The sequence below is a fragment of the Nyctibius grandis genome, chromosome Z (assembly GCF_013368605.1).
Source record: "Nyctibius grandis isolate bNycGra1 chromosome Z, bNycGra1.pri, whole genome shotgun sequence".
Taxonomy (NCBI): Eukaryota; Metazoa; Chordata; class Aves; order Nyctibiiformes; family Nyctibiidae; genus Nyctibius; species Nyctibius grandis.
Window position 1 is genome coordinate 91614819 of NC_090695.1, and position 221769 is coordinate 91836587.

Consider the following 221769-nt stretch of genomic DNA (forward strand, 5'->3'; position numbering starts at 1 on the left):
CCTTGATTTAAATAAATTACATGAGTCTTTATTCAAACTTCCCCTGCAATGTCCACAAATAGAGCACAACTGAACCACCCTGGGAAAACTATGGAGTTAATCCTCACAGAGACTAGGGACAGCTCTCATGTACCACATCTGACAGTCTTCCTCTAAGCAGACAATATTAGCCAAGGACAGGAACCAGGCAAGAACAACCTTCTCTGACTCGGATGCCTGTCACCATCTGCAACCTCTTCTCACCTCCTCAGCTAGTAAGAATAGTGCAAAATATAGAAGTCAAAGAGCAAAAGTAAAGCTCTTACCTATGCCCTTACTAAAGATAAGTGAGGTATTTTAAACACCCTTATTAGTGCAAATCTCCAGATTCATATGTGCAAGCTATATGAGAAATATTTTGATTTATGGGGATGTCACCTAGCATTTCTCTTCTACAGAGTACTCACATGACAGCCAATGTAATGTTATTTAGTAAATTCCAGACATCCTGGACTAGAGGTTCAAACTCCATCCAGAATAAGAAACAAGGAAACACTTCTCTGCCTGAACATGCACCAATCTTTCCCACACTTAGGAACAAGAAGGATTGAGAGGAAGAAATGTTAAGAATATCCACCTTGTTTGGCTCAGGAAAGCTAAAAGCCCATACAGTGAAGTACAATGTGCTGTCACGTACATAAACTCTCTTCATCAAGCACCACTTTTCTAGCTTTTGCAGAAATACTTCATATTCCATCCAAGTGCTAAGTCAACAGGACTTAAGTATAGTAGGTGGTTTGCTGGACAATAGCCTAAGTAAGCATTTCAACCCTAACTCCTGTCAGGCTGATAATACATAGTAAAAGCGACTTGCAAATAAATAGCTCCAATGTGAAATTCATAGTTTCATTGTACTTCTATTGATACTATAACTGTGATTAACACAGCATAAAGCCTTCCTAATGATCATGTTCTCAGTACTCCATGCTTTCCTTGCATGGTATTTACATTAATATTTTAAAAATGTACCCTGAAGTCTGTTTGATTAAAAATAGCTCATTAATAATGCTTATTAAGTGAGGTAGAGGCTGTGGCAGATGAGCCCCCAGCCCCATGCTATTTATGCACAGCGTGTCTGACAAGTAGCATTAGCAGAGTCTGTCCCCCAGCTTGAGCTGATGCCCTGCATGCCCATGCAGTCCACGGAGCTGGACTCAGTGATGATCACTCTCCCCGTTTACATAAATTTGCCAGACAATATTTAACCTAAGGCTGTTACACTCCTAGTGCAACAGAGTACTTTCATCCCTTTTCATTGTCACATGCAATTGTATTTTATGCCTCATTTCCTTGACTGTGTAAAGCAATGTGTACAGAACACAAAATAAAAAGCACAATTGCATGACAGGAACTGCCTTACTTCAAATGGATTTGTTATACCTACAGATAGTGCTGCCTTCATCTATACTGAAAACTGCAACGAACAACTACAGCGAAACTTTAAAAACATACACTGACTTTTTAGCAAACCTCTTTTACTACATTACTTGCCATGCTGAAGTTCCAAGTGCTACCACCTTTTGCACCAGGTTACATAAAGGAAAATCTTAGGCTTGGTTTATGGGACAGTAAAACTAACGATCCCCAAGATGTTTGTGTGCCTCAGATGTGCAGCAAATCTTTAGTGACTCAGTGCTTTTGCTCTGCTGACAGCCCTAGGATGGAAAGTTTCTAATATATTTGCTTTGGATGCAATTCCAAGCATTTATGTGTTTAAAAGGGAAGTTGTCACAGTTTAAAGCTGGGCCGGCTATTAAACCTGTGGCAGACGCTCTCTGTTAACCCTCCTTCTCCCACCCGAAGGGAAAGGGAAAGGGAAAAGGGAGAGAGACTTACGGGTTGGAAAGTTAAAACAGTTTTAATAAACTATAGTAATGAAAAAAGAGTACAATAAGAATAATAGAAATAATCAAATATATACAAAACCAAGATCGAGAGCTTGGAAATCCTCCTCAGGCAAAGTTGCTCCCCCCAGCACAGGCAGAGGGGAAAATGCAGTAGCTCCCCCTGCCATCACACCTGCAGGCTTTTAACTGGAGAACTGGCAAAGCTGGTACCAATCAGTGGAAGCCCCTCCCTCCTGGGCCCCACCTCCAGGAGGCAGTGGGTTAGTGATAAATAGGAAAGTGAGAATGATGTGTATGGGATGGAATACCTCGTTGGTCAATCTTGGGTCACCTGCCCTGTCTGCTCCTTCCTGCAGGTGCAACCCCCCTTCAGCTCTTCACTTGTAAGCAGTGAGGAATTTAGCAGTGACCTTGGTTTCTTTAAGACTAATTGGCCTGGTTTGGGCCAAACCAGGACAGAAGTACAGCTGAGCCTCACTAATCCCAGCACTTCAGGACTCTCACTATTTGGTTTAGTGCAGAAGAGTGACTGCTGATACAAGTCCCATTCTTCACATATGGCTACAGAAGTGGCCTTTCCCCTGAAAATTAGCATTTTGGTATAAAACAAAAGCAAAGGAAACAATACCATACCAGTGAAGGCACTAAGCACCAAAACTCCAATACTGGTGGTGACAGCAGGGGTAGGAAATGGCATAGCAAGTTCACATTCAGTTTAACAGAGCTGCCCCAATTACCAAGTCCTGGAGGAGTGGAGATCAGTTCCTGTAACCCAGCAGAACATAAGGAACCCCCCAGGTCAAATGCAGCCTAATAAAGTTATGTGGTACAACCAGTCCTCAAACAGGGTGGCATTAATGCAGAGGCAGCATTAATGTTCTCCATTCTCTCTGCCTCCAGCCTAAACATACTGTTAAACCCTGTGTGGCTGCCTGCAACCTAATATATGGTTACATAGTAATTTCTTTCAAAAAAAAAAAAAACAAACTTACTTTAACTTGGAAAATATTCCTTTAAAGAGAGGAAGAGCAACATATCAAACCCAGAGTTTGACTTTTTGATAGGAAAGAATATTAATAGTGCAAACAACATCAGAATGTGACATGGGGAATCTTTATAGTCTCCTTCGGCACACTAATAAATTGGAAAAGTTTTACTATTTTTGTACAGATCAGGAAGACTTCCATGTAAAGAAAAAAACTTATTAGAAAGCTAACAATGTATTGCTACACAATTCTGCTACACAATTCTTCTTCCTTTTTAATCCAAGTGCCTCTTAGGGAGAGGGAAAATAATAGGTATAACAAGTAGCTTATCTTGCAAGCATCAACCAACTCTGTTTTACTTCAGTGTGTAAGTGTTACAGACAAGGCAGCTTTATCTGCTACTCACAACCCTTTTTTCCTTTCAAGAAAGGCCCCATTTCTTCCCTCAGTTTTCAGAGATCCCAAAATTACATGTTCCTGGTGCCCCTGTGGAATGGCCATGGAACTTCTGGCCACCAGAGCATCAGCTCTGGCAGCAGGAAGGGCCCATTCCACTTTGTGGGAGTTTTCTTAATATCCTTCTAGCCTGCTGTGTTCAGCAGAGGCAGGCTCCAGCTTCACTGTTCATGCTCCTCCAAGGGCCCTTTGTAATTATTTGAATCACAGCCTAAGGAGGAAGAGGGTTTTTTTACAGTAATGTTTTAAAACAACTGGATGTTGCTAACAGATTTAAATAAAGCCAGGTTTTAATCCCCAGCTGCAGCAGAGCTCACATTTACAAGAGCAGCTGGAAGAGCTGCATGTACTACAGATGCTGGCACCAAAAAAAAATTGTTTAAAAAATAATTGGACGGAATCACAATTGTGAACAAAAGCATTTGACAAGCATTTCAAAAAGGAAATTGGCTGCAAAGTCCAACAGGAATGTAATATAGCAGTGGGAGGTTTCAGGACAAAAAGTCCATAAATTCAGTATTATGATCATCATTAAAGCCAAAGCTTCAACGAGAAGTATTAAGAGGACTAGCAGTATTCAGTTTCAGAAGTTGATGCAGGAGAAAATGCATGATAAACACAGTTAACACAGTAGAAGTGCTGCACTGAACACTCTCTGACAGGTAGTGGAAAGCCACAAGAAAAGTAAAGGCAACAAACCTGAAATGGAGCTAGTAAACAAAAACATTTTTCTACAATCCATAATTAGCCTGAAGTGTTTATCATGCAAGATGACAGAAGGGCTAAGAGAGTAATAGAACCAGAAATAATTTGTTAGTAATGAGCAACAAACCTATTCATGATCCTCTTAGACAGGGCCTTTGTTTTAGACCCATGTTTTTCAAAACACCCCATTATCCCTGGCTGACCACTACTGCAATAGGGTATAATCTAGCAAAATAAAAAGGATTAGATAAGGACTTATGAAGCCCGAGTTTTAACCTCCAAACTCCAAGCATGAAAATGCATTTATTTACTTAATAATCATGAACAGGCTCCCTCTGTGCCCATTTCCCTAAAAACACTAGTAATTGTGTTGCCTACCTTGTAGGGAAGCTTTGAGGCTTACAGCTAGAGAGCAAGGTGATACTGGGGACTACTCTTACTCCCTTTAACTGGGCCAGCTGGGAAAACTTCATCTGTTACCCAGTTACAATACAGGTACTCCATTTATAAGCTGTTTAAGTGACAGAACACAAAATCTGTTCTGGTAAGGGTGACATTTTTCTACTTCAGAGAGGTGTTCTTGGCTTTGTTATAAACTGTTGGCATCTCCAAAATAACCAACTAGATAGTCTACAGGGAACAGAGTAAGCAGATAGGGCATCAAAAACCTTCTAAAATAGATTACTAACAGCAATATATCTGAAAGCAAGGACCAGACCTACAAAGGCAGAGATGGGCAAACAGCAGAAACCACTGCTAACTGCTGCAGAGAAGGGAGCAAACAGCCAACACACTTGCAGCATAATATAATTTCTTTCAAGAGCTTAGTGCCAATTAGAGAGGCAGGTGCCAAGCCTCTACTGCTTAGTGAGATGACTAGAAATCCTGAAGCAGATGTGCAGTGTGAGAGGACTGGACCTGGCTGTCACTAGCTACAGGTCCATCTCCTTCAGGTGCCCATGCCCCCATGCCACAGATAGCCTGTTGGCTGCCTGAGGGGTAACTGCAATCTGCAGCAGCCTAATGCAAGGCAAGCATGGCCCATAGGAAGGGCAGTGGTGCTCAGCAGCAGCACACTGATGCCAGAGCAAAGGGGAACAGGGATTTTAACCCAGGGGTACAGAAGGGCAGCCCCAGACCACAGCTGAACAGCCAGGGGTTTAACATTCCACTGCTGAGCTTTGTTCAGCCTCAAGAAGCTTGTGATCTTTGACTCAAGTGTAGTTAAAGATCAGACAGTAAACTTAAAAGCTGTATTACATTCTTCAGCTCCTCAGGAACAGAGCTAGAGCATTGAAACCAATTTGAAGGCACAAACCAAGTAAATTAAGGAGCTACTTTTACATGGTCACTTTCTAGTCCTAGACATACAACTACATAAAGTTAATTATTCTAGGACAGCTTATTCAATCACATTAGTCCTCCCTGCCTGTAGCAGTGAGGCATGAAACCAAATACAAAAATATCCTGCTTCAAAGAGTTTTGCTGGTTTTGGAAACAGCATGCCTAAAGCTATACAGATAACAGCGTATTCTCTATCAGCCAACTCCTCTGTAACCACTTCAGTGTGGCATTGAGTACTGCTGCCCAGACTGATCTTTAGCAAGTAGAAAGTAAAGCTACTACCGAAAACATCTCTCTCAGTGTACTTTACTCAAGTGCCACAAAACATTCACTGAGCAGCTACCACTTGCCCCTATTAGAGTCTTCTGTTGACCCAAGATTGAATCTAGATTGTTTTTTGTAATCCACATGACTAGCATGGCATGCTATTCACAGCTGGGCTTTGATTCTGCAAAGTAGGTCTCACGAAACACTGCTTGTTTTTGTATAGTCCCAGCTAAACTAGTAGTAAATTTATGCTAAGTATTTGGTTACTACTGTAAAGGGTCTAAATTATGCTGAATTACAACATTAGGCCAAAACACTGCAAGTGAACTGAACAGTTGTTAAGGAGCACTGCTTTGCTTTATAGCATCTTTTTTCTTCAGTCAAATCCTTTTCTACAATCCTAGGAAAGGGAAGGAGAACTCCATGATAAGCAGCCAGTTCTCACAGTACCAGAAGAAATGAAGTAGTACCCTGTCAGTCACCCCATAATGTGAACTAAGGAGGGCAAGGAAACCATCCAGTATGGGGGAAGCTGCCATTGTCACTTGAGTCTTACCCAAAAAGCTTGAGCTTTTAAAAGCTTCAGTTCAAGCACTCTGACCAGAGACACTGAGAGCAGTGCCACTGCTCAGCAAGACAGACATCCATCTTTGTCCAGTCTAGTTCCTCAAATGCTAAACAGCAACATCTCCAGAGCTATACAACTCATCCAGAAGACTTTTGCAATCCAAGTTTATTTGTAAAAAAATACACTAGCATGCCACATTTACCAGGAACGCTCTTCTCCTCTTTAGGCATTTAAGAGGAGCCAAAATTAGTAGCATTATGGCCACCAGAGAGAGAATGCCAACAGCAGTTATTGTAATGCCAGCCCATGCTTCCTGGCTCAAGAGAGTGTTCCCTACAAAGGAAATAAAAAGATACAGTTTGTGGAGACATCTCTTCACTAAACCCCAGCAACACAAATTAGCATCACACTTGCTTAGTACCTTGGGTCACAGACCATCCTTCTGGCACAAGGAGGACAGGACCCTGCAAGCTCACCACTGCAGAGTTCACACCTGGCATCCCACTCTCTACAATAGGAACATAGTAAAGGTGAACCCCATAGTAGTACAGTAGGTTATCTTGGGTCAGTACAACCTAAGATCTGCTTAGACATTACCTCGCTTGCTTCTAGATGGCCTAGGGCATCTTGTTATACACAGAGGGGAGTCTGGCTGAAAACGGTCACAGATCAGCACACTGCAATGGAAGTACACCTAGGGCAGAGAATGATAGGTCCATTCATTTTGGGACAAAAACTGCTCCTAAATACCACTCTAAGAAGGCAAATGACACCTACTAGACCAGGGAGAGCTTTGTCACCAGAGACAAAGGCAAAAGTCTTCACTTCCAGCCTTTGGCGATAGTTAGCATAGCTGACACCATGCCCCACAGGATGAAACACAGTCCTGTAGCTGTCCAGGTCATATGCACACCTGCCAATCGGTGAGAAGCAGCAAGTCAGAACAGCAGGGTGGAGATCAGACATTCCTTTGGGGGTTTGATTTTGTTGAGGTTTTTTTGTTTGTTTGTTTCCTTTAAAAGCAGCAAGCTAGAGTTTGAGGAGGTGCCATCCTCCTACAAGTTCCAGCACACCAGGGCAGCACCACCAAGGCACCTTGAAAGCCACCTGAAGTGAAGCCCTTGTACCTTGGGGTCTGTTCCCAAGGGAGGCACAGGGGGAATTAGGGAATCTACCCATGCACTGTCAAAAGTGCTTTAATTTCTCTGGAAGGACACTCACCCATCAACAACAATATTCCACTGGGGAAGCGAGCTTGGATCTTGTGAAGTTGTTGCCCAACAGTCATCCAATACCAAATGGAGGTTGGGATCATTGCGGTTCAGGACCTGAACTTCCAGAAAGATGGGCTGCCGTAGGTACCTTACTATTGGATACTGATCATGACGGTATGGCTGCCTGTATGAGTCCTCTGCAAAAACCAAAGCCTTGTTAGATAAGTCCACATACAAAGAGTGTCCTGAAGAAACTCAGGTCTAGAGCTCTTCAACAGCAGCCAGTCCACCAGCTGCAGTTTGTCCTAGAGTCACAGATTTAAGTCATCTGTCTCAAGTAGCATGGGTGGGAGGGAAGGAAGCACATCAGGTCATTAGAAGCCCATGCACCAGAACAGTTCACTCATACATCCACCCCCAAACAAGCTCAGTTGCTTCCCAGCCACCTGAACCCAGAGTCAGCTTTACCTGGGTAGCTTAGAAGAACTAAGGAGAGGGGACCTTGGTTCACTGAAGAAGCCAGAGTAGGGAAGGTTTGTCTACCCTTATAGTGAGGGAGGCATCACCATTGCTGAAGGAGCACAGGACTGTTAGCCTGTAACAAGGAAGAAGCAGGTAAATCTTATGTTCATATACAGGATATCTGGTCCTATGTATTTTCTAAAGAGGTTTCAGACACACCTGAGTTCACTGTCCCTGGAGATCCTGCGCAGTGGAAGGTCTGCCCATAATGCCCTCACCTCATTCTCATAAACAATCTTCTCTCCATCAAACTGAGAGAAGTAACAGCATTAGCAAGGGCATTCCTAATGCATGAAGCCCTCCCCATCAATCCTGGCTACACACTTACCCAATACTTGGTCCCACACCCATTCAGTGGGACATGAAACCAAACCCTGTCATTCAAAGATGACTTAAAGGCTGGCCGGCATGCAGGATCTCTGAGCCTCAATGTATCCAAGTCTAGCAGTGGTGTAGTACTGTCAGCAAGGACTTCAAAATCCATGTACCCATCCTGGGTGCATACAGCAGCTGTAACAGAGGTTCACATAAAGTGTCATGTCAGTCTTTGACAGCTCAGTCTGGCAAGAGCTGTTGTGTTCTGGCTAGAGATGAACTAGCCCTTCACAGGAAAGTGAAAGAACAAGCCCTGCTGAAGGATTACCATCTGAGCAGCACATGGGCTGAGTCCATTGCAGAAGTCAGTCACTTACTTATTGGTGCACGCTGGTCACAGGGGCATTCTGGATGCATCACCATTGCCACAGTCTCCCCATGGAAGTGAAAATCCAGTTTCAAAGAGGACATGTAGGACTGAAGTCCTGAGCAGCTCTCCCCATGTAGCTGAAAGACAAGAGTTATTCTCCTGGAGTGTACCTACAAGAGCTCATTTTAACACATGCATGTGTTAGTGTTTCACTAGCCCTGGGGCCATGGTGCTTTTCACACTCAGCTAGTTTGTTAATTTGCATTGCTCCAGGCATGCCAAATACCAACCCACTCCAAGAGGAATATTTTCACCTCCATCTATGTTTGCCAAGAGACTTCATGAAACCCAAGTTACCTTTGAGTGATGCCTATCTCAAAGTCAGTTTGCATTCATCTTAATCACAACTGCCCTCAGCCAGCCACAGGGCACATGGCTGACTTGACAGGCGCTTAGTCAAGGTCAAAGCTACTGTGCTCTGGTTCTCAGCAAGCACCAAAGAGTTGTGATCACACCAACTCCTGTAACTTAAGGATCAGAACTCACCCTGGACTTCAGAACTCCCCTGCTAATATGCAGCTTGACTCCTCTCTTTGTGTCCACAGCAATGCCATTTTCCTGAAGTTGGTCCATGGGGATGGTCTTATTCTCTACACTCACAGCCATAAGGGTCCCTGGGAAGGCTGGGATAGCAACAGTCATATGTGTTGCATTACAGGTTGCTGGACCTGCAACAACATCTTTGTTAAATATAACACCAGTTTCCTCAGGGCAGAAGGAGACCAGGTTCTGACTTTCTCCACACATTACCTGGTGCACAAAGCATTCTGGATGCCCCAGTCAGTCTATGTTCAGGAGGGCCATATGTGAGGTTGAGTGCCACAGTGTAGAGCACCTTATTGTTGTGCTGACAAAGAAGATAGAGGTCTATTAGAGAGTACTCAGCTCATGATCCATCATAAGACCAACCCCACAGGGCCATATACTATGTCTGGTTCAGGACTGCTGCTATTCATGTTTGCAACAGCAGTTTCTTCCCATCTCAACACCCTTTCAAAAAGGATTGCTCATGAGACTGCCATTCAGATGTTCACAGGACCAGCTATAGCTAGGATCCCACTTACATAGATGCTTGTCAGCTGTGCTGCTGAGGTGCACAGTCTGCTTCCCCATTTTATAGGCCTGGGCAGTTCACAGGTTTCCACAGGTCTACAGGAGGGAGATACCTACCCTCTGTTAAAGCAGTACTGTCTCCTTACTGCCAATTCTTTGTTCACCTACCTTGTAGGAAACAACTCCAGTAGCAGTAAAGGCCACCTGAAAGATCAGGTTGTGGCCATCAGCTAGAAAGTTATAGCCTTGCTGCATGGCTTGCCCAAGGCTCAGCTGATGTACTCTGGTTCCATCATCAACTGAGAGAGTCCAGGCCATCGGAGTTGCTGGAACCTGCAAAACAGTAGATCCTTCATTAGGAAGGGAAGGCATAGCCACACAGAAGCAGCAAGCCATACAGTTCTTCACCCTGCAGGGCTGCCACCTTGCAGGTTTTACATTCAGGCTCCCTACATTGATAGTATAGAATTAGTCTTCCCAACAAGATGCAATTACCCCAGAAGAGGAAACTACTCCAGCTTGGAGGCATCAGACTCAGTTTAGATCCAAAACCCACACATTCCCACACCCTCCCTTTGGAAGACAGAAGGCACATACCATATGCTCATCACTGAGGCTTGTAATGAGTCTTGGGAAAGTAACCTGGAACACAGCACAAGGGTTAGACCACAGGAACAGACAGTGGTGACAACACTACAGCTTTCTAAGAAAAATCTCCACTATAGAAAAGCAGACAGCTGGCACCAGCATCCCTGTTTCCCCTGCAACAGGGCTGGAGCCAGACCATACGCATCATTAAAGACCATTTGCAAACTAGCTCTTCAAAGAGCTAGTTGTCATGCCAAGATCAACATGCAGCCAACAGACCTCCCTGAAGCTGGCTGGAGCTTTCCCCATCTTTCTGGGGGTCCCAGCCATGCAGTTCCAGGAGACAGCCATCCCACCTTGCAAGCCCCTAAGCAGGATCTATAGCATTCCCATTCCTCTGCTTACTGCCATGTAGTCTTTTGTACAGTTTGTTGCACCAGCAAAGAAAGGAGCGGTGATTTCATCTGCATGAACAGTATCACAGTGAGTGCTGTAGGTTATGTTCTTTTCTTCTCCCATTGTGTCATTCACCATCAGCCTCAACCTTAGCTGGTGCCAACCATGCTATAGAAGAGAGACATTAATTAGAAAGAGGCAGCAGTATTCACTGCAGCACAATGACAACTAAAAGCCTTTGAGGCTAAACTGTGACTTCAGAGTTGTTCCAGATGTTTGTACCACTGCAAGTACACAATGAACTATCATTTTAGAAGCTTATGGGAAAGGATCAGTTCTCTAGGAAAGCACAGGGTAACAAGACTAGGTTGAAGAGCAGAAAGTACTGAGAAAACTGCAGGAGTCAAGAAGAAAACTTTCGAGGATTGGCAGGCTGTAGTGACAGAGTCAGCTCTTCAGGAAACAAGTTAATAAATGCTAAAACCAAGAGTCTTGTGGTATTTCAAATACCTATACCAGCAAATCCTGGTTTTGAGCCTAGTTTGGGTTGGTCTCCCACTTACTACTCTACCTGAATAGCATGCATTGTTAATTGCTCTATCAATATACATATGTATAAACAGAGTGGTGCTATAAAACCCTTGGATCTGGTCCACTTCCCTACAAAATGCTATTTAACATAGTTCTCAATTCCTTTACATGCAAACACATTTATGTCAGTGTCTGAGGGGGTTTAATCCATAATTGAAAGAACAAGTATTAAGGTAACAGTTCATTTGGGTTTTTTTTGTTAAACTACTTCTGGCATGAACTGCTTTTATAGCATAGTTTAAGCTTTTCCACTCTTGAAGAAAGTTGGAGCTAGAAACCCTATTAAACCCAGTCCTGACCAGAAAAAAAAACCAAACTCCATCACAGCACCTTCCCAGAAGGGAGACCCCTTTACCTCCAGGCTAGTGCAGTTGACAAACAGGACACTGAGCAACAGCCTCTCATAATCCATAGTGTGGTCACAGGACACCATCTCCTCACCACTCACATCTAGGGAGAAAGCAGATGATCAGCCCTGCAGGCAGACATCTGCTTTCAAGCTACAGTAGAAAGGACAAGCCAGGCCAGTAGCGATACCTACCTACAACACACACATGCCAGGAGTAGTTACCAAGCTCTCTGGAAAACTCAACCTCCATCCCATCCCTGTGACAGGTCACACTCTCTGCAGGGGGAAAAGACCACAGTCACCTCCACCATGACCCTCCTGGAGGCATATACCCTGCGAGCCCTCCAGCTAGCCAGCCCTGCTTCGGAGATCCCTTCCACACCAAGGCAGAGGGGAAGCAGCTCCAAGCTCCTAAAGCCCACATCCACACCACTATCAGTCCAGAGACACCTCATTACCCAATAGATCCTGATCTCCCAGGCCATCAGCACAAGGGGCCAAGGGCAGCAAAAGGCCAAACAGGAGCAGCAACCTGCAAGCAAAAGAGGACCAAATGAGAGCACAACAAGAAAAGAACCCAGCTCCCCATCCCACCCCAAAACCTCACTCACCACATCCTTGAGGTGCTTAAGCACTGCTACTCCACAAACAGCCCCACCTTCCCACTGATACCACAGGCTTACTCCTTGGCTGCCTGGGGAGGATTATATAGGACCTGGTGCAGGCTCCACACAGGTGCAGCCTTTCTGCTGAGAGCTTGCACCTGCCTCTCGTTGAGATGCCGTTGAGATGCAGTCTCCTTGCTGTGAAGAGGAGGGCTCACAGGAGACCTTAAGGTGATATTAAGCCTTTAGCATGGGTTGTTGTTTCCTTCTATTTTTAAGGTATTTTTTTCTTGCTCTGATAGTTCACTCCCTTTATTCTCTTGTCAGATGTTGCACAGAGAAATGCACATCTTTTGGCAGTAATTTTTTTAAAAGGAGATTTCTGTGCCCCTTTGATTTTCTTGTTAAGGGAGAAGCTGCTGCCTGAGCAACCACACACCATCCAAGGAGTGCAACACACACCACTTGAGACTTTTAACTTCGCAGCATCCCTTCGCAGTGGGCCGTTCTGGCAAGATGACAGGTGCCCCTTTCGACTCCTCGCTCACAAACACATTCACTCTCGGGCTCTTCCTCTTCCTTCAGGCTTGATCCTAGGTTTCCTGGAGCAGAGTCTCAGTTATCAAATCTTCTATAAAAAAATAATTTATTCAGATGGTACAGCAGAAAAACAGCTCAAGCTGGGTGCCTCCGGAGAGGGACCCCGGACAAAGAAATCCCTGGACAATTATACCCTCAGGATCTATGCACCCACCCCTCACGCGCTCTTCACACGCCTTTTGGTCCAATGGTGGTTTCTGGTCTGGGATCCTCTAGCACCTTATTGGATTCTTTCTCTGTCTCCAAGCAGGCCGTTAACTGCTCTTATCTCATTGAGTTGTGGCTTCTGCTGACGGTTGTAGCCTCCTTATCTTCTGGTTGGTGCTTCTTGTGTACCTGCTCGCTGGCAGAGCATGGGAAACCGAAAAGTCCTAGACTTGTGATAATCACTACTTAGCAACAACTAAAACATCAGTGTGTTATCAACGTTATTCTCATACTAAATCCAAAACACAGCACTGTACCAGCTACTAGGAAGAAAATTAACTCCATTCCAGCCGAAAGCACATCTAGCATATCCACAGCTTGCAGCCTAAGGCTTCAGCAAATCTAGCTACTAATGCTAAGCAAGGCTACTAGTCCTAACAATTCTTAATATTCTGATAGTTTAAAACAATTCCACTGGTAGATTTGTATGTAACAGAGAATATTTTGTTCCCCTGTATGGGCAAATCTGCAATGCTGATATAGATGTAATTAGGAGGAAAACATGAGTGGCAGGATAAGGAAGAGAAGTCCTAGATCAGATCTTTAGACTGGAAGAGCTTTGGAGGCTTTGGTCAGACCATCATTGTTCAAAGCTGTGGGGAAGAGGCCTGGGAAGAAAAAATTCTCATATTTATGTTATCTTTTAGCTTCCTCAATGCTTTTGAATTCAGACAGACTTGTAAAAAAACCCCAAAGACTCATATTTTTAAAAGTAATTGAATTCTTGAGATGTGAGAAAGCAAAAAGATAGATCATAGGAACAGAGGAAAATTAATATTATGGAAAAGTAAATTAGGAACGGGATGTTAAATTGGGCTTCACAGAATAATAAATTTTCTATTAATGTACCATGTACTCATGTAAAATGTATTCATTTATATTTCTTTTTACAGCTATAGACCTGTGCCTAGAGCAGATTTTAGAGTTTCCCAGCCCAAGTGACAGTAGCCTCATTTCTCTAAAAGATTTAGAGTTGTGGGAAAGAGCTTGTCTATCAGCTGCTGGTAGGTGCCGAAGCGCTGGGAACTTGGATGGGACACAGCATGGGTGGAGGCAGGCAGCTGCAGAGCGTGGGATTGCCGTCAGCACGCTGTGTAGCAAAGCAATGTGACCCATCCAGGCAGAGCAGATGACAAGTGTAATTTTAAAATGTACATTCTTTAGAAGCATCTCTTTAACTCTCATCCTTGTGAGAACATGGCAAATGCAGAGTTAAAGTTATTATGCAAGTGGGGTACCAAGTATGCATGATGTGTGCACGATGCCACTCATAGCAATGAGCAGGCACTAGCTTGGATCCGTAACCACACCAGAGTAAATAGCACCTGATGTTAGTAGCACAAAAATAAATTGCACTTCTGTGTTTGCCACCAATAGGCTCAGCATGCAGATAACCTTTGGCAAGAAATTAACTTGCCAAAGACTCCTGAATTCACAAACATACATCATGTACCTTTTTTTCTCTTTTTTTTTATAATGAGATTCATTGTTTTCAAAAGCAATGATTATACAGAAAACTAATGAAACAAACTCTGAAGCCATACACAAGTTGGTTGTATTATGTATCTATTATTATTTAGCTTGGGTTTAACTAACACAGTACAGGGAAAAAAAGTGTTTCAACTACACATCCTTTAAAGAATTACACAAACGAGGTACTTTCAGGCAGTCAAATCTGATGTAAAGTTAAACTTAGTCATAATTTCCCCGCCCCTGATTCCCAGCTTCATTAAGTTGTTGGAAAAGCTGTAAGTCCCAGGGAGCTTTGGGTCATGTTCTGGAGTTTGGCTGACCCTGGGCTGGTAAAAGCTCGATCTCACATCATGCCAGAGTGATGCTGCTGGCATGGGGGAAACCTGCGGAGACCTGGGAAGCAGCAATGCACGGTCCCTTCACTGAAGGACAGCCTGTCCTCGCCTGCTAGTTAACTTTGCCAGCTCCCAAATGCCTCGTAACAGGTTGTGGCTTGTGTAGCTGAAAGGTAACGTTGGGCCAGACAACATTTAACAGTTAGAGCAACACTATTGCCACAGTCACCACCACTGCGTTTGCCCTGCGGTGTAAGGTACCAGCTCCTAATATCAATCTTCACGAATGTTAGTTTGTAGGATGTAATTAATCAGCATGTGCTAAAATAATTAGTTGTTGCTTCACTTATGTCTGAGTTTGCAGCTTAAGCTACAGAGAAAGCACAACCATTCTCCGTTCAAAAAAATTCAGCTCCACCTGTCTGAGTTGTTGAGCCTGTAACAACAACTATGGCCTGAGTTACAGGGAAACAGCTAATTCATGCCCTGAAACACAAAACTCTCTCTGTGGCTTTCACTTTTTTTCTGCTGCAAAAATCTGCAAGGTCTCCTCTTCCAATCCTCTTCTTTTCTCTTTTACTTGTTTGATTTTCTCACTTTTGGGAAAAGCAGCATTGCCCAAGAGCAGTGCTGAACACCCCGAGCATTGGGGCGTTGCATGCCATCTCCAGAGAGATCACCCCAGGACAGACGCACTTTCCTATGGACTTTGTCTGCCCCTGTCCCTCACACACTGGCAGCAGGACAGTATTTGAGACAGCAATGAGCTCAATGTGGCTTTCCTTGGGCCTGTTTGTAGTACTGATGATGATATCATGGGGAAAAAAAACAAAACCAAGAAAGAGGCTCTAGCAACACAAAGAGCCCAAGTGCCAGGTCAGGACTCCTGCTTCTGAGCATTTGCAGCAAAAACACTTACTGCAAATGTCACTATGATACAACAGATAACGTCACTGCCTCTAGCCCTACAGAAGTCCCCCATCCTGCTTTTGTATGCCCAGTATGGCCGGGCGTCGAGGTGTGATGGTGAGGAGAAACAGGGCTTTGGTAGAGTTGGCTTTAGAGCCTTTCCATTTTGTGTATCTTTCCCTATTGATTAGGGCCTCGCTCCTGAAATGGCGGGTGCAGGCAGGCTGCGAGGGCTGCCCTTGGACCCCCGCCTCGAGCACGTTACACCTGAACAAAGATCGTGTCAGGATGGATCTCGGGCAGCACCGGCATGGGTCACACTCAACCTCGCTGTGGGAACAGGGCTGCTCAAGAGGACATCCAGCAACAGTGTCCTTGGCACAGCAGCTTTGCCTCTCTAAGGAGTAAAGAAATAAGCTTTTATTGTTGTTTAAATGTTGTCGTCGTCTCTGAATTGTGTAGCCACAACTACCCCGTGTGACTAATTTCATTCTTCTCTAAGTTCATTAGTTCCAAGGATCTCATTAGACAAGCGGAGACTTACTTGCCTCCCCTCCTATGGCCTTTACCATACCACGTTTGGTGCTTGTAAAAGTTGCAATGAGGAAATGTTGTGCTGGATATTACCTCATGCAAAACAGATGGCACAACAACATCACTGTTCAGACTGGGCTCTGATTTATCTAGAACAACGTAACTAATGATGCTGTAGTCTTTCAATCTAAATAGTTTGTTTAACTGGTAATACTTTATTTAAGATCGTTCTCAAAAAAATAGAGCAATAATCAGAGACCTAGCAAATTCCAGTAACAAATCAAAAGTGCTAGTTAAATAATTCATTAGCTCACACCACCACGTACCATCACAACAGAGTTTCTCCTGAGCCTGGTAAGACATTTCAATTGGAAGTGGAATGGTTTTGAAGTTCTTTTCAACCCCCAAAAGAAAAGCTTCATTCTAACTACTCAGGGAGTTTAAAAAGTTCACAATTTTGAGCTTTAGTCTCAAAAGAAAAATCTGCATTCAGGCTGAGAAATTTACCTCATCTGATGTTGAATCATTTATTGCATTTTAAGTTGAGGTTTTTGGATGGGACAAAGATGAACAAATACCAGGAGTTCAGAAACTGATGGAGATTTTGTTTGGTCTTTTCTTTTTTCTTTCTTTTTTTGTGATGCCCACTTTTGTGACATAAATAATAATGCTTGCAAAGTCCCGAAGCTTCTCTCCAATTGATGTGGGTTTTGCTTTACCTCTAATTAAAACTTGGAACAATAGTTTCCCACTTAGCATCATACAGAGTAACTTTCTTTTAAAATCAGTATTTTCAGATGTTAGATGTTAAAAATGGTTCTGAGATCAACACTTTGTGTGCTGAATTAATTCGCAGAAAAGCAAATTAATGTACTTCTGTAATAGAAATCAATAATCTTGAAAAACGAAAAGGTCTCTTTTGCCACCAACTCCCTTTCATGGGTGTATCTAATGATGCAAAATGTCAATGTACAAGAAAAATGCTGTCTCCTCTCTTCTACCAGGCACCGGTGGCATATGCAGTATGTGCCTTGGTGATCATTTTACACTCTTGAGAGTGAAAAAGCTTACACTACCCAGTAAAGGAAATAACATTCAATGGCATCAAGAAACAGCTAATCTAATATATACGTTAAAAAGCATATGTAGTACCTTTGTTCTGCAACAGCTGTTTTTTTCTAGTAGCTGTAAATTTAACTCAGTGCTGCGCCTGGTTAAATAGAAAATGGAAAGAATGACTGCATTTTTTTATTAGAATATTATTAATGGCAATTGTGCTGGTTTTGGCTGCAATAGAGTTCATTTTCATCACAGTAGCTAGTATGGGGCTGTGTTTTGGATTTGTGCTGGAAACAGTGTTGATAATACAGGGATGTTTTTGTTACTGCTGAGCAGTGCTTACACAGAGTCAAGGCTTTTTCGCTTTCTGCCCTGCTTTCCTGGACATGGGAAGGAGTGAATGGATCCCTTGCTTTGCTTTGTTTGTGTGCATGGCTTCTGCTTTACTTACTAAACTGCCTGTATCTCAACTCACTGGTTTTCTCACTTCTACTCTCCCAATTCTCTCCCCATCCCACTGGGGGGGAGCGAGCGAGCGGCTGTGTGAGGCTTAGTTGCCGGCTGGGGTTAAACCACGACAGCAATGCAGGGAACTTGAAAAAGGGCTGAGGGTAAAACTGTCTTTTAATACAGGGATGGAGGTGGCCTGGGTGAAGCACAGCCCTTCCTCACTGCCCTGAAACAGCAGGGGATGGCTGTGTCTGTGGACGACATGAAGGAAAACCAGGGCTTTAGTTTGCTCCTACCTAGACTTGTTTATTCAAGGATTCAAACCTGTCACAGGATTTGACTGACTCTCCTTGTCCTCATGGAGGAAAATGTTAGTACAAGTTTGTTCCTGAAGAGCTCTTCAACCCCTGTCTGAGAAAATAATTGAGAGAAAGCCCATTTGGAGACATCTCCGGTGTACTGCGTGGGTGGCATTATGGGAAGTAAATGAGGTGGCACTCCAGTCGGTAATTGCACCAACTCTGGACAATGAGTTGGTTTGCAATTGCTACTGCTTCTGTAACAGGGGCATAATAAGCAACAAAACCCCACTGGTAATTGCTGAGGGTAGATTCTCTAAGATACAGGTTAATTCAGTTAGTCACAGAAAACAGCTTGACAAAAAAGTAACGTTTATCTGGCAGCTGTTGTGAATGTGACCAGAATAACAGGTAGCCTGCAGCATTTTATTAAGCAGCAGGTAGTCTCTTACTATTTCTTCTCAGCTGTTTTAAAACTCACTTTTTACATGGTTTTCTCTTAGTAATTCTTTTGAACCTAAAAATTAAAATTACTGTCTAATTCTATAAGCTTCTACTCATAGAGGTAGCCCTTAATGCCACTGAAACCAGGGGAAATTTCCAAAGCAAGAAGTGGTTACGTGAGATGGGGACTGGACCCATCTGTTCCCAGGCGAGGACCACAGTGCCCAGGCTGGGACAGTGGGTTCAGGCCCATCACATTTCCATTTCTTGAATTCCCTGTGCTATCCTGAGGAAATACTGCACATTTTTTGCATCTAAAACAGAGATTACAACACGTCTTAGATGAATTTATATTTGCCAAGTGCCTTAAGATCCTCTGATGAAATGCAATTTGTGGTTAAAAGGATCACACACTAGACTGTGGTTTTGCCTGCTGTGACTTGCAGACCTGCTGGTGGGTTTATTCAAACACCACCCCGGTCCTGACAGGCCTGTTTCCATCCACGCATCAATCTGCGTACATGAAAGGGCTTCATGGATGTGCCTGGTTTGGCAGGGGAGAGGCTTGTTTTTAAATGCAGCAACCCAGTAAATGATAGGTTACAAAGGACTTCACCAGTAAAGGTAACTGCTTATGCATTTCATCCTATCAAAACTCAGGGATACTTTATTGCTTAGGGTGAAATCTGGTCGTACTGACATTCATGGCCTTTTGAAGGTTTTTTTGAGTTTTTTTGAAGGTTTTTTTGCAGTTCAAGGTCCGTTTGAAGTTTTCTCAGAACAGTTAGGCAAAGACACAGAGAAGATGAAAGAATTCCCTCTACGTTTAAATAGTCAAATATGCAATGAATGGTAAGTGGCAGAGCCACCTTCCAGAAACTGAAAGCATTCACCACACCATCGCCTCATTACCTATGCAGAGCTCCAGATAAGTTGTCTGCTAGGATGAACTTTGCCTCCTCATTTCCATCCTCACGGGGACGTCTCAACTTGTAATCATTAATGAATGATCCCTGTAATGGAAGGGTGACTGTACAGTCTGGATATCATTCAGAGCTGCTTCGGGAAACCAAAAGTTAGTGAAAATGTCCAGCAGGTATCACAAAGCAGCAGCCGATGGCAATTTGGACCTCTTGAAAGAAGCCACTAGGAAAGACCTCAATACTTCAGATGAAGACGGGATGACGCCCACCCTTCTGGCAGCATACCATGGGTATCTAGAAGCTCTGGAAGTCGTATGTCGGAGGGGGTAAGTCAATCAGCCTCCATTGCTTAAAGCTTGTGGCTTAAAACTATCATTAGTGCACCATTTTTCTAATGCCCCGATGACCTCAGACCCAAAAGGCTGAAAATCACGGTCATTTCTTTCAATGCATTGCCAAGAATTGCTTCTTTTCATCTGCAATGGCCCAGAACCTGCGAGCAGGTCTGTACGTTTGGTCATTGAAGCTGCACAGACATCAGCAGGACTGTCTCGTACATGGAGTCTGGGTTAGTAGGAGCAGGGCCCTGGGACCTCGCCTCGCTGTAATGGAGGAGAAGTTGGCTGACAAGCCTTGGTGATAACATATCTTTGAAACTGGCTCTAGAGAAATGCAATGTTTGAAACATTTTTGGCAAAAAATCTCTCCTATTTGCTTCGAAAGCACAGTTACTAGATACCTGGGAAGGTTTAATGCTTTCCAGAGGCAAGTCACAACCAATAGTTTTGAGACAGCAATGTCTAAAATTGTTATTTCTCTGCTTTTCATAGTATTAGCAACTACCATTATGATAAAAATACTACTGTTTCAGAAGCTGGGGCACGACACTTGCAAACCTGAAGAAAAAAAAAAAAGAAAAAAAGGAAGGTTTTCTAAAGGTTTATTTTCTATTAGTAATATTTCTGTTTGGCATCATTTAAATGTACTACATGCTTAAAATGTATTCTTGAAATGCTAATTACCTCCCCACCCTGTATAGTCTCTTGCTTGGAGCCTACCTTTTAAGCTGTGATTCTGTAATAAGATCTAATAAAAGAAAATCCGCTCTTGTGTAGAGATACAGTTGATAAAATATTCTTTCTGGGCTGAGATGAAGATTAAGTTGACCTGTATTTTCAATCATAATAGTTTAAAGAAGATTGGAGGGGAAAGTTGAATAACTATTTGGATGTATCTGAGTTTTATTAAAAATAGAGTTGAAAATATGGAATAAAAATAGTTTTTTCATAGATTTGCTTTATAGCTCATTGAGCTCAGGTGTGGCTGCAATAACACAATAAAAAAGACCTTTGGACTGCATGGTTATTGCTGTGTCCCCAGGAGAAGCAAAAATAGATTGAAAATTTTTGAACTCATATAATTAAGGCAGATCCAAGGAAATATCTACAGTCAACAAAGGTTTGTCCTTGAACGCCTAGAAGACAGAACAACTAGCTAAGGAACAAATAAAAAACATATTTTTTTTTCAAAATTTGAATGAAAAATGTCATCTACCGTATAAGCTGATAGAAGTCACAGAGGATGACACAAAGATCAGAATTTCTATGTATTTGTTATTTAACGTATTTCTAACTTTTTCTTGGTAGAGGACAGCTTTGGGACGGTATTGCCCTCAGAATCTTCAAACATACCCATTCACCTCCATTTTAATCCCAGATTTCTTGACACGATCAGCAAGCTGGGGCTGTCCGAGATATGGCTGTAGTCTCACTGGTTTTCTTGGGAGAAGCTGAATTTTGGAAGACGTTCAATCTGTTCTGCAGTCAGTTAACGTTTTCTTGTGAGAAAGTATTTTAATTATTTTTAACAAATTCATCCTTTCCTTGAAGAGGTTTCCTGACAAAGGCACTGAGATACAGGATGGTTTTCTTTAGAGTGGTTGCAGATTTTAGGACTCTCAAGCTTGCAACACATTCAGCCCTTGGAAAATGTAGCAATACTAACAATAAACCCTTTCATCTTGAGATAGTTTATCTTCCCAGGCATCAAAAAATCTTTTCTCTGGTTGTTTTGCAGGTACATGAATAAAGGCAAGACCAAGTAGCAGGTCTGCTCTCTTTTGTGTGAGCCTCTTTCTTGGGAAAGCAGGGAAAAGAGGAGTATGAGAACCCAAAGTAGATGTCAAACCTTATCCAAAGTCCCACTGAGCTGGGAACAGACACTCTAGTTTGTCAATTGTTTGAGGCTCAAAGGCTGGCAGGCTCCACGGGGAAAAGAGACCACAAACAGCTATGAAGGGACCTGGGGGAGGATGGATGACCCGGCACTCCCAAGGCTCGGGATAAAGCAGCCTGTTTGCTAACGTGGGAATTAAGGAATCTGGCACGTTTGGCTGCTGTCAGGCAGTTCCCAAGGGCAGAGCCACAAAAGCAGAAATATGTACACATGGTTTCCATATGTCTAAGTGGAGAAACTTTGATCCTCAGCTGCCACCTCCTTGTAGAAATGCCTGCGTTCTCGCAGCCTGGCACCCTCAGACTTGCCATTGTTTCTCAACACGAGCAGCTTTATGTCTCAGCTCTGCAGGGACCCCCGACCTCTCTCTTGCCTGTGGCATTTCAGGCTGAAGGATGTTTTCAGATTTGGCCCTCAACAAATACATTAGTGCTTTGCTCCAGAGATACTCAAAGCCAGAGATCAGTGCCTGAAGGAGATTTTGTGATAGGACGGACCATTTCACTCGTAGTACAGCTGCGTGGAACATCCACATCATTGAAATGCTCAAACATCCAAGAGCAGAAATTCTCCTTGTAAATTTGGCCCCTGGCTCTGAAGTTATTAAAGGTTTTGGGCTACCATGGCTGCCTTGATTCTTGGTCACAGCCGACTCAAGCCCTGTTCTGAACCATTGCTAATGTTGGTCCTGCCAAATATGGAATAAAAGATTCAAGCCGATTCTCATCTGCAGGCAGCAGTTCAGTGTGAAGTCAGTGCAAGATTTTAAAAGAAAGCAATACTTTTCACTGGCTTTAAATTCAATTGAAAAGATGTGGTATTTTATTTTCAAATGAGCTTCTGCTTTTCAAACCCCATGAGCAAAAGCAGCTTAAGGAGAACAGAAGAGCTGAAGAAAAACAACAGCATCTATCTGAGCTTAATCTAACAGCAACGGAGACAAATGTGTAATCGGGGCTTTACTCTTAATCATTTACCTATTACCTACCAGAAAAGTTACTGCACAGGCTCATTAAATACGTATCACTGTGGCCAGTGCAGAATCCTCCTAATATTGCCCCTACATCTGACATGCATGGAAAAGAGTAGACTCTTTTCCTACATGGAAAGAGTCACCAAAAAGCCTTTAAAATACTCCATGCAAAAGCTATTGGAACAGTTTTACCATTAATTCCAATGAGTGTAAGTCAAAACCTGAGCCCACTTGGAGCTGCCAGCAGCAAAGCAGTCGGAGTTGCAGCCCCTCGCCTGCACACGAGTGGCTGCTTATTTCTGCCCTATTGCAGGAGGCAGGTGAGACCGGCAGGGAGCAAAGCAAGCCCTGCCAGCAGCCCTGCCAGACCCTAGGGTGACACGAAGGAACTTCCCTGGCTCCGTTATGGGGAGTTGCATATGCAGTCGCACTCAGCCCCAACGAGCTGGCTTAATTCACAGATGGGCAGGAATTAGAGCTTATGCCACACAGGCAGCCAAACTCAGTGCTTGTGTGAGTAGGTGCAGCACCGTTCTAGAGGACGGAGCTAAGCTGACTCACTTTCATTGGGCCGTACTCATCATAGCAAAGCAGAGCTAAACATTTAGTATCTGTTCAATCCCCCTACAGTGCTATGCTTGGGTACGTCCAGCTCATTCTATGCTATTTTCCTTCTCAGAGGTGATCCGGACAAATGTGACATCTGGGGGAACACGCCTCTCCACCACGCTGCTTGCAATGGTCACATCCATTGCGTTTCTTTTTTGATCAACTTTGGTGCCAATATCTTCGCTCTGGACAATGACCTCCGCACTCCCCTGGAGGTGGCTGCCAGCAGAGACCGCAATGAATGTGTCAGAATCCTGGACAAAGCTGCCACCGAGCAGAACATGCTGAATCCAAAGAAGGTCTCCAAACTCAAAGCACAGGCCCAGAGGAATGTAGAGAAACAAATCAAGGAATGCGAGAAGCGCCAAGAGAAGCACCAGCACGAAATGAACCAGAATTATATGAAAGAAAAGCTTGGCACAGTAAATTCTTCCAGAGGGACACATTCCAGAGTAAAACTGCCTAGTCTCTTTGCTTCAAATACAAGTCCTTTCTCCAGAAATCTGAAAGATACCTTTAAACTGAAGTCAAAAAAGACAGCTGACAGCACAAGAAGCCAGGAAACACAAAGCAATAACCAAGAGGATGGTACAGGTAGGAGAACTGTGATGCATTTGTTTGATGAGAAAGAGGAGGATGAATTACTGAATGACCTCGGAGAGAAAAGCTTTTCTGATAATAACAGTCAGCTCTCAATTTTTAAGCGGCCAGGTCTCGGCAAGATTGTATTTGGAAGGAATTTGGCTGCAGATGTAAATCCTGGAACTGTGTCTTCTGAGAAAGAAAGTATAAGCTTTAAAATGTCCAGTGAGCTCTTCCAGTATGAAAATGCTGAGAATGGCAGGGAAGATGATGCTGAAAATGGTGGTGATATCCCCTGGCATGAGGAAGAAGTCGTTTGGGATGAAGAGGAAGCAGAGAACACACCCCTTGAGGTATTTCTGGCATCACAGATGCTGGATGAGTTTCTTCCAGTCTTCATGAGGGAAAAAATTGATTTAGAGGCCCTGATGCTATGCTCTGATGAAGATCTACAGAGCATTCAGATGGAGCTTGGGCCAAGAAAGAAAGTCCTGCACGCCGCGAATAAAAGAAAAGCAGCATTCAAGAACCCTGGAAAGACTGTAGATACCTCCTTATAAATTAACATAGCTGTTGCTGTAACCTGCACACTGATTCATTATCTTTTCCTCTTTCCAAACAGCATGCAATTCTTTTCAGATGTCTGCTTAAGCAAAAGGCAGAGATGTTACCAATTGCTTTAGAAAGAACAGCAAGGACAAAGATTTTTCTCTCTGGATAGATGGCTGTGGTACGCAGGACATTAATTCAAGCATATTCTGCCAAAAAGAATGTGAAGGTAAAAAAACCCAAAAGCTCTTGATTTAAAGCTTTTTCTCCCTGAACTGTTTATGGGGATTGGATTTCTTTTGCTCTCAATAACTTAAAATATTAGTGAAGGCCAGTCACACTACATTCCTTAATAAAACCCTTCCTTTCTTCTTCAAAACCACAATGCAAAGAGCATTCCCAAAACTTGAGAGCTCTAAGCTTTCTCCATTTGCTTCTGTTAGACTGCTACAAACCACCCTTCCTGGTACTGATGATATATTAGAAATAGCATCTGAATCATGATTTCAGCTATGGCTTATTGACTCTAATAGCCTCTGAATAAATGTAAATAAGACTAATTTACAGCAAGCTTTGTGTTCTTGTCAGTAAAGTGTTTTGGTATTGTATTGATATTAATTTAAAAGTACATGAAGTACCTTGCCAAGAGATGTTTGGCATGAGTTGTATATTCTTTTCTCTTGTCTCATTAGACTGGACCCACTTGCCAGCACCCATCCTGTCCTAAATGGCATCAAGACTGCAATACTTTTAACTACAAGAAGCGTTTTCTGTTGGTGGTTGTCAGCCTCAGCCTGAAAACTGCATGTAACTGGGTACACACACATCCAACTCATGAAAAGGGAAAGAAAATGAGACTGTGCTTCTGTGGAAGCTCCTGTTCTTTACAGTCTATCTGGAGGCATTCACAGCACAGCTCCCTTCAGCTCCCTCAGGCCTGTTCCCTTGGGAAGCCAGCACTATCTAACATGAATTAATCACTCCTGTTGAGTTTTGTGAATCTAATAAGGTTTTTGTAGCAGTCATGCTCTAGCTAAGATCTCGGATTTTAGAGGCAGAATTATTAGCAAGACTTTTATCTTCAAATCTCTTTTTACAGCTTTCCATTGGTCACCTATGATTTTTTCCTTAGGGGTATTCTGCATTTGTGGATACTAATCCTAGTCAATGATCTATTTTTTCATGCTTCCTTCTTTCCACATCTTGTTACTTCGATTTGTATAATTCCTTTTCCTAGCTGGACATAATACTGCATTCTTTTCTCCTTGGATTCCTGTATTTCAGCACATTGATATTTTCTTCTATTAAGCAGCCACATCAAAGTCCTGTTCTGTGCAACCTTAAATGATTGCTGTGTTCAGCATAGTAATTAAATCAGACAGCATCTCCCCATACTCTGTGTTATTAACCTGCTGGACTGTTTTCATTTTGGCTAAGAAACTCGCAAATGTTTAACAAAGCAAGAAGGAAATTATGAATATTTGAAGGCCTATGATGAGTGGGTTTTGAAGGGTCAAACCCTATCATTCTCAAACACATAACTGATGTAAAAACGCAGGGCATTCCCTATCCTGGAGATACAAATGCCTCCCATTCCTCCTAGCAGCCTCAGAAGCAGCAAGCTGAGCCTCATTGCTCTCTGCATCTTCCCCTCCCTGCAGCTGCAGTGGCTGAATTCTACCGTCCCTAATATAAAGGGTCGAGACCAGGTGTACACTGCTCCTATGACCTCTCTCTTGTGCAAAGTGGTGAGCACAATGCATCTTTTCAGGCCAGATTTTAAGTAACTGGGTAAGATCCATTTATCCAGGGAAATGCTTTCAAAAATTCTGCTAAGCACGCAAGTGCCTGTCACTGATGGGAGCCAAATGTCAGTAGAAGGCACCTGGAGAAATTACACATTAGAGGGATCAGGATAAAAGTGTCTCTAAATTGCACCAACAATCTGCCTCTTTGCATACTCATCTGTAAATCTGCCTGACTGCTGCTGCCTCTGACACCCAGAGACAATGGCAGAGACGATCTGCACATAAATTGACTCGGATGTCACAAGCATCCAGTGTGTTTAGGTATTTGCAGTAACTTTATGGAGCTAGCAGATACAGCACAAGATCTGTAAGAGGTCCTTGTCCTTCTGGAACTGCATCTAGAGACTGAATACAAAGCCTCAGAGCACTTATTTTTAGGTAAATGAACCAACCCCAAAATATACACCCTTTTATTATAAATTAAAAATAGTTTTCAAAAAGTGCAATGCTGCTAGTCCTTTTCTTGCAGGATTGTCCTGGAAATTGGCCTCTGCTATAAACCAGCCATGGGGAACGACTGGGGAAAAAAAAATAAAAAGGAACACTCACATTTCAGTTTGTTCCACTCACGTGCTTTGCTGTTTTCCAAATTTTTTTCACCAACCCCTTTGTTTCTTTTATAGTTTGGAAGTATTTAAATTAATGAATCATAGATCTGACTCCTTAGCAACATCTGTATAGCGCAGTTCACTTAGAGACTTACCCTGTGCAATCTTACAGCCCAATCCAAACCCAAATCATAAAGCCATGGGCTCTCACATGATCACAGCCCTGCCAAGTACAAGATTCTCCTTCCTTAAGGATTTAATACTCTGCACTGGACAGACATCAAGAGGAAGGAACATGCAGCATGGGACAATGAGTGCAAAACTGAGTATCACAGTGGAGCAGAGCAGTCTCAATTTATTTTCCCCTTTATATTCAGTGATCACATTTACTGAGAGAGTAGTCATTGCAACAACTTGAACACTTTCTTCCTCCTATTCAAAAAAAACCCCAAAAAAAACCCGAAAAAACACAACCCCAAAACAAAAGTAATGGACAACAAAATGAAAAGTCAAAGAAAACCAGCAGTTTCTATTTAATTTTAACATAAATGTAAGTTACACAATTTCTTGAGACTCTGATTTGTAAGAGAAGGAAACAAGGAAATTAAGGCTATTATTTCCCCTCAAAAAAAATCCAAAGATGGCATACAAGCACCTCCCATTGTAACTGGATCAAATCCTCTTCATGAAATCAGAGGTACAATGCTGAAGCCAGGCTCCCAGAACCTCCTACTGCCAATGAAATCCAAGAACACTGTGGGGTTTTGGAACCAGGTTTTTGGACTGGTTCCATCCACTTCTAAAGTGCATAGTCTGTGGAAGAGTGTATGTGAAAACAAACTGTATTTGTCTTCTTCCCCAAACACTATGTCTCATTTTAAATTACAAACCTTGTTTTACACAGGCACAGAACTGGGATAGTATTGCCATAAGTAGTAAGTGCAAGTTTCTACACAGTTCTTGAATCACAGAACATTGACAGCTGTCACATTTGTCTCAAGCTCTTGGAGTTCTCCATAGCTGAAGTAACAGGCTAAGTCAACACTTACATTTCTGAACACTTCAGAAATTACAAAGAAGAAAAAACACATGTAAAGATAGAAGGGTAATTTTGCTACAATTAAAAAATGCAAGAGCTTACAGAGAAATTTCTGGTCTTGCTTCTGCTGATGTAAACAAGATTAGTGGAGTTAGATTTCTATCCACATGAACACATCCTTTGGCCCTATTCACTTACTGGTCTGGTACTCTTCCATGCGAAAACTCTGCAAATCACAAACTCTGCCACCTACTACTTTTTTCCAACTAGTTTATACCAGGCTTATAGTTTGGAGTATTATTTATGTCACACCTGAACTGCACTCATTAACCTCTTCTATACTTACTTAAGCACCATCAAGGGCTTTAACGCTAACTGCTTCTGAACCTCCTTCCTCTTGCTCCACTGTATTCTACTGGCATCAATGTAGAATGACCACATCATCTAATCCTTCCACAGAAGTGAAGGAACACTTAATAGCCTGCAGGAAATAATAAGTAAGTAGAAATAAAATTTCATACAGCACAACTCTAGCCTGAGACAGGAATTTGTTTCCAGGGCAATAGCTATTTTTCAGCAGATGCTCAATTTTTTGTAAAGCAGTTGCATAACAGCACAAAACTGGAACTTTTCCTTATGTAGAACATTACTGGGTTCCTCTGCCAAGAAAGGATCATGGAAATTCCTGCCCCAGCTAATACCCACTGGGATAAAAGAACAATTACCACTGAGGCATGGTACAGCCAAGCTGAAAATATTTGCCTGAAGTTTATCCCACTGAAATCAATTTGCACAGTTCCAGCCTTCAAGAAGCTTAGAAAAAGAACATACAAACATCATAGACTAATTAAAAAAAAAAATCTCCCCACAGATTATAGATAAAAGTTAAACCACATTTTTAGTGCTCATATTTTGGGTGACTCCTTGCAATATGAAAATGTCAACATCCCACTCAGGAATGTACTAAGGGAGGTATTGATTATAGTTTCCTCCCAGTTAAAATGTACATAATATTAGCTCTGATTTTTTGCATTCTTTAAGTCTTCCTGAGCCAGGTCTTTTACAAAGACAGAGAGAAATCGAACTGTATGGAGGCATCATTATTTATATAAACTCCCACTCAGAAGTGTGCTCTTAATTGAAAAAAAACACTTGGTCTGAGGGAAGGAAAGGGGGATTGTGCGGGGTCAAAGTAAGGATGGTGACTTCTAGATCCCAGTCTGAGTTGGAAGGGAAAGGGTGTCTGGGAATCAGGGGTGAGCTGTGTTCCCAGGAGAGGCTAGGTTACTGTCAGCGTAGCACTGAAACCCACAGTTGTGTTTAAAGTACCATCACAGGTAAATAGGATGCGAGAGTCCATTCTCCAAACTAGTATATTTTACTCCACTATGAATTACCTCTCTAAAAACATGAAATCTACCCACACACTTCTGCTACATAAATAATTAGGGAGGAAAGGCATTGATTCCAGAATTGTACCAAAATATGTAAAAATACCCTTGTTAGTATCACCGCAAACATCTAATACTTGCCATTACAGGAGATACATTTATTAGTAATACTGCAGGTATCTTAATACTTGCCATTAGAAAACTGTAGAAATTAGTCTATTGCTGAAATTTTACTTTTTATTCTTGAATGTTCTGGAAGGGCCACATTCAGATAGGACTGATGCCTTTCTCGCTAACAAAAGATCCAAGGAAACTAAATGCAAACAATTTTCTTGGCCTTGTTGGCATTGTAGACTTTTCTCTTTAGTTACCAGCTGACCATGAGTCATAAACAAATTTTGCTGCTACTGTATCTTCAACTGCCATTCCTGAAAAAGAATTAAAGTCACCTTCAAACAGTTCTTCAGCTGTACAAAATAATTTAGCTTCAGAAGGGAACAGAAGGATTCAGGAAATTATCTAAATGGACAGGAACAGGAATCATTCCCCATCCCAAATATCTACAGTGTTACATTCAAAGTTTACAGCTATCATGTAACCGTTAGGAGTGCTATATGAAGTTAATGTAATAGTATGAATCTAATTTTCAGTGTCCGTATCACAACTTGGTCCTTTCGGACCTCTTCCCCCAAACATCAACTCCAATCCCACAGTATGCCGCCACATTGTCTGTAGGTCAGACAGACTCCAGGGGCATAACAGCAGGGCATTCAGGTTGGAGCTTTATTAATAAATGCTGCAGTCATGTGTTGAACAACTGTGAAACGGAAAGTGTACTTCTTCTATTGTTTGTTTGCTTTCCTATCACTTTTCATTACATCAGTCCCACTAGATAAATAAAAAGGGAAAATGCAAATCACATTCTAGTTACTTGCGGGCAGTGCATTGCCATGGCAGTTTTGAAGATGATCAGCAGCTTTCCCACGCATGGGGGACCTAATAAATAACAAGGCATTGTTTTCTGTCAAGACTTGTACACAGGAGGGGTTGTTCTTACCCAGCGATTTAAACACTGTTGTTTTCTCAGGCAGGGCTGGTTTTGTACCCTTCACTACCTCTCCCAGCTCAGCAAAAATCTCTGCCTGTGAAACAAATACATATTTATACAAAAACATAACATCCATACATACGTTAAGAGAAAACCTTTTATTCTGAGTCACTTCAAAAGAAAACTCCTCCAGTTCTGCTATTCCAGAACTGCCTCCTTTACATGGTGAAGCAGATCAGTATTCAGACAAATAATAGAGAAACCGGACAGAAATCACAGAGGAGTTGAATGGTTTTCAGAGAAAGAGAGCTGACAGGCTTTCCTCAGTCAGTAAGTTTTTTTGCAGTAGATAACTTATTACTTAACCAACAAAACACATGGGGTTGCACACACCTTACCATATCTGGACCTCTTATGTTAAACCTCAAAAGTGGAAACCATATTTGTTCTGCAAAAACATCAAAAAGAGAAAAAGAAAACTCCCTTAAACCTAAAGGAGTCCCTGCCATCAAATTTCTGCAGATCACTAACTGTCTGCTTGGCTTCTGTTGTCCATTCTCTAAAGGCCTGATGTGTGTCAATCACACTGAAATCTTATAGGAAGAAAGTTACAGGTTTTAATAAATAGATTTGAAAAATATCTAATGTAACTACCAAACATTGTAGGAAATGTAGGTCTTTCATAACCAATAAAGTCCATAATTTAAGGAAGTCTTACCCCTGACAATATAACATCTCCTGATTCTGTAAGAGCAGCCTCTCTGGAATCCACAAACAGAACAGAATTCTTCATCAGTTCATCATCCAGTTCTCTCCAGTCTGGTCTGCTTGCGCCAACAGCTAAGACAACAAAACTGATGAACTTGGGAGAAATGTTTATAACGAATTCAAACCATGTTTTGTCCAAAAAGACATGTGTGAAGTAACAACGGACATTATTGTGGAAATGTAATATACAAACAATCTGATGTTAGCACTGGAGACGTTGATTGATAAAACAACAAAAAAAATAGGATGTGCCAGAGAAACTGGGAAAAAGCCTGGATTTCTCCCAGCCTGGCCTCAGCTGTAACACTGACGTACATACGGCCTGTTTCTGTAAGATGCTAAGGCCCTACATTTCCACTGATGTCAATGAAGGATCACATTGGGTCCAACCCTCCAAACTGCAGCTCATTAAAATGTACAGCATCCTTGCCCTCTAGTCATGCAGATGCTGCTGCCAACAAAGGTCTTATATACCCCATAAGCACAAACAGAACAACTGGAATCAACTGGCCTTTGCATTTCAACTTGATGAAGCATTAAACTGCAACTCTTCAGGAAGCAGAGATGAGCTGCTTTGCTGGCACTGCTTCCACCTCTTTGGTACACTAGTCAAACTTATCAGGATTTTTAAACCTATAGCCTTCTGTTATTCCTTGTAACATTATAAGCAGTACAAGTTGAGCACGTTATGGATTTTCATTTATCTGGAGAAACTGAAAACAAATCAAGGAGCTTAACTTTTTAAATACAGCAAGACCACGATCAACTTGTTATGGGCTAAAAAATAATACAGTTATACTGTAGTCAAATGTTTTTAAAAAGCATCCAACTGTTATGGAATAATAAATTCCATGTTGCTTGAATGCCTCTTCAAACAGCACAGATGCCTCAATGGAGGGGGAAAAAAAAGGCAAAGAAAGGAGAGACATCTTTCTGTATGTGTAGCCTCAGTAATTGTAGACTTTAATTGATTTTGGTTGTACTTCTGGCTTCCATTCCATGACATAACACAGACAACAACATTCAATGACAAAGGACTAAATTGAGTTTGAAAAATTGGTAGGATGCTGCTGGAATGTGGGACTTTCCTTTAAATTGTTTCCTTTGACAAGTGGCTTTTGTCTTATTAACATGCACATTTGGAAAGTGCACAAGGTCATCTGAACCAGGCCCACAATTAATAAAATAAGCAAATGCAGGCATGTCCAGAGACTCCCAACAATAGTGTGGCAACATCAATACAGGGCGGGGGGAAGAAGCCCCCCAAACCTCACCATAATTAGAGGTCAAATTGTGAAGTTCTTAACTCAGTTATTGCACCTTCTTAACTCAAGTTAAAAAAAAAAAAAACAAAACAAAAAAAAAAACAATCAATGTTATCAGCCCAAAAAGGAACAAATAGAGGAGCTTACAAAATTGGGTGAAAAGATGACAACTACCAGGGAAACAGTAAAATGAGCAGAAATTACTTTGGAAATAAGATGTTTGTATGGGTTATTTAAAGGGAGAGCAAGGAGAGCATCAAGTGACAACATGGTAGCAAAGATGATGCACCACTAGGGAAAAAAGAATACCCCATGCTCTAGCAAACATCCAGTGCTAGAATATTCATGAGATCTGGGTCCACACAACTAGGAAGACAGGGCTGGGGAAAGCGGTCCTCACTAAAGTGGAAAAGTCAAAATGGAAAGAACATTCATTCTGAGAAGCACAGAGTATTGCTTTTCAACAGTTTTTTGATGCTAAACAATGCGATAACAAATGTATCCTTTAAACAATGAGAACATAGCATACCATTGATATGAGCACCTGGTTTTACCCAGTCTCCAAATAAGATTGGTGTTGTTGCCATAGTGACCGTTATAATCACATCAGCCCCAGTAACTGCCTCCTGAGCAGAAGAGCAGACCTGCACTGGACCATTAACCGTATCAGCAAACTTCACCGCTTTCTCTTTGGTGCGATTCCATATCCGGACCTTCAAGGAAAAAGAGACAAACAGATTAGCTTGGAGAATTTCTCCTTGCTGAAACAGGACATTGTTTCAGTTTTCAGTAAATAATTATATGTGTCCTAAACGTGGGGTTTTTTCCCCTTTAATGTTCTCATCATACAAGTGACAACTTCATGTGTGGGCAGCTACATTTGAATGACTGTTTTGTGATGCCAGAATAACAGCTCCTTGTAGAGCTGTATTTATAAAATACAAATATTTCCAATAAATATATTTAAGGGAATGTCACAGAAAGCTCATCCTATATGGCACACACGGTAGGATTTTCTCAGATGGAGAGGAAAAATCCATCTGAAACTTGACTTTGTTTCCAACCCTTTAATTTTTTTTTAAAGGCCAACATTTAAGTAATAAATTCTACAGCTGTTCAGAGTATTCTTGGGTTCTGTAGAAACAGAATCAAAATAGATGTATCCTGTTAAGATGTGTCCATTACCTCTTTAAATGTGAACAGCTCCGTGAAGATATCATAATGGCTATATGCTTGAACACCAGCTCCCAAAATGCACAGCACTTCTGCAAAAGCTGGCATCAACAACTAAACAGTATCAAATATAAACAAAAATAATATGTAAGGACAATATATTAACAGATATGACAAATATATATCAAAATAATACAAAAGAAAGCAGTATCCTTTTAAACAAAAAAAATGTTTTTATGCAAAAGCTAGTATTGATTCATATTAATATAAAACAATATTAAATTACCACTATATATATAATTTTTTAAAAGACAAAAGCTAGTGTCAATAGCACCAAAGTACATCTTGGCTTGATTCTGGTTTTGAATTGTCAGACTCTTGAAATTCTGCTGGCATGAGCCAACACAAATTCTGGGGCCTCAGCACACTAATATTACGGCAACGTACTACACCTAGGTGACTCATTAAGTGCAAAACCATAGTGTTGATGTTCTGCACTGCTTGAGAACAGGGCTCATAATACTGAAAGCTATCGGTGCCGAAAGTGGTAGCTGTGTGGGTAAACGGGTCCTGGCAGCCCCTAACTAAGGTTTCTTTTTCAATTCACTGAAGCCATAAATCATATTGCAAGCAGACCTTGGCATTGTAAGAGCCACGACACATATGCATCAGGTATTGCAAAAACAGGGATGGTTCTGAGGAACAAATATTAAAATTCCGTTCTATGATTCCTTTTGGTTTTCTGGTTTCATTCTTGCCTGTGATTCACCAGTACTTGGCAAAGGTGAAGAGGGGGCTGCTGGAGCGCCTTGTTTATGCATTTGCTGTGGCCACTCGCTTCTGTGTAAAAAGCTTTAGAATTGTCTAGGCTCTCAACACTTATTCTTCTGCAAATAAATTGAAAAAAATCTCATTGATCCCATTTTTCAGTACCAAGAACTCTTTTTAATGTTCCTTTCAAAAACTTTGAAGGACTGATTTCAAAGGTCCCTTGCATAAAAGCATGGGTCTTTGAAAAGCAAATGCCATAAAGAGGACAAGATGACAACTATGAGCTAAACTCAAACACTCCTGAAAATTTCCCAAAACAGCAGACGACAATAAAGGATCTGATCTTGAAGTCCCTTCAGCAGCCAAACTCCTTTGAGGCCAGCAGAGCCCTGACTGTGTAAAAACTGTCAGAACTGCCCAAGTATAGAATGGCTGAGATGAATGAGGTCCTATAACCTCATGTCCAAAGAATCCATTGTAAACTGTTCTGCCCCTTGGACCAGAGGAAGCTCTTGGGGACAGGTTCTTCACTCCAATTTTATGTCAGTTTAGCTCTATTGCCATGGATAGGGTCACGCTGGCATGAAGACTGCCACTAACGAACCGGTGAGATCAGCCTTCAGTCTGATGCAAAGCTGATGGGTGAAAAACAGAGCTCTAGCCCTCTTATTGCCTCATCCTTTGAGGTGAAGACTAAAACAATCCTGCTGTGCAATGGACGGTGACTTGCTCTCTTCCCACTATTAGCAGCTCAGTCAAATACAGTTTTGAAAAAGAATTCAAAACCAACATTCTCCAACTGAAATTGAAATGATGTAAAGCAACATAGTGCAAGATACACCTCACCTGTCTTCAGACACTGAAGTTTATGGCTGTAGGCAGGGACAGTCATCTACATTGAAGTTTATGGCTATAGTCAGGGATAGTCACCTAGACATCTTCCAGTGACAACAGAGAAACTGACAGCCAGCCAGCCACCTCTGGACAAGTCATCCCTCTATCTCATGCATCATGTATCTTAAGAAGATCTATGTTGCCCCCTAGATATGTGCCTTTCTCCTTTTTCTCCAGGTCCAGTAAAACCCACCTGTCCTGGCCCAACAGCAGAAAATGTACATCTAAACAAAACTGAATTTATCACCACACCTGCATCACCCAAAGCTGTAAAGGAACATGTTAAGACAGGCAAAAAAGAAAGAAAAACACAGAGGAAGACACCTCAGTAAATTCCCAGAAAAGCATGCAGAATGAGCCACAAAATCATAGCTCAGATTCCTTCTCCAACCACACACAAAGTGTTAAAGCCAGACAAGATTCACTCAATCAAAAGAGAAAACTGCGCTTTTAAGTTTTCCCTGAAGATATACGTTATCATAAATCTAATTTAAAGCCGTATTTGATGAAAAGTCACGTTCACTGAAAGCCATTTACATCTCCCTCTAGTTATTTTATATATAACACCACTAACTGATTCTGTCCCGATTTCGGAAACAGAAGACATACCCTGGTAGCGATTGCAGAAACCGCAGCTGTTCGTTTTGCTGTAATGACACTGCCATCTAGGACCTTTAAAAAAAAAAAAGTTCAAACAGACTGAAGTGAACACTGAACATGTGACTAAATACTAAACAATTTCATCTGATTTATGAATTCTGTGATATTACAGAGCACATAAAAAGATAAAGTTTTTTTTTCTCTTTCAAATGCAAGGTAAACATTTCCTTATCATTTGTCTCTTCTAGTCACCCTGTGAGCCAACAGATTCCCTTCAAATCACAAATAGCAGTAAATAGCAGATAGAGTACAGTTTAACACATATGAACGATATAACGCGTTAGGTCAAATCTTCATTTGGCACAAACACATTTTCATTGATGACACACGTTAACTCAGACCAATTTACACCAGCTCCAGCTTCTAAGAATCAGAAGAGAGAACTGATGGAACACGAACAGAGGAGAACGCAGAAGCACGCATGAAACTCACAGCTTGTAAAGATCCATTTCTGGGATCAAATAACAGGACAGTCGCTTGGTGAGACGGGACGGAGGAATCCTTCTTGTGCTCATAAAAAGTCACCAACTTGGTTGTCAAAGCATCATCTGCAGCACTGTAAGCAGACATGACTCCTAGGAACCTTGTAAGAAAATTACTTACATTACTTATGTACCTTTAGCACGGGAGCCTGCAGCCACCAGAGTGGTCAACATCAAACGGCTACTGACCAGTTAATCAGTAGCTCGGTACCAACGACCTTTTCTGCTGCTCTAATTCCCTCCACCCCGCCCCTTCCCCGCCGCAGTCCCCGGCGCCCCGTTGCCACTATCCCCGCTCCGGAGAGACCGCACCTCCTCCCGCGGACGGCATTCCCCCACCGTCCCCGCCCCGGGGCTCCGCCAGGCCGCCCCCTCGCAGCGCCCACCCCGCCCGCCTCACCCGCCGTGCCGGTGCACCGGCACCACGGTGCGCACGGGCTGCACGACGCCTCCCGCCGCGCCGGCCGAGAAGTTGGCCAGGGCGGTCTCCAGCGCCGGGAGCAGGAGGCTGGCGCGGTGCAGGTGCTTCTCCACTTCCTCGGCGCCGATGAAGACGGGCGGAGTCGAGCCCATAGCGAGCACCGGGCAGATGAGACGGGACTACGGCACCGTGTACCGCCCCGCACCGCCGCTAAGTACTCGGCGGGGCGCCCCCGCCCCCCGTCCCGGCCCCGCTGCCGCCCGCCCCGCCCCGCGGCCCATCCCGCACCCGCCCTGCCGGGGTCCCAGCTCCCCTCACGGGCACGGCGGACACCCGCCGCCTCATCCCGACCGCTACGGGCCGTGCCGCGGCTTGAGGCGAGCCCCGCCGCCCCGGGAACGGCCGCGCCCCCTCAGGCACCGCCGGTCACTAGGCACCGCCGCGGGGAAGGCGGCTGCGAACGCCACGGAACGGGCCCGCCGTGATTTATTTGCGGTTCCGCCCCAGCCCGGAGGCACCACCGGCCCCCGCGCCCTGACGGGTGGAAGAGCCCCCGCGGTGACCTGACGGCAGCGGCACTCTGCGCATGCGCGCAGCCGCACCGGAAGCCCGCGAGGTGTCGCTCTATCCTCAAGGCGCGATTCTAAGCACGAACAGTGGAGTTTGGGCATTCGCTCGCTAGAAAGTCAAAGCGGCGCAGGGTGTGCCGGGAAGGCCGAGTCTTCCTCCGAGACAGCCATCTTCTCCTCGCCAGGGCCGGGCTGAGGGGCGCGGAAGGATGAAGGGATTCCCGGTGGTCGCGCGTTCCCTCTCGGTGAGGGTGGCCTGGAGGCGTTGTGCGCGGTGGGGGAGAGGCATAGACAGCGGCGACAGCGGTTGTCCGGGCCCTGGCGGCTGTGGGCGGGCCTGACCCCAGCCAGCCCTGGGACGGCGAGCCGAGCTGGCGGGCAGCGGGCGGGCGGGTGAGCGGGCTGCGGTCGTGTCGGTGGGGCTGTCAGCGAGGGGCGTGAGGGGGGGGCCAGGGCCGGGGTGGAGCCGGCCGGGCGGATGGCGGAGCGGGGCGGCCGCGCTGAAGGTCAGGCAGGCCGCGGGCTGGGCCCGGGGCGGTCTGCGCGCAGCTCCGCGGCTGGGAGCTCCTGCCGGGGCGAGGGGTCCCGGGTGCGGCCGATGAGGCAGGGCCGCCCGTGTGGCCGGAGAGAGGGGAGGAGCGGTGTCTGAGGGGATCCTTTCTCGCTGGGGAAGCTTCAGGTGCTTGTGGCAAGGTGGTGCCCTTGGCAAGAGCTGTCGGCTTGTCCCGGAGGCGCGGGGCGGGCAGGGGGCTTGTTCTGCTGCAAACAGTCTCGTTGTGCCGGCGGACAGCTGGAATGTAACTTGGGTTAGGTCTCTGCTAGAAATGCTGTCTCGAGGAGGATAGCCAGTGATTCCTGAGTCACTGTATGTTTCAAAGTCAGTTTTAGACCTGAAGAAAGGAGTTTTTCCTACACTCAAAATACATTGAACAGAGCATGTGGCAAAGCAAGGGGAATTAGGTCATTGGTATCCCTGCTACTGAGTGCAGTGGTGTTTCTGTCACTTGGTTTTTACTTTGAGATGTTAGGAAATTAGGTTATTTTTTAATATGGGAAGAAGAGCAATAAGTAAGTTTGTTTTACAAATATAAAAACCAGAAAATGTGGAATAGCATTTCAGATTCAAAATCAACAGTATTGTCATTTGTGTTGCCAGCTACTGAGGGAAGGCTCTTGTGATACTCACTTCAGTTTGACAGTCTGTGCCTGGTTATTACTCTGCAGTTTGGGGACTTGTGTAGGTGTCCAGTTCGTATGCAGCAGTCAGTGTAGATGCGTTGGTATTCTGAGAGGTGACTCTAGGAGTTGAACTGCCTACACCAAATAAATAAGAAAATTATCTCCAAAGTTGTATTCTGGGTATGTGGATTGCTGTAGCTGTTTGTTCAGTTAATTGCTATACACTGGTGCTACAGACTATACAGTATCAGCAGAGATTCACACCACACAACAACAAAGGGGAAAAAAAACCCTTACAGTGCTATTTCTTGAACTTCCAGACACCTCGTATAACTCATTGCACAGGTTCCAACAGTGATGTAAAAACAATCAGAGGAATTACAAGGGGATAATTGTTTTTACTTGGGGGCTTGAAGTCATTCGTTGTATTTCTACTTTAAAATTAATTGCTTTTTCAGTATGTAATGGAACATGTGATGAACTAATTCAGAAACTCCATGCTTTTATGCTTTCTCCTCTAGAAGAGACTTTACTCACTTAAAGTAGCTCCTAAAGTCAAAACCTCAGCAACTTCAGAACAAGTGAAATTGTCTCCTGAGTCTGAGGATCTTGAGGTCAGTCTGAGTACTGGGGGTGTTTTCTCTCTCCTTTTTATTTATTTTTTAAAAATCAGTCACAGCAGAACTGTGACAGTGCTTCTGGTGGATGACTAAACCAAATTTTTTCTTTTTATTACAGATTACTAAATTACCAAATGGCTTAGTTATTGCGTCTCTGGAAAACTTTTCTCCTGCTTCAAGAATTGGTGTGTTTATTAAAGCAGGCAGCAGATATGAAACTACTAGTAACCTGGGAACTGCTCACTTGCTTCGTCTTGCATCTAATTTGGTAGGAGCTTATTCTCTTTGTTATTGTGCTGGCGGTAGGTGAAATGGTGGATGAAATGACCACAAAAAGAAGTGCTATGGTAAAATTCTATGTCAGAGATCTTATAAAGTAGAAAACTATGTACATTGATTCTTGGTTACCTGGGTCAAGTGCAAGAGAAATTACATTACTTCCTGGAAGACAGGCAATGATATTTATTTAGAATTGTGCTCTCTAGTGGTGTCTTAAACTATATATACATCTATATCAAGCTATGCTCATAACTCATTTTATTTAAGCTGCAGTAAAAGATAATTTGTGTGGCAGACACAAACCCAATTTTGTGTGTGTGTTGAATATTTCTGAATAGTCTTTCTTACTACTGCTATCAAGATATTTTAAGCTCCTTTTTTTCCCCTCCTGATTTATGGCTAGCTTCATTTTTACAAGGTGCTGTGGAGGCAGGTACATATCAGCAGGTTCAAAAAAGAAACAGACAAATTCATTGACAACAGATCCTTAGGAGTTGCTGAAAGGAATAACTCCTGTAGGTACTGCAGGAAGAGCATTGAATGGATTATGGGATGCTATATTTAAACAGCCCCTTCTGTTGCCACTGTCAGGTATGGAACATTGGGCTAGATGTCCCATGGGATTGACCCACTGTGGCCATTCCCCTTGTTCCTGTTTATCTCTATTGTTGTCTGGCTGTAGCTGCAGATGTAAACACGGCCTCTCATACACCAGCCAGGCTGTGACAATTAGAGATACACAGCACCCTGACATGTGTTTGACTGCTGTTCTGTGGGTTCAGTCCACATCAGTTTCAGGCAGGAAAAAAAATAGCATCCCAGCTGCCTATTACCTCCTTCCCAACTGCTGCCCGAAGTTACTTTCCCCAGACAGCTGTCAGTGTAATAGTATGTGTAGGTATTCCTTGCTCTGGTTTTGTCCAGCTTATGTAATTCAAAGAATCCTATTAAATGTTCAAGCAAACCTGGATCATTCTCGAGTGGGGCTGGGGAGCAAATACATGAGCAATTATGGTGGAAAATCAAAGAGAAGGATAGAAATTATTGGGAGTAGGGATGCAGTAACCTGGCTCAACTTCTCAAATGGCTTCTGTGTAAATGAATAAACAGACACTGTTTCAACTTTGCCTAAGCGCTGAACAACTTCAGGCAAATCTGTTCTTAAAATAGCTAGAATTTTAAGTTGCTAGCTTGTTTGCTTGTTCGTTTGTTTGTTTTTAATAGACTACTAAAGGAGCATCTTCCTTCCGGATTACTCGTGGCATTGAAGCTGTTGGGGGTAGCCTAAGGTTTGTAACCACATATAATCTGTCTTGGTAAAATGCAAACAAACTATATGACTAAAGGAAACTTAAAACGATAAGCATAACAATATGTAGGTGGATAAGCTCAGTGTGGTAATGGTACTTGAATGGTGAACATTGACAAGGAATGTCTTTTGTACTTCTCATTTTATTAAGATTCAAGAGTCCACCCATGATTTGTGTTTTAAAAACACCTTTCAGTTAACAAAATATAAATGTGTATGTGGAAGAAATAGAATTTGTCCAGAAAGCTTAATGTTCTTTCTGCCTTTTCAGGCTTCAAGATTAAACTTCCTGAAGTCAGTAGATATTTTTTTTTTCTCCATCTTTTGTGCATAGATACTACTACTCATACTGCAATTTTGGGAACAATTCAGATGGTAGTTGGCTTTCGTGATTTGAGAGTTTAAAGCCTAGAAAACAAGCCTAAGACAAATAAAAGAGGGATCTCGCTGTGCCTGCTTTCTTGCAATGTATCTTGAAATCATCCAGTAAGATTGTTTTATATAGAATTTGGTTAAAAGCAGTGTTTTATATAACTTGAGATACTACCTGTTTTTTGTTCCTGTTAAGCGCACATATGTTGAAGCAAGTGGAAAGAGAATAATTTCTAAATTGCCTTGTTTAATACATATACACATTTTTCTTCGAGTTTTGCTATTCAGCCTTATTTGTTGTTTTACTTTGAATTATCAGGGTATCTTAAATTCTGATGGTCACAAGATACTTGTTATTACTTGAATACTTAAGATACGAATTTTAATTACGTCTGTTTCTGCTCTGTGGGTGTATTATCACTCCTTTAAACAGTCACCTCAAGCAGATTTCAGGTTAACTAGATATTCTAGTCAGTATGTTTCTGATGAATGCGGTCAATGGGGAATATGTGTGAAAATCCAGTTCTATGTTCTCTGCTGAAATGGATTTTGTATTTTTTCTCATTTAGCGTGTACTCAACAAGAGAGAAAATGACTTACTCTGTTGAATGCCTGCGTGACTATGTGTAGGTATCTAGATATGCTGTAAACTTAATTATTGCATTCTTTACAAACTGTTCTGTAGCAAAGTAGAGACCTATCATTTAATAGGGTAGGAGTAATACCTATTTTCATGTCTTTGTAATAAATCAATAAATTACTGTATTAATTGTACAGTAATTAATTCAGCTTCTGTATCATGTTGCTGAGCATACAAATGCTACAGAACTGAAGTTGAATTCTCATACTTTGTACAGCAGTGCTAATAACTGCTCTGTCTTGAGTGATATATTTTGTTGTTAATGTGTTGCTTACAGATTAGTTTGAATTGCTTTCAACTTCAAAAGAAATATACGCCACTTCTATTGTGTTTAATGCCTCTGCAACTTGTTTTATTTAGTGATACAGTAATGGAGTACCTTCTTAATGTCACCACAGCACCAGAGTTCAGACCTTGGGAAGTAACTGATCTTCAGCCACAATTAAAAGTTGACAAAGCAATTGCATTTCAGAATCCTCAAGTTGGTAAGTGTATTTTCTGATTCACTGCATTGGCTTCGTGGGAGTTTCTTCAAACTAAAAAACTTTGGAAAAAATAGTGTTCCCCTTTTGCTCTGTCACATGACTATTTAATTTTTCAGCTTTTCCCCATTGATAGGTATGGTCTTTCTGTTGTTACGGAACTGTTTTTTTTATAAAACCACAAGTTTTTCCAGCCTGTGCATAACAACATTCAGCAAGTAACATGCTGAAGACAGCTTACACCATTCTCCTGGACAGCTTCTACTTTACTTTTTTAATTTTTTTGAAGTACAGACAAAGAATGTGCAAGTTATGACTGTTGACAGTATATTTACAGCAGCTCGTGTTCTGAAAACATTATTTAGGTCTTACTCATTGATGTGGAAACAGTATTCTATAAAAGACTTCTTGAATTTGTGTGGGTATTTTAGTATAAAAACAATATGTATTTTCATTACACTGAAAATGGATTGTAGTTTTAGGTTTATAAATTTAGGTTCATGGGTTTAAAAAAAAAATCAAACACAAAGCCTCAGCTAAACCAAGCCTGTTCCAATATATCTTGTGTTACTTAACTCTAGTCATCCAAGTTCACACAGGTAGTTCTGCACAATAAACATCTTTTGTACTACTCCTTTGCTATGAAGAATGCTCACTTTCATAACCCATTAAAGGTGACAACACAACGTGGGGATTTGGAAAATCTCAGGCTTATATAGAAGTACTACTATTTTTGAAATCTGTATCAAGAACAATCTTTGTTCTTTAAACATGTATCAGCTACAGGTTGGTTTCATAGTAATTTAGTATTTTCAGTTAGAGTTATGTTCAGAAACAGATCTATGAAGAAAGGAACGTCATTTTGAGGAAAGGATATGAACAAACACAAGGAGAGTACCAAACAGGACTGAGTAGAATGCTGTTGTATGCAAGAAAAAACTAATGAGAAGGGAACTGAAGACACTAGCATCCTTCATCTGAATAGGGAGATAGCTTTGTGTCACGTCTCATCTACAAAATTGTATTATAAACAGCCTGTTCTTCCTTCAAGCTCAAGAACAAGGGATGCTTACAGTGAAGGTGATGATGATTCTGAAACTAATTAAAAGGATGTTGGGGTTTGTTGTTGTTTTCTACTACTTCCCCTTCCCGAAACACTGGTTGTGTTTATGGCTTGGTGTTGAGGCCAAAAGGTTTTGAGCATCTGCAAGTTATTCAGATTTTTTTTTTAAGTTACAAAAGAACAGAAGCCTTTAGACCAGATTGTGTTGCCTGGGGATTTGGATGGAGCTTCCATGTGTATCGGATTATTCCAGACCTGCTTTTGCAGATCTTTGGTCCTTAAGTGGACCACAGCTTTATTTCACTGGGGTAACATTTAGTTTCATTCATAATCTTCATTAAAAGTGGCTCTTATGTTAATCATCACCACTGCAACTTTGTTCCTCTTAGGAGTGCTGGAAAACTTGCATGCTGCAGCTTATAAGAATGCTTTGGCAAACCCCTTATATTGTCCAGATTACACAATTGGAAAAATTACTTCTGAGCAGGTAGGATTATTTGTGCTGGGTTATAAATCTGTTTCAGTTTCTTTATCAAGGATAGATGATGCTTGACAGAGAAAATTAATTTAGTAAATATGCAGTCAGTATTTATTATGATATTAGTCAGGTGTTAAAATTATTTCCGTGCAGCTTTTAGTATTGGGTATGGAACTCACCTTCACATTTAGAGAGGTGGTTAATGTCAGTGGCTTTGTGTTGATAGTAAGGCTGTCAATGAAATGCAAGTATTGTTGTATAAAAGGGTTTTATAGTTGTCACTGGAGAATGTGTAAAATGCTATTCTATAGACAGTTCCTTTTGGAAGCATTGGAGTTTGCTGCATTAAGAAGTATAAGGCTGAACAGGGGATGTCAGAAACACACTTGCCATTTTTGTTCTTTTATATAAAATACCCTAAAATGTGAATTTACTGTTGCAGCTTCACCATTTTGTACAGAACAATTTCACAAGTGCGAGAATGGCTCTTGTAGGAATAGGTATGTATGTTCTTTCATGGACACTGCAATTCATAAGGGAAAACTACTGTAGAAATTTGAGTTCTCTGTAGAAATTTGAGTTCTCTGTAGAAGTAAAATGTTACAGTACACTTAAAACACTTTTATGTAACTGCTGTAGCTTTTCAATGCTATTACATTACTTGGAATAAACTACTGTATCGCAGGTGTAAAGCACGCTGACTTAAAGCAAGTTGCAGAGCAGTTTCTAAATATCCGAAGTGGAGCTGGTATTTCTAGTGCAAAGGCTGTCTATCGAGGGGGTAAGTATGTTTCTTGTGCCTGTTCTGAATGACTGATCTTCTGGTTATTATAAATGTAGTATTTTCAAAGTTGCAACTGAAAACTATATAGTTGTTCTAAATGCTGTACATGGGAAGTGACAGTTCAGAGGCATCTCCCATCTCAATAAGCAGAGGATTATTCCCTGCTGTGGAAAGTTCTGGGGTAAAACTGAACCTGTATCTCCCAACAAAGCTTTACCTGCAAGATCATTTCTTCCATAAAGTGAAAAACAAGCTGGCATATAGTTTCTCTTGGCATTTTTGGGAAGATTCCCTTAAGAATAGCTTAAGGACTGTCTAGAAGTGGTGGTAGGCTTTCTTTTTAGGAAAGATCTGTCCTAAGTCTTTCATAAAAGACAAAGCAATACTTAGCTCTTTCAGAGTGGTATCTTGTACTAATACCAATAGCTATTCTTTAGTTGGGGTATTGGATCACTCTGTAAACAGATGGGAAAAAAATATAAGTTTCCAACATTTAACGTTTGACTGGAATAACTTCAGTTTCTATAAAACAGTAAATATGAACAGAAGGTACACTACTTTTCTGGATGTTTATTATCTGAAGACTCACTGAGTTTTATCATCTCATACTATGTGTGGTTTAGGATCAGGTTCAAATAAGGCATAGTAAGGTACTTGGGTTTGTGCTTGCAAGAAAACTTTTGAATGTAAAGGACTTTTGAATGCTTTTTTCAAAGGGATATGTAGAGAGTACACTAGATACATAGTATACATATACTATATATATTTCTTTTTAATAAGAGTTAGGAATAACCTCTGAGGATTATAGGTATAAAGGGGGCTAATGATTAGGAAGCTACAGTATGACCTACAGCCTACTAACAGCTTCTTGCTGTCTTACTGAGTGGACATGCAATAACTTCACACCCTGGCTTCTCTCTTGTGAAACTTAACTCCTGGCTAGAAGCGTTTCCTTTCCATACCTCTGAACGTACAGTAGTTTCTAAGTGAATGCTGCATTACCTCTTATTCTGTTCTTGTATTTTTTAGGAGAAATCAGAGAACAGAATGGTGATAGCCTTGTCCATGCTGCTGTTGTAACAGAAGGAGCTGCTGTTGGGAGTGCAGAAGCAAATGCATTCAGTGTTCTTCAGCATGTTTTAGGTGGTGGACCCCTTATCAAGAGAGGAAGCAATGTTACCAGCAAACTGTCCCAGGGTATTGCTAAAGCAACTACCCAGCCATTTGATGTAAGTTCGAAGGGTTTCTGCACTCTAATATTTTAAGTAAAATACATACTATCCTTTGAGAGTTTACTACCTTGAGCAAGAATCTTAATTAGTTCATTCTTGCACAAGTTACAATATGTCAGAGAAGGCCTTCCAGTCTGATCTTTCCTCTCCGTAGATGGAGTTTAGCTTCCTGAATTAAGTATTTTTAGATCCTAATAGTAATCATTTTCCTATGCTTAACGCTGAGTTGTTCTGGTACTTGAAACAGTCAATAATGATGTTTGTTTTGCAGGCTTCCGCATTTAACGTTAATTACTCTGATTCTGGGCTCTTTGGGTTTTATACCATATCCCAGGCCTCAAATGCTGGGGAGGTAAGTTGCTGATTAGAATTTAAGTATTAACAACATAACCCTCAAAGTAGTGTTTTGATTTGAGATAGTGACTGATTCATCTGAAAAAAGTCAATTCATCTGGTTTCTTGTGTAAGTGTGCTGCATGTTCAGTTATGACTTAGCTCTGTAAGCTGGGAATGAGACTTGCTTTCTGGGAAGTACAAATGCCTAATACGAACTAGAGCTAGTAAAGTATCTTGAATTGCTGACTGTAATTGCTGATTTTCTTGTGTAAGCCTAAGTATATCATGAGGAACATGGTGGCTCTTGAAGCTGACAGAACTGAATGCTCTCATGAAAAATGGTGAGACCATGCAAATTCATGTGGTGGTGCAATTTAAATCCACACTTTTTTGTGTCTCACTTCAGCATTTATTACAGTGGTTTTAGTTTTGTTCTAAAGCTGTTCAGCATTGAGTTCAGGCTAACAATCCTAACACTGTCAGCTGCTCTCCCCTGAAGTTTTTAAGGGTCAGATAATAGAAATAACATGTTGAAATTTAATGCTGGAAGAAGTCTTAAATGATTTGATTTTCCTCAGGTCATTAAAGCTGCTTTGAACCAGATAAAGGCAGTTGCTCAGGGCAGCATCACTGATGCTGATGTCACAAATGCAAAGTAAGTGTGTAAAGAACTGTCTTGCGTGTTGTAAAGAGAAATTTCTGAGTATGTAGCTACTTGTCAAACACTTAAGCTATTCTGTACAACAAAGCTTATCATCATCCTTTATTTCCATGGGGAACTGCTCACTCTCCTGCGTTAAAACTGAAGCATTGTCAATACTCTTTTTTTTCAAAGCTATACTGATTCTCTGCTAGTGGTATTTCCTAATAAAAACTTGCTAGATAACTGTTGATGTTTTATGAAAACTGTTTCAATATAAGAAATTAGCAAGTATCAGCAGATGCTCTCATTTTAATCATACTCTGTAGTATTAAGATGTATTTAAATTAGAATTCTAAATTGCATTATTTAGGTAATTCCCTTAACAGTCACACTGCAGCAATTCCCAAAACAATTATATTAAGCAATCTGCATCTTCAAAGAATAGTAGTAATGAGGGTCTGCAAGTGTAAAGCACTGAATGAGTGATGTTACATCCAAGTGCTCGAAATACGTGCCCCTAGGAATATTTGAGATGGGGGAAAATTACTATCAGAGTTACTTCAAACAGAAACAAATTCTGAGCTAGAAATCTTGTGACTGTGTGGGGTGGCTGATCATTCCAAGGCAGGAGGTGTTCAAGTACCCTGTCATTTTCATGGTTGAATTATTTGTGGTGCCCCTTTACAGAATTCTTTCATACTTGGAAAGGAAAACCTTTCAAAATGGAGAGGAATCTTGAAAACTTAAAAGCACCAAAAACTCATTGCACTTACGGGGGGTGGTGGGGAAGGTAATAACAGGACTTAACATGCTCACTCATCCTTAATGCTTTGTTTGATGGCAGAAATCGGCTGAAAGCCACCTATTTGATGTCAGTGGAGAGTGCAGAGGGGTTACTGAATGAAATTGGCTCCGAGTCATTGGTTTCTGGCACACACACATCACCATCTGTTGTTGCTCAGAAAATCGACTCTGTAGCCACTGCTGATGTTGTGAATGTAAGTATGTGTCAGCATCTACAGGTGTTCCTTAATCACTGTGTACGTTTTTTTTATACAAAACTGGTGCTTGTTTATATGTGTTTACAAACACACACATATACTATCTTTAAAAAAAAGCAACTCATTTACAAATCCCAGCTGGCTATCTTTTGATGTCTTTATTAACAGAAGACCCTTTAATCCAATACACTGTAAAACTAGTGTAGCTTGGGAGTATGTGAAATTCTCGTCTACTTCACCTAAGTTTACCAAAACTGCCAACGAGTATACAATGGAAAACTTGATATTGGTTCCAGTGCAGGCACTTCTGTGTCAAGGCTTTTAGAATTCCCGAGTCTAGAATATTTGCTGTGCTTAATAAAACAATTAGGCTTTCAATGATAAATTGACATAACTGCATTGCTATTCCAAATTATCTTGTTGCTTATACTTGAAGCAAACTTCATAAAGAAATCCATCAGAAATTCTAAGATAGAAAACTTGTGTTTTCGCAGTCACCACTAATTTGTGTTGCAGTAGCAACTGGCAATAACTTTAGTAGTAAGGAGAGATCCACTGTATCTTGTGGTATAATAATTATTCTATGAATAACGATTTTCAAAGAGTTTATATCCAACTGTCATTCTGCCATTCCTGTTTAGATAAGGAAAATTTAGTTGATGTATTATAGTAGTATTGGGATTTGTTTGTTTTAATAACTTGAAGCTGAGGCTATGAGCAGCAAGATAAACTCTGTTGTAGCAAATATTTCCTTATATCCATCTTTCTAATTTATTTTCAGGCTGCAAAGAAGTTTGTCAATGGGAAGAAATCAATGGCGGCTAGCGGAGATTTGGGAAATACTCCTTTTCTTGATGAGTTGTAAAAACAAAACTGGGATGCGGATTCAAGATGGACCTGAGCTCCAAGTCACCTGTGTTCTAAATAAATTACTACTAACTTGTTATTTATGAATTCAGTTCTTTCAGAAAAGTAATCTGGAATAATTGTGGGCTTGCACTCATCAAATAAAGTGCTGAGTTCATACATTTTGTGTTGAGTTTTTTTCCACTGAAAATGGTATCTAAAATGCTGGTAAGTCTGGCTCTGTACACTGGAGGTAAAACTACAGGGAGAAAATAAGGTGACTTTTAATGTAAAAAATCGATATATCAGAAATGATCACTGTGATGCAGACAAATACTGTAGTTGCCACTAGTTGTCCATGTATTCTTGTATGTTCAGGAAAAGTTCTTGATAAACCGTCTGCACCATCCTTATATCAAGTAAGTGAAGAAACTTACCTTCAAACAAAGATGAGTATATTAGACCTTCTTAGAGCTTGCAACTGTTGCTTGTCTGGGACTAGCAGAGGTAGTGTTTCTGGTTGTCTTCTCCACGAGCAGCATTTACAGGCATCTTTGAGAGGAGTAAGGGCATTGCTAAAACAGCTTTATATAGCCAATATATCAAGTATCTTAAGACATTTAGATTTTTTGGAAGTCTAGGCATGTATTAAAAGAAAACAGATAAAACTTCAGAAATCTAGGTTTTGAAGAAGTCAAGTTTTGAGCTATTCTGAAACAGAGGCAAATTTTTCCAGACAGGATCTATCTGATACAGAAGGGCAGGAGGAAGAGGAACTGGTCTCATTGTTTTCCATAGCCCAATATGAAGAAGGTTTAACACCACTAGCATCAAACTTAGGATTGCGCAATGCATCAACATCATTATGAAGTACAGCCTCACAATCTGTGTCTCTGCCTACTCTAAGTGCCTGGCCTGTATCAGATACCTGCCAAATTTTGGATAGTGATGGTAACTTATGAGTGAACTCACAGCAGTATGACTGGGAAGATTTATACGGAAAAGTTTCCAAGTCTACATCATCATTGCTACTGGACCTGGTGTCGTCTTCATCCTCAGCATCTTCACTTGTGCTGAAAATAGACAGCACGGTATTACTTTAACACGCAATAATTCCCACAGCCATTTAGTTAAGTGAGACTTAAGTTTTTTGTGAATACTTGTTCTGAAGACGAGTTCATTAGTTCTGAAGCTCTTCTGATACCAAACTAATACCATTGTCCGTAGTCCTTTGCACACTATTTCCTTTGGACTTTAATAGCTAAGCTGTAATTTGGTCAACAGAAAAGCAGGCTATCCTTTTTCTGCTCCTTCAGAATAGCAAATGATTTGATTTACTTAAACATAAGCTTAGAGGTTTAATCTCTTGGAAAGCCCTTGCTGTGTGAGCTTCCTTTCTGCGGTTCTAGCCTAATTATCTCCTTTTAATACTTACGTTCCTTCCCCTGCCTCTGAGGTTGCTTTTCTATTAAAACTTTGTGCCTCAGGAAAACGTGTAGCTGCCTTTTATCCCACCTAGATAGATTATACTTGCTACACGAGCCATCTTTAGGATTGAGAGCAATATATTTTTAAAAGCTTCTGCATGCAGTGGCTCTCACAAGAAGAGTTTATTTTTCCTGAAGTTTAATTTTAAAAGTCATAATCATTAACCATCGTCAGTAGTTAAGACTGATTAAGAAACAGATAAGCTTTTTATGGGGCTGTAGCGAGACCTCCATCTTGGTATCATCAGCTACTTGTAATTGTCTAGATCCTTGGCTACTACAAATCGACATGGCCTCTTTGACTTCAGTGGAATTATTGCTAGCCAGACTTTTTATGGTCTCTGTGGAGGCAGGAAGGAGCATGTCTAAAATTAATGTTTGTCCTGACCCTGTCTTCACTGTAACTAGAAAAGTAAACATCTCTTTTGGTATTTGTTCATTTCAAACCACAGTTTTCTATTTCAGAAAAATAAATGAAAGTAAATCTTTAGACTAATATTTTATCCTAAAATGACAAAGCTATTACACTATTTCTTTTTTCTTGCTAGAATAATAAGCAAGGTGTGAAATTCTAGTTATGAACAATACTTATTTCTTACTCTGCTGTCATCACAGAAAGCTTTACTTCAGGAATTAATTCAACTGCACTTTGCCAGTGTTGAGGTATCGTTAAGAAGAAACCAAGCTTCTACAAAATACTTTATTTTCTGCAAAATTTTACAGTTTTGGTCTAAATACAAAGTTTTTGTAAGTTCACTCCAAATATGAATTGAATAAATTCAGCTGTTTGCGCTTTTTTTCTGTGTGTGGATTGTGATGAGTTACATCCAGGTGCTCCATGGAGCATGCTCAAATTGCTTCTTTTGGCTCCAAAAACTAACACCAGCTACAAAGGGACAATGTTTGTTATCAGTCCTCAACTCCCTTTAAACTGCTCAATACTTGCTGCAGTAAATCAAACACAGCACATGCCACAAATAATTTGGCTCCTTGTTCTTGTAGCCTTTATTGAAAATGCTTTCAGAGCTTGCCTTTTTCAAATTGTTGCAAATAGAACTACTTAGTTTCAATGGTTAATATTCTGTATTTTTTACATTATAGATGTAAAAAAAACCCCCACAAACCAACAACCAAATCAGTATCATATACATGCTTTTGTATACCATAGGGGTTTTTTTAGGGAATAGATGAAAGCTATCAGCTCCTAAGATAATAATAATTTTTAAAAAGTACTTAGTTCAAATCCAAATCCATTTCTATTTCATGCTCAGGATTTTTCCACTGATTTTTATACTTGGATCAGAAGTGCAAAGCCTTTTCTAAAAAGAGGTTAAGAACTCCACTCGGTGGTTTTTATTTCATCAAACAAGTACATCTTTCTTCCTAGTGCTTCGAATTCTAATTCTCTCTGAAAGGTCCTAGAAGAAAGGACTGCCCTAATTACAAAGGCAATGCTGGGAAAATTGTTCTAATTTAAAGATACACATTTTCACTATACAGCCAGTAAATTTCTAAATTACTTCATTACACTCAAGTCTTAGCTTCATAGATTTCTATGTTAGAGACAATTTAATATTTGGTAATAACATAGCACGCTATCGTCCCCAACTGTAGTTCACGAGTGTAATGTAATTGGTCTAGGGACCTATACGAAGCAGTCAAATCTACAGAGCTTTCAATTACAAGCTTAATATAGGTGTCTGATGTTCCACAAGAAACCTTAATAACTAGTAACAGTCTGTTAGTACTGAGATGGCACCTTCCATGTTTAAGGCATTTAGCAAATGAACACCTGCATGGATTGTTAGGGCACAGAGTCTAGTCCATTGCCACTTTGTAACTATTCTGTATAACGAAATAAAACAGCAAACAATAAGGCAATTTAATTTCAAGCCTTCTGGAAGTTTTTGTGTTACTTGTAGAGTGAAATTACTTGAACGACAATGCACTGAAAAAAGAATTATATTATTCAAGTTTAGTCGCTATATAAAGGTAATAGTCAAACTATTTTTGGACAAACCTGCTGGTGAACAGGAAATCTGTTTTTGCTGGAGAATATATAGATTTAAATCTTAGTCTGATTATGAAACAGTCACCCATATCAGCTATTTTAAGATCACAGGTATTTCATTACAATGGAATGCTGGCACTGAGCTTTGAACAGTTTGTGCTAGTTTCTTTTCCCTGTAATTTTAAATTGAGTTTCTTTTGATCTGTGTAAGTGTAAATAAATCAGAGACAGGCTCAAAGCATAAATGCAGAACAAGAATATTTTCAATGCTATTAAATCTGAATATCACTGTTGTTTGTTTTTACCTGGTTTTAGCTTCCCACTGTTAGCTGCAGAGCTTTTCTCAGCAAGGCTTGTTATCTGGAGATACGGCCCGTTCTGTATGATTATGAGACCCAATCCTTGTTCACTCATCCTAATATTTGCCTTTAATGCTGCAATCAGTGTGTGCTGACAGCCGTTTTCCAGTGCTGGCAATTGTCCTTTGAAAAGAGAGAGGAAAATTTTACTAGTTGAAAGTGTGATATCATTCTTCAATAAAATGTTTAAGGAGACATTTGAGCAGGTACTGTACCCATTTTTAATTGTCCATACAGTTAAGTCCCTCATCCTTAATTGCTTCTCCAGATAGGCATTGCCTGCTGAGTTACTGCCAAAAAGCCATAATAGCAATACTTATAAAAAGATAGTGTACTCCATAAACTAACTTTCTGCAAATAAATATACTGAAAGTAGTTTTTACTTACAAATGTATTTCTTAAAAAGTCACACATTTTACCAAGAGAAAAAGCAATACTGCTGCTAAGTATTCATTACAAATGGTGATATATTCAGCTAAGGTAGAGAAGAGGGTACAGAATAACATAACAGAGGACTTGTCAGCTGTTAAGGACTTCAAGAAAAGATTGAATTCCTACAAAAAATTGATTTTTCAAATCAATATTTATAGAGGAGATTAATTTCTAAATTTCCAGCAGACTGGTTTCACACCCTACTGCTGACGTAAGGGAATGGACTATACTTCCCATGTTTAGCACCCACAGAAATAAAATACTCTTGAGCATCCGCTATCCATTAAAATGCATAATACAAGTAATACAATATAAATGACATTATCCCAGTATCTCCACCAAGAAAAATAATAGGGTAACAAAGTAAATCCTCCATCTCTCAAGCCTGTTCTCCTCATCAAGAGCCAGGAAAAGTTAAGACTGTCACTCGAGTGCTTGAGACTTCTAAAACAAACTGTATTCTGTCAAAAATTACTTTTTTATCTCTGTTTTAAGATGTAATCTCTAAATGTAACTTCTGACAGCAGGGTAGCAATAACTTAACTGCTTGAGACCATCTCCAACAGTCTGGAATCACTTAATGAAAATTCCCCCCGCTTTACCCCTCTTCTTTAAAATACGGAAACTTGGTCATCTTTCCAATGGCTTCAGTAAAGCTTTGGATCAGGCTCTAAATGACAGCACAGAATGCCTATAAAGAAATTAAGATTTAAAGTAGAGCAATGTGAACATTTGATTTGTCTGTTTGGCTGCTGAACTGAAAAACAGAGAAGGAAGCAGGAATGGTTTGGATTTTTTTTCCTCCCCAATGAAAAATGCAGGATTTTGTTGTTGTTGTTGTTGAGTTGAATACTACCTTCCATTTGGATGAAATACTTAATTTTCATGGTCACGCAAGAAAAGCAAAGGAAGACCCACTCTGGAACACATTTTCATGTGTTGATAATTCTGAGTGGCTGGATGTCTGACCTGCTACTGTTTCTCTGGCTCAGGAATTTATGCAAAGTGGAACAGGATCAGTAAAAGGGATTGAAACCTTTCCTATGGTGTTCTTGGTCACTTTTCAAGAAATGTGTGTTTCAATCTTTTTCATCCAGAAGGAGGAACTGAATCCTAGTTTCCTACTTCCAGAATGAGTACTTAACTCCCAGGCCAATAAATGTAAAGAGATGATATGAAGTAAGGCTACTTTGTATTATTTTCCAGCCAAAATTATTCAGGAAATCTATTAAAATTCATGAGCAGTTGTAGGTCAGCAAATGATCAGCAGTGAAACAACAAACAAAAGATGCTAATAACAAATCTGGCTAGCTTGAATTAGAAGCCAGAATCCTGATTTTAAGCTGCTTCTTATGTCTTGAAGTTATCTTTCTGGACATGAGAGATTTAAAATCATGAAATCTGTGGCTAATCCAAAGCCTACGAAACATTTAGGAGGAATACTAAGATTCACACTTTTAGGTAAGACTCTTGTCTTTTTACTATACCTGTTATCAGCCTATATAGTCTCCAAGGAAGTTGGATTTTCTCTTTGTTCTGTGCTACAGAAAGTTTAGATCCTTGACAGAACTTACATTACAGCTCCCCTAACACTGTCCTGATTTTCTCCAAGGTCACCCTTCAATTCTGCATTTTCTGCAGGCAGCAGCACAGGATTTCATTCAATCCTCTTCTGCTGAAGAAACATCCTTTTCCTCTTGTCATCTGCCTACAATTCCGCTCCAAATACTCAACCTCAGGAGCAGGAATGCCTCTTGATACAAAGAAAATTTACGGCACTGGGGGCTCTGTGAAGATAAACTGTCTGGTAGCACAAGGACTTAAAAAGTTTGAGATACTGAAATACAGGGCTGGAAGAGTAGTGCTGGGGCAGCAGTGAGGAGATGGAAATGAACAGAGGAAAAAATGACCAAAAGAGATGGAAACTTACTCTTAGTTTCATCCCCAACTGCTGGCAAAGACTGTGTATGTTCCATTGAGTCCAGAGGAAGAGCTTTTTCTATGGAGCCAAAACCCCTGGGCAAGTGTGTCCTAGGTGAGCCTCTTGGAAATGTGCTACTGCTCCATGACAGCCTGTGGAGGAAGGGTCTACCAGCAGGTGAGGAGGCAACAAACCCCAGCAACTGCTCAGAACACTGGGGCAGGCGGGTTCTGAGCCCCCCCAGTACCACACCAGTAACACCAGCATAGGGAAGTCTGGTGTTTGGCAGAGGATGTGTCTGCATCTAGTGCATTGTTTCAGTCCAAGAGGAGTAATTTGATTTAGGCTGCCTGTCCATCAATACCACAGCTCTGTCTGTGGCCCCAAAGCTTTCTGGAGAACCTATAGCTGGCATTGTCCTCCCACACGGCATCCTTAGCATGTAGTCATCTCCTAATAAACCTGAGAAAGACTAAATAACTGTCCACACAGCCTGCAGGGTATGAAGACTGGATTCTGTCACTATTTGTTGTTCATATTTGCCTGCGTATCAAAATGAAAACCATATCTTCCCTTTGTGCACCCTCTCTACCCCTCATTCCTTTATTCCTTTTGCCATGAAGTGGAGTTACCTGGAAGCAAACTCATTTTGAGGTAGACTTTTACATAATGCTTGTATTAAACACTATTTAAATACCACTTAAAGCCAGTTTATAGGACAGTTGCAGATGATTCTTGGAAATAACGTCTTTTCAAGGCTGCTGGATTCCCATTGTTAGTGCAATATAATTTTAAAATCTTTTAAATAAAAAATCAATTGTCCCATTTCTTCCACGCACCAATTGTTCCCTGTTTAAAGGGAATATTTCAGCTGTTTTTCATCAAAAGTCTTACTATTTTCTCCACCCTTAAGAAAATCTGTCAAGAATCGGCGATTTCAATAGAACCTAAGTACAGCTCTTGTCCTCCAAAAAATAAGTCCTACTTATTGCTGTTGAACACTAAGGTTGCTTTACTAGTATCTCCATTTTGTTTGTATAGTCTCCCACCTACATTAAAGACTTACATAAAAATAAACAGCACAGACAACTCCGCGCTTGGCTTCCCAATATGTTCTGTATAGGCCAGTTATGCTGCTCTGGAAAAAAACAGGTGGGTGTTCACTGTTAGAGGGAAAAAATATGTAAGCAATTAGGTATTTTTCAAGTACCTGTAAATGTGGGGGCTGCTAGACTAATTTAGCTCAGCATTCCCATGCCAGAATGACAATATCTAAGGCATAGAGTTATTGTGGCCAAAACCAGGCTGGTTTCCCACATTTGGTGCGTTGTTCCTTTATTGGTTACAGATTCCCTCACGCTTCAATACAGCTGAATCCATGGAAAAGCATGTCATCAAAAATTGCTGCATTTGGGCGAATTTTCTAGTCAAGATTAATTAGGTTTTCTTCCACACAGTAGAGACAGCAGCACAACGTAGGGCTTTTGTGGTGCCCCACAGTCATGTAACATCTGGAGGAACCTCCATGAATCGGTCCTTCCACTTCCCCTGCTCTTACCACTGCTACAGAAGCAACTCTGAAATTTAAGCTAATGCCCAACACTGCAAAGGGATCGAGAGTGACAGTGACTAGTGAAACACAAGGAATTCTTGCGGTGGTGAAGGCAGATCTATGACCGTCCGTCAGCCCTCTCTACACAGCGCTCACCAAGCTGCTCGTTCTCGTCTCTCTGTGCACCTTGCTCCCCTCGGGGGATGGCAGGCCCTGCCGGAGCGAGGTGAGGAGGGGGCAGCCCCGTCTGCGCCCAGTCTGAGGGCTCCGAGCCCCCGCAGGAAGAAGGAAGGGATCCCCGTCTGCTTCGGTTGAGAAGCACCTTTGGCGATATGGACGGGTGAGGGCAGCGAAGGAGCAGTCCCCCGGGCAGGTTGGGGTCCACCCAGGGCGAACCGCAGAGGGACGCGGAGGAGCCCAGCCCCCGAGGTACCGGCCGCCCCCCACAGCAGACCCGCCCTGAGGCAGCGGCCGCCCCTCCCGCCCGGCTGCAGCCCCGCGCGCAGCGGCCGGCGGCAGCGCCCCCTACCGGCCTCGCGGCGGCGGCATGCCCCGCCCCCTCTCTTAGGCCCCACCCACCGGCGGCGCCCCGCCCCGCCCCGCCCCGCCCCTCGCCTCGCTTCACGCTTCGCGCAGACAACCCACCTCCGCGCCCCGCCCCTTGCCCGCCCCTTTAGGGCCAGCCCCGCCTTTCTCCCCGCCCGCCAGCGGCAAGCCCCGCCTCGCCGCGCGCCGCTCCCTAGAGAAAGCCCGCCGCGGCCCCGGGGGTTGCCCCGCCCCGTGGCGGCGGAGGCCCCGCCCCCCGCAGGAAGCCCCGCCCCTCCCGGGGGAGAACGCCGAGGAGAGTGGGTTTCCCTTCCGGAGTAACCGCCGCCCCCCGCCCGCCGGGTTCGCTTCCGGCTCCGTCCGGGGGGGTCCGTTCCTGGCGCCGCTGCCGAGGGGAGCGCCGAGCCCATGGAGCCGCGGCTGTGAGGCGCCCCCGGCCCGGGCCCGTTGCGGGAGCCGGGCGGAGGCCGGAGCCGGGAGCCGCCGGAGCCGGAGGAGATGGACAAACTGACCATCATCTCAGGATGCCTCTTCCTGGCCGCCGACATCTTCGCCATCGCCAGCCTGGCGAACCCGGACTGGATCAACACCGGCGAGTCCGCGGGTGAGGGGGGCCGGCGGCGGGGACCCGCCGGGGGCGCGGCAGGTGGCCGGGCGGGGGCTCCGCCGTCGCCCGGGGGGTTCGGGGGCGGGCGGGGTGCGCGGCCCGAGGCGGCGGTGGGGCCCGGGGGGGTCCCCCTGAGGGGCCGCGCCTCAGGCGGGGCTGGCGCTGTCGCGGTGGGGCCGGCGTGAGGCGCCGGGGGCAGGAAAGCCTGGGGGGCTGGCTGGGCTCCGGGCGGGAGGGGCGGCTGGGCCGGGCCCCCGGGGGCTGCGGGGGACTCTCGGGGCAGCCCTCAGGGCCGGTGCGGCGAGGGGCGAAGGGCCGGGTAGGAGCTGGCGGGACCCTCCTCCCCAGGCAGAGCCGCTGTGTCCCGCGGTGCGTCCCGGCTGCTGTCCCCGGTCGCGACGGGGGACGCGCTCTGCGGAGCCCCCTCTCCCGAGGGGTCCTGCAGCAGCCCCGAAACCCTCCTTGCGGTCCGTACAGCCGGCGGGCCGGGGCGGCGGTCCCCGCCTGTGTCTGCGAGGTTCAGTCACCTTGGACAGGGAATTCAGATCGGCTTCTCCGCATAGTTTGTGGCAGGTTTTGAATCTTTCGTCCTATACTGACGTTTCCTTTGTTACAGGGAAGATCTTGCTTTCCTTCATTTTATTTTTTTTTTTTCCCCCAGAATATTTCCTGCATGCTGATTTTTATCAGCTTTTAAGCATAGATCCCATGTGGTTTTTATTTTAGAATGTGACATTGTTTTTTTTAAAAGAATATGGATTTGTGCATCTGTCTTTTTACTAATGATGTAATTGTTTGTATGAACAATTTATTTCAGCCTGTTGATAAGGACGCACGTGTTCTGATGAGTGGAGCAGGGAGAGCTAATAGGAAGAGGGCTGCTCTTTGATCTCGTGTCCCAGAGAAACCCAAATCTCCGTGTCAGGAAAGGAAGCCATCCTTACTGCAAACAGATGAAACTAACTTAAACACCTTTTCCTAAACTTACAATTTCCAAGCAAACCACAGGTATAGAATAGAGAAAAGGAGTCTTGGGGTAAAGGCTTCTGTCAAATTTTTGCAGAGGGTTTAAAAAATTTTCTTCATTTGTCTTGCATCTTCCATGCCTAGTATTTGGTGCATGTAAGAGGACCGAACTGGTTCAAATGGAGTCATATTTCCTTTATTCTTATGAAGGAGAGTATTAAAAACGTTGGCTATTAGATATTGATGACTAGACATTCCCTCTGACCAGACTATTCTTATGGTTTGTTTGAATTGCTTCTGGTTACCTAGTCTAGAACCTGGCCTTTCCTACATGGTCCAGAGGAGAGGAACGAGTCACTTCCCTTCCCCAAGCACAGCATTCAGGAACTCCCTAGATGACTTCAGCATTCCTCCTATAGCTAATTGTGATGATCTTCCTGCCTATGGCTACATAAAATAGTTGGTTCTTTCCTCTTGCAATTCCACCTAGCAGCAGTGCTGCAGTAATGAGCCTTTCTTCAGGGGCTTAAAGTCAAATAAAATAATCTTAAATATATAAGTATGTCTTTCTTAAGTCCTGCCTCATGTTAACAGATCCTATGCAATGGGTAAGATGTTGGATTCTCTCTGCCTGTCTAGAAATGAGATAACAAAAACTGCTCTGAAGAAATTGCTGATGGAAAGGTCTTTTTGGAACTAAGCAGAGTCACAGAATCAACTAGGTTGGAAGAGACCTCTGGGTCCATTGCATTCTTGGTTAAAGAACAATGTTTAATATCTCTTTATAATACAAAAATTGTTTCCTGAAATATTATACCTAGAAATCATTAATTCTTAGTTAGTTGATGATTCCTTAAGAATCATCTGCCGATTCTGTCCTGTACTCCTTTTAGAGATGCAAATAACAGTTTTACTTTTAATTAGGGTGGCAAACATGAAATCTGTATGGATTTTTCTGAAGGAGTTCATTAGTCAAATAATGTTTTGACAGACCTAAGCTTTTTTTTTTGCTATATTTTGAAGCCAAAATGATAAAACCATAAAGGAGAACTAGCTGTCATCCTTCCCTAATGACTCTTTTGTAGATTTTTATTGATACGGGATTTGATGCACTCTATTGTAAGACTCCTGGTTGAAAACAATATTAATGTGTATTTCTAGTACTTAGACCTTCTAAATTGAGCCTTTTGCCCAAACTGCAAAGAAAGGCAGTGTGAGGACGCCCATTGAATCAAGGATGTCCTGTAGCAAACACTGTAGTATTGAATTATGAGATAAATGCTTTTATGAGTGCCATTCATTACCCAGAGACTGCTGTGGAGAAGTATGGCATAGGACAACACAGCCCTGATCGTAAACCCTGTCCCAGCTGCTAGTGAGATTCAGGCACTCTAAGCAGACTACCATACTTGGTCCACATTCAAGCCATCCAACTTCCATATGTGCCACTAAGAAGTAGGGGTTTTTTGAGCATCTGGCTCTCAACTGCTAAAAGAAACTATTTGGTGAAAGAAAATATTTCCTTGCTTTACCTCTGTGTTCTTAGGTTCATCTCCTGTGGGAATTATTCTAGATTCTGCTTCTACAAGTCAGCTTAGTACCAAGGAGAAACGGGAGTACTTGGCTGCTGTCCTCGGGGCTCTGAAAGGCGGTGTGGAACAGCCTGGTGTTCTCAGTACTGCAGCTGTCTGAGAATAGCATAGAGCAGAGGTCTTGGGAAACCTGGGAAGGCAGCACTGCATCGGCTCGTTCAGAGCTGTTTACAGCCATTAATGTTGGGAACCTGGGCTCACGTTTCAGGAAAAAAAAATGTGATTTGAATGCTAAACAATGTGTACATCTTACTCCAGAGATAATGCTGATTTTCTGTTAAATTGCATAGTAAAATAAATCAGTGGCTTTAATGCTTTTCTGAAAAATCTAGATTGTTTTCAATATTTTTAAAGGAGCTTATGTTATGAGGAAATCGATATAGGGGAAGGGATCATCAGTCTCCTAAATCTGCCTCTTAAAGATAAGTTTTACAGTCATTTGAAAAATGTTGGCTATAAAAATTCCTCTCCAGCATTGTAATTATGAGCAAAGGATTGCAACCCAGATCATTGAAGGTTTCAGATGCTTATCTGTCTTTAGGCCAGAGGAACTACACCTCTGTGGACATGGGTCCAAGTCTCCATGGGGTGCTTTTTCGTTATGTAGTTTTGTAAGAATTGTTCATTAACTCGGTTTCAGGCATTTCATACCTCTTTAAGATAAAGGAAAAATGAAGATTAAATGGATTTTCCCTTCAGAGAGTTCTCAGTGAGGTTTAGTTTTTTGTGGTGTGCAAGTACAGAACACTGTTAACTCCAATCTGGAAACCAGTGGCTTCTCAGTATTCTTGCACTGACGTCCTTTTCTTATCAAACTGATATTCTATGCAAGAAATAAGGACAGAGTTGACTTTAATTTAAGCCAATGCCTAAGCTCCCACTGATTTCAGTAGTAATGAATTTTGCTCCTGTATCCCTACACCTTAAAAGCTGATGGTTTTGTCTCCATATGTTCATTTTTGTGTGGGAGGGTCTTTAATGATTTTGATATTTTGTCTTCAATAGGGGAGGAGGGGGGATGGAAGCTGTTCTAGCTTCAGCTCTCCATCCTTTTGTAGGGAAAAGGGTATGAATAGTATGCACAGTTGAAATTAAACATGTTAAATGAGAGGGGATTGACAATTTGAAATGCTTTTAGGATAGGTTAAATAATTCCAGAGGAGAATTTAATCAAATAAAATCCCCCTTCAGAAAGCTGAGCTATCAGTTTGTTTATGTGACATAGTCATCCCTTCCTATGTAGCATGATTTTCATTTGATTCCAATTTAGAGAACAACATGTACCTTTTTTATAGCAGTCATTAAGTTAATATGGATGTCAGAATTTAAGGCCGCTAAACTCTGATGGGTAACTTCTAAAGCAAGTATTTATCACATCCTCTTATGTTGATACATATATCACAACAAGACACACAGTGTAATGTTATGGCCAGGCCACTCAGCCTATGCACAGCAGTGCTGACTTGGGTCATATTAGTGTTCAGCAGAGCTTCCAATTTCATCTTGCATCTGTGACATAAGCACCAAGGTCACTTATGTTAGGAATTATACTTTTCATTTAAACTGCCTTTTGTACCATGCTGTGCAGTAACAATATGTTAGCACATTGTGAATCTACAACATGCCGCTTATTTTAAATTGTTTGGTTTGTTTACAAATGCTGCCTTTCCATGTATCTTCCAAAGTATTATGTGTAGTTCTTGGGTTTGCGTACTCAGTTGCTTTTTTATTTGTGAAGTATGATTCCAGAATCAGTGGTATCTATGGTCTTATAGAAGAGCAAGCTGTACCCAGCAAGCCATTCCTCCTGAGGCAGTTAACTCCCTGCTCCTGTGAAATAAATTGTCTAGTACTAAGTGGCAAATTACTGCTGTTCAGTGTTATTTCTCTGCATGTGATAGCTCTTCCTGAGGAATTTTGCTCCACAGTTCCAACAGGAGCTGTACCTTTGTTGGGATCAGCTTAATACACTGTCACAGGTGATACGACCAAGCAGAGATTCCCGGCTCCTGCTGAGCTTGAGACCATATTGCCACTGAAATATTTTTCCCTACTTGGAGTACTGACTATACATGGAATAAACCCAAGACTACATGAAGGCACTCGAATGCACCAGTATTTCTAAATAGAATAGAATAAATAAAGCATCAACAACTTAAAAGAGGGTGTAAACTTGAGTTCCAACTAGCACTATTGTTCTAAATGCAGTTGTCTGCTCAAGAAGTAGTGGTATGTAAAGATCGGTATGGTGTATTATCACTTCTGCCCTTTGGGGCCTGTGCTGAGAAATTGGTAATGTACAGTGCTCCTCTGTGGAGGAGTCATGGTTTAGAGCAATCATTGTGTTGTCCCCTGAAGTAGATACTGTTCCGTTTCTTTGATGTATGGATAGTTGGCTTTTCAAAAACTGTCTGTAAAAGGGTTCTGGTGATCCTTTGTTAAGCACCTTGCAGTATACTCAAAACACAGCATGCTTCTCTTGGTTCTTCTCAGTAGAGAATGATGGGACATGATAGGAAGCAATTCTACAAAATTACTTTTTCCTGATTTTTTTTGTATTGTATCATGTAGTGAGCATGACAGGAGAAGTTATTTGCCTTTTCATGAACCTGTTTGGATTGCATGCTGAGAATACAAAAAAAGTGGGGTGATGATACAGAGAATGAAGAATTATGTACCATCATGCCCTAGAAAGAAGTGACTGCTGAAAAGCAATGTCCAAAGCCATCTGAACATCAGAGTGTTAAAATTAGGTTCTGGAACGTAATTTCTAGGAAAACACTTCCCTTTTGTTAGATGCCCCCAGATGCGTGAGCCAGGAGGGAAAGGTGGTCCTATGTGATATGTTGCTGATCTGGACAATGGGGGGATTAGGACCTGCTGTAACATGCAGGCACTGCTAACAGTACTTGCATTTTAGAGATGTTGCCAGTGCCTTAAACACAACAACCCAAAACCCAAATAAGAACTAGTAAGGACTAGCAAAGAACCTAAACCCCATGTAATCTGAATCCTCTAACAAGAGCAGTCTGTTAATAGGTGTGCCTGGACTGGGAGTGTCAGTGCCATCTTTAAAATTAACATTTCCATTCCACTTTGTGACTGTAGATGTCTTTCAAGGGGATGTAAAAATCTGACAGAGTGTTTGAATTGTGCTTGGGTTCTGTAATTGACCAGGCCTTAAGGCACAAGAAAAATTAATAGTAAGGCATTGTTGTAATGAATTAATTTTGTGCTTGCTCAACCACTCGACATTTAAACATATGGAACTATTTTATGTGTAGGAAGAATCTCGTGAAAGAGAGCTGTGTCAGCCTGGTTATTTGAGCCTGCCAGAGCAGAGATGAGAGACGATTGTTTTTGTCCATAGAGGAACTGATGTTTTACATCTGCTTTTTAACAAATACAAATTAATACTGTTTCTGTTAAGTGAATGTTTTGTTTTCTCTTTAGTGTGTGAAGGTACAAAACTATTAGTTTGCCTCCAACTAAATCCTGTTGAGTTCCTCATTCTCTAATTGGTGTTAAAGAATTAGGTAAGAAATACCTGATTGTAGAGTACAGACCTGGGAGCCAGTAACTTGTATTTACCTTCCAAATCTAGCATCTGGCACAACTGACTTTGGATGTTGGAAAGTTATTGTGGTAGTACCTCAATTTCTTCCTCTGTAAAACAGAAGTAGTATCTTTATCACAGAAACTTCTGGGAGCATTAGCAGCAAAGCTTTAATTTGATTATTTTTAACTTTTGTTTCCTATCACATTTTTACTTTATTGATCAGAGGAAAAAATCTAAGAGTAACAGATATTTCATTTGTCTTTTCTTATAGTAGGTGTTTTTGCTAAGGTACTTGAGTTTCAGGTATTTGGAATAACTTTTTTTCTTTAAAGTTATTTACTTCACAGCAGTACATACAGTTACTATAAAACTAAATTATATTCAGTATGTGCAGATACAGATTTGTTTTCTGTCTATCCTATGCTTTGCTCAAGAAGTATGTAGTTGTAAATCTGTTTTATAGACAGTACAAACTGTGGGAAAGGTACCTCATTGAGACTTCAGCTTTGTGGCTTCAGGAGCTCTCTGTTTCACTAATAGTGATGATTTTTTAAATCAACTTAGAGCTGATTTTAGGAGTGCATGTTACATTTGTTACCACAATATGACACTGAGATTAACACAAGAGTTACCTAAATATATGAATCTTAAAAGTAAGGATTCAACAGAATGTACCACAAAACAAAGATTTAAAACTGTCTGAAATAAAAAAAAAAGGAATCCTGTTAATGACCGAGGTTTATTAAAAACATTTGTATTGCTTAGTTTCCAGCCAGCGCTTACATGTGAGCAGCATTATGTAAACTCCATTTGTACTTTTGCCAAAGCAAAGAAGATCAGTAGGTCAAACGTTTAAGCTTGACCTACTTTTTTTATAGGTACCTCGCAACAGCTCAACTTTTTCTGACTTATTTCCTTGAGAGTCTTGAAACAAAGTAGAGAGAACTAACTTTTCTTGTCTGCTGCAGTACAGCTGCAGTACAGCTGCAGTATGTAGGATTTTCATCTTATGCAGGAGTTCTCCACCTAGTTCTTGAATCCTTTTCCAGCAATGGTTTATACCTGTGTATTTCAGAAGGAGGTAACTAGAGTGACTCACGGATGAGGAGGAATATTGACCTTTGAAGAGGTTAAATGCTGCTCTCTATTTTCAAATCAAATACAAAATGACATTTGTAGTATGGTGGAACAAATACAATATGGGAGCTGGTTTTATTTCTTGTACAAAGTAATTTGGGAAAATTATAAATTATAAATTTCTAGTTTATACAATTTTAAATTTAAAAATCAATTTCTTATTACATAATTATAAGTTGTTATTGTAATTCACAGTGCCTACTGTCCATTTAGTAATGGATAGAGGTTTTTTTTTATTGAGGGCTATATGCAGGTAAAAAGTTCTATGGTAATTTTGCAGCAATCTCCTTATGTGTGCTCCAGCTGCTTTGCTCAATCTCACTTTTCTTCCCCAAGCCTCTGACTGATGGAGTGATACACAGATCTGAAAATCTGGAGATATGGCCAAGAAGAGGATCTGTGCAGGGTACGTGTCTATTTTAAGGAGAGGGGAAACAAGCTAAAGTGTTTGACTGGCAAAGCACTTATATTGGCCTAATTCCATAGCAATCTATATGGGATTAACAATCATAGTTTATATCCTTTCTCATGGTGAAGCTCTTGGTTTCTTCCTATTTGATGTGTTACCTTGTATATGGTTTTTAAATTTTGTAAATAGGGTTGATTACAAGAGTGTGGTCTCTCTTGGGTACCTTAGAAAACATGGTCTGATTGTGATGGTTTGTCCGCAGGATGAGCTAATCAAGTATGAAACACTAGCTCCTAAGAGTTAGAGGTTCAAAATTCCATGGAGTACAAAGAGTCCAGTTCCTCTCTTTGAGCAAAACATACTCAGTCTGTTATGTCTGGGTCCTTGGGATGAACTCCAAAGTTCATCCCAAGGATGGCTCCCTTGTGAAGGCGTCAGAAGCCTCCCAGGGATTTATTGCAGTATCAGAAGCCAGCATTTCCTATCCGCGCAAAGTAGTGTGATAAGCAACAGTTGGCTGCTACCCAAGAGCCTCATGGTAGCTGCAGTTCTGTGCCATAAATTACAAAGCACTTTCGGATTATTAAGGATGACAGTCTCTCAAGGTGTAATGATTAATATGCCACTTAGATGTTTAAATATTTGTCCAGTTGAAGACAGTTCACATTAGGCCTTGAACTTGACCACGAGCAATTCTTTGTGCAGTTGTTTGGACACTGCATTAGTAGGGCTGAGCTGTCTCTGAGATTGGTACATCTGAGAATTTACTAATCAAATGACAGTGTTCATGGGAAGTAAAGTCAAGTAGTTGACTTGTGTAGTGCTTATCATTGAGCTAACTTCAAAGTTCATGGTGTTGCAGTTCTTACTGCTGGGTTTCCTGTTCTCTTACTCTCCAATCATTGCCCAGGTGGTTCTTGCCTTGTTTCCACTTCTCTTGCTGTGACTGCTTCTAGCTGTTAGCAGCAATGTAATTTGGTTGTATTTTAAGGAATAGGTATGGGATCAGAATAAGAGAATGGGACAATCGATTGTTCAGTGTGCCTCAGAACTGCTTTGCTGTGAATACTTCAAAAGAGCTGCTTTGAATCGAGATTCTTTCTACGCTTCTCAAATTGATGACATATATGCTAATGTTTTTAGGATGTCTCAGTGAAACTGCTTGCTTTCTGCAATAAAATCATTGTATATGTCTGAAATGAGATCGATCCTGACTTCCATGATAGGCAGGGCACATGTACAAGTAAGGGGGAACAGTTTTATCATCAGTATGAGCTTAATGCATCAAACATACACAACCTTTAATTGTAATGTCTTTATACCAAAGTGAAGTGAAGAAAACTGATAAGAGGTTGTCATGTTCCTCAAGTTTCGTGAAGGTTGGCTTTTGTATAGAAGGTGACTTGTTTGACTTGAAAATTTGCTTTAATGTTCAGTCTTCTCTGTACAAAATAGAGATATTATAAATTGCAGCATTAAGAGATACCTTTTCTTAAGCATAGACAGCGACCAACGGTATTCATGCAGTCAGTGGAAGTGTCAGCTCCAGAACTGCCACAGTGGAATATTCTGATCCCCTTTCTTGTAGAGGAGAAAATGCACTGCATCTTCTGTGCCTGTGGATGCGAGGAGCATTGTAGGCGTTGCGTGCTGTGGGGGAAGAGAAGTCACAGGGGTGAAGAAAGAACTTTTTTTTTCCTTAGGTTGAATTCCATTCTGAAACTAATCATGCACCTAAATTCATGTGTTGATGATGTAGTGTTCCATTGTAGAAACTCATGTGGGAAGAAGCATGTTTCACTTTGTTTTTTAAACCCACACTTAATTCAATTTAAAAACTATGCAACAAGATTGTACAGGAAACCTGAAAAGACTGAATGGCCAAGAATTTCTAATGTGGTCTCATAAATTCTTTCAGTGGAATATTATTGGGTCACTCAGCAATTACAAGAAGCACCCTGAAGCTTAATAAATGAAAAATGGTGAAATAAAGAGAGCAAAGGCTAGAAGTAGTAGTTGCTGTTTTACAAACAGAAGTCTGTTGATTTATGCCCAATGTAATCTGAAGTAAATGCTCTCTGTAAGTATATGTTGAGTAAGATGAAGTTGGTGATAAAGACAGCATTTCTCGCCTGTTTATATTGAATCTAAAATTAGAGAGAATTCTGTTTCAGAATGTCAGTATAACAACTGTATAAACACGTTAACAGATATGCTCTTTGGAGCACTATATAACATCTGATTGCTTTTTAAGAATAGACCCACTTGTTCAGAAAGACTGAGCCCTGCTGTTAAGATAAAGTCATTTTATTTCAGTAAAATGCAAATTTAACTGTTCAGGAGTGGTCTGTCTTCTCTTGTTCTAGCCAAAAAAATGTCTCCAGACTCTTACAGTCTATTTTTGTAGATGCTGATTTGCGATAAGGGAGAAAGTGTTATCACCACACAGACAGCACCTGTTAATTGCCTAAATAATTCAGGCTTAAATTATGCAGGCTTCTAAAACAAGGAATTGCCCTAGCAAAAGGGATAAGAATATATAACTTCAGGATAAATCCTGAATAAACTCCCTGCCTTCCTATTCTTCTTTGGTTTTAGTGGTTTTGTTGTGATGAGAACAACAAGTAACTGCCTAAATTTGAGAATTATTACTGCAGAAGAAGGTTGTGGGGTTTTTTCCAATTTGCCTGAAAAGTTAAAGCTACCTTTTATACTGGGGGAGCTTAAAATGTTAATCAGCCAGGAAACTATGTGCGGCTGTCCTGGAGGACAGACTGTATGTAGTTAAGCTGTAGGTCAGTCTGTCTTTCAGCACATGAAGCGTTACTTGTAGACAGTAAATTCTTTGTTGGCCCTGTACCTAATCCCTATTTAAAGTGCAGTTTAACCTGTATTGCCAGTTGTTACAAGCATGTCATACACAGATTTGGCAACAGTTAAGAAGTGCCTTTAGGAATAAAAACTAAGGTTAGGTTTTATTCTACTTGAAATATTACTCTAGTTGCAATGAAATATGTCTTGGGATGTTTAAGTGCCATTCTTCGATTGACAAAGGTGCCTTTCGGAATAAAGCAAGTCTAGTAGACAGAGGCAGTATCTTTTATATCCCCAGTTAGTAAGTGGGGGAAACCTGTGTATCCAAGGAACGGCTTGCAAGACTAGAAATGTGCTTAATCTTTCCAATTATTCTAGTTGTTCTAGTAAAAGCTATTACTTCTTCCTGCAAACTTCCTTTCTCGTGTCCTCATTGCTATAAATACAATCTTGCCATCAGTTATGTGATTTAAAGAAATTGCCATCAGATTTTTAGAACATTTTATTTGTTTTTTGAGTATTTTGGTCTTTATTTAGCAAGGTCTGTTGTACTTTGTGGCCATCTGGGCCTAGAATTTGCTCTCAGCAGTGGACCAGGAGAAAAGGCTCAGCTGTAAGAAAGCATTCAAGCACGTAAGGTGTATTTAGGCTGAGTGTTAGCAGAGCAGACACCTAGAATTTGGAAATATGTTTCTAACCATATAAATGCCAAAAGGCATTTCAACACTTCTCTTTTTCACCTTACACCACTGGGTGATTCATAAGGCCATGGAAGAGCCCGATCAGTGGGTGTCCTTGGAGCATGTCTGACGCAAGCTGAGATCAGCACAAAGCACAACAGTTACAGCTGACAGAGGAAGATGATCTTTATTCCTCCTGAGTTTCATTTGATAAAATGCAGAAGCAATCTTGAGGGCAGGGCCAGAACCTGAATTTTCTCCCTACCCTTGAATGCCCTTGTCACTAGGCCAGGGAAATTGCTTTAGACTGTAACCAGGAGGGTTGGCAGATATTTCGTCTTCATGAATAAAGGGAGAGAGAGAACAATAGGATACTTGGTGTAATATGGAGGTTTTGGTATATCTGTCATGATCTGCTTGGATGTCTATTAAGTTTGAAACTCAACTGACTTGCTGAAATGGTGCTTTTAGTTATGCAGGAGTTAAAAATTGAGAGCTCTGAAGTCCAGTTATTGCCAGCCTGTGAACAGGACACCTTATATGTGGAAGGTGATCCACTAAACTGGGAAGATCCAGAATTTCTGTGTTCTTGCTGGTTGTGTTGTGTTTGTACCACGTGGCAAACTCTGGTGCTGCCGCTACTGACCCAGCCTGGCTACCTCACATCCCTGGCTCCTGTAGATGATGGCCAGCCTCGAAGAGCCTGCACATCAACCATACGGTTGTGAAGTGATTAGCAGACCATTTCTGAGAAGGCTGGAGTAGGGTTGTGTGGTATATTGGATGGAGAGGTATCGTTTTACAGCTCTGTCTGAAGCCAAATATAACTCTGTTAAAAAGAACACAAGCTCATCAGATGTTAAATCGCAGAACAGCTGTAGGTGTCATAGCTTCTGGCTTTCAACTGAGCATATGGCATAAAACTGGTGTAGCTAACTAGAAAAATCACTTTTAAATATTGACACTGCCTTTGATCTTTCTTTTTTTAGGCAGTGAATTTTGTCAACTTTGAGTAGCTCTGGTTTGGTTGGGGGAAAAATGGAAATAACTATGGATTTTTGTTTTGTTTTTAGGCTAAATAAAACATTAAATTTTCTTTTTAAAGTCCTCTCTTTTTTCTTAGGCCCTTGCTACTTCAGAAACCGTACAAGGTTGTAGTCACTGACAACACTATCCTATTGTGAAAATGCTTATAGTGTCAGCAGATAAACAACCAGAAGGATGCAACTTATTAGAGATCCTGTTTACCAACATTTAATTAATGCTGTCTTCTGAAGTAGGAAAGAATACCTTCAGTGTGGGCAGATTTCTTGGCTCTGATATGTGAGAACACACAGAGCCTTTGTTATGTCCTCAGGAGAGTTATTCCTGTGTTGTTGCCTGAGGATAGCTCTTTCAGTGTGTGGTGGTCCATCTCGTCTAAAAAAAAAAAAAAAAAAGGCAAAACAAAAAACAAACATTAAAAAAACCCACCCAAATACATAAGCAGTGGGGCATTGAAACTTGTATGTTGGAATTCAGAAACAAACTTGTTTTTTATTGGTCTGATGTCTGCAATTTAAACATCACTTACAACTCATATATCATAATGATTGTCATCTCTAGTAATAAACTTTTTTAATATGTGTAAGTCATAAGGATCTTTCCCAATAGATGGCCCCTGATTTTTTTTTCTCTTTGGAGGTAGGAGGAGGGAGGGAGAAGACTGTGTTTTTTGTGGAGGGGAGATTTGGTTTGAATTAGGCATGATACAAACACTGAATTGAAAACTTTTGAGACAATTCAGGCACCAGATGGTCTTCAGCAGCAAGGCAGGCTTTTCTGCTAATATACCACAACTCTTTTAACATTGAGTTTAGACTTTAAAAATGAGAATTCTTCTGTTTAAAAGCCAGTAAGCTTTGGAGTTCTAAAAAGTGCCAAAAATGGTACCTAATAAATTAAATTCTCAGCACATTAGATTGTTAAATAGAATTGTGTTGGTAGGTCCCTCATAGCTAGCATAAGCTGGCTTTGAAGCTAGGGATGTTACCTCACCTATCGTTGCCAATACGAGTATTTTTAAGAAAGTCACTTAGTTCCTGAAACAAGGCAACACCTTTTACATATCTAGAGCAAGAAGGATGGTGCATTTCAAAGGTGGCTTGAAAAGGAGACAGTGTTCTGATTTCAGAGAAGGGGATAAATGGAGGAGAAGAGAAATAGCAGCGTCTATAATAATATGCTGTATCTGCAATATTGACTTGAATTGCTCTTAAAAGATGCACTCTAGATATAGCAAGGGCTTTGCAAGTTAAATCTAGGTCTTTATTAAAACTCATCTTTTAACATTGTATAAATACTTTTTAGGTGTTTATTTTTCACAATAAATATCCGGTGGATGTTGAATTGATCTTGCATCTGGTCTGCTTCAAAGAAACTCCAAAGCTTTTCTTCCAGGTTACAATACCTATTAGATGATTTGAGAGACAAATCAGAGTGAGGTGCCAAAAACATAAGATCTGGCATACAAAGGACAGGAAAGATAATTCATAATCCCTTGTTTTGAACTCCTTTATGTTCAGTGCCTTTGCAGCTAATCCTCTGTATTCTTTTAAGCCTTTCTCTAGATCATCCTTTAACGTTCATAAATCTTATTTTAGTAAGTCTGAACTTGATTGCCTCTTAATCTTCTAACTGAACAACATACTGAACACCCACAGTAAAAGAATCAATCTGTCATGCCACATCCTGAATACTGTAATTGGCATGATAACCTCAAAGTTATTTTAGTGGCGTGAGTGCTAAAGATAATGTATTCAAACTACCGCCATCCCTCACAAAGAAGTAATTATTTATGTAAGAACAGTAACAGATATGGTATTCTCATACTTGATTGGAAACTGGCAGTTGATCCTATCTTATATTTTGATCCTTTGTATACCCTTTATAGTTATTTAGGTATAATCCAGTTATTGTATTTTCCTACATCAATGACCTAAGCATAAAAGTGGAGGAAAGGGTGTTCAACTTGCTTATAGTTACTTAGCTGCAGTTAATTATGTGTATGTGCTATTTTACAAAATGCTCTGATATGACTTTATTTGAGCTGTAGACATTTTTAAAATTGCTTTAATGGGTCAATGGCTGAAATTTAGATGAAGTACTAACTACATTTCCTTTTACGAGGCCTATAGTTCTGAGCAGTTTTAGATACAGAAAAATTCTATGAGCTCTGTCTGTGAGTGTCATTCAGTGGGACCTTACGTCCAGAGACCCTGCGATTCTGTTTAACTATTACAACATGGACCGTACCTTTTAGAATCAAGGTCTTCCCCAGTGTTAATCCTTTTTTCCTCCCCGGTTTTGAAGTGCTTTGCAAGCCAGCGAGGTACTGTCTCTCTTTCCTCTTCACACCAGAGGTGGTGCGTATCCTGCAGAAGCATAGCTTTTTCCCTAACCTTCTGCATTGCTTACTCTAAGCATGACTAATCTCCTTGTAAGAGAGGGTACAGGGCCTGATTTCTGATGGAGTTTTACACTGGAGTAAGTAGAACTACCTATATGCACCCTGGAGTACGTCCCAGGCTATGGTAGGGAAGGACCAGCAGTGTCAGTTCCCTGAATTTTGGGAAAGGCAGAAGGGAGAGTACTCTTGTTTCCAAGGAACTAATACTTGGAATACAGAATTAATAGAAATTTTCCCCAAAACTAAATACATATAAATAAACCTAAATAAGTCATTCACTTTTCCTCCTTTGTATAGTAACATCACTTAAAGTGCCCATTGCAGGAAAATAAATTGCATATGTAAGACTGGGAAACATCCCACTTAAGCTGCCAAATTCCTTGGATGACTTTGAAAATTTTCTTCTTGGAAATACCTCCTCCATGTTTGCTGTTACGGGCAGTTGCATTGGAACTATTCTTACCATGCTCTGTTGTTTGTTCCTCTCAGGAATTCCTCGGCTATGCTTCGCTCACTTTGAAAGCGGTCTTCTGTCAGAGAGGCTTGGTTGCAGGCAAGGAGCAGCAGACATGTTAAAGGCAAGGTGGCCAAAGTCAGCTTGATGGTTATTCTTAACATTGGTACAGGGAATTAGTCTGCCATGATCAAATCACTGCATTCTCTTTAGACCTTTAAAGTTTCCACTTGGATTTGGTAGCAAGCTACAGCTGCGCACTAGACAGCTGCAGCCTGTTCCTCCTCTTAGATGGACCTAGACCTTTTTCCATTCAAGTTTATTAATTGGATAGAACGTAAAACTTTCCAAGAACAACTTCATTTCCTCCTGTCCCTTGTCTGTGGCCCAATAAGAGTTACAGCGAAATAGCATAACTGAGCTGCCCTTATTTACATGTGTCGTTCTCTGGCATGTCACTGTTACCTAACCAGCAGCAATGATGTTTTAGTGTGCGCAAATAACATAGCTCCATGTACTGTGCTCATTACTAAAACATGAAATTTATCAGGTCCTTCCCACGTTGGCGGTGCTCTAAGATTTATGTCACCAACACCTCATTAGGAGCCCTGTAAACTGTGCTCTTCGCTTAGCAAAGATGGTTTAACAAGTCCACAGTACACTAAAGAAAAGTATCATGTTTGAGCAGAAATTGGCAGTCACAACTGGGGTTTCTAGCAGAACCACGCCATCTCATCAGGACAGCGAGGGAGGGAGGGCAGGCGGGCTGTCTGGGAGCAGTTGGATGTTTTAACCTCCTCACTAGGGATATTGGCCCATAATGTTTATTTAATGTTAGTAATAAGCATTTTGCTAAGGATGTAGTTGATATATGGAAGGTAAAAGTGAGGAAGCTGTTGTCAAGGAATATAAAGGGTTGCAGATGCGTTTAAACCCAAGGAATAGCATTTTCTCTAAAATTATGGGAAAAAGTAAGGACATTTTCAGGTGGGGACAGTAGAGGAGGACAGAGGAGGAGCAGGTACCCCAAGCAGTATGAACAAGAGCAGTTCTGAGGATTTGTTCTTTGTTCTTCATGTGACAGCGTAGCCTGCAGGGCTGTGTGACCTTCGAACGTTTGAGCCCCACCTTGTTCACTGCATCATGCTTTTACCATATGAGTTGCTTCTTATGCCTATGGTAAGCTCTTCACGGCAGTGGCACCTCTCCTGTGTCCATCTGGCATGCTTGATCCTGTGTGTTCTGGCAATCAAATAATAGATGAACAGCGAACACCTGAATAGCTGTTATTATGCTACTGCTTTCCAGCCGTGGTATCGCTGTGCCACTTTTAATAATTCAGGAGTGACGGAGAGGTGGGGGAGTGAAAGGGCTGCAGCAATCTTTGTTTCTCTCTGTAGCATGGATTCCTCCTTGGTGGCTCTGTAGTTACCATGGAAATGGGAGAGGGATGGCATAGCATCAGTGGGGCTGGAGTGGGACTTGTGGGTCTGCTCCGTGGCATCTGCACAAAGGGGAAAAACTAGGGCTTGCCTTTCTTTGGTTTGGTGCCTTTTCTCCTCTTTCCCTCAATGGTTTGTGAAACTTAATTGTTAACAGGTGATGCTCCCAAATGTTGGTGTATTTGTTAAAAGAGTCTTTTTTATTAGTGATTCTAGTGAAAATCTGCAGTGTCAGAAGATGAGCATTACTGTGGTCTGAGGATTTGGGTGAGGTAGTGTAGGAATATGATCATGAAATCACTGGTATAAACTGGAGTCCTGGTTATAGTCAGACTGTCACTACTGGAAGGTTGCTTAATGTGTTTGAAATGCACTGGCACTTTAGGGAGTAGATTTACTGGAAAAGACTAAGGACCCCCTCACTGACATGTGCTCAGTGCAGCATTCTCTTATTTTGATCAGGCTGAATCTAATTTTTAGTAATTAGAAATATATATCCTAATCACCTCTTGCACTAGCTGTACTGACCTGCCAATCCCAGCTACGGAGGGAGAGGCATACGAGAGAAAGGGAGCAGCCCCCTGCATCTCCAGGTTGTCATTATCGCTCCCGATGGCTATGCAATGCGGGCAGTGGGAGGTGGAGAATGGGCTGGCATGGTTATTCCACTGCACATGTTTTAGGGCTGTATCCATCTTTAAGCTGCCTAATCTACTAGCATTAGCTGTGCTGTTTGTTTTATACCTGTGTTAGGTGCTTAGATTTTCAGCAATTACGCTGGAATTGTTCTGAGTGAACGACTAAAAACCTCTTTTACCTGGGGATCAGAATGGAACTTCGTGACTGGCTTGAGATGGACTGTTGGGCTATTGTATAACTACAGGCAGAAGGAAACTGTTCGATTCAGCATCTCTGTCCCTCCTTACAATGATAGACTAGATAAGGTTAAACAAGATTTTCTGTAACAAGTTAGTTTGTTGGCAGCTGCCTGGCAACTGTTTGCTTGATTGCTTTAGAATGGGACCAAGACAATAAAATACCGTGTAAACCCGCTTTTCTTTTGAATTTTGTGGCAAATAAATACTCTTTTTCCACGCCAGAGACTTCTTTTGAAGTCTGCATTCAACAGGAGATTTGTCACTGTGGGAGTAAGCTATGAGGTTTAATTTACTTCTGCCAGTTTACGTATACAAGTGAGGTATTCCTGTGTAGTGAACTTAAACTTGAACTTTAACTAAATTTATGAGCACATAATGAAGTAATTTCTCCCAGTTACCTTTGTGGAACCTTTAGAAATAGTTCACAAACCTTCTCTTGCCCTCCATTTTCTCCCTAGAGTTTGTAGACTCAAGGTTCAAAACCTGGAATATGGAGTATTTCTACTTCAAATTTGTAATCCATGAAGCAGTATTTTCAGAGAAAATACTAAGTATATGCTAGCAAAAGCTTAACCATAAAGTTCAGTATTTTTCCTCCAAAATGGCAGATCCTGAAATTTAATTGCTGGCGCTTTAAAACTCTGATTAAAAAAAAGAAAAAAGAAAAAAAAAAAAAAAAGAGTGGAACAACACACTTGGGCACCAGAAAAATAGTAGTTCAAGCTGGAGTTCTCTTCTGTTTCCTTTAGATATGGCACTGCTGGGCTTAGCTTTGGTCCTCTCTGAATCTGACGTGTTAAATGTGCTCTTGTTAATTGAAAAATGTCTTCAATATAAACTGCAAATTGCATCTGAAAGATGTGTTAGTCGTCTCTTTCTAATACATGCTCATCTATAGCAACTGTTCTTCAGTTTCAGTTAACACACAAATAGAATGGAGTCCAGCACAGTGGTTCTTATCACTGTTGCTTTTGTCAAAGTTAAAAATGGACTAAATTATTGCCACTGAATTCATGAGAGGTCTCTGAATTCAGAAAACATCTATTGAGTGTGTGATGTCATTTTTATGAGGTCATTCTTTAGATTAGAATTGCAGTTTAGAAAATAATGACTTCTACTGTAAGTATAGTAAAATTGTTGTTAAATCCTAGTCTGCAGAGTGATTGGGATTAGTTTCCTGTTCTATGATACTGCAGTGAATAGCCTTTTTATCCCCAAACTACAGCAAACTACTTAGTGTTTTGTATGAGGTGCTGCAATGTGTGTGTGTCTTGGGGAGCTTGACTTTAAGGCCACGTGCATGTCTCCCCTCTGTCCCAGCAGCTGATGTAAAATGAAAACATTGCGGGCTATGAAAAAGCAACTGAGAGCAGTTAACGTAAAACTGTATTGTACAGGTGTGTGAGCTGTGCAAGATTGCGTGTGTAATTGTGGGTCAGTTTTGCGTAATCCTGGTGCGCAGCAATGGTGCGATTGCTGTATCTGGAGTAGAAAGTGCCAGTTTTGTTGGTTGTATAACTGGTAGTTTTTAGAGGATTTTACTTCAACTTCTAGCTGAAAATTCATCTCTGAATCTTTCAGTTGATGAATATGTAATTAAAAGGGTGTATTTGAATAGGGCTAAAAATTTGTAATCTAAACAAAGGTTACAGGAATGCTTCAGCAGAACCGATGCAGTAAAGTTTTTGCTCTCGGTTCATCTCATCCTCTAGGGGTGTATCAGAAGTGCTACATCTAATAAAACATGATATTCTGCCTCCTAACCCAATGATTCGAAAAGCTGGTTCTGCTGGTAGGCATTGCTGAGGTGTAAGCAGACGGGATCTGAGCACTTGTAGAAATTGGCTCCAGGCTGCTAGGAGGTGCATGCTAGGACTGGTTGCCCTTTTGACTGTTGGCTTACTTCTTTGTTTCATGCTTTTTCCAAAAGAAGCTAAAAAGTATGAATGACAGTTGTTTCTCCCTCCAAAAGACATGCTAAACCTAAGCTTCCAAATCTTACTGTAATTGTTTCTGAGTTGCCCTCTTTTTATTTTAAACAGGTCAACTATAACAATATTTACTTACAGTGATATATGGAGGAAGATGTTGACTCTACTGGTTTTTTTGCTCCTAATTTAGATAAAGGACAATTGTGATTATTTAGGAGAACAGTTCAGAAGAAGGGACAAAATTGAGAACTCTAGGACACTGGAAGAAATTGATTTTAATCTTGCATGTTAATTTTGGGTTAAAATTTTCTAGATAAAGAGAACTTCACTATTGAAGCTTACTAAAAGCTTCTTTGTGAGTCTCAAAAGCACTGAATTGGTTTTTAAATCAGATTTTTTTTTTTTTAAATTTAACAGAAAATATCCCATTTTATGTAACACTTCATGGTTCTTTTACCAGTCTTGTCCTTTTTCTAGGATCTTTTTGATTGATATTTTGTGTAGATATCCCAGTTTGTGCGTGTAGTAACTCTTGTTAGCTGTCAAAAGAATTGACCAGTCTCTTGCATAGAGTGACTTTTAAAGAGTTATTGTCAAGAAGTGGGTTTATTTTTTTTTTTAAATGTTCTTAAAATCTTGATAAGAATTAAATGCAGTTTCTGCTGCAAGACTCTGAGGATTAAAATTGTATTTACAGATGAGGTAAAAGGCATTAGACAATTAAAGGCATTTTAGGGGGCTGTAGCTCATTTTGTTATATTATAAAAGTATTTCATCCAGCACATGAGGGATGTGAGGGAGTGATCATCCGTACAACTCAGCTACCACTTTAGCTGATCTTGGCAGGCTTTATAGGAGTGTGTTATCCCTTTGATTAGACCTTGATTACCACTCAAGAACCAGATACAGCTTGCAGCCATCTCACTTCAACTTGCGCAAGCTTATGATGAAAGAACATGAAGATAGATGTTTAAAGCATGCCCCCCCATCCTCTGTGTTTGAAAGGCTTATTAAGATTCATCAAAGAAAGAATCCCTTATTTTTGGACAATTCAGAGCTTTGGTGTGCAATTGAGCGCCCCTCAGAGAGGATTTTGAAAGTTTACTTGCCTCTCTGCTATGTATTTTCAGGTGCTCTCACAGTTGGCCTTGTGCGACAGTGTCAAACCATCCATGGACGTGACAGGACCTGTATTCCTCCACGGCTGCCTCCTGAGTGGGTCACTACGTTATTTTTCATCATTATGGGAATCATTTCACTAACTGTCACATGTGGTTTGCTGGTGGCTTCCCACTGGCGAAGAGAAGCTACTAAATATGCCCGCTGGATAGCTTTCACTGGAAGTAAGTGACCTCAGCTACACAGTTGACCTGTATGCAGGATAAACTGGTAGAGTCTAAAATAACACTACAGTGTTGTCAAGGAGCAGTGCTTAGAGCTCTTACTATGCAAAACATTCTTTCTTTTCAAATACTATGTCTGAGAGAAAAATAAAATTCTTCAGAAATCAAGAGGTTGATATCTTAAGTGACTATAATCGAGAGGGATTAATAGTCTGTGGGCCCAAGGTGAGAGAAAGAAAGGCTTGACTCCTTTACCTTCCTTGGGCAGTGCCATTAATTGACCTAAGAAAATGAGCAGGGACAGAAGAGGTCAGTTCTGATTTGTATGTCTGATGGTCTTTCGTACTTCCCCACTCCCATATATCCAGGCCTTACCCCTAGCAGAATGGAGTGACTGAAATTCCCTTCCCTAGGAAAAGGAGGCATCTGAGACTTACTACAGTCGGAAATCCATCCCTGCTTCAGGTGTCTCCTGAATACCTCATTCAGGGTTGATGCTGGTTCAGTCCTGCTTCATGCTCACAGTGGGTGTTTTATTCAGAATATCTGCATCCTAATTGGCTATGCAGGAGGATTGCCCACTGCAGAGCATCTGCTGTGCTTCACAGCACTGAGACTTTTTGCTTCCATAAGTGACCTGCAGCAGTCCTTTAAACTGGAGGAGGAGTATTGGTGTTTTTCTGCCTCCCTTGATTCTGCTCCGTATGAGCACCAGCATAACTCCTTGCAGCTGAGCCTCCTCTAGCAGCCCTGTGTTTCCATGCAAGGAAACATCCTATGGCTACTTTGGTGCAAAAGAAGAAGAGTTATAACGAGTAAGGGGAATAACTTTCAAACTTCCTTTTCTTGGTGTGTGTTACAGGCTTAGCCCAACTGTGAAATGGTGCCTTAATGGTGGGGATGACAGCATGAAAAAACTCAAAACCTGAGGGCTTTTAAATTGACTTGAATTATGACATACCACTAAAGGTAGTGTGAACGCTAACTAGAAAATGCAAGTTTGTGGTTTACACAGGCATAAATAAGGTTTAATGGAACTCTGTGGAGATGTACAGTGAAGATGAATGGAGAGAGTACAGTGAAGGGCTACAAAGATGATCAAAGGACTGGAGCACCTCTCTTATGAGGAGAGGCTGAGAGAGCTGGGTCTGTTCAGCTTGGAGAAGACTGAGAGGGGATCTTATCAACACTTACAAATACCTTAGGGGTGGGTCTAAGAGGAGGGGACTAGACTCATCTTAGTGGTGCCCAGCGACAGGACAAGGGCAATGGGCACAAGCTGAAACATGGAAGTTTCATCTGAATATGAGGAGGAACTTCTTTACTTTGAGGGTGGCAGAGCACTGGAACAGGCTGCCCAGGGAGGTTGTGGAGTCTCCTTCTCTGGAGATACTCAAAACCCGCCTGGACGCAACCCTGTGCAACATGCTCTAGGTGATCCTGCTTTTGGCAGGGGGTTGGACTAGATGAGCTCCAGAGGTTCCCTTCCAACCCTAACCATTCTGTATTCTGTGATTCTGTGACCCCTAATGATATCTAATATGAATGAGATTTAACCAGTTTTAGGGGAGAGAATAATATAAAAAAGTGCTTCAGCTTCAACAAAGGTACTTCACTGAGGCACTTGTACAATCAAAGCCATCCTTCTGACAACTTTGCTACACAGCGTATTAAATTAATAGTGCAGCTTTTGCAGACAATGGAGCTATTGAAATGGCATATCCATTATGATAGACTTTTATGTATTTTCCAGTGAATGATTAAAACAGCAGACATGAGTATTACTGAATATTCCATACCAACTTTTCCAGTGCCCTTGTTTATCTATACATATTTAATGTGTATCTAATGTATACAGGGAAGGTTTAAAACTCAAAATGCCATATAAAATTAAGATGCTTACAGTGAGCTGAAGTCAAAGCTCTAGGATAAAGAGGGGTTTGGAGTACTATATATTAATGGTTGAAACCATAACTTATTTCCTGAGTTTTTTTTCCTAATTCAGAGCTTGTATTTTGGGCTTTACGTATTTATTTTTTTTTGTTTAAATATCTCCAATCATCACATCCCTGCATCTTTAGTTTTCTATACAACTGTGATGGTTAGTTCAGTCAAAAAATCTGATACCCTAAGCTGGGTTTTTTTCTGTAGATTTCTTTAAGCTTGCAACTGGTCCATTATTAGAATTCTAAATATAGAAGGACACTCTTTTACGTCAGCACTTGCCTTTTTGTTATGCGATGTTTAATAATGAAACATATTAATTTGTTCTTTTGCAACTCAGAATTATTCATAATTCTATTAAGATTTGATCACTGTGTGGCCAAAATTCTAAAATTCAATGTCTTTGATATCATCTCCATTACATACAACTCTGAGACATTTGCATCCTATTAACGATGATAATGGGAATTTTATTGCTTAACTCCCTTGTAAGAAAAGTCACTTTTGGAAAAGAAGTGAATGGGGAGGAAGAGTTCTTTTATTTTCAAAAGTTGATGAGCGTGACTTCTGTGGTTCATTGGATGGCAGTTAGTAATCTGTTTGTAGATTAGTATTAGGAAACATGTAGCCATGTGGAATCAACTTGGTATACTATGAGTAGGTCCTTCCTGTGAAGTGCCAGGGCTGTATGATGAAAACACGTGTAACTCATTAGAAGGGGGTAGGGAAAACTTCATGGTTGTATTACACCTGTTCTGCAAGCAATTTCAAGATGCAACAGCCCAGTACAGACTGCTAGCAGATATTATTCTCGTAGAACTTTCGGAACACAACATAGGACATGGCATCCCAGGCAGGCAGGGAAGTCTGCTGGACTGCCATGGGCAGCTCTGGGACTGGCAGTTCCATTCTCTTCAAATGCAAGGGGATCTAGTGTAAATCATCTAAGGGCAAAGGAATCTTCTTGCTTAGCCCTTTCCTTACAACTCTGACAGCGGCAAGGAGAGCCTAGTAAGAGGTCACTGTTGCCCAGTTCATGCTGGAATTCACATATAAATATATAGCTTGTATTTTTCATGGAATTTTTGCTTGTAGTCTTGTCATCTTGGATGACTCCAGATTTTTCAACCGTGCATCTATAAATATGAATTATTGCTGGCAGTGGTGTTGTCTATCTTGTTTAGCTAAGGAAAATGTTTCATCTGTCAGTTCTCTTTCCTGTATACACTTCTAAAAGGATTCATCTGAGAGATTATTTACTAGCACAGTGTTTGCATCCTTCCCCAGTCATTGGTGGTTTTACTGCACAGAAACGTGTCTTTCTGGCTTCTCTGCAAAAACAGCGTTGTGGAGAGGAGAGATATTTCCTTCCTCCACGTCATACTGCATGAGTGACAAAAGTCTTCTAAAGGCAAATACGAAAGTTTTCCTTCACTTTCTGTAGAGAAGAGCCTTTCAAGAATCACAGTATTCCTACTAATGTGATAGGTCTTGTCACTTTGGGCATAGATACTATCAAAACCATCATTGCTGTTGAGTCCTGTTAACTGTAGTACCAAATTTCATACAATATAATGGAGAGTGGATGCCTTCTTGATGTTAGTTTGTGCACTGCCCAGGTCTTCGTGTGTTTCTTCAATGAACGAGGCCTCGCAACCTCATAGCTGCACCTCACGTGTTGATAGCAGCCAAAGCTCTGATCAGCTGTTCCTTTGCATGGTGTTATTTACCTGTTGCTCAAGTGTGAGCTAACAGCCTGTTACCTTCCCAGCTTCTATACCGCTTCATCACTAATTATGCCCAGTGACATAGTGGCAGAAGTTGGCAGCAGAACAAGTAACCTGGCTTGGTATTGGTCCTGTATCTCTGAAACTGCTCCTTTTTTGCTAGCCCTACTTCAAATTTATCTAAACCCCTCGCCTTTTCAGGGTGCCCATTGTGCCATCTTCTGGTTTAGAAGACAGGATGTGGTGAACCTATGGTAAATCTCAAACGTTGTACTTTCTATGGTCCTTGGAACACATACTGTTAAGTTCCGTAATTAGAAACAATGTCCACAGCTTATTCTGTGCAGAGGCCACCTAGGTCGTCTTATGTATGTTATAGCAATCTGGCTACTGCAGGAATTCACAGAACTCCCACAAGATCTGTTACATCTTACACAGATTCAGGTCTCCTACCGTCTGCTACAACTAGAAAGAGAATTAATTCTGTTCCTGCTGCCACTGAATTGGGTGCTTCTCTGAGGTGTATCAAGGGAGGAGATGCTGGACAGAAAATCATATTTCTACTTTTTTTTCCTAGCAGTTACCAGAGAGTCTGTTATTCTTTTTGTCTGAGGATTTAAATGCTCATGAGTATAAAGGACTTGCTTTTTGGAATGCAAATGAAAATGGGGCAGGATAATCACATTCTTAACTAACAGTAGCTATGCTGCAAACATCTGTCCCTGGTGTTCCCCCAGTGAATAAAGTGCTGCTTGAGTTATTAAAGATTTGCACCTGGTGCTGCTTTCTGTGTTACGCGTTTCTAGAGGCAAGCAGGTACTACAATAAGCCCTCTAAAGACTAGACCATATTGTTTCCCTTCTTTTAATACGCTGTATCCTGGATTTTTTGAAGTTGTCTTTGGATGCTCAGAACAATTTCAAGCTAAAGAATTAAAGGAACTAGGTCTTTTTTGATAGCCACCATTCAGAAGCAGACTAGAAATGATTGTGCTTTGTTACCTAAATATTTTTGTTGACAGAAATTGTAGTTATTAAGTGTCTTTTCTGCAAATTTTCCTACCCGAGGAAGAATTTGAAATCATAAGCAAGTACTCTTGAGGGAGAAGTTCTTTGTGGGTTGCTGGAGATGTTGCTGGAAATTCACTGAGTTGATACTAGCAGATATGGAGAGTTAGATTTGGGCTAAAGCTTCTATAAGAAATTCATATCCTCTAGCTTACACACCTCCTTCTAAAAGAATACACACTAAATTAACTGAGCACTTCATGTCTGGATTTTCTCCTTAGTTTCTTCTTTTTTAAAAAATAAATTTATCTTGCAGTCTTTTCTTAATGACTTCTCAAAACTTTGCCATAATTCAGACTTTGATGAATCCATTTTGTCACTTGCTATTTCAGTAGACTAAAAATTCAGACCACTCTAAGAAAAATTGCTTGGACACCCTCACAGCAGAACATGTGCACTGTTATTTGGAAGAGAAAAGATGGCTGGTTACTTCTGTAATATATATTTGAAATGTGTATGCACATCAGCATTCTGCACACTACCTGGACGTGCAGAATTTATTTTTTCTCCTGCTGTGAACTGAGGGAGAGTTGAGGTACCTATCTCGGCCTGTCCTCGGGCAGGAACACAAGGAGACACTGGGCACACACTCCACTTGGTGGTGCGGTGCCACTAGCAGGTCTCAGACCTAGGAGCACTGGTGCATGTATGCACAACACACCTCAAAGAATAGTGGTTTAGTAGAGAGGAATAAAGATCTATTCTTCAGCCATATCCATGAGGCCATCAGAACTTTTCCAGCTGTGTAGTTCTTGAATATAATAAAGGAGATTTAATCTTGAAAGTGCAGGTTGTTTCAGAATCCTAAAGCTATTTCCTATAAGTGTGTTGTTGTTAAAATATAATAGAAGTTTTGTAAATAACTGGAATGCTCGTCAGGGACAAACTGCATGTAATAGGAAGCGTGCTGAGTTATGATAATGTGACTCATCCTCAGAATACTGTTTAAACTGTTACTAATTGTATGTTTTGTTACTAATCACACATCAACCACTGTTTTCTGGACCACTCAAGTATAGAGCTCTTCTGTGCTTACACAGATCTGCTCAAGAAACACATACCCAAGCTTTCTCTCCTCCGATGGGCCAGCTGTTGGTTAAGATACAATTAAAAAAAAAGGAAACATTCTTTAAGGATTAGAATGTGTCGTGCAGAATTACATGGACCAATAATAATGTAGATTAAAACCATCTAGATTATTTAATGTTTAACATCTGGTTGCTGGTTCTTTGGTTGTGTTTTAATAGATGACCTAATGAAGTAGCACTGAGCAAGAATGTAGTAACTGTGCAGAGGCCAGATGTGTTTTGTTTGTGCTCTTTTTCTTGCCCTTTAAAAAGTGATCCGCCAGCGCTGTTCCATTAGATGTGAGACTTGCTCCCTCCAGTGGGACATTTGACTTTTTTCCTGCTCAGTATTGTCAGCTGAAAGAAAGGCTGATCCTGGTGGTAGCTGCTCTTGACTCAAGGCAGCGTGAAAGCTGCTTTGCGTGTTTTGGAAAGCAAGGAGCAGCTGATGTTCTGATGTGGATCGTGGTTTATGAAACCATTCTCTTTTGTTTATGCCCAAGTTCTACTTGGACACTTTTTGAATTCAGATTCATCATGCCCACAACTCGTCTCTTCTATAGAACATGAGTGTTTTTTCCTCAAAGCTGAGTCTATGGCTATGTTTATAGGTAGACTTTGAGGACTAGGAGAGGCTTCAGTTTTAGCTGTTCATCATGTTAGGAGAGTTGGTATGTGGATTTGTAGGACTGGTGGAAGAACAGAGCAGGCTCAGCCCCTGTCTCCCCACCCAGATATAATTTAGATTTGGTCGAATGGGTATTGGGATCCCATGTTCCACTCAGAATAAATAAAGTTTGAAACAAAGTTGAAATACATAGAAGTGAAATAAGAGCAAAGCACTAATAGTTGACCGAACTGGTAGAATCAGATAAAATTCTGTTATTCTAATACTGTTAAACTATTTTTATATTCTTGCATATGCAATCAAACCAATGCAAAAGCTAATCCTTTTTTTTGGTGAAGAATGTCTTGCCTCTTAAGAGGAGCCATATTTGGAAGTCATTCCCTTGGTTGAGACAGTAGAGCCCTGCATATTGCTACGTTCCAACTGAACAGGGTTACTTATCCACAGGGCTGTTACAGGAACACTGAAGTTGTCATCTGGGAAAGATTACGACACTGGATGTTCTCTCCTGGATTTGATCAGAGTACTGAAATGTGCTGTGAGGAATGTTGGCTGCTATTGATACTTGAAGGCCTGTGAAATCCATAATGTAATTGTAAGGAATGCCTTTAATAGTTCTAGTTTCTTTTTTGTACATCCACAGAGTCAGTTGTAAGCATGGACCATGTACATAAGTCGAAGTGTTCAGTGAAATACAAAGCCTCATTGCTTGGTTCTCTTTGCACACAGAATCTGAATTTGAAGTTTTTTGCCAAGATGCTTAGATTAAACTGAATCAGAAAACTTTTTTTATTCTAATGGAAAATCTTAAGGATATTTCATTACTTAAGGAAACATTTGTACAACTTTAGGAAACTGGCATATTTTAATCTAAAAGAAACTGTAATGACAATCTGTGTTTTCTATTTTTAGCAAAACTTTTACAGAAAAGGAATTTGTGCGGAAGAACAGGAGAGGGCAACTACAGTTGGAAAAAGACAACTCTGATAATAGAGAAGGAGTTTCTTCAATGTTGAATGTTAGTTTATCTTGACTTTGGGGAAAAATTACTCTAAAATAACTGGAGAAGTAACGAACTCTGTGACTAAACTTGTGGATGGTGGTAGAAGTATATCCACCAAATTTTTATTCTGTAAAGACAGTTCATGATCTAGTGAGCAGGACTGAAATTACAGTCAAAATGGGGGTCTTTCAGTCTTTCTTGGGAGTAGGTGAGGGATGTTTTAAAAGCAAGATAAAGCCTACTCGGTCACTTCAAGCAAGTTAGGTACTGGAACATCTCGGCTGTTCGTTTGGTCAGAATAGTTGGCTTGCTTTTCGGGACTGCTCTATGAACTGGTAAATATTTGACTTTAACACAGCAGTGACCATTTTTTCTTTTCTCTTTTCTTTGCAGTGATTCTATTCTGTATGGCAGCCCTAATATTTCCAATAGGATTTTACATCAATGAAGTTGGAGGTCAACCGTATAAATTACCCAATAACACAGTGGTTGGGTCTTCGTATGTACTGTTTGTCTTATCCATTTTCTTTACAATAGTGGGACTTCTATTTGCTGGCAAAGTTTGTTTACCTGGCTGATGAATGTCTGAACTGCAGGACTTTATTTTGGAAAAGAGCAAGACACCAGAATTGCATTCTCGGGAGGATGCCTCGATCAGACTATCAAACACTTACTGAGAAGAGGAATGCTTTGACTCGTTCTCACTATGCACTTTGGATGAAAAAAAGGAGAGCCTTTCCCATAACCAAATACAGACAACGTTGACTAATCTCCTGAGCATATTTAATGCAGTCAGGTCTGCACTGTGATAGGAACTAGTGAAGAATGCTTTACACTGAGAAGCATAATGCCCCATGTGTTACTGTACTGTTCCTGTTTTTAACGTCTAATGATTTGGAAGTCAAAGTATTTATGAACTTTGTGGTAAACCAGAGGGTTGCAGAGGAATTCAAGTGAGGCTGGCCTCACTGTTTAGGAGATTAGTATTTTACATCTTCCTTCTGATGAGCAAAGCCTTTGGCACCAATGTGGATCAATCTTGCATTACTGCACCAAGAAGCCAATAGATCAAAACATGTTCTCTAAATGTATGTAACAGCAAGAAGACATACATCCCCTCCTCCCCCATAAGCTCTAGAAAAACACTAAGGAACATTTTAGAGGGGGATTTCTTCCTTATATTTATATAAATATATATATAAATATATATATATTTTGCTGATGCAGTATACAGTGTGTGTGTATGTGTGTGTGTGTGTGTGTATACACATATATGTATATATATATGTATATACACACAAATGGTTCCTGGAAGAGAACTCAGAACGCTTTGCTAGCAAAACACTGTGGTGTGCAAAACTAGAACTCAATAGAAAAAAGCCATTTCTCTGAAGGCCACATAGCTGAGAGTCTTCAGTTTACCTCATTCTTTGTAGCAGCCCTTGATTTTAACAGTTTTTGTAATAGGTACAAACGATCCCATGCCTTTCTAGGTGCAATTTTAAGTTAAGCTAAAATTCTTTTTATGGTAATTTATTTGTATATGAGGGTAGAAGGTGAGATCATGTCATACCTTAAAGTTAAAATCCTAATTTTGGGAAACTGACACTATTTAAATTATTAGCAACTGTTGTACAGAAAGTCTCTTTTTCTACTGCATTGTTACACTAGCATTCATACATGTTCAAGCACAGCATTTTAGCATAGGTAAGCATTTCTCTAGCACATGTAAAATACAATGTTTAAAGTAATGCAAACACCTTATTTTCATTTGAGTATTAATCTTAAAAAAAAATGAGCAATATAATTGTTTAAATAATATATGCCTTGTTTACTAAAGTTGTTATTTTAAATGTGGATTTAAGGGCCACACAAATTTGGAGTAAATATTCCTCACTAAAGGTAGTTTTATTTTTCAACCCAAGGATAAACCTGTGAATCCACAGACGTCATAATTCATTACTCAATCTAGCCTTGCAGAAAGTACAATTTAGTGTCCCAGGAAAGCTGCCTGCACTATCAGTGTTTATTTTCCAGTTAATATGTGGTTTACCTGATATTCATTATGAAAACAAAAAAATTGTATGTTTCAAGTGCTGTTTAATTGAGCTTATTAGAACTGCATTGCTAAATAGACATTTTTCTAAAATGTTAGTGAAAGTGTATTTTAGAATGAGGCTGTTGTTAAAATATAGTCAGCAGTTTCCAAAATAATCACTTACCAGATAAGCTTAAGTGTTTGAAAATAAGACAATTTGCACAATTCTTTTAAACTGTGCCATTCAGACCCTAGTGGGTCCCTGTCCCCCTCCCCCTCTTCCCCTGTCCCCCTCCAAGGTATTTTAATATGAAGAGGTTATTTGCTGAATTAAGTATTTTTTCTTTTGACATTTTGAACAAACTTGTCACTGGAATGGTCTATAAGTGACTTTTTTTTCCAGTCAGCTCACTCACAGGTAGAAGGGAGTGTTTATAGAACACTAAATTTTTCTAAAATATACTAATCTGTAAATACAGCCAGGCACCTACTTGGAAGTAATGGTATAAATATGATTTGTTTCCTAATTTAAGCCTTCATCTGCATGGGTAGTTTGATGTCCCCAGTGATGTTGGTGGAGATAAAATGCGGGGTTCAGCTGCTGTTTGTGTCTCTAAATTTTTGGTGTTATCACTGCTGTATCCTAAGCTGAAGTATTCACTAAAACTTAGATCATAAATTATGTTGAAAAAAAAGCTATTATTTTTTTCAGAAATGTCACTCTTGTAAATAGTTCTGGGACATTTTTGTAACTGGAACACAGGTGGGGGGGAGAGTTCCCAGCTGCTAAGATTTCTTCCCCTCCAGCTTACTTGTTTCAGTCATAGTAACATCATGTATACAGTGGATTTAGGCTTAGATTAAATGGATCATCATTTAATTAAAATATATAAACACTTATCTTGGAGCATACCCAGACTGTGGCTGGCTGGCTGGAAATTTCTCTGATCTGCCAATGCTATTGCTATGAATTATTAAATGATAGGAGAGTTTTAACTAGCAGATTGTTTGCTTAAATATTTGAGTGTTTAAGTCCAGAAATAGATGCAGCTGTCTGCATTTAAAAAAAAACCCCACCCAGTAATTGAAGAGACAGCTGTCAACAGTTGCTTTTAATTAAGGTCACTAAGTACTATATAGTACAGTATTAATTTATAGCAGAAAATCATATCTTGTAAACTGTATATAAAACACTGTTTTATGGTGCAATCATTTGTCAAACTTATGTCTGTTACTTTTGTTTTAAAGTTGTGTGCATTCTTTTCATACCTAAGAGCATCACTGTAAAATCTGCTGAAGACTATTTATAGGTTTTATTTGCACAAGGTTTTGTTTTAAACTACAGGAAGTTCGTGTTGAACATGCCTCAACATCTGTAGACTTTTTCAGTTCGTGAAAAGCAAATGTTTCCATATGAATCTTCTCCAAAGGTAATCCCATATTTGTGTCGAGTGTTTACATAAACCTTTCTGATTCTGACAGCCATTATTTTTAACTTTTTGAAGGACAGCTCATTTCATGTGTCACTAGAGGCTCTTATTTAGTCTTTTGCTTCAAAATTCCCCAAAAGGTTTGATGTCCCATCCTAATGTAATTTGTGCACACTATGTCATTTATTTGGCTAACAAAACGTAAGATCAGAAACTTAAAATACCTTCAGAAAGAAAACTAGTTAATTTGTCTGTATAAATCTTATCGTTGAGCTCAGCTGAAATAATCGCCTGGAAGCCGTTTGTCTCAGATCGGGGGAGGATGGGCTTCCCTGAACGCACCAGTCTAACCATTTAACATTGTTTTCTGTTGTTAATCTTGCTGGTGAGTGATACCAGTTTCCCGAAGGTGCTGGTAGTGTGCAGCACCACCTGAGCCCCGTCCTCTGGCTGAAGTAAAGCCGCCAGGTTGGGGCCCTCCTGTCATACCTGTGTTTCAGAGCCGTTTAACCACTTCAGAACACAACTGTAATTAGTTTGCCCCAACACACACACACAAAATTAAAGCTGTCCTTTAAAACCTTTGTGAAGGATGAAAATAATGAAGGAAATGGTGTCTGCAAGCGGGTTGTGGGGCCTGGGCATCGCGTCGCTCCCTGCTCCAGGCCTGACCGTCCGCGTCCCCCGCCCCGGCCTTTACTGAGGGTTGTTTTCTAATTGGTTAGAACATTTTTCAATTAATGATTTCCGAACAAATGTTAATACAAACTGTATAAAATGAACATAATTTTCTTCACTTGTATTTTTGTTATTGAGCAAGTTTATCAAAATAAATTGTCTACTAAAGCGACTGGCCCCGGCTGCGCTCCCTGGAACCGGCCCCTCCCCGCGCGCTCCGGTCCCGCCTCTCGCGCAGGTGCCTCGTGCCCAGCGGGAACCCCGCGCGCTGCCCGCCCACCACCGCCCTCAGGCGGCGGGAAGCGGCGCCGGCGCCGGCCCCGCCCGCGGGCGGCCCCTGCGGCCGGCCCGTCTCTACCGGCAACGCGGTAACACGGCGCTGCCGCCGCGCCGCTCCCGGGCCCCTCCGCGCCGAGCGGGGTGTGGGGCCGCGCCGCTCCCGGGCCCCTCCGCGCCGAACGGGGCGTGGGGCCGCGCTGCTCCCGAGCTCCTCCGCGGCCGCCAGCCCGCACGGAGGAAGGGTCGTGCGAGTGTCGGGAGGTACCTTGGCCTGACGATGCTGAGAGGGTTTGGGGGATCCCAGTCACCGGTGCGGTGGCCGCCCGGGCTTTCGGGACGTGCCGAGGGAGGGAGGACTGGGGAGCCTTTGGCCCCGTGAGGTGAGTCTATGGGGACGGAACAACGCAGGGCCGGGTGAGGTGAGGGGCCTTCCCCCCCGTGGGGTGCGGAGAGTCTCGGGGGACGGGGCGCGGGAGAGGGCGGCTCTGACACTCTCTGGTGAGTGAAGGGCAGGGGGCTGGGGACGGAGTGAGGCGGGGGAAGACAGAGAAGTGAAAAGCAGCGTTTTCTGATCGTTTTTGCTCTGCTCTTACTGCGCCCAAAGCCGAGGGGCAGCTCACCGCCGGGGCTCCATCCCCGCCTCTCAGCCCGGCTGTCTCCAGCCGCTTGCCCCCTTGCTCCCGCCGCGGCTCACACTCGCCCGTATTGCTCTGGGTTTTGCTTTGGTTGATCTTTTTTTCTGTCTGAGCTGTAGGCTGGTCTCGCAGGAGCTGTGCATACGTATAATTAACTGTATAAAATCCCTTAACAAAGAGCTCTTACAGAATAGTTCCTGAATGTGTTTTCTATAGATGGATAATTGTAACTTCTCTTTGTAGCTGTTTTGTAATTTGCTGTTATCCCCCATGCAATGCAATTATCATATAAGCTGCTGACAATTTTAATACTTTTTATAATAGTGTATATTCCTGAGGATTTAAGCTTTTTACTCTAATACTTTTGTCTTTTTGCCTTTTTTCTTAACAAGGCCAAGTGTGTTCATATAGTGGATACACACATCAGGAAAATGGCACAGTTGTTGGATAATGATCAGTTTTTGGAAAAAGTTGGGTAAGGATACTGTTACAAAATCTTGTTGGGACTTCATAAGTAGATATAGAATAAATAACTGTAGCTTGTATAAACGATGTATGTACTGTGTCCCTTCAAAGGATTTATCATATATAAAATGGAGTATGTAAATAAATGCCAAAATATAAACCAGTTCCTACAGAAACAACTTGTAAAGACTTTATGACAATATAGGAATATTATAGGTAATGAAGTAATCCCATAAAATTCATTGTCTTGTAGGGTGACCACAAAATCCAGTCTACAGGGTGATCATCCACCAAGTCAAGATTTTTACTGTGTCTCATCTAGGACCAGATAATGGATTGCTGGTAACACATATCAACAAGACACAAGATCTGTTGGTAGGCAAGTTTTCCTGCTAAATGGAGCAACTAGAAAAGTAACACAAACCCACTATAAATACAGGGTGGGGAATAGACAATTGATATATTTCCTTACGTATATTTGCATATACACACAGACAATTTGATAGATGTAATTGCTAAAGTCATGAAACTACATATAGTTTATCTGCAGAGATGGATCAGTCTGTGAAGAAATCGAGCAAAACAATAAAGGTAGATCAACTATTGATACTGCATTTTTCTTTAGAAAAGCAGAAGACAATATATACCCCTTCAAACTCTGTGAGGTGGGTTTTGGAGATGATTAATTTTTCTTCCCCTCTGGTAAATCACTTGGGTGTTTCTTTTACTAAACTCTCCTATTTCTTGTCTTCCTGTCTCTTCCAAACTAAGCTCTCCTTCCCCTTCTTTTAGCTCACAATCTGAGGGTATTCTGAAACCTTTTCCTTTGCATCCCACATCCAAAAGAGTATGCCAGAATATTATGCTCTTCTTGGATACACACCACCTACCAGCAGCCATCCTTAGGACTTATATTTTAATCACATTTGAACAGCACTCTTCATTTCTCATACTGCATTTAATTTTTTCTTATTTGATCTATAGAGAGTACAAATGAAGAAAATACAATCTAAGAAGGTGCAAACCACAGAAGAATGGCTAAGAAACTACAGTTTAGAATCCTTGCAATTAACATTGGAGCATCTGATAACTGAAGGCAATATTATTTTGTAAGTGCAACACTGCCCTTTCTTTAGTCAGTCCTAATTTGTGTGCATCTCTGATGCTAATTATGCATAGTGTTCCAGGAATTCAAGAAACGGTGTTGAAGAGATAGAGTTTACAGAAGAGACTGTTACCGATTTTGAGTCCAGACTTTCTGAGTAAGTATTCATCTTGTTTATGATTTTGATGCTTAACTGATTCTATATCCTTATCCCCCATGATTACAAATACTGCCTTAAATCTTCATTTGTTATCCCTGGGAACTTCAGAGTGTTATGTCACTACAGCTGAGGGTTTTTTAATTTTTTTAATGAAGATGCTTATCAACCAGGTTTTGAACTGAAGCATTTAGCTCATTTTAGAAAGGCAGCTAGTGAATGGTTGGGTTTTCAGAGGTAATACTGTGTATTTGTGAGTTATATTTACTGCAACTTGGATTAGTTTCAAGTCATGGATCTAGTCATGATGTGTGGAAGTTCAGAGTTTTCTAAGTGAATTTTAAATGTATAAAATCAAGGAAACTTAAATTGAGGAAAACAATTAATAGGCTTAATAAGCTGTAGAGTAATTAATGTTTTTGCTGGTCTTCAAAATACTTTGTTAGACTGTTTCTAGGAGTGCCACTGCTTCAGCACATAGCTCACTGTGTCAGTCATGAAGATCCAGAATCTTCAGAAGGTCCACCTTCAGTACTTGGTCCTTGTGCCATCTAACCAAACTGTCTGCCAATCTGGTTTAAAAAAGAAGTAGCTTTTGCATTTCAAAAAAGCAAAAAGTTTTCCCCCTCTTTGAAATGTTGATTTAAGCTGTCTGTTCACCAATTGTAAAAACTGTGCTCATGGTATTAAAAATAAGCTGGTTGAAATAAAACAGTTGTGGAGGACAGCAAGCACTTTGTTTTACCTCAGGTTATACCTGTTTTGAAATGAAATTGTTGAAAGTGTGATGTGTGATGAACTAAACTCAGTTTTGCCTGAGCTTCTGTTGTTCACACATACATGTGGTGAATAACCCTTTCCTATCTCTGAACAGAATAAGCCAACAACCGATTGGAAAACATTTCAGTGATCCAGTTTTCCAGACAGCTATATATCTAATCAGTTAAACAGCTTTAGGGGAAGAAGTATTTAAATGGTTAGCCCTGCAACCACCAGTTGTATGAGAACACTGAAAACAGTATTTTTAAAAGGTGATTTTGCATCCATGAGGAAAAGCATGTGATGAAGACAAATGGTTGAATGTTACTTTGATGCACAATGCAAGAGAATGCCTTAGTTAAATGTGTGCTGTGCCTTTTGTCAGAGTGATTGAACTTTATCAGCAGCGAATTCAGTGGCTGTTGCAGGACAGCAGAAAGGTAACTTTAACTTTGCAGTATATTTTTAGAATGGAACTGTATACAGCATTAAAGAATAAATTAACTTTTGAATACTAGTGAAAAATGGCTTCCAGAAAGCTTATTTTCGTTATTTACTGTGAGTTACACATCATGTGCAGTGATACTTATCTTGACAATGGATTGTTTTTCTTGATCTTCAATTGGTGTGCAGTTTTCTGCTTTCTAGATCTAGTCTTTTTCTTTCTCTTAGCAGTCTTAATCATAAGGATGTCTCAGTGTGATTTAAATGGGAGCAGACAATGCTGAGCTTAACATCTGACTGGAGTGGAGCTGTCTTATAGTCCATGGTGCCCTATCTTGCACAGCTGTTTAATCACTTATTGTGCCTAGCAGTGCTAATGCTCAGGAATGTGAAAGGGACATAACTCCCTCTTGAAGGGGACAGAGAAAGAAGCAGTATTCCAAAACATAGCTTCCACAAAGTTTCTTGATTTAACCTGAAGGAGATGCTGTAGACAAAGTTATTTTTTATCCTCTCAAATAATGAATAGGTTGTCTTGGGAAGGAGGGGGTATGACTCACTGGTAAGGATAAACTGGAAGCCAGTAGTCTTCTCTTTCCCCCCCCCCTCCCCGCCCTGCTCCTTTTCCTTGGCTTTGTCACTGTCATCTTTATGCTAAAAAGCTTAAAGTGAAAGTAATGCCTAATATTTGATTTTTTAAAATGGTGTTGTACAGAATAAACAGTTACATTTTTAAACTTCAGAATAAGCTAGTATTTACAATGGCTTTTCTCTTTAAGGTGTTTGGCCCTTATAAAAGGAACCAAAGTTGGACTTGTGGTTGATGTGGTCTCATATGCGTTACGGACCTAGACTACTGGATTTTCAGAAGGACCTTTTGGTAAGTAATAATAAAGCAGACTTTGGCAATTATAACATACTAATTAAGCTTTTGTATAGCTACAAGCCAGGAACTAAGTAGAAAAAAATCTGGTTACATTCTTAATATACAATACAATAGAACTTTTCTGTTATAGAAAAGTATGTTTTAAATGCCTTTGGAAGTGTAGTCTTTGTTAATGTCTAGATCCGAACAAAATTCAGTATGTGCCATAATAATAATACTTTCCTTATTAATGTTTCAAAGTTTCTCATTGTTTGTACCAAGTGTTCTCTATGAATACACTGGCCTAATAGAAACAGCTATAAGAGCTAGACCAAGTTGTACATAGAGCTATTTACAGTAAATATAGTTTCCTTATGCCTTTATGTTTTGTCACAGCAAGGCACACTTCACAATTTTGGTCAGAACCTTGGGGAGTTAATCACTTCTTGAAGTCCCAAAAGAAACTTGTCCTTTACTGTGCTCTTTATTTTTATAAAACTTTTGTAGTAAGGAAGGAAGATGTAATGTAGCTGGTTTACTATCTAACGTTGAAACTTTGTATAATTTAATTTCCTGCATTCAGGAATTATTTAACATCAATTTATATTATCTGCATTTTTCATTTGTGTGTTTTAAATAAAAATCCTTCAAGAAGACTTGATTTCCACATAGTCTGGTTTGCTTAGCCTTAATATCTGAACTGTTGTTTAGCCCTATCCATGAATACGTATTAAACATTTTTTAATAAGTGCTTGGTGGGTGATGTGCCCATTCTAGATCAGTATGTTGTTTCATGTGCTCACCAACTGAAGAGAAAAAACCGATTACCAGTACAACAAATATTCCCTACTTCCTGCCCCCATTAACAAATTGCCTGGACTACCATAGGTTTTCAGGTTTTGTCTCTGTACTCCTTACCAAAGATTTGAATCTGTATGACTTTTTCTTGGAAGCTTTTCTCTGTGGTAGCTGAAAATATTGCTGTCAACTATTTTTAGGAAATTACTATTTTTATTCTTTTACATAATAACCCTACTAGAAGCAGCATGGATAGTATATGCATTAACAATTTTTTATTTATTAGCGCTTAATAGATGAACAGCTATGTTATAAGAAGCAATTGTACTGCCTCTCATTCAGTACAGAGATTTCACTTCTGTGGGAGAGTCCAAAAAACATCAATGTTCATGTGTAAGTAAGTTCATTTCTCTGAAAATAAAGATGTTTCAAGGAAGGTCTCCATTTAATTAGAGTAATCTCTTGCAGATAATAAATAGAGGTTTTCATCTTGTGCCTGCAGTGATTTGTAAAGAGAGGAAAAAAGCAATGAATTTTTAAGTGTAGTCAGTGATTTCAAGCTGGTTGTTCTTGCATAAAATATATTAACAGCTCTGGTGGTTTGTAGTAATCTTCAGGCTCTATCTTATTTAGCATCTGCACGTTAAGTGTACACATTCCTTTTTTTTCCCCCCTAGGCTACATGAAGCAAGACAGTGGATACAACAGCTGGAGCCTGGTCGAGGCTGCAATTTGCTGAAAGCCTTAAACATGTCCTTACGATGAAAGAGCTTAATTCGCTGGTTCTTATTGTAGGAAGCTGGTAAATTCCTTATCCATCCTAACAACCAGCTTTAACTTGGATACAGAATTGGTACAAGAATCTGAACTTGATACAAAAATAAATAGAAAATTTAAGATCCAGGTTTTATGTATTTGAGTTCATACCACTGAATTCCTTTATTTCTTCCCTTTTTTACTATTTATAAATCTTCTCTCTTCTGATACGAAGCTATGTTTTTCCTTTACAGATCAGTTTATCATAGTAATCCATTGAGAGTCTGCTAGTTCTAATTTTACATCAATAAAAATCCTTCAGCATCATTAAGGATGTCACTGAAAGGGTCCACACCTTGGGAAGATTAGATGATGAACTAGATTTTGCCTGTAACAATAGCATTAAGCATTTCAAAGATTGTCTTCTCTCTGTGATTTTAGTGCTGCTCGTGGAAATCTTAAATGTCTGGTTAAAGAAATTAAACCAGGCTGAGATTAGATAGATTATGGATTTAAATTCTGCATCACACCATTTGAAAATTTGCAGTACTTGGAGTCAGGATTACAAGAAAAAGACTACATAAAGGATTCTGGGAGTGTTACTGTACTCCTAATTTATTAATTGTATTTATTTTAAATGTGAAAAAAAGGGATGGTGTAAGCTTGGTATTTAGGGTGACTGAGATTAACATTTCAGCTAACTTACTGAACACACAGTGTTCAGATAAAGGTTCCAAGTTTTGCTTAGGTCGGCTTTGAAGAGAGAAAGCAAAAGTTTATAGTATGTGTGAGTGAAAACTTCCTTAATTTCTGTCCCTGGCAGAAGTGTAGCTGGAAGGAAAGGTTTTACTAGCCATGCAGAACCATCAAAACTCAGGGAATGAAAGCTGTGTGGGTCACTAAGTTCTAAACAAAGCAAAGTTTTACTTCTTTGGTGCCTTTGGAAGACAATGAACATCCTTACATACAATTGAAGATCTGAGTTGAGAGCTTTTCTGTCACAGTTTGTCACAGGGGGCAAAACCACAATTCCTGATTTTTAGCTTCCAGGGCTAGCGAGGAATAATTTAGAACCTTTCATCCACAAGCTGTTATGAACTGGAATGGAATCTTAGTGCTTTTATTATCATTCAGGTTTTCAGGAAAGAACCAAACCCCAGTGGTGGTTACCGTCAGTAATTGTCGAAAGAAGGAGAAGAGGTCAAGTTATGCTAAAAGACTGGATTACATTCCAATAATTTGTTATTTCTTTCCCACTTTGTTTTCTTTCCTGTCTTCTTCGGTATGGCCTTTTCTCCCCCATTTGATTACTGCCATTATTAATATCTTTTTTTTTTTCCTTATTTATTTTATTCATTTATATCAGCCCTGATCAGTCCTTCAGAAAATACTGTCTGACTATGCTCAGCAGTGTATACTGGGGAGAAAACTGCAGACTCACGCTGTTACATATGATTGCAGCAGTCCTGCTTGTCTTGTAAGTAATGGTGTTAATACTTACTTAATTAAGTGTCCTGTCATTCGTTTCCTATTAGCTGTAATGTCTTCTCTCATAAACTTGTGGGGAAGCTAACTCTGCTCCGTTAAAGAGTTCTTGATCTAGAGATGTATTTTATTTAGAGCAGATTTGCACACATGAAAGAAATTGTTTGGAGCATTCATCTGGGTTCATACCAAAGCCAGAAGTGGCAACCACGTGGTGTTGACAGGGTTGGCAGCTGGAGGGAAGCAGTTGCTTCCATATAATCATCCTGTGTGTTTACAGAGAAGACTCTGGGGCTAAGAGCTCTTCTGCAGGTGAAAACAGAAAATAGGGGACTTCAGGTAGGCAATACTGCAGTAAGGACAAGTGGGTAGGGAGAGGGATCATAGGAGAAAGGCAGGGACTTGGGAGTGAGATCATATGAGTATGGCAGTCTCTGGGATAGGAGTATTTTTGCATGGAATAGCATCAGTGCAAGACCTAGCAGCCTTGCTCAAATTACAGTGTTGATCATGAGCAATGGTTTGGATGTTAGCAGTGACTGAAGGAAGAAGAGGACAGAAGGATAAGCAGCTACTTTTGATTAGCTTCTGCGTAGAAACTTGTTTTTAGGTGTTGATTGGCTTGTTTAAGCTTATTCCTGAGGCATGTAGTGACTTAAGTGGCAGGGAGGACATGATTGAAATCCTGGTTTGAAGAGAAGATTGGGTGCAGTAAGGGTATTGCAGTTCTGGGGAAAAGGATTGCAGTGGTAGATGGTAGGAGAGAAGGAGACGGGAGAGGTGAAAAAAAGTAGCAAAGGATTTAAGAGGTAATTGTGGGCAGGGGAAGGGTAGCCCAGTATTTATACTTCTAGACTTGGTGATATGCCTTTGATCTGACTAGCACCAGCCTGCTGTCAAAGGTAGAGAAAGTGACTGGCATTTTAACATAAGGTGAATGAACTCAACTGTTGTTGCGTATTTTGTAAATTTCTTTACTGAGTTAGTTTTTCAGCCATATTCAAATAAGACTGGTAAGAAAACAATGGAAACAGAATTACTTTGGCTTTCTCGCTCCATGTACGAAAGATTCTTTCTCTGTCTCTAATTGAGAATTGAATACCAACAACCCATGTTATCAAAAGAGAATACCAAATCAAAGTAACTATTTTTCTTCGTATTTACATATGTAGGCTGTTCTAAAGAACCTTGCAGAAGCTGTAAAAGGCCGTTATCATTGCTACTCTTCAAAGGGAGAGGTAGGTGACAGCTAGCAAGGCAAAGCATTTTTCTCTCTTTTTCATGATTCTTCACTTCTAGAAGGTAAACTAATTATCATCTGAGTAGAAGTTTATAGCAAGACCTGGTGCTGAAAGTCTCTGTCATAAAAGTGCTGAGGATGTGGTCAATAAACCTGTGGTTGATTCTTTCTGCAACTGAAAATGCTTTCCTAAAAGCACAATAAATTTTGCAGATATTGTTCACTGATTTAAAGTGGATGAACAGGATGAAAGCAGTGGCTTATTGTAGACTGATTTAAAATAATATAATAATATATTGTTTATTAAATGATTAGTAACTTACATGCAGCGCATTAGATAAATTTACACTCAATTCTGCTATGCCAAGCAGTCTTCTATAGATGTATGCACATCAGAGTAAGAAAGCTGTGCTTGCTTGGTATTTGAATAGTAGTTAACTGATTTTTTTCCCCCTTTGTTTTTATATGTACAGAATTTTGATAGCAGTGATGTTCATCTGCTACTTCAGGAATCCCAGAAGGCAAAGGACCTACTGAGAGCATCAAACAGACTTGTTCAAAGAAGAAGTGGTGGCTCACTTATTAGTAGAGTAGCAGATGTATGTATTTTTATATTTCAGGTCTACTCTGAAGTGTCAGGGGTAGAAGTTTTTAGTGTTCACAATATGAAAAAAAATTTTATGATTAATCAGGTATTTTGATAAGTGAACTTTGAATATTATATATTGGCCATCCATTGTAAGAGCAAATTAAGGCCAAAACCAGTAAAGGAGACATTTTGCTAGACGTTCTCCAAAATGCAGTAAGTTTTATGAACCAGCCAAAATGCAATGAAAAGAACATTGTACCGTGATCATAATGGAAATCTAGAAGAATCACTAGCCTAATTGTATGCATGATCATTTAAATGAAGTTCCAGCAGTCCTTCAGATTGGTGAAAAGATACTTACTCCTACCTGATTAAGGTGGACACTTAAATCAGTTGCAAAATTGTAAGGGCTTGTCTAGGTCCATTGCTAGTGCTGAAGTTAGGAAGTTCCAATCTGTATGTTACACATATGTCTCTATGTTGGTCCTATGTTATCGTGAAGATTTGGCACTATTTGTTTTGTAACAGTTGCCTTGGTAATGTTTCTGTTTTTTATGCCTGATCATAAATTGATGGAATAAGTTAAAACTAATATTCCATGCTGGATATTTTAGATTGAGGGTAAAAAAAATCATGTTAAAACTTGCAAGAGTTTTCCTTAAAATCTGTTTTAGATTTCCACAGAACTTGCAAATATAGCACCTTCAAGCTTCTTACCAAAGCCTCCAAAGCACGAAGGACCATTAGTTATTCAAACACGATGCGTCCTGCCCAAAGCCTCAAGAGACTGGTTAAAGACAAATGGATTGAAAGGTAGCACAGAAAGAAAAGCTTAACAGGTATGAAACATTAATTAAAGACAGAGACTGTTTTTTATTTAATTTCTTTGTTCCTTCCCATAGCTAAAAAGTTAAACCTTTATCAAGTTTTGGCTCCCAATGCTTTCTCTCCTGTGGAAGAATTTATACCTATTCTTAAAAAAAACAGTATCAGCAACTCTACATGAGGTAAATGATGGGGACCCTTTGTTTTTCTTGGTTTTTTTTTTTTTTCTTTCTATTGCTGCATTTTTTCTAACTAAAATCAGTACTTGTAAGTTAGTGAAATTCTACAGGGTTTAGCTGAAATTTGAGTTGTATATTCAAATCAGATACTTCTGCCATTCTTAAGAATGGTTCAGGGAGGAATTCCATGTTAGTGTAGCTTATATAGGCTTCTGTAAACACATAACTGTATTATTTATCCTTCTAGAGAGTGATGACACAGTTTGAATGGTATGATGGAACTGTGAAAAATATCCATGTTGACCTACCGGTATTATACAACTATCAGGTGAGTTGTCTATAGTGCTGTGGCCTTGTGAGGGCTAGATTACCATCTAATTATTCCACATTAATTGTGCTGTTATATAAGTGCTGTAGGGATTCATGTGCAGACAGCTGTCTGTGTAAGTCTGCAGTGATCTGGTCAAACTTGGCACGCAGATTCTTATTAATTCTTATATTTTTAACTTAAATTTTCTGTATTTTATCCATAGAAGCTCCTTGCTAAAATGGTAAGAATCTATGAGAAACGAATTGACTGGCTCTCTGTTGCTAGCAGAAGAATATGGGGAAGTGTTTATGAAAAGGAGGTATCGTATTTTGATAGCCCTTTTTTTGTATGTTGATGATGGTTCTAGTTTGCCAGCCTTTGCTTTGTGTGTAAGTCAGCAACAAGGAGTACAGGGCAGAATATAGTCAGATGTAGACACAACAGTTGCAGATATGACCAGTGTAAGCAATCCACTTTTGAAAATAGATATTGATATTCAGCCATTTTAATGATCCAGTGAATTTCCTGAATCCAGTGATCATCAGTCAACACAGAATGGCAATTTCCGTGAGACAGGATGAGACACTTAAATTTCAGTTACCTAGCAAGTCAGCCTTTGGGGAATGTTCTGTCTTAAATCGCATATAAACAGAACCTCATGTTTCTGGCCAAAGGTAGTGTTTACAGTGTGCTTTCCAAACCCATGCTGTTAGTATTTATGCCTAGAGTTTTTCTGCACAGCCTTCATGGGTTCTTATCAGAAGATGAGATTTGACCTACCAACTACCTTCTGCCTCCACCACTTGTTGAAGTGCATTCTAGTGCCAGATGACAAATATCAATGTAGATATGCTCAAAAAACTAAGATTTTTTTTCCCTGCATGAGGTTTGAGATCTTCATCTGATTATTCATTTGAGGATGATGTTTATTTACATTGTGTCTGAGGTCTTACCCAACCTCAGTTGCACAATTGCTCTTTTTGTCCTGTTTACAAACCTTGAATATGAAGTTTCAGGCAAAAAGAAAATAGCTGAGGCCACTGTTAATAGAGATTTTCTTGTTCATTGATCAAGGATTGAATTAGCCCATCTGGCCACTGTATTGTGTTTGGAACTCAAGTCCCACTGACTGTCCATCACATATGTGACTCTCTTTGTAACCACTGCTCCCAAGATACGCATGATCCATGAACTGTAACCATCCTGCATTGTATCTACAAGCGAGACTTTAATACTGACCATACTGAAGGTGGTCATCATTAACACTTTTTCTCAAAACAGGTAACATGCCAGGTAACATCAGTGAGTCCATACCTGAGCAACCAGTCTGTCTCTGACTTGCTGGGAGAAAACTTACCATTTATCTTTGGAGTAATACTACGTATGTTCCTGGAATGATGGCTATATTTTTTTTAAATATAGTTTTAGTGTTTATACATTTTGATACATAGCTAGAAGATACTTTCTCTGGCTAGTTAGAGTCCAGTGAAGATAAGAATATGTAATTATATTAATTAAATAATATTTTCTTTTTTTTTTAATGAATAACTTCATCAAAATATTTCTTATATAGGGTGGTTATACTTGTTGATACATCAGTGACAAACTCTACGTACATCGTCCATATCCAACATTCTTTGCGACTTTTACTTGAGGAACAAATGTCAAATAAGGATTACTTCAATATTATAGCGTAAGCAACTATTTAAGATTCTTCTAAAAGAATTGTAATGCATTGCAATGAAAGAAGTGTGCTGAGAGATTGTAGTTACTAATGGACATATTTTAGATTTTAAAATTTTATTTAACGTTTTATGATGAAGTAATTGCAAGAGTAGCGCTGCTTTGTGGTTATTGGATAAGTGCATGGATCAGATGTACGGAGACCAGATTAGTAATTAAAAATCGCTGGTTTGGGTGAGGCTCACTGTAACTGTGTCATACCTCTAACAAATTCTCATCCTGCTGTATTGTTCATAACAGTATTAATTCATGTTTCCGAAACTTTTACTGGAAGAGGATTTTGGTGTCTCAGGTACCATAACTGAGAACACCCTTTAAATTTTACAGTAACTCAAATACTTTTTTAATATGTAATAGTACTAAAGTTCTGTACTCAGTACTGGTAGTCAGAAACGTGTGGCACAGCTGCTGAACAGCAGCTGGGCAGGTTTCTGACTGGCTGGTAAATGCAAGAGACAGCAGCTCATGGAGTTTCAAACCTGGTGGGAGAACAGAGCCTTTGCTTCACAAGAGAGATACAGGCAGCATCTGAGGGTTGAGTTTTTTTGTCACAGTCCTGCTGAGCTTTTACCAGCTCACTTAGGATGATGTTCAGAAAAGAAAAATGTAGTCTGGCCCGCTACCTTGAAAATCTGACAAACCCTGAGTGATGGATAAATGTGAATAATTAAATGGTTTGAAATAGAAAATAGTTAGCATCAGGCAATTTCACATCTGTAATATACCTCAAATGAGATTTTTATTTTTCAGTGAATTTATTCTATTTTTTTGCTTGTTCTAAAGCATAATCTGAAAATTAATTGCTGTTATCTTTCTGTGAAAGATTTGGGAGTGATGTTGTGCCTTGGCAGCTGGAACTGGTTCCTTCCCAGCCAGAAAACTTACAAAATGCTTGGAGGTAGGATCAAATTGCTTTCCCATACATCTGAATTAAGTGATCATAGGTACCATAAAATAGATAAAACAGAGAAACAGATTTAAACAGCATTGTGAACAATTTAGAAAATTGTTAAGTTTATCATATTACGAAAATAAGTTGCCATGACCTGTTCTACACTGATTGTTCCTGATGGCTTGTTGTGAAAACAGCATTATAAAGTTTAATATATCTTAATAACTTCATATTTCATATGTATACAGAACTTATATGTACACAGATACAGAAGTGTCTGTGTAAGAAATGCACAGATTACATGAAGAATTGAAAACTGCTTCAAATTCAACTGGGATGTGAAAGCTAACCTATGGCTTTTCCCCACATACACTGGAAACAAATCCCAGGTTTCTGTTTGTGGAGTCACACCCTCAGCAGTTTCATTATACCTCTGTGGTTTCATTTTTATTCCTATAAGTTCTACTATATTACAATTTTTCCACATAAGAGGGAATTATTTCATCTCTATGCTCTGAATCTTACCTTAAAAACTAGTTCAGAATGGTGGCAGTACAGAAACTAGAACAAAGAATTTGGGTCATTATATAATCTGGTTTTGCTCTCTGTCATTGTCAAAAATTTTAGACTCCAGTGCAATGTTATTTAAGGTTCTTAGTTCTCTTTATTGCTTTAAGCAGAAACAAAAGCTTTTGTTGTTTCATTCTTTGAACTGTAAACATCTTTTTTTAGGTGGGTGTTGGGCTTGCAGTGCAAAGGGAGTAGAAATTTCATGAGCGCAGCTCAGGAGAGCTGTGGAAGTAGACTTCAAAGACAAAGATAACACAAATCACAAGGACTTTACCTGCTGACTACTGGAAATACCTGATCAGGAAACAGTAAGTATCATCACAGGTTTTGCAACTCTTTCTGTAAGTTCCCGTCAGAATTAATCTCAACTTATTTTTCTCTCTTTTGTTTCTTTTGGCTAGTCATCAGAGCTTGTTGGCAGAATACTTCTCCTTTACATATCTAAGCTAGCACAACTGTCAGGATCTCAAACTTCAATTTCTGCAATTGCTATTCATGTTTTGGAGGTAGCAATTATTAATCACGTGTGAATCATAGAAAATTCAAGAGGTGTTTTTAGGATTTCTTTCCCACTCCGGCTCTGGCCATCATTTCACTGCAAAGTTCTGAGTCTGAACAAACCAACTCTGATTTTTTGTATGATATCATTTTCTTATAACTCACAGGAACAAAGCCACAAATAATTTTACAGTGGAACTCCATAGCACACTATGTAGAGACAGCTCCTATTTTTAATAACAGTAATCCATTGCTTGGGTATGTGTTTGTAGTGCATGTGCTCTATGGCTGTTAAGCCACGTGCACAGCCTAGAGTTCCTGAACATACAGTAATCCACCTGGAGTGGCCATGTGTGTACAGTAGGATGTCTCTTGCTTTTATTACCAAACTTCTGGAAATTCTGGGCAAACCTAAGAATTCATTAAAAGCCCACGTGGATAACCAGAAAACGAAGGGTGCATACAAAACGCCAAGTGGATAGTTCCATCCCTACTTCTTTACTTCAGTGCATGGCTACCTTGAAGTACATGACCTGTGTCTTTGATTCCCATAGCTACCCCATCTCGCTTCTTGGCTGCAGTAATGCTGTTGCAATTGTCACTAGTAATAGCGACAGTTTTTGTGTATATGCATGAATTGAGGAGGCATTCAGCTACTCAGGGTATGTTCCTGTACTGAATTGCTCAGGTTGGGATTATTTGTACATCAGTTCAGGAACCAGTGGAGTAGATGGAAGCTCGTCTGAAGCAGAGGGCCACTACTGATCTTTTTCTTTTATTTTTTTTTCTCCCCTCTGTCTTGCAGCACACCGTCAGTGCTTATGTGGCTGAGGTATGCAGAGGTTTTGATTTGCAGCTTCATGTCTGTCTGTTCAGTGTAATGGAGGACGTTGACTCCAATGGGATTGTTCCAGCCCGGTATGCTAACCCAACTGAAACTGCCATTGCTTTTAAAGAAATAGTACAGGCAGCCAGTGGGAGGTTTCATTGGTTTGGAGAGGCAGGTATGTGAAAGGGAAAGTCAGCACGTACTTCTCCTTCATTAATGAAATAATATTTATTAATGCTTTTTTTCCCCCCCAAATCAAATAGTTTACTTTTTTAGGGTGTGATAATGCTATACTAGCACTGAGATATAAACAGAGGTCCTAGTTTGATTGAGGCTTTCCGTTGTATTGCAGAATATTATAATGCAGACTTAATGCAGGAATTCGTTTTTTTTTTTCTATTTGAATTCCCTATTTTCTGCTAGATATTTTAAAGATGCGCATTTAAAATATAGTTACTAATGTGGTAGGTCCAGACTTCCTGGCTTACAGGAAACAAAGGCTTTTTGATTCTTTTCATTGATATTCGGCATGCTCTACAAATTGTTGTATACTTTAAAAAATGATATATTTTGTACACTTAAAAAAAACCATGCTGATTAGCACATATTTGATTATCAGGTATTTTTGAAAGTGATGATATCACTGTTATTGCGTCTGAAATGGAAAAAGTGAACAACTACTCCCAAAAGGTATGAATTATATGTATCTTTTTAAATTATCTGTTTCTTCAGAAAAAAATTCAACAGTCTTTGTTCAGCTCACAATGCAGAAGACTGGACAAAATGAAAATCCTTGTAAGATGGGCAGGAATGCTCTAGAGTGTGAAAATAATGATGGTAGAGTAAATATGGACTAGAAAGCAGTTGTACAATAGCACTGCAGTGATTGGTGTTGGAGTGGCCGTGATTCCTTATCAAATACAAGGAGTTTACAATTGAAGAGATTCTCCTTTTTGTTGCCAATCCTATAATGAATTCTTCTCAAGTAGAATTGTTCATTATAATTATATATATAAAAAAATAAATATATTTAAAAGTTATATATAACAAATATGTAATATTATGTTCCTATAAATCACAGTGGAGGGGGAGGGGGTTGTTATTGGCACAATACCTTTGTTCAGTTCTAAACCAATTGTTTTCTGAAGTGTACTAAGGGTGTAGAACTAGACCATGTCTCTCCATATTACATGCACATGACTTTTTCCAAAGATACCTAACAAAGTGACTGAGGCAGTATAGCCAGCTTGGCAGTATGGTTATTGTGTCTTACAACAGTGTGATTAGAAAGGTATATGCAGTAAGATATATGTCCAGAGGTCTGAGCACCTTGTTGCATGCAACTCTGAGTCACAAGAGTATTTTTAAAGAGAAGAGTTGGTGGATATTCAATGGGATCTTAAAATATTTCATTATCATTTAGTAGTTGCATATATTTGGTTCATCATCTTGCAATTTGTTCTGGTCTTGGTATGCATACTGTTGCCTTTTCTTTTAAAATGTTTGCTCAGAGCAGGGAGGATTTCTCTCCTATGTGTTTGAGCAAGCACAGCACAAAGGGGTTTCTGTTCAGTTAGAATTGTTAAGCATTACCAGATTAATAAATTTGGTATGAATTTTATTTATTATTGAAGTAATAAGTACAGAATGCCTGTCTCTGAAATGTCATTTACTTAAATTTCACGTATGTGAATTACTAAATGATGTGAACTTCTATTTCAGTGTGCATTCCTAGTGGAATCCTTGAAGCAACGTTCAGTAAATCAGTCTGTTAATCCATTTACACCAGAAGGCGACTCAAACACACTTAAGAAGAAAGAGAAAAGAAGGCCACAGAAGTTGCCATCTCCTAAACCCACAGCTCTGAGTCTGGCTAGAATGGTTTGAAATGGTCCCATTTGTAAGATGCTGTGTGTTTTAATTAGAGATCCTACCCAACTATCAGATGCTGCTCTTTGTGAGAGAAGTGCTCAGGCTGAAAATTTGAAGGAATTAGAACAGCATTGTGATAGTACTCTGAATTTACATTTTAATTTGCATTCAGAATGCTACGGAAACAAAAAAATACATCTTATTAACTCCTGCTAAGTAATTAATTATAATGGAACCATATTGTAGTATCTAAAATTGTCTAAATAATCCCTCCTCTGACCTTAAAAATTTAGTTTTTAATGAAAACAAAGGCAAAGCAGAAATGTGCTTTACCAATTACATTTATTCCACAAGTCCTTCTATCAAGTACTGAATTTTAGGATATTCTGCTCATTTACAGATGAGGCAGCTGCAGCTGAGTAGCATGTCTTTGGCCACACAGAGAGCCAGCATAAAACAAGAAAGAGGATTCAGGATTTGTTTCATGCTTGCTGTGCTTATTTCCATGGAGTTACACTAATGAGTCCTTTGGGTTTTTGCTAATATTTTCCTTGTTAATTTTGACTATGTATGAATCTGTTTTAAGTGGGTGTGCAGATCTGTAATATACATAAATAGCCAGTGCCAGTGCTTACCACTTTGGTGTATAAATGACTAGATACAAAACTTCCTATTGCAGAGGACGTACGTATCTTTTGACCTGGAATTTTCAGGTCCCATCTTTGAAATGGGAATAGCACTCTGAAGTGTAGGTGTGTTCACATTGCAAAGACCTCTGTAGGTAAGCTCAAACGGGTCTTCCATGCTATTTTATCAAAACCAGTATATTCTCAGCACCTCTTCACAGATGCAGGAAAAAAGTAATCACTCAGAGATATGACTACATAGCATAGCTTTTCAGGGATTAAACTCGTAGAAAACTGATACAGGTTTGTCTGTAGGTATTCAGTGATATTTATAGGGGAGGTGTATGTTAAATTATGTGTCAGTTACTTGAAGGATCTGTGTCACAGTAAAAGTCTGATCCTACAACAGGGTTAAAGAAGCGTTCATGGTGTTTAGCACACTGCTCAGCCCCTAGAGGGCTGAGCCGAACCTAAAGGAAAAAATTACTGTTGTCAGAACTAGGTTTCCAACATTCAATAAAACTCTGAGGAAAGTACTATATATTGTAAAACAGTGCTATTACCATACTAGACTGCTCCTTCAAGTGGCAAAAATGTTCCACACATCTGCCTGCAGATGTTAGTCTTTAGTTTTAAGGCAGCAGATGAAATTGGCAACATAATTAAAACGGAGCAATTAGAGTTACTTGACCTAGCAAGAAATTGTAAATTAACAAGTTATCATGGCGATCTGCTTGTCAGAAGAGCCAGAGTAAAAAAGGAATTAGAGAATAATGAAGCATAGTTCCAGTTTTGAATAATGAAGTTATTATCCAACTGAAACACTTCTTAAATTTTTTTATTGTATGTGCTTATAGTATGTTAAAGACAACCATGGTGCAGAGAGAAATGCTTCCATAAGAGTGCTGGCATGGCGTCCTACTAGTGCCAAAGCAGAAATTCCACCAGGTCTGTATGGTTTAGGGGCTTTTTGTCTTCAGTTTCTTTTGGGTTTTGCTTAAAAGACAGTATTAAATTAGAGATTTAATTTCAGTTTTTAGAAACACTTGCAATTTTAATCTTTAATCAGACCGATAGGAAACATTGCGGTAGTTTTGAAAGTACTTTGGTGTGAGTTTTAACTGTAATGTATCTAGCTTGCTTCTAGATTGTGAGAGGAAGGAACACTGCTCAGCTGTGTAACTATTTCCAGGTCATATGATGGAATCCCTGTCCTATATCAGGAAATGTCAAATGTGTGTGGTGGAAAATAGAGCCCCCTTTGTGCCACGCCTGGAGCCATAATTAGAACCTCACTTCTCTTGGTTTTCAATTCATACTCCATTTTTTTTTTCAAAGGCTCAACAATTCAGAGATTTATTATGTTATTAGTTCAATATATATATTTCTGCTAATACTGTTAGATCCCATTGTAATTAATATGCTGTTCCATTTGATTAATTTATGATCAGTAATGAAGGAAAATTACAGCACAAATGTCAGGTTATCTGAAGTGCTGACTCTTGCAACTGCTTCTGGTATATGAAACAGCTCTTAAGTTGATTCCAGTCACTGTTGGTCCCTTGAAATCCAATTCCTTTCTCCTCCATTTTTGTAATTTTCCTGTGTTTTTTCTTTGCGACTTTGCTAACATCTGCAAATTGGTTTTTTTTGCATTAAATTTGAGTCTTGAAATCTACTGACTTATTGAAATTAGATGGTTGATGTGTAGCAGTGTCTACAAATCTGGATTCATATTTGCGTATGAGGTGCTTTATACAATGTTAATTGGCTTTTCCAGCAAATATCGTGCTTATTGTAAACCCCTAATCTTTTCAAATGATGCCCTGTGACAGTCTTCCTGATGGTAATTTATAAATTTGTGAAGATTTTGGTTCAATTTCTATGAAAGTAGCATAAGTAGTTCTATAATACTCATTTTTCTTAACCAGTATCTAAGAAAATTAAGTATTTATAATTGTGGTAATAGGAAATTGTAAACTGAAGAATAGGGTTGCATGTAAGAGTTTTGTCTAGCTGAAGTAAGTCAACATCTTTTTTCTTTTTGTAGCACAAGCAATAAAAGAACGGCCTCAGATTGAGAATAAAAGAAAGCGTAAACCAAGGAAGCAGCCAGAGGTTTCTGTGTCAGTATTTTATACTGATAAAGGAAGAAACGTGGGTATGTGTTACCAGGGTGTGATGGGTGAAGCCTTTTTATTATCAGCATTTTTATTATAAAATTGTTAGGATGTTAAGTCACTGATAATCGGTGTGCTTTAAATAGTGAGTGGAAGTGAGTTGCACTTATCTAATAGTGGTGGGGTTTTTTGTTCGGGGGAGTCTCTCTGGCTCTGTTTGGTTTTTTGCGTGTTTTGTTTTGTTGGGTTGCTTTGGGTAAAGTCCTTTGGGATCTTTTGGTCAAAGATGCTCTAAGGAAAAATGCTGTCATCATGGTTTAAACGATTATAGAAGATTTGGTTTGGAATTTTTTGAAGGTGACAAAAAATAAGTGATTTTTAAAGTACTTTGATACATAGAAACTTTGCATTTTTTTCAAATGTGCAATTTTGTATGAAGTGCTAGTCTGTGGGTTTGAGGGTTTTTTTGTTTGTGGTTTTTTCATAGTCAGCAGTCATATGTGATTCAAAAGGGCTATGATTTAAACATAGGGTTCCTGGTGTTACTTTGTTCATTTTTTTAACTAGGTACAGTATACCGCAAGTATCCAAAGATAACATGCATAAGAAAGTCTGTTCCCTCTGTTACATTGCCAAAAAAAGAGGAAATCTGTTCAAGCAAAGAGGTATTTTGCTCCTTACTAATAAATTGCCATTTTACAATTATCCATATGAATTAATGTGAACATGTTAATTGTGATTCTGTACAATGTATTATTACTTAAACGGTTCTATTATTTACTAACAACCAATTGCTCCATTTATTTGTCTTACAAGTGGCTGACCAAGTACAGTATTAAAAAGCTTAAACTGGAGTTGCCCAGACTGATGTTTGGTCCAGGCTGTGCTCACCAAAAGAAAACTGTGGAGTCTCTGCACAAGAAAGTATCGGCAAAATACTGTGCTATCTTCCCTAGTGTAGAAATCAATGTAAGCTTTTACAGCTGTCCTATACCTACATCATTGAAAGGCTTTGTATTTGTTTAAGACAATGCATGTTGATCAACATTTGTGGCTTGCTAGTGTGAAGTTCCCTCCACTCTTCCCTGTTCTTTTAAAATCACCCTTGTATTAGAAAGCTAGAGAAGGTCTGTTATTCACCACAAAAAATATTTAGTATATTTGAAGTGCAGACTGTATGGGATCTTTAGAATGCATAGCGTCTCCTCTGCTCATACAGTGTGAAAAATAATTTTAAAATTTTAAGTAAAGCTTTTAAAAATAATGTGTGAGTCAAAACTGGAAAATGTTGGGTCTTGATTGTTTCGGTTTGTGTAATGACTGGAGAGAAGCATACAAAGTTAAGTCCAGGATATTATTGCTCTGTTATATCTATAAAACTGTCAGAAATAATGCAACAGATGCACCCGTCCAGTCAAATGATATAATTCTGTTGCCTGGCACAACTGGCTGAGATGAGAACTAGGCTTTCCTAATTTGGGTAAACCAGTTACAGCTACAGCAACAGAGCTGCAGAAATTTTCTTACACTATTTCATAGAGGCAAAGACAAAAGAACTAATCTCCCTGCTTTCTAATGCAGACATTGCATATATAGCAGCTGAGCTCAAATCTCCTGAAATAAGATGCTCTTGTACAAACTGAATTTTTCCAGGGTGTTGTGAAACATCTACAGTTTCAACCTAAAGAACTGGAAATCTACACTGAACAACTGGAGAAAGTGTTGCAGCGCTATATAGAAAGAATACAGTGGCTTCTGTCAGGTATTGGTGTGCGTCTGTTTTTCTGTAAAGCACAACTTAAACGTACATAAAATCTTTTCTACTGTTTCAAATAGAATAAATCTGAACAAAATCTGGATGTCAAATATGAATAAAGGTCATCCGTTTTGCATTGCATAGAAATTTTAAAATGTATTTTTATGGCTACAAGAATATGAGAGAATTCAGCATCTGTGTAGCTGATAAACATGGAGCTTGCTGTGAAATCATTAGGGCTGTGATATAAGTTTTTCCTTTTTGTATGTTGTGTTCATGAGTGCGAGGTTCCTGGTGTCAGAAGTTTTCTATCAACAGAATGTATACAATAACATACACAAGCAAAATTAGCTTTTCTGGGTTTTTTGCTAAGAATGTGCCCTATATAGAAGTTTAGCATCACTGCTGGTGAAAACTATTTTGATCCCTCTGTTGCTCATAAAGATCTTTGTTGGGAAACAGTTTTATTTTTTGCTGGATTGTAAAGTAGAAGCTACATATTGTTTAATGCAAGTTGCTACAATTGGCTAGTAATTAATGCTTAATAGTGCTAGATTTGAAATGGCAGAAGACTTATTCTATTATTAACCTTTGAACTACCTAGTTGCCACACAGATTAGAATTTATTATGTAGAAGTGTGCCCAGAATAACCCCTAAAGACGAAAGACTTCACGGTATGCTCAATAAAATATGTTCAATAAAATAAGCCTATGTAATGACACTTAATTAGTTTTAATGTTCTGACCCAGGAAGCCGAAGATTGTTTGGTACCATTTTAGAAGCAAATGTCTGTGTATTGATTGATACGTCTGGTTCCATGGGCCCATATTTGCCACATATCACAAAAGAATTTACCTCCCTTATCTGGGAACAGCTGAGAAGAAAAGAAGTCAGGTATGATGAACTACTGATAAAGACTGAAATCTTCACTACTTATTATTATGTGATAAGATTACTTAATAACTACAAATAATACAGTACTGAGACACAATACAATAATTATTATATGTTAGTGCATAATATGCATGTGACATGAACTGCTTTTTCTGTTATTCTTTTTAACCAACTTTTAATTCTGAGCTTTCTAAGATTTGAGCCTCGTTTGCCACGGGCTGATGCTGTTTATCCGTTTGGGCTCATCATTCCCACAGATTTTCTGTTCATGCAGAGTGAGATATGCTTTCTGACTCTTCCAAAGCTGAAGACCTTAATCTAATACTAGGCTCTAGGGTTTTTTGTTATTGTTTTTTCTGTTGGGTTTGGGTTTGTGGTTGTTTTTTTTGGTTTGGTTTTGTTTTGTTTTATTTATGTCAAAACTGGCTTATCTGAAGTGACTGATAGTATTGGTTAAGGTTAAATGTTGTGGGCCATCTTTCTCCTTAGATTTAACCTGCTGAGATTTGCAGAAAATACAGAGAGTTGGAAGGAGTGTCTTGTAGACGCAACTGATGAAACATGTCATGACGCTGTGCAGTGGGTGTCCAGATGCCATGCTCATGGTAATACATGCATCCTTATGGCTTTACAGGTTAGTAAATTGTGTACCACATTTTGGAGAAGACATCATGTGTTGTGGTGATAAAACACTTCCATCTGACTGATAATACTTTAGGGAAATTATTTGGTCAAAGCATACAACATTTTTATATGCAAAACACTGAACAGATCTGGAATCAAACTACTGTTTCTGTCCCGAGGGCTTGTAGATACTAGAATTCATTACTCATACTCAGTTTAAGAAAAATGTGAAATATCAATACTTGCATTAATATTTGTGTTCAAAGAATACTGGAAAGAGAAAATAGCCATTTGCTCAAAAAGATGCTTATGTACAACTGTGGCTGTGATATATTTGCTCTGAGCCAAACAGGGATTTTAAAGAAGCAGCGTTTGTTGGAATCACATGGGCATTGAGTACAACTTTTGAACTTCAGTAACAGGTGAAGAAACTTTTCTCCTATAAAAACTCTCAGTGTAGAAATTAACTAGTAATAATAATTTAAAACAGAGACTGAAAGAACTTGCAATTTCATGAGACTTAAAATTTGAATCAAAAAAAGAAATGTTGCCTTAAATGAATAATTTTTCTTCCAGACACCCTTGCAGAATCTCCTTATAAATGTTATGGAATTCATCGTGAATCAAGTCCAGTAGAACCCTTAAGGCATGTCTGTATTACAAAAATAGCCACTGAGTCAATTACTGTAGCAAGTTTTCGTAATATAAAAAGGCCAAGTCCTAGGGAGCCTGATTATTAGACATTATGCATCTTTAACTCCAACAAAATGTGATGCAAAAATCTTTTGTCAGCAGTTCTCCAAAACCAGTTAATTTCCTTATTTCAATGAGTCAGTTTTTGGTGATGCCCTGCTTTATGCTACAAACATCTACTTGTTTATTTTTCAAATTTAAATTCTTGATCTCTTTCATACTTAGTGAAAAGGAAAAGACAATACTAACTTGATTAATGATGTGGTAAATATAAAGCTATCTTAAATCATTGGAATAGTGTTTTCATTCTTAAGTATAACTTTTCATATAAATGTACTAATTATTTAAGTTTATTTTCTGCTTTTCAGAAGGCTTTCAGTTTCCAAGGGACAGAGGCACTTTATCTATTGACTGATGGAAAACCAGACACCAGTTGCAGTCTGATTTTGAAAGAAATTGAAAGATTGAGAAAGAAACAAGATACTAAAATCCACACCATTTCTTTTAGCTGTACAGACAGGTATATGATACTTTGCAAGAACAACAACAAGAAATCTTTAACATTACTAGTTTATTTGTTGTCAAAAGGCTGTGTTATCAAAATGTGCCACGTGCTCAGTTCACTGAACACTAGGATTGAGCTAGACATTCACACATGTGGGAACTGGGAAGGCTGTTCTGACACAGGTAATTGCCACCTGGTTCTTGTTGGACAACGGCAAGTAATGGAGGCTTAGGCAAGAGAATAAAATATAGGGCATGCACAAAATGTTCTTTCCTTTTATGGAGTCTCCCAGCTTTTGGTTTTCTTCCCCTGTGTAAAATATTGCTGCCCTTTACCTCCCAGCCTGGCTTCTGGATTTCTTGGTTTAGTTTCTTTTTTTGGTTCTGTTGCTACACTGAACCTCTTGTCCAAAAATAGCCTGTCTTTGAAGGTTACGACAGCTAAGCAGTGTATATTGTTCATTAGCAACTGACAATTAGAAATTACATAGAAGATTATAATCACGTCCTTCAAATGAATTGTTTTGATGTAGTATTTTTTTTTAAGGATTCTTAGAAATTCTTCTATTGTTGTTGCTTTCAGAGAAATAATTTTCGTAAGTAACTTACTACTTTGTTGTTAACAGAGGAGCTAATGAATTTCTGAAGAAACTTGCTTCCCAAACAGGAGGGCGCTACCATTGCAATTTTGGAGATGTGGATGGACAATTAGCAGCACATAGAATGTTGACAGAGGGACTTGATGATGAAGATGTATGTTAAATAGATTGGTTTGTTGGGTTTGGTTTTGTTTCATTTCAGCTTAGTTCTTCATCAGTAGTCAAATGGCATTTAAAAAAGAAAAATCACGAGAAAAATAAATACAAGACTCCTAAGATACTTCACATTGAAACTGAAAGGAGAAAGCTTAATATCTGGCTTTTTCCTCTCTACTAGCTGCCTTGGTCAGGTGACCAAACCCATAAAGGTGGTACACAATGCAATATAGTTTTTCAAAGAGAAGCAAAAAAAAAAATCTTGTATCTGGACACAGTGGTTTTTAAGCTAACTTTAGTTTTCACTGTGCCCTCTTAGCCTTACCATCTTGTATTTAATTTATGTAATTGTAAATCCTTATACAGTGGTTAGCACGTTAATGCTCCAGCAAGAGACCTCAGGGGTTGCCACAGCAGAAAAATACGTTAGCAAACAGAACCATATTCAATCCAGAGTTGCTCTGTTCTCCCCTTGTAACTCCAAGACCTTCTCTGCAAGTAGACAGGAGTAGGGAGATTTAGAGCTTAGGCTCTGTTAATTAAGTTGGTAGAAATTGAAAATAATAAATAGGTGCAGGTTAAAGTAGAATATTTTAATTTTGTTTTCAGGATCCAGTTTTCCCTTACTTTGAAGGAGATGATTTAAAGAAACTTACTCAAGAAGTAGCAAAAGCTAGAAGTTTCTTAAAGCAGGCAAAATCTTTGAGGTGAGTATTTATCAAGAATCTTTCAATAATTGCTTTTTTATTTCATGAAAGGAAGACAAGAATATCTGACTTTCAGTGTCTGCTACTTAGAAAAGAATTGCTCTTTCTTCCTTCGTACTGTCAATTTTAGCATTTTTTTGAGGCTTGGAAAATGACTTATTTAGCATTTTAGTTTTAAGGTCTTATACAATTAGCTACCATCATAGTAAAGGATGTCTGTGTGGAAAGCTGCTGTAAATCTTCGGGTTTTGGTTTTCTTTCAAACAGGTTACTACTACAAAAATGGAATATAAACCAAAAGGACAATTCTGGTTTTGAAAGAAGTGCTCAGGTAAATAATCACCACAATCATAGTTTATATATAGTTCATATATTTCAGTAGAAGGATAATGTTTCATAAGCCTAATGAAAAATGTATTCATTTCCAGCAGTGACTTTTTCCGAAGTTGAAAACATTTGTAATGTTTTTAGTTCTTAGCTGAGCTAGTCCACAGTGTAACCTAATATACACAAAGAACAGTTCAAAGAGAACTATGTTTGGGGTGAAAGGATCAAGGGAGATGTCTATTTGTAGTTATTAATGGGTTAGTTCTTTCTAAGAGCAAACAGCTAAGCACATTAGAGGGTTAGGACCAGATGTAATGGCTGTAATAACAGTTGCTAGATGGGCTGCATGATTTATCAGTTAAAGGAACAAGGCTGACTGAAAAGACACCCCACTAACAGTAAAGACAGCCCCAGCAAACACTGGGCTCTTGTTACAAAGTTGTGGGAAAGGCAGCAGGACAAACTAAACCTCTCAGCCAACCTGCTGCTTTAAATTGAAAGTTAATCAAGTTAATTTATATTGTTTTTCCATTACCGTTTTGTCAAGGGTGATGGTGTGCCTATGCAGTTTATATATTTTGAACTGTATTTTAAAAGCTACTCATATGCTTGACTTGCAGGATTAAATTTTAGACGAAGAAAAGACGCTGAAGAGGTTTGGAGTGATACCACGCCTGCTTCTTTTCAGAGTGTGCTTAAAGCTTCCAGCTTAGAGCAGAAAGAGGGAAGATGTATTCTTTGTTGTTTCTGAATTTCTGGCAAGAGAAAGCTACAGGTGATAAGTGCTGTTGACTTATTCCACTTCCATACTTTGCAGGACTTGAAGTCAAGCCCTGAACTCTCCAAAGTCTGAACATAAGTAGAGGATATTTTTCAATATAGCTAATATAAATTTTAAAAGTATAATGTATTTCTGATATAATTAGTAGTTATACAGGGTCACAACTTTTATTTCTCTTCTGTTCTACTGCATCATACTAATAATTGCTTCAATCAGTTGGTGGTATGTCTACAATGTCTTTTTTGGCAGTTGTTTTGAGGCTTTGCTGGTGCTCATTATCCCTAACAGATGGGACAGATGGCTGTGATACTAGAAAGAGAATTCTTTACGCCAGTTTTGCATAGGAAGTCCAAGAAGTAACCTTAGTCCGGAAAACAAAGCTTGAAATGAATGTTTTTGCCAAAAGAAGTTTGCTAATAATTATTTCAACTCTTTGCTTTTTGTGTTGGCAGTAGAGAAGGATTTAGAGTTGATGATTCAGAAATCATCAGACATGCAAACAAGTAATATCTTGTTGCTGATAAAGCCTGGTTATGTTTGTATAACCAGACACTGCCAGTCTTCTAAGCAATTCTATTAAGTTCTTACATGTTTCCTGTCCTAGAAGGATTAAAAATATGTTTGCCAGTACCATATAAGAAAATTCAGTGTAAGCTAACTGCAGTAATGAGGCATATCTTTTTCCAGTTGATTTATGAAATACATTTTTTTTAATGAGGAATTCTGCAATGACAGCTCATTAGAATTTTGTAGGTGTTTATTGTTGTCTTTCAGAGGGTTAGGAATTCATCTCAGGTGTTTAATGTATGTAATGTTTAACGAAAATTAATTCAGACTGCAAAACTCAGATACTTGATCTGAGTTTATTCAGGAGCCATTTGCATCTCCTGAGTGCCAGCTGATGGGAATGATTGGATATACTCTGATATGGGAGAGATTATATTTTCTGTCCTTCCATCTGTTTTGTCTCCATAAAGAATTAAAAATTATTTCTATCATAAAAGTCTCTTTTTAGTGTTGTATGCTCTGCACCCGCTGACTCCTGCATTCCATGTTAGTACCAGCCTACTGTGGAATACTGCAGTTAAAATGGTGCTTTGTGCTGTGTGTCACTTTCTGTGATTTTATTAGTATGTGTGTAACTGCAGAGATGCTTTGATATGACAATATTAATTGTAAATTAACAGGATTAGTTACATTTTTATTTGAGGTATATAAGTATTAGATGATGATCACTGAAAAAATGAGTGGATTTGTACTAATGGCAATGTTAAAACAGTAAATCCAGGTAGAAACGATGAGGTTTCTCTATAGCCAAAAAGAGATTCTTATTTATTCCTTGAAGGATTTAAGAAATGTTACAATACTGTAGCATAGATTCTGGTAATCTTATAAAGGTCCTCTAAAAGAACCTTAAAAGGAAATATACTTGTGCAGGTATGTTAAATGGTATCAGAGACTTTTTGTGAAGTAAGATAGTAATGCACATATTGGATTTTGCAAATGTAGATAAGCATCAGAATATTTCAATGTGTTGTGTTAGATTGCAATCTGTCAAACCTCTCATTTACAGCTTTTTTTCCCCTGTATAATATTTGGTGTTCAGAGATTTTACATATTCAAAACAATTCCCTTTACACAGTGTCTCTATAGACTGATCAACAATGGATCTATGTAATCCTAAATTCATGGCAACCTACACTGACACTCTTCTCATCGCTCAGCTGTTTGTTTTGGTTTAGACTGGTCATTTGTTTCTGTGGGCAGAGCCTAGCAAGTTTCTCTGGTTCTCTTGAGCATGCTCCCAGACTTAAAGTAGGTGTTAGGAATTCAGGACTCTTCTCTTTGCTGGTGGTGTGAGGTAAGGGTTTCCAAGTCTCCTGTTCAAGAAAAATGCAACTGAAAAGTAAGGAGCAAATGTTGATGTTAGAATTAGTGTTAAACACAGAAGCTGTAGAATAGGCAAGTGTTACAGTGTTTGCCCATTGCATCCCATCCAACGTCACTTGTTTTGTCGGTGTTTTCAGGCTGTGCAGCCTCTCTCCGTGCTTCTGAAGCTTTGTTATCTTGCAGGCTGGTCAGTCCTGCTACCTACTCAGAGCAGCTCCTTCCTTTAAAATATTGTTTCTGTCTCCTGCTTATTACCTACTTGGAAACTCCCGTCCGTGCTACCATCAATCTGAGGGCTACTTAGTCAAGAAAACATTTTAAGGAGATGGTTCAGTTGTGATGACCTGATTAATCAAGTGCTCTGTAAATGACTTTTCAATATTGATCTGTCAGGTATATGTCATTTGCTTTCCTGGTTTATGCTTCTGGAATGCAGTTCACTGTATTCAAGACATAATAAAAGAGGAGTTTTATAATTAACAAGGATGTATTATTTTCTGCTAGCTTGTTTGTAAGTCATGTCATTGCCGTGACTCACGGAATATGTTGATTTGCATGCAATGAATTAAAGACAAACCGCTAAACCAGTTGCTACCTCGAAGTATGTGTTCTACCCCCTGTGAGAAGAGTGCTGTTTTTGCAGCAAGAGTGGGTAACTGCCATGTGGAACAGCTTCTGTACCGCCATAATTTACAGTCAACTTCCAGCTGCTGTGCTACAGTTAACTGGTGCAAATGTTCAGAAAAGCTTAGCATGGACTGGCAGTTCAGGAACTCCTTTGTGCATGGTTCAGCCATACCAGTCAGGGGACAACCACCTGCAGAAGAAGGGTGGGATGGCTTGGCATAATAACAAATCCCTCCATCTAAATAAGCCTGAATTTGAGTCAACCCCAGAAAGTTCATGCTGCTTCTAAGGAAGATAGCGGCAATAAGTGTGTGTTGTGCTGTGTCCTTTAGAATTCTGTTCAATAAGAATTTCTCTGTGCTTTATAAGCATGTTATCTACTATTAGTGTGTATCTAGGTTTGTAACTACAACATTCCAAGACTTTAGGCACCCAAATGTGTTAATACAACTAAGTCACAAGAATTTTCATTGAATCATTTTAATGCATCTCAACCAGTTAGATGTATATAGGATACTTTTCTTTCCATTGAACTTAAGTCCTGTGAAACCTTCTCAAACAGATGCTTATCAGATGTTTGCTTTCTGAATAGTTTAAAAAAAAAGAGAGAGAGAGGAAGAAGGGAAAATCCAATTCCAGAAACCTCTTGGCATCAGAAAACACCCTATTCCTTCCCTGACTCTGTTACAATAAAGAGAATCTAGGTTTTAGGTAACTATATTGAATGCAGTGCTGGAACTACCATAGGAGGAGATTGATAATCTCTGACTCACATCATGTGAGACTTCATCAGTTGGAATCTTAAATTCTACCCAGAATTTGATAGGCAGATAGGCCAACCTTGTAAGCCACAAGTTCACACGCTTTCAGTGATACGGGCTGCCTCTGTCATTGTGGCCACATTTAATGTGTTACTGAGGCTCTTTCTTAATAGAGAAATAACTAGCGAATAACAAACTTAATCTACTTTAGAGGGTTTTTCCTTTCCTACTTGGAAAGTTCTGCAGCTTGTGTTACGATTTCTGGGTTAATAACAACAATAGAGGTGAGTGGAACTTTGTAAATGAAACTTGGTAGAAGTTATGACAAGATTTTAAATTATATCTGACTGGCATAGTGCAAAACAGCTCCTCCTCTTCCATCCATCCTCAGCCATCTCCCATGCCCTTGTAACTCTTCCAATGCTTTTTGGGTATGAAAGCAAAACATGTAGTAGTAGTGATGATCTGTACTTTTGTCTTCCAGTGCAATGACAGTTAGAAAACCTTTGAATTAAAAGGAAACCTGTTAGGATTGGTCTTCAATAATCTTTTTAAAACATGCTTATATATAGCTCCTGTGGTGTTTGTTTTCGCTGTGATTCCTGTATGTAAGAAGCCAAGCTGTAATCCCTGCTTATTATAGAGAAACGTGCCTTTATTCAGTACAAGTTAATGCAGTATTTTTATGATGCATTTGTATTCCTCCCCTTCAAATACTGCATGAACTGTCCCCTTTACTAACAAGACCTAAGAGCTGATAAAGGGCATGTTCATTGTTGCTATTAGAAGTTGCTTTGTTTCTTCCTGTAATTCCACCCTGACTTGGCAATGCAGTCTCACAGTTATCATTTCATTTGACCTGTAAATCAATCTGTGTAGCATGCAAAGCAACCACGAATGCAAAGTAAATGAGAACAACATAACTTGAAAAGCATTTTATATGACACATTCCAAGGCTGTGCTTTGAAGTATTTGTGTGTGCTTCATTCCTTCCATGAGGAAACGGTGAAATATGCAGAATCGTAACATAAATATGCAAAGTCACAGGAAAAAGGAAGGAATAGAGTGAGCATGTTTATGTATGTTAATGAAGAACTGAGGGATTTAAGAAGAATCTCATCTCTTAGCTTTGCAGTGAGCTGTCTGAAGAATATAGCAGAAAACCTTGATTTTTCAGACTTTTTTTTAGGAGGAAAAACATGATTAAAGTACATGATTGATAGTATTAAAAAGAAAAAGCCATTAACAGATGATAGGACATGAGAAAAACAGAAAAAGCATAGGATCTTCTCTACTAAATGTATATTTGTAACTTTCTTCTATTGTTATTATACAGAAATGTATACTTATGTTGCTATACAGAAAAAATCTATTTACAAAAGACAAGCTGTTGAAATGCATAGTGATGAGTGCTTAATATCTTTGTCTAATGAAAAATCAGAGGGAGCTTACTGCCCAAAGGATCTTAACTTAGTCCTAGCATACAGTTGTTCTTTTGCTGTATTAGGCATCGAAAATACACCTTTTGTCTAATAACAGGAATAAGGATCTGCATCTTCTTTTCCCTTCTGGCATGGACTCACAGTGTGACATGGGTAAGTTGCTTTGCCTCTGTATCTTACTTTTTCTTTCCTTAGTTCTTTATCTCACATTCACGAGTGAGAAATTGGTGTCATGAACTCCTTCTGCACCCAGTCCACCAAGCTTTGGCTCATTACCTGTCAGCTACATCAGCTCATTCTCTTAGCTCTGGACAGAACCCAACTGCAAAATGCATACATTTTTGTGGGTCTATCTTTATTCATGTTTTTAATTCCATTGTAATATCATTGTTGACATGTTGTTTGCATGTCAAAAAAGCAAAAGCTGCTTTTTACATCGCTGTTACAACAGTACTGATTAATACTAACTGGCTTCATGCAATTGATCATTATTACAAATCCTGTATTTGAAGTTTTAAGACAACTTTTAGCATCAGTTTGGAATAGCCAGCTGTCTCATTTCTGTCAGTCTTTACTGAGCCTTAGTTTAAGCTGGCTATTGTTCAAGTTACTTATGCTCCAACATAATTGCAAGTGTGTCTTTAAATGATTAAAATTTAATATGAACATTCAGACATGGCACAGCTACAACAGAAGAGGTAAACATGTTCAAAGTTTAATTTTTGCCTGGGATGGGTAACTGTGAAATTCTGCAGCTCCTGACCCTTTTCACATCCTCCCAGGTGCAAGTGACCACGAAGCCGATCAGAGACCCGCTGCCGGCTCGGGAGGGCAGGGACCTTGGAGCTTATTTGTTTATGATTATGTTTCCTCTTTGGGGATTCCTGCTGTTTTGCAGGTGTTTCTGATCCTCTGCATCTCTCTGAGCCATGTCCTGCCACCGACTATCTAACGGGTAACCAAGAGATGGTGCTTTTTTCCTGAACAGCCTGTTCAACAGGTATCTCTGTGAACGGAGCCCTAGACACTGACCGGATGCTTTTGTGCAGTGGTCGCGGCTGTATGAAGACACATGGAGGTAAGAGCCACCATAGGATGCTGTGGGAAAACGGATGCTGTGGGATGAGCAATGTCCCAGGAATACTGTGGGCTTCCAAAAACGCTGCAAGATGAGTGGGACCCAGGGGGGCTGTGGGACCCCAGGGGGGGCTGTGGGAGCCTGGGAGTGCAGTTGGGATGCCAGAGGTGCGGGGGTGCTGCGGGATGCCAAGGAGCCTGGTGCGGCTCGTGTGCGGGGCTACCCGGCCCCACTCGCCTGCCCGGCGCCGTGGGCGGAGGGGCCACCGGACCGCCCCGTGTCCGCACCTGGCGGCCGGAGCCTGAGCGCCCGGCCGGGACGCGGCTCCTGCGGGGCGGTGGGATCTGCCGGTGCCGCTGCCCGCACTCCGCGGCCCGCAGGCCCCTCCGAGCCGCGCCCAACGGCCCCCGCAGGGCGGAAGGGGCGCGGGGGTGGCAACAGCCCCAAAGGCCGCTCCCCGCTGGGAGACCCGGGCCGGGCCGGGCGGGCGGTGAGGCCGCGGAGCCAGAGCCCGCCTCTCCCCCGCGTCCCCGCAGCTCGCCGGCCGTGGCGAGTTTGCCGTGGGGCGCAGGGAACACCCGCGAGAGCCCGGGCGAGCTGTAAGCTCCGATCGTGGCGCAGGGAAGGGATGCGGGTAGCGAAGGAGATGGGTAGCTACAGCCCCAAGTGCCTTGTCTGTCAGGGATGAACCCTTGACCATTGCATAGATGGGACAGAACCTCCATGTTTAAGAAATAAATGATTCGGTATTACTTGTTTCTTATTATACCCCATTGACCCCTTCTGTCACATAGCAATTATTTTATCTAGTTACCCCCTGAAAGCGAGGGATTTGATAGCCTTGTCTCTGATACACCTTCTAAAGATACAAAGCAAGTTTCAGGCATTCCTCTTTCCTCATGAAATCCTCCTATAGCTCAGCTCTATCACTGCCAATGGCAAAAGCGCAGTGTATTCTTCATTTACATCCAGCTGCTGCTACTTAGAAAGGAGTTGGAAATACCATTTTTTTCAGATGTCTGTGATAAACCAGGGACAAGTGGAAGAAGCATTAAAGATTTCTTGTGCTCTAGGGGAAGTTTTGCTCTGCTGCTGTTCTGCTTGGCCCTGCTTGCTTTGTTTTTTAAGCACAGAAACTTAAATGCACTTTGTTCATCTTTAGAGTTTTCCTGATAGTTCAAGATTTCAGCTCCAGATATGGCCCTATATCACATCTGACCCCTCAAGGCCATCTCTGAGCTTGTGACGCAGACCAGAACAAAGTGAACTAAGCTGAGGCGATGCATTACACATATGCACAATTTCTCTTCTAATAAAAAATCATGGTCTGTACCATTATTCTAATTCTGACCCATTTGTGGAAAACATTTGAATTCATGTTCTTTGCGTTAGGGAATTTTTTGTTTTGTTTTGTTTTTCTTTTATTATTCTGGATACCATTTGCAAATAAATATTTAGTCCAAAACATGTAGCCTTTGTTATGTGTTTTCAGGATGCTGTGTTTAATATAGTATACAGACATTTTATGTTTTGTAAAATATGAAAATTATGATTAAACAAACTCTTAAACAATCTAAGCAGCAAATTTAAATCGGTCTTTTAAAAGAAATCTTTGAAATCTGAAAATTTTGTAGCTAGTGTTTTGCTTTTGTCTTTCTCTCTCTTAAACAGGTTGCATAAAAGTAAAACTTTGCTGCTGTGAATAGAGCTCGTTAACATGAAACTCACTGGAATCATCTGCATCCAGGAGAGCTATGGAGCAATTTTCAACATGGAGGAGAAATTGTTACATGTGTCTGGTTACAGAAGGCAGTATTTCACTGACAGAAAGCTTATACTGAGTGGGGTGGCAACACCCTGGCGCCAAACCTCTAACTCTGAAGTGAACGGAAATGCTGGAGCAGCGAATGAAAGAAGCATGCGAGCAGTGGTGACGGGAGGCGGGGGCTACCTGGGATACAAGCTGGGCTGTGCTCTTGCCAACGCAGGAGCTTCTGTTGTTCTGTATGACATCCACAAGCCCATCTGGGAAGTTCCCAGTGGAGTAATGTATATCCAGGTATGACAAATTATATCGTCACCACAAAGTTAGTTCATTTGCCTTTTCCATAATGTCTTACTAGTTTCCACAGACTCCAAATACCTAATTGCAAATGATTGCAAATTTCAATAACTGTTTTAACTGTGTGGCCATCCCACATGATTTTTTGTCAACTGATTTTTTAGTATATCTGAAATAAGGAAAACAATGAAACCTGTAATGCGTAGCAGAGAGTACCTGCTTCACCTCCTGACTCGGAAGTACTCCTCAGGACCCAGTCACTGCCCTCATCTGTGCCTTAGGTTAATCCCCTGTAGGATAAACATAGGGGTATTATGAGTCTTAATGAATGTTTTTAAAGTCCTTTGAGTTCTATGGAAGAAAAGTATGATTATCAGCAAGTACTGAAATGGGCCTAGTTTTCAGTCTCAGGATGTACAGTACGTACAGTTTATATATATGCATTCCCTCTGTGCTGACCCACTATATGACAAATGCTAACCAGCAGCTTTGGTTTCAAGTCCAAGTATCTTTTCTTATGTTACAGGCAGATGTCAGGGATTATGATGCCATATTTGCAGCCTGTGAAGGGGCTGACTGTGTGTTTCATGTAGCTTCATATGGAATGTCAGGAAGCGAGCAAGTGAGTCCAAATAGTTTTGTTTTTTTCTGTGTGATTTCCTACACTGAGGATGAGAGGCTTGATGCTGTAACAATGCATGTTAGATTTTATCTCTTCAGATTATCCTGAGAGCCTGAATCCAAGTCCATGCTGTTTTGGTAAATTGCTCTGTGCAAACTGGTGTGATAGTTGCAAGCAGTCTGCTTACAGGACTGTTTTCCTAGTTGTGAAATGATTTCCTACCCATTAGAGGCTCCAGCAGCACCCTGGGAGGGCCTTTGAGTTGGAAATGGCATTGAAGAGTTCTGAAATAGTGTGAGGACAAAAGGAAAGACATGGGAGGCTCATTGCCTCCAAAACCTTGAACCTTCTGTAAACCTTTCTCATGAACTCCTAGCTGTAAGGTCACTGGGAGGAATAAAACTGAACTAAATTATAAATTATTTTATATAACTAAACTATAACAACAGCTGTATTTCAAGTCTTAATTGCGTTTGCCATTGGGTAAAAAAGTGTAAGGATGTACTTGATGTAGGACTCTGAGCCACAATTTTTATGATTAAAGTTAAAAACACACACCCCCTTTCTTACCTTATTTAATAGAAGGAACTTAGTAATTACTGTAGCTGGATAGAATAGCTCATTCAAAGATGTCTGCAGTTGAGCACTGCATACTTGGAATTGCTCTGGGCAGAGGCAACTGGTCGCTGAAGTGCTACTGAAACATGGATACTTAACATATTGCTGCAGGATGTGTAACAACTGGAAATGTTCAGAAGCGACGCGATTCTCTTTGCTTCAAGCAGGCTAGTCTGTAAAAATACATTAAAAATACAGGCGTAGTTTAATGATTTGACTTCTTGAAACAGCAGTCTAAATGATCTTTTTTATAATCAAAGCACTAAACGCATTACCTTTATTTGGACATTTATAACATCCCCCTATTGAATTTAAAATGTATTATTATTCAAAAATGCACAATTTCTTTATTTTCCTAGTTGCACAGAGAAGAGGTTGAAACTGTAAACATTCATGGAACAAGATTCATCATTGATGGTATGTATCTAGCCTTGCCATTGGGTGTTAGTACAGCATATCAAAATATTGTACCACTTAGAAAAAGCAAGTTGGCTTTTTTAGCACACACTATTTTTACCAAATACTTCACATTGTTGACAAAAGATGAGGAAACATCATTGGGGTTTTTTATGGTCAATTCTGTTACAGGGTGTGACATGAGAGCCAGCCCTGTAGTTCAACTACTTCAGCTTTTCGTAACCATGTTTGACCTGATGTCAGAATCTGTATCCATGTAAGGAGTTAACTATTCCCATGTGTATGTTGTAGCAGTAAACCTGGTTGCTCTCTAATAGCTTGTGCACAGGTAGTGGGCAGCCCTTGTGCCTGGAGCTGAGGCCCATCTCAGCAGGCTGGTTGCAGCTCTCCCAGAGCCATCATGTTAGTTTACAGCATCCAAATTAGGATATGCCAGATTATAAAGCACTTGGTTCTACACTGATGTCTTCCCTTTAAATATGCTTTGCATTTTAAGTCACCGAATCATAAAATTTGCTCTTTTAAGATTTGACAGTTTCTCAGAAAAAGGTCATACCAACTTTTTACCGTATTGTTTCATTTTCCACTAAACTAATTTATTTTATACATTGCTGCAGCCTGCAAACAAAGGAACATCGCTAGATTGATATACACCAGTACAGTAAATGTAGTGTTTGGAGGGCTTCCTATTGAAGACGGTGATGAGGAAACTGTGCCATATTTTCCAATTGAAAAGGTATTTTGGTTGTATTACATTTTCAAGTTTCTTCTTTCTTTACTTTCTTGTTTCTGAAAAAGCCTGGAGTTTTCGTGACCGTGTTTTGCCTGATGCCAGAATCCAGGTACAAGAAAGAAGAAAGAAAATTCTTTACACTCTTTGTGATGCTATTCACAACCTTGACACATCAGTTTTATGTACATTGCAGTATATATTTCTTTGTTTCCTATCAAGGTCTTGATTTTGGAAAATAACTCATACAATGTCCCATTAACATTAATGAAATTCCACCTGGACATAGTTATTGTGTTATATGGCTTGATGCCTCTTTAGCCATTTATTATTTATATGATTTTTCTGTTTCTCCCTTATTGAAGATGACATATATTCAATGTAGAGCTGATATGGAAAAGCAGTCTATTTTTGTATGGTTTTATTGCATTTAATTAAAAAAGAGAAAGTACTTCTGGGTGCTTTGCATACACAGTTGGTTTTTGTGTCCCTCCTCTCTCCATCAAGTATGTCACAAGAGAAGTGACATGGATAGAGAAAATATTGAATAATATTTTGAATAATATATCAAATAATATTTTCTATGGGACAGTGCCACAAGAAAGTGAAAAGAATAATTCAGACCAATTGTAATGTCTTCAAAACTTGGCTTTTGACTTTTCCACTACCTGAAAAAGAAATCCAGATTACAAAGTAGTGATCAATTACATTCTTGGCAGCATTCAAAGCATACATGTATTTATGGCTTCTCAAATGTGCTGAAATTAATTAACTGGATTTGCATAAACAAAAATGCTTGCTTACCTAAGCAATATGCATGTGTTTTACCCTAAACTAAAACCCCACAGCTTCTGTATTTTGAGGTATTTGTTGCCATCTGCTAAGTAAAAACTAGTGGAGAAGAGAAACCCCTCTGCCCTGTGATTTCACAAATAGATGAAAACATATTTGCTTTTTCTCTGTAGCATGTTGATCATTATTCCAGAACCAAATCAATTGCAGAACAAATGGTACTAGCAGCTAATGGAACTCCACTAGCAGGTACTTTTGTCTTAGCATGAATTCATAGTGGAATTTACTCCTCCTCTTCTTGTTCCTCACTAACATCCTGTATCCTGTATAAATCCTTAGTGGACAAGATTGTCCAGCAATTATGAAATCAAGTTATCTACCCCCTCTCACAAACTATAAGATTTTCACTTAAAAATAATTTTTTTTAAAAAAAAAGTTCCCACAGTGTCTGTAAAAGGTTTTAGCATGGTAGCAATGAGTTCAGTATGTTAACTGAAAAGATGAAGACAGCTATAAATTAAACAAAAACAAGTGTTTAATGTCACCGTATTATGCAACATAAGTAAAACATGAATGCTGATTAAATTGTTACCCCTCTCCCCAGGTTAAAAGCTGAAGAAGCCACCTGATACTACAGCCTGGAATTAATTAGTGCTTCCCAAAGTTTTCCATGTTGAGGAAGCCAGTTATACACTTGAATACTTAAGCTCACCTGTGAAATACTATAACTGCCAGTGCAAAACAAATTAATGTAAAGTGCAACTTGATTCTATGTGACCAAGTGATACTGAGCTAAAGTTAGCTGTAGACAACTTACAGAAAAGAATCTCTTCACTTGATACTTGCAGAGGGCTATAAAGAGATCTAAAGTCATTGATGGGCGTTCCATTCCAATAGAATTAGTTTAAAAAATAGGGGTTTTTTTGTTATTTCCCTCTTTTCTCATCAGCTCTTCGCATCAAAGGCCCTCTTCATTTTAGGAGCATTTAGTTCTGCATTTCTCAATGAAACTGGAATGTCATTGTTCCAAACATCCCACTTTGATCCTGTGCCATAGCAGGACTGAGTATTTTGCATGTTTTCAAGTATTAAGAACAGTTATTAGCAGATTATGAACCAGCCAACTGATATACTTAGGAAGTGATTGGATTCTTATGATGGTCCTTGCTTTCTCCCACTGAAGTTATCGAGAGCTTCTACAGCAGTTCTAGTGGGAGCTGGCTGTGCCTGCTGTTCAGAACCTTTCAGCTCTATCTTGTACTGCTAGCGAGTCACTGTTTCCCATTAATAATTTTGTATGAGATTAGTTGGTTTCATTCCACTTTCTTACCAGTAAGTCGCTCACTTCAGCAAACTCATCCCTACAGCTGGCACATTTATTCAGTGCTTTGGCACAGCGACAAAGGGCTGGTTAGAAAGAGGTTTTGAAATATCTGATGATTTCCAGGAATCTGACTATGCTGGCAGGACTGCTCTGAATCTTACCTAGCTATTTCGCATGTTCTGATTCTGCCAATATCCAGCTGCTAATTCAACACCTTTTGCTGTGTATCATTTTTTAAGATGGTGAAGTTAGTTTATTTCAGAGTAAGATCTGCTACCACAGTCTTTGGTTCATACAAACAAAGCTATAAAGTAGTCATGTGAGAGTCACTTAAGAATGGTCTTATCAATTCTTCTAGGAGGTGGAATACTCTATACATGTGTTCTTCGCCCACCAGGAATCTATGGACCAGAAGAGCAAAGACACTTGCCAAGGCTAGCAGTATGTATTTTAATTTTTTAATCAGCAGAATTTTCTATGATATACAACAGCATCACTTATTTGTGTTGTAAATTGACAGACCTTCTTATTGGACAGCAATTCAACAATTGAATTGTCTATTGAGGATCTTGTAACTTTTGTTAACAGGCACTATATTATATCTGTAAAGAATGTATAGTACATTAAAAAAAGCCTTTTTTTGAAATACAAACACATGTAAGTCCAGCTTTATAATTTAATGCTTACTATAATTATAAGATTCAGGCCAGTCTATGATATTTCAAATGTCTGTTTGCATGCAACTTACACCAAATGGTTTAAAATATTAATGAAAAGAGAGACAGCAAAATATCTTATTTCCAGTCTCAACTATTAACGGCTTTCACTATCCAATGAAACAAATTAAGGAGTCGGAAGCACCTTCTGGTACAATAGGTTACTGAAGGGCAAACAGCTGAGGTTCTCACATTTTACTCTTTTTCCCTTGCTGTCTTTTAAATTGTAGGACTAGTACAGTGTTTAGAATATGATCCCTGTAGAATTACATGAGTTAGTTATTTTAAAAGCATCAGAACAATATAAAGTTACGCACAGCTTTGAGGGAAGAATAGATTCAAGCTTACCACATAAGAAATATTTTTGTTTTGTGGCTGAGGTAGGGAATTATATTGAAGTCAGCCAAAATATACTTTATCATCTTCTAAATAAAGTAATTTTTAAGAAAGGCAAATGTCTTTTTGGTTAAACCTCATATGTTTTCTTTAGCCCCTGAAAAAATAGTCTTTTTAAATTTCTATTTAAGATGTTAAGCATATTTATAATGAGTCCATTTTAAGGCATTATGCAACTGTCATATTTTGTCATTTCTAAAATGTACCTGTTAAATGAAAAATGTGACACCTAGCATTACTTTCCATTTTTTCCCAGCCAAAGCTATTTGTTAAATTTGATCCAATTTTGTTAACACTTTTGATCCATTCAGAACTGTATCTTACCTTTCCATACAATATTTTACTTATCCTTAGAATAGACTTATATTTTTTGTAAATTCAGGACATATTGTGTTCAATACATTCTTCGATCCTTCCTCATGAGCAATATTTTTAGAGGTCTCTGCGCTTCTCTTGATTCTTTTTCATTGACTCATGTATTTTTTTAAAGTAGCGACAAACCTACATTTAGCTGGACGAGAAAGTGCACTGCACCTCATTTTAAACCCCATTTTGCTTTGGTTTCCTGTTTGTTTATGTCTGCAGAAGAATATTGAGAGAGGGCTACTTAGCTTCAAGTTTGGGGATCCTTCTGCTAAAATGAACTGGGTACATGCAGAGAATCTTGTACAAGCTCAAATTCTTGCTGCAGAAGCTCTCACCCCTGAAAAGAACTATATAGCCGTAAGTAAACAATAAAAGCACCACAGTTTTCATTTGACAGTGGATCCTGTCACTGTATCCTGTACTACAGTAACTACTGTAGTAGCAGTAATTAATGTTTGTGTTATGGTCCTTCAGCTTATGTTGCTGTCTGTGCTTTTAGTTGACAAATGTGCTATGATCAGTGTGGGACGTGGCAGCACTGGCTGCGCATTGTGTTAAGAGTTGGAATATTCAGTTCTGTAAGAATATCTCCATCTTTGTATTTTTGTAATACCATATTTGCCATTTCTGGAAGACGAGCAAAGAATGGTTGGTATGTTGGAAACGAAATTGGAAGTTCAAGCAGATTTATCCCATGTTCCCCTGTATATAGATTCAGACTTGATGTTTTGAACTCTGATAATCAGTTCTTCCCATACCATATGCAAATAAAAGCATATTTCATTTGGGTTCATTGATTTAAAAAATAGTTGCAACTGTCTTCCTCCTTGTAAATACAGTTTTTTATTTTACCTAGAAGCACTAGCTTCAAGTATATTAGGAAGATTTTCAAAGTAGAAACCCTAAAGCAAAAGGGAAAGAGGTAATTTACACCTTGGTTACACAGATGGAGTCTTATGGATTTCAACGAGTCTTAACTAGACCGAGAGCAGAACACATCCCACCATTGGTGAAAATGTGTTAACAGCACAAGTTGGCTGTGGCACTGCTTTCAGTGCGTTGGGTAATCTCTATAGAGTCAGTATAGCCATTCTGTATAGGCACATCTGCAATACGCAATTCATACCAGGGCAAGTTAATCACATAAACCACTTGTCCACCAATTTCACTGCACACGTTAGTGCAACTGATTGAAACACATGTAGGTAGTTTGTTGACTTGTATGTACATCCATGCATATTTCATATTGCTGTATTATTTTTAAGGTATTCACAAGGAGTGAGATAAAAAAAGAAGTCAATATATATGCAGTATTACTTTTACTAACTTGTCTCTTCTCTATCTCTTTAACAGAGTGGCCAGGTGTATTTCATTAATGATGGTGAAAAATTCAACCTTTTTGAATGGTTAACTCCACTTGTACGTACAATATACGCTTCATCTCCAAATACAGTAATTTCTTTGACTGTATACAACTCCTGCTTTTGTGTGCATGTTACATGTGTGTGTGTTTGCTTTGGGTGTAAGAGTTCTGCTCTGAATGTGGGTTTAATTCCTGCTTGAAGTTCAATAGTGTGGTTACCGCTGTAACAAAGCCTACCTAAAATACGACATTAAAGCAACTGTCTTCACTGAGACCAAAGGACCATCTACACTTGTATCCTCTTTTGAGTTGCCATTCTCTTCATTTCTTGGGTGTGCATCTGTTACCAGTGGCTATTTTGGGTGGACAAAAAGTATAAATCCTATTTATTAACCTGTAATATACATTCTTTTCAAAAGATCATTTCATTGTTAATGATGGGCTCAAAACCATCAATATGTCACAATGTTAAAGTAGGTATCAGCACACCATGACATTTCGATTGATTATTATAAACTTTTTTTTTCCTTTTTTGAAGACTGCCACTTGAAAATTTCATAGTGTCTGCATGTGATATTTAACTGGGAATCCCCTGAAAAATGAAAGCTCAAATAGTAACAGCAATGATGAATTTTTCTGTTTTATCAGTAAATACTTCCACAAATATCTTCTGTATTGAAGCTTTAAAACTTGTTTGAGTTTTCTGTTTTTTTTCACTCTTTTTTAAATCTCTTTCAGTTTGAAAGATTAGGTTGCAGTAAACCATGGATACGTATTCCTACTTCCTTAGTTTATGCATCAGGTAAAAATATTTTATCAACATTTCTCTTCCGTGTCCACACTACCCTCATTCCTAATTGTAATATAATGTGCTTTATTTGACCACAATATTCATTTTCCTGTATAAAAATAATAAGCTGTGGGCTCATCTAGTGTGCAGCTGTTAGAGGTGAAGTTCAGCTCTATGCAGTGTGTTGAAACCAGAATGGTCTGTTATTTAAGTCCCACAAAAACAGATTTTGTGTAGGACTTAACAGGTGTATAACTTTGTGAAGTTAGTGGTATAAATATAAAAAGTTAAATGTAAAAATCCATGACTTCATGAAATACACTGAAGAGTATCTGCTTTGCTGCATGGGTAAATTTCTTGTTCTCCTCTATCTGATGCTCTCTCCAGAATCAACCTCCATGTGCAGCTAAGACGGAATCCAACTTTGAGTATTTTGTTTCTGTCACGTTTTTTGTGAAGTCTCATGATCATTTCACTAGACCTGTCACCAACCCTCCCAACCCTTTTCACGCAAGCACCCTAATTCAGGATGACTGAAGTACGAAGACTAAATCCAAGCCCTTGTGAGCACGTAGTCCTGCTGACGTTAGTAATGGTGCCCTGAGCTCTTCGGCACGTGATTATCCTTCACTATCAAAGACAGGGCAAGATATGCCAAAATCATAATGGTATAGCAATTTACTATTCTTAACTCAAGTAGAAATTTTTTGTTATGCAGCCATGATAATGGAATACCTTCATTTGATGCTGAAGCCATTTGTTGAACTGTCCCCACTGCTGACCAGAAATGAGGTATGGTCTTTGTTTGTGACCTCCCCTGAATTCTCACAGGATGCATACATACATGTTAATACAGAGGTACTATTTAAGATTAAGTCAGCAGAAAGTAAAATTCACCCAGTACTACTTCAGCCTCCAGTTTCCAGGGCAAATGTATGCGTCATGTACATTTTAGGCAATATATTATGCTCATTACCATAATCTTTGCAAAGGTAAGAGCTTATGCTTGCAATCTGGGAGAGGCTGCTTCAGCTCCTTCCTTCCAAGGCCCAGTATCCTGTCTGGCTTTGGCTGCTCAGCTGGGCCCTAATTTCTGAAGATATTTAGATACCTAAGCGATGGCTTTTATCTCTCTGCCTCCTCAGGTACATAAATGAGCGTAGAACATCTGTTGTGGATGTTTTCAAGGCCAGAAGACTCTGTTTTGCAGCTTTTACTGCCTCTTTGGACTTTCAACATTCTCCTTTTGAGTGAACAATTTTAAAGATAATGTGACATATGTCAATAGGAATGTTGATATGTTTGTTGTTTTTTTTTATTTCACATTTCCTTTAACTGTGTCTTTGCTACCATTTACAGACTTTGTTCCAATTTCCTATGTATTCATATCTTTGTATGTTTACCCTTTTGCCTTATAGGTACAGAACATTTCTATAACTCATACATTTCGAATAGACAAGGCACGGAGTCAGCTGGGCTACAACCCAGAGAAGTTTGCATTTGCTGATTCTGTGGACCATTTCATTAAATCAAGACCAGAAGCCCAGAATCATCACATCTTCCTCAAAGTTTTGCTTTCTTTAATTGTTAGTTTAAGTTTGATCTTTCTTTCTTCAAGATTTGATGGCCTTTCAGTTTTGCATTTTTTTAAAGAAACACAACACTGACTTGCACAAACTGCGTGTACTCAAGTCACAGCACTGCTACCTGGATCATTCTAATCTCAAGTTACTGGCCCCAATGCAATAAACAGGCAGTTATGTTTAGATTTAAAAACAAAATTGTAACATATCAATAGCTGTACTTGAGAAATTAAAATACAGTAAACAATTATGGCCAAATCACTGAAACACACTGGAGTCAAGATTGTTGCATCTGTTTCACACCAAAAAAACGACTTTCCGAATTGATTGCTGAAGTAAATGAGAACCTGCAGAAAGAACAAGAGCTATAGCCAGACTGCAGTGCTTCAGTGGTGAAGAAAAATGGCTAAAATAAGGAGGAGGATTGACCACATCTGCTGCCATGGCTCACTGCCTTGGGGAACTGAGGAACAACGCAAGAGACGGACAGAACAGACTACTGTAAAGAACATATACCAGCCGTACAGAGAGAGTTCACACTGTGTGAATTTCTTTTGTGAATTCGCTGTATCACTGCATCCGAGGGAAAATAAAAGTGTACTTGAAACTTTGCTGCAGTCGGTCCTGTGCCTCTGTGCATGCTGTTTCAGAACCGCTCCCTGCCCTTCCCCTGGGCTGCAGAGCCATCTGTGACAGCACCTTGCTGCAGTTTGGAAGCCCAGGGGGTACATGCAGGTAGGGTTTTTCACAAGTCAAAACTGCCTATTTTAGTTAAATTGGAAGTTATTAACTAACTTACATAAGTTATGTGCATTTACATCACAGTAGAGGCATCTGCCACTACGGGTTGCAGTAATCTTTGTATTGGTTCCTTTACCTCCTGTAGTTATTGAGGATAACAATAAAGTTTAGTTGCTTATCAGCTGAACTTTAGATACACCTTTAGGTACAACCACGTTTTTGCACCTGATTTCTAAAATATAGCAGTTGTAGTAAGCAAATCCCTGCAGTAGCTAAAATAAACAATGTGCCTCTCGAATTACTGTTCAGCTAAAATGGGCCTAATCAACAGGAGGGCTGAAGGCTCCACTCCCTCCACTCTGCCACTCATGCAGATGAGTATCCCAGAATCTCCCTCCTCTCTGCACCTTTTCCAGCCTGTAACAATCAGGAGCACGATGGGAGCAGAAAGAGTGAGCCTGGGAGACAGTGCCAGGGATGTGAAACAAGGTCGGGGGGGCTCATAGCTGGATTTAAGAATTCTGGAGGAGAGAGCACTTAAACCTCCCCTCAGCTGCCACAGTCCCGAGGCAGGGGCTGCGGGCTGAGGGTGCAGTAACTCGCACACAACATGGGAAGGCAGAACTGCCCAAGTTAATATTTCTTATTGTTTTTTTGAGACAGAGTAGAAAGCACTTTCCCGCGCCCACACCACAATGTTCTATAATTCTATTTTAACGAACGTGACCGGCAACCCCAAACCCCACACGCGCCCCGAGCGCCCCTGGCCGTGCCCGGTTCGGCTGGTGAAGGCCGGGCCGCCTCCCCCGGCGGGCTCGCTGGTCGGGCGGCGAAAAGGAGCTGCCGCCGCGGCGGGGACAAAAGAGCTTGGCAGCGGTGGGATTCGAACCCACGCCATCGAAATGACTGGAGCCTAAATCCAGCGCCTTAGACCACTCGGCCACGCTACCGCCTGCTTCCTCAGCGCCCCGCCAGCCCTCTTTCAGGGGGCGGCGCCGCCGCTCTCCCCACCCACCCTACATATTGCCCACCCGTGTCTGCGCTACCACAACGCCCCCGCGCCGCGGCCGGCCGGTGCCCTCCCTCCGCGGGAAACGCGACTACTGCACCGGGCACGGCCCCGTCGCTCCCTGGCGAGAGGCTCCCCGGCCGGGGCTGCCGGGCGAGCCGTCGCGGCCCGCCGCCCGCCACAGGCCCCGCGGTTTCCCCGCGGCCGAGGAAGGCGGCGCGCGCCCGACAGGTGGCGCCGCTGCCGCGCGCCCGGCGCGGGCTGCACACGTGGCTCGGGCACCGCCCGCGCTGACCCCTGACCCACGGCCGCCGCCCGGCCCTCTCTCTCTCTTCTCTCCCGCTCGGGCCCGGCCAGCCCCCGGGCCTCGGCCCCCTCCTCCGCCGGGCTCGGGCGTCGGGCCGCGCCTCGGGGCACTTTGTCCTCGGCAGGCACGGGCGGGCACCTCGGCAAGGCACTGCCCGGTTGCCTGTTCCCCGCCAGCTTGGCCTCAGGAGGGCTTTGCCCGGCGGCGCGAATCCGCCACCCCAGGGGTGTCCTTGCTGGGGTCGCGCCGGGACGAGGGCAGCCCCTCGCTGGTGCCTTTGCAGCCGCAGGAGCAGGTCTGCACACACCTCCCTGACAGGAAAGGGGTCCGGTCCGCCCCCGCCCCATAAGCGGGGACCCCCCTGCCTTCTCTCCCACCTCCTCTCGGGGAAGCAGCAGCCTCCCGGCCCGCTGCAGTGCGAGTGCTGCCCGCAGAGCTGCCGGCACGCTGCGGGGCCAGTGACCTCCCAGGCAGCTGCTGACTCGGCATCACAGTGTGTTTTCAGCTGAACCATTCCCACCCAAAACAGGAGGCCCCTGGCTGCCTTTGTCTCCGTGCTGCTCAACATAGAGCTGCGGAGGCTGGTGCCAAGTGCAGCTGATGGCCAGGGCTGTCCATGCACAGCTCGTTGTCCTGCCATGGTGGTGCCTCGCTTACCTGCTGCTGAGCTCGATCATGGTGTGAGCAGGTGCTTTTCCTGTCCACCTCAATGAGGGAGCTGGGTTTGGCAACCAGAGCCAGATTCAAGTTGTCACTGGTGAGTAGAAAGATGAATTCTCTTATTCTGGGGGGCCTGCAAGAGGAATTTGTGTCATTATTTTGTGAACAGAGCTAAAAACATCAAGACTAAGTGCTGTGCAATTAAAACAACACAGAGCAATGATGTCTACCACTGCTCTTCTTCCCATAGGAAGTTGTGTGCTGGTGCTCCAGGAAGTGTTATGTGTGTGTAATATATGCACCTGCCATATGGTTGAAGTGAGGTTTATGACCAACTGCATTTACCTTGTAAGAAGGTACTGTCATAGGAGTATGTAGGCACAAATTGTTCAGAGAATTGATTTACAGGCAATTTTTCATCTGGATTTTCAAATGAATGCAGAACAGAATTGCTCCAAAAGTTAGTATCATCTGGGGTGTGCTTTCCTTTTTCCTTTTAAAAATTGCAGTTCCTAGAACAACAATTTCTAAACAGACCCTCATGTAACATGAGCATACTGGAACTTCACAAGCTTCAGTGCTCTTGGAAAAATATATAGGCATTGCTGAGCATACCAAGTGAAAGAATAATATACTAGACTTGAGAGTCACTAATTTCCTAGGTTGCCATTTTAAATTTAATCTTTAATATTTTCAAACAAAAAAAAAATATGAATCAAACTCCTCAAGTGTTAAGGATACAATAGGTAACATCTAAATAGAAAACTAAAACTAGAGGACGCAGCATGTCTGGGCTAATCTTATTTCGATATACATCTTTAGTATTTCATCAAACACTTTTTCATCATAACTGATTGTTCTTTTAAGAAAATATTACAGAGAAGAGAAGCCCCAGACTCAAACCTGAAAATGAGTACCCCTTTGCATCAGGGCACCAGAGCTGGCTTATTTAAAAGCATGAGAAATGTGTAGCTTGAGATGGTGTAACAGCATAATACAGCCGTGTGCCACTGGGTCCCTTTTAGTCCAAACGATACTGTGTATTTACAGGAGTTTAAAGCCAGCTACTCTTGTGACTTGTTCAGTTGTGCTCATGTATCACACCAGTAACAGTATTCCACCGTTATCAGTAGCCTACCATAGCAGATGGTGATTTTTTTAACCATTATCAACACATTTTCATGCAGTGGGAACTGGGCATCTGGCTTTCACCAGGCCTTCAGAATTAATTTGATGAGCCTGCCTTCTTCCCAGGCCCTGCTGTGAAGCATCCCGATGGCAGCGCTGCCGGGTGCCACTCAGCTGGGCTGCCCGCAGAATGAGAAACAAGGAAATGCACATTCTGGTGCAGATGGGGCAAAAGCACTCAGTTTTAGATAGTTGTTAGTATTTACAACAGTGATTCGCAGCTGGGAGATGAATAGGACCTCAGAGGTTTCCTGCACCATCCACAAGCCTTGTAAGTGTGTTTAATTTGAGCTTAAACTCTGCAGGAATTTGAGGCTACCCAGAGAATGTGCCTGTAGGAAGCAGTATTAAGCAGGGACTCTGTCAAGTCTCCACTTTACATTTTCAAACGAGGGCTGCACCCTCAGCATAGTGGTGGAAATTGCTGCTAAAATTACAGGTATCCTCAAATTGCAGGTGGAGTTCCTGCATGCACGTGCTGCTCCCTCTATTCCCCAAGCTAAGCTGCAGCTTATTTTATCTAAGTAATGGATGTGGTGAGCGGGTGTTTCTGGCAGAGAGTCAGAGCATCTGCTTTGTGTTTTTAATTAAATATTTTTAATCTTCCTCCTGAAGATTATCTCAGCACTAGCATTGCAGCAGTGTTTCTGTGTTGCCTCCCTCTTTGGAGAGCGCAAGGATTCTGCATTCTTGTCTGTGATGCTGCAAGAGACCGTCTGTTGTGAAGGACATACATCTTCCAGTCTGTTTTGTAACACCTACTCACAGTAAATAGCACTAATGAGTATTAGTTACATGAATATGAGGTTCAACGACAGTAAAAGGGGCAGACTCTTTGCAGGCTGCCAAGTAATACAATTAAGGCAGAACCTATTTACATTAATTTCCATGCGACCCATGAAAGGATAAGGAGTTTTGTTTAAATTTTCCACAAATTCTACCTTGAGAAAAAGCTTAAACATGGGTGTTTTCAACCCAGAAAGCCAATGTTTTAGGAAGAACGCCAATTTGGGTGCTGTGAGGAAATCCAAAGCATTTGGAACTTGAAATCTGGTGCATAATTCTGCCATTTCTCATGGGGAAATGGAGCACTGTGCAATTTAATTTAGCTGAAAAGGCCAGCCTGAAGTGCACGGAGCCCACATAGGCCCCACAGTTGCTGCCCATGTCTGCTCCCTCTGCCTTCCCCCAGGGCTGGGGTCCTCAGGGAGCTGCCGTGCGGTGGGCCCTTCCCGTGGGAGCACCTGCCCTGGGAAACCCACCTTTTGGCTCCAAACCCAAAGGAAGCAGAAATGAAAGGGAACTCGGATGCCGCTTCTGCGATCAGCAGCTCTCAAGGAGACCTGGCTTCGTGTGGGATTCCTCCATCTCTTAACACCTAACGGTGCTAATCGGGGGGTTTTCTCCTCAAATTTTCATCGTTTTTTTCCACAGGAATAAAGTGGGAGGCTCCCCGCGTAGCTTTGGTGTGAGGCTACGAGCGGGTCGCGCTGAGCCCGCTGAGGCGAGCGGCACGCGCCGCCTGTCAGCGCGGTGGCGGGAAGGCGGCGCCCGGCAGCAGCGCGGGAGGTGAGGGGCGGCTCCGCTGCCCGCCCACCCTCAGCGGGGCGGCTCCGCTGCCCGCCTCCCCTCAGTAGGGCGGCTGCGCGCCCGCCTGGCGTGGGCAGGGCGGCGGCGGCGCGGTGGCAGCGGGGTCGGTCTGCAGCGGCCGGGGCGGCGGGTCTGGGCTGCGCTAACCCAGTAGGTGCCTTCGCGGCGCGGGGGCCGACACCGGAGGGGGGGCGGTCCGGCGATGTCTGTCGCCAGGCTGCTCGCGGGGTGGAGGGCGGAATGGGCGTTTTTAATTACAGAAAATGGTGAACAGCTGGGCGGTTAGAGCCTGAAAAAGGCCGGCGGCCAAGCCGGGAGCTTCTGCCGTGACCTAAAAATAGCCTGATATTTTTGTGTTGGGCAGAACTCCTGCACTTACACCTGGAGATAATAGTCTCAGCCATATGTTTACAGGCCAGTGCAGTTAATTTTAGCGCACGCCCTGTGTAAAAGTCCCGAAATCCTGTTTGTAACTGTAGAACAGCCCGTGAGGAGCAGGGCGCTGGTGCGCGGGCGGGTGGAGGGCTCGCTGGGTACAGGGGACAGCCCGTAGCGGCCTTCAGGGCTGTTCGTATTTGGATAATTTTTCAAATACCTCGATATGCATAAAGGATGGGGTTGGTGAACAAAGTGGAGTACTGAGTAAATGCTTACAAAAAGTCAGTGATAGTTAATTGTTCAGTGTATTTAAAGTCAGTTGAAAGAGCTATTAATGGCAATGGAAGGACATTTTAAAGTTATCTTGGAAGTTCCTTTTCTGTCCTCTTATACCTTCGTGTTGTGGCTACCACTAAGGTAGTATTTGTTTGCGTGTTTGGCAGAAGGGTGAACTTGACTCAGAAGGGTCAGTTCTGTGTTTTACTGCTTGCAACTCTAAAAACCTTTTGTGTGTTTGAAGCTGCAGCGTGTTTCCTTGCACAGGATTTTGAGTCTCAAATGCTTCGTACTCCGAGTTGGTGCAGACTAACTCTCCCGTTCGCTTAATGAATTTTGTATCATTGCTCTCTAACACCCTCTGGCTAATGCAGTGCATTATCCCAGCTGTGCTTGCAGACAAACGGGATATGATTTGTGCCACGGTGTTTGCAGTAGTGACACACTGGAAGGGACCTGAACTAAAGGCTTCTCATTGGAAGATCTGTACTTGGTAACACCAGGTTTGTCAAAGGTAGCCAGTGAGTTGAAGCATTTCTGGGGTTTTTAATCTTGTTTTTTATTGGAGCTGTTACCTTTATTCACTAAACCTGTTTTCTTGCCAGTGCACGGTGCAGGTGAGAAGAGACTTCACAAGGGTCGGTTGGGTGTTTGGAAAGCGCAGTAGTAGTTCTGTAACGTGCTACAGGACGTTAACGTAGCAGTGCGGTGGGTTGTTCTGGACCATGTTATGTAGCTTTGTGTCTGCAATTGATAAAGGTGATAACAATACATTGTAAGGTGCACAGCCTGTATAATTGCTTAGGTTAAATTTCAAATCGGTATTTTAAAAGCATGTTAATCTGAAAAAAACGATTTATTTCTTAGAAAAAACTGCTTGTTAGTGTTACAGGTATCCTGCTAGATGGCTTTAGCTGATGTGGTATTAAACCAAAAGGGATTTCGTATTACACCAGGGAGAGGGGGGTCATTCTTGCTTTAATGCTTCTCTACAAGAGAAGGTGGAACTTCCTCTGTTCTAGGGTAGTTCCTGTTCCCCTGTCCTGTGCTAAAGTCATGCAGAGGGCTTTGTCTGAGCTGAAACAGCCACTAAGAAGTAGCTGGAGATGCTCCAGTTGTCCCTTCTTTTGCTGACTAGAGTAGAGCATTCCTATCTCAGATCTTTGGGATGAATTAAGGGAGATTTCAATGCTGAGGCAGCTGTGGGGTCTTGCTCAAGGTTCCTGTCAAACCAGGAGTGTTTCATAACAACACACACCCTGAAAGAAACAAGTCATGTTTTACAAGCGCTGTGATGTGAATTTTCCCCTCTGTTATCAATGTTTGCGTATGCACTGAGCTTGGCAACACTGTGGATTGTCCTTGCAACTCACCTGCCCCTCCTGGTGGTGTGGCTCTTGGGTATGAAGGCAAGAACGAGAAAAATACTTAAGACAGGCATTGGAAAAGCCCAAAAAAGAATAGAGACTTGAGCAGATTTAATAACTGACTGTATTTTAGGTTATCTTCATTTTGAATCGCATAGTACAAGGCAGATTTAAAAAATGGAATAAATTTTCAAAGTAGATTGGAGTGGGTAGTTTAAATTACAGGTTGTGTGTGATAATGTAGGCTTGCAGGCTAGGTTCCGTGCAGTCTGGCTCTCTTTGCTGCTTAGCCCTAGGAAAGCTTCTGTAATGGATATTAAAGACTAAATGATGGAAACATATCAGTAATAGAAGCAGGGGTTCCTGGATAGTACGGCTTTATGCCATCATGCAAAAGCACAGAATATAAGCCTTGGGATGAAGCTCAGCTTTTTTATAGGGCTTTTGGTCAAATAATCTGTGAGGTTTAGAGCAGTGTTTGTGGAGTGTAAAGTTTGGTTATTGAAATCTGTTTTAAAAAGCATGTGGTGTTTACTTCGGAAGTGTATTTACTAAAAACCATCCTCACATAACAAGTCTTTTACAAGAAGTATGGTTCCAAGAAAAACTGAGTGTTTTATAAACACCATTAGCTTTAAGTACAAACTGATTTGTGTGATGATGTTCCATTTACACAGCAAGTCACAGAAATCATGAATGTTTGCAATCACTGCTGCATAAACCTGCATTCCTGTTGCTGCTTCTTCTCGGACCATCTCAGACCTGATGGATTTGCTGATGTGTATTTGACTACTGTAGTAGAAATGAGTGCAGGCAGCAGTTGTGGGTAAGGAGGCTAGTCCAGTGATACAGTATATGCTGGAGTTAGTCCTGTACTTGAAGCATCGTTTTACAGCTGCTGTTTGTGTGTGCTGACAAGCAGTAGACGTTAATGTTCTCAAATACTCGCTAGACTCTAGTAAGAGTAAAAACGGTAGTGGCAACTCAGGATACCTTCCTCTTCCAGTTATGCGCTACTGCCTCTTTCCAGAAATGACAGCTATTGAGTGGTCTTTGCTTGAAGAACAGATTATGTATGTTCCAAGGCTGCTTCGGTGCAAAGTCAGGTGAGTTGGCTCAGACCTTCTTCAGCAGTGGTGTACTGTAGCTGATGCTGCCTGATGCAGGTGGAGTTCTGGTGTTACCTGTGTTGCTAGCTGAGCTGTGGGAATGTGACCTCTGTCAGAAGGGTGAAAGCTGCCATACATTAAGGCACATGTTTCTGTGGTGACCATCTTCTCACTAGCTGTGGTCTGAGGTCTGCAGCTCTGAATGCTGCTGTAGGAGTGTATTTATCTGGTACTATTTCATGGAGAAAAAAGGCTGAATGTGCACAGAGCTGAAGAATAACAGTGAAGCAAAGCTGAAAACCTTGTTTTATAGTTGTCTTTTTAAGCTAGCTGTGTGAAAATCCCTGGTTTAGCTGGTTGGGTGAGGTTGCTCTAGAACTAAGCAATCAATGGGACACTTAGCAGTGTCTACTTTAAGTTGCACGCTGTTACACAGCCAACATCAGGGCCAAATTTTGAAAATTCTAACTAATCGTCTGGTTTGTAGGTGCAGGTATTTTCAAAGTGTCTATGTAGACTTCCACCTCTTCCAAGGGCTTTGATCATTCCTACATCTCATTTTTCTAGCTTGTAAATCAGATGATACTTCCATTAGATGGATGTCAGAAGGAAGGGTGATACTTACATAATATTGAGAACAAATTAAGTGCAATATTCTGTAAGCTCACATCGTTGTTTTCAGGGCTTTAGGACCAAAAGGATTTTAAGCTGTGTGTCGTGTGAAACAAATCAAGATACGCTGCTTTGTGTAGTCTACTTCTGCCCCCTAATCAAGAACAAAACAGGCAGACCTGACTGTAATACATTTACAGTACCCATCTGAAGAGCCAGCAAAATTCACTGCAGCAGACTTGCCAGCAAATATTTGTTTAAACTCAGCTAAATCTCTGTGAAGATTTGGATGATTATTTTGCATTCATCTAACCCCTTCCTGTTTTTCATGCAGCAAAGCAATGTGAATAATCAAAGGTGAAATGAGGAGAAAATATTCCTATTAATTCGAGTAGGCCTGGAAGTTTGTGCTGGCTCCTGCTTGGAAAGTTCTGAGCAGGATATGATCATAGGGGAATCAGTTGTATGTTGTTGTACTCTCAATAGAAGAAGCAATTAAAAGTGTGTGGCAGAAAGGTCATTTCACTTCCGTCTGTGTGTTCTCTTTAGTGTGGTCTGATGTGATTGGGTATTAGTCATTACAGAAAGTAATTAAATTGGGCAAAAACAGGTGTTAGAGACTTCAGGAAATTACTCTGAAACCTAGAGTTAGTGCAATTAATGAGAACAGAGTTTCAGAAAATGTGAAGTATCAGCCATTAGAAAAACGTGAATAGGGATGGATTATTGTTCTGTGAAGGTTTCTTTGCTCTTTGAAGCAGCTGGTATTAGATAAATCATGGACCTGCTCCACTCTGGCTGTTCATACCTTCCTCGACAGCTAGAAGCCACCATAGACATGTACTTGATGATGCAAGTGGGCTCAGCAGGAGAAGGACAAGAGTTCAGAGGAAAAAAAGTTCTTTTAAGTGCAAGAGTATCCAGGAAATAGCCTGGCAGTGTGGAAAGGGAACCTGAGCTATAGAGAAGTACTGCAAAGGACAGGCACTGCACTGAATGGGAGGCAGGGGTGCTGGCAGGTAACACCAGTTTCCTACTCAGGCATATATCCCTAGCCTTCTGCTTGGCAGCATATGTTATATATGCTGAGCTAAAATGATCCCTTGCACAGAAGGTGCAATGTTACTCTACTCCAGAGGTGTCGTGGCCACCTGCCCTCTTGTGTTTCAGAGGCCTCTTTGCTGAAGCTGTGTTGTGGGCTGGAAAGGGGAGACTTTATAGGTCTAGAAACGGGCAAGCTCTTCTCTCTGAAAGTCAGCGTTGGTGTCCTGCCGCCAGTGGCCCTGGACTGTGAAATGTGGAAGAATGGAAACTGTTTGCATCTGTATGGCTGGTAACATGTGAAAGACATGATACTTGCCTTCTGTATCTTGGGTCTGTAGGATTTTATTTCTGTTTGAGTTCTGCTGAATCATCACAAACTGTTTCTTGGGTGGAGGCTGCTGGGCATCTTCCTGTTGCAAGATCTCCAGGGGTGGAACCCAAGCTCCAGGAGAAATACTTCCATGATTGACCTATGTTTTTTTATAACACATGTCTGTTGCAGCAGTTGGGCTGTACAGTGCCTGTGCTCTGCCTCCCTGCAAGTGGTGACTCTGATTTGGAAAAGCTTTGGTAAGATGGGAACCTTTGCAGAGCTGCTGTTATATGATACCCATATGGAACTCCACGTAGTGTTTACTCTAACATTGTTTAATGTATCAGAATGCCTCAGTGAAATATTTACGTGGTGTGTCACCTTCTGGGCTTAGAAATAGTTGATCAGATTTTAATAAAAACCCATGACCTGCCTACCTCCTGCTGTTGCCTTTACTTTCAATTTGCTTAGTTTACTTTGGAGCTAGGACTCTGGAGAAGCCAAACCCTACCTATTCTGTTCTCTCAGGATCCAGGAAGCTTCTAAAAAGTTGAAATAACCAGTGACAAAATCAAGCTTTATAACCTCTTTGGAAAAGAACTGTTAACCAGGGAGAATATTTTTTCCTTTAAGCTCTATGCTTAAAGTGAACACAGCTCAGAGGCTTGGTGCTGTTGAGCTGACTGCCATATCTGCTGATTTTGGAGTTGGAAGAGGGTTGTTTAGATCACACAAGACTGGTCCAAAGTTAAATCCTTTCACTGTGAAAGACAGAAGAGTTGAGGTAACCCTTACACGTATCTCCTATTGTCTCTCTAGTCTACTAGTGAGTGCACTGGGGCAGCAGCAGTGGAATGGCAGGCCTGTTTTCTTGGCCTCTCTTGTACTTTGTCCTTCCAAGGATGTCCTGCTTTGCACTTTCAGCAGCGTGCTTTGTTGGCTGTACGTGAGCTAAAAGACAGTTTAAAACTTGGCAGTGCTGGGACAATTTTCTGTGTTGTCCCAATAATACTCTGACTCCTTTGGCTATTAATTTGTATGCAGTATCCTTGAGAAGACTTGTCCTGGAAAAAAACTGAAAACCCAACTGTGGTGTTTGAGGTAAAACTCCCTTGAGTTTCTAAGACCAGTGTTGTGCAACTCAGTATTTCAGATAAAGAAGAATAAAAACATTCAGAGGAGGAGATAGGAGCATTAACAAATGTCAGCCATAGGTAGCAAGTGGTGTTTGCAGTCCCCCAGATTTTATAGTATTATTCTATACTTGATTATCTTCTTTTCTCAATCCTGTAGCAGTTTAGAAACTGAGTGCCTTCTAGAAACCCAGATCTAGCACTGAGGTATTCAAAACCATGTGTAGGTACTTGGAGATCATTTTCATAGAGCCATATGCAAATGATTTTTTTCTGCTAGTGTGCTGATGCCAGTTTCATGCATTGTTTGTTTTTTTAGTAACAAGCCATTCTTTTTTTTTTTTCTCTCCCACCCAGCTTCTTCCCTCTATTTGGATGTGCATTGGAATAGTGGCTGTTTTAATCAGTGCAGGAGTTAAACTGACCTCCCACAAACATGGCAGACGAGGACCTTATTTTTCGTATGGAAGGGATTGATAATGCTAGATCGACTACAGCGAACTCTGGAAATTATCTTGATGCTGATAGTGATGATGAAGACAATTATTTTATCTGTCCAATAACTGATGATCCAGTTTCTAACAAGTCTGCCAGTATCAAAGTTGACAATTATTATCGCAACTTAGCAAAAACTGAACAGTACAGTTCAAGCTCTTCTCCTAGAAACTCGTTTAGCTTTAAGGTAAGTATCAGCTCCAGCCTACAATAACGTTTTGGTTTTACTTAGTTGGCATGAGAAATTCTGTAACTGCTTCATCTCTTGTAACTAACACTTTTCAATAATAAAATACATCTGTTTTTTTCAGACCTGCAGTTAATTCCATTAAGCCAAGAGTCTGACACTGCCATGGAATTGCATACTGTCCCTTTAGTTCAGCGGGAGATCTTTATCTATAAAGGCAGCAAAATCCAGGCAAACAATTCACTGCCGTTATTATCAAACCATTGAAAAAGCAATACATGGATTGGGAGATTTAAAAGATGATACTTTTTGTAAGCTAAATTGGGGCCTGGCAGAAGATTTTTTTATGGATTTTTGCCAAGCAGAGTTAACAATCCATAATATTTTTAATTGGACAAATAAAATTGTAAATGATAAAATTGTGATGATAGGTTTTTTGGTTATAATTCCTTCTTAGGGAGCTTTTAACATGTTGACTCTCGTGCTTGGGCATGAAGTGTCACACTGGCAGTAGTTCCTGACAGTGTATTCGAGCAGTATCTGACCTTTTTAAAATCATAGCATTGCAGAGAGGTCAAAGAGGCCATAGTTGGTGCTTCCTTGGCAGTGTGTCCTGTTCCACTCGGCTCCCTTTGCACAGATCAGGCAAGGCAAAGGGAGACCAACCCACAGGCAATGCAGCCTCGAGAACGCAAGTGACATTCACTCTACAGGTTAGATATTACAAGTATGCACCATTTGTGCTAAACTGGCATGTCTCTTGGATTTTGTCTAGACTAGGATTTAATGTGTTTTATTAACACATTTCTTGTTATAAGTATTAACATATTTATTTAATAGATACTCTAAAATCTTGGTTATGCCTAATGCATGTTTTATTCCTGAAGAGATAGCAGAGGGTTTATTTCCGTCAGCTAACATATTAAGTAACACATTAAAAGTGAAACTGTCTTGTCTGCAGTAAGATTTTTACCAAGGCTAGTTAATAGAAACATTAAAAGATACATATTCCTAAGGAAGGTGACAAGTAAAAGTTTAGTATAGACAAGGGGACAGATTTTACTGTATGCTATGCTAAGCAAGTTAAGACCTGATAGGGAGCTTAGTCTAAATTTGTGTGTACATGTTAGCACAAACTAAACACTTGCCTCTGGGTTTGCAGTGTGAGTTGAGTCTTGTGGCCTGAGATAAAACTGATAAGGACTTAAATTGGATTTATTTCCTCATTCTGCAGAAGCAACATGATAGCTTAAGAAGATATGTGCCCATGCTCTGGGCTTCACAACGCCTAGTTTGGCATTTTATCTCCTCTCACAGATAAAATGCATTGGGTTGAGATGTGGAGCAAGCAAGTCTCCATGTGCTGCTTAAACTGCAGAAATGGTGACTTCGACACAGGGTGAAGCAGACAGCCAGGACTGATAACATCTTAAACCAGCACAGCCTGGTCTGATCACAGTCTACCTGTCTAGACCCCAAAGCTAATGGCAGTGTGGGCCATTGATAATGAAATGCAGAGACAGATAGAAGAATTACTATTAACTCTCTGCCTCTAAACAGGACTCAGCAATATTTAATTATCTATTTTAACAGGCAAGATGCTTGTAATGCATATTTTCCAATTAAAAAAATTGCCAACTTATCTCAATAGGTTTGTTCATGGATGTTCTAAGAATGTACTTAAATTATGAATATAAATTGAAGAGTGGCTTTTAAGTGGAAAAATCTTTTTTTTTTGAATTAACAAAGAGAACAGAGGCTCTCTGTCAATCATTTGTCTTATCACATGTATTTTCCTACTTTTATGTTTCTCGTGCATCCTTTAGAATGACACACAGCATCGTTCTAAGCACGGCTCTGTGGTTGACCATAGTCGGGTAGGTTAAAAAGAAAATGTGAACACCATATCTATTAGATGAATTAAGATTTTTGGTTTGGTTTGGTTTTTTCCTTTTATGGCCTTTTTTTGTTCATTATTTTATTGTCTGAGAGAACTGCTTGCCTCAGCCCATAAAAGTCATCAAGTCAAAACCAAAAAGATATCTGTTAAATTAAATAATACCCATCTCTACCCTGAAATATCACTTCTTTTAAAGTGCATATCTGTAGTTGTTTCTTCACAGTATTTCCTGCTGTGGACAAGAATAGAATGGATGCAAGGCGTCTACTTAGTCTGTATGGCAGCCATATGCCACCAGTAGGAGAAAAATTGCACTGTTAGTGCCATTTCCATGAAGTCCAACTTCTGTTTGAAGATTAGAATACAGCTTGTGTACAATGCACCTCACAAGATCAGCACAAGTAACTAATTTATTTAAATTATTACCCAGCATGGGCACAGATCACCTTTTGGAGAGGGACCCTACTCAAGAATGATTTGATATAGATGACTGACCAAGCAATTCTACTGGTTTCTGTCTCCCTGTTTCTTTCATATATATTCAAGTATGGAAGTTCCCAGCTCCATATGAAATGTGTGTCATCGCACGATCTGAGGCACCTTCATTTTGTCACGAAATATGTAGGAAATCTTTCTCAGCATGTCTTTTAAACTTGTTTTATTTATTGTAGTATTGTATTCATTTCGTGGGTTTATTGTCAGGAAGAGGGGCATTGAAATTGTTTGCAAGGTGTGCAGATTTACAGCTGAAATGAAAATAAATACAAACAATTTAAAAGCTCAGCTGCTTCAAAAACTTCCTTGATGTCATTGCTGACATCAATTTATACTGTATTTTTTTTGAAGTTTTGACTGAGATTTAAACTCCAAAGGAAAAAAACCCAACAATATTTTTTAAGTTACTGTTTCTGCGTACTTGAAATTCAGTCAGAGACGCAGTAACAAAATCTCAGGGCTCAGTAGTTCTTTACGGGCGGAGATGCAGAGTGGCCTTGTCTCCTGCTCACCTTGCAGGTGGCCTTTGGCACATCACAGGATCATATCTCCAGTTCTCTTGGAACAGTATAATGTAAAAAGAGAGAGATCAAAATGTTAAGAGAAAAGCATTCAAATTGGCTGGTAGAGAAAGGCTATTTATATTCCAGAAAACTCCGATTTTTACTCTTGACTTGGTGGAGATTGAAATAGCTACTTGTCTGGAATTGTTACAATAATCCATTTTTACAACATTCTAATTTCTTTTTTCTTACACTGAGGACAATTTGGGGGCCTTGGGGTTTACAGAATATTTTTTTTTCCTTCATATTACTCTATCGCTAATGGAATTTTTTATGCTTACACTGCCAGCATATGCTGTTAGTTACTAAAAGTTAAAAATCAAACCAGTAAAAGTGATTTAATATCATCTATGTGTGACTTATCACTGTTTGCAGTGTATGTTAGAGATATTTGCAAATTACAACAGGTTTTGCAAATTATATTTGGTATATACTAAAATGGATTCTGTTCTCATAACTTAATGGCGGTGCAGATTGAACTGAAACCTGATGCTTTATATTTCTGAACTATGTTTCATTATACTTGAAGCTATAAAATGTCAGAGTGGTCTTCTGTGCCATTTGGTCCCTGCTCTGAGTAGTGCTTTGGGGCCTTGTGAAGTTTTGCATCTTTGTAGCATTGGGATCCTGATGTGCTTTAGAAAATGCTGTTGTTGTGAGCTGTGGCTGATTGTAAATAACCTGCCAGTTTGTAACTTCTTCAGGAAACCTGGAAACATGCTATTGAGAAAGCTAAGCACATGCCTGATCCGTGGGCAGAATTTCATCTTGAGGACATTGAGACGGAACAAGCCACTCGTTACAGGTCTGTGGGTCTTTCTGCTTTTAGTGCTGATGTTAAACAGAATGTGCTCATTTATGCAAGGGCTGTGTATATGTAGCGCAGAATATATGTAATTACATGGCTGAAAAAGTTTTAGTAATGCCCAGAGTGAGTGTGTCTTAACTGAATCTCCCAGGAATACGTAATGTGTTTAAGAAAAGACTGGACATGGCACTTAGTGCCATGGTCTAGTTGACAGGGTGGTGTCAGGGCAACGGTTGGACTCGATGATCCCTGAGGTCTCTTCCAACCTGGTTGATTCTGTGATTCTGTAAATACTGTAAATACTGCACATCATCAAAAAATAAAGCTTTCAGCAAACCGGGGGGTCAGTCTTTCTCTTCCATCTAAGTAGTATCTATGAGTTTCACCATACAGACAGGAAGCAAGGCTGAAAAGTATTTTCTGTTGATTTATTAATGCTGTAAACTTAATCTAATAAGGAAATGAATTCCAATAAAGAGGCAGCATACTTAGTTTAAATAGTTTAGGAAAAAAGCAACGTAACACACTTGTGCCTTTCCCAAAATAGCAGTTTCACTGTTGGCTGTCCATGCAGTATTGCTGCATGTGGCTGGAATTTAAATCCTTATAAAGCCCAGAATAGCTCAGCATGGTGTACGTGCTGAAACTGAGTTTGGCCCTTAAACTATTCTCAGTGTTTTAGCATAGGCTTTGCCAAAACGTTTACCCCACTGACACAGGTTTCTGGGTGGAAGGGGTAGGAGTTAGAGGCCAGTTAATTACCACTTAGCATCAGCGTTAGGGGAAGCCTCCCTTCAAATCACATGGCACTGTCACGCAGCGCACTTCTTCCCCATAGACTGCATCTGTCCCTGGTCAGCCACACAGCCCTGAAATAGTTTGCATATTTAAAAATATGAATAAGTGATAATACTGACTTAGGGTTACTTGAATATCCTATTAAAAAGAGGTGGCTGTGATATTCCACCTCTTTTGTCTGCTGCAAACTGGGGTGATACAGAATGTGTAAGGGAGTATCTAGGGTGTCTTAATGCATGAAGTACGCGGTGCAGGTCACAGGAATCGGGCTGGAAACAATCATGTGTTGGTGACTCAACTGCCGTGGTTCTCAATTTGGCTTTTACTCTGTTGGGAGTTAAGGGGGTGGGGAGAAACCACAGCTGTACTCTGTGTATTATCGTAGGGTTGTGCAGACACTTGCTTCTCCTGTGGTGCAGTGTTGGGCAGTTCTTGGCCCCACTGCTTTTCACAGCCAGTGCTGCGTTCTACTCACACTCTCCACAGCCCTGTGGCAGATCCCCAGCCAGAACCAGGTTTATGCAAGCTCACGGTTGGGGGAGATGACCTGTCCAGTGTGTGGGGCTTGGTAAGGCTCTTTCTGCCCCCAGTGTACTGCCTAGGCATCACAGAGGAGATTTAATGTCAAAGCAGATAAAGCCTAATTTGTAGTGTTGAAGAAGTTGAGCTTCTGTAGCAGAATCTGTTCATTGTCAATAGGATTCAGTGTCTCTTTGAAGAGCTATACATGTTTCTTCTTTCCTATCTGAAGTAAGGAGGGCAGGAGTGGGGGTGGGAGGGCTAGAAGTTTTTGTGTTGGAGTGGCAGCAGCATTTTTTAGCAGTCAGCTGGAGATAAGGAAGGATAGGCACTGAGGGTGGGAGGATTTGCATTCCCTCTGCATTTTTGTAAGAGGCACATCTCTTGATTTTGCAGGTACAATGCAGTTACTGGGGACTGGGTTGAAGATGAAGTCCTCATCAAGATGGCTTCACAAGTAAGATCACATTGTCCTTCATGTTTATTAGCAGCCAAATTTGTCATTCCTGTTACTGAATAGTAGCAGCAAAATGTTTTCCTCATATAGAAGTTATGGAGTCTCAATGTCATTCTTTTCTCCTACCTGTCTTTTTCCTCAGCTCATGCATTATATTTTGGTGTCCCAACAACCTTTTCTCTCCGGCATAGAGTAGAACATGGAGTCAGCCCTTCCCTATCAGCAACATGAGGCAGTTGTTCCTTTCCCAGTCATCTCCCTCCCATTTCAGCCCTTCCATTTCCTGCTGGCCTCATCTCCCTCCTGGCAATAGTCCTACTATTTTGTGTGCTTCCAAATAATTTCTGCTGAATTTTCGGTATGTGAGCGTAGAAGCTACTGTTGCTTCCCAGTTAAATCATGGGGTTGGTGGTGTGTTGGAGTCGCCTTGCTCTGTGCTACTGATGCAGTAGCTGGTGTTTGGGGAGGTGATGCTCTGTTTGGCACATCCTGTATGGAAGCCTAAATGTGGAGAACATGAGGTCTGCGGAGCCAGCTTCTCTAGGCAGTCACAACAGAGCTGACTCCAGACTGGAGAGAGAATTTAAATAGCTGCTTTAAAAGACATACCATGTCTGCTCCGTGGGATATTGAGGGGGGTTTATTCACAATGTCTTTTCCCAAGATTCCTACTTACACTGCCAGTGGGTTTTCACTTTTCTTTGAGGAGGTAGATATTGTATAGAACCTGTTTGAGAACTGTTTCCTGCAGGATATAAAGGGGGAAGACACGATTGTGTCTCTTACTGGTTAGAAATTAACTTTCTGGAAATGGCAATTCTGGGTTTTTGTTTTTTCTTTTTCTTTTCCCTAGCCTTTTGGCCGTGGAGCAATGCGAGAGTGTTTCAGAACGTAAGTATCTGCTGGGTTTATCTTTGTTGGCCTCCATGCAGTATTTTCTTCTGTGGTGATGGGAATTTCACTTGGGTGTGGTGGAAATTGTGTGAAGTGCAGCTCCTCCTTAGCTCCCTGCTGTGCCTTTCTGAAAGGCATAGCTGAGGGGTTTATTCCTGTTCATGTGACTCCAGCAGCAGCACAGGGAGTGGGGTTCAGAAAGCAGAACCAAGCAAGCGTGATGCAGGCATTCAGTGAGCTTGCTTTTGAAAACGAAGCCATTGCCTGTACTGAACTGCAGTGGGATGGGTAATGTGCAATCCTGTCCAGTTCCAGCAAGTATAATCAGCCTATCAATTAGCAGTTCATAAATTTATGCTATTGCCACCATGTCTTGGAGGCAAAATACTCATAAAAGTACAGAAGCAACTACTTTGTTTCTGTGTTCCTGGTGTGCTAAAATGTATTTGAATTTGGTATGAGGCCGTAGGTGTGTGCAGGCTGAAGGCCAACTTGAGGCCTATAGTTAGGCAGAGAAAACAAGAAAGAATAGCTGGGTGGTGCAATCTCAACTTGGAAAGCCTCCCTCGGTGAAGGTGGTTATCCTCCCAGAGTTTACTTCGAATCACATGTACCAGAGTAATCCTGTTCTGAGTGAGGCAGAGCTTGCACACTAAGTTACTCTTTCCAGAAGGGTGAAGCGTGTGGGAAGACAGAGGAGGAACTTTTCTTTCCTCAGAGAGTGTTAGCAAATATGGTTGCGGGCATCAGCATCTAGCTATAAATCAGTTTGTGCTAGAAGAACCCCACCCTTTCCAGGCTCTGGAAATGAATGTTTGCTGGAAAATGTACACGTGTGTGTTTAAGGCCGCTCCCCTTTCTTTCCAGCTGTAGAATCCAGAGAAATTGCATTTCGTGTCTGGTTTCACTTCTGGAAAGAGAAACTCCTGACTAACAGAAACATGATGTTTTGAAGAAAAGTAACCCTTTAGTCCTCCAGTTTGGCATTGTTTTAGTATCAGTTTGTGCTGGTGGCTCTGTTCTTGCAAAGCTAGATAGATACAGCAGTGAATGAAGCCTAGGAAGTAACAAACCTTAGCCCACTGACATTGCTTTCAGCTCTTGTTTACGAAATTCCCTTTTACACAGTATCTTGAGTAGTGCCATGAACAGAAGGAAATTTATCTTTGCAGCTTTGCCTTAACCTCTTGTACAAAGAAAGCATAACTCTTATGTCAGCTTCCTACTGCTGGATTTTCCATAACTCTCAGTGGTGCGCTGATATTTCCCATCTGGAGCTTTCTCTTCTACATTTTTGCAACTCTGCAGGTCTTTAGTCATGACAGTGACAGCATTAGCTGCACTTGGCTCAATGAACTTCAGAGAGTATTGACTTTAGAAGAGCACATGAGCTGGCTTGTTTTATATGGAGAGATATGTTTCTTCAGAGAACTGGAAAGGTTTCAAATCCTGGCTGAAACTCTTCTCTCACTTGCTTATTCCTTCTTTCCAAGGCCTCTGTTACAGCGACTGCGCATCACTGTGAGGACAGACAATCTGAAGTTGCTTAGCCTTTAGAGTGTCTGCTGTACCAAGGTCTTGAAAGGGAGAGGGACTGGAAGGAGGGGGAGGGTTGGGAGTTTGAGTGCTGCTACTAGCTTCTCAAAATGTACAGTTTGCCATGGCACCAAGAAAGGCTCAGAGAACCATTGTTTGTTACTCAGCAGAGTATGAGAACTGCTCAGCAGTCAGCTGTGCCTTACTCTAGATACTCCTTTTCATACTCCTCCTTCCCCTTCAGACTGGCTTGGCATTGCTGGGGACTCCAGCAATACCACTGCTGCCACAGTGGAGGGGTTTTATACCGTTTTCCTATCTTTATTGAATTAAGTTCTCAGGGAGCAGGGGGAAGAAGTTCTTTCCCCTGCTGTGTCCCATATAAATGGATGAAGCTGCTCTAGGAAAGAAGACTGTCTTGCTTTGGGATTCTTGATAACAATGTGGGGCTTTTTTCCCGTTTGACTTGAATGTTGTAATCTTCTGCAACCACTGAGTACCTGCTTAATCCATTTGTTGGCAGCCAGCAGATCCTCTGTTGTCACAAGTCCTTTCCCCCACACACTTTTGAGGGATCTGTAGATTGAAGATTTGCACATCAACTAAAGTTAAAAGCTACATCATGAGAAGAACTGTCAGGTGCAGTTTTCCTTCTGGGAGCATGGGGGATACTGAGTAGTCACCCCTGTGTGTTGAGAAGGCAGCAGTTTGCTCTTGTTATAGGAGAGGATTTTCTCCTCTCAGTTCATGTTTGAAAGGCCACTCCCTGTTAATTTCTGCAGAAAATAATTGTTGACATTAGAACAGGGTGTTGAGGTGGCACCAACCCTTCATACTCTGGCTTTGGGGGGAGCAGAGAGGGAGAGGAAATGAGAAAAGGAGGAAGTTCAGAGTAGAAGTAGTAGCAGTCAGCCCAAACAGGCACTTTGGCATATCCCAGCCATTCATATGGGATGTTGCTTTTTCCCTTGCCCTCTATCTGTGCTTCACTTTTCAGCTAGAATATCTGGTAAACGACTGAGGGTAATGCTGATCTCAGGGCTTGACTCTGTCCATGCAGGCAAAGAAACCAGACAGATGGAACTAAAATTCTTGGTTTTCCTTTCACCAACGATTGATTTGTCTTTCAGGAAAAAGCTGTCCAACTTCTTACACACGCAGAACTGGAAAGGTGCCTATAACTATGTTTCCAAGCGATACATAGAGAGTGTGGGCAGGGATGTGTATTTTGAGGATGTCCGACTTCAGATGGAAGCAAAACTCTGGGGAGAAGAGTACAACCGGCACAAGCCACCAAAACAGGTACATTCAAAGATCTTGCTAAGCAAAAATGCAGTCTTGCTCTCCTATTACATTAGTTTTCAAATTAATTTAGAGGGAATTACTTGTTTACATTCCATTAAATTTAATTGCTTAGATAGATTCTTCTGCCCTGCTGTGTTTTCTATTAAATGGTAGCTGATTTTTTAATGAAGTAAATGCAGAAACTGCTTTATATTTCCAGAATTAGGGGCTCTGTGTTTGTGAATGGCTGACTGTTCTCAGCTGTTGACTGAAGACCAAAATAAAATGGTGTTTGTGTTGCTCTTTTTGATATTTGCCCAGCTGCTTTTGAGATAACCAGAGATGTCACAGAATTTATTGCCAGCAGCAGTCTCAGCAAGCACTGAACTGTTAGTGCTCCAGGAAAGTAGATGCTTAAATCTTGTTAACCTATCTAAACACCTGACTAGCATTGATTTTTAAGAGCTGGAAACCTGAATAACTTTATGAAGCTATTCAAATACAGATTTCAGAGGAGTGGTTAAGAATTTTCTAAAAAATTAAGATACTGTGGCTTTGTTTCCTTTAGATGTCTCAGTGACAATACTAGCACATTGTGTTAGGATGTATGAAACTCCAGGATGAATGGAATATGAGACTAGGCCCGGGGTATCAAGAGAAGTTCCCATCATCTGTGCTAGAGATGTATATGAACACATAGGATTCAGGAAGAGGTGATGTACGTGCACTGTGGTATCTTGGTTCCTGCTCTTGGCTCTACCACAGACTGTGTGTGACGTGACAAGATGCTCGAGTCAAGAAGTACCTTAACAATTTAATAGCCAAAATGAGTGTTTTTGAATATATGGACTATGTGTGTTGTCTCCCATATGAGGGTTAGTTAATAACTGCCCGTCTCACAACAGCAAGGTGAGGTATAGAGTGAAGTGCACAGAGAGGAATCTAGAAATGTAGAAGTTTTAAATGCCGTGTGTGGGAAAAAGATGTAAGCAAAGTGAGAGTTGTGATGGTTTCTGCTTTAGGAACGTGTTTGGGACAGAGGGAGGAGATGAGGCAGAATACAGAAATATCTGAATGGTAGATGTCTTCAGTCCTTCTCTTAAAAGGCATTTCTACAAGTTGTGCAGTAGTTACTGCATGTTTTGCTCTCTGGGTATAGAGTCTTTGCAGTGTACTCATACGGTACCCACAAAAATAAAATAGAAAACCAACACTTACTAAGAATTTTCCAGAGGGATTTGTTACAGAAGTGAGCTGTTTTGAAGTGACTACTTTTAATTTATGGAATTCCTCCAATAACCTAAGCAGCATGTGACTCTTCCCCCACCCCCTTGTTAAACAGACAGATCTTTGCAACTGTTCAGCTGCTTTCATTGGGAAAGTTTTCACAGCTGGAGGATTCACACACACTTTGATATGCAGACAGTATTCTGTTAGTCATTGTTTATCTTCTTTCCCTCCCCAGGTGGATATCGTGCAGACCTGTATTATCGAAATGAAGAACAGACCTGGAAAGCCTCTCTTTCATCTGGAACATTACATTGAGGGCAAATACATCAAATACAACTCAAATTCTGGATTTGTGCGAGATGACAACATTCGTCTTACTCCGCAAGTGAGGCTTTGTTTAATGCTCTCCATAGAGCCTGCTGCAGGGAATTTCTTGGCTCTATCCAGAGGTCTTGCATTACTGCCAAGAAAGGAAACTGCAGGCTTTCCAGTACAATGCCAAATTAATTTCTCTTTTTGTAGTATGTCTGCCCCTTATTTGGGGCCTGCTCTTTCTTTATTGCATTTCAGTGTCTGTTGATTTTAGTTGAGTTGAACATGGTTAATACTCTTTAGAAACCTTAAGCCCTTTGACTCTAATTATAATTGCAGGCATCGACGTACTTCAAACTCTCTTCAAATTAAGGGGGGGAGAGAGAGCTCTCATGTACTATGTACTAAATAGTCTTCTGGTGCCTCATGTAATATACAAAAGGAGGTGGCAGATATCCAACTCATGTAACTAAACATCTTGTCCATTTGCATATAAGAATCTGCTTTTTTTTCAGCTACAGCCTCTGATTAGGTGAACCTGAGATTGCCTGTAGAAATACAAGTACAGATTTCAAGTGATTCTTGGATCTCGTAAAAGAACTTTAAAATACTGGTGAAAAATGCAAAGTGGTCAGCGTAGCAAAGGAGTGTTTTACTGGGGCTTGAGTGTTTTGTTCTTTTCATCTTTTTCCCCTATTTTTAAGGTATTTGTCATGATAGCGTAAGCAGAGTGTTTATATTCTGTGTGTCTTTTGTACACTGAATCAGTGCTGTGCATTCACAGGTTGGGAACAAAATGTTCTATGAGATTTGCTGCAGTTAAAATGTTTGTCTATCACCACCAGTCACCTCCCCCAGGCCTGGCAGTGCTTTTTTGGAGGCCTTCCCAGATGATTCCTAATGTCTCAGCTTTATGCCAAAGAGAAGGGCTTTTTATACTTGATTCTTGAAACACTGCATTTAAAGAGTACGAATGTACATTTCACTATCTGATACACTAATGTAAAGCCAGATCAGCCATTAAGGGGGACCTCCCAGAGAGCGTAGTAGGGGAAGGAGAATTTGTGGGAATGCTAATTTTCCCCCCCACCCCCTCCCCAAAAACGTGGCAGAGCTTTGCCTATTGGCAGAAGGAAGCAGTATCCCGGGGCTGCAGAGCTTGGAGATCCACAGCGACATCCAGGATGTTTATGCAAAAGTTATTCTGCATGGGCTTCAGAGCCCACTGTTGTTCCCTTTGCCAGGCAGCTCCCCACTTCTTAAGGTGAAAACTGTAGTGGAAAACAGAATCTCCAGTACAGGAAGGAGGAATAAAGCAATCTCCTCTCCCCTGCATGTTCACCCTGCTGCTTTTCACCCTACCTATTTTAGCCCATCTCTGAGTGGGGGCAGGTTTGAGGAGCAATCTACTACATGCTTTTGGTCTCATTGCTGTCATCATGATTTTTATACCAGTTATATTTCACCAATAGCGTTATCAGACTTCTTTGCCCATTTATGTTGCTGTTTTCAGTAGATCAATGGAGAGTTTTCTCAGACATCTTCTATGGTTCTTCCCAGGCCTTTAGTCACTTCACGTTTGAGCGCTCAGGACACCAACTCATTATTGTTGATATCCAGGGAGTTGGAGATCTTTACACAGACCCTCAGATCCATACAGAGAACGGTACAGATTTTGGAGATGGCAACCTAGGTAAAATCAATGATCCTGTTTCACATGCTAATGGATGCTGCTTTTCTCTTCCCAGCTGTCTGCTGAGTAGCCACTACACAGCTGAGTGAGCAGGCACATTTCTGAGGGTCTTGCGAACAGCTGGGGAAGTTCTATTGTAAGGAGTTCCTGAATGGGGCAGCTGTTATGCAAGGGCAGATTTAAAATGAGAGCTGATCTTGGCTTATGTCTCCTGGCCTACTCTTAAACCAAACAAGTAATGAAATTAAGTAGCTTCCTACAATGTGAGAGTAATAATCATGGCCTTGAATTTCCTTGCCACATTGCAGGAATGGATACAGCTGAATGGGGAGAGATAAGCCATGCATATTTTTAAAACTCTAAGTGTCAATACATGAAGTCATTCATAGGACACAGCAAGTTTTGTAAGCAGGATCAAATTCAGGCATGTTTCTCAATGATGCAGCCAAATTAATGTATTATTATATCCTGTACATACGTAGCTTTTGAAGATTTTGCAGACTTCCTTTCACTCTCTGTTGCAGAGAGAGTGAAAAGCCCTTATAGGTGTTAAAATAAAATGGAAGTGGGTTGAGCTGTGTGTGCTACAAAGCACTTTCTCTCTTTCTTTCTCTTTTGACTTTTTAGAAAATGATTTGGGATGTCTAGATTTTAATAAGTAAACCATCATATAAACTTTGAGTAAACCCTTCACTTTTTTTTTAATGCCATAGGTGTTCGAGGTATGGCCTTGTTCTTTCATTCTCATTTCTGCAACAAGATTTGCAAAAGCATGGGGCTTGCACCATTTGATCTGTCATCCAAAGAGAAAGACACCTTGGACTGTAATAAAAAATTGCTTGTAAGTGCTTGATGAAAAAAGTGTAGCTAAGCAGTAGAGCTGGTTTATTCTAACTTTAAAAGTCCTGTAAATAAAACTGAAATATGCTATTTACATGGCAAATAAAACCACCTTTATCATTGATGTTGCAGTTCAGAATACAGCAGTTTAAAGCTGACTTAGCCATACTTGTCTCTGAGTTGATGCTGTAGCTTTAATTTATAGGGAACCTCGTAACACATGTATATTTAGGACCAAGTATATCTTTGAATGCTGAAATCATTAGTAAGTTTTGTATCTCTCAAACCTAATTTGGGGAGAAAAAAAGAATAGAACTGCTCATCTTTAACTGATCTCAGTTTCAACTGATATTAGTGGGAATGGGACTTGATGAAACGCTTTAAATGAAATTCAGTCCTAAACAGAGCTCTCTCTGACTGTAACAATGCCAGGACTTGATATTTTGCTGGGGTGTAGAACTTTTCAAAGCAAATAGTTATATATACATGTACGTATTTATAGCCCCCCTTTTGTAGAAGACTCCTAATAAACATTCATTTTGGCTTATGTAGCATGCTTAGAATACAGAGAAGTATTATTCATGGGACTTTCTTGTTAATTTGCCAAGGAATCTGCTCAAACAATTCTTCGTGGCACAGAGGAAAAATGTGGCAGCAGCCGGGTGAGAACAGTCTCTGGTAGTCGGCCTCCTCTGCTCTCCCGCCTGTCTGAAAACTCTGGAGATGAAAGCATGAGCGATGTAGCATTTGACTCTCTACCCTGCTCTCCTTCCTCAGCAACCCCTCACAGCCAAAAGATGGACATGCTTAGTGAGTGAGCCTCATACATAACTTCCTTGGGGGTTCCTGAACATTTGGCAGTGACTTGTTTTATTTTGTTGGTTTTAAACATAACAGCAGGTTGTATTTAGTCCAAAATACTTGCCTCTAGCATTCTTCTTTGAGCAGAAATAAAACTAAAAGTACTTCTGTGTAGATAATTAATGCACAGATGCTTCTGTGAAAAAAACTGTGGTAAAATGATGGTATCTAGAGCTTTCTCCTCAAGCATGTTATCCTTACAATAAGAAGCAAATATTTTTCTTCCTAGATTGGCCTGTGTTCAATGAAGTAGATAACTTGCTTCACAAAGACTATGATCAACTTGATAACCAAAGGGTGAGTGTCTTCCCAACAGAAAATGAGATTGCAGTTCCTTAATGAATGTGTCTTTAAAGGGCTGCCTGAAGACTTTGCTCAGTAAAAGCACAGAAAGGTGCTCTGCCTGCTTTCATTGCTGCAGGTCACATTACCTGCATGCATTTGCTGTTTCTAATAAAGAAATAACATTTTATTTTAAAATAGTATCATTATTTTTTCTTCCCTCCAGAAGTTTATTTGCATCTGGTGTATTTTAACAGATAATTAAAGTGTGCGTCCATTCCCCTGCCTGCATGTTGTGTCTTTGGCACTGGTGCCTACTTCTGTGGTATGAAAACTAAACAGAATCCCCATTGATTAGGTCTCTGCAAATACTGGTACTGTGGGATGTCGGAGAACCTCACCTAAGGAGACGGCAATAAGTTTGCAATGGGAATTTTCCAACACTAGGGCCTTAGTACCAGGGGTTGTCAGTTACTGTTTTGTCTTTTAACTGGCTACCACTGAAGACTGAAAACTATATTAAGTGGACTCTTGGGTTGATAAAGTATGTGAGTCCTTGATTGTTTGGGTTTTTTTAAATGTATCTAAGAGAGAACACAAACTTGGACAGTACCTTCTGGGTCATTAAGGCCTGTTCTGTCTGTCAGGGGTAGCACAACATACAATCATTTTCATCCAGTATATCCATCCAACATATCTCATTGAACTAGCAGGTTTCTCTGTGGGAAGCGTCAAGCTGAGATCCTTACAAAGGGTAGTGCTAATGCTGTGATGCTTTGTTCTTATCTGCTGTAGGATTTTGAAAATGGTGGAGACAGTGGATATCCCAGTGAAAAGAGAAGTGAGCTAGAAGATCTGGATCATAGAGAGAGGGTAAGAACCTGACTTTGGGTTTAGCAGAGCTGGGCCTGTTCATAATTGAATTGTTTCCATAGAAGAATCTTAATTTTTATCCTTCTTGATCTAGGCTTTGTAAACAGAGGAAACAGTTGGAAAGAGATTTGCATATGTTACAAAATTACTTACGCATCTTGGGAGTGTTAATAACACTTTTACAGGAAAAAGACTATTTGTAATGAGGAGCTTAATTTCAAACATTACATTTGATTGCATATTGTTGTGGGGGTTTTTTAAGTATTCTGTATTGCCTTTGAAGCGGCAAGGTATTTGTCATGGGATATCCAGTTTACAGCATTAAAGCCTGGGTGTGTCATATTCTTTAGCATTTCAATATGTTTCTTTTTATATTGCAATATTGCTGAGAGAAAAGAATCCAGTGGAAACTATTTTGGTCATTGTCACTATTAATTTTGCTGGATAGGAATAGTCTAGAGGGATACCTGGCACACATTGGTTGCTGCAAATTAAATTATGCAAATCTTTACATTAACGTAGGGCCATTCAAACAACAACCGAAGACATGAATCTGATGAAGACAGTTTGGGAAGCTCTGCAAGGGTAAATAAAGCAGAAATGTTCATAGACGATGAGTTTGCCACTCTGCTTGTCGTTTGTTCCCCTCATCTGCCATCTAATTTCACATCACTAAATCAGATGTCAGTTTTCCTTCCTTTTCCGCTACAGAATATGTTTATTAATATTAACTCACCACTCTGTGTTGTTTCCTTTTTTGTTTTGTCTTTATTTTCCTGTTATAGAAGTACTGTTATAAAGAAATTGACACCTCTGTAACTGACCCCTGACATAAATTAGTGATTATGCATGGGTTTCACACTTTAAAAAAAATAATTCTAGTTCTATGGATTTTTTTTCTGCCTGACTAGATTATATTTCCTTTCTTCACTTTATTTTTGGAATTGTGTGCCGTATGTGATTGGATGATTTTTTAAAAACATGCAGTGTTTGAAATATGTGACAGTAGCTCTCTCCACTGTGTGTCTAACTGAGCTATGGAAGATATGACCTTCTTGTATGTTTTTACAAAATATAGCTTCTGTGATAATTAGTTTCTGTGGCTATAAACTTAAACAACAAGAAGAGAAAAAGAAAAAACAGAGCTTTGACAAAAATGAATGATTTAATTAGATACATTTTTTCAGAATTTCCTTGTAATGATTATATGTTGCTGTTTCAGGAAATTGAAACAGCTTTAACAGACTGAAATTCTGTGCCAGTAACCTTCTCTGTTGTGCTTCCCCTGTGTACCTCCAAAGGCTTTCATTTTGATGGGATTGTTTTAGACTACTGTTTCCCATCCACCCATTATGTTGAAAAGTTGTTTGTTCTTGTTTGTGTTGGACATCCTGAGAAACACCAGTGCATGTATCTATCATCTTCTGCATTGTTACTTTTCATTTTTCTAGAGTTGTAGAATGCAAGCAGTATTTAAAATGTTCTGAACTGAAATTCTGACCAGAAAAGTGCGGGTTTAATTTTTTTTTTTTCATGGATAACCTCAGTGCTTGCAGTGTGACTATTCAGGTGCTTGTTTTTATAAGTGCTTTTTTCTGATTCAGAACTTAAAGATAATGCTTTGCTTCGCTGCTGTCATTTATGGAAGATATTTGATGTTGGGATTAGAAGTAGAGGGCTTTACTCTGTTTCTTTAGTAAAGAATAATAACCATTTATTCAGCTACTAACACAACTTTTGAAAGCTGTGTCTTAAATTACAGTATTTACTAATAAGTAATAATATTAATGGTGGCTTTGATTTCTAGATAGTAATCCATATGAATAGTATGGAAATTTAAATTCTGGATAGAAATAATATATTCCCTATTTCAGATCAGTGTGGAGAAATGGAACCTCTACAACTCCTCCAGAGTCCACATCCACAGACCGTCCTGTGTTGCCCATGAAATTGAGAGGCTCAATGCGCTAGAACTTGAAAAGAAAATTGGGAAGTCAGTCCTTGGGAAGGTAGGATGGGTCTAGTAATCCTGTTCTTTCTAACTGGAAAGAAACATCTTGTATTATTACTTACATAGAGGTGTTGCCCTGCATTTGTTATTTGTGCAAGTGAAAATAAATAACGTCTGTAGCTTTCTGTCACCTAATCATATTTTATAGGGGACATCTAAGCTCAGGAGCCCATGAATTCCATCTGCTTGTGGACTTGCAACATCTGGGCTTCTTTGGGAAGGACCCTCCAGCTGGTTCATCTGCCTTTCCAGAGGCATCACTCAAAGATACAGTGGGATAGATACGGGGTGCCTGACCCACATACCTTGCAAATAGGCAAGATTGTGCTCCTGAAAAATGGTAGCATGGACCAACTCTTTCTACTCCAGGCTATCCCAGAAAATCCAAATGTGAATTAAGTTAGAGTTTATGTATGGGCTTAAGCCCACACTCAAGACACAGGATGTGTAGATCTTCCTGAACATCCTGAGAGCCTCAGATATTCTCAAACCTTTTGGTTTGAGAAGAAACCTGCCTTTCCCTTGGGGAGGGGAGGAAAAAAAAACCTCAAAATCCCATGACGTGTTTGGAATGAAATCCTGCTCCCACTGACAATAAAGGCTTCAGTGGTATGAGGATTTCACCCTGGATAATCTTCATGATTTTCTGTTACTCAGGTGAATTCCTTTCCTGTGAGGGCCCTTGCTGTACATAGAAGTCTGTGACCCATGGTCACTGCTGTGTGCCCTGCTGGCTGGCGTGTTAGGCAGTTGCAGATTGGGTGCCTTTAACTACGACTCCTTCTTAAAGGTCTCCAAGGCCCTAGCAGATGTGCTGGGACATGCCCCTAAGACCTGGTGCTCTGGTGCGGTAACCTGCTGGGATACTGCTTAGGGCACACTAATGTGGGAACATGTTGTGGCAGCTACTGTCTTGCTGAATTAGGTCTTTTATCTCTAGTAGTCAAGTTTATAAAGCTGTATGTGTCTAAGCTTACAGAACTGGAGAGGCAGCTGCACTGTGTATAATCATCACTTTTTGCCTGTTTAATCTGTTCAGGCACAAGTCAGGCTCCAAGTCCGTGTGTTATCAAACTAGTGCTCTGCTCAGTCACAGAGGTACAGAATTCACTTTAGTTAAGTAGTCACCTCAGAGAGGTATTTTTGTGCCTAAGTGAAGTATGGGCGCAGGGCTTTTGAAGAGGCAGATTTGTGCTTAATACTTGTGTCTCTTTCCTGTACAATTGCGTTCTAGGTTCATTTGGCCATGGTCCGCTATCACGAAGCTGGGCGTTTCTGTGAGAAAGACAAGGAATGGGATCAGGAGTCAGCCCTGTTTCACCTGGAGCGTGCTGCAGACTGTGGGGAGCTGGAAGCCATTGTTGGGTTAGGACTCATGTGCTCTCGGCTGCCACATCACATTCTTTCTGAGGTCACTCTGGAGGTAAACAGAAAGATCAAGAAAATGCCAAAATGCAGAATTGTGGTCCATTGTAAAAATAACGTAAGAATAGCAGGAAATGGAGACAAAACAGTAACCATAGTTAGGTGTTCTGTAGCTTCTTCAGAGAAGAGAGGTGACTTTGTAAGTAAGGACTTGAAGAAAACAGCAAAAAAATGCTCTGTTCTTGGTTTTGCCAGCAAATCACTGCATACCTTTGGGAAGTTTTTGAAGTGATCTTTACTATTCAGCTGCTTAGTTTCTTGTGGCTGGGCCTGTTTGTCAGACACATTAAACATTTGCAGCCATTACTGACTTGGAGAAACTGCATTTAGTGTTAGAGGAAGGAAGGGATGGTTTTACTTAGAAACACGTATTTTAAAGGTTTTGTTTGTTTTACTAGGACACAAAGGAGAACAGAAATAAAGGATTTGATTACTTGCTGAGAGCAGCAGAAGCTGGAGACCGGCCTTCCATGATTCTGGTAGCAAGAGCATATGATACAGGTGTAAATCTTGGTTCGGACAGGTACTGTGCATGACTGAGTAACTTAACTTGGTGGTACTCCACGGCGGGGTGGGGGCAGAGAAGCACTTGCTGCATGTCTTTCATTCACATAAAGAGCTTCTATAAAGCAGTGTTTTAGAGTTACTTCAAGCTTAACCAGCTGTGAATAAAAGCAGGGTTTAGGCCATGATACATCAACATAGAAGGAAAAACAGAGATTGTTTCTGCTGTTGGACACCTGCATGTGTGTTGGATCCACCCGCATGTTTGCGGTTAGCCCTCATACCAAGGTTGCCCTATGATAGCCAAGTGTTTTTGCTCTGAAGTTGGTGATAAAACTCCCCTTGACTTCACTGGGAGTTATTTGAAAATCGTGGGATCAGTGGGAAAAAATGAACACAAGAATTGTTCTGGAGATGTAGTACCCTAAAAATAAGTGCCCAGTATTTACAACTGCCATGTCTCCTCCTTAGTGATTTTTTAAAAAGCATATTTTTTTTAAAAAAAGTGGAATTTTTTTTTCTAATTAAGCTGTGAAGGAAGCTGTAGAAGAGGAGAAATAGATGAAGTTGTAAAGTGACTATAGACGAGATGCAGTCAGATGAACAAAGTATTTGTCACAGTTGTAGTCTTTCACTGCTACTCATAATAAAAGTAGAAATGGAAATTTCACAGGAACATAGTCTTAATGCTGAGGATGCTACGTCTAATTCAGGATGATTTTAAGTTTAAGAAATTTAAAAATGCTTTTACCTCAGTAAGTCTCTCTTAATTGGGCCAGCACTCCTATCTTAATAGGAGGGATAGGATCAGCATTGTGACTGAGAAATAGATTGTGATTTGCCCAAAGGCTATACAGTATATTGGTTTGATTTTTTTTTTTTTAGTATTTTAGATGAGTTTTTAAAAGTGGACAGATATTAATTTCCTTAAGTACCAAATATAACAGGTGATGATAGTGATTTTTCTGCTGTTGTATTGTAGCATGTCTTTGTTATTTACATGAGTTTTCTGTTTTGCACTACAGTGAAACACTTGGCAATGGTGGAATTTAAAATAACATTAAACTTCTCATTGAAGTGCGCTGAGCATTGTCAATATGAAAATCTCTGGGTTTAAAGTATTTATGAAACAAGACTCTCTGCAACATCAGATTGTTTCTAAATCAGTTATCTTCACAAATATAAATGCCAGACTAAAACCATACAACTAGTAATGAAAGCTCAGACTCTGGAGTTCAGCAAGACACGTCAGTCTGGTGCTTTCTCCTCTGTAATTACTGCAGAAAGTGACCCCAGCTTCATTTGATATGGTGACCTGATGCAGTGCAGAGTTAGTGAGCCTCCATGGTAACATTTACTCTCTTGGAGAGCATCAAGGCTCTGAGAAGCTAATGCAGAATAGAATTCTGAATCTCCAATGCAAAGTACATTTGTTTCCTAAGGTAACCGTCTTCAAAAATTATTTTTAACTTTAGAGTACAGGATTGGAAGGAGGCGCTGTACTGGTACAATGCTGCACTGAACATGACCGACTATGATGAGGGAGGTGAATATGATGGCACTCAGGATGAGCCCCGGTATCTGCTCCTGGCCAGGGAAGCAGAGATGTTAATGATGGGAGGGTTCCACCTGAATAAGGATCCACAGAGGTCGGGTGAGTCTTCATTTTGTTTCTGTAATCAGCAATCCTGCTTTTCCTTTGCTTTTCCCCCAACATGTACCTGTACCCCAAAAATACATTTCCTGCTTCAGTAGTTATAAAACATACAGAGGGTCAGTACCCTCAGATTTGTGGATGAAGCTGTAATGATGCTGGGTGATATAAGGCTGAAAACAGTGAAATAAGAGATCTTGCTGATGACAGGGGTAGTGGGCAGTGCCAGGTCCAATCCAGTGACATGCTGAGTCACTAGCAAGCAACCTTCACTCCCTGTGAGGCCTCTGAACTGCAGGTTGCTGCTTGTATTTGGAGTTACACCCATGGCTCCCAGGCTCTACACAACATTGTCTTAGTTGTATAATCTACATGTCAGGCATCGAAGTCTTACAGTTGTCTTGAGGGCTCCTGCGGGCTGGTCATACTTCCAATCCTTGCAAATACATTGAAGAGCCATTAGCAGCCAGTCATGTAACTTTCAGCTTGAAGAGCAAAAACCAGATTCCCAGCTGATGTAACTCTGCTGACACTATTAAAATACACCCATACATCAAGCCCTGTATGTAGTTTGACCTCAGTTTCTCTTTTTGTCCTTTAATTGCTTCAGGATAAAGAGATGTGTTGGGGTTTTTTTACCCTGTCAACGTAACTGATACTATTTCCTCCTCTAGGTGAGCTGTACACAGAAGCAGCAGAAGCAGCAATGGAAGCCATGAAAGGCAGACTGGCAAATCACTACTACCAAAAAGCGGAAGAGGCTTGGGCGATGATGGAAGAATGACACTGCAATTAAGCTGTTCTTGTGTATAAATTTTTTTATAGACTTGCTGCATTTGCAGCTAAAAAGATATATTTTTATGTGGCGTTACCAGTTTCTTTTTTTGTATTTTTGTTTTCTAATTTTTTTTGAGGGGAGAAATCCAAATCTAAGTGGTATGTAGGGTGCCATAGCGTACTTCTGCTAGTGTTTTAAAGCTGTAATGCAGACACACTTCGCTTTTTGTATTGTTTTTAACTGTTAGAACTGCGGGCCCTGGTTCTTTTTGATGAAAAATGAAGCTGATGTCTGTTTAGGTTTCACCTGTCCTGTTTTTTATGCAGCAAATGATCAGTGTGTTTACATTTTTCTTCTTCTCAACACATACAGAAAAACATTTTCCTAAATTCTCAGCATTTCTTCATCATTTTTGGTGTCTCTCACCAAGTGTGCATGTGAATGTAAATTTTCAATTTAAGCATGCAGCTACTCAGTTTAATAAGTAGTCCCATTCTGTTATGCTGGTGTCATTGGGCACTTCTGTTATTCTTCCCAAACAAATTCCAGATAGAATCCTTACAGTTTAGGGAGGGGTGAGGAAGATGCTTCAGATTGCACCCTGAATATCCTCAATGCCAATATGTTTTATTCATTACCAGCATTGCATATTTTACCATCAGAAAATCACTGATGTTCCTGATGAGGTGAGGCATCCAGCTACCTCTCTCATTTTCACATTTTGCACCATATAATAACCTAGTTGTATAATATGCTACTGATCTTCTATGATATTTGTCCAGTGATGTACAGTAGCAAGATCTGTAATATATGAGTAATTTGAAGTTATTTTTACAGTGACATCTCAATTCTCAGTGAAGCAAGATCATCTCACTTGAAATGAGAATACACTTTCCACCATTTCCAGAGGAATGTTTGAAAAGGTTAGAGGACGTTGATTCACCTATTTCTATGTATAGAAAATAATTTATCTTGTTTAAATAGCTTTTAAAATAGCTTTTTATCTGTGAATGGTTTCAAACATCAGTTAGAGAAAATTGCTAGTTAAAAAGAGAAAACAATATTACCCTCTGGTTAAAAAGGGAAAACAATATTACCCTTAAACATTTGAATTTCTGTGTCCTGTTTGCATACTCCTAACCAGTAATGGGAGGACAAATACATGGTGGTGGTTGAATTACTATTGCATAGATGTAAGTTTCTTCCAAATCCAGTATTTTATTCCAAGTTGCTGTGCTATCTATACGGATAGTACAGAAGCTGTTCGTATTTCTCGGTCGTGGTTTACAGTTGTTTTGCAGGAGATTAAGATGGCAGCTTTTGCCTTCTTGGCCTTAAAATCTCCTGAGGATGTAAATTGATATGAATAGGGGGCAGCCCCTGTGAAGTGCTGAATGACCTATAACGCTCACCAGCCTCACTTTAGCTAAGCTTTTAAAAGCATGCTTAAAACTAAGCAGGCAGCTATATGATGCAGTTGATTTCATTGAGACTTCTTGCATGCATAGCCAAGTAATATTAATTTCTTGTAAAATGTAGAAACTGTTCAAGAAACAGAAATCAGTTCTTCCTTCCCTATGCGAGTGCCTGTCACTGAGCTCCAAAGTTGTGCTCCCCATTTACTCTCTTTCTGGCAAACAGATCTTCAGTTATCATTTAAACAGTATCCAAGCATGATGTTAGTAGCAATTGCCACTGTCTGAAAGAGGTGATATCCTGGTGGTTAAGGAAGTCAGATGGGAAGATTTGAGCCCTTTTAGGAGGGAAGGAGAAGTTATCCTTGGATGTTGTACTGCTGGGTGGGTGCTGTAACCACCAGGCAGTTGTAGCCGTGAGTAGCCTTGCAACACATGGCCACATCATCTTGCTGTATAATGCAGGGGGTGTGGGAAGGTAGCGCTCGTGGCCTTTTTACTTTGTTTTTTGTTTTGTTTTGAGAGTGAAGGTGAAGCTCTTCACCCATTAATGGAGGAATGTCTACTTTCTAGATTTCAGGTGGGCTTAGGTAGATGTTAAGCTATGTACTAAAATAACCACGTTTTTGGACCTAATTGGCTGAAATAGAACGAGAGTTTGTAGGATTGCAAGTCACATGGATGTTTTAAGTGCCTATCCAAAGTTCTGCTTTAGGTGCCTAAAGCCTCTTTTGGATGTGGCCTTTTTGCTCTTTCAGTTCATACCATTAAAATATCAGCTGTCAATGAAAGGTGAATTTGCCATTCACTTCCAAAGACAGCTGATAGTCAGTGTTTAGTGCAGTGTAGGCACTATAACAAATTCAGACAGAAGGATTTGTTTTCCTCATAAGGTGTTGATGCCAAGTCTTTGAGATTTTCCTTGAGAAGGAAGCACGTGTAACACCACCACCAACCATGTAGGGAGGAGAGGAGATAGAATGTGCCCATCCAAAATGTGTACATAAAGGATGTAGAGTGTGATTATTGACACTTATTGGTGTAGTTTAATTTGCTAAATTCAGTAGTTGCTAAAGTTGCTGACAGTTCTCTGTAGATCTGGTATGTAAATGTGCACACAGCTCGGTGAAAAAATTGATGATTAATTCTTTGTTTGCAAATACTACTTTTTTAGTGATGTCCTAAGGTGATATCATATTATTTAGCGATACAATAACTAGTACTGTCAATAATTTGAAAATGGAAATTGTTTACAGAAATATGCACAACTTATTCTTTTGAAGATTAAAAACTATATATTTGACAGACTTTTGGAATGATACTGCTATACGCTGTACTTTTAATCTATTCACAATGAATAAATAAAAATCTGTATTTTTTAAATGTGTGAACATAAATCTGAGGCTCAGCCTGCCAGAACTTACCGGGGTTCAGTGTTTCTGGATTTCAGTGGGAATATTGCTTGGGTAAGGACAGCGAGGTGGAAGCCTTTGTTTGTATGTCAGACATGCAAATACTGATTGCCTGCATCACGTAGTCCTCTCGTTTACTGTCTGGTTTCATTCTGGCTGGTCAATAAAGTTGTTCTTTTTGTCACTTTTCTCAGTGGAGTTTTAGTCATTGCACGTGGGGGTTTGCTTTTGGTTTTTTCTTTATAATTTGCCAAAGTTCAATCCTACTATTTCAAGCTTCCAGAAATCCTCTGTGCTGTTTTTATTATTCCGTCTCTGATTTCATTCACTTTCAACAGTCAGAAGTAACTAACTCATCGGAAATAACTAGATATGTACCAACAGATCTGTTTTCCTCAAGAAAACTAAATGGTTGATGTGCTGTTTTATTTGCATTCAATTACATATGCAATGTCTGTGACTAATATGGGATAAAACGTAAGGACTGAAGTGCTCATTTGCAGGACTGCTGCAGAGGCATCCTTACGCCTTCAGTCTTTGCTTAGTCCTGAGAAAAGAATGGAAGTACTTGGCCTTTATGATTTGAGGTGGGAGGTTTTTTGTAACGGCTACAGTATCTAATGATACACTGGCATCTTCACTATGATTTATTCCCCTTTCTGTTCAAGAGTAAACTGTCTGATACTAGGCCTTTTAAACAACAAAGCCCAACATGACCTCCTAGTGTCCCTAAGATGAAAAATGGTGAAATATGGCACTGCACGTCTTGCCTTTAGCTACAGCTGCTGTCACTGAGAGCTGGAGTGTTTGGCAAGTGTAACAAAGGAAGTGGGGACAGCATCCATCAGAAAGCAAGGAGACAGCCAACAGTTACAGCTTATAAAGTGTAAATAAGAATATTGCCTGTTTCTTAATTACTGGTCTGTGGGACTGATTTGAATCTCACTCTTTTCCCCACAGGTATAATGTCACTTCTGAGAGTAGAATGACTGCTGTGACAGACACAGGTGTAGTTTAGGTGGGCCAAATCAGGACTTCTCATCCGAATTTTAAAAGAGGATTTCACTTGAACCTCATGTTGGATTCAGGGCCAGTGCTTCTGGTGGTGAGTCAGGCTGTTTTCAGGTTTAAGTCCAGGGACCGCTCTCACAAGCTTTCCACTGCTGGGGACCCAAACACTTCATGGGGACAGCTCATGGGTTTGTAACTATCAGGCCTGGTCCTTAGTCTGGACGTAATTGATACAAGTGTTGGGTCCTTGCTCTTCTCTGGCTAACTCCTGTGCTGGGAAAGCAATATAATGAAGCTGGTAGCTTGTGTTATGAGTTCTGTAAGTCCACTCTTTTTTAATTTGGAAAAGGTAATTATCTTCTTACCTCACAATGGTAAAATGAGAAACCTGGTGCCTCAACTGCCAGCCCCGAAGGGTGATGTGTGCTCTTAACCCCTATAAGTGTCACACATGGCTGATGTGAATAATCTCAGGTACACAGGCTTCCTTCAGTGTACAGAACTGTCTCTGTGGCCAGGCATACAAACATTTCAGGGACAGAGGCTGAGCTCACCTGTGGCATGGCAGAAAAGCACTTCTCTGGGAAGGTGTTGGTACCTCTCGCTGCCTGGGGAAAAGGACCTGTGGCACCAAGCAGCCCTTGCAATGAGAAAAACACCTGTAAGATGTGTTCCATGCAGCCTGTCACATATCACGTCTCCCCCCCACCCCTGAATGTGCACTGCTGCAGATTGTACCCTGTGTCCACTGCTGCACAGACAAAGTGCTTGGAGACTGCTAAAGCAGACCCTTCCCCTAAACTTTTCTGCCTGAACAGCTTACAGGTGATCTCTGTGTGAAGCCAATTCAGGTCTGCCTACCTTCTCCTCCCTGAACCTCTCCTGCTTTTCTGCAAAGCCAGGGCCGTGGGAGGAGAGTCGGCTCCCTCTGTTCTCCAAAAAACCCTCCTCCTTCTGAAAAGGCACTGAACTGAGGGTGTGAAACTGCAGCAGTGCTGAAAGAGAAGGAGCCCATTCACACTTATACGTGTGTGTGCTGTTATTCCTCAGTACTTGTAGGCAGTGAATGAAATTTTAACCAGACTCTGCAAAGCTGTAGCATCTTGGCAGAATCATGCCCAGCAGCTCCCTGGGAAGAGAGCTGGCACCGCAGGGTGCTGCAGGCACGGGCAGGCTGTGGGAGGTGCCAGGGGAGGTGGGTGAGCCGAGGCTGTCGTCAGGGCTCTGTCAGGTTTATTTTCTCTAGCCTGTTTAAATGGACTGCCACAACTACAGAATTAAATCAAGCTGCATTAGGACTTTGTGGCCTTACCCTAGAGAAGGAGTTTTTCTCAAACACAACCATTCAGCTCTAATTAAGGGGTGAGAATAACATTAATTCCCTAAGAAAACTTACCATAATTTCAGGCAAAATGTGGACAGGGATTCCCAAGGGCACCTTCATGGGGCACCAGGCAGCTAAGGTGTGCTGCTACCCCTTTTCACAAGAGTTGTACTGACTACTACTGCTGCTGCTCCAGCCTGCCGTGCTGGTCCCTGTGCTACAAGCAATAAACCCCCCACCCATGAAGTGTGCTGGCTTTGCGCTGTGCAAGTTCAGTGAGTTGTACCTTTGCAGCACAAAATTAAAATGCATAGTTTCTAGATTTTTTTTTTCCAGTCTTTCAGCGGGGGTGCACAGGCGATGCCCCCCCCGTGCCGCAAAGGCCGGTACCCTGCGCCGTGGCATCCACGTGGCAGCGGGGCGGTGCGGAGGGCTCGGCCCCGGCCCCCGCCCAGCCCTGCCCTCGGCCCCCGCGTCCCCCCCGGGTCCCCAGCGGCGGGGGGGAGCGCAGGGCGCTGCTCCCTGTCCGTCCCTGAGCGTAGTGTATCGCCGCAATTGCACCTGCTCGGGGACAGGGATTAAAAAACCTCAACAGTGTTTTATTTTTATGGTGGAAGGGGTGTGTAGTGAGAGCGGCTGCCCGGTCCGGGGCTTGGCGATCTGCGGGGCTGGTCGGGAGTAAAACCGGCGGCGAAAAAAGGGTTTGCAAGGTGGTAGCGTGGCCGAGCGGTCTAAGGCGCTGGATTAAGGCTCCAGTCTCTTCGGGGGCGTGGGTTCGAATCCCACCGCTGCCAGGAAGGTTTTTTTTTTTCCTGCTGCAGGCCGCTGCCGCTGCAGCGCCCCCTGGCGGCCGCGCCGGCAGCCGCCCGGGAGAGCATTGTGGGTAGGAGGAGGGCCGCGTCCCCACGTGCCGGCCGGAGTGACACCAACATGGCCGCTGCCTGAGCGCCGCCCGCCGCGCACCGCCACTGGGGAGCCGGCGGCCCCGCTGCCCGCGCCGGCCCTCCGCCAGGTAGGCGGTTGCAGCGCCGCTTTTGCTCTTGCCGGGGCTGCGCGGGCGGCGGGGACCGTGCAGGCGGTGGAGGGGGAGGAGCGCGGCCTGGGCTGAGGGGAGCTTTGCCTGCCCGGGGAGGGAGGTGGAGACGAGACTCTCTGAGGACTTGGCACCGCGACGAGTACGGGGGACGCGGGGCCGCAGCCGTCCGGGCGGGACCCTGACAGAAACCGGCACCGGTCGGGGCCGCCGTGGCGGGGCCCTTGAAAGGAGCGGGCGGGAGTCCGGTCACAGGCCGCGGCCCCTCGGCTCCCCTCACCGGCGGGTCGGAGGGTGCCGGCCGGTCCTCCCGGGGCTGTAAAGCGGCGGCACCGGCCGGCCCGGAGGGCTTTCCCCCAGAGCTGGCAGCTCTGCGCCTCCCGCCCTGGAAGGGCGCAGTTTACACGCCCAGAAATGCGGCCGGCTGCCCCTGCCTGAGCATCGGCCGTAGCACAGCCCTGCCCCGCCGGGGGACGCGGCGCCCAGTCCCTCCTGCTCCGGGGTGGGTTTGCTTCATCCCCGCGTTACGTGCGGGTTTGGGCGGTTGGCCGTGGCCTCCCCCCTCCGGTTCCCCTTTCCCTGCCCTCCCCCTCTGCTGCCAGGCTGCTGTGTCAGGAGAAAGTGGGCTCGCAAGTTGGCAGAAATGAAGAAGGGATGTCAGAAATGTCAGCCCGGAGGGTTGGGGCGCGCAGGGCCCGCGGCTGAGCTGCGAGGTGGAGTGCTGGCTGCCTGTGTGAGGGATGGGGCTCGGCACTGTGGCTTGCCACGGTCCGGGGCTGCCCCTGTGAGAGGTATCACACAGCAGTGAGCAGCTTAATCCCTGCACCTGGCGGAACAGGCCTGGCATGTCGCTACATAAATATTGGGGTGTTAAAGAAAGGGTCAGGCTTAACGCGTGTTCTCTTAAATGCTGAAGATGTGCTTCAGTGACATCACCTCCAAAGAGAGGTGCTGGTGCAGAGGAGCCCTCTTGGGGTTCCGTACCAGAAGATGACTGTGCAAAGCTGCTTGCAGATGAGCAAAGCAAAGAGAAAATGAAGCAAATAATTGGGTCAAAATTGTAATTATGATAAATGTTTGGAAGGTGCTTCACCTTTCTTTGCACCTTCGATTTTACTGTATGCCATGGGCCACCCTAAGCTAGAGGATTGCTGCTAGGGCTGGACTGAGAGACCTGCTACAGAAGAAAGTCCAGGTGCCAGAGGAAATTATGGTAGTGATTCAGGAGATGGCCCTTTTCCCACTTCACTGGTTCGTTATCTATACTTTAAGGCACTGATGCAGCAGGAATTCATGGCCTGACCTGTACTGCATAATTATATATGAAGAATATTTTAAGTTTCAGTGTTGGTGCTTTGGGGTCCATTATTACTGACAAATTTAGGTATCAATGAAATGCTGAAGCATTTCTTGCAGGCCTGGCTAAAAGTCTGTGTGTGTCAGCTGACATACAGATTTGCAATTTTCCTTCTTAGATTATATTAAAGTCTTTGGTAATAAAAATTTTAAAAAGATAGCTCTAGTACCCAAAGGGCCTTCTAAGCTCAAACTTAGAGGTAGTATTCAGTTGCTTCATCACTGATTTTTACAGTTCTTTAACCACAATATTTTTCTTCATTGGTTTTAAATTGATGATGTTAAGGGCAACTAATGAGCGGTTTCATTGCTCCTAGCGTTGGTCACATTGCAGGAGGAATGAGAAGATTTATATCTCTTGCCCTCCTGCAAGCTGTTCTAAAGCCTAATGATTCATACTAATAACTTGCATTATGTTTTGATTTGCACCTTACAGAAAAGTCCCTTTTAAAAGAAAACAATTCTGCCAAAAGGATATTTGAAACTGCTGACCGTATTTGCTATCTCCTAGTGTTTAATTCCATTCTGTAATTTTTCTGGTGTCATATATATGTATGACAAATGTAGAAATGAACACCCCCATATACATATATGTATATATATATAGTAGACATAGAAGTGTGTCTGCATGCCTTCAGTGAAAGCTTCGTTCTGATTCAGAAGATTTCTTCAAGTTGCATGAGTATTATAAATTGTGCTGGGACACGCTGCTTCCTGTTTATAGACCTGTCATTCTGATAGTCCAATAAAAGGAACTGTAGTCATTTTTTATCCTTAAATGAATAAGAAAAAATGTAATTTCCGTAATACAACATTTTCCTTGAGTGCTGACAGCTGGATTCACAAAGAGATTTCGTGTATAATTGCATAAGCAGCATTAGATGAGGGACCAGAGACCAGGTCCTTCAGGCTAAGTTTCTCTCCTTAGCCCAGGGAATCTTAATTTCTCTTCTGGAAAGTTGAATAACTTTCTCAGGAGAGAGAGGACAAGCTAGCATGTACTTGGTACCCAGGCTGTCAAGAAGGGAAGGGTGGTTCCCAGTCCTCTCAGGGGGGTGAGGAAGGAGGGTTTGGACCCAAGGCTCCCACCTTCTGGGTGTTATCACATGTTCTCGCACATCTTGGGCATCCTCCCCTCATCAGCTCTCTTCTGAATGGAAACTGCAGCTCCATTTTGTGCAGAGCTATCAGGCTGGCTTTACATGCGCCTGCTGTATCAGGCCACCCAGGGGACGTGAGCAGGGAAAGCAAAAATGGAACTGACAAATCCCATTTCTTTAAAACAGCGTATTCATGCACGTGTTTCTGGGAAGAACTGAGTGCCTGATCACAGAAAACACTCTGATATCGGTCAGATACCGCATGCTCATGGTTGTGCAGTAACAGCCCCAGCCTGTAGTTAAAATACCGTCTTTTTGCTGTAAAGGTTTTGCATTTCTACAAAATTATTTCACATATGAATCTGAAATATTATTAAGTGATAAATTTTCAAGTACAGATGTGTGGTGGGAAGAGCCAGGGCTATGCTGATGCATAAAGAAATGGAAAATTCCAGTTCAGTACTGGGAGGGGCACTTTTTTGGTAGTGAAGAATCTGTAAGTGAAAAATGTGGAATTGTATTTCTAAGTGGAATGGCAGAAACAGTGTAAATAAACCAGAGGTGTTGCGTGAATGGAAATTTGCCTGTGTAGTGATGTTAATAACACTCATATCCAGAATGCCTATCCAGCCCCTCTGAAAGGTTTCTTCGATAACTGCGTGTATATTAACAGGACGTTTTGAGAAGCCTGCAGATCTGTTGAAATACACTGAGCTGCTTCAATTGAGTAGTGGCTTGTGTTTTTAAAAAAAGTGCCACCATCTTGGATGTAAACATGGATGCTGGCTTCCTTCTCTCACAGCTCTCTATTGCCAGCTGATCGTGGACGCTCCCTCTTTCTCTTCCTCCACAGGAGGTCCAGCAAAAAAAGCAAGGGGGCATCCAGGAGTAGAAGACAGTGAGGGGGGAGTTCCAAACGTAGATCTTATTTATTTGCCTGATCATCTTTGTTGCTAAAACTTTCCTTGGTCAGTTTGTGAGAGGTCTTATTTTTTTATGCCTGTCTTGCCAGTACTGGGTCTTAAGTAATGGTGTCTTAAGTGATCTAGACCAATTAACATTGTTGCAGTGGCATCCCAATTTGTAAATCCTTTTGTTTGATTTCAGCAGGGAAAAACTATTGTTGCTTTAGCTGAGGGATTGGTTTTTATTCAAAGGTCTGAACGGGGCACGACACTGACTCCAGCACTGGATTGAACTTGATGACTCTATTCTAGAGCACCCAATCCCCAGTTAATATCAGAGTCTTATTTTCTTTGGAGTTGGTGTATTTATAAAGTTAAATCTGTTGTTCTGATGATTTCAAAGGACTCCCAAGAGAGGCCGAGGAGTGTATTTTGGAGCTCTCATTTAACGATACAGTCTGAAGCGTGGTAGGTCAGGAGACAAGGCTGCAACATGTCAGGTGGATGAAATCGAGGTCAGCACATTCACAGATGTGAATATTGTCTGGTCTCAAGCACAGGGTTTACACAGGCTTTTTTCTTCTCCCAGCTCTTTAGCTGGGAGCTTTTTCCATTATCTTCTTTCAAGGATTTTTTTTTTTCTGAGAAGGGAAGCTAGTGAACCATATGGGACTGTCCTTCGTGACAGTGATGACTCCAGTGGCAGTTTCAGAGCTCACACATGCTGACTGACCAGCCAGTGCACCAGCTGCTACCCGTGTGTTACAGTTACACAGTTTATAAAAGATACACTTTATACAAGTTCAAAAGGCCTGTCTTTCCCTCCCTAAAGCACTGTTTTAGTGCTCTCTTTCTTACATAACTGCTGGCTTTCAGAAAAGTTACAAGAACTTACCTATTTTTGAGTCGTTTGCTTGTCTCTTAAATTTGGTGGCAGTTGGTCAGGATTGTGGAGTATTAGGGACCTGATCGTGCAAACATATACATTCCTACGAAAAACAGACTAAACAGATTACCACTGAAAGGACCCAAGTTAACTTGAACAAATACTCTAGGCTACATGTGGTATGTGGCGCAGATGTAATGACTCATATGACATTTCTGTTTTCTTTCAGGTTGTGCCAAGGAATAAGCCAAGAAAAAGCCTTTTGTATCCTAGCATGGCAAATGAAGAAGATGATCCAATTATACAAGAGGTAAAAGGGCATTGTGACAGCAGTGACTGTACATAAGGCTTTTTTTATTATTATAGTTCCCAGTGTTTCTTACATTGCTGAAACAATGTGTCATCAACATCAGTGGTTGTCTTATAACCAATGGCTTGCTTTGTGCAAGGAAATATGTTGTGTGGGCCAAGTATATGGCTCATGGTGTCTGTTTTGCCAAAATAGTGGTGTCCGTGTTGGCAGATTCAGCTCAGGTTTTTCGCCCTTTGTAGTCTTTCTATGTCAGAAGAGGAACACAGGTGGGGAAACTTGCTTCTACCACTGTGTGTTTCCAGAGATTCTATTGCATGTCTCTGAGAGCTGTAAAAAATTAGAATTACTTTAATGAGTTAATGTCTGTAAATATGAAGCTAAACTGTTTGATGCCTTCTGCTAAAACAAGCAGCTGTGTTCTGATTCTGGTCTTTAAAGGACTGCTGTGTCCCAAAGAGTAGCCACAGTGTCCTGTTCACTTTATGTCTGAATTTACACACCAGAAGTACAAGGAAGGGCAAGCTTATAAGAAGGAGAAAAGCCATGACAAGAGGACTGGGAATTGTCAGGGGTATATCTAAAGGAGTCTAAAATGGCAGCTTCCGTATGTGGTATTCATGAAACATCTGTGAATTTTTGGTGCTGGTGGCAAAATGCTAATATTGAATCAGATTTGGGATGTGGGTGTCTCTTGTCTAAGTTGGAAAGATTTTATGACAAAATCCTAGTAATGAAGTTACCTTTCAGTCATACTGCCAAAGAGAGAACTTCTTCCTCTTTCTATAATTGTGATAACAGGTTCACTTCAGCCCCTAGGAAAAAAATATTCCTCTTTCATTTCAGATTTGTTTGCTGAGTTTCCTTAGAGAGAAAAAACACAGCTAGAGCCACTGTCTGCTGCCTCATCATAGTGGGGGTTTTTTTGTTTGTGTTTTTTTTTTTTTAAAAAGGCCAACTGTGGAATTTCATGTCAAAATCGGCAGAGAGGAGACCTTTGACAAGAGAGTCATAATGTGTTTTATGTTAGAGTTTGTAATTAAAAAGCTAAAATTGTCAGTATTTGAGCTCTGGGGATTGTACTTTTGTCTGAGGCTCCATCAGTTACAGCTGGCATCTGATGAAAGTTGGTTGTTTTGCTTTTTAGATTGACGTGTTCCTGGCCAGAAGTCTACTGGAGAAGCTGTATCTGTTCCAGGTATTTCAGTTAACTTTTATGCAGTGATTGTTTAAAGTAAATTCAAAGAGCAGTAACTTTCCTTACTGCTTCAGCCTGCCAAGATCTTGGATATAGGCAAGCCTGTTTGGGTCTCAGTTGAAATATTTAGTATTAAATTAGTGCCAAGAGAGTAGTTGTCATTTATGGCACAGACTTGTCATTAAATCACTCCCTTTAACTATCCTAAGGGAGTGCTTTTAGTAGATGATGTCTTTTTATCATGGTTTGGATAAATCTGCAGTCTCTTAGCCATCTTCCTGTCATCGCTGATTTCTGCCATCTTTACTAAACAAACATTTCTTTAGGACTGGCCCTATTTAAAACATCATCGGTATTCATAAATTAGTGCAAGTCATCCGAAAAGCTCTGTTACATTGTGGAGATAAAGCTAACTAGTGATTGAAGGTGGAAATATGTTAGGAAGGTAGAGGTCTATTTTCCATTCTGCCACTGAATTTCTCTGGTCGTTTTATCCTTGCGATTCACTTTTCCCATCTGCAAACTGGGAAGTCTTTTGAGGCTGTTGAATGAAATGTTCATTATAAACCAGTGATGCCCACTGGCGAGCCCACTGCCTCCTGTACAGATTCTCTGCATGGCACGTGCCAGTGGAGCACAACTGGCGACAGCCAGACACGCTGGAGCAGGCCGTGCAGCCTTTCCTCTGGGATACCCACAGTTGTTCCATGTCAGGAGTGAGCACTGGTTAGTGATGGGGCCTGTAGGTGTTCTGGAGAAATAGTGGCTCTGAGCAGGATGCTGCTATGGCTGGAAGATTTCACATGGATACCACACCGTCCTCTCAGCATTCCCAAATGGTTCGGAAGAGAGACCCACGTGGCTAAACCTGGGTGTGGTGTCCTGACTAGCTACCTGTGGCCCATGTCCTGTAAGCTAACATTACTTGTGTAAATCCACAAATATTTTATTTTGTGTAATAATTTTCCAGAGAGTTAATGCTGAGGGATGGGCTTTTAATTGTTTCTAACACTTCCTTTTTCTACTAGACTAATGTGTGGTACCATTTTCCCGTGTTACAGTTTATTGTGGCATGTGAGGGGCTGGAAGGGGGTTGTGTAGTGACGAAAGCAGAGGACTGGGGGGAAACCAACAGGCTTTCTAGGTCATACTCCCAAATCCCCTGATGACTCACAAATCAGTCAAGTAATTTATTTTCTTGATGTCTTGTATCCATCTGGCAAGTGGATCTACATGTGAGGGGACAGGGAAGATTGAGTTAATTTCTGTGAAGTTCTTTGATCTTTAAACGAGGAGGGTTTTATGAAATGGATTTGTTTTCCAGTATCCTATTCGTCCAGCTTCCATGACGTACGATGATGTTACACATTTATCAGCGAAGATAAAACCGAAGCAGCAAAAGGTTGGTCATCATTTGAGTCCGGTCTGTAAAAGTTGTTTTATGTTGTGCAGAATGTCTTAAGAAAAGCACATTGTGCTATTAAGCTGTTACAACTGTGCACCTACTTGCAGCACCAGATCTCTGTTTGTGGAAGTATGGGGGAGTCTTTTGTTGTGTCTGTAAAGTAGAGTTTAGAGTAAGAGTAGTTTATAAAGACAGGAATTAAAGTCATGATGGAAAAGCCACTCTTTTAGTACAAAATAGAGTCACTCAGGGAAACATAGTTACTAATGCTAATTCAATCTGTAGGTGTTTCTGCTAATACAGCTTGGTTTAAAAGGTCCTTATAATATTCAAAAAATGGTTGAGCTTTGGAGGCATGCTGTGTCTTTCAGTGTCAGTGCAGGTCTTGATTTCTCTCTTGCCTGGCTGTGAATCGTCAGCAGTCCTTTTGAAATCAGTGGGGTTGTATAGGTAGTGAAAGTATAGCCAAAACCAGAATGATTGCACCTGCTTGCAAATGTATCCCAAAACTGTGGCTATGATTTTCAAATGCCTTATTTAAAAAACTCCTTTGCTTCTGAAGAGGACATAGTTACTTTATACTGCTTGGTACCCAAACTAGAAGGAAACATACCTTAAGTTTGAGAGATTCTGAATGGATCTTCAGTGGTAGAGAGGCTTGAAGCATGTTTCTTGTGCACTTGATCTGTACTGATAAGTAAACTAGACTGACAATGTAGTGGAAGGTATCCAACAAAATGAAGGTGTTTTTCAAGGCTGCCCAAAGAACTCTCATTTCTCTGTTCCCATTTATTTACATGGGAGTTTAAGTATCTCCACCTTATTGTTAAAATGTCCCCATCCTACAAAAAAACATATATATGCTCAACTTTACACATGAGATTTGCCCTGTGGATTTGAATGATGCTGCCTATGTATTTAAATTTGCTGTAAACCTATGAAAATATTAGGAAGTGTGGGATTGAATTTTAATTGATATTTTGTGGTTCTGCCATGGTAATTGGCTGTCTTTCTGTTTATATTCTTTAGGTTGAACTTGAAATGGCCATTGATACTTTGAATCCTAACTACTGTCGCAGCAAGGGAGAACAGATTGCTCTCAATGTAGATGGCACATGTACAGATGAAACAAATACCTATTCCTCGTAGGTGTCCTCTTTGGCTTCATTTTCTTTTGTGGTGAGCATAGGTATAAGTATGTCCACCAGGGCCTCAGGGAAAGGTAAGAACAAGTGGCTGTACAGTCCTGGGGGGTGCTTGGACACTTATATAGCAAGTATTCTTGGAAGTAACCTACATTTTTTGGTGTGCTTCATGAATTCTGAATTGCAACAGAAGATCAGTACATATATTTGCTGCAGTTGTTGATACTCCGTTTTGAGAATTGGTGATTTCAGACCTTTTAACATCTGTATGCCACATTGCCTGTAGAATACAATCTCATAGCATTCATCTGCCTGCAGGAAGCTGATGGACAAGCAAACTTTCTGCTCTTCACAAGCTGCAAGTAATGTTTCCCGCTATGCAGCTGCTGTTTATAAAAAAGGTAAGTTTCTTTTGCTTACCCCTCACATCAGTGAAACATGCTCATTTCGGGGCTAAAATAAGACCTGTTTGTTCTTTTTTTTTTTAGCCTAGGTTTTAATTGAATGATGCATTTTTAAAGAAAGGAAAATTTTTCCATATCAATGTACCCAGAGTCCTGGAGAAGATATAGCAAAATTGTAAATATTATATAAGAACACTGTGGGTTTGTAGATGCTTCCAGGATCTTAACAGTGCATGGTGGCCTGAAGTAATACACATTTGTAGCATAAATTTATCATTGTTAGTTATATATAATTGTGTCTGTCTCATTTTCCTGTTCAACACTTTTTGCCCCTCTCTTGTCTCCTAATACCATCACAGAGTTTTGATCTGAGGATCATTTGAGATTAACATATGTAGATTATCTTCAGTGATGACTGTTTCACTAGGAGTCTCCTGAACTATAGGTCAAGTCTGAGCCAGAATGTGGCTCTTTGCAAGATCTGGTTTCAACACAAAAAGGAAAGCAACAGAAATAGGTCTTGGTCTTTCATACTCCTTTGAAATCCTGAGCACTGGTTGAATTTTTCACTTCGATCCCTTTTTACATTTTACTGTATTAAATATTTATGTTCAATTGAAGCTGTGCCTTTACAGAGATAGAGAGATAATGAAAAGTGTAATGGGAAAAAAAAATTAACCAACATTAATTCTCTTTTTCAGGTGAACTTCACCTGACTCCACTACATGGAATACTTCAGCTAAGGCCAAGCTTCACCTACTTGGACAAGGCTGATGCAAAACACCGAGAAAGAGAAGCTGCTAATGAAGGTAAATGCTCCGTGAGTTGTGTTTTCTTTTGGGAGGTGAGATACAAGTTCTGTCTATGATTTTACTGATAAGAGTAGTTATATTCTGAAGGTGTTTATTATAACAACATATTGATTATAAGGCCATTTCTCAGATTGTTTTGCTGATCTTATTTTCAGTGTTGCTGCATAAATGCTTTTGTGAGCACAGTGTGGGGGATTGGCAGAGGGGTGGGAGGTGGTGGATAGTGTCAAAGGGCAGCAGTAAGGCTTGTCACCACTGCCAATGAAAAGTTGCACTGCAAAGCTCTTGGGAGCAGTATCTCCTGTCATGGGACCAGTGTGGTGCTGTCATACATTGCATACTTTGGCAAGCTGTGATTGAACCCATGGTTATGCAGTTCCTAGTACCACTTTCTTCCTGCGTGGACCCCAAACAGTTACAGGTTGGCTTTGGCTCTTACTGCAGTGGTGTGTTTATTCTGTTGTATTTTTTGGCAGGTGGTGATTCATCCCAGGATGAAGCTGAAGATGATGTTAAGCAAATTACTGTATGTCCAAGTTTCCTTTTTATGATAGTTCAGGCAACAGTTTACAAGAAAGCATGACAATTCACACCAAAATAAAAGGACAAGAAACCTCAGCTAGTCCTGATGACCCTGAATTTGGGAGGGGGGAAGCAAGATGGACTTGTAATTATTGTACAAGCATAAAGATGGCACTGACAGCAAGGGATGAGTCATTTGAGCTAGGGCCCCTAGCTTCTGCTACTTATGTACCAAATAAATAATGCAAGTGTTTTGTTTTGAGGGTTTTGGGGCTGTATTTAATGATGCCTAAATCTTCTAGGTACGATTCTCCCGCCCTGAGACCGAACAAGCTCGTCAACGACGTGTTCAGTCCTATGAGTTCCTGCAGAAGAGACAAGCAGAAGAGCACTGGGTTCATCTGCATTATTATGGCTTGAAGGTAGGTGTGTGCTGGCTGCTGAGGAGCGTGCCTGAGCCTGAAGTCTCAGCCAATTCTAGAATGGTTTTTAAATCTGGGCCCATGGGAATCAGGGAATCATCAAAAGATAATGAAGAAAAGTAGGTCTGTAGGCTTGAACAGACACTGCAGTGCTCTTTATCTCTGCCACTGGATAATGCTTTCGGGTCTCCATGCTGGAAAAGATTTAAAACTGAGAGCTGGACAAACATAAAGAGGGGTCTGAGTACAAGAATCACTCAAGTCTTGGATTACGAACTGGACTTTGTGAAAGACGTGGGGACCCCGGTCATCTGAGTGTCAGAAATCCTGTTTATCTGACCCACATGCATGTCTGTCAGGAGATTTCAAAGTCATAGCAACAGAGGTGCTCCCACATCACGTGAGCATCGCTCAAGAAAGTGAAAGCAGAACATCACTTAGCGATGTGGAATGCTTGAATGGTGCAGTAATGACAGGGTGATCACAGTTTGGAATGAGGAATACATTTTGTATGGCATTTTGTATGTTTTCAGTATGTGGTAGTGACTCTCGTTTTTCTCCATATCTCCAGGACAGCCGTTCTGAACACGAGCGCCAGTATTTATTTAGTCAAGGTCATGGCCTTGCTGAAAACACGGAATTAATTAAGTCTCCCAGGTAATGGTTTAATGGTTTTCTACAGAAATTGCAGTAATTTGTTGGGATTCTTTTCAGAGTAATAAGCAGGTATATGCTTTACAAGCCTGGTCTCTGATAATTTTATACACAATATATAAAAGTTCAGTTGTTTAAAAAATACAGAAACAAACTAGCCTTCAACTTTCTCAGGTTGCTTTCTTTGTTTCCCTGTACTCTGAGATTAAAACTAGTTGTTTTCACTTGGGATTGTAGCCTACTGTACATTATCACAACCCTGCATTATTGGGACTGTGAATACTGTAAAGGAAAAGTAAAACAAAAGCTCCTTCCGGTTAAAATAAATTATAACTCTGAAGCCAATAATTTCCATTGTTAGCAAATCTTATAAAACTTTCTTTTGTGATTTGTGAGAGACACCTGAAACTACTTGAAACTTGTTTGGTTTTGTTTCTTGGTGACTGCAGCTATACAGGAATCTTCCCATGATGCAGTCAATACTAATGTTTACCTGTAATCTGATACAACCACAGCCCAAGTGATAGGAAAGTGGCAGACTCTCTCTCTGTTTAATAGTCTGGGTGTGTTTTTCTTACCATTTAACATCTCAGTGGAACAGTGCTAGGTGTTCTGAGAAGTCTTTTGGATCCAATTCTCTGCTCACGGACACTGGTAATTACATGGGTGGAAAAGACTTTTTGCTTCTTGCTGGCCTGATTCTCTCTGTCTAGAGGACTTCACATGACCCCTCTTACTGCTGTGTCAGAGAAACTGTGTTTAATGTATTTACTCTTGCAGCTCCTCTGTTTGGACACCTTTTCTGTACAGAAGAGCTGTGACTCCTACTCCCATTTATTTCATACCTGCTCTTTGGGCAGATGAATGTCAATAGCTTTTGCTAGTACTGAATTTACAAAGGAAGATGGGAGAGAAAAGGGGAGAGCTCTCTTTTCTGGCTAATGTTTGTTTTGTAGATTCACACAAGTAGGGTTGCTCTAAGCAAGAAATAACTGTACTTAAATGTGGGAAGTCCCAAGATAAGCATTTTAAGGATGTGTTTTCTTTTCTTCTAGTGAATATTTAATGATGCTGATGCCTCCAAGCGTAGAGGAAGAGAAGTAAGTGTTTGTACAGAATGATCAAAGTCCATATTGGCTGGATGCTCTTTTTCATGGGCTGCAACTCTGCTTGTTTATCTGCAGTGACAAACCAATGGCTCCAAGCAATGTGCTTTCTATGGCCCAGCTGAGAACTTTACCCCTTGCTGATCAGATTAAGATCCTGATGAAGAATGGTTTGTAGCTTTTGTAATACATTTGCACTTTACTTTGTGACTTGTAATTGCTTCAGGTAAGGTACCTTCTCTAGTACTACCAGTCCTGTCACCCCACCAGGCAGAATCTGTCTGGCTTTCCGACTCTGAAGAATACAAACCCCAAGCATTTCCTTAAGAAGACCTGCAGAGGAGAGCAGTAGCAGCAGATCTGACTGCTGCTCTGTACGTTTGCAGTCAACTTCCTCTTAGAATAATTTATAATCTGATGATAGCTTTCTGGATACATCTATTTCAGGAGGTATCTCCTGGAATGTGGGGTCTGAGAGTGAATTATAAGTTGAAGGTTAATGAAACAAGCTGCACTTTGGCATTTTCTGGGAAGTTTTCAGTAATACACACTTCATGAGTGTCATGTGGGAATTTTGTGTAGTCTCTTCAGAGCTATCTGATGGGAGCAAATCCTGAGGACTTTACCTCAGGAGCTTCCTGTCTTGTCACGTGTCTCTGTTTCCAAATATTGCCAAAGGCATAGTTTTATTATATTATTAATGCATTAGTTTGGGACCAATTAAGCTAACCAACTTTGATGCAACACCAGCAGGTATTTTTAGAATAGATGCTGACTGTAGTGCAGGGGGGCACTTAGTAGAACCTAGATTTTGTTTTTTTTGTAAGATATAGCTTTGACAATGAACTTCAACATATATCAAAGGATCCTAGACTTATAAATCTATGTCTGTATCATGTGCATTGAAGAAACCCTTAATCTGCTGTGCATTTTGCCTTTCAGTGAAAGTCATGCCATTTGCAAATCTGATGAGTTTGCTAGGCTCTGGGACTGACTCTATGGCAGTTCTCCGCTGTATACAGCAGGTGGCAATGCTGGTCCAGGGAAACTGGGTGGTGAAGAGGTATGGCTCGGCTTTGTTACTGGGACATGCTTTTCTGCTTTAAGGAGAGGATCAGAACAATGGATTTTATACACTCGTCTTCCTCGTGTTCCAAAGTAGCCATGTCCTTAACTCACAGTACTGTAAAATCTTGATATAATGTTTGGTGCTTTTTAGTGTAGTCAAATACTCAAAATTCAAAGGGCTGATATTAAAGGATAATACCTTAGTACCTACCTCAGCTAAAATTACGGCTAAGCAGCGATGTAATCTGTATTTGCATTTGAGTTATATCAGGTGGTTGATGTTGTCTTCACTTGTGTTCTTTTGTGAGAAGACTGTCCTGAATTCTTCCAGAGATTAGTGTCAAATATAAACACAGAAAATGAAACCAATGTGAGCTATAGTATTTCTTATCTAAATTCAGTCAAAGATAGATCTTTGTGCAGTCACCTTGCTGTTCATCAGTGGATACTGCTTTTGTCAGCTGAAAGCTACCCTGTAAAAGGCATTACCCACCTGATAAATGAAGTGTGGGGTACTGAGTGTACCACATTAAATGGATTCTGTATCATCCTCCTGTTTATTAGAATAAAGCATCCCACTGGGAATGGAAGTCTAAAGTGCAGTATGATTTTTTTTTTTTTTTTTTTTTAACCTGGGTGGAGCACTGCATTCGCAGTCTCTGGAATAGCTCTCTCTGTTAAGATGAGTGGCACCAGCTACCAGTCCAAATCTGTTAGCAGGATGTGTTTCAGCTGTTGTGGTACAGGCCTGTATTAGCAATTTTTACAGCAATTCCATGCTGTCCCTCCAGCCATTCCAGAAGGAAGCTGGAAGCAAGTTAAAAGACAGTATATTAGCATTCAGATTGTTTTTATGTTGTAGCTGATTCTTTGCTGCTAGTCTGAGGGGGATGTGTATATCTCTGGTGGATGTGGCACGTTTGGGATGGTTGGGCACGGAGCAGCACATGCACACGTCATAGCTTTGAATGGAGAGGGGACCCATTTCTTTGGGTTGGGTAGGATCAAGACCGTGAACCTTGGTTGCGTTGAGGCTTTGGAGAGCATGCTAACAAATGTCATCCAGCTGTACAAGGACACAGGGTTGTGTTGGTCTTAGGGCTGTTCAGTTCGCACATGACATTTTGCAGTATTGTCCTCTCAAGCCCTTGATTGCTGGGAAGGAAATAAAAAACCCTTATGCCCATACATCAGCATTTTGGCTAAATGCTGCCTTCAAGGCTGCGTACCAGGTTAGCCTGAACTTTTCTTGGGATCATTCTGGTCTTGTTTACACCGATCCAAGGGAGGATGGGCTTTGGAAGAACAAAGCAGAGCTTGTACCTGTGTTGCACGCATCTGCTAGCCACAAGGCTATGCTTTGCTGGTGTAAGCCTTTTTGCACTAGTGTAATTGCAGTGGTGTAATTACACCAGTATTAATTCCTTTAATGAAAACCATACTTTGGATAAAGGTATAATTTAACTGCAGAACAGGAAGGACACGTTTGTTCTGTTAACCTTCACTAATGCCATTTTTCTGGAGTACCTAGTAACTAATCTGTCTTCCTCTTTAATTAACAGTGATGTCCTCTACCCGAAAGATACCTCTAGTCCACATAGTGGAGTCCCTGCAGAAGTCCTCTGTAGAGGGAGAGACTTTGTTGTAAGTATAAAAGCGTTTGTTGTTTTTAAAGGAAAAGGCAGGTGAAGTTTACCTGAGAGACCATGGCATTGCAAAACTCTGCTGCTCTACTGCAATAAGGTGTTTCCTCCAAAGAAATTATTTGTACTTTAATCCTGAAGGTGGTGTTACAAGTCTGTCATGGGAGTGTTGATGTAGATTGACATGTGGCTGGCTGGCAGGTTCAGATCATCTGTCATTAACAGCATTCATCCCTTTCTAATACATGCTGTAGAGCCACTATCACGTAGCCCCCACAATGCGGGGCTTACAGAGAAGCCAGGACTGGATAATAAAGTGCTTGTTTCTCCAGATACATTTCCGTGGGCTCAGGACCGTGAGGTCTCAGGAGGGCAGTGTGGGTAAGCCTTGTGCTCCCTGAGCATGCACTGTTGATCTTTGAAAAGGACTTTATTCCCCAGGGCCTCTAATCAGTGAAAGGACTTTGTTCCCAGGCACCTTTTGTGAGCAGTAGCTGCACATGGAAGTTGAAATGAATACAGGTTTTGTAAACACACACGTAACCACAGCAAAAAGGAACAACCTCTACATTGTGTTTATTTTCCCTAACCATGGAAAGAATTAAGTTCCTAAGTGATTCCTAAGTTCATATTCAGTTTATGGCTTCTACCCCATCAAAGAGAAGCTGACGAGTGCATTGCTCTCATTTTTTTCAGTTAGACCTGACTGTTCCCCTTGTTTGTTTATGAGATTTAGCTCTGAATAGGAGCATGCTATGCAAGAGACTTTAAGGATATTACAGTACTGGTGTGAGATAGAACTGATGGTGATTGAAACTGACTTTGTATCGTGTCTTGATGTCTGCCCAAGACACTGCCATATGGAGAACTGGTGACAGGTGTCACCCAGTGACTTTTAGGATACAGCAGATTAGGTGACATGTCGTGCGTAAAGCTCTAGGGACCAGAAATTATTATGCTCAGTTAAGTAAGCAGTAGTGTTTTAGCAATTAAGATGTAAAGATAAATTATTTTCATTTGAATTGTCAAATGTACCTTGCATGAGAAACGGATCTATGTTGATCTTAAGGGCAAGTAATTTGCTGATTATCTCTACAACAGGGAGAAAGTTAAAATGTTAGAAAATAGATATTTATGGCTTTCAGGTGAAGTGAAATGTCTGGTTGTAAGGCTCAGAAATAGTATATAATGCTGTATTGCATCTGTGGAGAAAATGTGTTCTAGCTTAAAAAGTGAACTTTATTTCCCTGTATATATTTGTGTTAAGTAATTAATAAGGTTAAAAATATTTGTGGCCAATAGTGACTTTTAGTGTCCACCTGTTCCATGCTGTACTTTGGGGAGGAGGAAAAGTAAACAGAAGAGGCCAGAAAGTGTTTTCCCACTACCTGGCCGAGAATCACCTACTTCCACATTGTTGAAAGGAATGGGGTTTCCATTTTTCTGGTAACAACATTGAACAGGGTTATTACTGCAACTTCAGTAAAGCAACTGCTAAATACAGTTACTAGGTTTTTCTCCTTTGTTCCCTTCCTAGATGTGGAAGTTCACACGGGACCGCTGGGTTGTGAGAAAGGAAGTGGCAGCAGTTACAAAAGTGAGTGATTTTTTTTTTTTTTTTCTTCCTAAATCAGAAGTTGGTGATAAGTGTTGGGCATTGTCTGTAGGTCGGTAGTGGATGTTGCTGCAAGCCTTTTCTTGGGCTCACAGCGTCTGCATTACTGCTGACTAGCAGTGTTGCTCACCAGGCATGCCTTCACTTTGGAACAGGTGTAGGTACATACTCTTTTTTAGAAATGTTTCAAGCAGCTCCCACAGTTACCACGACTTCGTAGGATGTGACTGTCCTTGTAGCTGAGCCACTGGAATGCATCTTGTCCTCTCATCTGTCTCAGTGGAAAGCCGGACAGTTTGAATTAAGCTGACTGTGCACCAAAGCAGATGAGTGCTTGTGCAGTCCACGCTAGCTACTCTGCTTTGGGTGTGTTACAAAAAAGCAACTCTTCTGTTGGTATTTGCCAGTTGTTAATATTGAATAAAAGCTTTATTCAAGCACCTGAATATTCTGTTAAAACTGGCAAATAAATGAGAAACATTAAGAGGACAAAAAATCATTTCCTTAAAATGCAGTAAAATGATAAAACATGAGTCAATTTATGCACAGACCATCTGTTTTTGGAACGTAAGATCCAGTGCTTCTTAAAAGCTGTGCATGTGTAGGTGCAGCATGTCTGACCTGCAGCTCAAAAAGAAGATGAACATTGTAGAATATGCTTCTCTTCACAAGAGAGTCTTTTCATCTCAGTTTGGAAACTCCCTTTTCTTCACAAAACATGCCGTGAGCTGTTTGACTCTCAGGTTATTAATCACCACTGCTCTCTGAAGTCCTGTGCTTTTAACGTTGTGTGAAAGTGTTGGTGCTGCAGAGAAGGATGAGTATCTCTGACTTAGCTGGGCGTGTATTCGTGGAGGTGCCCCATATATACCGCATCAGCCCAACTCTTCCTGTCCCATGGAACAATGCCCATGGCTGCATACATCCTATGTAAATTGACTTCTATATTATTTATGTTCTTTGTTTTTCTTTTAGCTTTGCCCAGAAGATGTGAAAGACTTCCTAGAGCACATGTCTGTGGCAAGAATAAACAAAGGTTGGGAGTTCATGCTCCCTTATGATGAAGACTTTGTTAAGAAGCATCCAGATATAGTTCAGAGGCAACATATGCTGTGGATGGGCATTCAGGCCAAGTAAATGACTTGTTTTACTTTGGGGAATAAGCTAAAAATGGAGAACTATCTAGTACAAAGTTTCTGCAGACATTGATAGATAATTTGATCTGTATTGCCTCAAAGGTTTCCCCCTTACAGTCACCAGGCAGTGGTGTGGTGGGAGGTGTCACTGTATCATTCAAGTCATTCCTGTTCCTTGACTCCCTGGAGGAATTGAGTGTTCTAGCTAATGGCTAAAGCTGGCATGGCTTCATGCAGGCATGACAACTGAAACTCTACTGGTATATTTTATCTTTGCATTTCAGATTAGAAAAGGTCTATAATCTCTTAAAGGAGCACTTGACACCAAAGAAACAAGAGGCACAGTCAGGTAAATGGAATTGTGCTTGGATCATCTTGAAGCACATGCATCCCTCCATATTCCTGGGTGATGTTTTGGAGTTTCTCTCTGGTTTTGAATGTGGTGGGGACTGGTCTTCTTTTGTTTAATATTTTTCCTTTCTTGTGATTTCTTCTGCATTATTTGAGCCAGATCTTGGTCTGCACTAACATCACTGATGTTGGGGTGACACAAGCTTACTGTAGCATCCTTGTAGCAGAGCAGGGAGGATTCCTTGGCACTGAGGACTCACTATTTGATAGTGTAAAATCAGCTGGTTTTGTTATCCACTTCTTCATTTAAGGCAGCTTGTGTGGTGTAAGGGTGTAAGCAGCTCCTGAAGAGAGGACAGTGCCAGTGCACAAGTAATTCTCACCTCTCAGTTTGCAAGCTAATATGCATGAGGTGATTTTTTCTAATTTCCCCTGATTTGCACTGGGCTCTCTGTGGTGTGCTTGAGGGCTGAGCAATTAATGAAGAATGTGTTTGACAGGGGGCTGTAGGGAGGTGTGAAGCTGTCTCTTTTTGACATCCTTCTCCACCATGGATGCCAGTGAGAATATTAAACTAACTGCTCCATAATCCTAAAAGATTCTGAAAACTTGAGATTCCAGAGAGTTTTAACTAAGCATTTGGGTCATTGCCAGACACTGGAGCCAATGAAGAGTATAAGCAGAACTGACAAACGAGCATATGAATCCATTTCAATACCTGGTGTCTGATTTGCTTGGAAGGATTAGGTGTTGGTTTATTTGGAGAGGATTAGCGAGCCTAACAGCAGAGAAGATAACAGCATGTGTGCTGTGCGTGCTTTTGCCTTAAACACAGCACTCCTTCCTTTGGCATTGAGACTGGATTTCTCTGCTGCCAACATGACCCTTCCTTTCACCTTTGGATAGCTGGGTGTGGAGAGGACATAAGGGAAGAGGCATGGGACTGCATGGGAAAGGACTCCCTCATGTCTCTTTCTCCCCATCACTGGGTAATAATACGAAGAAGAAGGTCTCGGACTTTCATACTGTGCACCTCATGGTAAAAGGGTGTTCAGGTTCACTGTTAACCCCTTCACTCTCCTCACTGTACCTGTAGGACACCCGTGTGCTGGCTCTGGCAGTTGCTGCAGCATGCCCCACCAGCCATTAGATACTCTTAAAAAAAAAAAAGTTGTTGGGCAAAGAAGCATTTGGGTCACAAGTAGAGATGTATAAGCAGTCTATATCCTGGTTTCCTGATTTCTGGAAAAGGCCCTAGTGACTGAACAAGTGTAGTTTCTCTTTGCTTCAGGTTCCTTGACTGGAACACCGTTCCCCAAGCATCTCTCTTACAATTGTCAGCATGTTTATCTTTAAAAAAAAAACCACACCCCCACCCCTGCAAAGAAACCACCAAAAAAACCAAAACCAAAGTAAAATCTAATCAACAAACTGGGTTTATGCCTTAGATTTCACAAGCAGATTATGTTTCCTGGTTTTATTTCACTATGAGCCCTTCAGGAAACATTCTGCAAGTCTGGAGCCCTGGTTATGGTGAGATTTATGGTGACTTTTGTTTCTTATTAGCTCATCCGTTGCTGGTTTCTGGGGAGCAAAGGGTCAACATGGCTAAAGCAAAAGTCAAGCAGAACTATGGGCAGCTGGAGAAGGAGTTCCAGAAGCAAAAGGCAGAGATGAAATCAAATGACACCTCAGTCAAGATGGATGTTTCCAATATCCGCATTAAAGAGGAGCCTGTGAGTGACGAGGAGCCGATGGATACCTCGGCTTATGAGGGCATGAACAACGGCATTGTCAACGGCCTCCATGCAGAGGAGGACTCCACAGACTCTTTAAACGGCCACTTGCCTGGAGGCTGCATTGACCGGGTAACCCAAGAACTGAAGGCATTTGTGTTGTCAACATTTAAGAAACAATTTGTACTCACCCTGAGTGAGCTTAAACGGTTATTTAACCTTCACTTAGCCAGTCTGCCTCCAGGACATACGTTGTTCAGTGGCATTTCGGACAAAATGTTACAGGACATGGTGTTGGACACTGGCTGCAAACAGATTTTGGTGCCTGTAAGTATGTTTTTCCCTTTGGTACTTCAGGGAGAAGGGATTGGGGAGCAGTTAAACATCTGAGCTGTGAAATTTGTCCCCTGTGCTGGTGGACCGGAAGAACAGATGTGCTTTGAGTAACTGTCCAGTCTTGGATAAGTTGAAGCTGCTGGAGGTTTGTCTGGTGTCCTGCTTCTGGCAGACCCTGCACTCTGCTTTCTTCGCTCTGTGGTATGCTGCATAGCGTAGTTGTCTTTTGGCCTCTGTTTCCACGTCCAAGCTGTTGGGCTGCAGTGACTCACTGTCCCACGTTGCTCCTGTTAACATGATCTAAGGCAGTCCCAGATGCCTGTCAGCTCTCCTGGAGTTGCACAAGCTCCTTCTCTCAGGGACAGGGATGCAGTTGGGGGAAGAAAGGTGGCATTGACTGCCTGGGAGCGGCAAGGCACACCCAGCAGAGCCCTCTGGGAAGTGACAGACCATATCTGCAGCAGGTTTCTTGGATCAGTCCTTTTCCTCCTAGGCTGTGCAGAGGTGTCTTTGTTTCTTTGTCTTTATGGAAATGACATGTGTGATTGCGTGAGACAGAGCCAGGTTTGTGTGACAGTAGATTGCTTAGGAAAGGAAAAGGAATTTGGCTTCATGGGAAAAAGCCTAAAAGGAAATTAATTTTACAAGACATCTGGCAGTGCTGATTGGGTTACAACCAGAAAGAGCTTGGGAGTCAGCTGCCTTTGGGGAGAGGGGAAGAGAGACGTGTGAGCTGCTCGAAAGAGCAGGCAAGGCGGAAAGAGGAGGAAGCAGGCAGGCTGACGAGAGTGAGCCTGGAGCATGGGAGTTGAAACCCAGCTAGGGAATAAGGGCTGCTACAGCAGGGCAGAAATAACGTGTTCCATAGTGTGCAAAGTACGTGTTGTGGCACCTGGGAACCGAGTAACAGATGTGAAATGCCACTAGGGAGACCACCAGTTTTGGTACTTTCTGCTTTCTCTCTTCACAGCTTCCATGTCCTGGGGTGGGGTTTGCCTGGAACTGCCTCTTAGTGCAGGCTGGGCTCTCCTTTGTACGTGGTGTAATGTATATATTTGCCATGCCTGATGGTAAATAGCTGAGGTCATTGCTGCTCTATTACTTGGGACTGGGACTTGTTTGCTTTGGAAATCTTGGGATTTTGGAAATTATTCCATCTACTGTTTGCTTATGGGCCGTGAGAATCACAGAATGTTAGGGACTGGAAGGGACCTCGAAAGATCATCTAGTCCAATCCCCCTGCCAGAGCAGGATTGCCTAGACCATATCACACAGGAACGCATCCAGGCGGGTTTTGAATGTCTCCAGAGAAGGAGACTCCACAACCTCTCTGGGCAGCCTGTTCCAGTGTTCAGTCACCCTCACCGTAAAGAAGTTTTTCCTCATATTTAAGTGGAACCTCCTGTGTTCCAGCTTGCACCCATTGCCCCTTGTCCTGTCAAGGGATGTCACTGAGAAGAGCCTGGCTCCATCCTCATGACACTTGCCCTTTACATATTTATAAACATTAATGAGGTCACCCCTCAGTCTCCTCTAAGCTAAAGAGACCCAGCTCCCTCAGCCTCTCCTCATAAGGGAGATGTTCCACTCCCTTAATCATCTTCGTGGCTCTGCGCTGAACTCTCTCTAGCAGTTCCCTGTCCTTCTTGAACTGAGGGGCCCAGAACTGGACACAATATTCCAGATGCGGCCTCACCAGGGCAGAGTAGAGGGGGAGGAGAACCTCTCTCGACCTGCTGACCACACCCCTTCTAATACACCCCAGGATGCCATTGGCCTTCTTGGCCACAAGGGCACACTGCTGGCTCATGGTCATCCTGCTGTCCACTAGGACCCCCAGGTCCCTTTCCCCTACACTGCTCTCCAACAGCTCTGCCCCCAACTTGTACTGGTACATGGGGTTGTTCTTGCCCAGATGCAGGACTCTACACTTGCCCTTGTTCTATTTCATTAAATTTCTCCCCGCCCAACTCTCCAGCCTGTCCAGGTCCCTCTGAATGGCTGCGCAGCCTTCCGTTGTGTCAGCCACTCCTCCCAGTTTTGTGTCATCAGCGAACTTGCTGACAGTGCACTCTAATCCCTCATCCAAGTCATTAATGAATATATTGAATAGTACTGGTCCTAGTACCGACCCTTGAGGGACTCCGCTAGACACAGGCCTCCAACTGGACTCTGTCCCGCTGACCACTACTCTCTGGCTTCTTTCCTTCAGCCAGTTCACAATCCACCTCACTACCCGATCATCCAGACCACACTTCCTCAGTTTAGCTGCGAGGAAGCTGTGGGAGACCGTGTCAAACGCTTTACTGAAGCGAAAGTGGGATAGTTTCTTTTTTCAAAAAACAACCAAAATAAAATTCTCCTGAAGAGAGGTGGTTGGGAACTTCCCTCTGTCTGGAAAACTCTGTCACAGGACACCTGCAGAGATGTAGAAGTGGTCACTGGAACACCTCTTGCTGGAGGTCTGCTCTAAGTTTTAGTTCTGCTGACCCAGAATTTACTGCTAAAACTTGAGATCTTGTACAGGAGCCTGTGTGAGCCTGTGCTGTTATCAGCAATGTAAATCGTTACCCCCAAGCCTCGCCCTGGTGCTCTGTGCAGATGGCAAAGGTGCCAGGGCTGGTTTGACTCTTTGCATTGGCTCATACATTTTGGTATTTCGTGATTGTTCCCCTGGAAAATTTTGTCAGAACCCAATGAGGGTGCCTGAGCTCAGGGAAAGCCTGGAGGGTTGTTTAGCGTGGGATTTCATAGTTGCTCATTAGTTTTCTGTAATTGAAAGTGCTTTGGTGATAAAAATCAATGATCTGAGGTAATTAAAAGGATGTTCCGTAGGGGGTGAAGACACTCTTGGCTTGAATGCTGCCCTATTACAGAAAACATGTTGCTGAAAATGGCAATGGAAACCTTACCAAGGGAATGCAAGATTTATTATAAAGCTGACCGACTGCACCCAGGGTATGAGATAAATAGTGTTTGTGGGGAGCCAGAAGAGATGCCACTCCAGCTGCAGATGAGACCGTGGGGACGCCTGCAGGGTGCTGTGTTTGCCTGTGCTTTGGAGTGTCCTCAAGTGGGAGGGAAAAGCACACGCAAAGAAATGGTGAATCCTGGGCAGGTGCACCCGAGTGCAGTGGGCTGCTGCTGCCATCGGAGAGAGGGCGAGTAGAGGCGTCCTCGGCAGACACTGGTGCTGTGCCTGTGTCTGGAGCTTGCGCAGGCTGAGCCTGTGTCCAGCCCCATGGGAAACGGTTGCGCAGGAATCTCGCTCCCGAGTATCTGCACCCATTTCCTGCGGACTGGTGGGAGGGTGCATAGGGGTGCCCAGCTCCTGCCGGCTCCCTTCCCATGGTCCATGGAGTGGCGAGGTTCTGCCCAAATCTTCAGGGTATTTTTGAGGCATCAGGAAATGATGTAACCGTTGCCGGCGTCCTGCCTGGCTAGGGTAACAGGAGAGGAATGCAGCCCTGCGCTTACGGTGAGCCTTCTGGGCTAGTGCCCATGCCAGGCGGTAAGCTCAACAGTTTACCGCTAGGATTATTCCAGCTGATAAGTTTTTTTCTGGCAAACTCAGCCCCTTTCAGTCTGGTTTAGCTATAACGTGAGGCTGCCTGGCAGTGGCTGTTTTTAGGGTGTGCTCAGTGCTTGAGTGAGACACATCCCAAAGCCAAGGGCTCCTCCCCAAGAGCTTCCGTTTTAACATGGCAGCCCTGGGCACCTGGGGCAGCAGTTCATCTCCAAAAAGCCCTACACTGGCTCTGGGGGCTTAGGGCAGGAAGGGGCACAGGGCAAATATTTGAAAGAAGGATTTTAAGGCAGTGGGGAGTTGTTGCAAGGTGAGGCTGGAGAGATTAAGATAACGAACATAAAATGGCAAAGGGACAGTGGATGGCAAGACAGTAAAGCTGTTCGGACAGAGCAGCATGTCTCTCTGAAGAGTTGCTGGTGGCGCTTCCCACTCCTGTGGACAGGCTGCATGGCAGCAGCGGGCGAGCAGAGTGCTGTTTGCAGTAGTGTTTGCAACAGTTTGCAGAGCAAGGCTGGATGAGAGGAGGAGATTCTGTGGTTTTTTTTCCCCAGATAAGTATTGTGTTGGTTTGGAAGCTGTTTCCTCACAGAACGGCCAGATAAACACGTCTGCATTTCGCGTGTGTGGCTGAGGCAGGAGGAGTTTGTGCTCCGGCCCTGTGTTGAGTGACTTTCTCAGAGCAAGGCTGCTCATGGCTGGCTGCTCCCGGTGCCCTGCATTTTGCCTTTCTTGCTGCAGCTTTTTTTTCTGGAGGGAAGCTGAAGTATTTGATTTTATCTGTGCTGAAAGCATACAGGAGATATTACTTCTCAAAAGCAAGTGTCCTTACAAGAAGAGAACTATGTCAGGTGTTGTGAGCCTAATAAACCTGAATTCTGGCTCTAAACCAAGTGTAAAACCTTATTACATTCCAGCTATTGGGACCAACGTGAAGAGCCAAAGCTGCTAATCCCACCAGGCAGCTCCCACTGGACAAAACTCCTCCCCTTTGCAATAAGATCAGAGGCAAAGCATGAAAGGAAAGGCTGATCTTTCACTCTGCGATGCACGAGTCTTTTGGTGTGGTGTGAGGGAGGCTGGGAAGAAAGATTTGGTTTGTACCAGCAGCCAGGACTGAGGGATACCGGAACAATCAGGGCTGGCTTGTTAGCTTTTCATAGATGATTGATTTAGGTTGTCTGGGCAGTTAGCAAGGAATAAATTGTTAGTGACAGGAAGAGATGTGTCAGGAGTGAAGGCATATTCCAGCATTGCTCATTAGTCCCTGCTCCAAGGGGAAATGTTAAGGCAAATGGATGATATTTTATTTTTTTAGGAGTTTGGGGCATGGAGGGGAGACAGTTGTGTTCCTTCCTGTGTGCAGGGGTGTGAGGCCTCTGCCTCAGAAAAAAACAAATATATTTCTCTAGCTTGGCACATGGAGGAATAAAAACAAACGCACTTCATTTTTGGAGCTGAAATGAGCAAGTGTCTGGTTCACTGTCCATCAGAGTTCAGTCTTCTGGAGTCCTGTAGTCTGCCCCAAAACAGAGATGACAAATAACAGCAGAAGCACAGCTGACTTGGGATTAGTGAAGCAGATAAATACACGATAGAGTCTGAATCTCTGAAACCTGCCACTGTAAATGTAAAAACGTCCAGAAAGACCCTGCAATGCACATGGTGCTCTCAGTTGAATACCGCTTTGGGTGGTGTGGAAGCAAATGCTGCAGATGGGATAAATCTAGACATCTTACCATGAAATACTGGCTAAGGTCCAAGCCCTGGGATTGATCTGGTATGTGGTGGTTGTCCCCTGTCACAGGGTTCCAGTATGCCCAGCAATCCCTTTTAAAGCTCTGAAATGGTTGGTGGTGTGCCAGAGGGGCCCATGCACTGGTGTGGATTACCCACCGTGACCGGAAGCATCAGTCAAACATGGCTTGGGCTTATCAAGGCACACATCAGGGTGCCATGGTGCTTGTCCCATTCCCTAGGCCATAGTTCGCCCCTCATCATTAATTTGGAGTCTGTGTGCCGCAGGGTGACCCAGCAGGACAGGTTTGATACAGGTTTGATACAGATGGTGTTTCTCTTGAAGTCATCGGGGCCTGCGAGAAGGTGTCTGCCCCATGGCTGCAGGAGCGGCTGTGCCTGAGCAGGCACAGGGGCTGCCAGAGCAAAGTTACCCCTTCAAGTGTGGAATGGGACAGGAGCTTATGTTGTTTCAGCACTTCTCATTACATGGCAACGACGTTTTTGATTCAGTAATAGGTGCCCAGGGATACTGTATCATAGAATCATTAAGCAGAACTCATTAAATAGGTGGTTATTTTTAACAGCCTCTTGTTCTCAGTTTCCTCCACAGACTGCTGCTTCACCAGATGAACTAAAGGTCTATGCACTTTGGGAAGCCGGTGACACTTACGATCAGGTAAGATAAAAATAAATGACATTCCCAAATATATGTTTATTGAGCATTTGGCATTGTTTGAATTTGTGTTTCTGGAAGTGGTACAGCAGGTAGTTTTCCTCTTTCCCTATTGAAGTGTCCAGTTTTCAATACCAACCTATTTCCAGCTGAGAGGAAGCTCTTAGCTCGCAGGGTGGTCACCACTGTGTCAAGACAAGGCGGTGTGGACATAAACAATATAATATGTTGGTAATACATGTCAGTAACTAGCGCAGTGGAATACAAATAATTTTGAACCTGCGAGGAGAAAGGGTTTTGCAATTCAGGCCTCACACCAGGATCCGGTCCAGTTTTTTTTCTTCTTTTGATAGTAGTGCAACATTAAGCAGAGATGAAATGATGTTGTTACCTAACGCATCTGTTTATATTTAGAATAGGAAATGGTTACAGCATACGTGAGCATCTCCTGAGTTTTAATTGCTATTGGAGTAAATGAAGTGAAAGGGAAGGCACTTAACAAAATGTGGATGGACAATGTAACTCCTTTGTCTGTGATCTAAATAAATTTTGATAGGAAAGACTCATGCATTGCTCTAGAGAAAACAGTATCCGGCCTCCTGGCTGGAGCGGACCGCATGAACACCCGTGGAAGCATTTGAGAGGAATGTGTTGCAGCCCCTTCTTCAGCATGTTCTTGTACCTTTGGAGGTGCCACTGGTCACAGGACATGTGCGGGTCTAGCCACGGGGTACGGCGAGATCCCTGCAGAGCCCTCAGAGGCTAGGGCACTGCTGGAGAGCAGACGTACATGGGATGGTTGCAGGATTATGAAGCAAGAATCCTCTAATGTAGTTCAATGAATGTTTTATACAGACTAAGGCACATGCAGCTTTGATATATAGAAAGATGAGAATAATTGTTCTTTTTGTATTTATACTTTTTTCTTTTAAAGCATCGCCAAGTTTTGCTTGAAATCTTTTCGAAAAATTATCGAGTGCGCCGGAATGTCATCCAGAATCAGTTGAGTCAAGAATGTGGAGAAGATCTAAACAAGCAGGAGGTGGATAGAGTGTTAAAGGTAAGTTTCTGTTCCGTTGTCGGTTTGATACATGATAAATGAATTTTTAATGCTTGGTTTGAGCAAAGTATCATATTTTACCTTGAATTGACAAATGATAAGGATGCTAGAAGAACTGTTGTTGGAGTGTGGACAGAGCCTGTTTTTCAGCTTGTTTTCTTAAAAATACGCTTGTCTCATTCTACCTTCTTTCCCTCCAAGGAGTAGTGATTCTGACTCGTGTTACTTTTGTATTGTTGCAACAAGTCTGTCTTTGTCATCTTGGACCAGCAGAGAACAGAGTGTAGTAAATGTGATACTTAAGAGTTATTTTATGTAATGCGGAGTTAAACATGAAGGAGGTGGGAGGATTCTGCACAGTGTGCTGAGCTTACCGGCTGTCTGATGCTGGTTAATGCTGAAGAGCGCAAGTGCCACATGTTCAGAAGGAAATGCATTTTATTCTCTAGTAGGACGTGCAGCAGTGTAGGGAGCAAAACCCTAGCCAAAACAAGCAGGCAAAGTAGTAGTTACCACATTTCATTGTGAATGTTTATTTGAATCCTTTCATCTCTGTCTTTGAAGGTGCACCATTTACTTGCTAAGAAGTTTTAAAGTATAAAGTAGGGACCACACGGGCCATGACTGACAAGCTTTAAAAGTGATGTAGGATGGCTAAATAGAAAGTTGCCAGCTAACGTAATACTTCAATCATTGTTGCTGCGCCTTTGCACACTGTCACCCACTTCAATAAGACGAGTGCTTAAGTACTTTATTACATGGGGATCTGGAAGTGGAATAATAGCATATTTGAAGAATTACAGATCTGTTGCTGTGATAATAAGCAAACTGGTCTTGCTTGAAAGAACCTGGTCTTCTTAGCGTTAAAATAAGCTCAGACATGTCTGCCTGCTAGACGGTGTTTCATGTGGCTTCCCTGTGCTGGGAGATTAGTGAAGCGACTACATGAGCTCAAATATCAGCTCTCCTGGAACATCTAGACAATGTACTGGCATTAGTGTCTGATGATGCTGTTGCTATCTAACAAATAACCTATTTCTGGAAAAAATACCTTCCCTAAAAAACTGGGTACTGTTTTTATGGAAGTCACTAAGTCACCCTGTGACCGGCCTTGTGTTGTGTCAGGCTTCTTCGCCGTGAATACATTTGTCACCGAAGTATGTGAAATTATCTTTGTTTCTGAAATAAATGTTAGAAGTATGATTTAATGAAATAAGAAGATTCTCTGGCTTCTTTAAGCCATGAGAGATTGGATTCCTCTTTGAATGAAATTGGATTTGTGACTCCTATTTCCCCATCTGCGTGTGCTCCTTTTCTATACACAGAGGATCAGATTGACAGGGTATGTATTTTTGCAGATCAAGTCTGCAAACCCTCTTTCTAGCCTCCACACTTATTTGTTTTTGCGATGTGTGAGTCCCAAGACTTCAGAAAGAAAAGATGCTTTTTTCCCTTCAAGCTCCACAGCATCAGTTCTGTAGCAGTACTTAAGCTTGTGTTGAATTACCTAAATGGGAGGGTGGGAGCAAAAGAAAGAGGAGCCATTAGCTAGGAACTTGAGAGACTTGGTGCTCATCTAATAGAAATAAGAAAATGAACCACAAGAAAACCCACTTACTGAACTCCTTTGCTGTGTGCTTACCCGCTGTAAGCGTAGCAGGCGTGTGGTCAGAATACCAATGCACGGCTCTGAGGTTTGACAGTTCATTATCATAGAATGTGGTTTCTTTAAAGGCTTCAGATCTGGTGCCTGCCTTCACACACAGCCTGTTCCTGCTGCTCCCTTCAGGCTTTCCACCTGAGCTTCAGCCTGTGTTCACCCCTCCCCACAACCTTTCGAAAGCTTTCCCCAAAAAGCCCTGTTTCTTGCTGCCGTCATGTTGTTCATCCTCCTTGTGGCCTCTAAACGTTCCCCCTCTTGTGTTTGTCATCTTCATTTAAGCTATCTGGTCTTCAGGGTGGAAAACCTGCTGCTGTGGATTTGTGCTCTCTCTTGTGCACTGGAGAGGAGACGTGGTGTTTATCACATTTAAGTGTCCCAAAACCAGACAGTGGTTCCCAAGCTCTTACGGACTTTCCCTTTCTCCCCAGGACTGCTGTGTGAGCTACGGTGGAATGTGGTATCTTAAGGGGACGGTGCAGTCTTGACAGCGGTGGTAGCAGTTTCTTTACTTCAAGTGATCTCTGGGACGGAAGAGGAAACCTGCAGCGGGCAGCACAGAGTAATGCCGCGGCCTCGGGAGTGTGGGGCAGGGTCGGACCTACTTTGGGGCCCATGGGCATTGCAGTCACTGACACCCCACCACCCTCACACACGTGTTTGCATGGCCGCCCAGGCGCAGGAGCAGCTAGGAAGGCAACATGGGACCCTGTCTGCAGCTTGATTGATCTGGGATTTCTAGTGTATTTCGATTCTCGTTGTTTCGTTATAAAAAAATAAAACCGTATACTGACATAGACATGATGGAGAATCATTGTCTAATACTTTATTTTGTAATTAATGCCAATAAATTAAATTTGTTTACCAACATCCCAGTTTTTGTTAAAGACCTAGATGCTCATACTTTAGTCTGAGCATTGTAGTAGCCCTTGCAGCCCTCTTTGTAAAGGGAAGGTAGTCATGATCATGGAAATGTCAGGCCAGGGAGGGGGGAACAGAATCACTGTCTGTGAACTCTGTACTACATAGCCATTGTTCTCACCTCTTGTCTGTGAAATGAGTTATTTGGAAAAGTACCTACATTGGAAACAGATGTGGAACAACTCCTGGGTTTCTTTTATTGGTGCGGGGTTGGTTTGAGGGATTTTTTGCATTACTGTATGCAAATAGAGCGAGGTAAGTAACTGAGTGCACCCTCTGGAAGGCATCCAGCTGTAGTTATCACATGGCAACAGTGTAAAACCTCTATTTTGTGTAATTTTTTTAATAAAATTTTCTCTCAAAGGTAAATTCTACCCTGCCTTGTATTTGTCCAAGAAGAAATGGAAGCTGTACCCACTCGTATAGCCTGAAGGCTTACAGAGGAAGGAAAGGTCAGGAATGTTTTAGTAGGGGTTAGTGGTGGACAGTAAACTGTCCTTTGAACTGCGTTACATCATCCTGCTCACACCATGTTCTTCAGGGGGTACCCAGAGGCAGCTGTCAAGCTCAGGGCCTGTTGCACAAGGTACAGTAACTGATCTTTTTGTTACAGGTTTATCATTGAAGCCTAACTGCAATAAGATAAGGACTATCCTACTGTAAGCACTGTAGAACATGGTTACTTCACTGTGTTCTTTGCTAGTAATTTCCATCACATGAGAAGCTCAAGGAGATTCTATTAATTTCATCTACTTATGCTCAGAAAAGGCTGAGTTGAGTTGTTGACTAAAATAAGCAGATTAAGGTAGTTAATCCAGGTAAGACTGGCTAAGAATATTGTTACCATACTTCTGGCATTTCATGTTTCTGTGAAAAATATCTATTTTTAAACCGCTAAAACTCTACCTTAATTAATACTCCAGTGTAGTTTATTAACTACGTCAGTGAAACTGGGAGGTGTTTTTAAGTTCAGGCAGCTTTTGCAGCCTTTGTCTTGGTCTGTTGTGTGCACCCCTGGCTGCCACCTCACTCATAACAGCCCTGTGGCCACAGCCTTCCCTCTGGCTGCTTCTGTAAAGCTTCTCCCTGGGCAAGCCGCAGTCTGAGAGGAGTTATGAAGGAAGAACCCAGCCTTGGAGTTTTTTTATTGCACAATATGTACAGTTAAGTGTTAAAGTACGCTACAGCCAGAGCTTAGCAATGGCTCGGGTAGCCAAGGGGAAGTTACAGTACAGAAGAATCAAGTAGTGCTGTGGAAATCAGAGAACATTTTTTATATTTTTAAAGCATAAAAATTGTATATATGAAAGTGCTCTGAATTAGCCAACAGTAAAAAAAACACGGAAGATCATCTATTTAACCAAAAAGTCTGAATTGCTTTTACCTGTCTTCTGGTCCAGCAGGTATGGATCCCCCTTCTCCTGATGTGGTGAGGAACATTAGTAGTAAATCATTAGTGACTAAGTGTCATGCCTTTCTCATTTAAGGTTACTGCTTTCCAGTATCTCAACTGGGGCAGACCTCCAGGTGATGAGGATCCAAGTCCATGGGAAGCAGTGACAAGACAGTTAACCTGATGGCAGAACAGCAGCTTTTCTGCCTTCCCCCCACCTCCTTTTTGAACAACACTGACAAACACCACAATGAGAAGAAACTACTTCATTCCCTCAGGATTTCTATCCTAGACCAGCCTATTCTTTTCCATCTGCACCAACCCTGATTATGCCCATCTGTGCCAATTACTAGTTACACATGTAGTTTTTGACTGGATTATTTATTTGCTTAGAAAAATATTCACAAGATTCAGATTCTCATTTTTAAATAATTTTCAGAATGCAATACATGTTTTAGAGAAACTCCCACAATATGAAATCTTAATACTGCAACTGAAGGACAGCTATACACAAGCTTAACAGGGTACAACATAAGGCAGACAGAACTGCAACAGCAGCAGTTGAACTAAAGCTGAGACGTTGTCACCCCTCTGTGTGAACGGTTTGGTGTATTGCAGCAGCTCAGGCAGGCAGTAAGTTGATTCCCAGGAGCAACTGACCAAATTAAGCTGTGAGACCCTTTATAAGGAGAAGGAAGTTGCCTTTCATTGTGCCTTTTCCCCCCCTTAATCTCTTGGCCTTTGTTTTCTTCACACTTTGAAGCAGTTTTAAAGAACCTACTTCTCCACGTTCTTTGTTTTTCAGAATTTGAGTACATAAGAACTATTAATAGGGAGTGGAGAAGGGGAGGAAGAACAAGAGCATGGTCCTGTTTTCAGTAGGATATGTTCTGGCAGTGTTGTGTCCATCCTCCCACCCTCCCAGGCAGCATGGAATAGGTCCACAGCAGCTGACACTGGAAACAACAGACAAAACATATGATAAGGTTTCACTTGGCCTGTCTCCTTCAAACACTTGGAGTTTGTGGTACGTAAGATTAAAAGCTATTCCACTACGTCAATGCTACTACTAAAGTTAAATAGCTAAACTGCAACTTTCTATCTTACCAAATACACATAAAAATGTACTTTGCATACATTCCACCAATGAACAGTAGGTCCCAAATAACATACATAATCAATTCACAGTATCTTGCCTCAAGACAAAGTGTCCTACCTAAGAAACCATACCTAAAGAGTCACACAAACTTTACATCAAATCCTTTCTTAGTAGGAAGGCAGAGCTTAGTGCATGTGGAAATGTGGTATTAGCTTAAACCAAGCACAGTGCAGGCTGCTGTGCCAGCTCTCCACCTCCCTGCCAAAGCAAGTTCAGTTAGACTGCTAACTTCATTCTCAAGAGTCAAGAAGAGGCTGTCCACAACACTGGTCAGGGGCTTTGTTTCTGTTAATTTTACACAGATGCAGTTACAGGGCTAGATCATCACCTGCGAACCAAAGGAAAGCTTTAGTCTGGTTCCTTCTGAGAAGTACAGTACAGATGTCTTAGCTCTGTTACTGCTGAAGTGGACTAAGGAAACTCCTATCAGTTACCGCCCTGGCCAGAGATTAAGTGTAGTATGAAGCAGTAGTGTAGTATTAAGCTATGATGTATGTTTGCTTTACAACCACTGGTTTGTGTGACAGTGCTAAACAACATTAAATCTATTGCTACAGAGGTACAGGGAGACTACCTGTTAACTAACTAGCTTGTTAACTACGGGTCTATAAGCCAATTCGAAACATTCATTTTGAGTGCTCAAGAAATACATTGATATAAGGGGTCTTCTGACATTTGTATAAAGTTTTTTCCCCGTCTTGACTAACAGATTAGTCATGAACAGAAAATGGGTCATCGGCACGTCCAATGTTACGGCTGAGAGGAGAGGGACTTGTACTTAGCTCTGTGTTCATCTATTTCTTCCTTTGTTTTTCTGATACAGCTAAAAATTTCCTTGAAGAGTGCTTTATATTCAGGGAGAGCATTTGTGGGAGAGTCACTTATCTCCACATTCGTGTATTCTTGATTGCTAGCTGAAAGATCATACTGGGTATTGCCCACGTTCATGTCTTTGGAATACTGCTTCAGCGTTTGTACAGCCTTGTGTTTCAAAGAATCTTCATCCATTTGACACTTCTTCAAAAGTTCCTCATACTTCACTTTCAGAGCATTATACTGAGCGTCAACTTCATTAAGTACAGAGATTCCTCGCTGCTTCACAGCTTCAGCTCTCCTAATACATGTTTCTTCATGGCCCCTTAGAAAGTCTCCCCCTGCAGCACGGCTCAGGAAAGTTTCGCTGCTGCTCCGTTTCAGTGCCTTCTTCTCCAGCTCCGATACAGTCAGAAGTCCATCATCTGCTGGGCTCTGACCAAGCTCCCTTTCTAAAGATTCCTTGAATGAAATGAAAAAGGATTCCGGCACCAATTTCTCTGCGTTATGGAATGTGTTTTCAGACTGAAGTATTTGTCGCATTTCAGCTACTTCCACTTCCAACTCCTCTGCACGAGCCCGGTATAAGTCTATATCAACGAGCCTCTGTTCAAGGTCACAGTTTTCTTTTACCATAAGACTATACTCCTCTTCCATTGTTATCCTCTTCTCTTTTTCTAGGTTAAGTTGGGCTTGGAGAACTGTAACTGCCTTTTTTAAGTTCTCATTTTCTTCTTCTAGAGGACTTAGCTGACTATCCATCGAAGTAATCTTTTCTGCAAACACATGATCATAAACAAAATACCTGCAGAAACAAAAAGAAGTATTATCAAATGTAGGAAGTACAGCTGACCACACCTCCTAAAGTCTTCCTGTCCTGGGTAACTAGTGACAGATTTAAACTGTGTGCTAACACACCTCAAGGTATACACAGCGGTCATTTTACTAACCTATCAGTCCATTCAATAATCAGAAAAGAGTTTGTAAATACTTATATGCCATCAAATCAAGCCTCCCAGCTCAAGCAGAATGGCAGCTCATTAACAGTTTCAAGTTACAGACAAGCTTATTGAATAACTAGACCTACAATTTAAGTTTAAACAAACATTGCCTCCATGCATCATGCAATACTTTGACACACATTTTTTCCAGTGCACTCCACTCTCGTACATTTTATCGCTACTGATTGTGGAAACAAGCTTCAAAATTGACAAGGCAATTCTGTAGGCTGGTATTTCCACAGCCTTTGGCAGTTTCAAGGAATCCACTTATCTTTTGAATTGTCAAGAAATAACTGCTTTTTGGATGTATGCATTTATTCTACAGTCCTATCTCCCATGTACTGCTGAAACCCAGACACAAAAGCCTGTTCTACCTGTCTGTGGAGGTGCCTCACTTACAAAATTACCTTCAAGGACTGAAGCTAGTCTGAGCTTTTACCCCAGGTGATTGTCCTGATGGGCATACTAACACAGTTCAGCTGGGTAAAACTGCTCTAAATTTAAAAAGCAGCCCAGAGCTGCAGGCACCATTTTACCAGCTTAAGCATCATTTTAACCAGCTTGAGTTCAGGAAAGCTATTGCAGGAATCCTGCCTTCCTTGAAAAGAAGATATCCACAGACATCCAAGGAAAGGGTAAGTTACAGAAAATATTTTGCATTTAGGATATTTGTTTTTCAGATTATCTCTGTGTGTGTGCTTTTATCTGACTGAAAAAAAGGTGGGGTGCAAATAGCTGTAAGGTGTCTGGGCTACAATTTGATACAGTTGGAGACCTTGGGAGAGAACCTTTCAAGACAGAAAGTGGAACCTGCAGTTCCTCTCGCACAAAGACTAGTGCAGTCTAGCAGTATGCCAGAAGCAGTGGCAACACGACACAGTGCAGGACTGTGCAGATATTTCGCTAGTTGTGAACATTAGATGTCCTTCTGCTAGCTTGTTTGACATCTGTGCTTGTGTCTTAGTTTTTAAAGCTTTGTTTAAAATAATTTCAGTATTTTCTTTGCTATGCAAGGTAAAGAGTCTTACTGGCGAAGGTCATACAGCTCCTTCAAACATGAGAAACTATGCATCGATCTTGGCTGGTCAGATCTCTCATGGCTCATCCGGCCTCGTCCAGACTTTTTCAATTCTTCTACTTGTCGCTGCAGGTCATCTATGTGTGTTTGCAGATTTTCAATAGTCTCTGTCAAGCTAAAAGGTGAAGGACTGCTGTTAAAACATCTGAGTGTTTAGTCAAGGACACGGGAATTTCCCATCCCCTCATATTGTAGTTTCTTCTCTGAAGGCTGCTCTTTGGCCCCAAAAGACTTTTAAATAAAACTGCTCTTTCAATTTAGCAGTATTTTAGAACACCACTAGACAGCCACCCAATAACTACACAAATACACTTGGACTGCTCTTTTTCATATTATCAGCTGGGGTAGGGGGGGAAGGGGATCTAGTATAAGTTTATTACCTTAGTATCTTTTGTTGTGAAGCTCTGCTCTCCGCAACTAGTTTTTGATTAGTATCTTCGAGTTCTCTTGCTGTCACATCCAGCTGTTCATAGACTTTTGCATGCTGATCATTCATCTGACGCAAGAGCTCCACTTGCTTTGTGAGGTACTGCAAGACAGTATTGCTATTACTAGTTTATACTTGAAACACAAAGGATTACTATTCTGCATTTTTATTCACATACATAGAGAAACTACTAAGTTTCAGAAATGTAGATGCCAGTGATTGCTTTGGTAAGTGTTCAGTTGAGAAGGTGCTATCAGTAACTAAGCTAAGCAGCTTGCCTTTGTAATGGAGGTCAACCCAGGCTGATCAGCCAGCCTTTTATCCAGAGAAGCTGGGTTTGGTTGTACAAGCTATGGTTATTTATCCCTGCTGTAGCTAGGCTTTTGCCAGTACCCAAGCCTTCTGCACTGGGTTTGTCTGTACTGCAGTCGTCACTGATATAACCATGAATCCAGACTTCAACACATCCCTTAACCATCCATTGAGTCCTCCCAAAAGTTGCAGTGAGGTCCAGCAGAAATTTTCTAACAGTGTTGACCCAACAATTTTCTTAGCACTAAAACTGAAATATTGGGTGGCACCATCCATAATTAAATTTCTTTTCAGCTGACTTAAGTTTTTCCAGTCTGAACCATTAGGTTCAGCAGAACAGAATTTAGGTTGTGGTCACACTTAAGACAGTATGTGGGATACTATGTGTCAGGAAGTATAATCATATTATTGAATTCAATCTTTAATTACCCACAGGGAGCTATTCCAGTTACTGTAATCCCAAATAAAAGCCTCCTGCCTTTTTTAAAAAATAAAACTCCACATGAAGTATTCTCATTTTAATCCTCTTTAGCTTTACAATTAACAACAGACTGTTGAGTTTCCTGAATAATGTCAGAAAGCTTGGAATTCTCAGTCTATGAGCAGTTAACAATCACCTAAGGATCTTAATAGAAGTGTCTTATATTGTCCCACCCAGGACAGAACTGATCAATTCTAAAAATCCACACGAGAGTTTGCATCAAACAGACTTGAACAAAAAACCTAACCCTTAAATCTGAAATACTTCGTTCTTACATAGAATTTATTTCTTGCAATATATTCTGTATTACTACATGCTACTTACTGAAAAGTAAACTTCAAGTAGGAACATCCAGCAGACTTCTAGGCAGAATTACTTTTCTTTACATAGGCCTGTTACATACTCAAAACTTCTAATATTCTACTTAACCTTTTACCTCATTAAAAGATTGATGGGTTTACATTTTAGACAATTTAAGGACAGATAATAAGTTAATCTAGGACTAGTAACTGCTACATACAGACTTCCAGAAGATCAATCTGATAGCAGTTGGCTAGATCCTTTTGTGGCCTGTGCACACACGACAGAGGATTTACACAAAAATAGTACACGGATTAGCAGCAGAATCTCAATGTGACCCATTTCAGATTAACTTTCCCTACTGGTTATTCTTGGAAGGAGCTGGAGATCATCAGATTTTCTTCAGCAATACAAGCGTTGCTAAGCACAGAAACCAAGGCTTTGGTGCCAGAATTAGACATTACCACTTATTACAACGGGCTTTTGCAGAAGTTTTAGATGAATGGAAGAGGTGAAGCACCATTTCTCCACCTTGCACCTCCAATATCTTCAGTGCTGGGGTCAAGTTGGCCTGGTATAATCAGGCCACCGAAACAACATACAGATGTGGTAATAAATACTTTAGAAGTTCACATTTATTACACCTCCCCTGCAACTGAGCACCTAACATTAAGCAGCAATTGAGACTTCTTGTGTTCTACCACATGATAAAAGGAGAATGTCAGTATTTTTGAAGTCAGAGTGCTGAGAACAGATTCAGACAGGAATAAAATTGCCCTTTCAGTCCAGCGTTTATTACATCTACGATGATTAGTTAGTGGCACACGTGTCAGCACGGAGGTCAGATATAATGATCCAAGGCTGTAAAATGCTTAATATGTTAGCGTTTAATATATTAGATGTAATCTTAAGCATTCAAAGCCTTTGACCCTTCCTTTTCAGTGCAGACAAAGTAGTACTGTATTTCAGAATGATTTCTTAGCCAGTTCTAGACTCTGCTACCCATAAGATTAAGATGTGAATTAATAGGAAAAAAACCCCAAAGATTTACACTCACATACTACACTGAAAAAGCAGGTCAAAACCACGGCAGAGTAGCTACAGGAACAGCTGAAAGATCACCTTTAGGTTACAGAGACAAGCACTTGAAAGTTAGGAAAAATCAAGCATAGAGACTGGATATGCCATTTGCACATGTATCCTGTGCAGTGGGGCATCCTGTGTTCCCAAAAAAGACAAATATAGGTATGAAAATAACTGACTGAACTGCTTTTACCAGCTAAAAAGCACTGCACCTTGCATATGCTAACATTATTCCCATTTGTTTCAGTGAATTCCTGTAACAATCCCTTGTGCCAGTAAGCTAATATATTCAGTTCCTCCATCTTGAGGTTCTCTTTGAGTATTTGAATACCCCTTTGATTTTCCCTTTCCTATCAGAAATCCAGATGCAAGAGAGACTTCTCTGGAGAAGGAAATGTTTTGAGTTGCTGTTACACTTTTAATCTGCACTGGGAAAAGACAGAAGATTAAGACAGGTCATGGAAAGGAGAAGACAGCAGGTTATTACAGCAGGTATGAATGCAGTCTACAGGTTCTGCAGTCTACAGGTTCTTTGACTCAGCACAGCACACTGGACACTACCTATATGTCAGAAGCACCACAAAAACTGTTCTCCCATCTTTCTCCACCTCCTCTTGGACAAACCAATATACATTCCTATCCATGTTGTGGGAGAGGAAGAAAGAGAAGAAAGGTATCAGGTAAAGCCTTCAAGAAATAGTATTGCACAAGTCTTGATTTGTTTTTTTTGATTGGCTAAGCAAAGCAAGATATTGAGAGAATAAATTAGTCTGTCACTGTCTGAGATTGTCTGAACACACAAGTACTTGACCCTGCAACACACCAACTATAGATCACTGCTGGAAGGACACTTCTGACCACTTCCTGGTGCTGAAGCTCTCCTATGTAGTCAATAAACAGTAACCCACCAAAAAAGCTTAAGCAAATCAACTGGCTTAAACCAACAGGATATTACATCCTTAATGGCACTAGGCTATTTCTATAAATGAATGCAGCTTAGCAATAATATATTTTCCATATTTCAAGATAGCATCAAAATACAGCTGCTTATTAAGTAGCTATGCTCAATGATCCAGGTTAGTTATCTATCACAAAGTTATGCTTTGCGTTATTTCAAAAGGTGAAATAACGCTATGTTATTTCAACAGGTGTCTTGTAACTGTGTTAAACACTTCCTTAAACATGGTTGTTCATACAGGTGTTGAACCTTAAGTAGAATGGTATTTGTATAGCACCTTGAAGTGTTTGTCCTCACTTGATCTTAAGAATTAATCTTTTTATAAAAACCATTCATGGCAATGAGTTATTTCAAGTCTCTGCAGAAGTAAATACATTTTTTGTAATGCTGTGGCAGTAATATAAATATCAGCCATTCCAACCATTGTATCACAGAATGAATAGGATAACAAAGATGATGTTTAGCACATAACAGAGGAAGGAGCCAAAGTATGAGGTATAAAACAGAAGTACCTTATAAAAAAAAAAAACCCACACCCAGAAATTGTGCATCACCTAATAAAAATGCTGCATTTGTGTTAACATGACTAAAGACACCCATATATCTGTAAGCATTAAGCTTAGGATTCTTCAAGTTACCTGCTACCATTACAATGATAAGTTGCAGCTGTACAAAATCCACACACCATCCGTAACTGCGCAAGTACTGCTTGCACAAAGGAACTCGGATTTTGTAAAAATCTAGTGTACACCAGTCACAGCCTGTTCCCTGTGATTCGTACCAGAACCAAACTGAAATGCTGACTACATTTCCAATATGTTGTCTGTCAGCAAAGTACTGAATATTTAATAATTTAATTATTAGAGACCATTCATTGTCCTCTAATAGCTGAAAAAAATTCATTATGCTGACAAATGCTAGGTCTGGAAGAACATGGGCAATATTAAAAAAAAAAAAAAAAATTCCAAAAATGGCCAGGATTTTCCACCAAGTAACAAAGATGGGTGCTTTTGAAAGGATAGTTACATTTTTTTTCCCCCCTGGAAAATACAGAACAATATATCCACTACATCCTGTATTTAGACAGTATTTAAGTGCTTGTTTTTGCTGGGTGTTTGTTTTGTTTTGGGTTTTTTTGGGGGTGTGAGTTGTTTTGTTTTGTTTTTTCAACTGAAATAGACTTTAGCTCACTTTACCAAAGCTTAGTTTAGTGGAAGTACATATCCTCAGATTTTACTCAAATATCTCTCTTGCACTTACCAGTATTTAAATTTCAGTGCTGTAACCACTGACATTTTCATAGAATAGTTTAAATTATTATTTTTTTAATCATCATATAATTTAATGTCATTTTACCTGGCAAGATCAGCAAAGTTTAGCAATAAAATAACTGCTATTATGTTGCAGGTCTAGCTGCTTTCACACTTGGATCCCTTGAATATTTACCTCTATCTCCTGCAGTTGCTCTTGATTTGTTGCATACATTTGCTGTAAAGATTCTTCTAGTTCAGTGTTGCGGTCCAGTAGTGTCTTCCCAAGCTCAGCAGCAAGGTGAAGATCTAGACAAAGAAATCATGTTTGCACGTAAGTTATAGAGCCAATAATATAATTTAATTTTAAAGCATTTTAATCAAATACTTGAGGTGGTTTTTTATTGCTGTTATAACTGCTCTAAGTTATTTCCAGTACCCAAAAAGAAAACTAGCTTATAATTAAGTAGAACATTCATATACCATCTATAATGCAAGTCTAAGTCAGTCCTGAAACCTAGAAGATATTATTTCATGAAGCTTCCTTAGTTCCTCCTTTTCAGCCACCGGTCAGACACGTCCAGCCATCTTCTCTTCATTGCCAACAATCTGCCTAGTACTGCACCAGCACCTCTACCCGAGGTGTCTGTCAGCTACACCCCACCGTGTTTACAGCACTCATATTTTAGAAGAATAAGCATAAAAGACCCTGTAAGTGTTCATCAGGCTAGACCCAGCCCAAAGCTGACTGCACTCTTACGTAACTGCTGTTCTTCCCCATTACCCCTTCACCAAGGAGCTCAGGTCATACAGAATCAAAGTGCTAATGAAAGTGTGAGATGCTTTTTATGGTGAAACAATAATATCAAAACATATAAAATTGATAAAGAAATGTAGCTATTCTGCTTTTCAAGCTCAGAAACCTAGGAGACAAGAATTGTTTTATGTGCTCCAAAACATCACTTTAAATGTCATTTGTTCTCAGGCACTTAATCTCAATTTCACTTCAGTCATCTTCAGTCACCTCCAGGGTGCAGTGACTGTAGTTGTTTCAAATTAAGAAGTCAGTCATCTGAACACTCAGTTCCTTTCTAGAGGGAAGCCTGATATTTGTTCAACAGCATCAGTAGTGCTAGATATTCTATATTATTATGTTTAAAGACACTTGTAATTTAAAAGCTAACATAACACAACAAAGAAATAAATCTTGGTGTTATTGCTAAAATTGTAATTACTTTGTGCAGGGTCTTACACGTTAAGAATCCAACAGATTTCTAAAAATCTCTAGTTTTCTACCTCCTTCCCATCACTATGACCAGGTTGCCTCCCGCATGCATGCAATACAATCTTGTTAGTTTGCACATAGAACTAGCATCACTAATGGGAAAGAGACAGAAGAAAAGCCAAAACTTAGATTCACTTCTAGAAGACTTAAATGAATATACAAGAGACAAGTATTGCATCATTGGTAGTTGTAGCTAGAGGAGAAAACACATTCCATTTCCATTTGATTAAGATGCCCTTGTTTTAACATGTTATCTTACCTCTTTCCTGCCCTTTCCCAATTATCTTATCACCTAGTCATTGTAATAGATAGAACAATGTTCCAAGATTGTTTTGTGCTAACCTTCAGTTTGGCAGCCTGTCCAAAGTGATTACTCCATCTACATACATAAGCCAAAGACCAAATTCAGACTTACAAGGACAAGTGAGTAGGAGCATTTGTCTATTAAGTTGTAGATGTCCGATTCTGGCAAAACAACAGCTGTGGTATTCTTTACACATTCTTTACAGCTACAGTGCATTGTTTCCTACCTTAAGGTCAGATTCTTAGAATAAATGCCACAAAAAATATTTAAAACAAATCACACTGCATGGGAGTTTTTCACAGTTTCAAAAGATGTATGACTAGGAGCCACATGGCATACTGATGGGAATACTTGGGAATTTATCCTCACATAGCTTTTTCACTGTAACACCACTTGTTAAGAAACAGCCTATTCTAGAGCTGGGGTTTAAAGCATTTGGCTAAGGAAACCTTAAGGCATCCTGCTTACCTTTTTTGCCATTTTTAAACAGAGATTGTGCATTGTTTACCCATGGACAGACTAACTCCCAGTCAAACACCAAGCTGTTCGTTCTACCACATTACATAATACTGTAGTTTTCAAATCCAGTGAATCCATCATCCTATATAAAATGGAGTCCCGATTCACAAGTTCTCATACTACACAAACCTTTACTAGAAGCCACAATCTTTAAAGGTAGTCAACAGTACTGGCATCATTCAAGGCAGAGACCAAACAGTCCATTCTTTTATTTTAATACAGTAGAATAAGAGCTTTAGAGTGGATTTAGGATTATGTTAAAGACGTAACGCATAATGGAATTACTTGCTGCCGTTTCCCTTCCCAAAGTGAAAGTTTGTTTTGATGTTTAAGTACATTGAGGGGTTGATAGTTTCATTCTTAAATGCCCCCTCATCTACTAAATCAAGTAGCACATACCACACAGTACTTTGAATACAATGTGAGTAATAGAATTCATGTCATTATACTACACACTCATTCTGTTTATTAGCATGGCAGAAGCACAAATGAGTTACTGTGGGAGAAGCATGCTATTTTGTAATTAAGGCAATTTGTTTCTGAGGGGGAGAAGACAAGTGGAAGAGCTCAGGAACATGCAATAAAACCCTAACTCCTACCCCTAGAGAAAGCAAGAACTGAAAAAATTTCACCTCTTCTAAAATTTAGAGGTTGCTTTACGTCCATTTGTCTACATTGTTAAGTACCTAAAAGCCCTATAAAGAGCAAATTTTAAGAGTGAGATGTGCAATATATGTGTTCTCCAGATACAGAAGGAAAACAGTTAATTTACATTTCACCTGGAGAGTTACTGTACAATACTAGAAGCACACTGCATTTTCTGTTGTAAATTATGTAAAGCAACACCTAAGTTCTGCCATAGACACACATTTTTACTTTCCACCATGAAGGTGTAAGCAGAGAGGTTTTTAATAATGCAGACTGCATACGTGCAGATCTTGAGATCTTCGCTACAGTAAATCTGATCAGTTGTACTGGTGTTTAACAGCTCCATCAGAAATCTCTAAACCAAAATGAGACTTCAATGATAGGTCTTCTGTGATGTTAAACAGCCCTCACTTACCAGCACTTCTCCACAATTTCTTCTGACAGTGGTACTATAATTGAGAAAAAGATAAAAATAGTACCAAAATCCTCCTCTTCTACTTCATCATAACCCACCTAACAAAATGATTCAGAGAATTTTCAATCTAAAAATAAGCCTATTCTTTTCAACAGCAAAAGGCACTAGTAGTGCAAGATATATAAGGAAGCCTGGTTGAAGTTTACAATTAAGCCCTTCATTTTTTTTATTTAGCTTCGTATTTCCTACTGCATATTCAGATTCCCCTCTGTTCTGTTAAAGTGAGTAACAGTGAGATGTAAAAAGAGCAGTCATATAAAAGAATTCTTTTTCAAAGGTCAGCATACTGCAGCACAACATGGATGTTGCAGAAGGAAGGATGCCTGCTCCCATCCTTCAAAGAATTCCATAAGCATTCCGTTTTCATGAACGGCATGCCACAAAAGCCCACCTCCATTGTCAAGGCAAAAGCTTTTGGTGCATATGAAGACTACCAAAGTTTCTCCAAAACCCTACCATAATTTTAAGTTTCAAAGACTGGCTGACAAGGACTACAAGCTTGTTTCAGGGTGCTTCCTAATGTTTTACAACCTAGGTTTTCTCATAAACCTACTCTTCATTTTTTAAATTGCACTGATTGTTTGGGTTGTGAAAAGTTTCAAGAGACCTTGATAAGCAATCTTACTACTCTGTTTACATACATTGGCATTGCTTAGCCTTAGGAGAAGGAAGAGTATCTTCCAGACTCCAGGAATAAAGTGTAACAGAACATTTAAAAAACATTCCTGTAAGGAATTTCTTGTTTGCGTTTTGACTTGCCCATCAGTTTATTTTCCTCCTTTCCCTTTTGGCAAGGCTATCAGTCACTTTCGTTTAGGCTTGTAAAGAGAGAATCCCCAGAAAAAAGATTGTTCAAATGTTAAGAGAGCATTAACCAACCCTCAAAATGCATGAACGTCTAGAATGGAATACTGTTTCTTAAAAGCTCACAGCAGAGAGCCAACTGGTGATTATTTCACTCATTTTAATTAAAAAATGAAATTAAAGAAACATCAATAAGGCAAGAAGTCAGTTCCTATACATTGTGAAGTCTCTTTGTAGGTCTTCTACCCCATAAACTCTGATGTAGTAAAAACATTGTTAAATGACGTCTTCAAAGTTTCAACACTCTTCCCTTTGACAGCAAACTACAGTTTCAGGATCTTATTTAAATTGATTGGTTTGTATCCTAGAGCCATGAAAACATCTATTTCAAGCAAAGAGTACCCAAATACAGCTTTCAAACAGCTATTTTATAGTCAAAGCATACAATTAGACCTATTCCTGTCTCAAAAAACTTTCTGCTGTCAGATGCCTGATCACAATGTGAAAACTGCTTAGTTAGGAAGAGCTTTCAAAAGTATATTTCTTTATGGTTTATAGTACAGTAGCACCTACCAATCCCAAGAATTAATGTACTTCAGTGTAAAAGCCAAAAGGATAAGGCTGGAGCAGGTTTGCAGGCAGCCACCTCACAGCTTTGAGCTGGCCTCTTAAACTCAGGATTAATAACAAAAAGTAGAACTAAGTAAATACCAGTTGTAAATGCCACTAAGCTCTTAAGGAAATGGCACATTCTTTCCATATCGTGTCTGTAGGAGATTTTTAGTCCAGTTATATTTTGTGTATTCCTGTGACTCTGTCCTCATCTGTGAAACGAGAACATTTAACCTCTTGCATGTAGTGTTTTAAGATCTATTGACAGAATGACATACAGGAGCTAGACGCATAGTAGAATTATTCATATATTTTAAGAAGAAAACTTAAAGTTTTTAATAACGGACCTGCAACTAATCGAGCGCAGCTACATTTACAACTTCATCAACTGGAAGCCCTTACAAACTGCTCCCCAGGGCGAACACAGCAGCCCACCCCGCTGCTGCCAGCGGCCGCTCTCTCCAGCGCCCACCCTGAACAGCTGCTTCACGTCCTGTCAAGGTGCAACTTTTCGGAGCCGCTTCGCTCCCTCCCTCCCGGGCGGAGAGGGACCCAGGCACGATTCAGCTCGGCTGCAGCAACCCCTTCCATCACACAAAGCCGGCTACAACCTTTATCGGTAACGGCGATCCCTCTGCCTACGCGCCCACGGCGGCGGGAAGCACGGCCGTGAGGAGAGCCGGGGCTCCCGGCTGCGACACTCGCGGGGCGGCACGAGCCCCGCCACCGCCGCCCCACCACCCTCGCCGGCGGCTTCGGCCCCCGAGCGCCCTCCCCGCCGCCCCGCCCGAGCGCCCGGCGTCCCTCCGGGCTCCGCACCGCCGTTGTGGCGGTGCCCTGCGCCCACCCGCTTCCCCCACGCGCCCTCCTCGCCGTCCCCCGCGGCCCCTTCCCTCACACCCCCTCCTCGCCGCAGCCCCTGCCCTCACACGCCCCCCGCGGCGGCGGCGGCTCCCCGCCGTCCGCCGCCGCTCCCTCTCCGCCGCCCCGGCTCACCTTGCTGCAGGTCCTGCTGGTCGTACCAGGGCTCATCCTCGCGGATCTCAAACTCCTCCACCAAGCTGTCGGCCAGCATCGCGTCCCTGCCCCTCACGGCGCGGCGGCAACGCTCAGGCCAACGACTCCCCTCGCGACGGCGGGGCAGGGCACGCCGGCAACCGCTCCTCTCCTTTAAAAGCCGCCTCCGGCCATTGCCGAGCGTTTCCGGACTTTGCCGAACCTCTCCCCCTTCTGGTCGGGCTGCGCGAAGCTGCCGGCGGCAACGTGGCACGCTACAGCCACCCGCCCACCGTCTCCGCGCGATTCAAACACAACACCCTCACCTCCCCGTGGGGGAGCCAATAGGAAGCCGCCCGCCGGACAGATCGAAAGGAGCCTCCACCAATCACAAAGCGAGTTCATATAAAGCCACCAATGAGAACGAAGAGAGGGTTGGCCCGGGCTAATTACACCCCGCCCCAGCAGCCAGCTGCGCAGCCTCCAGTTAGAGGACGTGGGTTAGTGCCCGTGGAAGGGGGCGGTGGTTGCTGGGGCTCCGAAGGGTTAATGGCGGGGGGCGGTTGCTGTGGGGTATTCCGGTGGGTCTGCGGCGGAGCGGAGCTGGCACAGCCCGGGGTGGGGCAGCGCCACTGAGCGTAGGGAAAGCTGTGGCTCCTAGTCGCCCCGTGTTGGGAGCCCCCGGGGAGCGCTGAGGGGAGCCTGTGAGGAGGGGCTCGGCCCCGAGCCGCGGCTTCTCACCGGCGTCGCGCCCAGGTGTGGGCCGCGTTCCCGCCGCCTCCCGGGGGAGCCTTGGCGCCGGAGCGCGGAAGGGGAGGGGAGAGCGCGGCCCCGCTGGAGCGTGCAGCCGTGGCAGCCGCTGTCACGCCTGAAAGTGGCCGTCTCCGTCCCGGCGCCTCCCGTGTCGCTCGGGCGGTCACCGCTCGCTCTCGCCTCTTTTCCTTATGAGGGAGAGGGAGCCGTGTCCTGTATCTGGGGAGCTGCTGAGGGAAAGCTAGCTTGGTTTGCCCAGCTTGAACAGACGAGCACCTCCAAACTTCCAGTCCCGCAAGTTTGCAGAGCCTCCCGGTACTACACACAGGGCTACAGCGCGATACATCCTTCCCGGAGCCGCAGCCTCAGCGCTCGGGCAGCCGTGGCATCGCGGGCCGGGAGGAGCGGCGGCACCCAGCCGGTCTCACTCGCCCTCCTGCTCCCAAATGCTTTCTGTTTTCACCTCCCTCTGCTTAAGCAGCATTTCCCTTTAGTGCTACCCCTCGGGACTAGGAAAGCATTTATTCTTAGTTCTGCCTTAATGTGGTTCAAGTCATGGAAGAAAGATGAGGAAGATACTTGTGTCCAACCAGTTTGTCAGGACTGAGCGTTACGCTGCAGTTTGGGACCCAGAGAGCGTGATGTCAGCTAGCGTGCTTCAGTCAAAATTTATTATTGCTTGGGAATCCACTTTTCTTCTTTAGACTCATGCTCTTGTTTCTTTTAGTGATTGTCATCCA

At 41.2% G+C, this 221769-nt stretch overlaps 11 protein-coding genes and 2 non-coding genes across 21 annotated transcripts; 8 read left to right on the forward strand and 5 right to left on the reverse strand.

The window, feature by feature from the left end:
• Positions 1-6396: 6396 nt before the first annotated feature.
• On the reverse strand, positions 6397-16111 carry ZP2 (zona pellucida glycoprotein 2). The gene is given in 20 exon segments (XM_068422976.1): positions 6397-6545; positions 6634-6720; positions 6810-6906; positions 6990-7125; positions 7434-7623; positions 7895-7961; positions 7964-8021; positions 8108-8199; positions 8277-8458; positions 8641-8770; positions 9180-9361; positions 9444-9540; positions 9915-10079; positions 10344-10388; positions 10740-10898; positions 11677-11771; positions 11863-11946; positions 12129-12202; positions 12282-12307; positions 16067-16111. Coding segments are annotated over 20 exon segments (2160 nt in total).
• Positions 16112-19670: 3559 nt separating this feature from the next.
• ANKS4B (ankyrin repeat and sterile alpha motif domain containing 4B) lies at positions 19671-24467 on the forward strand. Its single transcript, XM_068423843.1, has 2 exons — positions 19671-19834; positions 23396-24467. The coding sequence occupies exons 1-2, from the start codon at positions 19671-19673 to the stop codon at positions 24465-24467; spliced, it is 1236 nt and encodes a 411-aa protein (XP_068279944.1).
• A 2854-nt stretch (positions 24468-27321) lies between these two features.
• CRYM (crystallin mu) lies at positions 27322-37287 on the reverse strand. Of its 4 annotated transcripts, none has more exons than XM_068422258.1 (8): positions 37043-37287; positions 36254-36404; positions 35771-35833; positions 33509-33610; positions 32853-33036; positions 31009-31130; positions 30300-30384; positions 27322-29670 (listed from the first exon to the last, which is right to left on the reverse strand). In XM_068422258.1, the coding sequence occupies exons 2-8, from the start codon at positions 36389-36391 to the stop codon at positions 29606-29608; spliced, it is 759 nt and encodes a 252-aa protein (XP_068278359.1). In that variant the 5' UTR covers positions 36392-36404; positions 37043-37287; the 3' UTR covers positions 27322-29605. The 4 variants fall into 4 exon arrangements, with proteins under 4 accessions (XP_068278359.1, XP_068278358.1, XP_068278356.1 ...); XM_068422257.1 differs by having other exon boundaries at positions 37013-37287; XM_068422255.1 differs by lacking the exon at positions 37043-37287 and adding an exon at positions 36704-36958.
• Positions 37288-37376: 89 nt separating this feature from the next.
• UQCRC2 (ubiquinol-cytochrome c reductase core protein 2) lies at positions 37377-48739 on the forward strand. Its single transcript, XM_068422254.1, has 14 exons — positions 37377-37538; positions 38994-39086; positions 39211-39360; positions 40596-40660; positions 41622-41678; positions 42053-42177; positions 43627-43724; positions 44158-44215; positions 44401-44496; positions 45529-45728; positions 46003-46083; positions 46646-46722; positions 47555-47708; positions 48493-48739. Exons 1-14 carry the CDS (start codon positions 37503-37505, stop codon positions 48574-48576), a joined length of 1374 nt encoding a protein of 457 aa, XP_068278355.1. The 5' UTR covers positions 37377-37502; the 3' UTR covers positions 48577-48739.
• Positions 48740-49263: 524 nt separating this feature from the next.
• Positions 49264-54822, reverse strand: PDZD9 (PDZ domain containing 9). The gene is made up of 4 exons (XM_068422978.1): positions 54777-54822; positions 52361-52537; positions 50870-50930; positions 49264-49630 (listed from the first exon to the last, which is right to left on the reverse strand). The coding sequence occupies exons 1-4, from the start codon at positions 54820-54822 to the stop codon at positions 49264-49266; spliced, it is 651 nt and encodes a 216-aa protein (XP_068279079.1).
• Positions 54823-57234: 2412 nt separating this feature from the next.
• On the forward strand, positions 57235-87877 carry MOSMO (modulator of smoothened). Its single transcript, XM_068423535.1, has 3 exons — positions 57235-57469; positions 77913-78125; positions 85955-87877. Exons 1-3 carry the CDS (start codon positions 57364-57366, stop codon positions 86137-86139), a joined length of 504 nt encoding a protein of 167 aa, XP_068279636.1. The 5' UTR covers positions 57235-57363; the 3' UTR covers positions 86140-87877.
• A 1135-nt stretch (positions 87878-89012) lies between these two features.
• VWA3A (von Willebrand factor A domain containing 3A) lies at positions 89013-122494 on the forward strand. Its single transcript, XM_068422979.1, is given in 44 exon segments — positions 89013-89029; positions 90291-90366; positions 91014-91096; positions 91340-91388; positions 91390-91461; positions 92071-92195; positions 92274-92348; positions 93493-93564; positions 94331-94379; positions 94381-94431; positions 95501-95607; positions 95892-95953; positions 95956-96016; positions 97105-97252; positions 97355-97447; positions 98628-98693; positions 99169-99294; positions 99959-100097; positions 100187-100269; positions 100271-100291; positions 100536-100616; positions 100822-100922; positions 102172-102291; positions 103165-103239; positions 103966-104014; positions 104016-104052; positions 104055-104092; positions 104094-104111; positions 105107-105305; positions 105750-105820; positions 106853-107011; positions 108486-108576; positions 109679-109789; positions 110316-110413; positions 110565-110717; positions 111402-111510; positions 112255-112399; positions 112889-113033; positions 114085-114236; positions 114847-114973; positions 115585-115682; positions 115950-116013; positions 121576-121663; positions 122409-122494. Coding segments are annotated over 44 exon segments (3990 nt in total).
• Positions 122495-124305: 1811 nt separating this feature from the next.
• On the forward strand, positions 124306-134451 carry SDR42E2 (short chain dehydrogenase/reductase family 42E, member 2). The gene is made up of 11 exons (XM_068422622.1): positions 124306-124647; positions 125177-125272; positions 126250-126307; positions 126925-127043; positions 128003-128078; positions 129512-129594; positions 130851-130988; positions 131985-132050; positions 132733-132796; positions 133503-133576; positions 134203-134451. The coding sequence occupies exons 1-11, from the start codon at positions 124306-124308 to the stop codon at positions 134449-134451; spliced, it is 1365 nt and encodes a 454-aa protein (XP_068278723.1).
• Positions 134452-135976: 1525 nt separating this feature from the next.
• Positions 135977-136058, reverse strand: TRNAL-UAG (transfer RNA leucine (anticodon UAG)). Its single transcript has one exon. It is a non-coding gene; the product is annotated as a tRNA-Leu (tRNA).
• Positions 136059-137162: 1104 nt separating this feature from the next.
• Positions 137163-171504, forward strand: EEF2K (eukaryotic elongation factor 2 kinase). Of its 6 annotated transcripts, XM_068422618.1 has the most exons (20): positions 140360-140657; positions 142890-142989; positions 146452-146776; positions 148603-148653; positions 150439-150539; positions 152256-152316; positions 153170-153207; positions 155877-156048; positions 157496-157645; positions 159133-159265; positions 159979-160106; positions 160714-160915; positions 161196-161263; positions 162044-162121; positions 162644-162706; positions 163996-164130; positions 165367-165555; positions 165956-166080; positions 167537-167715; positions 168390-171504. In XM_068422618.1, the coding sequence occupies exons 3-20, from the start codon at positions 146531-146533 to the stop codon at positions 168497-168499; spliced, it is 2229 nt and encodes a 742-aa protein (XP_068278719.1). In that variant the 5' UTR covers positions 140360-140657; positions 142890-142989; positions 146452-146530; the 3' UTR covers positions 168500-171504. The 6 variants fall into 6 exon arrangements, with proteins under 6 accessions (XP_068278720.1, XP_068278717.1, XP_068278721.1 ...); XM_068422619.1 differs by lacking the exons at positions 140360-140657; positions 142890-142989 and adding an exon at positions 137163-137181; XM_068422616.1 differs by lacking the exons at positions 140360-140657; positions 142890-142989 and adding an exon at positions 139928-140012.
• A 2863-nt stretch (positions 171505-174367) lies between these two features.
• Positions 174368-174449, forward strand: TRNAL-AAG (transfer RNA leucine (anticodon AAG)). The gene has a single exon. It is a non-coding gene; the product is annotated as a tRNA-Leu (tRNA).
• A 124-nt stretch (positions 174450-174573) lies between these two features.
• On the forward strand, positions 174574-204325 carry POLR3E (RNA polymerase III subunit E). Its single transcript, XM_068422323.1, has 21 exons — positions 174574-174667; positions 179165-179245; positions 180393-180443; positions 181768-181845; positions 182878-182993; positions 183312-183394; positions 184099-184206; positions 184686-184735; positions 185034-185153; positions 185725-185810; positions 186863-186907; positions 186992-187083; positions 187856-187976; positions 189544-189625; positions 191162-191221; positions 192215-192372; positions 192660-192724; positions 194293-194789; positions 200663-200740; positions 201672-201797; positions 203889-204325. Exons 2-21 carry the CDS (start codon positions 179210-179212, stop codon positions 203943-203945), a joined length of 2109 nt encoding a protein of 702 aa, XP_068278424.1. The 5' UTR covers positions 174574-174667; positions 179165-179209; the 3' UTR covers positions 203946-204325.
• A 1822-nt stretch (positions 204326-206147) lies between these two features.
• CDR2 (cerebellar degeneration related protein 2) lies at positions 206148-220488 on the reverse strand. Its single transcript, XM_068423222.1, has 5 exons — positions 220277-220488; positions 214830-214942; positions 210203-210351; positions 209773-209937; positions 206148-208548 (listed from the first exon to the last, which is right to left on the reverse strand). Exons 1-5 carry the CDS (start codon positions 220353-220355, stop codon positions 207681-207683), a joined length of 1374 nt encoding a protein of 457 aa, XP_068279323.1. The 5' UTR covers positions 220356-220488; the 3' UTR covers positions 206148-207680.
• Between the last annotated feature and the right edge of the window lie 1281 nt (positions 220489-221769).

Coding starts and splice junctions, on each gene's coding strand:
- ANKS4B (XM_068423843.1), top strand. CDS start 19,671: ATGTCCAGCAGGTATCACAAAGCAGCAGCCGATGGCAATTTGGACCTC. Junction 19,835..23,395: donor GAAGTCGTATGTCGGAGGGG/GTAAGTCAATCA, acceptor TTTCCTTCTCAG/AGGTGATCCGGACAAATGTG.
- CRYM (XM_068422255.1), bottom strand. CDS start 36,876: ATGGGCTCGACTCCGCCCGTCTTCATCGGCGCCGAGGAAGTGGAGAAG. Junction 33,037..33,508: donor AGCTGTTCACATTTAAAGAG/GTAATGGACACA, acceptor TTTTCCTTGAAG/GTCCGGATATGGAATCGCAC. Junction 30,385..31,008: donor GAGATGTTATATTGTCAGGG/GTAAGACTTCCT, acceptor TTTGTTTCACAG/GCAGAGATTTTTGCTGAGCT.
- UQCRC2 (XM_068422254.1), top strand. CDS start 37,503: ATGAAGGGATTCCCGGTGGTCGCGCGTTCCCTCTCG. Junction 40,661..41,621: donor GCTGTTGGGGGTAGCCTAAG/GTTTGTAACCAC, acceptor TTTCTCATTTAG/CGTGTACTCAACAAGAGAGA. Junction 44,216..44,400: donor AATGGCTCTTGTAGGAATAG/GTATGTATGTTC, acceptor ACTGTATCGCAG/GTGTAAAGCACGCTGACTTA.
- PDZD9 (XM_068422978.1), bottom strand. CDS start 54,822: ATGGAACATACACAGTCTTTGCCAGCAGTTGGGGATGAAACTAAGA. Junction 50,931..52,360: donor CAGTGGGAAGCTAAAACCAG/GTAAAAACAAAC, acceptor GTCCCTTTGTAG/CTGGTGTTAGTTTTTGGAGC. Junction 49,631..50,869: donor GCTCCATGGAGCACCTGGAT/GTAACTCATCAC, acceptor GTCTATTTTCAG/CACAAGTGAAGATGCTGAGG.
- MOSMO (XM_068423535.1), top strand. CDS start 57,364: ATGGACAAACTGACCATCATCTCAGGATGCCTCTTCCTGGCCGCCGAC. Junction 57,470..77,912: donor CAACACCGGCGAGTCCGCGG/GTGAGGGGGGCC, acceptor ATGTATTTTCAG/GTGCTCTCACAGTTGGCCTT. Junction 78,126..85,954: donor CTGGATAGCTTTCACTGGAA/GTAAGTGACCTC, acceptor TTTTCTTTGCAG/TGATTCTATTCTGTATGGCA.
- SDR42E2 (XM_068422622.1), top strand. CDS start 124,306: ATGAAACTCACTGGAATCATCTGCATCCAGGAGAGCTATGGAGCAATT. Junction 127,044..128,002: donor CATATTTTCCAATTGAAAAG/GTATTTTGGTTG, acceptor TTTTCTCTGTAG/CATGTTGATCATTATTCCAG. Junction 130,989..131,984: donor CTGAAAAGAACTATATAGCC/GTAAGTAAACAA, acceptor TCTCTTTAACAG/AGTGGCCAGGTGTATTTCAT.
- EEF2K (XM_068422619.1), top strand. CDS start 146,531: ATGGCAGACGAGGACCTTATTTTTCGTATGGAAGGGATTGATAATGCT. Junction 157,646..159,132: donor ACATTCGTCTTACTCCGCAA/GTGAGGCTTTGT, acceptor GGTTCTTCCCAG/GCCTTTAGTCACTTCACGTT. Junction 160,107..160,713: donor ACTGTAATAAAAAATTGCTT/GTAAGTGCTTGA, acceptor TAATTTGCCAAG/GAATCTGCTCAAACAATTCT.
- POLR3E (XM_068422323.1), top strand. CDS start 179,210: ATGGCAAATGAAGAAGATGATCCAATTATACAAGAG. Junction 184,207..184,685: donor AAGAGAAGCTGCTAATGAAG/GTAAATGCTCCG, acceptor ATTTTTTGGCAG/GTGGTGATTCATCCCAGGAT. Junction 189,626..191,161: donor GTAGAGGGAGAGACTTTGTT/GTAAGTATAAAA, acceptor TTCCCTTCCTAG/ATGTGGAAGTTCACACGGGA.
- CDR2 (XM_068423222.1), bottom strand. CDS start 220,355: ATGCTGGCCGACAGCTTGGTGGAGGAGTTTGAGATCCGCGAGGATGAG. Junction 210,352..214,829: donor AGCAACTGCAGGAGATAGAG/GTAAATATTCAA, acceptor ACTGTCTTGCAG/TACCTCACAAAGCAAGTGGA. Junction 209,938..210,202: donor TCACAACAAAAGATACTAAG/GTAATAAACTTA, acceptor TTCACCTTTTAG/CTTGACAGAGACTATTGAAA.